Here is a 235,844-nt window from a genome sequence, read left to right on the forward strand (position 1 = left end):
TTTTCCCGGGTTAATTCAGATTATTTGCCAAATCAAATAAAAACTCAAACTTTCGTAGTTTTGTGTTCAAAAACGATGTTTCTAAAAATAACAAAATGAACATAATTTTTTGTGTAATCCTCAGATAAGATTTGATGTGATTCAATGAAAAGTTGATGAAAGTTATTTTCTTTCTTTTTATGTGTAAGATTAATGCCTAGATTTTGTTCAGCCTTGCCCTTTTTTTAATTTAATATCGTCACTATTCGGTACATCTCTATTCATAACCTTTCAAATTAGATAAAGCGTCCAAGCGATACTGTATAGGAGTAATTTGCTTAAGACAGGGTGGCCACAGAACCGGGAAAACCGGGAATTGGAAATCAAACCGGGAAAAAACCGGGAATTTAGACCCAAAACCGGGAAAATTGACAAAAGGAAACCGAAATTCAGTTTTGGTTCGAAGATCAGGGATTCAATCCAAAATTCAAAATTCAGAATAATAATTTGAATTTCCAAGACAGAATTGAACAGTTCAAAAAATGTGTAAAAGGAATAGGGTAACGGACTTATTTTGGACCGGGTACATATTTTGGACCACCTTGTAGCTTTTTGGCAATATTTCTCTCATAAATCATGTTATTCATAAAAATTTTGAACAAATATAGTTAAAGCTACTTCTTATGATTCTAATCACATCTAAAGTTTCATTTAAGTAAGCTGTTAACGGAGAGAAAATTGAAAATTAAGTTTTGATATATCACAGTTGGACCAAATCTGGGCCATTTCAGGAGGACGTGCCATTATTGGAGCCAACTTTCAAGAGGTTTGCTGCATAGCTGTGATGAATTTTACAAATACAAACATGTTCACAGCTATGATAAAACACGTGAAAACTATTTTGCAAGCTCGATAAAGCAAAATAACTGGATTTAATCGTAATTTGACCCATGTCGAAAATAGGTCCTACTTTATTCCTTAGGGACTTATTTTGGACCACTCACCATCACCATAACGTGGGCATTTAACTTGATGTTAAATGTTCATGAACGTAATAACGTTGTACGACGATATGAAAGAATTATGCACACTATTTCAATCACTCATTATGAATAAAATTTCAAATTTAAGCATGATTTTATTCAATCAGCTCGCCGAAGCCCAAACTCGCCATTAGACGAGGTTCACTTTAATCGGCACAAAACCAAGCCAATCATAGTTTTAACTTACTTTTTGTGCACTATGCTTTGAATCACGTGAATCTAAAAATCTACATCAATGGCAACAATTTGATAAGCAGTTGTGAAAAGCTACAGCTTAAAGAAGCCTCAAAACATGAAAACTTGCACTTGCACCAATTTTTTTTTAAGTCATTGTTTTTTATGCTTCATGAAAAATTATTGAAAGTTTGGTCTAAAAGTTTCAACCATTTAGGGTTGCCAGTAAAATGAGTGCATTCAGGAATAATTTTCGAGGAAAAAAACTTGGGTAGGTAGAAGAAACGAAAAATAAAACTCGTCTAAAGGAGGAGGGTTTGGAAAAAAACGACAACAAATCGGCAAATTTGCAACGAGTTTAATTTTGGTAAAATCGAAATATCTCAGTTAATATTAGAATAATTTTATCAAATAATATGTTCAATTATAGCTATATATGTTTCAAAACTTGAGAAAAAGTGGTTGGATTGTGCAATTTTTAGAAGCAATAAAGTACTAAAATGTAGTTTTTCAGCCCCTGTAGTTATGCAATTAAAAAAATCTGTTGGAATTACTCCAACGATAAATTTTATCCTAGAGCATAGTTAGTATCAAACATAAAACTGAATTTTTGTAAAAATCTGGCTTTTAGTGGCTAAAAAGATAGCATAAATCTCGCACATTTTTATCTTTTTGAATCTATCTACAGAACTGAAGCCAAAGCAAATCCACTAAGGTTTTGCAAGTCAAAATGCATCAATTGATGTCGCGAAGTTCATGATATCAGACTTTTTCAACTTATCATTGGGTCGCCTGAATGAGATTTGCGTTCTGAAAATTGAGCCTAAAGATAAGCCAACTGGCCAGTATTGAACACTGCAGAACAAATTTCGTCAAGATTTGAGTGTGCTGTCAGAATTTTCATAACATTTAGTGTTCTCTATATAACAGGAATTTCACTGTTCTCATTCTTATCGAACAAACAAAATTTGACTAGTCTATAACAATAAGAAAAGTCAAAATTATCTGAATAATTCGTATAATTGCGCATCAATCGCTGTCGAAATATAACAAAATTTAGGAAAAAAAAAACTTATTTAGTTTAAGGGTGGTCCAAAATAGGTCCAAAGGGTGGTCCAAAATAGAAACCTGGTGGTCCAAAATACTGACCACAGTAATGATTGAAGAAACGTGTTTTTAGGCTTAAATCTTGTTATATTGCAACACACGACGATATGTTTCGATAGAAAAAGCCTTGATCTTCGTTATGAACGGATAAAGCAGTCGAAAATTGTAACATATGCTTTTTTATTCCAGAAAATAGCATAGCCACTTCCCAAAGCGGTCCAAAATAGGTCCGTTACCCTATCATAAGTTTTTTAAATTATTAACTACTCTGATCTTTCTTCAATTACTCCTCTAAATTGAAAAAAAAATCACAAATTTTACCGAAACCCGGAGTTTAGAACTGCCCCGAAGAAAGAGATGTGAAATCAAAAAAGTCTCTTAAATTTTTTTCAAGTATCGCACATCATGTTTCATGAAAAAAACTATCAATCATGTAAAAATCAAACGAATCAAAGTTCAATTTTTGTTTCAAATTTGGAAATTTTAAAAATATGCTTATATTCTAATTTTCGAGTGATAATGTTTAAATCGAGAGTTAAGAAAAATACCGTCACGAGGTCCAAATCATTTTTTTAAGTTGTTCTTTCAAAATTAACATTTTTCGATAACTGGTCATAATTTATCCAGTAAATTTCGAACTAGGCTGTATGCCCTCAACGCACAATATGAGTCTTGAAGTATTGGCAGGAATACTCCCTTTGAAAGATCGATTCAATTTACTATCACTTCGGTTCCTCATCAGGTGTGAGGTCATGAACCCATTGGTGATTGTCAATTTTGAAAGGCTTTTAGAGAAAAATCTTCAAACTAGATTTATGTCTATATACCACATCCTCATGTCAATGCAGGTAAACCCTTCTTCGTACTCCCCAACTCGTGTTTGTAGCCCTGACTACGATAATTCTTCTGTCCAGTTTGATTTGTCAATGCAGCAGGAAATCCGTGGAATTCCGGACCTTCACCGTCTGCTTTTAGTTCCAAGAATTTTTGATGCTAAATATAGACACGTCAATGCTGAACAAGTGTACTTTACTGATGGCTCTGTTATGGATGAATTTACGGGATTTGGAATATTTAATGAAACTACTAGCGCTTCTTACAATCTTCAATCACCATGCTCTGTGTACATTGCAGAGCTTGCAGCTATCCACTGGGCATTGGACAGTGTCGCCTCACGACCCGTTGAACACTACTACATCATAACGGATAGTCTTAGCTCGATTGAAGCAATCCGTTTTATAAGACCTGGAAAGCATTCTCCGTACTTTCTCGAGAAGATACGGGATACTTTGAGTGCTTTATGTAAACGTTGTTTTTCCATCACCTTCGTTTGGGTACCTTCACATTGTTCGATTCTGGGCAATGAGAGGGCAGACTCTCTTGCGAAGGCGGGTGCGACGGAAGGAGACACTTATCACCGTGAAATTGTTTTTAACGAATTCTACTCTTTGGTTCGAAGAAACTCACTTGTCAACTGGCAGCGCAAATGGGACGAGGATGAGGATGGTCGATGGCTCCACTCGATTATCCCAAAGGTTCGCCTTAAACCCTGGTTCAATAGGTTGGATCTAAGTCGAGATTTTATTCGAGTATTTTCTCGTCTTATGTCCAATCATTGTTCCTTAAACGCGTTACTCTTTCGTGTAAACCTGGCTGGCAGCAATTTGTGTAGCTGTGGCCAAGGTTACCATGACATCGAGCATATTGTTTGGTCGTGTGAGGTCCATCTTGTCGCCAGAACGAATTTAATAGACTCCCTTCGGGCCCGAGGAAAACCACCTAACGTTCCAGTGAGAGATGTGTTGGCTGTGATAGACTTAGACTACATGTTCGAAATTTATCTATTCCTAAAAGCTATCGACCTTCGTCTATAACTATTTTCATTTTCACGTTTCCCTTTCTATATCTTTTCTTTGAAAAATTGTTAAACTAGGTTAAGTAACAAAAGCAAAAAGATGTTGGCTCTTTAAAACTCAAAGGTCCGAGCCGTTTCAAATAAACGAATTATAAAAAAAAAAAAAAAATTCGAACTACACTTTTTAAAGCTTGAATATGTTGAGATTCCTTTGAAAGTTTGCGAAAATCGTGACAAAATTGAAATAAAATACTCATATGAAATTTAAGTAACTCTGTTCAGAATTTTCACGAGCTTTTTTTATGAGGGTGTGTTTATGTCGGTAGAAGACACTTAGCAAATTCTGTAAAAATGTTGAAATGATTGAATATTGCATGGTACTTTACTTAAAATATACATATTTGTGTTTCGAGTAAAGTATTTAAACAAAATAACAAAATATTGCGATCAAATTGAGTATTTTTACTATTTTCTTTCCGTTTGAAGAGGGTTAAGAGCTGATTTTGACTGATTTGAGGGCGACATATCCAAATATGTTGGGTTTTTTTATGCTAGCTCTAGTTTTTTGAAATTCAAGGGTGATTTTTGAATTTTTTATCAACATCTTAGAACTTTTCTATCGAAGGTTTCGAATCAATCATAAACTTTTTCGAAGACCGCGAGTAGTTTAATCTTATGAGAAAACAGAGTATTCATCACAGTATGGTAAAATATGAGAATTAAAAGATATTTTGGTTTTTTTTAAATCAAAATAAATCAGATATTTTTTCCTAAGCAAAGGTAAAAAAGTTCGCAGTCTATAACAAAGTTGTTAATGAAATTTGAATCTTTGATACCAAATGCTCATTAATGTTCTTCAATGATGTCAAAAATAGTTATATTTTTTTTTGTTGTTTCTTAACACTTCAGGAATTTTTTCAAGTATTGTTTCTTAGAAACTAGAAATACAAGGTAATACTAATCCTCTATCAATTGAAGAATAAAAAATTGTTTCAAATCAGTTTTAGTTTAAAAAAAAGAAGGGTTGTCTGTTTATTAGTTCTAAAGGATTGATTTAGCTCAAAACTTAATAAAACCCAATATCACTAGATTTGATAGAATCTGTCACATGATTCGAATTCAAGACGGCAAAATCAATTTTAAAAAAATGGCTTTTTATAGTTATCTGCATTCCATAGCTAAGCTTATAGTTAAATATAATTATGTGCACTGTTAAGTCTCTTTGATTTCCAAAACCGTACACTTCAAATTGGTTTTTGCATAAATCCTTAGAGTTAGTTTTAGCTTAGCGTGTGGTTGCAAAAATTTATAAGATTTTTCTCCCTGATACAGAGGTTTTTTCCATTTAAACCGGAATAGTTACTTGTTCATAATTTAACCCCAAGAAACTGATTCAAAATAAAAATATATGTTGAACAATTAACTGTAACTGCACTGAAATCAAATTCACATTTTTCTGCATAACAAAGCTAACCATAAAAACGTTGAGAATTTTTTTTAATGCAAAAATATTTTATTTTGCAATAGAATAGATCTGTGTAAATTATGTATGAAATAACTTTTTTTTGAAATTGTAAATTTTTTTTAATTATTTACAGAACTGAGTCATCTAAAAAAGTTCTAGACTGCAGTAGAGGACTTAGAAATTTTCTTTATAAAATGTATGGCTGCTACAAAACTTACATTGTTTCTTTTAAAATTTCTTTCAAAATTAGCAATTTGAACTTTAAATCAAAATTTTATCTTGATTCTAAAATTCAATTGAAACTTCAAATTTATAAATTACAATTACAATTACAATTTTACTACGCTATGAAAATCAAAAATAAATGTTTCTAATTTTTATTGGTTTACGATAATAAATTTAGATATCATTAATTTGAATTCTTTATGCATTTTGTTTAAATATTAATTTCAAAATTGGAATTCCTTAATTTGAAATAAAAAAAATACAATGGGTGAATCTGAATTGAATAAATGTTTTAAATTGTTCTACATCTCAAATTGTTATATGCTGTTAAATAATCCCATAAAATTTTAAATCAAGACGATGCAACTCGTTGTCCATATTTTTTTTTAACTTTTAAAGACAGAATTCAAAATAGAAATCACGATTTCCATGTTCTGCATTCAAGTAGATCATGGACAGCAAGCAAAAAACAGTAGGTATGAGTTTTCAGTGTCAGAAAGTTAACTGTGCTAAAACTCAATTGTATAAAAAAAAACAATTATAACAACGATTTAAAAATTTAATTTGTTTTTTTTTTAATTATTGGCCTTTTCAATAAACTTGGCTGAAGAAAGAAGACAAGTTTTTTGGAAAACAGTAGGGTCAACTGATTGCGGTTATCATGAACAAAGATGTTTTTTTTTGTCTAATCTGTTAATAATTACCCAGATGAATTTGGGGTAAAAATGAACGCTGTTAAGATTCTTGTTACGTAACAATTTTTAGTGTTGGCAATATTTCTAGATAAATCTAAACACTGTGTCTAGATAGGGGTGATGGTTTTTTCAAAATTTACACTTAATTAGTCATGGGCTGATTCACAAAGGAACATTGAATCATGTCCTACAATCTCATATTTAAAGATTTTTAGAAACTGATAATGTTATGTATAACGGTTTATTCTCAAGATATTGATGATTATTGGTACACGTTTAAACATTAAAACATTATAAACAATCCTCTGTGAATCGGTGAGATAAATTTTTAGTAAAATATATATTACACTTAAAGATGAATTTATTACTGAATGTAAAACCTCTGGAAACAACATTTTAACTGAATTTACTGTGACGAGAGAGTAACATGATTGAACGCCCTCAGAACGGTTTCGAATATTCTCGGAGATGTGGATTTTGTGAGCTGTAGTAACGCACTTAGCATCTGTAACTTATGAAAACATGATAGAATGTCACAGGACGAATGATTGATTGAAAAGTCCTGGCACACCTTTTTTGAATTTTTTGTAAACATGACTGAACCCATAACGATTTTGTGTAGGATGTTTTTCTATCATTTAAAAAAAATGTGATGAAAACCTTAAAATAGAATCGAGTTCGTCGAAGTGTTCAATGATTTGAGTGTTATGGAACAATCAAATCAATTAAATATGTTGAAAATTTTGCTATATTCCGACGAAAATAGATAATAAAAGTCTGGAAAACCTTGAATTTTTGACCGGGAAAATCGGGAAAAAACCGGGAATTTCAAAATGAAAATGTTGTGGCCACCCTGTTAAGACAAAGTTGAATAGCTTCTCATGTTTTATCATCTGTCGTATGCCTTTCAAAATCTGAAATACAACCGCGTCAGTAGCATGAACATCGACTTTTGAAATGATGAATTGTTTACAACCTTCAATCATAAATTTCAGCATTATTTTTTATTGAAAGTGTTAGTCCATCACTGTTCAAATAATCCCTTGTATTGCATACGTATAGGTGACATCCCGGAACAAGTTCACGATTTTTTTCATGAAAAGTTTTGACCTTCCGTTTATCGTGGATTATCAACCAAACTAGCGCTGCAGTGTCTCATTTTATTTGCTGCTCTTGCTTGTATAAGCCGGTCATTTTCATCTGAAACATCGTTGTACTCTTGTCGGGTCCATTTAAAATTGCGACCACTATTCTTAAAATGAGAGATGTAAAAATGTTTTTTTTTTTTCAAATGATCTGTTTTGTATCCCCAAATGATTGAATACACGCGAAACCAATATATCAGGATTCTTTACAGAAACACTCAATGCTACAAGTGAAATATAAGGATCAAGATCTTGGGGGTTACCTAATTTGATTTCTTTTTACAAATATCCTTCACGCATGTCTTTGCCTTCATTGATTCATTAACTAATTGGATTTCGGGAGTGAAGCTAACTTCAGATTCGGCAATGGTCCCCTTTCTTTTTAAAGTGCTCATACAATTTTATGAAGAGATTAATCACCGTTACTTAATTTAAAGGTCTTATCGGAGAAAAAAGATGTCCTTTTAAGTAGGGACACTTTAAGATTACGATTTTTTATAGTTGGATAGAAAATTATAAATTATAAGAAATGAAAGATGGTGAAAATGAGCGGGAAAAACTTATTTAGAAGCATTATCATCACAACTGAAAAAAACTTGATGTGATGATAATGTTTTGTTGTGTCAGGCCATTTGTTCTGATTCTCGGATAAGAAAAGGAAATCTTGTTATCCAGTCGACTGTTAAAACGGAAGAGAACTTTACTTTTATTTTTCCTCATAATTACAGTTTTTGGCGCTAATATTATTCAAACTATTAAGTACAGAACAATTAAACAAACTGGCAACATTTAACACTTGAATTTATAGTAAACGGAACAAGGGGTTTTGTAAAGATCACTGGATATTTGAAATTAGGGAGATTAATATGAACGAGATCGATCTAGCTTCTATCTGTACATTTTCACCATCTTTCATTTCTTCTAGCTTTCTATCCACCTAAAAAAATAAAAATGTTAACATGTCCCTACTAAAAAGGACATCACTTTTCTCCCATAAGGCCGATAAACAAAGTAAGTTCTTATTAAACTCAAAATTTTGCGCATAGTTGTGCATTCTTTTAAATGTCCATTTTATGGTAGCATACGGGATCATCAACATTCTACTGTTCAAACCAATCATCTCCAAACTTATTTTGAACGTACTCAATGAATTGAGAGATATTTCTCTCTTTGAGGGATTTCCTTCCGTCTCGTTTTGGAGCCATTCTGTGTTTTGCTCTATATATATATAAAATGCTATTTCTGTGGGTATGTGTTTGTTGATATTCGCTTATCGGAGCTAATCTCTTTCAATTTGTTGATTATGCTTCCAGTGGCATCTGTTTGTATGGCGAATCGTGATGGTTTAAATGTCAAACATTCATACAGCTGTCGCTCGTTGTTTACATCCAGCTGATGGTGATGGTTTAAATGTCAAACATTCATACAGCTGTCGCTCGTTGTTTACATCCAGCTGGTTCATTGCAACGAGTATAACTCTAAATGGCCCCAGAGAGAGTTGGTGGGAGAAATCTGCGTAGGGAGTAGGGAGAATTTTAATGCATATTGTTCAGAAATTTTGAGCGGCTTTATCGGCGAGTTTTATAGATTTTAAAAGATAGACGGATATACCGTAGGAAAATAGTTACAAAGGTATTGAAAAGAGCGAGGAGCATTTTGAATAGAAGCTTGACCACATACTGAAATTTTTGTTTTGCTTCTATTCAAAATGCTCCACGCTTTTTTCAACACCTTAATAATTTTCTTCCCATGGTATATCCGGCTATCAATTCAATTCTTTAATACTCATCGATAAAGCCGCTCTAAATTTCCATAAACTAATTTTCTCTTTAATACATAATACTATTTTCGTTTGACCATTTCTCCACATAACGTACAGTTCAACCAGCACGGAATCTTCTGTGCTGGGAGCATCAATCGCCTTCTGCCTCAGGGATTGATACTGGGCAGGAAGTCACTTTGGTGGGTTCCGAATGATCAGAGGGCTTGCTCCACTCGTCAAGCACCAGCAGGTTTGCCAATGTGGTTGGCATGGTGGTTTGAAGCCTATCTTTCAACGCCTTCCTGTGGTCCCACTTCACATGTGGATACTTTACTACCCGTAAATTTATCTTTAGTATTTGCTTACCTCAAGTTAATAACAAGTCCTTCTTCGGGTAAAATTGGCTGCTTGTTAAAATTTGTCCAGCTCTTCATCATACGAGGTGATATCACGTTCAGAACATAATCGAATGTTGGTTTGGTTATCAAGAGATAATTTGAAAATCGATCCGGAATAAGCTTCAACTCGGGGAAAAGGGTGTGATATTCACCATTTTTATTTCGGTTTTTGTTGATTGGATGAATGCCAAATTCTTTCTGTTTTTCAAGCTTGACAACCGCATCTATGAGCACAAAATTGCAGAAATAATCTTCTGGTGAACTGTCCATTTTATGATTCTGGGAAGGCATCGGGTATACATTAATTTCAGGATACCGAATAGATACGTTATGTTGTTGTTGTTTCGATTTTAGTCGTTTTACCATATTTATGGTATTCGCGACTTTATCAACGTTGCAGTTGGCGGATCGTTATTGAAAAACTTATCCGGTACAACTGTGTTCGATGTTTACTCTTGGGCTCGAACTCTCGGACATTCTGGAGACATTCTTCTTTGTAAACATTTCCATTCATTGTGTCCCCAGTGATGAAAATCTTTGTCTTCTTCCACAACTACAGATCCCTTGCCGAATCATCAACTTACGAGCAAATTTATCTGCGAAAACAAACTTGAATCTGTCCACAACATTCCCTTTCCGCTTCGCAAGGTAAAATTTGTTACCGGGTATTTGTCCAAAATCCATTTTGACGTAAGTTTCATCGTCCATCAAAATGCATCCGTAGTACTTGGTCAACACTTTCTCGTAGAACTTCCTTGCCCTGGTTTTGGCAACCAGGTTTTGTTTCAGCGTTCTGTTGAGGTGTTTGCTTGCATGATACGACCGCAAGCCTTCTTGCAAACAAATTCGTCGAGCTGTACTGTGGTTCGTCTTGTACTTTGTTTTGCTCGATCCATCGTAAGAGTCTCCCGGTGACGTTGCAACACCGAATTTACAGTCGATTTTGGATATTTCAGGAATTTCGCGATCTTTACCCCTGACCACGTCGGTTTCTCTACATGAGTGTGCAGAATTTTCTCTCGCCTTTCGCGTTCTATCATCGATAACTTCTGACTGACTGCTTCAATCTTGATGAAATTTTCACCACTAAGTAAACAAACCATCCGGATCAAAACACTGTCAATAGATTCACGATGTGACAACTAGGGGCGCTGCAGTAAATGAAAAGATGCGACCAGATTCTCGTGAAACAGACTTTATTCGTCGAAAAGTTTGTTGAATCATCAGAGGAAAGATGAATGTTTCCAAATGGTATACATATTTCTCGCAAATAACACAAATAACGCGATATAGTTTCAAATAAAACGCCGAGATATAATCTCAGTGCATGTTCAAATGAACTTTGGGGGAACGAAAACAAAGTATTCACGAGACTGCTGCGACGGATTATTTTCGAAATAATTTTCGGAAACGGTCTCCCAGTTTTCAACGTATTCAAGTGAGAAGCGATTCGCTCGCTCGCGGGCACTGTGTTTCTGCCTTAAGCAGTGCTTCAGAAAGTGTTCGATTCGTTCAAAAATCTTCATACCTGAAAATTATTGAATTTTCGAGAGTGATGGAAAGATTTAGAGGAACATAACATATCACAGAAAGAAAATATATAAGCCATGAATATTATGAATTTTTCGAAAAGATACAAAGGTTCATTGCTCTGGTGGTTCGTGTTCGTAAGTAGAAAACTATCTGATTGTTAATAAAAAATAAAGTCATTCATGCCGTTTAGCACGATCAACCGGACATCAAATTCAATGTTGGTTTGTTGGATTTACTGAGCCACGAAGATAGTGCTGAGGATTTTTTATCCAAGCTTTTGGCGATGTGGCGTGCCAGGTGGTTTCGTCAAAACTCAGGTCAACGCGAAGCTTAAATCAGGATTTTTCAGGACACCTCTTGATTCATGGAAATAATAAGAAGCTCGCTTAGATTGCATAAATAAAGGCGCAATACAGGTGCCGTAATCGTCTCGATTTGAGCAGCAGCAGTACGCAGCTTCTTGTCTGGCCTGCAGTTCACATCTTAAATATCTTCTGAACCGACGATTACCATCTGTTTAATGGGTTTAACTATTGTATTACAGATTCATTCGATTTTCTCATAGTTTAACCACTGACCACACTGACTTGACTCTTAGAACAAAAATTCAACCATTTTCTGTCTAATTATTTGTTGTCGACTTTTGCAGGTTCGCAATACCGACGGCAGGTGGCGAACCTGAAAAATTTGACAAAAAATGCCCTGTAGGAAAAATGGTCCTGTTTAGCCCGATTTTATCGTAGAAATTGCGTGTTTTATTTTTAAAGTTGGGTGGCAATTCCTAACTGGGATAGCATTTCTTCAAATCGATCGATGCGCACTCTGGAATCGACATTGCGTACTGTTGGAAAAATGATTTTTTTTTGTTTTTTTTCTGGAAAAATTATCCAGAAAACGAAATCGAGTGTCCAGTCAGTATGGTCAGTGGTTTAACTACAAAACTTTAAAAAATCAGGCCTCGAGACTTTTTGAAAAATCTGGCACATCTGGTACATCTGATCTTTTCACATACTGATTGCATCAGTAATATAGTTGAAAGTGTTGAATACAAACAACATGCTTTTCACAAAAATAATATGTTCAAAGATACCTAGCTCTTTAAATTTTGCATATAAATGCCAACGGATAATCCTTTAACAAACCTTAACACCATCTACTGACAGAAAAGGTCAACATTTCTCGATAATTGAATTTTTCACTTGTACCCCTCGTTCCGGGGGGTTTAAAATGCACTCTAGTATGCTTTTGATCAATTTTGGAATACATTTGCAAAATACACTCTGACATACTTTCACCAATTTTTGAAGAAAAGCTATGCCACTGACTCAATTTAATTGAGAACCTCACTCGTTTTTGCGCATTCAGATTCCTCAATAAAAAAAATCTTCAATTAAAACAGATAACTAATTTGTATTGCATAGCTCGTTGAGCCTGATCATTGATTCCAAATTCCACGGAACAGCGCTGAGGATATTGCGATTAAGGGTTTTGATGACGTGGCCAAGTATTTATTTTTATTGAGATCCTGATTAATGTTACAATACAGATTGTTTTACCAAGGTCCTAATTGAATTTAGTTTAATTGATTCAGATGCAGATCAATTTTATCTAGTTTTATTAAGATGTTTTATTCAAAATCCTAAAATTGCAAAGCTTTCCAGTTTAAGTTTAAACAACTAGTAGCCACTTGAAAGCATGTGATAAATATGATAATTTAGAAATTTAAAACTTTTAAAATGATTTAATATCAGGAAGTGCTAATTCGTTTTTTTTCCAAATCAGCCATTTCAATAACCAAAAAGCAAAAAAGTAGTGTTTTCTAACTCTCAAATTAGATTTGAAAAAAAAAATTTCAAATCTGTCCACGCTTGTCCACGGCTGGGAGGAGGGGATCTAAAATCTCATTTATCTGTCCAAGTGGTCTCTGAACAGCCTCCAAGGAAAAAAAGCTTTGGATAGCGATTGAAGAATCTGATACCGAAAAACCGTGCTAATTCTGGAGAGCCAAGACCACGTAGAGAAAGACCTCAGTGTATTGTCGAGCAAATGAACCCTCAAACTGCTAGTTATTTCCGACCGTGTAATATAAATTGTTTTTTTTTTCTTAGCGTGTTTTAGTAAATACCCGCTTAACAAAATAAATGCTTGAAAGAATGCTTGGATTCCTAGCATTCTTCAAGCATTCCTCACATTGAATTCAAGCATTAAATGGCCCAACCGATTCTACTTGAAACTGTATTCCCGGTTCAGAATGCCACCCCTGATTGACATCTGTCATGGTTTGATTGTATTGGTAGGCTAGCTCAGTGCATATGTGTGCGTGCTTGCTAGTATAGGTATGGCCAGGGTGTTTCGAATTTAAATTTGAAATTTATGGAAAAAATTTATTATTTTTAGATTTTCATCTTCTTTATTTTTCACGTTTCAGTGATACAGGTTATCAGAGTTGTTGAAGGTGGCACGCTCTTAGAACCATCGGGAGGCGTCCTTAGTTGGATCACAGAGAACAGAGTTCGAGCTGGAGCTCAACACGTGTGTGTGAATACCAACCTAAGTTTCAAACCAAATGCGTAAGTGGACTAACATACATAAGATGTCGCTACCAGTACACCTATTTTTGTTTTCATTTTTTCGACACGCTTAGAAATCAATACTCATCGCTTATCTCAAAGGAGGCCAGTGCAATGAATGACAGTAACACAAATTTTGGTGTAATAAATTTTAAAACATCATGATTTAAAAAAAATGCAAATCATATTTCAATCACAATTGAACGCTGTCATATGCCCCATATTGTTCAAACAATTTTGGCGCTGAATTGAAAGTTGAATTTCAAGTGTTATAATATGTGTTGGGATTTTACTATCAGTTAACAGTTTTCTAGAACAGAAAATGTGAACATAATTGTTATAATTGTAAACTATGGCTCGATATTCTGGTTGATGTTACCTGAGATCGATAGATGAGGACTTGTAACTCAGGGCTAGTAATCAGTAGAAATGATTAAAGTTATTTATAAAAATGAGTTACAAGATAACATCAACCGGAATACCGACCCATAATTAACAACTATAACATTTATGTTCACATTCTCTGTTCTAGAAAACTATTAACTGACAGACATACTTTAAAACTTGGAATTCAACTTTCATTTTAGCGCCAATATTGATTGAACAATATGGGGCATATGCTGGGACATATGACAGCGATTAAAGTATGATTGAAATATGATTTGCATTTTTTTTAAATCAAGATGTTCTTAAAATTTATTAAACAAAAAGTTGCGTTACTCTCATACATTGCAATGGCTTCATTTGAGATAAGCTATGAGTATTAATTTCTAAGCGTGTCGGAAAAAAGGAATAATATGTGTACTGGTAGCGACATCTTATGGATGTTAGTCCACTTACGAATTTGGTTTGAAACTTAGGTGGTATTCTCACACACGATTTCAACAAATTTTTGTTCGGGGCCAGACGCCAGGGGCCTACGCGCGAAATTGCTCGCTCAAGGGTTTAAAAAGGCCTGTGGGTAGCAGAGGTGCCAGGTGTCCTGATTTATCAGGATTTGTCCTGATTTTCGAGAGACCGTCCTGATTTTTCAAAAACTCTTGATTTGTCCTGATTTTGGAAAATTGGTCCCTAAAATGTCCTGATTTGTCCTGATTTTCATAAAAACTTCTCAAAAACAATCGAATTTGTAGTTTAACTATGAGAAAATCGAATAAATAGGTAATAAACTAGCTTAACCCATTCAACAGATGGTAATCTTCGGTTCAGATGATATTTAAATGGTGTTTTTTGATATAAACTACGCAGGTCTGCAAACTGTTGTTGCATAAATCAAGGCGTTTACAGCACCTGAATTGCGCCTTTATTTATGCAATCTAAGCAGAAATCCTTATTATTTCATGAATCAAGAAGTGTCCTGAAAAATCCTGATTTTTAGCTTGACGTTGTCCTGATTTTTGACGAAACTACCTGGCACCCCTGGTGGGTAGTTGCATTTCTGCCTCAGCATTTGCTGGTGGCGCTTTTTGATTTCGTCCGTCGATTTTCCCTAGAGTTCCGAATCTGGTAATGGATAATTTTTGCTTTTCATATTTATCTCCCCTTCATTCAGGTAATCGTTTTTGCTCCTTCTCACCAAGCATCAAATTCGAAACATTTCATTTGAGAACGAGAAAGGCTGTTCGAGTTTCATCCGAGACGCTTTGTGCTAAAGGTTTGCGATCGGGATAGGTTTAGAACAAATATTTACATCGCTTGTAAACAACGTTGCGTACAAGCTTTCTTTAGTACATTTGAATGAAGCATGAAAGTGCAGACACCAGATACCTATCTGGTGTCTGCGATGAAAGTGTAATCGGTTTAGAACAATTGATCTTTTTTCAAATTGAACAAGAATTTTATGCTTGAAATGCAGCAATCTGGGAAACAAGATAACATGATTGTGTAAATATTGAGATATATAGGTAATTGCTTTTTGATCGTCAGAAGACAAGTACCGTAAACTGGGGGAACTTTGATCATCGGGATAACTTTGACTGAAGATCAAATATGAAGACTGTTTTCTGCGTTTGAAAGCCTATAAATTGGGTTTTAAATAGGCTAAATTTGTATATTACTAAAAATGTTATTTTAAAATATCTGTTTTTTCGAAGATTCACAAACAAACACCCCTCCTGAAAAAATGAAAGCTTTTAGAAGCGAATCAATTGTATTCTTATGAAAGTTTAATTTTTATCCTGTGTATGGATATAGTTTTTTTGGTTATTTTTATGGTCATTTTGTTATAATTTTTGGATATTAAAAAACAAGCATTTTCTATGAGAAAGCTTGTATAGAAAAAAAAATACTAAAAACCCTATCAAATGGTTAAGTTTGAAGAAAAAATACATGAGAACAGTGGGAAAAATTTGATAATTGCATAAAGGTAAAATTTAATTTATTTTTGAGGCCAAAAAATATCGAGAAATGTTTATAATTTTTGCCCCTAAATGTATGCAGCAACATTATCCATCTTTTGAGTATACTTGTTTTTGAAAGAAAACGTTGAAAAATTCGATTGAGTCCAAACAAAAAATCAGTGTTATTGATGTTTTAAGCCTTTTGTGCTAAATGGCAACCGACCAATAATTTTGAATATATTGAGATACGTAAAAACCATAATGATAAAAGATACCCCGAAACATAAAACCTGACTTTGTAACAAACATTTAGTTATACATAGCCACTAATTTGTCGTTTGAATATTCTGCTATTAATGATTATGCTACATATTCCTTGCTTTAGTAAGTATTTTAATACTTTTTAATTTTAGCTAACTTTTGGAACAAAAACGCTTTTGCAACTTCATGTGGAACACCCTTAATTACGTTATGAATTTAACCTACACTTTACCAGCAAACGAATAAACACCAAATAATATTCAGTAATTTAGATTCACAAGATAAATTTTTAATTGATTAGATGAGCGGATCATTCTTTTGTCGTTAAAATATAACCGATTCCGAAGGATTGTGGTCGAATTCTATATTGTTTTTTTTTCTTTCTCAATTTTTATAGATTCTCATTATTTTCATCGAAAATTAGTAACAAATTAGTTCACATACATTTTCTCAAAAACAGTTTTATTTGTTTCCTTCTAAAATAGTCACTTACAAAAGAGAAAAATAAATACAATGATAGAAAAAAGAAAACGTTCTACACAAATGACGCGGCTAGTGGTGTCTGATTTGATTATTTTTCTCTCAGAAACTAGCACCTCGAATGATAAATGGTAACCATTTGATGGTAATCTTGTGCTATGGGTTGTGATGAAAGTTGATTTTTGATGGATTTCAATGGGACGTATGGAATGATCTTAGAGAGTACGATTACAGATAAATATAATGATAGTTTTCCTATAACGCTTAACCATCCGATTTACAACACAAAGGTAAAACAAAATCTAGTTAACGAATAAGTATTAAATGTATAGTGCAGTTCAGTTAACTATGTACTAAGACAAAATGACTGCTTCTAGCAAATAGGGTATCTTAAAGAACTGGGTCATGAAATCGTACATGTTTTTCTGAGGTTCCAATTGATTGTGTTAATATTAAAAAATCTAGCTTCAATTGACACATATTTTAGACTTTTCCAACTCGTTTTACTGATCAACTATTTTCACTTCATATCATTTTTTTTTGTTTCTAACAGAAATTTAAACGACAAATAAAAATAACATACCTATCAAAAATTAGTCGTTCTGAAGTAATGCGTTTGGTGTCTTTTTTTCTATACTGAATGACAAATAAATAAATGGGCAAGAGCTTTCCTAACATTGTTTGGTGAAGAAAATAGATGGATAATTTCTTAGCGATTTTTTTTCTAAACTTTCGATGAGTATTTTGTTGTCAGATCAGCATTTTCGATGTTGCGCCTGTTGAAGTTTCACCAGCTTTTCACTCGACTGGAATACTGGACCGCCAGCCATCTTACACTACAACTATTTTGGCGAAGCTACTATCTGCAAGAAAGAAAATAAAAACAGGTAAATTATTTCCTAATCAATAACATAGTTTCGTGAGGTACGAGTTTGTTTAAAACGTGTTCAAACAAAAATCAACACAAATATATTTAGATAATTGAAAATATTTACATTTTTTTTTGTTTTTATCGCAAACCCAACTAAATAGTGAAAACATGAAAACTAGTCGTAGTTGCTAAATTCTTAGTTGTTTAGTTGCTATATTCGTAGTTGCTATATTCTTATTAGAGCTGAGAGCTTATGAGTTTGAGATAATCGCAGAGCATGTGTACATTGGATTACTTTTGTCAGGAGCTGATATGAATGAACACAGACGTTTCTCCGAATGGCATTTTTTTTTGAGCAGATGCAAAGTAAATGAATCTTTTTGTTTTTTTATACCAAGCTAAGTAAAAGCTTTCTAATTGCAAGTTTCTAATTCATATCACCTTGTGTATGATTTGCTCAATATAATTCAAAACTAATTCACTCTTTATTAATATAATTTTCTAGATACAATTATGTAATTATCTCAATATGGAACTAATGATGATAGACAGCAAATAATGAGATGTAACATGGATATGAACATGTATTTATACTACAGTGATAAGAAGGTCGATTATTATATGTTTATCTACTTTGGAGTGCAACACAAATTTCATTTAATTAATTTAATTTAAGTCAACATAATTTCATAGGCAATACCACATCCAGAAGAAGAGTTCTGTCATGGCACAGCCACCAAGAATATGAACATATCTGTTAAGGGCTTTGAGATTAATTCTAGATCTGGGAGCCTTAGATCAGCTTTGTTTTGTTGGCTACAAATAGTTTGACTTGAGGATTCAGTTTTTGAATGTGTTTTAGCAAATACTTATTCATCGACTGAATTTAGCTGTTTTATCAAAAAAAACTGTAAAGTAAATACATCGAATAGTAGGGGGAATGGGGATACTTGATCCTCATTACTTATTTTTATCACATGTTTTTGGGAAAATTTAGCAACTCGCTGGAGACTTGATTCTTAATTCAGGGTGCCCTGACTCTAGGCAACAATCTAGTAAAATCTGAAGATAAATGGTCAGTTGACTACTTTTTGCCATAATAGTTCTCATTTCACAGTTTGTAAGTATCACACAAAGAGAATTCTAAAAGTTTGTCTACAACACAAGAGGCATTGCATACTTTCAGGCGCAATTTTCTAGTTTTTAGATAAATACAGTATTTATAGTCCTTTTGAACAGATAATTGGATTAACATTAGATTAACATTGAAATAAAACAGAGAAACATTAACATTGAAATAAAACAGAGAAAAATTGGAATTACTGCCTTAACCTTCCAAAGCTGTTCAGGTCAATATGATTCGTAGCGCAGATTCAAGGCATCTTAAGCATCATTCTAGTATTTTGAAGAACTGAGATCTTTTAGAGACCAAGTATGTTCTATGACAGGGTGAGAAACCTTTTAAACCTTTTTTTCCAATATTTAGCAGAGCTTCACGTCATTACTTATAGCTTCAAATTTTTGGCGAAAACAAATCTGAAAAAGGAAAGATAAAACGAATTCACGTGATGAAAAACATTAATTCAACACTACACTTTTAAATGCCCGATATTGAAAAGGTACATCTCTAAATCTTTGTCATTTTTAAATTCTCTCATTTTTTAATAGTTCTTCTTGGCGAACACTCGTTCTTACAACATTTTTGTTAAAACCGATGGTACTCGTTATCTCTTTCATTTAAAAATCTTCTGGAGTTTACCATAGCGATCACTAAGAGTGTGAAAAACATATATTAAAATAAATCACCGTCTTCTTAGCGCTGGACGTTGAATCACTAATTGACATTCTAATTGTCATTTTTTCCACACTTAAAACTTGTCCTGAAAGCCTCTATTTTTTCCTGCAAACGGTAAAAACCTCGTATATTAAATTGAAGTTCTGTATTGTATCATTGCATTAAGATGTTGGGTAAGGTTGTCGAAATCACAAGAATAAGTTCAATGTTCACATATTTTTAAGCAACTATCTTCAAGACTACATTCTTGATTGGGCTTGTGATATACATAGCTCAGTTGGCAAGTCAGTTGCTTCCTGAGCCGATGTCCGTGAGTTCGAGCCCGAGAGTAAACATCGATCTCAGTTGTATCGGATAAGCTTTTCAACGACTGTCCGCCAACTGCATTGTTGATTTAAGTCGCGAATGACATGAAGATGTTAAAACGACTATAATCGAAACAAAAACACATTCTTGATTCTAGATTTTTTTTGCAGATTTTTATAATTTATAATCTTATTTAGATATCATTGGGATAGGGTTTCTAAAGCTAATTATGACTTTGGTAATGTGGAATGCGAATTATAACTGAAATAACTCAATTTTTCGATGTTTGTTATAAGTTTTATCTCAAATTTCTGATAAAAACCATCACAGATAATTGTCAAAAAATTTGAAGGCCGGATCACAGAATTTCAGTTGTCTTTTGTTTTAACCGAGAACTAATAGTTTATGTCGATAACCTTAGTGCCGACTGATTCATGTTAAAAAAAAAATCTAAAATCGTTCACCGAGGCTTCATTACTAAGCTTCCGTAATTTTCGTCAATATTCAGAAATAAAAAATATTTCACAAGGTTTTGGTTTAATTTTTTTATCAGTATTTGAATGCTAACAGAACAAGCCTTTTTGCGAATTGGATAGAAAAATTTCCAATCAAAATTATCTGCTGAGCATATTTTTTATCAAACAACTTAATTTTTGCTTGAAACGAAAATAAAACGAACGGACTTGGAAATTCCTTCGATAATTTTTGGCTACTCTACCGACTCACTTTAATGGATTTTGCTTTTCAAAATGGTAGGAATTAAATAATTAGGAAAAATGTATCCTGAAGGAGGAAAAACTACAATATTACTTTATGCCATTATACAATATTGCATTTATAAAGCATAACAGAACAGAACAGAACATAATAAATGCTTAAAATGCCAGAAGAAAGTTAACAATCTGAATGAATGTGGGGCAAATGCAGATAAGAGCATATTTGGACAAGTCATATATATTTTCCTACAAATCCATTTACAAGAAAGAGGTTCAGGCATAAAAATTTGAAAAAAGCTTCGCGGGCCGCTCAAAAAAGTCTCGCGGACCACATGATTTATGAATGTTGGAATGAAATCACAGCATTTCATTCAACGTTTATTTAGGTACCGTCAACTGGGGCAACCTGCAACACTTTCCAACTTCAATGGGTTCTAAAAAACTCACGTCCACAGATAATCATACCCTTTATACATCAAAAGTTTTAAGATTAGTGGGACATCAAACTGACATAGCCAGAAAATTTATTGACTTTTTCAGTTATTTTGAATTTTTTAAAAAAAATGCGATTTTCACTATATTTACAAAAAGGGGTAAATTGCAACAAACTTTGATGTTTATGGAAAATCTAACGGAAACGTATGTTAATGTAAAGTTTTTGATAAATTGTTGATGTAATAAAAGCCATTACGCATTAAAACACCAATTCCATTTCCTGAACATAAAGTCATTGCATACATTAAGGGGTAAAAAATACTACAAAAAATTTTACTAGCTGGAAACATAAATCAATAAATGTTTGGATGCATAAATTTCAATACTGACAAATGCGTGAGGCAAAACAATCACATTCGAGCATATGGAAACGAGATTTATAAGGTGTTTCTTTGATTTGCATTTTCTTGCATCTTACCCCAGGCAGGTAACTGAGCTATAAATTTGTTTATTTAAAAAATCTGGTGATGGTTCGAAACGTATTTTTACACCAATAGTGTTGGAATAGGATGATTAAACCAGAAAAAGGTTTGTAGGTAATATTATTAAGCCAATCCGTCATACTGGGCAAAGTTATTTACGGCATCGAAAAATGTAAAAATTTGTATACTTGGATGGATTTTAAATAATTTTGAATGAAAATGAAAAACTTTAAAATACTAGCTTTAGATGTGAGAAAGTATATCATCATCAATCTGTTTTAATTAAAAGATAACTCGACTACGTTGTATAAAAAAAACTTATCAGTGCTGTTGTAATCAAATGTTGCATCAAACTCCGCTGTTTCTTGATGCCCCGTTTGACGATATAATGAAATTGAGTTTTCATTCAATCATAACAATGTGATGATATATTTTCTTACATCTCTAGCTAGTTTTTTTTTTAAAATTTTGCATTCTCATAGAAAATCTAAAGAATCGAGCAATGGGTGAATACTGAATGGTGATTTCAGTTTAGAGAATTTTTTTTTACCCCTGAATGTATGCATCACAATAATGCATTTTCTTCAAACAGGTTTATTGACAGGAAAAAATGTTAAATTTGATTCGAACCATTGAAAAATTACTGCAATTAGTGTGCCTTCATGGCATTACAAATTTGCCGAAGATTGTAAATTTTCATACGTTTCCATTCGATTTTTTGTTAAAAACAAAGTTTGTTGCAAGATACCTATCCCTCAACATCTGAAAGCAACCAACTTTTTCGTCAATTCTTCTTCAAAATTGTTCTTTTAGAGAAGCTCACTGAGTGCCTGCTTCGTAATGACACAGTATTTATCAATGGGTATTAGTTCCGATGCGTTGTGAGAATTTATGTTCTTGGATACAAAATTGACTTTTTTTTTTAGCTTCAGATCACTTCAGGGCATCCTTTGAAAAGTTGAATGAATTAAAATAAACCGAAAGATGTTCTAGACTAGGGTTACCATATCCCGCAACACCAAAAAAGAGTACATTGAGATCATTTATTAAAAAAGTCAGGAGTAACGTTAAACAGTAAAACCCCGCTTATCCGATTTCCAGTTTTCTGAGCTCCCACGTTATCCCAGCTCTAGTATTGCATACCATCCAGGCGCATAGCTCGGCTCTTACATGGATTTTATTTTTCTATTCAATCGATGTTTCGCTCAAACTTATAATTTAAACTTGCAAAAATCGTCGATTTGATAGCTTAACAATATATCGCGATGATAAAACACATTTTTGCCTGAATTTTTTATGAAAATGTTGAATCGGATAACGCGGAAACTCGGATATCCGGAACTCGGATAGACGCGGTTCTACTGTACATTTGTGTGTTATCTGATGTGGTACCAAGATATTTTAATGCAATCGAATACTGCCAACGTCTTGGAGGTTATGAGACGAACATGACAATCATAAATTTTTTATTAAAATATTCTTGTACTATACCTAAATTTTGGGCATATTGTCTTCTGTTTGCATACTCAGAGGCGCTTATCGCGCTCATTGTTTATAACGACTACAAATTCATGTTTATTAACGTTGGTTTTTCTGATCAAATGTCTTTCAACGAAAAAAAAGAGCACATGTGGTTATATTTTACAAAAAGAAGAGAACGCCCACTTCTAGATCGAAAAAGAGTACATGTATTCTTAAAAGAGTACGTATGGTAACCCTATTCTAGACCCCCCGGTGGATTATTTTAAATTAGGGATAACATACATATCCTTTTAGGAATACACGTACACTTTTGCGATCGATAAATGGGCGTACTCTTCTTTTTGTAAAATTTTACCAAATGTACTCTTTATTATTATTGATTGATATTTGATCAGAAAAAACCAACGTATTTTTTCCATCTTATGAAGTTGTTTCACATCTTATGCAAAAGCTTCGAAAGGTATACAGCTTACAACAAATTACTTTATTATTTTGTTTTAATGATCCTACATTTTTAGTCGTTATAAACAGTGAGCGCAATAAGCGCCTTTGAGTATGCAAACAATTATCAATTTGCACAAAATTAAGGTAAAGTACCGTCAACTGGGGCAACATGCAACAATTTTCAACTTCAATAGCTTCTAAAAAACTTATGCTCACAGTTAATCGTATCCTTTATGCATCAAAAGTTTTAAGGATGCTGGGGTATCAAATTGGCGTAGTTAAAAAAATTATTGGTTTCTTCAGTTATTTTTAATTTTCTAAAAACATGCGATTTTCACACTCCTTAGAAAATGGGGTAACTTGCAACAAACTTTGTTTTTAATGAAAAATCTTATGAACACGTACGAAAATTCATAGTTTTTAATATATTTGCGATGCCTTAAAGACTTTTACGCATGACAACACCAATTGCGATAGGTTTTGGGTCTGTAAAAACAAATTTTCACATTTTTTCTGAAAATAAGGATGCTGCATACATTTAGGGGTTAAATAATACTACGAAAATTTCTACAAGCTGAAATCATAAAAATAAATGTTTGGATGAATGAAATTTAAATGTTTACAAACGCGTGATGCAAAACATTTATATTCCAACATATGGAAACGAGATTTACAAGGTATTTCTTGGATTTTCATTTTGTTGCATTTAACCCCAGACACCTAGCTGAATTTTAAAAATATTCATTTAAAAAAATTGGGTGATTGTTCGAAAAATATTTTTACACCAACAATGTTGGTATAACATGAGGAAACCTGTAAAAAGTTTGTAGGTAATTTTATCAAGCCGATCCGTCATACTGGGTAAAGTTTTTTTCGGCATCAAAAAATGTTAAAATTTGTACATATATTGTTCGATTTTTCAAATTTTACATAAAAATAAAAAACTTAAGACAACTAGCTTAAAATGCGAGAAATTATGTCATCATCATTTTGTTATCATTAAAAGATAACTTTATTACAATACATTAAATTAAAAATTGATTCAATGTAGTGTTATATAAATGTTGCATCGAACCCCGCTGTTGCATGATGCCCCGTTTGACGGTACATACATATTTTAAATGACAATTTATGATTTTCATGTAAGTCATATAACCTCCAAGACATTAACAGTATTTGATTTAATTTAAATATCTCGGTACCATCTCAGATAGCACAAATTATGTACAGTAGAACCCCGTTTATCCAAGCTTCCGTGTTATCCGAGCCATCATTTTCATCCAAAATCCATGAAAAAATGTGTTTTATCATCGCGATGTATTGCTAAGCAAATAAATTGACGTAAAAACCGAGTTATGCGCCTAAATGATATGCAATACCAGAGCAAAAGGATAGAGTTTGTCAATGTACTTCTTTTAATCTTTGATTTCACATATCTGAGGTGGTCCCTCCCTCTACTACCTCGGATAAGCGGATTCTACTGTGAATCCTTTTGCATACCATCCGGGCGCAAAACTCGATAAATGTTTTGATCTTGTGTCAACTTGATGGCTAAGATAAGCAGGGAGCTCAGAAAACTGGTGTTCGGATAAGCGGGGTTCTACAGATTAACGTTTCTCCTGATTTTTTTGATAAATGATCGCCATGTACTCTTTTTGGTGTTGCGGGATATGGTAGCCCTATTCTAAATATGGGCTCGAATGAAAGGGGAAAGCAACAGCGATGCTAATTTTTGATTACTAAAATTATTCTACCAGAGACACCGTGCATTGGAATTAAAAAATATTGCATGATGCCCCAGTTGACGGAATGTCTAAATCGATCAACACTTGCGGCTGGAGTCATCTATTGACTAACAGCGAATTTGTGGCCCACAAAACATAACGGAAGGTTTTTTTTGGATGAAATGTTGATAGAGTATCTCAAACTTGCTCTACAGCTTCGAATCGATATGTTTCAAAATCATCATTTAAGCCGTTTTATTAAAAATTGTTATGATTCTAATATGTAGGCAATGTTCGAATCATTGAACACTTAGACTTAGTAAATCATTGTATATATTTAGGGGTATTTCGTTTGATAGCATGCTTTGCTGGGGCGATTTGGGTTGAGTTAGCATAGGGTTACCATATCCCGCAACACCAAAAAGAGTACATTGTGATCATTTTCCCAAAAAAATGATACAAGATCCATATATTTACCAAACTGTGCGCCCGAACGGTATGCAAATCAGGAAGGAAAAAATACTTTGCTTATCATCCGAGGTGGTTTCTTCCTGACTATCTCGGATAAGCGGGGTTTTGCCGTAATTGAAAGTATATTTTAACTTAGAAAAATTCCGCCAATTTATAGGGGGTTATGTAACTTATATTGCAATTTTTAGAGATTCTTTTAAATTATTCTTAAACTATTTATGAAGAAGTGAAAAATGAAAAAGTTTGGTTATTCGAAGGGCGCGTTTATTTATGTATGAGGCATTTAAGCATATTACTTAAATTTTGTTCATAATAATAACTGGTTTCATACTCAAAGGCGCTTATCGCACTCACTGTTTATTACGACTCAAAGATACCTTAATGAAAATAAAATGTTGAAGTAATTTATTGTATGGAGTATTCCTTTCATTTTTCTTGTATAACTTCATACAATTGGAGAAAAACGTTGGTTTTCCTGATCAAACGTCTTTCAACAATAAAAAAAAATACATTTGGTAAAATTTTACAAAAAGAAGAGTACGCCTATTTTTTTATCGAAAAAGAGTACATGTACTCTTAAAAGAGTACGTATGGTAACCCTAAGTTAGCATCCAAGGAACAGTTTGTTTATATTGCCAAGTACCAACCGTGGTTTGTTCATGCATTTTTGAGCTATCAATAAAAAATTGAAACATTGGCGTTTTTGCTGATCTAATGATTGAACACTTTAAATTGAAAATTTTAAGAAAATACATATAATAAAGTCTGACACTCTTCCAGAAATCATTGAAGAAGACTGATAGGAAAACAGTTATGATATAACTATAAAGTTGTATTTGTTTTTTTTAATCTAATTTTTCTCCCAATAAAAAAAACTTTTTCTTCATCCAGTCAAAAAATCATGTAAAAATTTGAACAAATATTAATGTTTAGTTGATTGTGGCTATAACAGTCCGAAATTATTGAAAAAAAAATTAAAACAGGCAGCGGTAGATAATGTTTCAAAAGTAGTACAATGATTTTTGTTTAATTTTTCTTCTGTTTTTAATTGTTTTAATCGGTTAATGTTTTACTAGTGTTCAATTTCTAGATTCTAGAACCTAAGTATTCAACAACTAGTGCTTCTACCCTACTTATTGTTATAATTTTTTTTTTTTCTAAAAGCTATTGAACATTTTCGTGCTTTCCATCTTTTCGAAGTTGGATCACAATGCGCCAGTCTAATCTACATTCTGTAGTTTTTCCCATCGTATAGTTTAAGAAGTGTTTCAATGGGGAGCAGATATGAGTTGTTGTAACCATCATTCTTCGGTCACAGTTGGTTTAGAAACAAAATTTTTGTTCCCGCTAAGCTTTGAGCACAAAATGTGCGTATTTTACTTACAGCCTGAAAACAATACAGAAGAATACATAAACACACACACTCACACATGTCTAGAAGTGGTTCCAGTGCGTGCAAAAAGTGGTGCACAGAGAAGTATCGGGGATTTGGGTGTACTAAGAGCTAGTATATGCAACAGTTAGTCAATCACGTGAAGCATTTAAGTAAATCACACAAGACAAAAAAAACACACAAATCTAACGGCTAGGCCTTGATTACCTTGGATTGCTGACATTCACTACTGGGGAGACTGTTCAACTCTCAATAGTTCAAGTCTCGTCCTCGTCGAAACTGACCGATCTAGTGAATGATTACGTTATTGGCATCGATTCGGTACACGGGGTCTGGATTCACTCAAGGTCTCGACCTATTACGTCTTGTTGTTCGTGTCCGTTGACTTAGTACTTGTAGTTGAGGAGGTCTGTTTCTGGTCTGTCTGCTTTTCGCTTCGCGAGTAGGAGTCGGAGATCTTGACGTCACTGTCCGATCGTCGTCGGTTCAAGTCATGTTCCAACGAACCCAGCTGGATCACCTCCTCCGGGGTTGCAAACTCGTAGGTCAACGATTTCTGAACCTCGATGTTGGGTCCAAGGTTTTCGCTAAGGTCATGGAGTTGCTGTTCGTGCACCAAATGGTCATCGTCATCTTCGTGGTGTCGTAGGTGGTTTTGGCTGACCGTTAGGGCGGTCGTCTTCGGTGGGGACAGATACCGACTGACGGAAGAAGTTTCAGGGTGCGTGGAGATGGTGCTCAGAGGACCTTTGAAACGGGGCTCGGGGTTTTGGGAGTGAGAATCGGAAGTTTCTTTCTTACCGGCCAGCTTAGAGCTCATCGCTTGGTAGATGTCAAAGGAGGGTGGGTAGGAGGACTCCACCTCGTCCGCTTCGAAGTGGGACTTGTAGGAAGGTGATCCGAACGAGGTCGACAAGGAGTGGGTGTGGGTCACAGACTCAACCGGTCCATGGGGAAGTCCGTAGAGTGGAGGAAGGTAGTTGTTGTTGTTCTTGAGGGGTTTGAATGGTGGAGGGAAGGGATCGTTAGGGATCACATACTGGGACACGATCTTCTTCTTATCGTATTTTATCGACCCCATCGATGGATGATAGCTGTACCCGGTCGAGGTCATTTGTGGTGATATTTTCTGGTTCAGTATTTGCCTCAGTACGTCTGATGCTTCCACGACGTTCGCTTTGCTCGGAGTCGGTAGGAAATGGGACGCTGTTGGGAAGACTAGATAGAAATATTAAAATCATGGTATTGAATCCAGGTAAGTTGCTGTGTTTCATGTATAAAAATGTAGATTTAAGTGATTTAATAAAAGCTGATTGCATACTAAAAAGATTCGAAAGTATCATAGTTTCAATTTGTTAGGTGTGATTGTAACATATTCCGTCGTATCCAATCGTCTCTGGTCATAGTGGCTGAATCATATTTGTTTGCCGCAGGCTATATGTTTTTAAGTTGGAAATAATTTAATTAGGTATCTGTCGTAACCTTTTCTTTTTTCACACTATTTTACACAAAACACTTAACGTTGTACCGGGAAACAGTGGTTCAAATGGGTCAAAAAGGGAACTTTTTTCCAGGTGCGTTTGTCTAAGATGGAAATAACAAAACTGTTTCAAAGCCTACTACGATGAAAATAAAAAGACTAACTTTTTGTTTGAAGAGATAGAGGTGAAGTGTCTTGTACAAAGCTGCAGTAATCATCAAAATATGAAACTTTGTTGAATAAATGAGCATTATATCTCTTTACACTGCAAAGTTATACAGCTTTTATGAAAAAAATATACTTATAAATTGTTTTTTGTTCCTAATTGTCGTTAGTTTAGGATTTAAATGAATACAATGTTCTAAGCGTTTGTTGGGACACTCAAATTGAACGTTTTGCATAAGATTTTGTTTCTCTACGAAGATGGATGGCAAAACTCCTCAGTTCAGCTTGTCCAGTGAAAGAGAGTGCATTTTTTTTCGCCTGCTCCCCCCAAGCTGTGCGGGAGAAATAATTCGCACTGCAGTCAAGAGTGACATTGTCAACACCAGGGTTGCCAACATTTTTTTTTTTTCAAAAATCAGGGAACTGGTAAAATAAAAATCAGGCAAAATCAGGCACGTTAGGGACCATTCAAATATTACGTAACGCATTTAGGGGTGGGGGAGGGGGTGTAAAAGTTTGTTACGCTTCGTGGGTGTTGAATCGAAAATCAGATACGAATGTGTTACGTAGGGGGGCGGAGGGGTCAAAAATGATCGAAAATTGCGTTACGTAATATTTGAACGGCCCCTTAAAGTAACGGAAATTTCGCCCAAAGTGATGACCAAGCATGGAAAAAATCGCATCGGAGTTCTATCAATTTGCCATCGGTGGTAAATTTGTTGAGTTCTAACTGCCAATCAAAGCAATCGGGAATGGAAAAAGTTCAAACACCAAAATGAACGCTAACGATAGCAATCCCGAACGAATGAACTTTGACAAGCTTCGGGTACTCGAACCGAAGCACGACAAATTCGAACTGATTCGCAAATGATTGACAAACACAAAGGATTGCAATCGCGATTGTATTGGCGAATGTTTCGCAAAGGAATTTTCAGGTAAAGGATTAAACCATCGGGTGTTTATTTTTCGGCTAAATTTGTGTGTTACGGCTCCCGCGTTCTTCAACGTTGTGTTTTTATGATGTGTCCTCAAATTTGCAATTTCCGTTTCAGGAAAGAATTAAGATGGATGCCTGACAGGAGTTCGAAGCAGCTAGATACATATTTTGGGTACAAAACAAATATAATCAGTAGCCATGTGGCCATACATCGGATTTTACAAACAAGTTTAAAAGTTTTTTAGTTGAATAAAATCATTCGTGCTGCAAATCGAAATAAATTCCCGAACTTTCCTAAACCAAGTTCGAAAACGCCTGAAGTTATTCCTATGTATCAATATAAATCCTTGCCTAATATAAGGCGTTTACGAACTCGTGAAGTATAGGGGAGAGTGGGGATACTTGATCCCCTTTTCTTATTTTCACCATATCTTTTTGGAAAAATTTAGCAACTCGCCGTCTTTGACATTTTATGACAGCTTGTAACTTCAAGTTTCTATGCTCCAAAAATTAGAACGATACTTGAACCCGTTGATGAACTAGAAGCATTTTCGTGGGAGTAAAAAAATTGCGATTTTCCTGAAGTTAGGGGAGACTTTATCCCGTATTGAAGGAGACTTGATCTTTTATTCAGGAAGCCCTAATCCTTGTATAAAAATCAAACAAAACCCCAAGATAGAATGTTTATTGACTATTTTGGTCATGTTTGTTCTCATTTCACAATTTATAGCAGACATAAGAAGAAAATTCTATAACTTTGTCTCAACGCTAATAACATTGCATACTTAAAGGCGCTATTTTTTATAATTAAGAGAAAATTAGTTATTTTTGCTCAAATCTTCAGACAATTGTTTGATAAATATTAGTTTTTGGATAAATATTAGTAATTTCGTAATCAGCAATCATAACGATCAATTCAGAAGAAGAATATGCCGTTTGGAAGGGGGATCAATTGTACCCAACTCTAGGGGATCAATTGTACCCATAATCAACATTTTAGAAAACTTTTTCTGAAAAAAGTTGAGAGTTTTCCATTACTTTGAAAATATGGCATTATGAAGTTCATTTTACGCTCGAACGATTGATACATTGGAGCAAATATTTTTTTCATAATTTTCCCATGTAAGGAACATTTTAAAGTGATGAAAAAAGATCTTCAAGTTACATTTTGTGAAATTTTTCAAACAAAGTTCAATTACTCAAACAATTATTTTGTTAAAATTTTTTAAACTACAAGCATTGTTATTTTGCTCATTTTTCTAGAACATTTGGCCGGGATTCGACCAGACCGAACTGAACGCCAATTTGATAAAAAATGAGTTATCTATTGCAGCGGATGCGAAACATGATAAACTACCTGTCCAGTGAAAATCAGAACATTTTTCCAATTTTTTCTGATTTTATTAGAGAATTTCAATGTTGCAGACAGTGGAAATGGCATAAATGCGTTGCGCCAAAGTGAACTGAGAGCCTCCTTAGAAGTAAAGACAAAAAGTCTGTTTTGGTCATGAAAACTGGTTTTGTGCGAAATAATCTTTTGTGTGTTGATTTTTTCAATTCAAAACAGTTCTTCGGCTCGTCACGAACTAATGTCTGATAAATTAAATGATTGAAAACGTTCCCGTGGCTAAAAACTTTGTATTTCGGATAGTAAGCATTTGTTAAAATTTCGCTCCGCCAGACTGAACCGAATCCCTTGAATTTTGTTTTCCAATTTACTCAAAGGGATGTTAGAATTTTTAACATTTAACGATGAAAAATGCTGTATTGTATTGCTTACTGTTGTTCAGAACGCAACCGGTAAGTAACAATCAAAGGTATTCCGGATTTCAAAAGTGCGAAATTTGTATGGCTCGGTTCACTCTGGCTCAACGAAAAAAACCATTTTTCAAGCATCAGCCATACTCGTTAGGTGCTGCTCGTAAAGCGCCTATTAGTAGGCTCCTCCGTTTAGAACAAATTGCCCAGTCAAATGATAGCGCATGGCAATTTTTCAAACATTTTGGTTCGACCAGAGTGAACTGGGTGCAAACACATTGCTATTAAACTTCAGTTTTCGACTTATTGAGTAATCAGAAATCGACCAGTATAGCCTCGACGGCTTTATAAGAGTCTAAATGTGATGGTAAAATGGTAAAATGTTATATCTTATAAAATAGTATCAATTGGTAGGGCTCTGAACTTTGAACTCGATTTTCTCGAAATCAAGTTTATGGCGTTCAGTTCGGTCTGGTCGAATCCCGACCATTTGATCTTTGTAAGACATTCCAGTTTTGAGATACAGCTAAGGAATCAAGTATTCCCAGGGATCAAGTATCCTCATTCTCCCCTACTTATTAACTCTATGTGTGTAATATTCTAATTTTTATGTATCGGATAATATTAAATGCTGACATGTGTTTTTATATATGTGTCACATCGCAAAAATATATAAAGGCCCACACATAGCGCTGATGTGTGGATTTTTAGCTGTGTATGTGCTGAATGTACTTATTCGAACACAAGTTAGAATAACATCATAACAAAACACAACGTTGACAAGTGCGGGAGCCGTAACGCACAAATTTAGCTGAAAAATGAACACCCGGCTTAATCCTTTAACGGAAACATTCGTCAATGCAATCGCTTGGTGATTGTGTTAATCAATCATTTGCGAATCAATCCACCCAACGAACGTCGTGGTGAAAATAAAAAAACGATCCAGTTTACTGTGGTGAATGTGTCGTGTTCGGTTCGTTCACCCGAAGCTTTTCAAAGTTCATTCGTTCGGGATTTCTAATCCGACCAATATACCATCGTAAAAGAAGCGGCATTGAAAATCATTAGCGTTCATGCTGGTGATTGATTTTTTTCCATCCTTGGTGATTACCTTTATTTTTTTTGGTCATCGCTCCACATTTTCACTCTTATATGTGCAATATAGCAATCGTAAGATTCCCTTTCCCTTTTTTAAATAAGAATTAAAGGGAATCTTTCGATTGCATTGATTCAGCCAAATTTTCACTTTTTCACTTCAGCAATGGTATCTAATCCAGTTCCCTACACTCAGAAATTTAAAAAATATTAAAAATATTATGTTTTAATTACTCTGACATTTGACTGACATTAATATCCAGAAATATTAAAAAATAACAATTCCAGTTATTTAAATTTATGCACCCGAATAATTTCTTGGCGTGTAATGATCCAATGCATAAAATTTAATAACCGAAATATTATTTTGTTCAAACAAACGCTTTGTGATTTGTGCGTTTGAGTCCCAACTAAACGGGTATGAGCACGTGCTAGATTCTTCAGTTGCAAAATGCCGCTCAACTTGACTGCATGCAGATTCCATTCTTTTCGAATTTGTGAATCATCTTTGAAAAGGATGGAATCTATAGCAGAACAGAATTATTAAAGGGAAAGTGCATTTGTTTTGTATGCTATGGTCAATAATGCACATTGACCATAGAACTTATACCAAAATCAAACGATTTTCGTTTGCTTTTTCTGATTATTTCTGCTTTAAGCGTTTGCCTTTACGTCCCGGCCCAAACTTTTTTCTGACCACCAGATGTCGCTTCCATAACAATCATCCCATTTCTCAATGCATAAATTTTAATGCGGATGTTCCAACTGGATTGAGTTGTCGCAAACGGTCAACGGTCAGAAATCTTGGCCTAACTATTTTCGATTATCGGAACGATGTTTTGTAATTGATTTTTATAGCCGAATTATTTTTATTATTTTAAGAGGAGAAATCACCGTGAATTTGTTTTATGAAATGAATTTGCGGCTTTATCGGTGAGGGTTAAAGAGTTGAAATGAAAGACGGATAGAAGATCAGAAGAAAATTCTAAGGTGGTGAAAAGAGCGAAGAGCATTTGAAATAGAAGCTTGACCACATACTAAATTCTTTGTCCCACACCAATTAACTGTATTGAAGAAGTAGTACCCAATAGAGAAGGCACTACATTTTTCGATACAGTTAATTATGGATGGTTCGACCGCCATGTGAGTGTGCACATGTGCCGAACGGACAAAAAATTTAGCATGTGGTTGCTCTGTTAAGTCTTCTATTGTGCGATATCGTTCCATCGATGGCTAGGTAGATTTCTTATTTTCGTTTTGTGCGGATGTTCCAACTGGATTGAGTTGTCGCAAACGGTCAACGGTCAGAAATCTTGGCCTAACTATTTTCGATTATCGGAACGATGTTTTGTAATTGATTTTTATAGCCGAATTATTTTTATTATTTTAAGAGGAGAAATCACCGTGAATTTGTTTTATGAAATGAATTTGCGGCTTTATCGGTGAGGGTTAAAGAGTTGAAATGAAAGACGGATAGAAGATCAGAAGAAAATTCTAAGGTGGTGAAAAGAGCGAAGAGCATTTGAAATAGAAGCTTGACCACATACTAAATTCTTTGTCCCACACCAATTAACTGTATTGAAGAAGTAGTAAATTTTAATCGCAGAAATATTTCTCAGTGAGAAATATCCCAGTAATTACACCATGAGAAATATCCGTGTGCGTAAAGAGGGAGAAACGTGAAAATACCTAAAAATTAATTGTTTGATATTTTATTTATTTCTGAGTGTACTACCAATTTTTCATCACATTCGCAAAAATCAGGCTTATTTTCAAAAATCAGGGAAATTCAATGGCTTATCAGGTTGTCAGGCTGAGCCTCGAAAAATCAGGCACTTCTCTGGTCAACACATAAGGGTGAGCAAGAGCATTCACTTCCGCTGATGAAGAGAATTCTCTTGTCCGGAAAAAAAACTATTGGGATTGGGCCTGCTAAACCGAATAAACCATGCTCTTTGCTCTTACACGGATTTCCATAAGAATGACAACTAATCGAAGTGAAGTGAGAAATCGTATACCGGGATTGCGAGCGTGCCCATCGCCAATTGCGCATTGTGTTGAGCAGCAATCTGGGAGCTAGCACATTTTTTTTCTGGGTACGTTTTCGAGAAAAACACGCTACTCTTCGAACCAGAGGTGTCCTGATTTTTCAGGATTTGTTCTGGTTTTCGAGATGCTTGCTGATTTTTCAAAAACTCTCGAACTGTCCTGATTTTCAAAATTGGTTTTTAAAGTGTCTTAAGCAGTCCTGATTTTCCAAAAAAATAATTTAAATTATAATTGAATTGGTAGTTAAATGATAAAAACATCGAATGAATCTGCAATAAAACAGATTAACCTCTTAAACCTATGATAATCTTCGATTTAGATGATATTTAAACGGTGTTTTTTGATATAAACTACAAACGAGCCAAGAAGATTATCTCTTCTTTTTCATAAAATAAAGCGTCTACAGCACCGTTATTTCGCCTTCATTTATGTAATCTAAGAAGAGCTGCATTTTATTTCCACCTATCTACTGGTGTCGTGAAAAGCACTGTTTTTTCTTCGTTGTGTTCTGATTCTTTGACAAAACCACCAGGCAGCAGGGATGCCATGTGGATTTGTCAAAAATCAGGACACCATGAAGAAAAAAAATCAGGATTTTTAAGGACACCACTATCCTGCTTGAATTGCATAAATGAATGGAAAATAATGGTACTGTAGACGCCTTAATTTATACAAAAAAGGTAAAATGTATATTGCCTGGCCTGAAATTCATTCAAAACACCATTTTAATATCATCGCCTGATTATTATCGGTTATACTATATTTCTACTGAATCAAACGATATCCTGATGATTTTTTTTTCTATAAATTCAATTACAATTTAGATGTTTTTATGAATATCAGAACAACTCAGTACATTATAAAGACCATTTTAAAATCAGGATAATTCAGGACAATTTAAAAATAAAGACGGTCTCTTGAAAATTTGGACACCTGGCACCTCTGCTCCTAACGCCACCTTTGACAGTTATTTCTGCAAGAAAAAAAATCCAAAACAGCAGTAGGCATGGTATGGTAGCCACAAATACATATTTATCTTTAAAAAGTACACATTTTTTCAATATTTTTTGGTACAGATTCTGTCCGCACTGGAGACAAATTTTGAGAATGTCGTTGAGATTAGTAAAGATTTCACCATTTGATAAAAAAATAAACCAAAAAAGCGTTTTGAAATAGGAAATAGAAACCATATCGATTGAAATATCATTATGAAAAAGACAGAATTTAGATTTATGTGAAAGTCTTCAATTTTGAGGAAAAAAAAATACGGTTGAAAGAAGTAGGTTACCAATTGGTAAAATATTAAACATCGTTTTTCTGCAGTCACTTGTCAAATGTAAAAGTTTGCATTTACTCTGTGAAGGTACTTGAAATTCTGCCATAGGGCTCCCAGTAGCATAGGTATGAGTTACAATTATTTTTATTATGAAACATATTGTTTGATTTGAAAGTTATTTTGTTTTAAATTATCGATGAAATATAGCTGTGGTCATTATAGTATGAAGGGAATATTTATGATGAAAAATGGTTAAGAATTACCATTTAAGTATAGTATCAATAAAAGATGAATATATATTTAACAAATAATGACTTAAAATTGAGTATCGTGTATAAACATCAAGCTGTCAATGACGAAGCGAGAAAAACTCGACGAAGGCGAAACGATGAACGATAGCGTCAGTCTTTTAACGAATCATGAGTTTAACGGTCGCGTAATAAGAAGTGAAAAAGAATCGGAAGATTTGAAAAAAAAATCAAAAAGCTTGGTTTTAAGTACGACAGTAGCTTGGTACTATTTTTTTTGTTTTATGGTCAATTTAGATAAACAGATTTTATTTACAATCTGGTAAAATTGTAATGGTAGTTTTAAGGGGAAAAATCGATATGTTTTTAAAAGGTGCCGCATCAAGGAAAACCATATGCCAGATGTCGCAAAAATAGTAAACGAAACAGTCAATATCATCTGTAAGTAACTTCTGTATAATTTGGCAGACACAAAATTGAACAGAATTTAAAGTGTTAGAAATAATGAGACGTACTTCAACTCCATTCAAACGTCCTACAAAAGTTTTGAAGAAGATTTCTTCAACGTCTAAACTTGATAGAGGAAGAAAACTGATGAGCCTCGAAGATGTTTGCCCAAAAGTTCAAAATCGACAGGCTTTGAATCTACAAGCAATGTACACTAATGCGGAATTAGCTCAAACATTCAAAGAGAAGCTAAGTCTAGCAGAACAAGACATGCACGGTTCTGTGGATCAAAGCAATTCACCCGATACCCCGAGAAATGTGGTGCGAATCAGATAACATATTTCAATACGCGTTCTTCCGATATATTAAGTCGCTTGATTTTCGATTTGACAGAACCAGGGAACCAGAAAAAATTGGAACACGCAATTTGTATGGGAAACGTCAAGTTGCCAGGGAGTTGGATATTGCAGAGCTGTGAGGATTCAGTATGTCCGCTAGACATTGTCCAGGAAACGGCTGGTATCATCAATAAAAAAATGTACATTAATAATCAAATTGCCAAAGAGAAATAAAGGTAACATTTCAATTACTTTTCACCACGGTAGATGGTAAAGTTATTAACGCCGTAACCAACACTAAATCCTCTCAAACATGCTACATTTGTGAAATCACCACAAAAAATATCAACAAAAGTGAAATAGCGAAGGAAAGAACTGTGAGAGAAGAAATGTTCAAGTACAGCTTATCATCCTTACACGCCTGGATACGTTTTTAATGAATATTTCATTCATTTGGCATATAAACTTTCAATTCACTACAGGACTCAAAACAAATGGAAAGTACCCACTTTCATATTGAAAAAATTTTTGGTCAACTTTGGTTTTTCAAAATAACGGTGCATCACTCACTCGGTGGATTTTTCTTTTCAATTGCAGCGCCATCTTAACTAACAAATCAATGTAACTTCTGGGAAATACCAAACCAAAATCCAAAGAAAAAGTATACTTTTTCGGTGATGCTCCCATATTTAAAAAAAGTGGTTACGCAACTGGCTTGTAAGTGGAGTGCAACAGTAACAGTGGATTTCTTTGTGAGCTAATATATGCACGAACTAGCTCTGAGCTAACACCATTATTCAAACTCGATACAATTTATCAACTTTTCTTCGGCTGATAAGCAAAATGTTTCAAAAGCACTGCAATTGCCTGGTTTGAGGCATTTACTAACACGAAGGATTCGGATAAATGGATCCATTTAGCAGATTTCATGGAAAAAGTAAATAGCAAATAAGCAATGGAACATGCCTTAAAAGCAGCTGATGTGCTTGTTCGATTTACGTATCCGTAGTTTTATTGCGTCTTTCAGGCGCATATTGTTGTGTTAAGCACATTGCATACTTTTGATGAATTTACACTAGACTGCCCCAAATTTGTATGGGAAATTTAAAACCTGTGAAGTGTTATACGCTGCAGGCTAAAATTGATCCTGGGCCTAGTACAAGATCTCATGCCAAATTTGGGCCAGATCGGACCACGGGAAGGGGTCGCTCAACGAGCCTGAAGTTTGTATGGGATTTTGAGACATTTTGTTCGAGAGGAACATGAAAAACTATTCTTTCGTCAATAACTTTTGTTTCCTTCGACCGATTTCTTTCAAAAACAGATTTTCTTAAAGCCTAAATTATGACAAATATTTCATCCGAAGGTTGCATTTAAATTAGAGTTCAGATAAAAAAGTTATAAAGCTTCAAAAATTGGCTAGCTTTTTTAAGGGTGGTATTCATGACTGTTTTAATGAGGCGACTAAATGTCCGACTAGAACACTCAATGTGAAATAAATGCCGTTTCGTCAAATAATGACCAATTTTTACCATTTTGGTTGCGCTCGATTGCAGTTTTTAATGTTTTTCTAATATTTGAGTTTGGATGATATTCACTTGTTAGTTCGTAAAGAAGTAAGGGCGGAAAAGTGCGTGACAATTTAAAAGAAAAATTGCATAACCACAGGGGCTTAGGAACATGACCAGACGATTTGTGATGCCTAAAAAACCAGTTTTTCATCAATAACTTTGGTTTCCGTCGGCCGATTTCTTCCAAAAATAAACTATGAAAAATATTTTATCCGAAGACAGCATTTCGATAAGGGTTAAGATAAAAAAGTTATTAAAAATGGGCTAACTTTTTTACGGTAATATTCATTATTGTTAATGAGGCGTCAATATGTTCGACCGCCCCAACTCATAAACATTGATGAATACTATCCTTTAAGAAAAACAGTTTTTGAAAGAAATCGGCCATTGGGAACCAAAGTTAATTATGAAAAGCAGGTTTTTCACGTTTCTTCCGAGCAAAATGTCTCAAAATTCCTTACAAACTTCAGGCTCGTTGAGCGACCCCTTCCCGTGATTCGATCTCGCCAAATTTGGCATGAGATCTTGTACTAGGACTAGAATCTAGAATCAATTTTAGCCTGCAGCGCATAATATTTCACAGGTTTTGAATTTCTCATACAAATTTGGGGTAGTCTATTGTACATTTTTCCGCCTTCGGGCGGGGTTTATGTTTCATCTTTTCTACCCAACTCAGGATCATTTTTTTTCTCAAAAAGTCTATTCAGAATGGTTGTTACTCTCAGACCCAGCCGCCAATAATTTTTTTTTAGATCGTAAAACACATGGACCAACGCTTTATGATGCCAATAAAATGAAAGTTTTTCGAAAAAAGGTCCTTTTACATTTTTCTCACGTTTTTATTATATTAGTTGCTCTGGCTTTTTTTGACGAAAATGTTTCCTTAGAAGAAAAACAAGATAAAGTTGAAGCACTTTAACGAAATGTAACACATGAGGATCGAAGCTTCAAAGACAAAATCGAGAATTTTGATCTCAAAGATTTCAAACTTGCAAGTTTCGTTTCTAGGATCACGAACAGTTTTTTTTTTAAATCACTGGTTTATCAAAAGACTTCTTGGAAGAAAATCCCAACAAATGGAATCAAAACCGAGACTATGTAAAATCCAGAGATATTTTAAAGATGGTAAATAACCGGAGTGAACGACTGTGCCAAAAGAGTTGTTGCATTGATTTTGGAATTTAATGGTAAAATAACCAAAAATGAAAAACAACTGCAATATTTATTGAAAGTAGTTGAGGCACATCGAAAAAAATTCAAATCTCCAACACAAAATAATTTGATCTGAAATGTTGTGCATAAAATTTGAATTTTGTTAGTTACCAACTCTATGAATAAAAAATGGTTTTGAAATATAATAGTTTTTTTTTAGTTTAAAACCTACTAGAAAAACGTAAAAAGACTGTAAATGGACCTGTTTTTCGAAAATTCATTTTTTTATTGGCATCACAAATCGTCCAGTCATGTTCCTAAGCCCCTGTGGTTATGCATTTTTTTTAAAAAAAGTCAAGCATTTTTCCGCCCTTACTTCTTTACGAACTAACAAGTGAATATCATCCAAACTCAAATATTAGAAAAAACATTAAAAATTGCAATCGAGCGCAACAACAATGGTTAAAATCGGTCATTATTTAACGAAACGGCATTTATTTCACATTGAGTGTTCTGGTCGGACATTTAGTCGCCTAAAACAGTGATGAATATCACCCTTAAAAAAGTTAGCCTATTTTTGAAGCTTTATAACTTTTTTTATCTTAACTCTAATTTAAATGCAACCTTCGGGTGGAATATTTGTCAAAATTTAAGCTTTGAGAAAACCCGTTTTTGAAAGAAATCGGTCGAAGGAGACAAAAGTTGTTAACGAAAAACTGGTTTTCAATTATCCTATCCAACAAAATGTCTTAAAATCCCATACAAACTTCAGGCTCGTTGAGCGACCCCTTCCCGTGGTCCGATCTGGCCCAAATTTGGCATGAGATCTTGTACTAGGCCCAGGATCAATTTTAGCCTGCAGCGTACCGTCAACTGGGGCAACATGCAACACTTTTCAACTTTAATGGCTTCTCAAATCTTAATGCTTACTGATAATCATGCCTCTTGTACATCCAAAGTTTTAAGGTTGATGGGACACCAAACTGACGTAAAAAGAAAAATTATTGGTTTTTCCAGTTATTTTGAAATTTACAAAAACATGCGATTTTCACTTTACTACACCCATAGAAGAGGTTGCAAAAATCCAATGCCTATTTAGCACATCTCTGTGCCGATAATGCGCTGAAATGTGCACTGTGCCGAAAACGGTATGTTTGAAAAACCGTAACTGGCATAAGGACTCGGCTTCAAACAAAAACGATGACCACTACATTCAAGCGAAACAAGAAAAACATTTTATGGGATTTCCTTCCTATTGGATAATTCATCCCAGAAACAAGAAAATAAAAATTAAAACCACAGCGCCGTAGTGAGAATCGAACTCAAATCACCAATCAAAGCGTCTTGCCAGTCCGGCATTCTAACCAGTGTACTTTTCACGCTTCATGCAGGATGAGGGATATTTGTCATAGGCTTTCTGTCACCGATCAATCACAAAAAAAAACGCACAACGGCGGCTTCCCGGCGTTTGGCCTTCTTTCAATGCATTCCTTTGTCTTGCGATGGAAACGGGAAAGGGAACGGGAGTGAAGGAACGGGAAACCCATTGAATGAGAACTGTGCTTTGCTTACTGCCTGCTATTACATACACACGCTACATATACACAGCTGCTAAAGCCGGGCAGCTTGGCTGGTAGTTGTTTGCCGGTGAATCGAAGGAATGTTTTTGTTGTTGCTTTTGCTAGATACACACGCACAGCTTATCCATGGTTGTTTGCCGGTAGATTGAAGGGATTGAATTAGAAGGACGTTTTTGTTATTGCTTTTGCTACATTCTCACGCACAGTGCTCGGTTCGCTGGCTGCATGGTGTTGCCCGGTATTTATTTCTATCCTTCTTCGTCTTGTGATGCGATAGGGAGGGACGTGAATTCGTTTTTATTTTGTTTCTTTCAGACATACGCAATTCGGGTCACTTGGAAGGTTAATGCCGGTGGGAGCAAATCGAATCAGCACCGGTCGCGTTATCTTCTTGTACCAATGATGCCTTGTACCAATGATGCCGCCATTGGCACAGAGGCTGAATTGTGGGTGTAAGAAAAAGGGGTAAGTTGCAACAAACTGTGTAATTAATGAAAAATCAAATGATATAGTTTGAAAATTTATAGTTTTTGATACATTTGTGATGGCATACCGCTTAAAGCACCAATTGCAAAAATTTTTGGTTTTCTTCGAAATAAATTTTACATTTTTTCTGTCAAAAATTTTTTAAAGAAAAAGTGTTAATCTGCTGCATACATTTAGGGGTAAAAATATACTACAAAATAATCTTTTAGCTTAAATCATGCAAATAAATCTAAGGATGGATGAAATTTTAATGTTAAAAAACGCATAATGCAGAACAATCATATCCCAGCATATGGAAACGCGATTTATGAGATTTAGTTCTTATATGCATTTTGTTGTTTTTTGCCCCAGACAGCTAACTGAATTATTAAAATATTTATTTAAAAAATTTGGAGATTGTCCGAAAAATATTTATACACCAATAGTGTTGGTATAGGATAATGAAAGCAATATAAAGTTTGTAAGTGATATCATTAAGCCAATCCGTCATACTGGGTAAAGTTTTTTACGACATCAAAAAATGTAAAAATTTGTACATTTATTGCTCGATTTTTTAAATTTTTAATAAGAATCAAAAACTTTGAAAAACTCTTTCACGATGTTAAAAACTATGACATCATCAATTTGTTATCATTCAATAATAACTTTATTACAGTATATTGAAATAAAAATTGAATGAGTGTTGTGGTATACAAATGTTGCATCTAACCCTGCTTTTGCATGTTGCCCCGTTTGACGCTATAACTTTTTCGAAAGTCGGGTCATTTGGGGCAGTCTAGTGGACACCCTATTCACTGACCTCAGTGGCCATTTTGTCACAATCTCTTCATCTCTGTTGCATCCCGAGTCGTCCTACCAACCTTCTTCATCTTCTGCTTGACAATTGCCAAAATTTTTCGTTAGGGCGGAATTGAGGGCTGTTTGGTGGGTTGATGTCCTTTTCGACAAAATCCACCCGTTGGCCCGATACCACTGTAGTACTTGTTTGCTGTAGTGGCAGCTTCCCAAATCTGGCGAAAACTTTACTGGTTTTTTGTGAGATCTATTGTACGAAAAAAAAAACATTTTTTAAGGCACTCCTCCTTGTACATTTCGGAGTCCATGGTCTTGTTTTTCACAAAAACCGATGTTTTTCGTCCGCAGCTTGCCACTTTCTTGCCAACTTATCGGCAAAAACGAATTTGGACTTGATGGGGACATCACCCCGACTGGTGGCTTTGTAAAATTTTTGGCCAGGAAGCAGCCCAAAATCAGATTTCACGATTTTTGAACCAGACCACGTCGGGTTTTTGACGTGGGTGTCCAAAATTTATTTTCGCCTGGCGGCTTCCGTTTAACTTTATTGGAACAAAACGAATCGTTATGAAATTTTTAGCACTGATAGAGGAAACATTCCCGAACAAAGTACTGTCAAAACATTCCAGATCCGACAACTAGGAGCGCTATGGTATAATAAACAGGGCGTCCAGATTTTGGATGATACATGCTTTATATTCGTTTTTGTAAGAAAATGTGAAAAAAATCAATTGAGTCCAAACATAAAATTACTGTTATCGATGTTTTCAGCCTTCTGTACTAAATGGCATCAAAACAATAAATTTGAAGATGTTGAGATACTTAAAAACCATAGTGATCAAAGTTATCCCGAAACTCGAAATCTGGTTTTGTAACAAACATTCAATTATAACCACCAATGTCGTTTGAATTTACTGCAATCAATCATCGTGTTTAATACTCCTCACCTCAGTAAGGGTTTTAAAGCTTTTGGCTATTACGAAAAAGCAACCCCTTCCAAAATAGTCAAAAATGAATGAAAAAACTGATAAAAGTTCCTCCAGTTTACGGTACTCTTTCAAAAATATTTCAAAATGGCTCTGATAACTGCTTGAAGAAGGTAATGTTATCTTTTAAATATCTCATGCTTGGCTAGATTTCGGCAGCCGCTGCATAGAAATCGACAAATGTTTCCACGACCCTTCTGGTGGCGCAACAAATGTCAATCATCAACTATCCATCCGGAAATCGCATTAGCAATCTGCCAAATAGGTACGTTTTAATTTGAATACACTCACTAAAGTGCGCCGCAGTGAGAGTGAGTCGTCATAAACGAAGACAGAAAAAAACCAACCTGTCAAACCACAAAGTTTGTGATCATCATTACCATTAGCAGTCAGCCGGGAAATGCGCGGTTTTCCACCGGCCGATTATTTGCGGATTTTGTGGTTCCATGGTTTGCGACATTACTGTGCATGACCCTGTTTAGGGTGCGTCGAAACTTAGCGGAATCTTCTGGTGAAGAATTCATGATCCAAACTGATCAAAACGAAAGCTAAACATTTCAAATTTTTCAACAGATATTGAAATTTGAAAATTCTTGATGTTTATTACAGTTTCCAAGGGAGTTTGCGCATGAAACACACATAAAAAATCATATCAATGAACCACGCTAATGAAGCAACACCGATACAAGTAGCGTCCTATTAGAGGAAATGGAAACTATGTTGATTATTTTTAATTCAACCGTCAAAAAGCATCATCCATGCATCACGACCACACCCTCTGGAGGCGGGCTCGCGGCCGTCAGATCGAGGGATCGATTACACCACACAGTTTGGTTTACCTGTTGCCGGCACGAATTGAATCTGCTGACAACAATGTCGAAGCATATCACTAGTGAAGCGTGCAATCGTTTGGTTCATTCATAAATTTTTCATTCATAGTAACATTGAACGGGCGCACTAAAGCTTATGTTGAAAAAGAAAAATGTAAACGGAAGGAAACTGGGTGAACTTTACATTGTAAAAGTCGAACGGTTCAAGTGATACATAGACTTGGTTGTTATTAGAATTTTGATACTTGGGAAAAACATTTATTTTTTGCCTGTTATTGCATGTTTTTTTTTTATAAAAAAAATAAATAAAACGTTTCAATGAAATCGTTGACTAGTTCTTATCTACTCAAATAAGTTTGCTCTCTTCAATAAGTCAATTTTTATTTGGTATCCTTCTACTTTATTGATCAAATAATAAAAATTAATTTTCACAAGCTTTTCAATAAACCTTCTCAACGATCTTTCTAGACTAGGGATACAATACGCACTCTTTTAAGGGTACATGTACTCTTTTTCGATCGTAAAATGGGTGTACTCCTATTTTTGTGGATTTTCGACACCCTAAACAAAGTTTACATTTAAACGCCTTGAAGTAGACAAGCAATTCTATAAACCGAATTGAATGATAAAATCTAGATCATTGAAAGGTTTTTTTTTCGGCTGATCGACAGGTTTTGAAAAATTCATTGTTATGACTTATGACCCTGAAAATGTCGAGAATAAACAAAAAAAGGCAAATACTGTCGAAAACTAGATGATTTATGTACTTATAAACTTTTTTTTTTAAATTTGGGTTTCATAAAATTACTTTCATGACAACGTACTAATTTAGTACTAAACTATTACGCTAGAAAACTCCTTTAAGTATGCAATTTAATATTTTCTAGTACACATTATGTTCATCAAAAATCATCTAATGTATTCTCTCTAGCGTTTCAGGACAGGGTAACCCTATACTATCCTTTTAATTTTAGTTTATTTTTTACCAAAAGTATAGATTTTTGAAAGGTAAAGTTTAATTTCTTTGTTAGTAGAAAAAAAACTTAGTGGTACAATTTCAACAAAAATTATACAAAAATAAAGCTATGAGACAGTTTCAAGTGTGTAAATACCACAACCGATTGAGTAATGAAAGTCAAGTTCCTTATTCTCTGTGGTTATGCAATTTTTGATAAAATTGCAAAAAAAAAAAATAGCGGAAAAGTTTTTCGTTGGCCAATATTAGTTTTAAACTACGAATTCGTAATTTTAAAAAAAATGGGAATAGTATTCCAACTCTTCCCCATAGTTCCGCCCGGAATACTCTCCAAATCAACATGTGAATATAATCCACAACCAAATAGTAATTTGTAAAACCTAAAGATTTTGCAATCGAACACAACAAAATTGGTTGAAATCGGTAATTATTTGACAAAATGGCATGCATATCAAATTGAGTGGTCTGTTCGGGGCGGTTGAACAGTGATGAATACCATCCTTAAAAATGTTATTCCATTTTATAAAGCCTATTAACCCCTTTTTATTCAAACTCTCATCGAAATGCGGTCTTCGAATGAAATATTTGACAGAGTTCAAGCATTAAGAAAAACTGTACTCAGAAGAAATCGGCCCAAATCCCATACGAACTGCAGACTCGTTGAGCGACCCCTTCCCGTTGTCCGATCTGGCCCAAATTTGGAATGAGACCTTGTACTAGGCCTAGAAGCAATTTTAGCCTGCAGCGCATAACTTTCTCAAAAGTCGGTCATTTGAGACACTCTAGTGAAGGGATATCATACGTAATACGTACTACCGTCAACTGGGGCAACATGCAACAATTTTCAACTTCAATGGCTTCTTAAAATCTTATGTTCACAGTCAATCCTACCCCTTATGCATCAAAAGTTTTAAGGATGATGGGACATCAAACTGGCGTAGTTAGAAAAAAATATTGGTTTCTTTACTTATTTTTAATTTCCTAAAAACATGCGATTTTTACCCTCCTTAGAAAATGGGAGCAACAAATTTGTTTTTTTTTATGAAAAATCTTATGAACACATGTGAAAATTTAAAGTTTTTAATATATTTGCGATGCCTTAAAGACTGTAAAAACTAATTTTCACATTTTTTCTGAAAATAAGGATGCTGCATGCATTTAGGGGTTAAGTAATAATAAGAAAAATTCTAAAAGCTGAAATCATAAAAATTAATGTTTGGATGGATAAAATTCCAATGTTTACAAACGCGTGATGCAAAACATTCGTATTCCAGCACATGGAAACGAGATTTACAAGATGTTTCTTTGTTATGCATTTTGTTGCATTTTACCCCACACACCAAACTGAATAGTAAAAATATTTTCTTCAAAAATTTGTGTGGTTATTCGAAAAATATTTTTACACCAACAGTGTCGATATAGCATGAGGAAATCAGTCAAAAGTTTGTAGGTAATATTATCAAGCCAATCCGTCATCTGAGTACAGTTTAGATTCGGCATCAAAAAATGTAAAAATTTGTACATTTATTGCTCGATTTTTCAAATTTTATATGAAAATAAAAAACTTCAAAAAACTAGCTAAAGATGCTAGAAATTATGTCATCATCATTTTGTAGCCATGAAAAGATAACTTTATTACTATACATTATATTGAAAATTGATTCAGTGTGGTGTTATATAAATGTTGCATCCTACCCTGCTGTAGCATAATGCCTGTTTGACGGTATTTTAAGAGTTCATGAACTCTTTTTCAATCGAATAATGGGCGTACTCATCTTTTTGTGGAATTTTACCAAATGTTCTCTTTTTTTTTTTTTGAAAGACATTTGATCAGAAAAACCGACGTATTTCTTGCATTCCATTCCATTTCAAGTTTCACCTTATGCAAAAACTACGAAAGGAATACTTCTTAGAACAAATTACTTTAACATCTTGTTTTCATTACCTTGTTTTTTTGAGCGCGATAAGCGCCTTTAAGTATGCAAGCAGTAATCAATATGTACACAATATCGGCAATGTGCTTAAATGCGCACAAATCTCTAATAATTATTGTAGGGGAAATGGTTGCGTCAATAAATAAAAGTTCTTTTTCAAATGGATTATTTCATAGTGTTTTTTGCGGGCTGTCAGCGTAACATCTAAATACTGCTTCCTCTTCGAATAAATAATCCATTTTTTACATAACTCTAAATTGACGATATTTGAGTGAATTGGAATATCTCGATTTCGAATTACAGTAGAACCCCGCTTATTCGAGGAAGTAGGGCCCTCCTCAGCTCTGCGAAGTAGTTCCACTTCCCCGTGGTGCAGAGTGGAAACGTGTCTGCAAGTCCGGCGTATTGCAGATGTACGGCCAAGAGAACTTCACCAAATCCACTAGAGGCTGTCGACGGGTCTGCCAAACCCGCGCGGAAGAAGGGGTGCACCCGGGTACTTAGGTACCAGTACTTGGGTGTGTGCGTGATGGTCCAACACGCTTTCGGGGGGTCATGGCCCTGATATGCGGACGTGACCGGAGGGAGAGCGATCGCCAACTCGTTTTGCGCTTCGGTGGGTATAGACCCGATTCGCAAAATGAGTAGATGCGCAAAGTGGTGGCCAATGGTGGGCCGATCACTTAGGGACGTGTTTACACGTCAGTGTCCGAGAGGCACATTCTGCCGGAGGTGTCAGGGTTCGACACGCGTTTCGGGAATTGATGCGCCCGAACCGCGAGTGTGACCTGATGAGGGCGTTCTATAGCCCGATCTGCGCTTCGGGTGGTCAAGCGCCCGACTTGAAGATCGGGTAGCTGCGCTGAGTTGTGACTTAAGTCAACACTATTTGTGAGTTCGGAGGAGTCTGAGTCCTACACGTGGCCTAGGGGGCTTACCCCCCCTACCCGCGTGTTTGAACAGAGAAAGTGTCGTCGACAACTCGCTTTGTGTTTCTGGATCTTGGACTGGATTAACAAAGTTAGTAGTTGCGCTGTGTGGGGACCTCATTCACACGATGAGATGTCGGATCCTAACTCGTCAGAGGAGGGGTCGCGCATCGAGTTGTGTTAGAATGAGGTTATGCTGACAGAGGATTCGGAAACGAGTATTGCCTAGCACTAGCGCGAAATGACCTCCCACTATTGAAGCAAAGTGTGTCAAACAGTTCGAGGTGGGAACAAAGGTCAGTGGACCCAGGTGGACTTTATGGCGTAGGGGGTACTACAGTGTTCCTTAGCATTGTATCATGAGTCGTCCAATTGCACCCATGGACCCAGAGCAGCAAACTGGGGGGACGCGGTGGCTCGCCGTGCCTTGGAATGCAATCCGTAAATTGGATTTACCACCTGGGTTAACAACTAATAAAAAAAAAAGGGCCCTCCTCAGATAATGTACATCCTTTTCCTTCTGTTTTGCATACCATCCGGGCGCAGTGTTGGAAAGCAATGTACGCACTTGTGCTTACTCTATATTGAGTGTGTATCGTTTCCTGACTGACAGTGCTATCGGCAACACTGCTTGCCGATCGTATGCAATCCTTTTGTTTCCCCCGTCGCGAGTAGACGTTTATCGCTATCGTTAGCTACAAATAAAGTTTCTTTTGTACTCGTAAAACCGCGTGTTTAAGTCCGTCCTTTCACCTTCTGAATTCCCTGAAGAATCTTGTATGAGCCTGTCCGCTCATCACGCAGAACTCGATAATTAAATGGAGTTGTATAGTTGCTCCTGTTTTTTTGTATATGATCTCAATGAAGGTACTCTTTTCGGGATGTTGCGGGATCTGGTAAACCTACTTTAGTGCATACGCCAGTAAGAAAATAGCCTCAGTTCAGGACCAGGTGGTTTTGTCAAAAATCAGGACAACATGAATAAAAAATCAGGATTTTTCAGGACACTAAAAATTCTGAAACAATTGCATAAATAAAGGCGAAACACTGGAACGCCTTAATTTATGCACTGAAGTGAGCAGAATCTTTGTTGACCGCCAGTTTATAAGGAAAAACACTACATCAATATCATCAAAACCGAACATTATGATCGTTTTAGCTTTCTTATTACTGATTTTTACGATATCCTGATAATTTAACTATAAATTCAATAACACTTTAGATATGCTTGTTTTTAAATCAGGGCAATTCAGTACATTTTCCAAAAATCAGGACCAAGCATGGAAAAAATCGCATCGAAGAACGATCAATTTGCCATCGGTGGTGAATTTGTTCAGTTCTAACTGCCAATCAAAGCAATCGGGAATGGAAAAAGTTCACACACCAAACTGAACGCTTACGATTGCAATCCCGAACGAATGAACTTTGACAAGCTTCGTTTAAACGAACCGAAGCACAAAACATTCACCGCAGTAAACTGGATCGCTTTTTATTTTCACCACGGACATTCGAACTGATTCGCAAACACAATCACCAAACTATTGCAATCGCGATTGTATTGGCGAATGTTTCGCAAAGGAATTTCCCGGTAAAGGATTAAGCCATCGGGTGTTTATTTTGCAGCTAAATTTGTGATCCAGGTGCATAGCTCGGATCTCACATGGATTTTATTTTTCTATTTAATCGACGTTTCTGGCAAGTTTAGAATTTAAATTTGCCAGAGATGCCCGTTTAATAGCTTAAGGGGGGGGGGGGGGGGGGGGTAGGGTCTAACACTTTCAAAAAATCGATTTTTTTATTTTTTTATTTTCTTATTGTAAAACATTTCAAGAATGTTGTGTCAAATTTTCAAGTCAATTGAAGCAAAACTATAGACATTATAGGCCTTTATCTCCTCCTATCTAATACTGCAAGAAAGCAAGAGCAGAAACTTCAAACGCGTTTTTCTCGAAAGCACATTTTAAAAGTCCGTGGACATCGTCATTTGAAAACTACATATCCGATTCTTTTCAAATTTGGAACATATTTTCTACATATAAAATACCAGACCCCAACGTTTTTCTTTTTTGTTTTTTTTACTTTGGGGAGATTTTACAGGTGAAAAATGGCGGATTTTTTCGTGAAAAGTCGTATTTTTTGCTTCAAACAGCCACAAAAATTTCATAAAAAAGTTTTTAAGTTAAATAAAAACGTTGGGGTCTAGAAAAACATCTATTAAAAATATTTTGCTCTGATTTTTTGACTTCAGATGATTCTGTGCTGAGATACAGTGTCCACCGCAAATCCTGTTTTCTTAAAGCCATCCTCGAAAGTGCTCCGTCACCGGCTCATTTTTCAACATTTTTCTACGAAAAAAATACTAAATGTTCTTTTAACAATGCTTTGTATAATGCAAAAAATTTGAAAACATTTGTTTGAACGATAGCTCTAGAAAAAAATCGTGAAAATGGTGCTTTTTTATAGCCGTTATACCCTACCCCCCCCCTTAACGATATATCGCAATGAAAAAAAAACATTTTTACATGGATTTTGGACAAAAATGGTGGCTAGAATAAAGCGGAGGATCGGATAACCGGAACTTTGATGAGCGGGATTTAACTGTATATTAACATTCAACTGTTAATGTCTTGAAGGTTATGCGACTTTCATGACAATTATTAATAAAAATATTCTTGTACAATACCTGAATTTTGTTCATATTATTTTCTATTTGCATACTCAAAAGCGCTTATCGGGCTCACTGTTTACAAGGACTAAAAGGCATGTTTTTTTAGACCAAAATTTTAAAGTAATTTGTTGTAAGCTGTATTCCTTCCATAGTTTTTGCTTAAGATGTGAAACAACTTCAAATGGAAGAAATGCCTTGGTTTTTCACATCAAATGTCTTTCAACAAAAAAAAAGGAAATTTGGTAAAATTTCACAAAAAGAAAAGTACGCTCATTTCTCGATCGAAAAAGGAGTTGCCGGGTGTGGACTAGGCTCAACACAAGTTATAATAACATCATAACAAAACACAACGTTGACGAGCGTGGGAGCCGTAACGCACAAATTTAGCCCGAAAATAAACACCCGATGGCTTAATTCTTTACCGGAAAATTCCATTGCGAAACATTCGCCAATACAATCGCGATTGCAATCGTTTGGTGATTGTGTTTGTCAATCATTTGAGAATCAATTCGCCCAACGAACGTCGTGGTGAAAATAAAAAGCGATCCAATTTACTGTGGTGAATGTGTCTTGTTCGGTTCGTTCACACGAAGCTTGTCATAGTTCATTCGTTCGGGATTTCCAATCCGATCAATCAGCGTTCGACTGGTCACATTAGCTTCGCCGATGCATCGAAAAAGAAGCGGCGATTGAGAATCATTAGCGTTCATGCTGGTGAATGATTTTTTCCATCCTTGATCAGGACCAATCAGGACAGTTTTAAAAATCAGGACGGTCTTTGGAAAATCAGAAAATATCCTGATTTATCATGACACCTCTGGTTCAGGATGTGGCCAAAATCGTATATCCCCTTCCAGCACTGTCCATCGTGCCAAGGTAAGATTGGGTCTAAAGACATTGAAGAAGCAGGAGAACCCTAAGTCGAATCAAAAACAAGCTGTCTCCGTCAAACCAAGAGCTCGTAAATTAGGTATATCTGCGTGGAAAATCGATGTGTGATATCATCGAAGACGAAACCTATTACAAGTTTGATTAAAAACGCTTCCAGGTGGCCAATATTATGCTTTTTGAGATGGCCAAAGTAGTGACGAAACGGGAACATCATATTCTATCGTAAAATTCGGTAAAAAGGTAAAGGTTTGGCAAGCCATAAATATGTTGGTGTGACATGCTTTGGAAGCCGTTCGTGACCACTGACTAAATGAATACAGCTGTTTAAGTCCGAGAATGCCTGAACCGTCGCCTGATCCCCATGATCCGCAAGCATGGTACTGTTTAGGCCGGATTTTACCTCAGTCCACTACTCAAAAGACACGATGTCTTGGTACAAATCTAACATAGTCCAGATCGAAGGAGAGGAATCCGCAGAATCGTCCGTTTACCAAATCGTAGGTATTTGAGAAATCACGCGAAACATGCAGATGCTATCGAAAACTTCGCGAAAGACTGGTAAAAAGTGACCGTATCATCGCAAATCAGTCTGTGCTGCAGCTAATAAGCAATCTCCGATCGAAAACTCGATCACTGGCATACGATTTACCGGATTCTAATTTTTTGATTGATTCACTGTTAAAGATGACTATAGAGAACATAAAAGTGATAAACAAAAAATTTGCTCCTAAATTGTGTTTATACTGTTTATTTCAAGTCATGCTTAGACATAATGGCACATGCTATAGGAGGAAGAAATTAGCTGAAATCCTTAGAATACATTAAAGGATAAATCCAAACCCAGTGAGAGGGCTTTGTTCAAAGTCTGAAGAAAACTCTAAAAAAGTTTAAACCTACTACACAATCACCTTGCACACCTTCAATAACGTAGGTTTTTAAAGTGCGTTAGACCTATTTATAAATTAGGAGAGCATTTTTATCCGAATATCTATTCAACCTATTAATAAAACTGACCTCCAAATAATAGACCCTTGATGAGCACCGAGAGACAGAAAATTAAAATTGTCATTTATATGTAACCAATCCAACAGGTCGATAAAAATGCGCATAATGATGCGTTTATGCATAATACTCGGTTTTCAATCCGGTGTGGCGATGACGGTTCATTGAACAACCCGTGTCCCCTAACGCTGATTGATGGTAACATCCGGTGGTGGCAACATGCTCGTGACCATCGACCAACCGGCAACAGAAGCCCTGCTGATGCTGCTGCGAATCTAAACATCACGTGGGGCTGGTCAGGTTTTTTTTCAGCCACCTGTAGGTACGGTAAATTTCATCGGTCAATTTTTCATTGCCACCCGCACATTTTGGGTCCAATTTCATTACGGTTAGGGTAATTAATTTATGAGCTTTACTTCGGTAAATGATGCATATCGTCGACCGTTCAAGCGGATAACGTTCTTTGAGTAAATTTGTTATTAGACCTGCGGGACCCTATGAGCTATTTATTCAGACGTTCATTCAATTTTGTTCAACTGAATTGCAATCATTTTTACACGAGGCAAATATATAGCAAAGTCACTGTAGAGAATAATAGTACGAACAATTAATAAGTCAGTCATGTTCATAACTTGACAATGTTTTATTGATATTTTCTCAGTGTCTGACATGAGAGAATAAAAAGAGAAAATCCTCTCTCCCTTTTGATGACTGGGATATGGAAAAGAAAAGAAAGAGACGATGTTATTGAATTCCGAGTAGAAAGAGAAACACACATGTGGGTGCAGTCTATTAACGAATCTTTACACTAACGGACAGTTTTGTTGTAGCTGCGTGAAATATTTGTGAAATTGTGATAAAAAGAAAATATCAAGGAAGGATCACGACAATGGCGACAGTCGGTAAGAATGTTTATTTATTAGTTGAAAATATTTCCCTTACTCCTTAATACGGGAAAGAAAATTATAAGCGACCTGGTTCTGTGAACCTGAGGTGACGCTCTGATTGGTATGTTGAAAAAAAGCGACCCGGTTCATTAGAACCCGAAGTGACGCCATGATTTCTTAAGAAAAAGCGACCCGGTTCCAAAGAACCCGAGGTGACGCTCTGTTCGGTATAAAAAAAAAGCGACCCGGTTCTGAAGAACCCGAGGTGACGCTATGAATAGTTATGGAAAAGCGACCCGGTTCCTAAGAACCCGAGGTGACGCTCAGATTGGTAACAAAAAAATGCGACCCGGTTCATTGTAGCCCGAGGTGACGCCATAATTAGTTACGAAAAAGCGACCCGGTTCCGAAGAACCCGAGGTGACGCTCTGATCGGTTACAAAAAAAGCGACCCGGTTCCGTAGAACCCGAGGTGACGCTTTGTGTGGTATAAAAAAAGCGACCCGGTTCTGAAGAACCCGAGGTGACGCTATGAATAGTTATGGAAAAGCGACCCGGTTCCTAAGAACCCGAGGTGACGCTCAGATTGGTAACAAAGAAATGCGACCCGGTTCATTGTAGCCCGAGGTGACGCCATAATTAGTTACGAAAAAGCGACCCGGTTCCGAAGAACCCGAGGTGACGCTCTGATCGGTTACAAAAAAAGCGACCCGGTTCCGAAGAACCTGAGGTGACGCCATGATTTGTTACGCAAAAGCGACCTGGTTCCTTGGAACCCGAGGTGACGCGATGATTATTTGCGGAGGAGCGACTCGGTTCAGCGGAACCCAAGGTGACGCTTTGTTTGGCTACAATAAACTAACGATCTGGTTCCGGTTTCGGTTATTCCGACCATTGTGATCGGACTTACGTTCAATGAACTATAAAATGGTTCCAAGTAGCATGGCTGAGTTTCATATCCACTTAAAGGCAAGAATCTTTCAATTTCATTTCAAAATTTTGACATCGTCCGGTCACTACAGTAATTAGAAATCATATTTGCAAAATTAAAACTAGAAATTAAAATGAATATTTAACTGCTGTGTATGGTCTCGGTATGCAGATCCAATCAGATGACTTAACAAACTTGTATCTAATGCATGCTGTATCTGAAATATGAATTGGGATTGTAGCTCCATTTAAATTATACTGGTTGGATATCAATTAAGAGATCTCAAATACGAAATATAAATCAGAAATTGAATGCAAAATATAATTGATTTTGAAATTTAGGTCATAATCTTAAAAGGAGTTTGAAGCAAAGTTAGAAACTTATTTTGAATTGACTGTCTCAATCTATAGTTTAATTCAATCGAAGATGCAAACGTTAATTTCGTATTTTGAAAAAGACGAGGAAAGACAAACGAGCCTATTATAGAGAAGAAGGCGGTCGTAGGTGGTCAAAAGTCAATGAAAGAATCCTCCAGTTCAGACGATAACTAACAACACAATCAGCGACCTGTTTCCAATCAATTCGTAGAAACTGAGGTGACGCTTGAATAGAAAATTGTAACCAGGTTCCGGTAAATTTTCAATAAAATCTATAATTGGAGTTGTGACCTGGTTTCGGTTCGTCTAGAGAGTCTGAGACGATGTTTTTTCTGATAGAAAGTATATAGTAAAAAAAGAGTCCTGATGAGACGAAAATCTAAGCGTTGCTTAGTGGTAGCGTGTTCGATTCTCTCCACGAAGGTCGGGGTTTGATCCTCAAGCTGGACAAAGATAAATAAACTGGAAATCATGTTTTAACATTCTCTGTGGTATATGTTTGAATGAATGTTGAAAGGTGCGTTTCACGTAACGTTGCGTTTTCCAAAAAGAAAAACCTACTGAGCAGGCTAATCACAACATCCCTTTAAATGGATCTCTTTAAAGGAAATTTTCTTCCATTGAGATCCTTATCGTAATATTGTTTAATTATAGCATACATTTCCTCGCAGTAAATAATAAACTTTTGTGTTCTCAGCATGATTAAAATTTTGTTCGCGTTGAAGTTTCTTTGTTTTGCTGCCAGACGTGCTGAGAACAGTAGCGTCCATTACCAGGGGGCTCAATTGAGCCTCTTGGTGTGGGGGAGTGTGGTGGGCCGCTACATAAAAAAAAAACAATTTTACGAGATTAAATAAACATACAAATTTAAAGGTCTAAGGAAGAAACGACTAACACTTATATAAACCAGAGATGAGCGATGTTCTTATAAAATTTATATTTTTAGCAATATAAATTCATGTCTTGAGTTCGAACTTCAATTGAATCACTTTCATCAAGAGATTTTATTCCTTCATTTCAACCCCCCCCCCCCCCCCCCCAATGAGCATTGATCAACAGGGTTTCAAACAATCGTTTGATGGTTTAGCTTGGGCTGTTGCGAGGAGGAACAAAGCATTGAGGTACGAAGTGTGGGGAGTTTTGAGGTGCTCGGCCCGGAGCCACAATGCCTAATGAACTTGTTACTTGTCAAGCAAACCCCAGGAATTCTAAATTAAATCGCCGAAAATTTTTTACGTGCTTTTACTTTGGAAACAAATATAGTCAGATTACTTGCACTAATCTAATGGTATAGGTGCTAGTCAGGACGTTCTTTATGGAAACGATTTTAAGAGGTCCAATCTACCACGAAAGTGTAAAGTTTTTCGCGAATGCGTACGAGCAACCAAATTAATATGATTCTTTTGCTGCCTGGTATCCATGAGTGTTTGACGTAATTTGAATAAACGGAGGTTCCAGAGAGCAGTATCGATCTTTCGACGTTCAATGCTTAATTGATTTGGAACGGCTGAATGGAGTTGTTATCGATTGATAAAGCTTGCACTATGCATAGTAGTTGGATAGAACGGTTTGGTCGAATCCCGTCCAAAAGTGGGTATTCAATTGACTTGGAGTTCTGACAATAATTGAGGGCTAGCGGAGCAAGTTGAATTTCGATTCCTTCCATAGTAAAGGCTTCCACTCGGGGAACTTTGAGTTGTTTCACTGAATAAAGAAATTTAATGTCCATCATGATCGGCGGGTTTCGTGAGATTCCAAAAATGATTGAGAGCGGTCCTCTGCCGTTGTAAGTGTTGTATAACCTTGGGATCCATGGTTCGTCTTCGGTTTCACTGCAGGAGGCTCGAATTAGCGCGGATAGACTTATGAAAAGCTGGGACATCCTTTGTTTGTTTTCGGAACATTGCAATGTTTTGATTCAAGACTCGCGCGCAGCATAATCAATCCTCTACTGTAGTGAAGCTGCGTGCAAGGTTGAACGCAAGAAAGGTTAAACACTCAGAGAAAAATATCTCGATATTTTTGGAGAATAAATAATCAAAACTGTTTTTCTAATTAAAAAAAATACTGTTATAAAAGCACTCTATTTAAAGAGGTAGCGGTATAGAGTATTTGAATGAAAAAAAAAATAATACTGGGTATTCTACTTTAAAAAAATCTAAATGAATGGACGATAAATAATTGATTCACAATAACGTAAAAAAAAAAATTAAATAAATCTTGAAAAAAATTATTTGATTGACGACACGATATCAATACATTTAGAATGACATTTTAGTTTGTTACTGATTTTTAGAAATAAAATTGACTCATTTTAAGCTCTGAAAAATGCCACAAAGGAAATTTTCTTTCGATCATAATTAACTAATCAGATCGGAATGAATTCATAATATTAATTCGACACAAGTCCTTCAATAATTTTATGTTTCAAAGAGTAGAGGTGAAGGGTAATGTAGAGAATAATAGTACGAACAATTAATAAGTCAGTCATGTTCATAACTTGACAATGTTTTATTGATATTTTCTCAGTGTCTGACATGAGAGAATAAAAAGAGAAAATCCTCTCTCCCTTTTGATGACTGGGATATGGAAAAGAAAAGAAAGAGACGATGTTATTGAATTCCGAGTAGAAAGAGAAACACACATGTGGGTGCAGTCTATTAACGAATCTTTACACTAACGGACAGTTTTGTTGTAGCTGCGTGAAATATTTGTGAAATTGTGATAAAAAGAAAATATCAAGGAAGGATCACGACAGTCACCACCAAACAACTGGAGAAAACCAACCGGCTTTAAATTGATATCCATACCTACATGTTACAGTTGCGTTCAAAAAATAATGAATGTATTTACAATGACTGTAAACAAAGATACTGCTATTTCCGTAAAAAGGGAAATTCGGAATTATTTCCCTAAATTTGCTGTATTTTGACAATTTTGATTGAAAAATCTTGAAATTTGATCCAAAGATGCACAATTGTATGGGTTTAAAAACTTTAACAAAGCTGATTTAATTTATTACTATTTAACGTAATTAGTTTAAAATAAGATTTTGTTTTGAATTTTTTTTTTCTAAATACGCATATTTTCGGCATGAATCATGTCAAAATCGTATTCTTTAAAGAAAAATTAATCATCTCCGCTTTGAAATGAACTTCAATACACTTTAGGCTCTAAAATTAGAGTTTTTGGAGTTTTCAGAAATTATTATTAAATGGATATGGAATTGAAAACCCGACTTCTTTGTCCGCATAACTTAAAAAGAGTTTTGGTAGATTTTCGATAGATTTTCCCCGTTAATCGTGCGTTCGATAGAGGATAGTCTTCCTTACAATGTAGCAAAACTTCAGAGTTGCTGATTTTCGTGATGAAATGGTTCTAAAACAAACACCGTGTAATATATCTTGTGTTAGATAAAACTTGCCAGAGAAGCTGAAATAAGATTCAATGTCATTAAGCTGTTTACCCAACGATGTGTAGCTTATGTATTTATGTGTCTGTCGGTTTAAAATCAGATTGAAACACCGATAAGCGGAAACATATTCTTACCATCAGACTCGATTTCAGTACCGTAAGATGTCAACGCATTTTTGTAGTGTGACGATGGCTTTGGGGGAATGTAGGCATGGCTGGCCGGCACACTGATCGATGGGCCGTGCGAATCATGTGGGAATTCGTAGCTAGTGAAACCTGAATTTGACAATAAAAAAAGAAGGACATTATTTTTATAACACATATCAATTTTTTCAAAACATTTGTTTATCTTTAAAAAACATTTAAAAATAATATTTTTAGCTTAAATTATTGATAAATTAATCAAACAACAAACTTACTCTCGCTTGAGGGTGCGGTATGGTGGTGACCAGACGATGAGGACGAAAGTCCAGCCGACGACGACGAGGCCCCGCTGACAATTCCAGCCGAACCGGAACTCAGCTTGGCGAACGGCGATATGTGGGCGTGGGAGTGCGACGAGTGCGGAACGAGATGGGCGGATGTGGTGATCTTTTTGCCAACATTGGACACGGCATCTCCACCGGCGGCAATTACCTTTCCGATGCCGCTGACGGCATATCCGGAGCCCTTGATCAGCTGACCCTTGAGCACGGTCACTCCACCGGTGATGGCTTTAACCGCCTGGAACAGGGTGTTGAGGATGGACTTCTTGAGGCCCCATCCGTCGAAATGATGTGGTTCCTCCTGAAAAAAAGCAGATGGTACAATTTGCATGAAGACTTTCGAGCATTCTGTTTATTTTTCATCAAATAAGCGATTTATTTTATCATATCATTTAAAACGTTTAAGTAAAAAACAGCATTAACAAACTTTCTAATAACCGGCATTGTCCGCACAGCCAAGATAAGCTATGCGTGTGTATGTAAGCCTCCAATTCTCATCCCTTTCCCATCATAAACAAAGGAGGATGAAAAAATTTACCTGCCAAATGGCAGATGGCCAATGCAGTGCAGTGGCGTTTTTTGGTAATCGGCGGTGGCAGAAATACTATGACAATAAACATATATTCGTTTGCTATCCGACTCAGATGATGCACTGGGTGAGAATCGGACTGGCAAGCCGAGATCAGATGTTGCAGTTAGTTCGATTCTCGCTATAATTTTTTCAAAGATGAATTATTCAATAGGATGAAAATCCCATAAGTTTCGCTCGAATGTAGTGGTCATGCATCATTTTGCTTCAAAGCGCGAGTCTTTATGCCAATAGTGCTTTTCCAATCATATCATCTTTGGTACAGGACACTTTTCAACGCATTTTTGGCACAAAGATTTGCTACATAGGCATTGGATTTTCGCAACCTCTTCTATGGCTGTACCTTGATATATGGCTTAGACTCAAACATTTTTTCTTCTCAAAACTACATTGCATTTGATAAAAAATATTTTTGTGTTCGAAAATTTAGTTTAAAAGTAAAAAACGACAAAGAACCTATAAAACCAAACGATTCCAATACAGAAACGCTACGAAAAGAGACTAATTTTCATGCAATACTTCGCGAGGCACCAGCAATAATGTTAGCTTTTATTGTTTTCCAGTGCCAAAAGACATACTCCTGTTAAATAGCTAATAACTTTTTTTTCCCTTTAAAACACAAAGTTACGGTCTTGGACAAAGTTGTTCAACGGAAAATTTCTTTTAAAGAATTTATAAATCAGCACAAAAACCATTAGCAGGCTCGGTTCCACAGAAGAAACAGAAATGTTGTTGATTTTTCAGTACCGTAAAACGGGGTAACATTGATCACCGGGGTAAATTTGACCAACAATATACTTTTACACATTATCATCAATAACTCAGTCTATTGTTTGAATTTTTGAAAACTGTTTTCTACGTTTGAAAGCCTATTAATTGAGTATCAAATAGACAAAATTTGATTTGTATTGGAATTTTTTTTCTGTTATTAAAAAATATAATTTCAAAATCCTAAAATATCTAATTTTCCAAGGCTCGCAAACAAACAGCTCTTCTGATGATACCAAAAAGCATTTAGAAGCAAAAGGGTTGTTTAATGTGAAAGAACAACTTTTTTTCTTTGTATATGAACAGTTATAGTGCTATTTTTATAGTCATTCAATGACAAATTTTTGATTTTAAAAAAATAAGGACATTTTCCAAGAGTAAGCCCGTATTGGACGAATGGATAGGAACCCTATCAAATCGTTAACTTTGAAAAAAAAAATGAAAATGGAAATAGTGGGAGGGCCAAGGGGAATTTGTGAAGGTAAAATTTCATTTGTATTTTGAAGCTCAAACTTTTTAGCAATTATAATTATTTTTGCCCCTAAATGTAGGCAGCATCATAGTTCTTTTTTTGATTATAAATATTTTTAAAATAAAACGATAAAAATCAAGATTAAATTGATAAACTAGCATTTGTAAACATTATAAAGGTGTTTTGTATCCTTTATGATCAAGAAAACTCATTAAAACCGTCAGAATAGAGACAGATCAATGTCACCCCAAAGCATCAAATTCTGAACAGAGACGAAAACGATTTTTAAATCAAATTTAAAGAGGTCTAATAAATTTCTGCATCCATGTTTTACGTTCATAGGAGTCCAGTACTGGTTTTAAAAATCTTCTCGATTTTCGGTTGATTTTTCTCGGTGATTTTAAAATAACTTCCATTTAGTTTACGTTTCGGTTTACTTTATTAAAAATTTTCAACCATCTTCAGAACTGTTTAAATAACGGAAAAAAAAAAATAAAAAATTAACTTATCAATTAAAAATTTAAAAAAATATCATCTTACACTAAAGCTATTATACGCCTGCTGGGGCAATCAAATTTTAATTTTCGCAGTCACTGTTGTTGCTGCTGCTGCCGCTAACTGTCGACGCTATTACTGTTTTCCGCCTGACTTCCGCGTCGTCTTTTTCTCGTAGCTTTTTCCACAGACCGTTGTAGACACTTTAGATACCTTTGGTATCCTGTTGGATGTTTACCGCTCGATTCTCTCGCATTTTGATGTGTAATTTTTCGGCTATCCGTCGGTGGGTCGTGTTGGTAATTCTCTCCAATATTCTCGTTTTAGAGAAACCAAAAACATGACCAGGACCGTTGTCTAAAGCGTGTTGCGCCAACCCCGTGGATTTTTGTTTTAGGCGTACGTTATTCTCGTGCTGCTTGATGCGTTTGAACAATGTTTGAGAAGTTTGTCCAATGTACTCGTTACCGCAAGAGCATGAGATGGCGTACACGACATTCGTTTGCTGCATTAACGGTATTGGGTCCTTGAGCTTCGTGAAGATGTTCGACTTAATTTTATCACACGGCTTGGGAGCAGCAACCAGATTGTATCTCCGCAAGATTTTGGCAACTTTTTCAGTCAAACGTGGTATGTACGGGAGCGATACGAAGCGACTGCCGTCCGGTTTATGTTCTTTGTTTTCCAAAGTGTTGAACATCAGATGTACTCTTTTTTGTATTATGTTGTCGACCATATTTTGCGGATAGTTGTTTTTCTTGAGAATTGACTTTACTGTTACTATGCTGTTTTTTCTGTTTTTAGCATCGGACAGTTTTAACGCACGATCAATAAGCGCAAATGCTGTATTGGATTTGTGCGTATATGGGCTTTCAGAAAAGAAATCTAAATAGCGCCCATCCGGTTGCTTAGGGAACCAAGACTTTTCGATCTTCTCCCCTGTTCTGTGCAAAGTCATATCAAGAAAGCGGATTTTCGCATCATTCTCCCTCTCGATGGTGAATTTCAGGCTCGTGTGTGCGGAGTTAAATGTATTGAAAATTGTGTCCACATCTTCTTCCCGTGCAACGATGAAGCAATCATCCACATAGCGCCTGTACATCGAGATGTGAACATTCTTCTTCTTCAGTTTTTCAATACATTCTTGTTCAAGTTGTTCCATTGCGATATTTGCGGCGACACAACTTATCGGTGAGCCCATCGGAACTCCATGGATCTGTTCGTAAAATTTAGAGCTGTATTGGAAAAATGATGCACCCAATACAACCCTAAGAGCTTGTTCCAGTGAGCCAAGCGGGATGTCGGTGTATTTCCTTAGCTAAACAACGGTCTGTGGAAAAAGCTACGAGAAAAAGACGACGCGGAAGTCAGGCGGAAAACAGTAGTAGCGTCGACAGTTAGCGGCAGCAGCAGCAACAACAGTGACTGCGAAAATTAAAATTTGATTGCCCCAGCAGGCGTATAATAGCTTTAGTGTAAGAAGATATTTTTTAAATTTTTAATTGATAAGTTAATTTTTTATTTTTTTTTCCGTTATTTAAACAGTTCTGAAGATGGTTGAAAATTTTTAATAAAGTAAACCGAAACGTAAACTAAATGGAAGTTATTTTAAAATCACCGAGAAAAATCAACCGAAAATCGAGAAGATAAAAGGAACGGTGACCGAAACCCAGTTTATGGTTTTAAAAATATAAAACAAGCCACATTCTTCTTAACAGAAAAAATAATCGAAATATTATGAAAAAAGTGATCAATACTACCCCGGATTACGGTACAAAAAATTCATTTTCCCATACTAAACTAAAAGATCAAATTTACTCATCTAAACATTACTTAAAAATTTTGCAAAAATTCATGAATGAGTTTTGAATCAAAACAAAACTTTTTAGAGCTCAGCGTTCTAGCAATTCAAAGATTACTCCAAATCGATTCAGTCTATTGCATACTTAAAGGCGCAATTTTGTAGTTTTAATATAAATACAATATTTTGAGTTCTTTTTAACACATAATTACTGGATAAACATAAGTTATTGGACAAATGATAGAAATATAATGATAACCAATTCCATTCAGAAGAAAAATATATCTTTTCGGACTCTAGGGATCAATTAGATCCATAACATAAAAAAATAATCTGTTTTTGCGAAATTCAATTTTGATTTTCAGTAATTCTACTCATAAATTCTGCGGCGGTTTTCTGTGATGGAAATAAAATTTACTGTCAACTGGGGCATCATGCAACACTTATCGACTTCAATGGCTTTCAAAAACTTAATGTCCAAAACTTAATCATACCGCTTGTACATCAAAAGTTTCAAGGTTGATGGAACATCAAATTAACGTAGTCCGAAGAAATATAAGTTTCTTAGTTTTTTTTTTAATTTTCTAAATCATGTGATTTTCAGCCTACTCAGAAAAAGGGTTGCAACAAACTTTGTTTATGATAAAACATCAAATGAAAACGTTTGAAAATTTACAGTTTTTGATATATTTGTGATGTCATAAGAGCAAGTTCACGGGTGTTGGGAAAAAGTGGTAGAAATTTTGACACTTTAAGCACATTTTGAAAATTTTACCATGCAAAAATGTTTTCAAGAGCTTTGGGCGTTGTATTTTTTTACAGCACTGTTTCTATTTCCGCCATATATGATAGAAATATTGCTATTTTTGCATCACAGCATGCGAAAATACAACACGTGTTGCAGTGTTCGGCATCGCTAACTGAAAAATTAGCGCCGCTAGTTAAATCGCTAACTCATTCAAAAATAGCGATCGCTAATTGAAAACGCTAAATGTGCCGAAAAAGTTATCGCTTCGCACTTAAAGCGCTAATCGCTAACTGTTGATCAACAATAAGGCCGGAACAAATATTAAATTCGTCTATTGTCACTTGGACTTGATACATCACGAAGGGAGGATAAAAAAGAAGAATTTGATATTTGGTCCAGCTTAATAATATATAGGTAAATAAATAATAAATATAAATAGGAATAACTAAATATTAAATATTTTATTGGAGGTTAGATAAATTGATCGAATTGTCATATAATTAGAAGAACAAAACACAATTTGTCGAAGATGAGAATTTTATCAACTCTCGTTCTAAAAATTAAAAAAAAATCTAATTTTCAAACAATTCAAGAGAAAATTTTAAAATGTGGAAGATGTAGTTTTGTATTGGTTAACGCCATTTACATATTGTTTTTTTTTCTGTGAATGTTGTGAAAAGAAGTGGTATAAGAGGGAAAAAATGACCCAAAATACACATTTCCTCTGACTCTAATAGGCATTCCTCCACTGAGATTATTATAAAAGACAAATTTCGCTTGCAGCGCATATTGGGGTCAGAATGGTATTCAATGTCACCTCAACTTAATAAATGACAAGAAGTATATTATATCAGCAATAATACGAGAGATTGATGCAAATATATGGAGGTTAGCGTTCTTCAATTAGCGGAACCAAAAATTAGCGGAACTTTTTAATTCGCTAGCTAAAAGTTAGCGGACTAACTAGCGATTAGCGGAATAGCGCATTAAACGAACACAAACACATACAGGATCTCAATGAAACTTGATGTTTCCTCGAAGAGAATCCTTTTTTCTTAACTCTAAGTGTTTCGAGGATATGATGGCTAGCATCTTACAATTGCTAAAACCACCAAACCACAGAAAGTGTACTATGTATGCCGTGACCGGAATTCGATCTCATATCCACTGGCTTAGAAAACTTGAAGGCTATCCTCTACGCCACGGGCTACGGCTTTTGTGCCGAACACTGACGTGTTGTAAAAAAACTAGAAGGCCACATATCTTGCAAGTGTTTTTGCATAGTAAAATAACTTCTACCACTTTTTCCTAACACTAGTGAACTTGCTCTAAAGCATTGGTAATTTTTGGGTTTGTTCGAATTAAATTTAACATTTTTCTGTCAAAAATGTTTTTAAAAAAAAGCATGTGGTGGTTGCATACAATTAGGGATAAAAAAATACTTCGAAAAATTTTGCTAGGTGGCTGAAAACATAAAAATTAATGTTTTGAAGGATGACATTTTGAAATTAACAAACGCGTGATGCAAAACAATCACACTTCAGCGTGTTGAAACGAGATTTAAAAGGTTAATATTTGAAGGATGACAATTTGAAATTAACAAACGCGTGATGCAAAACAATCACACTCCAGCGTGTTGAAACGAGATTTAAAAGGTCAATATTTGATTTTCATTTTGAAACATTTTAGCCCAGACTTGTAATTAGATGATAAAAATATTTATTTAAAAAAATTGGTGAGTGTCCAAAAAAAATTTTTACACCAACACTGGGATAATAAAAGGTGTTCTGGAACGAACAAATCATCATGGCCGCACTGTAGAGTCAAAAGGGCCCAGTTATAACATGGTGATGCTGCGCGCATTAACGGCGATAATGCGCACCAAAATCATCGGCTTTTCCTCGGCAACGAAGAAGGTTTTCCGAAGGGTCCAGCCAAAGTCAGCCCAAGGCTCGGCCTCTTTTCCCTACAAACCACCAACGGAACAGGTAACCATCCATCAACGGCCCGGGAGCGGCCTTCATCAGAAGCTAACGATGGGCACAGTCAGAGGCCTATGTGCCATAGTCAGATGTCCAGAGCGGCAAGTGTTAGTCAAAGTTTGTAATTTAGTTATTAAGTCGTAATACAGTCCACTTAGAAGTTTGTAATGTTTTGAGAATGAGTGCGTTTTCATTCGGTAAAGAAAACCTGATGCTATCGATCCTGCCATCAGGGGCGATCCTGAACAAAAGGAATATAAAGTTTGCAGGTGATACCATTGAACCAATTCGTCATACTGGGTTAAGTTTTTTACGGTATCTAAAAATGTAAAAATTTGCTCGATTTTTCAAACTTCTTATGAGAACCAAAAAGTTTAAAAAAAAAATCGATTTACTAAAAAATTGAATATGTACGAATGTTGCATCTTACCCTGCTGTTTTATGAGGCCCCGTTTGACGGTATTTCATGAAAAAGCTCTAAAAATAGGGGTTTTCACAATTTACATGAGAAAAATCAATTAAAATCACCAATCTTATCATATTTTTTCCAAAACAAAGTAAGAAATAAAAAAAAATCACAGAAAAAAAATATACTTTTGGTTAAACCTACACAATTAAAGAAAATTAGATGAAAATTAGCTCAAAATTCTGTGATATTAAAGATTGTTCTGTGATTTCGACAACCTTGCATGAACCCCGCATAAAGGTGGGGTTAGAAAAGTACGACAAAATTTCGCAAAACATGCACAATATTTTCTTTCATATATACTCAGGGTTTTTTTACGCTGTATGAAATCTTTCGTTAACGAATAGGACTTGAAATAATTTCGCTCAAAAAACACGTCGCCGTGTAGAAGATCCGTTCTGATGGCAAGAACCCGTACAAAAAGAAGCCGTGTTAATAAAAACTGAGTGAAATCAAACAGCGTACAAATAACCGTAGTATAAGTTGAAAAACCTCAGTTGGGTGTGAGCCAATTAAATAAAAGACATACACCGTCTTAGCCGATTTAGGCTTTACAGACTGAATAAATGACGTGGACAACTTAAGATTAACATTTAACACCCAGTACCGAGATGGGAATCGAACCCACGCCGTCAGTGGACCAACGGTTACCGTCTTACCACGCTAACCACTCGACCACCGAGACGTACGTAATTAAATAAAAACTACATAAAAATTGAGCTATGCGCCAATGTTAATATGTTTCAAAATTTTGGAAAAACCTACAACCGTTACTTAGCGCCTATGGTTATGCAATATATGGAAGAATTGTATAAAAATCATTCTTATTTATAAATTTACTAGCTGACCTGGTGTGCTTTGCTACCGCTTCCATGGAAAAATTAAGTTCGTTTAAGTTATATAATTGAAATAAACTTCTTTTCAATGAAATTTAAACATAATTCAAAAGCAAACTTGTCTTGAGATTGTCTTGAGTCTCAACGTAACTTGTAGGTTTTAAGGTTGAAGGAGCCACCCTTTAGAAAAAAAATATGAGGGATATTCAATAAAATAGATAAACTGAAGCTGCCAAAATTTTTCCACCACGCTCCCGGGCCAGACAAAATGTCGACTAAAAATCCGTGCTAATTTGGTTAAAACCTAAGAAATACTCAATACAAATGAAGGAAAAAATTTTTTTTTTCTTTTCAATAGAAGTTTTGAAATCGTATTTTAGGCTTTCAAAAATTTGTTCATGTTTATTTTTATGAAGCTTGCACGATAAGTTTCGTTTTGTTCGCATAAATAAAATTTTTTACAACATAATTTGTTTTTTGAAGCGGGAGTAGTATTGAGATATAGTGAAATTTTAACAAAATTAAAAAGTGTGCCAGACTTTATGAAATCACTAAGAAATTGGTTTCATCAATAATATGTATGTTAAATTTATTGAATATAAGATTCTATATAATATCTAATTTTGTAAAAACTTATGTCTAAATTCAATAAATCATCTCATTATGTCAAAACGCTTACGTTCATGATTTTTTAACAAAAGTAGTATAGGAGCTCTCCCTTTTAGGATTCGGAGAGGTTTGGAATTATTATAGAAACCATTCCCGGTCTTGAAAACGGCTACAACCTATATTTCACGTTGAATGGCGCAGTAGTTTCCGAATTGTGTAAATTTTTTAATAATTTTGTATGGGAGCCCCTCCCCCTCCTTCAAGTCAGAGCGGTTTGAAAATATTTCAGAAACTATCTCCGACCCCGAAAGCTCTGACAAACCAAATTTCACATTGATCACCTGTTTGCCAAATCAATAAGTCATCCTCAAGTAACACTGATTGATTTATAATACTCTTCAGCCAACTTATGAAACTTAAACTGGGTCTTGAAGCCTGTTATAAAACTTAAAATGATACTTGGGTCTTATCATGTTAAAACGCTTATATTTATCAATTTTTGACCAAATTTGTTCCAAACTTGTTCGAATCTAATCATAATTTTGAAAATTTTGTTTAGGAGCCCCTTTTACTAAAACGGTATAAGTAGGGGAGAGTGGGGATACTTGATCCCCTTTTCTTATTTTCACCATATCTTTTTGAAAAAATTTAGCAACTCGCCGTCTTTGACATTTTCTGACAGCTTGTAACTTCAAGTTTCTATGCTCCAAAAATTAGAACGATACTTGAACCCGTTGATGAACTTGAAGCATTTTCGTGGGAGTCAAAAAATTGCGATTTTTCTGAAGTTAGGGGAGACTTGATCCCCTATTGAAGGAGACTTGATCTTTTATTCAGGAAGCCCTAATCCTTGAATAAAAATCAAACAAAACCCCAAGATAGAATGTTTTTTGACTATTTTGGTCATGATTGTTCTCATTTTACAATTTAAAGCAGACATAAGAAGAAAATTCTATAACTTTGTCTCAACGCTAATAACATTGCATACTTAAAGGCGCAATTTTTTATAATTAAGAGAAATTTAATTATTTTTGCTCTTTTCTTCAGACAATTGTTTGATAAATATTAGTTTTTGGATAAATATTAGTAATTTCGTAATCAGCAATCATAGCGATCAATTTTTTTTTTTTTAGGTTTGTCAATTTGTTTATTAGTGCTTATAAAATTATGTACAAGAGATCAAATTTCAATTCTTAAGTTAAATTCTAATTCATTCACATTAACTACGCTGTTTGAACAACTTTCAATGTAATTGATGTAACTAGCAAGCAAGCGTAGAATGATTGTGCGAGTACTCCTATTCGTTCCCTCCAGCGAAGGCCTTAACAAATCATCACTTGATAAGCGCCGACCTCCAGCAGAGATGATACCTTGTTGTAGGCATCGAAAACTATCTTGAGCTCGTGCGCATGCAAAAAATTTGTGTTCCAACGTCTCCACCGAACCACAGTGCAGGCAAAGATCGTCGTCGGCGCGTCGCATTGTGTGTAATAATTGCTGATGGGCTAATTTGCCATTTACCCACACGTAAAGAAGGCTCCGTTGGTGGGGCAACAGCAAACGAGAAAAAATATTCTTCCAAATTCGTCTCCAGTTTTCACTTGGGTGATCTCGCTCGACTCTCGGCTGCTCCGTTGGCGAAATGAAAAAACTCTGTACGTTTGCGGCAGTCATTAATTGTCTCAGCTGATCGGGAAGACTGGGGTAACTGGTGAGAATTTGTGTCAAGCAAGGAAGTGTTGTGGGGCTATTCGTTGATTGGCGATGAATGATGAAATGTTTATAAAAAGGCATCGATTCAATTTCACTCAGATGACGGTTGATGAGTAGCGCTTTACATTTCATAGCAGGGATTTGTAATTTTAATCCACCGTGCTCAACGTTGCGGGCGAGTTGTTGAATGTGAACTCGGGCGCAGTAGCCGCGCCATAGGAATGTTCCAATTGTTGATGTTATTTTGGCTTTATGTACGCTGTACGGCATAATTCTAGAGGATACGTACCATAGTTTGGAGGTAATGAAAGTGTTTAATAACGTAACCTTCTGATGTACAGTGAGCGTGCGAAGATTGTGAAGCCAGATCTGCCGACTAAAGTTTACAATTAGTTTTTCCCAATTTAACCGTATCATTTCACGAATGCAGTTAGTAAATATCAAGCCCAGAATTTTGATTTCTTTTGCCGTTTTAAGCCATGATGCTGATAAAGGGTTCCCAGTTTGCGAACCTACGTCGATCGATGTGGTTTTTTGCTCATTAAGTAGCGCCCCTGAGACTTGGTGAAAACTTCTGAACAAATTGCGCATGTTGGAGATCTGTTCATTATTGGTAATGATAACGCTTATGTCGTCAGCGTAAGCAACAATCAGGTCATTTCCGCATACGGTTTCTAGGCGCCGTAGAAGCGGATGTAGATACAATACAAATAGATGCATTGAAAGAGGATCGCCTTGACGTACAGAGCGTAAAATAGGAAAAGGTGTCGAGAGGTGGCCATTAATGAGAAGACGAGATGTGGCGTTGTTAGCAATGTTGTTTAGCAGGTGTATCAAACCCAAATTCAAACCAAGGTCCGATAGAGTTTTGAAAAGGAAACTGTGTTCTACACGATCGAAAGCGTGATCGAGATCAAACGATATGAGCTTACCCTTTCTTCGAGTCGTAATCAGCTGAGCAATTCTATCCTTTAAAGACAATGTGGCTTGAAAAATGTTACGTTGGCTGTTGGAGCATTTTTGACTATCGCTGAGCAGGTGGTGTTGTTGCATTACTTTTTCGATTCTCGCTTTTAATATTCGAGAAAGCAATTTGTAGTCGACGTTCAGAAGACTTATCGGGCGATAGGAGTGTGCCGTGTTTCCCGAATCTCGTTTTTTTACCAACACTATGACGCCGTTAACAAATTCCGATGGAAAATTAGAGTTTAGAGCATCATTCAGCACTAGATTGAGCTCTCGGTGGATGATGTCGAACGTACGTAAATAAAATTCTCTCGGCAAGCCGTCGGGACCTGGTGATTTTTTGGGTGCGCTAGTTTTGATTGCCGAAAAAATTTCATCCGTTGTGATGGGTCGCATACATGCATTATTTTCGTCGTCGTTTTCAGGAACTACTCGTTCGCAGCGGAAATCGTCGTTCTCTTCTACGGGGACATTTGTGTACAAATTTGTAAAATATTGCACCAAATGTCTTTGTATCGAAACGGAGTCGGCTAACGTTTGATTCTGCTCGTCTTGAAGATGATCGATCGTGGTTCTCCTCCTCGCCCTCTCACCCAACTGGAAAGTGGAAAGAGGCTCACCAGCAATGTGTGTCTCGTTGTTACGAATAAATAGCTGGGTAAAACGCCGCTGATGTGCAAGCATATCACCTTTTAGCCTATTTATCGTTGTTATCATCTCGGGGTTCCGAAAGTAGCTATCATACGCATGTTGTAGAAGACCGAAAAGTCGTTGCTGCTCGCGATGGAAATCATCGAAGGCTAACTTCGATTTCCACCGGTAGAATGTTTGGATTTTGTGTTTTGCGTATGATAGCCACCACTGCATCCACGATGAGTAGTGACGACGCTGGCGAGTCCAATATTGCCAGCTGATTTGGAATTCCTCAATGTTGTCATCAGTGAGAAGGTGTGTGCGAAGGCTCCAGAATCCTCTACCATTGGGCGGATCGGAAAGTGGAAGGCAAATCCGAGCGGTAACTGCTTTGTGGTCTGAGAAACAGCAGACGTGAACAGCTGTTGCCCTTAGCTGTGTTCGTAATCCTTCACTCACGTAGAAGCGGTCAAGGCGGGATGTCGAGTTGTGTGTAATGTATGTGTGACCAGCTTCGCGAGCCCGAAGTTGTAGCCACACGTCGCGTAGGTTCATCTGCTGGATCGTTGTTTGTAAAGCTGGGCTCGAGTTGTTTTGGCCTGTGGCATCACACTGTCGAAGCACACAATTAAAGTCGCCACCTAAAATTATGTGTTCCGTGCGATGTCTGAGGTAGTAGGCAATAGTTTGGTTGAAAAAACGTTCTCGCTGAACTCGGAGCATGGAGCCAGATGGTGCATACACATTGCACAGAGTTGTGTTGTTTATACGAACAGCTATTAGTCTGCCATCTAAACTTTTCTCGACATGCGAATATTTCATGTGTTCCTTTAGGGCTATCGCTGTACCTCTTCTTGCTTCGTCTACATTGCACAAGACGTTGTAACCTGGTAAATGTAGTTGTTCATTTTCGACCTCTTGTAGGAAAATAATGTCCAGCTCCAACGTTCGTATAAACGTTCGGAGAGCGTTGAGTTTTGTTGGGTTGGTGATGGTGTTGATGTTAATTGTGGCTATATTGCAGCTTGTGTTATCCATGTTTGTTGTTAGGCCTCTTCATCAACACTAATGTCGCTGTAGCCGCCAGTGTGCTTCATCTTCTTACTAGGTGGATTCTTCTGACGTTTGCTAGACCGAAGATTTTTTGACGCTTGCGAAGCATCAGATTCGCTGCCTTCGGAAGTACCTATCGGGGCATTGTGTGTTGGTTCTTGTGTCGGTTTTGGTATGGCAGGTGGAGGCATGTTAGGAATCTGAACATCTCCTACCTGTGTCGTGGTTTCCGGCTGTGATGCTGGTGTCGGTGTAGGTTGGCTGGCTGGTGTTGGTCTTTGGAAATGTTGTCTCTTGGGGAGAGTTGGTTGTGTTGGGAGTCAAGGTGTTGTTTTGTTTGTTTTGGTCTGCTGTGAGTTTCTGCACAAGCAGTTTTTTGTTCTGCAAACAAGGTATCCCGTTGTGTATGAACTCGCTACAGTGTGGGCACGTCTGTCGCTGGCCTTTGTAGCTCAACGAAGTTGTTTGTCCGCCTATCACGACGAAAGAGGGGATGTTGACATCCACAATCATGCGAGCAGATCGAACACCAGTCGATACTCCTCCCAAGAGAAATTTGTCGTCCCACAGCACATCGCGTACCGATAGGACTTGGCCATAAGCCTGTAGAAAAATTGCTATTTCTTCGTTCGACACAAACTCAGTCAGATCGAACAGTCTCACTTCAACTGCTCCATCCTCCATCATGATGCGTACTTTGTACGGTTTGCCTTCCACTACGATCTCGTGTTTGTTATCATGTTCCTCGATGATACGTTCCGCGATCTCGAGGTCAGTCACCTTGACATACACACAACCGAGTCGTCTATTCGGTTGCAGTTGTAACACGTTTTCACGAGTAAGACCGAGCTGTTGCCCGACGAAATTATGAACTTCTTCATACGGCGGGGCTTTGGGTGCGAGGGAGAAATCGATGCGAAATGTATTTTCGCGTCTCCCCATCGCGAAATCGAAATGCGCGCGTTACTACACACACGGCACTTGATTCGCGTTATTTGTCGAAACGTACTTTAACTTCGTAGGATTTAATGTTTTCGCTCTTCTGTAAATCACGACCGATCCGCTCAAAAGCTGAGCGCAAACTACAATTCAGAAAAAGAATATGCCGTTTGGAAGGGGGATCAATTGTACCCAACTCTAGGGGATCAATTGTACCCATAATCAACATTTTAGAAAACTTTTTCTGAAAAAAGTTGAGAGTTTTCCATTGCTTTGAAAATATGGCATTATAAAGTTCATTTTACGCTCGAATGATTGATACATTGGAACAAATATTTTTTTCATAATTTTCCCATGTAAGGAACATTTTAAAGTGATGGAAAAAGATCTTCAAGTTACATTTTGTGAAATTTTTCAAACAAAGTTCAATTACTCAAACAATTATTTTGTTAAAAAATTTTAAACTACAAGAATTGTTATTTTGCTCATTTTGGCACATTTTTCTAGAACATTTGATCTTCGTAAGACATTCCAGTTTCGAGATATAGCTAAGGAATCAAGTATCCCCAGGGATCAAGTATCCTCATTCTCCCCTATAGAAATTTTTAAATAATCTCATGACATCAAGAATTTTATTATGTTGTGGTCAGAATCGTTTGGAAATTGTTTGAGTTCTGATATATTTTATAATGAACATGTAAGAACTCCCCCTCTTTTCCTACAAAAATATTTGTAAATATCGTTTTGGTCCAAATACACCAAAACCTGTCCACCACCATTATAATTCATTGAATTATGCCAAAATACGTTTGTGTGGGATATTATATTAAAATTACTCATAAATTGTATGAATTGTGTCATATATTATGTAAATGTCGGAGGGGGTTGTTACTGTAATAGAAACCATCTCCGGCCCCAAAAACCTCAGAAGATCGGTTCAGTAGTCTCCAAGTCTATAGGGAACAGACAGACAGACAAACATTAATTTTTATATATTTACATAAAAAAAAGTTGCTTATTATCATAAAACTAAGCTTCTTAAAATTTTGGAAAAATCGGATTCAAGAGGAAAGAAGCAAACAAAACGTAGCACCTGCACGTTCTGAATGTGTGCTCGTTTATTCGTTCCAATTAAACGGCTAACATACACCATATTTAACGGTGTATTAGACGCACCAGTGTATAGCGCGCACCTGTATTTATTAGCAAAAAATATTCGAAATATGAAATGTGCTTTAAATCTAGCACCGTTGTATAGCACGCACCCTTCTTTTTCGTCTAAGAATTTTGGCAAAATGAAAACTCATTGTTATACACCTTTAAATACGGTTTTTTGCTATAACAACAGCAATAGTGTGAAACTTTTCACGGGTGTTAAAATTAACATTTATTTACTGACTCAATATAAAAGCTAGGTGAAGAAGTCATTTTTTTGTAAGTTTTTCTTATATAATCACGAACTTAATGAAAACGCCTCAAAGTATACTATCACATGAATGCTATAGATTTTTTTAAACGACTGCTCTGTTCGATTTTATTAGGTCGATTGATAAATCCATTTGAAAGAGAAAAATCGTACATTTCTAGACAATGCAGCTTTTTGAGATATTTTCCGAAAATAATTCATGTCTAAAAAATAACTTAATATAATTCTAACTTACATTTTCATAGTAGTGTGTTCAGTATGATAGAGATATGCAGATTGTGCCGAAATAAACGAGTGTAAAGCTATACTTTGTGAATAGGGTGCGAACTTACGTGAGGTTTCTCGTAGGAATGTCCGCCACTGGAATGTCCGCTACTGGTGCCAGAACTACCGCCAATACTACCGGACAACAACCCACTGGAAGAGTGCATTGCAAGAGAGGAAGAAGCGGAACCACTGCTGCTGGCCGCCAAAGAGGCCGAAGCCTGGCCGATACCTGATAGAAGTGTCTGGAATGATTGTGACGGGTGCAGATAGAAGTGAGAACCGGAATTATGAAATGTGCAAATATATGCCATCTAGTGCTGAATAGGAGGAAAAAAAATGAAAATTATGCTTTTGATGAGGTACGGTGTGACCCCTGATAATGATTCGAGTGTACTACTCGTGAACCTGATGAAGAAGATAGAGTGAAGTGCGTGTTATGTAAATGTTAAAAAAATATAACCGAAGGTTTCGATTAGCAATCGAAATAGTGTATAGCCAGGAGCCATTTTTCGAGATACAAACATTTTTTAAACCGGAAACGAGACTGAACCCGGAACGTTTGGCCCGGTCTGCCCGATCGATGTCATCTGGGTTCGCCGAGTTGGTGGCGGGCTCTGCTGCTGATTTGCTGACGATTATTTCACCGGTAGACGCAGGCTTGGCTGAGACCAGCAATGGCATTAGCGCCAATATCAGGAATACCCACACCTGAAAGAAAAGATAGGAAGCACGGTTGAACATTAGAACGAGTCGTGATTTATTACAGTTTGGTGATTGTTTGCAAAGGAAATTGCGTTTTCTCTCAAACAAGTGGCAACTCGGGCGTTCCTAATGGGTTAGATATCACGTTTCTCAGTACTTGGGTGTTTTTGCATAATCGAAGAAATAAGATGGTTTTCAATCGGTCCCAGGCATGAGTATGATACCTAGTAATTTAAGAAATTTTTTGCTGAATGTTCAGCAGTTTTTTAATAAAGCAAGGCTGATTTTTCTTATATTTTTTTTATTTGATGGCACAAACAAATTAGTTGTGACATTCGCCCTTGTATGCACACTTACATGGCAAACAGTCAATAATTCCATTCGATAGCTAAAGTCAATACGAACATGAGATCATTTTTTCTTTGATAAACCATCCTATTAAGTCAAGAAATTGTTGTATGGACACTACAACCACCATCCTAAGTTTTTCGATCACATACAAAATGATTTATTGTTAAACAAACTTCACATCTGTTAACCGTGCTCGTTCAAATTGAACAAGCCTCCGAGTCAATAAAAAAGTAGTTTTCTGATAAATTTAAAAGCCTTTCCATTTTTTTAGAAAGCTCCAAGAAGAAATAGTTTGGGTTGTACAGTTTTCTTGAAAAATATAATGCGTGGCAAATAACATAACACAATTGAAAAAATCGTTTTTGTTTTGACATATCCATGCTCCCATACAATGCAGCCCCTGTCGGCTTCCGAGAAATTTGCCGAATGACGGCGATTAAATAGCATGCGAGCATTGCGCCTATATGATATGCAACCCATATCGAAGGTTTCGAGTTTTCTAGATTTTTATATCTCATGGCATTTACCTACCAATAATCATTTTTACTTACAAATGAAATATTGGAGCAGATGATGAGACAAATTTTCCTATTCACTTTTACAGTCACATAATATGAGTTCGGAAATTACGAGAAAGGGACTGCTGCATATGCAAAACCTAGACTTGCCTGAAGAAAGAACTTGAGTCGTAGAAATTACACTTCCGGCTTTTCGCATAACCGGTGCAGTATAAATCTAAGACCAGCACAAATAGGTGCCTACCTTTGCGAAAGCTGGAAAACTTTGCGAAGACGTGCTGGTTGGAATTAAATTTATTGTACCTGTTCCAAGCAGAACCAACTTGCTCGGAAGAGTTTGCAGAAAGCAGTTTGACAAAGTGAAGATTATCCTCTGCTGCAGAACGCAGCAATACGTATTTGCCGTCTTACGGGCGAACCGTTTCCGCCTGAAGGGCGCATTCCTGAGAATGAGAAACCGATCTTCTTCAACAATGAATATGTGTGCTTGGTTGACGCATTTCACATGCAAATAATTTTACCGGTGTGTTATGTTGTTAAATAAAGCGTTGGTTTTGGAATAACACACAAAATGAAGTTAAAAAGATGGACACCTGCATTGAGATTTTTTGATCATCTTCGGTACCAAGGTATCTTATACCATAGAAAAGACGAGTTCATTTAATCAAACGCTTTTTTTCAGATTTCATCTACGATGGGTAAGTTTTGTTGCCACTGTCCCATTCGATTCCCTTGATTAAAAACTGCCTTATAAAAAGTCTGATGATGAAGTCTGCTGCATATGTAGATTGAGTGAACTTTTGCATCGAAAATGTCATCTGGAAGCCAATAAGCATGGTCCCACATTATTGCACAAGTTATGAATCTCGGCTCGCTTCCGACTAAATGGATTGCATTTGGCCAGATTGATTGAAAAGTTTTGCCCTGAAAGCCATCCCATGAGTGTGTGGTAATGCAACTTTGCCCTTTACACGTTTTCTGTTGAAGCTTCATTCAATTTCGTATTTGAGAGGGTTTCCCTGAGTATGGTGATACTTTCCCAATCGAGAGGTATGATTTGTCACCAAATAAAAAGATAGGTATCGGTATATTTATTGAAATTTTAAAGAATGAAAAAAAAGTAATATTACTTTCAATTGTTCAGAAATATCGCAGACGAACCATATTTCCACTTGCCAATAACTCGTAAAAGTCGCATAAATTTGAGCACAATACACACTAATGACGAAATGTTAAGTCTTAAAGCACACCCAGAATCAGCTTAATTGGCAAATAAAAAGACACTGGATTTTAAGTTAGCTGTTAAAAGCCATGATTTTTCCGTTAAAATGTGTTTTAGAGTATAAACTCAGTTCCTAAAAAATTAAAATGGCCTTGCAAAAATTCTTGTAAAAGGTTTGTACCGGCGGCGGCGGCAGCTTCTTCTTCAAGAAGGTTGAAGTCGAACACAATTTCCCTCTGTTTCTCATTCCATCATTGCGTCACATTATTTGGAAGATTTTTTCAGTGATTTTGGTAATGACTTGTAGGTATAACAATTATATTAGAGTCTGTTTCACATAGAATCTGGTCGCATTTTTTCATTTACTGCAGCGCCTCTAGTTGTCACATCGCGAGTCTATTGACAGTGTTTTGATCCGGATGGTTTGTTTATTTAGTGGTGAAAATTTTATCAAGAGTGAAGCAGTCAGTCAAAAGTTATCGAAGATGGAACGCGAAAGGCGAGAGAAAATTCTGCACACTCACGTAGAGAAACTGACGGGGTCAGGGGTAAAGATCGCGAGATTCCTGATATATCCAAAATCGACTGTGAATTTGGTGCTGCAACGTTGCCGGGAGACCCTTACGGTGGATCGAGCAAAACAAACCCGACGTAAAAGTGGAACATATGACCGGAAGCTGCGAGCAAAGGTAATTCGATCAGTTCACAATAATCCTGGAATCTCCTTGCGTGATTTGGCGAAAAAGTTCAAGGCAAACCACAATACAGCTCGACGAATTTGTTTGCAAGAAAGTTTGCGGTCGTATCATGCAAGCAAACACCCCAACAGGACGCTGAAACAAAACCTGGTTGCCAAAACCAGGGCAAGGAAGTTGTACGAGAAAGTTTTGACCAAGTACAACGGATGCATTTTGATGGACGACGAAACTTACGTCAAAATGGATTTTGGACAAATACCCGGTAAAAAATTTTTCCTTGCGAAGCGAAAAGGGAATGTTGCGGGTAGATTTACGTTTGTTTTCGCAGATAAATTTGCTCGTAAGTTAATGATTTGGCAAGGGATCTGTAGTTGTGGGAAGAAGACTAAGATTTTCATCACTGGGGACACAATGAATGGAAATGTTTACAAAGAAGAATGTCTCCAGAAGAGGGTTTTGCCATTCATTCGGTCCCACAAAGGTTCGGTGAAGTTTTGGTCGGACCTGGCAAGCTGCCACTACAGCCGGGATGTCGTTAAGTGGTATAAGGAGAACAAGATCGATTTTGTTGAAAAAAAGTATCAATCCACCAAACTAAAAACCATTTGTTTTCAGATATTGTACATACTGCGATATGCGAAAAACTTCATGTATTTGTGATCTAAAAATATGTTTTGAATCTTAAGTGTAATGGAATTCAAGCAATCGAATGATCTATTTTGGCAACTTTTATGCGAGAATTCAGCTTAATTCAGGTTAGCAACAGAATTTTTCTCTAACAATTTTTGAAGAGCATAAACTCGTCTGTGGAATGCCGTGCGGTTCGGTTCATTTTTGTTTTCGTTCGTTTGATGTTGCGTTCCGTTTTAACTTAGTGAGAAGTGTGGGTGGTTGTCTGTTTGGGTCTGCTCCGAATCCAGTGAAATTGAATGAGTGCCTTGTGTTTGATTAGCCAAATGATTTAGGATTTCATCAAAAATAGTGAATCTGGGTTGGAATTTTATTTGAAAGAAAAATGGCTACCTTCATCATAAATTAATGTATTCCAAGTGCTTGTATTGGTATGAGTGAAAGAGGAGGCATGGGTTAAAGAAAGATGGGTGAAAGTGTGAGCGCTAGCTAGATGCGAAAGCTTCCCGAGTTGGCCCTTGAAGGAGGTTTACAGGGCGAGTTCGTGCATGCACCGAGGTAAAGTTGTTCCAGGCTGGAAGAAGCACCCAGTTCGAGAAGGATACCGCAGAATGAGGACGTCCATATGCGGAGGCGATTTGGTGAGATCAATCCGATTTACATATACATATATATATTGCGCTCTTTCTCTCTGCTGCTAACTAGAAAACCCTACGTTACTGCCGTTAATACTATGGTGGCGAGTAGCAGAAACTAGCAACGAGAGAGTTTCATTCAGCGTTGCCAGTAGCCACGTTTGCAGATTGACGAACAATTTTGCTGCTTAAAAAAATAATTTGTCATATGTTTTAATTTGTATGTTATTCAATGATTTATTTAATTATACTTTTATATTATCGAAAGGGATTTTCTGATAGGTTGTCTGAGGAGATATTTATGTTACATTCGGCATTGCAAAGGCTGTAAAATTATGAAAGCTTAAATTACAAATAGTTTATTATATAAAGAAAAGTTTTTAGCGTTTTCTTGTGAACGTTCATATTTGGAGAATTGGTCGATAAACTCTTGCGATATGGTTTAGCTTATTATATCAATTTAAAATTTGGGACTCAAATTAAAAAATGTATTGAAATTTTCATAGTTCTGTCAATAAAAAAAATTATTCATCTTATTGTTTATATATATCTAGCTTTTCGATTATGAAAATCAAAAGATTCTCACAAATTAGAATTCGTTCTCTTACTTTAATTTTACATATGTTATCAAATTAAAAAAAAATATTTGTATGCTAATAGGTATGTATGCACTAATAAAATTGGAAGACGTTATCTAGACGGTTCTGCTGTTTTGTACGATAATATGAGTTGAATCAGTGAAAAAAATCGAACCGCCAAATCCCACGGAATAATGAATTGTTTGAAAGTTATTATCAACTAATAGCATCGTTCAATGAAAGGTATAATGCCAACTGCAATGTGAGATTTTTTTGTTTATTGTAATTTACCATCGCATTAATTATTTCAATACCATAATAACATTTTGTAATTATATTTTATTTCTATTGTATTTTTATTATTTATTTACATATTATTATTATATTGTATTTTTATTGTTTTTCATTATTATACTTTTAGAGGAAATGCATCTGGGGATAACTTGAAGAAACTTTTACAAGCGGAGTGGTAGCCAACCATTGTAGGTTTCTGAGAGTTGGATGCCTTCCCTCGACGAACCATCGGCCGTGGAAGCCTTCGGGCCAACCACACAGACATAGGCAGGACCTTGCTACCGATGGGGGAACCATACACCCAAAATTCAGCCTCTGTGCCAATGGCGTGTAGTCAATTACATAGCATCATTGGTACAAGAAGATAACGCGATCGGTGCTGAATCGATTTGCTCCCACCGGCATTAATCTCCCAAGTTAACCGAATTGCGTATGTCTGAAAGAAACAAAATAAAAACGCTTTCACGTCCCTCCCTATCGCATCACAAGACGAAGAAGGATGGAAATAAATACCGGCCAACACCAGGCAGCCAGCGAACCGAGCACTGTGCGTGTGAATGTAGCAAAAGCAACAACAAAAACATCCTTCTAATTCAATCCCTTCAAACCACCGGCAAACAACCACGGCCGAGCTGTGCGTGTGTATGCAGTAAAAGCAACAGAAAAAAAACATTCCTTCAATTCAATTCGCCGGCAAACAACCACGGCTAAGCTGTGCGTGTGTATGTAGCAAAAGCAACAAGAATATATTCCTTCAATTCACCGGCAAACAAGCACCGGCCAAGCTGCCCGGCTTTAGCAGCTGTGTATATGTAGCGTGTGTATGTAATAGCAGACAGTAAGCAAAGCACAGTTCTCATTCAATGGGTTTCCCGTTTCCTCCACTCCCGTTCCCTTTCCCAATTCCATCGCAAGACAAATGAATACCTTGAAAGGAGGCCAAACGCCGGGAAGCCACTGTCGTGCGTTTCTTTTGTGATTGATCGGTGGCAGAATGCCTATGACAAATATCCCTCTTCCTGCATGAAGCTCAAATAGTACACTGGTTAAGATGTCGGTCTGGCAAGACCATATGGTTGGTGATTTGAGTTCGATTCTCCCTACGGGCGCTGTGGTTTATATTTATATTTTCTTGTTTCTGGGATGAATTATCCAATAGGAACGAAATCCCATAAAATGTTTTTCTTGTTTTGCTTGAATGTAGTGGTCATGCATCATTTTAGTTGGGAGCCGAGTCCTTATGCCAGTTACGGTTTTTCAAACATATCATCTTCGGCACAGTGCACATTTCAGCGCATTATCGGCACAGAGATGTTCCAAATAGGCATTGGATTTTTGCAACATCTTCTATGGGTGTACATACATACATACATACATACAAAAAGTATCAATCCACCAAACTGTCCGGATTTTCGTCCCATCGAGAATTATTGGGCAATAGTTAAGGACAAACTGAAGAAATGTGGCAGAACCATGAAAATACCCGCTCAAATGGATAAGTGGTGGAACAAGATGGCGAATGAGGTTACCAGCAGTACTGTGCAGAAAATGATGGGAGGTATCACAAAAAAAGTTCGAAAATTCATCCGAAAAGCTGACGAATGATTTTCATGTATTGTTTTCCTTAAAGTGCAATAAAAACCCTACAAAATGACATTTTTACTTTTGTTGTACGTTATTTCTTTGCGGAGAAATGATCTATTTTATCCGACCAGATTCTATGTGAAACAGACTTTAGTCGATAGTTTTCATACACCAAGTTGCAAAATGTGGATTTTTTCAGCACGAGTCGCAAATTTATCCAACAAAGCTAGAATTAAGAGTAGAATAATTACGTCGATAACAACTTCGATCCTCAACAAGGTGAAATTTAAAAAAAATGCATATGAACGCCCATGCCAACGACCAAATTTTTTTTAATCAGTAAGCAAGGCATTGTGATTCGAATTTGGATCAATTATCGAAATATATGAAACATGATGATGAAACACATAAAAAATTGAAAAATAATCTGATTTATCATTTAAATACACTCAGGAAACATAAAAGTATCCTCCAAATTCCATTCTGTTACATCACAAAATATACAATTATACCAAGGTACGATATTCTTAAAGCAGCTACTATTACCTACTTATGTTTTACAGGGTGACAAAAAAGTCCGGTCACATTTTTTTGGGGTTGCCTGTAGCCTACACGTTGCATTTCTCTGGTGCCATCTATATGTCAAATGAAAGGGCTAACTTTGCTGCCCAAAGTGGCAGAGTTTGGTTTCTGTGCAGTTTGTTTACATTGAGTTGTGAGCCATGGCAGAGTTTCCCGGTTCCAAAATAAGACGTCAGTGATGGTTTTGGGGGCTATTTGTTAGAGAGGTAAACTGCCTCTTATTTTTATCGATAAAGGGGTCAAAATCAACGCAGCGTACTACCTGGACACGGTTTTGAAGAAAAATGTTCTGCTTCAAGCTGAACTATTGTTTGAAGACGATTACTACTGCTTCCAGCAAGATGGCGCCACATCCCACACCACAAAGGTTGTTCAGGCGTGGTGTGAGTAAAACTTGGCCGATTTCATTTCGAAGAATGAATGGCCTCCGTCGTCTCCGGATCTGAATCCAATGGATTATTTCGTGTGGGGATACATGATGTCGAAGTTCAACGACTATAAAATAACAAATTTGGAGCAATTCAAGTGAGTTATCACGAAATTCTGGGACAAGATGCCGATGGAGTACGTGCGCGCCGCTTGCGACGACTTTCCGAGACGTCTGAAGCTGGTTCGATCAGAGAAAGGTGGTGTAATGCCGAGATATCGACTGTGAAGTATCTTTATGAGTTACTGAATAAAGTTATGATAGCCAGATTCAGATTTCCTTCTTATTCTTTGAAATATTGAGATTTTCCTGTGAGACCGGACTTTTTTGTCACCCTGTAGGTACTGAACGTTGTAAAGAAATTGGTATAACTGAACCATTTTGGATTTAGTTTTTGAGCAAAAAATAGGATTCCCACAATGAATGGAAGTAGGCTATGGAAGAACAAAGTGGACGCGTTTTTTTTCTGACAGTAAAAACTGCACTTCCGAAAATTGAAAATTTATGAAGTTTTCAAAGAAATTATCGAAGATCGAAGCTCTTATGGTAGTTCAAATGGATGGTTTTATAGAGGCCCATCCGAAGACAAATTCACTTGAATTCTCTGAAGAAGCGATCCCGATAGTCTTCCCAACATCACAGCCATCCATCTCAGCCAAGAATTTTGACACCTGGAAGAAATAGTCAAGTGTCTAACATCGCCCCCTCCGTAGGTGCAACCAACGTTAGCTAAGGTTCTTACAGCAGTTGAAGCCATTTCTGTGCCCTGGATCGTTCGAGATGAACATTTCCTTTGCTTTGGTGAGCCCCAGGGTGTCGACTACCTGGAAAATCAGGGAAAATCAGGGAATTCAATTTGCATCAGGGAAAATCAGGGAACATCAGGGAATTTTTCCACCAATCAGGGAAAAAATAATGATCCTGATTTTTTTTGAAGAAATTGAAACGTCAAAGTTTATTATCTGCTTAAAAATTTACTTCAGTGTACGTTGCTCATTTAATTAAAGGGCTAAGAATCAGTGGTGGTTGAACGACAAATCTATAATGCTGTTTTTTATGCTGGAGGGATAAAATCAGTCCAAATTTCCAACAAACTTATTCAGAGAGTTCGAAATTCACATGCTCTGTATTTGGAAGACAAAGATCGCCGCAAAAAGGAAGCTCTTGAATCAGATCAAACAAAGCTGATGAAGCGTCATCGAGAAGCGGAAGCAAAATCGCTTGAGGTGAAATGGAGGAAAATTTTGGAAGACGCACAGACGAAGGCTGATAGCTTGCAAGAGAAAATTGTTATGCTGAAATCATAAGAATTTCTACAAGTGGATCCGAACTAGGATTTGTCCATCTTGAATCGATCCTTGGAGGATCGATCTTTTCAACTCCGATTTCCGATTTTTTGGATCGATTCTTCAGACAGAAAAGATCGATTAGATCAGTTTATTTTCGATTCGATCTTTCGATCTTTTTTTTCACATTTTGGGGAAATAAGAGCATAATGGCCACATTAAGGAGGACGCTTATTTAACCATAGAAAACAGCTATAATATGTGAGTTACATCATTGTTTCGTGTTCAGACACTAAAAAGTCAATTTCCTAACTGGATGAAATTCCTGGTCGAGGCGATTTTTTTTCATTTAGCATTCATGATCAGTTTAAAAATAATTTTAATAACTTTCAATTTATTTCAATAAAATTTTGCGAATTATTTCCAAACCTTGTGAATTGGGTGCAGAAAGGTGTTTGTCATTGATTTAGAATAAAAAATTTGCCAAAATTTGCTAAATCTTAAGAAATAACAGCGATTTTCTAAAAAATACTTTTTTCAAAAAATTAATAAATTTGTTTTTTTTTCTGCATATTTTTTTTGATAACTCTAATATACATTAGATAATCTTAACAAAAATACCTTGGAATAATTTCTTATACATAATCTCTTTAATATTTCTTGTCAGTACATTTCTTAAAAATATCGAAGCGGTTTCAAGATTTTTGAATTTTGATTGGTGTTGATTTTAAACACTTACTCCGGTCACCTTACATAAAAGCGCCTAAAATTTAATTCTTTCCATATGTAGATGGATTATGCCAATTTGAGATTTTGTGTCTTTTTTTGCATATTTTTTTATAAAAAGCAGTTTCCTCTTGTTACATATGGAAAAGATCGATTAATCGGAGATTGATCTTCAAGCTCCGATTTTTTAGATGGATCGATGAATCGTTCATCTGAATCGATCTTGTAGATCGATCTTTTCCCGAAGATCGAGCAATCCTAATCCGAACTGGCTGACTTATCTTAAAATGTTTAATATCACAAATAATGCTTGCATTAAAATTATCGTAATAAATTAGTATTCTCGACTCAAAGCTTTCTGTGCGTTTATTTTCGGGGGAAATATATTTTTTATAACTTTAAGTTGCTTCCTCAGGTTGTTTTTCAAACCTGAAATTTGTTGGAAAAACGACTGGAAAATCAGGGAAAATCTGGGAATTTTATTACCAGATATGAGTCGACACCCTTGTCCGTTCTAACTTTATATGTGATTTCTGTTTATATTTATATCGTTTATCTTAAAATGGTTCCCTTGTTATCATGATTTAGGGAACCGGAGAACAATGTTTCAGATCGAACGTGATTGTTTTTGTAGGATTTTTTTGTGAATTTGATCAAGTTTTAGAAGATAGAAATTTGAAAAGTTACTTGAAAACGATAAATTAAGTGTGTGTTATTTCATTCAGTGCCTGCGCCAGCGCCAATTGCCTGTACATTCGGAATAAACTGAAAATTTCATTTCCGGAATTTGGTCTTGGATGACACGGTAACGAAAAATGTCTTCAAATTTTTGGATAATGAAGCGTTAGGAAAGTTTTACTGTACGTATCTTTGTTACGATAGCTAATCTTCCAAAAATTGTACATCCTAGATTTATAAAACACAAGTGTTTTTTAGCTGTTAGTTCTAAAAGGCTAAAAATTTTGGAATGAAACTCAAAATTCATACAATATGTTCAGAAATGCAGTAGTTTGATGTAGTGTTTCGTAGTAGCACGTAGCGACGGACAATCAGCGCACAATAGTTGGTGGAGTTTAAGTGTAAAATGTGGATTTTCCCTATAAATGTTTTTAATGAATGATTCATTTTAATTTATAATTTTTACTAATTTAATCTTAAAAAAGTATTCATAAAAAGAAATAAGTCGTTATCGTAAATAATATGGTCTTCATAATTTTTCAACATGATAATATTAAAAAGTTTTTTCGTATATTTTGAACAATAGCTGGTTTCATGTTATTTGCAGTATTTAGTTAAATATTTCCATCATAAAATACATATGATAACCATAAAAATAATTTTTATAACAAATTCATAGAAACAACTCTGAAACACATTTCCACGTTTACCTCAACTACCATGCCATTTATCAAACGAAAGTTAAAATTTGATGTTGACCTTATTTACAAGTGACCTTCTCACCGCAAAGTTCATTCTGGTCTGAATGATCGGATGATAAGAACAAGTAAATTAAACAATGATAGGATAGTATTAACCTTATAAATAATTAAAGAAAACAAATTACTTGGAATAACTCACAATAGAACAAGTTATTTATTACCTTGTATAGTAATCATGAACTGTCACAGTTTACATAAAATGATCGAGAGAAATGAAACAAAAGGATCTAGTTAAAATAATACATGTACCAGTTGTGTAGCAAAGTTTCAGTTCTTTTGTTTGGTAAATATTTTCAATCAAACTTGTTACATAATCTGTAAATTTAAAAATTTCACAAGCAAATCACCAAAGCTTAGAAAAATAGTTTTTTTTATCGAAATCGCATAACACTGGTCAAAAGTGTTTCCTGATCATATCTTTTTTTTCCCCATCCACAGGAAAATTGTTTTGCTAGGATGCAGAGGTGACCTCGGTCCTAAAGCATGAATTTATTTTCTATCATCCCTTTCGCTTATTTTCCTTTCTTTTTATTGATTAATAGGACGTGGCCGGCGCCGTTATTGATGTTTAAAGCGAGAGCATCAGTTTTGTTCATTGTGAATGTGTTGTCAATCCCAGACCTTTTGACCTCTGGACAAAATTTATGGCCTCGGTCAATCACGAAGTAGCATCCATTGGCGATGCGGAATTCGTTCTACTGAACCACGCCTACGATCATGGAATTCGAAATGTGGTTTTTTAGTAACGATTCCGATCATAAATAAAAGGATGTCAAAAAAACATTACGAAGTTATAAGCTGTTGAGCTGATAAGAGTGATTAATTTTGAACATAGAATATTTTATGGTGCATTTCGAGTTGAGTGATTTGAGGTGGATGTGAGTAGTCAATCAAGCTAAGCTAGAAAATAGGATTCCCACAATTAATTGTGGGAATCCTTCTAATCATATTAGTAGAAGGACTCCCACAATTAATCTAATATCACCCAAATCGGTTAACATTTGCTGTTAACAAACTACAGGATACATTTTTCCGAAACGATTTTTTGCGAACAGCTTTGGAAGGTTAAGGAAAAATGGTTGAAGTGTGTTAAAACTACAACCGGAGAAGTTTTACAAAAACATGGTTCTGTAGGCTCTGTGAATATTCATTTATGAAAAAAAGTTAAATTTGTATATCCACGTTAAGGTTTTCCGTTGAACATTATTTGGTGGTCCGGTTTGCGAAGAATGAAACATGAGTGTCCCGTCTGTTTGTATGTGGTAACAATCTTGACTCAGAACTGATGTCAAAATCTTGAAAACTAATCCCAGGATCAGAATTCAGCTACAGTGTTTCAAAAATTTTCCACTTATGAATAGTAATTCATTTCTGAATACTAAATTTTTTAGTAAGATTTGGCTCATTCCAGAGATTCTGGTTCCATAAAATCAAAATCTAAATTTTATTTGTGTTTTCATTTTTTGAGTTATGTATCCAGTTTTGGAATTTTGATTTAAGGTTCATATCATCATAAAAAATAGAAATAGCGCTGATGTGGTCTAGTGGATAGGCTGGCGCGAGTCTGGTAACCCAGGCGTACTGGGTTCGATTCCCGGTATCGGCAAGAAAAATTTTTGGGTTCGAATCCCATAAGTTGCCGACAGGTAAGATGTGTTTCATTGTCTAAATAATTATATATTTCAGAGGGAATGCATCTGGGGTTAATCTGAAGAGACTATTGCAAGCGGAGTGGATTGCCAACCATTGTAGGTCTCTGAAGGTTGGATGCCTTCTCTTGACGAACCATCGACCGTGGAAGCCTGAGAAGTAATTCGAAGGCCAAGCCACACAGACATAGGCTGGACCTTGCTACCGATGGGGGAATCATACATACATACATACATACATACTGATGGATCTCGATCATTATTGGTTACCCTAATTGCAGTGTATTACTTATTATAACAAAGCCCCTTGAATTGTTTACCTCAACATTAAAGAAATTAAATGATGTTATCAGTGAATGGCAAAAACAAAATTTCATTGACAAACGAACTATGTACCGTTTGAAAGTTTTCCATTGCAATCCTCCTCGTGCATATGAGCTGCCTAAAACCCACAAGGAAGGCAGACCACTTCGCCTGATTGTGTCCACCATTGGTACTGCTACGTACAAAATTGCGAAAAATCTAGCCGGAATTTTAAACAAAATCTCTGGTAAAAAAAACACCATATTAACAACAGCTTCGAGTTTGTTGACGAAATGAGAAAAAATGTTCTCCCCCCTGAGACGGTTTTATTCTCATTGGACGTCGTCTCGCTTTTTACAAACGTTCCCGTGGACTTCGCAATGGAAACAATTGAAAAACGTTGGAATGAAATAGAACAACACACGTGTATTGAAAAATGTAGCTTTCTGCAACTATTGGACCTGGTACTAAAGTCTACATTTTTCCAATATAACGGAAAATTCTACGCGCAGAAGTTTGGAGTCCCGATGGGCTCGCCATTGAGTCCAGTGGTGGCTTCGATAGTTCTCGAACGGATCGAGCAATCAGCGCTTGCTGAGCTACGAGAAAAAGGAATCGAACCGGTGTTTTTTAAGCGTTACGTCGACGATTGTTTGGTTGCTGCTGGAAACAACCAACAAATCCTGAATACTTTCAATGGGTTTCATCAACGACTTCAATTCACCATGGAGCACGAGGTGAATGGGGAAATTAAGTTCCTTGATACTATTCTGCGCCGAAAGGAGATTTTTATCACAACGGAGTGGTTCCCGAAGGACGAGGAGGGACGTTACTTAGATTTTAATTCTGTAAGTCCCTTTTCACACAAAAAGAACACAGTGGTAGCACTGGTAGATAGGGCAATTAGACTCACACATACTTTATACAGGGAAAAAACACTCACTACAGTTTACAAAATCCTTAAACTTAATAACTACCCACAAAATTTTGTTGCAAATATTATTAAAGAAAGAACACATCAAATTTATAATACATTAAGTGTCACAAAAAGAACTTTGAATAATTTTGCAACAATACCATATTGTTTAGGCCTAGGGGAAAAACTTTCCAGATATCTGAGGCAATTCGACAATAATGTTGCGTTTCAACCATTAGATGAAATTAAAAATGTAATCTTTACAAAAACGAAAGACAAAATCCCAAAAAAACAAAAACATTAATGTAGTATATGAAATAGAATGTGGGCAATGCAAAAAATCATACGTTGATGAGACTAGCCAGTTTTTAGAGAAACGAATCAAACAACATAAAACAATCGTATCAACAAAACAGATAAGCACTGGTCTAGCCCAACATTGCTCGGAAACCGGGCATTTATTTGACTTTGAAAACACTAAAATTCTAGAACGTGTAACAGGCTACAATGCAGGAATAACTGCCGAAACATTCTATATTAAATTAAGAGGTGATCAGAACGTAGTTAATAGGTAAAGAGACTCATGTAATTTCAAAACAGCTTACGACCCTATCATAACAAAACTGACACAAATAATGACAAGTAAAAGTAAACGCAAAACAAAACAAACTGAGCCAGAACAAATAGTATAGACGAAGGCCAGAAAATTGTAAGATTTATTTTTAAAATTTGTTAATTAAGTTAGGATTTAATTTCAAAATATAATTTTAGTGTCCACTGAAGAGGAGCGAAAGCCAGAGTAGCTCGAAACGTCTGGACAACTGGTAAAAACGTTTTATTTTCCAAAACTCACCGAAAAACGTCGATTAGAAAAAAAAGAAAAAAAAATTTTGAATCTTAAACGTTGCCAGTTTGTCATTGTTTTGTTTTAAAATCATTTCTGAAGATTTGGAGGGAAAAATTGTAATGTTAAATAAAATGAGAATAAACTGCCCTTTTTTAAGTTGGTTGTCCACAAGATAACATCTTTATCTTAATCCTATCCGAAAGTCTGACCAAACACATACATATCATCATAAAAAATAGAAATAAAAAGCTGTATTTTAAATCGTTGTCTAAATTTGGTTTTACATTTCTTTCAAAATTTGATTCATGACTTTCAAAACTCATACGCATTTTTGAAATTTAGTTAATATTTTCCCGAGTATGAAAAAAACCTAGAATTCAGAGTTTTTGTTTTATATTCAGATCGAAAGTTATTAGATATGCAAAATTCAAATACAATAAAGCTACGAAATGACGATATATGTAGATTCATCATTCGTAATTTTTATTTTTGTTTAGATTTGCAAGTCGGATTCGAAATACATATGTACATACTTGAAATTAAGAATAATCATTGAAACCAAAAACATTCGAATTATAAATATGGACTCTGAAACTGATGTAAAATCTTGGCCAAATTTCTAATTTCAGAAACCGTTTTTATGTACATTTCAAACGAATTGAAATTCCGAAACTGGTTGGAAATTCGTATTTTGGAATTCAGATTCAGATTCAGCTTGTAAATGAATTCCACAATCAAAATAAAATCATGGGCTTGTGATATAGCTCAGTTGGCAAGTCTGTTGTCCGCGATGTCCGCGAGTTCGAGCCCAAGAGTAAACATCGAACACAGTTGTATCGGATAAGTTCCTCAATAACTATCCGCCAACTGCAACGTTGATAAAGTCGCGAATGCCATAAATATGGTAAAACGACTATAATCAAAACAAAAAAAAAGAAAAAAAAATCATCTTGATGACTGTAATGAATTCAAATTGCAAGAGATTGCAGGCTTATAATTCGATTTTGAAATCTTACCAAAGTCTGTCCGTTTGTACATTCTAGCTGATAATGACAAAAGTTAAGTAGAATCTGAGTTAATTTTGCAAGTTTTGTCTTTTGAGAAATATATTCATAAAACCATCCACAGGAATTTATTTTCAATGAAAAGTAATAACTTGTAGACTTGTATCTCCTTATAAAAAATTGCAGGGAATTTCATATTTTGGCGTATTGTTCGAAATTATTAAAAATGCAATTTATTCAAGAACCAAATTTTCAACTAAAATCTTTAACTGGTATCGAGTTTGCATCAATCTGATTTGAACCACATAATTTTAATGTTTTACTTTTGAATATTGGGTTTATTTTCATTTTTTTTAACACTAAACGTACCGGAGGCGGTCAAATGACGGTTTTTGAACTTTAAACGATGATTACGCCTTATATAATTGTTTTTTCGCAAATTTAACGACAGGACTATTTTTGTTTTTGAAATGCAAGTATGTTTGCGTTTTTAAATTTTTTTTAAGTGTTACGGTTTTCGAGTAACGTATGTGGTATACCTATTCATACCGCGAGCGGTCAAATGACGGCAAACACCGTTTTCGCTAAAACTCCCTTGTTTCTCAACCGATTTCTACCAAATTTATAGTTTTGAAAAGCTTATAACTCGACTCAAATATGTTTTTCAGACAATTTTCAGCTACAATCAATAACTTTAAAGTTATTTACAGTACAAGAAAAATTTTATGAAAAAACATGTTTCAGGAAAAAGGTTTTAAATCAGTTATTAAGTGCTCGAAAAAAATTTCACTTAGTGCCTGAGAAAGCTGAAGTTAAAAGCTATATGTAACACATATGGACAAATTTTTTGAAAATTTTCTAAGATCATGGCTACAAAAAAAGTAAAAAAGTTGTGTAAAACCCGTACTTTTCAATCAATCAACCGCCAAAGCTGTTCCTGTTATAGTAGAAAATTTTGAAAAAGTGAATTGAAAAGTAGACGTAATTTGTCACATTTTGGCATCTTTAGATTTTTTGAAATACGAAGTACATAATTTATGACGACTTTTCAAAGGTAGCTGTTTTTTGAACTTTTTATCAATTTGGATTTTCTAAGACAATTCCTACACCTAAGCTCAGCTTTGCACTGGATTTTGAGTACGTTAACGTAAGGTTTAGACAATAAAACTATATGCAAAAGAAAGCTTATTTCATACCGGTTCTAGTGGTGTAACTGCATTGGCGGTGCAATGCTTGAAAAAAATATGATAAATGAAACAGTGAACTAGTTTCTGAATTTTGAGAAGACAGCACAAATTCTTGCTTGGCAGACGGGCGCAGTGGGTGGTAATATCTCAAAGCTATTTTGCACACGAAGACGGATGAAAAGAAACGAAAAAACAAACAAGCATTAGCTCAAATTTTCCAGTTTTACTTTCAGAAATATATTTATTATATTTTTGTAAAGCATTGCACCGCCAATGCAGTTACATCACTAGAACCGGCATGAAATTTGCTTTCTTTTGCATATAGTTTTATTGCCTAAACTATACGTTAACGTACTCAAAATCCAGTGCAAAGCTGAATTTGGGTGTAGGGATTGTCTCAGAAAATCCCGATTCATAAAAAGTTCGCAAAATAACTACTTTTGAAAAGCCGTCAAAAATTATGTATTTAGTATTTTTAAAATCTAAAGATGCCAAAATGTGACGTCTACTTTGTGAGTGTGTGAGTGTACTACTGAATTACGTCTACTTTTCAATTCACTTTTTCAAAATTTCCTACTGTAACAGGAACAGCTTTGGCAGTTGATTGATTGAAAAGTACGGGTTTTACACAACTTTTTTACATTTTTAGTGGCCATGATCTTAGAAAATTTTTAAAAAAATTTTCCATATGTGCAACATAAAGCTTCTAACTTCAGCTTTCTCAGGCACTAAGTAAAATTTTTTTCGAGCACTTAATAACTGATTTACAACCTTTGTCCTGAAGCATGTTTTTTCATAAAATTTTTCTTGTACTGTAAATAACTTTAAAGTTATTGATTGTAGCTGAAAATTGTCTGAGAAACATATTTGAGTCGAGTTATAAGCTTTTCAAAACTATAAATTTGTTAGAAATCGGTTTAGAAACAAAGAAGTTTTAGCGAAAACGGTGTTTGCCGTCATTTGACCGCTCGCGGTATGAATAGGTATATACAAAGTGTCGGTATGTTTAGTGTTAATTCGAAATTGAAGACTCTCTTAAAAAAAACTTATTGTCAGTTTGAATCATATAAACAAATTAACCTGGCCAGATAACCAATAATTGCAAGAATATTTAATAAAAAATATTGGGTAAGGTTCGACCGGCCCGGTTGTCCAAGTTTGTTGAAAAAATCCTGATTTTGTCCGGATTCATTCCTATTTTTTTTTTAAATCAAATAAAAAAATTCAAATTGCGTCATTATAATTTTGAATGTTTTCGACCTAAAATGAAATTTCTCAAGTTAGATTTTTTGAAATAAACATAAAAAAATTTTCGGGAGCTTGAAATACGATTAAAACCCTGGTTACGTTTTTGAAGAAAAAATAATGATTAAAATGTTTTTCTTCTTGATTTTTGTTGAGTAGTTCCTGGATTTTTGTCAAATTTTCCCGAATACTGCCTGGGTTTTGGTTTGAAGATTTGAAAATAGGATGCCCGAATTCGGCAAGGTTTTAAATAAAATAGACCGAATTTGCCCGGCCCGGATACGAGCGGGAGAACGTCTGGCAATATTAAGCTAAGTTCATCAGATTTTGAAAAAATTTCAAATTTCAACCATCGGTGAAAGTAGGTTTCCTATTTAGCTACTAAAGGATTCATTAGAAAAATTTCAGATGTATTTTCAAAAGTTTCTATTTAACACTTAAAACTATTTATGTAAAAGATCTTAAAAATGAATTATCTTAATACTATTGATAATATTTTATGCATTGTTTGAGCAAAAATGTCATAGAAAAAAATTGGTAATCTATTCAGCTTATTCATAAAATTTGTGAATAAAATTTACAGTGTTGTGCCTCGCGTACTGAAAACAAAATTAAAACGCTAGTTTGTTAACACGTAGGGATGAATCATCCCAGAGGATGAAAATCCCGTATAAAAAAAAAATAGTTTGTTAACTAGCTCAGAGCTTTTAAACAAAATTTAAAAAAGCAACAAATAAATTTTGAAGGGATTTTTAATTGAAATTTCCAATAGATATCTGTAACTGTAAAATGTGATGATTCAGGTGTTGTCGATTTTCGATGGTATTCAGAAGGAACGAAATTTGGACCCGTTCCTTTAAGTATTCATATTTTCCATGAAACAAGGTTTTTCATTTTGCAGATATTTCAAAGAAGTTGAAGCCTTGGTGCATAAATGTACGGGTAAAGGCATTTCTCTAGAAAGAATCCACACTTATTATACAATTCTAGTTAAAATTGATATCTACCAATTATCTTCTGAAATCACTCTTCAAAACGTTTTCAAATGCATACATACATGATGGGATTTATTTGACTGCTTTCTGCATCTCATAATTAACTCATGGTCCTTTTTCTTTCCAATAAATTGTAAATCAAGCAATTCTTCTCCAATTCAGCCCTATTGAAAACCTATAAACAAGCTATTGGGAGGTATCAATGTCAGTGTCAAACCCACAAGAACAATCAGAAATTTGGTTCATAAGTGGCCTCTAAACTTTTTATCAACCGGCTAGTTAGGAACCAACGTTCAAAAGTTGACCATCAACACTTTGAAATTGCCTCTGCCGGGTTTGTGGCTTTTCCATACCTACTTTACTTAAAACCCATCCGCCGTCATCCCCACCGGAAAGTTCGAAGGAAACACATAAAAACACATATCGCACCATCACCCAAAACGTGGCGTCGTCGTCGTGTGGCAAAAGGGATAAAATCCTTAACTCAACTCGAGATTTTTTGTTTTTTTTTTTCGTTTTACTTGGGTCGGTATTGGGTGAGACTTTAAAGTTTTGTAAAAGGGTGAAATTGGCATCTTTTATTCATGTTTCGGCTGTTTTGGTTTTTCAAGCGTGTTATACTGTGGGTTATATTTACTTTGGATAGAAATACAAGTTGCTCCTAACTAAGTTTTTAGTTTTATTTAAGTTTGATTTTCGAATACATCAAAACAGAATTACATAATGAAATCAATATTCTTGGATGAAAATTGCCAGCCATAACAGAAAGTATCTCAATTAAAGTCCTAAATATTTAAATTTACGATGTAAATGGTTTAAAAGATTCGAATATTATAACAAATCGTTCATGACATCCGAGTGAAACAAATTATGATAACTTTCGCAATTGTTCCACAGAACGTGATTCCACGAGCAATTTTTCTCACTTACATTTCATGGAGTTTTGTCTCCTGTATCAGCCTTTTCACTCGATTTACCTTTCCGAGAAGACGACGTAGAGTATTTTCCGCTTTTGTGTTTCATTTATTTTGCTTCAGGTGTGTGATATGATATCCAGTTACAGGAGCTAAATTTGTTTTCTTCTGACTATCTGAGAAATTCAACGCACGTTTAAATAGATTTAAGAAAATTTCTGTTTGTCAGATTCTGAAATAAGTACTTCGAAATTTTTCTTCAATATTTTAAACTATCGAGAAACAAAGCTTCTAAATATATTTTGTTAAAACAAGACACAAGACCCGTATGAATCACTTAAAACCGGTTATCATTTCGTTTGACCAGAATAATTAATTTATTTTCACGCAGAAACATCATAATTAAATTAAATCAAATATCAAGAACCCGATTTTCGTTTTACTTTGCAACTTTATTGCTCACAAATCATTAGAAACAACCTTGTCTAGGAATGGAGAAGAATGCACCATCCACATTCTTGAAAGGGACGAAAGAGAAACGAAACTGCAAACGTTACGATTAGGTTGGTATCAAACATGGGATCATAAATTTCACTCAATGTATTCCACCTCTTCAGCTTCCAGGAATAGACCATCGTTCTCCTCCTCTCGATAGATAAAATTTTGGGCGAATTGTGTTGGCTATTTGGGAGATACATTACTATAGGTATGGGTAGAAATGCCAAAAGTTTAATGGTTTCCTAGAACCGGCAATCATGCAGTTTGTAGTATCTATCCTGGTACAAAAAGGGCCAATTTGGCGGCTACCCCGGAATAAAACTTTATTGAATCAATGTTGATGAAATTGACTGACAATAAATAATCTTAAAGAAGTTTGTCGAGCTATACTCTTAACTTTATTCTATACTTATTCAGCTGTTGTTTAGAAGTTTTTGTTGTGTGCTTTTGTATTATCGGAATCTTACTCGCTGAAACGTTAAAAAGTCAAGCGATTGCTCAGCTTTCGTTTAAAAAACATACATCCGGGTTTTTTTTCTGATGGAGAGTGTCTGACATAAATTGCATCAAATTATCTTTAATTTTACGATGCCACTAAAAGTTTATAAACTCAATAACAACAAAATAGCTTTTGTGCGATTGCAACATGATATTTGTGATGAAAATCGATCCAGTAATTCTGGAGATTAAGCCAAAACTGAAAACCGTTTTTTCAAATTGTGTTTTGATCCAGAAGTTTGCTGAAAGCATTCTTGAATGTTAGTCATTGGTCTGGAATAGAACGTAAAATATATTTTTGAGACATTTTAACATTGACATAATCAAGTATCACAAAAAAATTAAAAAACTTTGAAAAATAGATTTGATTGTAACATCGTATGAGTCGCTCCGTAATGTGCTGAGCGAAGCATATATAGAGATTCCGCTTAAAACTATACCTATCCATAAGGGGTTAGCAACCTTTTGAAGCAACGAGCCAATTTTAAATTGAAATTAACCAAACCAATCTGCAATAACTTTTAAGACAACTTAATTATTGTCGAAACAAACTTGCATTTTTTTAACGGTCGGACTATTTGGTTAAAATCATCAGAAAATGATGAAACTTAGGCTAAAGTTCCAAAGAAGTTTGTCTTAAAAATATTTCAACTAAATATCCATAAAGCCAGTTCAACTCATTAGCTTCCAAATCAGCTTACAAGATAAACAATATGTTGTTTGATAAGTTTTAGAAGACTGATCCCAGACTTTTGGCCGTTATACCATATTATGGGGTGATCCTTTTGATCTTTTGAACGATGGCTTAAGTAGCTATTTTGTATTTTTCAATACATACATTGCAAATTTTTCGCACAAAACTGAACAAATGTATTTTAAGAAGTATGAAGTGTGTTCCTGGCCAACGTTTCTAAGTGGATTATATTTGAATCCTGGGTTCGGCTGTAAGTTATGGGTTCTAGTCCTGTTAGCAGCTGAAAGGTAAGATGTATTTTTCTAGTATAGCTGTAAAATTCAAATGAACAATCAGTTGCCAGCTGGCTAGGTATATACACGGATGTCGGAATACCTGTAGTCAATGTAAAACATTGAATATGTTATTCATTTTGAACTGGTTGTGAACCTGATTGATACATTCTTTCAAATATACGTAGGGGAGAACTGTACAAGACGCACCAGCGAGGTAAAATGGCCCATGTCATTCTTTCTCAAAAATACACTAACCTATGGCTTCGAATAATGTTTTTCTTCATTTATATTGCAGCAAACAAGCTTTTTCATCATTTATTAGATGAAAAGTTTACTAAAACGACTTTAGTTCTTAGAAACAGAAGGATTAATGGAGTCAACGTGAAAGCTGTTATTTTTCATAATTAACATTTAAGGTTTTATGGTAAACTGGCCTGGGCAATCTGATGAAACTACAGCTTATCGTTTTTCCACTCGCATGCACTTTAGGAAGACTATGAATATTTTGTTGTATTTTACTAAATTCATACAAAATTCAACTTAAATCAATCATATCAAAATTGGGGCAGAATGCCCAGAAGATCACGTGTTTTAGGTTCAAATTTTGAATGCTGTTAACTTTTGAGAAAACCCAAATATCAAAACAAAATGCCATTCTTTATATTTGCTGACTCCCAAATTACGATATCAATGCATAATTATAACAAATTTCGTCCTTGTTCGAGTTGAAAAGGTGCACCAATATTCGACTCGAAAAAAATATCTGCCGCCATGTTTGCCGTGATACCAGTCAAGAAATTGAATTTCGTTGCCTACCTGAAGGCGTTTTACCTATAAGGCTATAAAAAAGTGTATTTTGAAAAGCGAAATTTTCGATAAGTTTAGCATTAGTAAATGATTTTTTGCCAAAGTATGGTTAGTTTACAAAAATACGATGAACAGGTAACTAAACATTTTATGTTTCAGTCGTTAAATTCCTTATAAATATTGTTCCATTTATTACCACCCCTTCGGTATGGTGCGTTCTGTCCACTAGTTTTGGCGTTCTACCCCGCGGTTTGTTTTCTGGCTGTTTAAGTTTTTCACAAAAATATAATAAAAATCGTGCTTTTGTCATATTTTTTTCTTTTTGATAATACGTAAATCTGATCCCTGAATCGTCGTAAACTTTCAATTTGGTTCTTAGATGATTGATATCGCAGTAAATAGCGATTATGCTTTACTGGTGCGTCTTGTACAGTTCTCCCCTACATACTTCATTTATTTCATAACAGCTCACACGAAGCCATGGTACCGGGTATGAAGATTTGTTGTCTAATTAATGTATTTTCGTCCATCCTTCGGTCAAATTGCGGTGAATCCGTACACCCATGGTGGATTATTAACATACATACATATATACATAGATGCCTTTTGAAGCAACGGGCCACTTACAATTGGAAATTCATTCGGCGGACTGCATTAAAACGAAATATTGGTAACAATACTTTGCAGAACTTAACGCTTTTTATAACGACAATTTTTTTCACAAAAACAAAACTGAAAAAGGATAAATAAAACGAACTCATGTACTTGAATTTTTTTTTATTAAAGGTGAATAAACCAGCCAAAATTGAATAGGTTAATCACAAAATCTTGATCATTTTTCAATAATTGTAAAGTCTTAATTTGATTTGATATTTTTAACGAATATTGTTTTTTACAAAATGAAGCATTATTTGCATCCCATTTATTTATTCAAAACGAAAAATTTGGAAAGTCTTTCTATGGTTTGTAAAAGATTTGAGCCGTTTTTGTGCGAAAAAAAAATTTTTTTTTTGTTCGATCCGATGCGATGATATTTGTCATCATCACTTCCATTTAAAAGTTTAATGAAGCTTAATCAAAGCCATTTTTTCTGTGTCCCTTAGCGAAATGCTTTTTTTACAATTTATTTAAATTTTGTCGCGAAGCCTCTTTTTTCCTATAAACGGTGATTTTTTTTAAATTTTAAGTTCCGTTATTGCATTGAGATGCTGAGCAAAATTTCAAAATCATGAAACATTCATTTTTTCACGGATTTTGAGCAGATTTGTCATGTTACAGTTCACATATCTAATTCTAGTTTTTTTACAGATTCCATAAATTTTATCAATTTGATTTAGATACCTCCGGGATAGGCTTTCTACGGCTCAATCATGAAAATTTTATGTTTTTGGTATGCCAATTTGAAAGTAAAATCACTCAATCCTAATCAATGTTCAGCATGATTTGCCTATGAAATTTGAAAAAATTGCATCACACATAGCCCAAGACACCAAAAGTCACATTTTTCGAGGTGCAAGGAATCCCAGAACTGTTTTGATTTATTCAGAGGAGCTGAATCCAAATATTTAATTTTTTTTGTCAGCTCTAGTTTTCGAGATAACTTTTAAAAAAGCTAAAAAATTAGCTAATCAATGTGTGCACGTTTGTGACAAAACTGTTAAATACAAATACTTTTTGGGGGCATGAGATATAGCTCAGTTGGCAAGTCAGTTGCTTCCTGAGCAGATGTCCGTGAATTCGAGCCCAACAGTAAACATCGAACACAGTTGTACCTGATAAGTTTTTCAATAACGTTCCGCCAACTGCAACGTTGATAAAGTCGCGAATGCCATAAAGATGGTAAAACGACTATAATCGAAACAAAAAAAAAAATCTGTAGAAACTAAAAATCACTCAGTGATTCATAACGATTCCTAGATGAATGGATAAATATACAAAGAAAGCTGCCTCCGAGTGCGACCGTTTTCTCTGCAAAGCACTTCAATAGGAACCACAAAGTTCATACTCTGTTTTAGTTGGATCTGGAATGTGGAATAAAAGTTGGAAGTTTGTGCATTGCTCTGCACGATTTCATCCTTTTTGAAGGCAACTGCAAATGGTAATCGTGGTATTTGTTTTCTGGTACATTTGTTGAGGTTAGCAATTTAACGACATTTCTATGCAACAAATGTGTGCAAACTTTAAAATGCAATTAAAACTAAATTTTAGCTTATTTATCACTAGAATTCAAAATATTCTGGCAGCACTGGCTTGATGACTGGTTGATAGTTGATATACTCTTTAAATTTTAACAATTTTACTATAGTTTTACTCAATTTTAAATAATTCAATCGTGTTTCAATGATAAATTATGTGATGTGTTTCAAAAATCAATTGCCGTTTTGTGTCTATTGTGTGTTTCTGTTGTGATAATCAACTTATTAATTTTCTCGATACCCAGATCTGTTGAGTGCTTGGGTGGCGGGAAAAAAACAAGCTGAGGTAATAGCGGCTTTGGTCATACGGTGTGATAATCTATTCGTGAGTAATATCGTGCCATTTGAGTTTACTACTGCTCACTTAATCTTATGGTTCATTTGTGAACTTTGTACCACCAGCAGTTTGCAAGTTCGAATCCGATTCATTGAAACAATCGATACGTAAGTACCCAACCCAAACCTAAAAAAGTCCCGAGAAAGTGAAAAGTTTGTTGGCCAATCTGTAAGTAAATGGAACGCATTTTGGTACAAGACTGAATAACTTTAATTGCCTCATAGCCTTGTGAGTAAATGGAAAGCAAGTGCCTCACTGATGAGTAGTCCTCAGTCCCAGCATCCGCAAATGAAACTGCTCTGTTAGTAAATGGAACGCAAAGCGGTGATAAGCTAACATTCTTAACACCTAACACCTATTCCTCCAGAGATTGTTTTCAACTTTAATTGCCTCTTCGCCGAAAGTAGCCTTGTGAGTAAATGGAAAGCAAGTGCCTCACTGACGAGTAGTCCTCAGTCCCAGCATCCGCAAATGAAACTGCTCTGTTAGTAAATGGAACGCAAAGCGGTTATAAGCTAACATTCTTAACACCTTAACGCCTATTCCTCCAGAGATTGTTTATACTACTGTTACTGCTGCTTCTGCTGGTTATACGTTGAAACAATAGTCATAATTTGCTTCGAACGGACTGTTTGTGGGCTCAATACTGAACGGGTGATGAGAAAAAACAATTACCCCGCATTGAACTGTTTATGCCTGTAGACTCGCTCGCTAGTGGGAACGATAGTTCTTGGCGAAGGGTAGATTGACTGGTTTCTGACGCTGAATGGGCAATTTGTACCTCGCACAAATAACTTTGATGCTAATTGGGTACAGTTGTCCCGCGTGGAAAAGTATGTTAGTTGATCTGGCGCTGAAAGGATATTGCATATCCCGCGTAGATTGTTTGAAAGCGTAAAGTTGTCCAGTTCGAATGACTACTAGGATAAAAAATAATTAGATAACTGTAAGCTCAAATTGGTGTTCCCTTATATATATATTTATTTTTTTTTAACCAGCATTACCAAAGACCGCTCTCAATTGTTTTGTTTTTTTTAATCCTTTCTTAATTAAAATTTGTCTTGTGTCTTATTTATTGAAATTTTTGTATTTGTATTTGTTAACATTATCACACAACTTTAAGTAGATTTTTTTTTAAATTCTAAAAATAATAGGTGTTTTTTTTATATTCTCTATTGATAACATCGTACGATTTATTTTAATTACACATTTTAAACCGATAATCATAAGTAGTTACTTTTTATCTTAAATTTATCCAAGAGTGTTTGTGCTTTTTTCTTATTGAGAGCTCCAAAACTTGATTCTCGACTTTTGCTTTCTGTTGAGTTGTCTAACGTTTTCCTTTTAAATAAAATGGACAAAGAAAATGATGTGATGATATGTATCGATTGCGAGCGTCCTGAAAAAAATGTCAACTCACTTCTAACATGTGCGTACTGCTTCACAAATGCCCATTTCCGTTGCCGTAATTTAATCGGAAGCGCTGCTCGAAAAATGAAAGATCAGTTATTCTTTTGCAAACCGAGTTGTTCAGAAATTTATTTTAAAATTATTAATTCAAAAATTAACCAAACTTCCATCATTGATAGTTTCAAAACTGAACTTACCTCAACAATTCAAAATGCAGTCTCAAATGAAATGCGAGCAATAAAATCGGAATTTCAAACAGTGACCGCGGCTATAGAAACATCCCAAGAATTCTTGTCATCAAAATTTGACACTATCCAAACAGATTTTAAAAATTTGAAAACTGAAAATGAAACTCTTAAAGTAGAGGTGTCTGAACTAAAACAAACACAATCCTTTCTTTCTGGCAAAGTTGCAAAGCTGGAAAATCAGTTGGACAAAGTAAGTAAAAGTTCGATCTCTAAAAATGCCATGATTTTAGGTGTCCCATTTGTACAAAATGAAAATACGATTAATGTCATTTGCAAAATCGCTCAAAAACTTGATTGTAACCTTCATGAAAACCAGATCGAGTTCGCTTGTAGATTATTTTCTAATAAAAATAAAGTGGATCCCCTTGTACCAATTAAAGTGATCTTCAAAGAAACCTCGGTCAAGGAGGAATTATTTTTCAAAAAGCGTGCCTTTGGAAAACTCTGCTCCACAGCTGTTGACCCTTCTTTTGTCATAAATGGTAGATCTTCAAATATTATGATTCGCGATGAACTAACTCCTTTATCATTAGAACTTCTCACTGAACTCCGAGAGTCTCAGGATTTGCTGGGCATGAAATATATCTGGCCTGGCAGAAATGGCGTTATACTTTTAAAAAAAGATGATAATTCTAAACCAGAATATGTTAAAAACAGAGAAGATCTTGACCACATAATGACAAAGTTAATGTTCCCACCAAACAATGTAAACCATTCCGTTTTAAACTCAACACCTTCGCCTAAGCGTAAGAGGGTCTGAGAACATATACAAAATAGCAAATAAATTTAGTCTAGTTTTCTCTTTATTTTTATAATGGATACTCTAAAAAATAGATATAACGATAGCATAGAAGATTTTAATTTAGCAATAAGTAATGTTAGTAATAAAACTCTGCGGATTTTCCAATGGAACATTCGTAGTATGAATGACTTGCAAAAGTTTGATAATATTTTACAAATAATTCAACTCTCAATCCAACAACACAGTTATCAGGTATAAATTAATTCTTGAATCGCTTGGTTACATCTGCACTAACACTTTCCCAACGAGACCATCAAGCCAAAACATCCTAGATCATGTAGTTACCAAACTAATTGATTCGCCTCGGATCACGAACGACACTATATATAGTGACATTAGCGATCATTGTCAGATAATATCAACATTTGAACTCCAAACTACAAAGAAAAAAGTCGATCTTGAAAAAACCACCATTAATTATACAAAATTACATCAACTATTCAGTGATTATCTCAGACAAATTCAAACTGTGGATGACGCGAATGTCTGTTTGACTAATATTTCGACCGTTTATAGCTCATTGCTCCTGCAATGTACGAAAAAAATAAGTAAACAAGTAACGGTTAAGGGTAATTTTTGTCCCTGGATGACTCTCGACCTCATAACTCTAATTAAATTAAAAAACAACTACATTAAGAGAGTTAAACACAACCCTGGAGATACCTATTTAAAAGAACTTCTGAAACATGTCTCAAAGAAAGTTGAAAAATGTAAACGAAAATGCAAAAAAGATTATTTCGAAAACCTTCTTAACAATTCTCCCCATTCGAAACTTTGGAAGAATATAAATTCTGTCTTAGGGAACTCCAGAGAAAATTCTAGAGCTGAGATCAACCTGACTGTTAATAATCGAAGTACTAGTAATAAGAAAGAAATTTGTGAACTTTTCAACTCCTATTTTACCAGTATTGGTAGAAATTTGGCAAATAATATTGTAGTCGACCCATCTTTCGACAACTTATCTTTCATAAACAGAGTTCCTAACACCATTTTCTTACGACCTGCTACAGTCAATGAAGTTATTCAAACTATAGGATCTTTGAAAAATAAAAAAAGCTGTGGTCCTGATAACATTCCCTGCAGCTTATTAAAATCTAACTGCTTAGAAATGGCACGTATTTTAACTGCATGCTTTAATTCTATTTTGGTATCGGGGGTCTATCCCGAAAGTCTAAAAGTCGCTAGAGTGGTTCCCGTTTTTAAGGCAGGCGATGAAACGGATATAAATAATTACCGTCCAATTTCAACACTTAGTGTGTTTAGCAAAATATTCGAAAAACTTCTGGTAAGTCGACTCAATAACTTTATCAAAGAAAATAACATCTTATATAACCTGCAATTCGGTTTCAAAGCTGGGTCTAGTACGCTTATTGCAATGTGTGAATTGATAGATTCGGTAATTGAAAACATAGACACAAAAAAAATTGTAGGAGGATTGTTTCTGGACTTAAGAAAAGCCTTTGACACGCTTGATCATGACGTTCTCCTTAGAAAACTGGATTGCTATGGAATAAGAGGAGTTGCTAATAACATCTTTCGTAGCTATCTTACAGGACGGAAACAGTATGTTTCTATTGATAAAATAAATAGCTCGTTGGGACAAATAGAAGTGGGTGTGCCTCAAGGTAGTAACATTGGGCCACTACTTTTTCTACTATACATCAATGACTTATGCAACCTGCCATTACATGGTACCCCCAGATTATTTGCAGATGACACAGCTTTATTTTATCCAGAGAATTGTCCCAATGTCATAATCGGAAAAATGCAAAAAGACTTAGAGATTCTTGGCAAATACTTTAATAGCAATCTGCTGACCCTAAACCTTTCTAAGACCAAATACATGATATTTCGTTCAGCAAGAAGAAGAATTTATTGCAGCAATGACCTTTCTTATGATAATACTATAATCGAAAAGGTGGATAACTTTAAATATTTGGGGCTCACGCTTGATGAAACACTTTCGTGGAGTTTTCATGTCAACAACCTTATTAAGAAAACATCGTCCTTTAGTGGTATTCTTTGGCGAATTAGAATTTTTTTGCCGCGTCATGTTTTAATTAAATTTTATTTTGCTTTCATTCACTCTCAGTTGAACTATCTCATCGCGGTATGGGGCAGGGCTTCCCTGTCTATCCTCGGGCGATTGCAGACATTACAAAATCGTTGCATAAAAACCATATTCAAACTTCCTTATCTCTATCCTACGTCTTTACTGTACTCGAATACAACTTACAATATTTTACCTCTTACCCACTTGTGTAGTCTGCAAACATTATTGTATGTCTTCGACAATTTGAACTCATTAGACAACACAAGAAATTTATTGTTTAACTCAGGCACTCGTTCTCGCCATACTCGTCAATCACATCATTTGCTTCGAAGCCGTTGCTTAACATCTTTTGGTCAACGCAGAATTTCTTACATTGGACCTGCTTCTTACAATTGCCTTCCAGAAGTTGTCAAAAATGCTAACAACCGCAACATTTTCAAATCGAAAGTGATGCGTCACCTCAAGGAACTTCAGTCGTAAACCTTATCATTATGCCAGTATTTTTTAATTTTTTATTTTTTGTTACACATATATTTTAACTAATTTTTTTTTCTAAAGTAACGTTAACATTTTTTTTGTAAATATTTTTTCCTAGTTAGTATATTAGCTTTATCAATTAATTTTTAATTTGTTTCTTTTGTATTAATTATTTGTAAAAATGGATCTCTTCAAAGGAATACTCTTTCCACTGAGATTCATTCTTAGTTTAGTTTAGTTTACTTGTCTAGCTTCATTCCCTCGCATTAAGTAAAAAAAACATTTTTGTTAAAGTTCTCAGCATGAATAAATTTTGCTCGCGTTTTTGTTTTTTTGTTTGCTGCCAGACATGCTGAGAACAGAAAGCGTCCATTACCAGGGGGCTCATATGAGCTTTTTGGTGTGGGGGAGTGTGGTGGGCCGCTTTATATGTGAAAAAAAAAAAAAAAAATACGTGCCCCTTTTGTGTCCCCTATTCACCGATTTATGGTGAGTGTTCTTGTTTTGGTTTAAAAATTATTAAAAAAAAACTTTAGATACTGTAGAGTTCATTAAAGAATGAAATCGACCAACTGTCATCAAAATAGATTCACGCAATAACTTTTTACAAAATAACGAGATGAAAGAAATGAAATTCGACAAAATTACAGCTATTTTTGCAAAGCAATTACTATTTTCCCCTTTTTACGAGAAATACTGTATCTCTCTATGCAATACAATCAAAACAATCTATTTGATAGATAAGTAAAGTCTTTTGATACCGTTTTGTAAAAACAATATGAACATGTTAATGTCGTACATAGATCATATGTTCTAGAAATCTCTTTTTCTAATACTAATGAACTGTGGAATAAAAAGTAGTTTAAAAATAAAGAATCGATTGATTACCAGATTACCCGAGAAATAAGGGATCGAATCTCCTTTAAATATAAAAAATATCACTATGTTTTTCGCTCCACGAAAATCCTTCTCATTCATCTACGGTTTTAGTATCGTTCTAGTTTTGGGAGCACAAAAACTTGGAATTACATGCTGCCAGAAAACGGAAAAGATTGCGAATTTCCAATTTATTGCCAAAAAGATATGGCAGAAAAAAGAAAAATGGATCGAGTTTCCCCATTCTCCCCTACACTTAAAAAATCATCAATCATTGCAATTTAAAAACAAACGTAGGTATATATCTTTTCGAAACATTCTCCAGACGAGAAATGAGAAAATCGCAAGTGTTTTCACAACAATCAGTGTGAAGACATCGAAAAAGTAGGTGAGTGACATCAAAACAAATCTCCGAAAAAAATAAAATAAAATGAATTGAACGACAACGGCGAGAAATTGAAAAAGAATATAGTTGGTTCAATCGTTCGCATTCGCATCACTGTCGAATTCCGTTGGCAGGTGGAATTGATTGAATGAGATGGGAAGAAACGTTGTAAAGTGCAAATCCGACTGATCATCCCGTTTAGATGCAACCGATTACTTGTAGAAAGAAAATTGGATAGCTGTCGCGTTTTACGAAAGAAGATGCGATGGAAGTCTTTTGAATCTTAGACAGTTTAAACTACTTTTCTTGAGGTGATAACGGACAGAACTGAAACATCAGAGCCTGAATACTTGTACAGAAGTGTTCAAGTGTATTTCAGTCATTCTTCTTAAGCTCAAACCGAAAAGAGATTGAACTGTTAAATCTGGTTGTGGTTGTCATGATTAAATTGTCGCACCTGGCAGCTATCGTTTAGGGAGCATCCATTAATTACGTAACGCTCCTAGGGGGGGGGAGGGAGTAAGCTTGAGCGTTACGAATTGTGACATAGGGGAGGGGGGAGGTATGCTCATCGTTACGTAACGAATTTTTCCTTAAAAATTTTAGTTTCATCGCAGCTATTATGATGTCATGCAATTTTTGCAGAATGATAAGCCCACCAGAATCAGCTTAAAATTTGTAAGCTTCAACATGATTAAACTGGTTTGTAACCTTCCCTTTTTAATGATTCCTAGATAGACTCCTTAAACTGTGTATTGAATATCCAAGAAATAATCGCTAGAAAACCAAAAATTAGACATGTACATTTACCCCCAAGAACTCTATTCAACTTAAAGACGGAAATTTTACTTTTTCTCAATTAATTAAAAAGATGCAATTTTGGTTGTTCCGACGAATATTACTTAGTGGGGTATATTTTACATAATTGTTCAATTTATTTTGCTCTTTGAACAAAATAAATTAAACAAGGTAGATCATCAGTTAACAAGAACAGAACAACTAGTAATAAGACAATCATTTTATTTTATCAGATAGTTATCATCAATGAGTACTAAGAAGCGATTTGGATAGATATTAATTCCGTTTCGAAGAACGTTAATAAATTTTATATTAAAATCTTTTCTTACCATCGAAAACTATTATTAAAAAACATGAAAATATGGGGGGGGGGGGGTAATTATCAGCGTTACGTAATTTTCATAGGGGGGTATGTCCAAGCGTGACGATTTGTGACATACGGGGGGAGGGGGTCAAAAAAGTGCATTTTTTGCGTTACGTAATTTATGGATGCCGCCTTATCTGTGATGGCAAAAAAAAAATACAAAAGATTTTCCCCCTTGCAGCACCGTGCAGGTGAAAGATAACAAACTGCTTGAAATGCAGGTGAAAGGCAACGACAAAATATCGGTAACCGTGTCATGTTTTCTGAATGAATCTGTGCCCAATGAGCCGTCGTCGTCGTCGTTGACTTCATCAATTTTCAATGGCCCAGATTTTGTACCCGACCGAACCTAGTTAATCGAGAGCAGCAAATCATATCGTGGAACGAATTAGGAGAGCTTTGATTTGAGATCTCGCGGTTGATTGAGGAAATTGTTGCGGTTCTGTAAGAAAGTTGGATTCGTTTTGATTATGCAACAAAGTCACACTAACGATGCCCGAGGAGCTATTAACTATGGAGCTAATGATCGGTACTTGCTGAAGCGGGAAATGATGTTGGTATCGTAATGATATCGATCATTAGTTAAATTCATTCTAGAAAATGTATGCTTGATAGTTGGAAGTAATACATGTAATAACTAAATAATTTGTTTTTTTTCTAATTGACAGTTTTTATAAATTTGTTTGTGTTGTTTTAAGGCTTGAAATATGGCCATTTTTATGTCAGAGCTACGAATACTGAGCTGTTCTGTTGTAATGTGGACTACCTACTAATGTTATCAAAAGTCTTGAGTCTGTTTAAACAATCATTTCAGTACCATACTCGCGAAAAGGCAAACCTTACATGAAAAACAAAAACTGATTTTTAATCTATTTACTATCCTCTATTGAATGATTCAGATTTTTATAGATAAATTTCTGAGATACAAAGCTTCATGAAAACAAACTTGGTTGAAGACTGCAAAACGATTTGACGTATGCTTTCAAAATATTTAATTTTAAATTTGTTTTAAACTGCTTAAAAATTTCGTCATAATTCTCATATTCAACAGAATGGGGAAAAATGAACGAAAAGAAAAATTTGATAACATTTTTATCAGAAGTCCAAGTGTCTCGTGAACTATCGTGCGCACCTCCTCTTTTCGAGACCAATGACCTCTCCTGTAACAACTTGAGTTCTTGGCTCCGCTTGGTTTGGCTCAAGGCCGTCTCCTCTCTGCCCGTCCATGTGCCGATCGAGGGCAGCATATCCTGAACACGCGCCTATCGCAGCATATGTCCGGGGTCATGTCTTATCCCCACAGCTTCCGTCATAGAGAGCGCGTTAACCGCTCCGTACCGCGAAGTGGACGAGGTCACGCTCGCCAGGACCCTCCTTCTACTGCAGCGGATCTCTGAGTTGTTCGAGACGGCCACGAGAGGACTGATCGTCGATCAACACCCCCTAGTAATTGATCGTACGCTTGGATTTGATTGCGCGCTGTCAGTTGCAATCGTCCCTGTTTGTGCTGAAATCAGGTTTGTGAGCCATACTCAAGCTCTAGAAGCTCATCCAACTTTCCACCTTCTCGCACGCTACTGTGGCGAATAGCTGGACCTCCTCGATTGATGGGCTCGATGCCAGGAGAACCACGTCATCGGTGAATCCCACAAGTCGTAAACGATGTTCCACGATACCGAGCCCCTCACTGCCGGGACACTCACTGTTCCCAATCCCTCGCTGATCATTTACCGTAGTTGACGGTTACGGAAGCATTGACATGAGGACATGGTATATAGACATATCTCTGGTTTGAAAATTTTGCTCAAGAAACCTTTCAAAATTTACAATCACCAATGGGTCGGTCACACCTGATGAGGAACCGGAGTGATAATAAATTAAATCGATCTTTTAGTGGAGTATTCCTGCCAAAACTACAGCCCAAAGCGTACAGCCCAAAGCGATGCGGAGACAACGGTATTGGATACGCTCGAGTTTGATGAGGTGAGTTTTGACAGCTGACTGGAAACAGAAGCTACCATATTCCATCACTGAGAAAATAGTTGTTCGATACAACTTTAAAAGATCTTCTGGATGGGCTCCCCACCAGGTGCCAGTAATTGATCGGAGAAAATTGATTCTTTGTTGGCATTTTCCTTTCAGATACTCAATATGGGCCTTCCAGGTACACTTGGAATCAAACCAAACCCCAAGATACTTAAAACACCTCGATTGAGTGATCGTTCTGGCCAGGAGTTGAAGCTTAGGTTGAGCAGGTCTATGTTTCTTAGAGAAAACAACCATCTCCGTTTCCTGAGGGGAAAACTCAATCCCAAGCCCCAAAGCCCAGGAAGACAATCTATCTAAAGTATTTTGTAAAGGTCTGTGCAGATGAGACTCAGAAGATCCCGTGACAGACACCACGCCGTCATCTGCAAGTTGTCTTAGAGTGCAGCCTTCAGAGAGACAACTGTCGATGTCATTTACGTAAAAGTTGTACAAAAGTGGACTCAAACATGAACCCTGCGGAAGGCCCATGTAAGAGATTCTTCTGACTGCAATATCTCCGTGAGCAAAGTTCAAATGTTTCTCACAAAGCAAGCTATATAAGATGTTGTTCAATAGAGGAGGCAGACCTCTTGAATGCAAGTTGTCTGACAACACCTCTATTGAGACTGCATCAAAAGCTCCCTTTATGTCTAGCAACACTCAAGCCATTTGCTCACGTTTTGCGTACGCCATTTTTATCTCTGAAGACAGCAAAGCAAGACAATCGTTTTTAAAAAAATGTGTTTATAACTTATTTTAGATACACTCCTTATGTGCCGGAATCCTCATACGAATGAGCGACGTCGCAATTGCTGCTCAACTTACGCTGTTGAAGGCGTTCCTCACGTCAGGGTGACCACTGCGCAAAACCGGTCTCTTCTCCTCTTTTACAGCCTGGCTTCGTCTGCTCCTTCGATGACTAGTCTAATTACATCCACCTTGCTGCGGCCAAATTGTTTATCGGAAAGGCCATTCTCACCCTCGGTGTAGAGCTGCATCCTTCTCTGAACCAACTTGTCCAGCACTTTACCAGCCGTGTCTAGGAAACATATCGGTCGATTACTGATGGGTCACGTGTTGGCTTTCCCGGTTTTGGCAAAAGCACTAATCGCTGCCGCTTCCACACATCTGGGAAGACCCTGTCATCCACATACAGACATCCATGAGCGCGGCCTTCACTGCTACGTTGGGAATACCATCCGGACCCGGATCTATGTTCAACTGGAGGGACTTAAAAATGTATCGCAGTTTCCAGTCATATAGGACCCTCGGCCACGTGACTTCCTCGAGCTGTGCGAACAGTTCGTTGGCAATTTCACGCAGTTTGTTCAGGAACGTTTGCTGCGGCACACTCCCGCTCCGCGCCTTGGCCATGATGTCGTAGCCAAACGTCGCCCCAGGGGTTGTCGTTGGCGTCCTGGCAGAGTTGCCTAAAACAAGCCTTTTTGATTGCCTTAATTGCCCTGCAGAGGGCAGACCATGCGTTTGCGTAGAGCCCTCTATGCTTCGCTGTCGCTGACTGGGTCCTAGCTCTCTGCATATATCGCCTAGCCCGTACGAAGCTAGTTCGCAGGTCCGCGATTCCCGTCGTCCTCCTCGTTATCGCAGCATCCGCTGATAGGTTTTCCAAGTTCCGCTCCCACTTTAACACTTCGACGAAGACGTTCCAGTCGAATTGTGTTGTCTTCCAGAGGCGTGCTCCTGTTGTATATCTTCTACATGCCCGCGTACTTGTGGCCCCACGATCGCAAAGTGGTCGCTATCGGTGAAAGATTCGCTCACACTCCAGTCACTCGTCCAGCCTGGACTGCAGAAAGTGATGTCTATGATGGAGCTTTGTAAGGATTTCCAGTACAAGTTGACCTCTGGGGTTTGTAAGACGACTACCCCATCCTACGGCTACTACCCGTGAGACCCTCAACGATTTTATCAAGTATTTTAATCCTTGCGGTAACCGTGGTGTTCAGGGCACGGATTTCTGCCGTCTCCCCATGTATCTCCTTCGTGAGCACGCTGTACTCTGCGCTCTTGGTGGATTAGCCGCATCTTAGCTCAAGGACCATCCAGCCAGAGCGTGTCCGGCGAATTCTCTCCACGTCCTCTTCTAGGCCCACCAGTCTATCGCTCGTCTTCATCTGGCGAAGAATATCGGCGTAGGTTCCTTCCGGTGCCTTTACCACTAGCGCTTCCCCCTTTTTCCTTTTGTGCTCATCTGTCTGCCACCCAGTTGGTGTTTCAGGAACTTGGCCTTCCTCCTTATTCTCGTTTTCGCCCGGATCTAGCTGGTCCTTAGGATCTCGTGCTCTTTTCTTCGGGGGTCAAGGTCTCGCCTTACCAGGAGATCATCTTTTCCTGTTGCCGTTTCAGACTAAACGCTCACCTTCTTAAAGCCCTACCTAAATCAATACAAATGGACAGTAGTCTTTCGACTCTTTTGTAGGAAACTGACAAATGATTAATCCACCATCGCAAACCAGCACGGAAACAACCATAGAGAGCTACAAAAATGAATAGGAATATGCCTTATTAGCTCTCCCACCATGAGAGCCATGTATGAGAAACAAACGTTGGCAAGCAATCGCTAGCACAACTGATCGGTCCAACATCTAAGCAGACAACATATGTGATCGGGATTCCACAGGAACTTCCTGAATAAACTCCTATTAAATGTTTAAATGATAGTATGGTCGAGCAAAATCAAATTCCAAAAAACAATTTCACCAAAAGTTATGTAATAATCCGCATTTGTGATTGAAAAAGATGATATTCATCCTGGCCTTTGCAGCTGACATCTTACTCATTTGTAAGGATCTGGAAATAGTGAATCGCCATAAGGCTAGTGTCGAGTCCGAAGCCGGAGGAGTCCAACTCGAAAACGTGGGGTTAGCTTTCCATTTAACAAAGCTCGATACTTTGTACACTTTGTGTGTGTAAACTTTTACTCATCTACAAATGCAGCAAAATCTTTTATTTAATCAAACGCTCTTTTTCAGAGCCACTAATTGAGTATTATGTCCATCAAGTTATGTCGCGAGGCGGAAAAATATGTAAATAGATAAAATTTAAAGAAAATTCAACAATATTCATTTATTTTCTAAACCAAAGTATGTACAGGGGAAATAATGGAACTACAATAAACGGATACATAAGAACATGTTTTCGTAAAAGTTATAAAATATGTTAAGAAGAGATTAATCACCTTTGATTTATAGGCATGATCGGTGAAAAGTGATGTCCTTTCTTATAAGAACATCATAATAGGTTGAAATTTTTCATATACGGATAGAAAGTTAGAAGAAATGGAAGAAGGTGAAAATGAGCGGGTAGAATTTTATTCAGAAGCATTATCATCACATGCCAAATTTTTGTTCAGCACGGGTCAACTACAATGAAGTGGTAGATACAGAGAGTTGCATCTACCACCACACATAAGTAGGCCAAGCGTGTAATAGTTATAAAATATTTTAATCATAAACAACCCTCCTCACGTAGGCTTACCAGAATAAAATTTCGCAAAGTAGGACATTTTTCTCAAAATGCTATGAAAAAGTAAGACGTTTTTCAATCTGAAGTAGGACAAAATATAGGACACTTTGTTTTGTGACTTTTATTTTAAAATAAGTTTTCACACAAATTTTTAAGAAGATAAGACACAACAAATTAAGATCAAAAACGTTTTTTTCACATTTTTGAGTAATTCTGTTTTTTTAAATTCAATATTTCATCATTAATATTTATTTTTTTTATAAAAAAAGGAAGTTATTCTTGTTTTGAAGCATACTTCTCTGAAGAGCCGTTTTTTTCTAGATACTCTTCATTTTTCAACAAATAGGTATTGAACTCTGAACAGGAAATTTGCCTGTTATTGTATTGCAGTAAGATAATCGCTCTCACTGCGTCAATAAGGAGTTTTCCGCGTTTCTCTCTACATTGGCCTTGTGAAATATTCAGCAATCGTCAGCAGCTCGGAGTGATGATCGGGAAATTGATTAGATTGGAAAAATAATATCCATTTTTCATAAGTTAGTTTGTTCCTGAAATAATCTTATTGCTGGGCAATGAACGAATTTAGGCGACAAAATTGGTCGTTGATTTCAATACCTTTGTTCACTAAAATTTTCACACAGTTCTCAAGCTGCTTGAATTTGAAACTATGTGGTTTCAGCAAAGACAGCCAATCGAAGGGCTTAAAATCACTCAGTCGGCCAAACAACTTGCGAATATAATCCAAAGAAGACTTGTAGACTTGGCAGAACTCCTCTATCACATTTTCCGTCTCCTAAGGGCTGTAAATTTCTTCCAGAAGCGCCCTAACTTCCAATTATAGAAACCGATCGTGAAGATGATTTTCCAAAAGACGCGAATAAGGATTTCGTAAAAAATGGATCGAAATAATAAAAAACGGCAAGTAAAAAATTCGATAAACAAGATAATTGTCCTAACCGTAAAAAGTAGGACATTTTGGGTCGTAGGACGGTAGGACAAGGGTCGAAAAAGTAAGACAAGTCCTACCAAAGTAGGACGTCTGGTAAGCCTATCCTCACGTAACATATGAGACTGTTCAAATTTCAATAAGCATTTCGCATGTGTTAAATTTGGAATAAGAAATTCAATGCATTCTAGTTACCAGAAAAGTTATTTTTATGTAATTTACTAATCTGTTCACAATGCAATGAAAATCCTGTCAGCCAGGTTACCATTCCAAGTCAGCTTATTGAATATCTTTAAAAACTTCCTGCTTTACAGCTTCACACTTGTCCGACACTTGTGATTCAAGTTGACAGCTTCATTGGTAAAAATTCCCCTGCTCGTAAGTGACTTTCCCCCTGCACAAACGCGAAACTTATAAAACGAATTAATCTAACGCGACCTAACAGAGCATCATCATCAAACACATGGGCACCATTTGTACATTGATGGGAGCGCACCTCATTACAAATTACATGTCTTACTCGGGCACTTGATCCACCAATGCAATGTGCGTGTAATGAAACTGATCGAGACACCCAAACAAAACCACACTACTAAGTTGGTCCACAACGTTAATTCGTGTTGTGGTTTTTGTAGCACGACTTGGCAGAAATAAAGTATTTTCACTAGAACTTTCAATGCGGAAATATTTCTTCCAAAATAAACTACCCAATTGACACAAAAAAAAACGAAATATATTTTGCTTTCAAAATACATAAAAGTAAAATCCGAATTTAAGAGGTTGCTTGTGTTTCACGAATGGGCTGATATAATAAAAAAAAATTAAGCTTGAGAAGACGCCACCGAGAGAGATTTCAATCTGCAAAACAAAAAAGCCGGTTATAAACATTGAAGCAATTGCATCACACATGCTTGCCGACATATTTCAGCCAGTGGTGGTCGGTAATTCCGCACTTCCGATATGTTTGGCCCTGACAGAGAAATTACGACATTCGTTCGGTTAAACCAGTGCCGCACTTGAACGACACAAGGAAGCGACGAAAGCGAAATTCAGCCCGACGGTGACCGGGCTTCAGCTTTTTGAACGGAATATTTGAAGCGATGTTGATGAGTCTAGCTAGCTAGATATCTTTCGCGATTTGGTTGCACTTTTATAGCTGGAGCTATTAAATGCTTGAATTAATCAATTTTCCGGGATTTTAGCCATAGTGAGCTGATCATTTTACCGATTGAATTAAATGCTTGCATGAAAGCCTAAGGTGGAAACCTTCATGTTTGAATAGCAACCAACATTCAAATAAGATGTATTTTATCGCAAAACAAATGGGTTCCCAAGAATTTGCCAGTTCTGGAACAAAAAAAAATTTATAGATTTCCAGCGAAAATTCTTCTGAAATCTACTGAAAAGAACATTTTTTCCATTTTAAATTTTCGCTGAACTTGTAAGTAACCTGTTTGCAGTTTTTTTTTTCAGGACAATGCAAAGCCAAAAATCAGGATTATTTAGGACACCTCTTGATTAATGAAAACCACATGTAAAGCTGCTGTGCACGCCTTGATTTATGCAATAACAGTAAGCAGTTTCTTGGCTAGCCTGCAGTTCATATCCAAAAACGCCATTTATATATGAGGCCCTTGGAGCCAAAGGGGTATAAGTGCATAAAAGCTGATTTTGAGAAAAAAAGCACTTTAAGTTCGTTATGTTCCAATAAATTCCATAAATATTTTTTATGAAATTTTTCGATGAGTTTGATCTTCTAAAATAAAATCAAATCATTTGACATCATTTTTGAGAAAAACAACGTCTATTTGACGTTAATTGAGATGACACATGATTTTTGATTTTTGCACTTATACCCCTGTGGTAGATATGTCCTGACAAATGAATAATGTTAAAAAAATAAATTATATAACGGATTAGTTTCTTCTAATAACCGTGTGTATGTCTGAGTTGTATTACTGTTAAAATAATGATAATGTGGTTTGTGTTTTGTTAGGTGTAAAAATATTTGAAAATTAAAATGCATTAAAAAAAATACTATACATGATTACAAAGATTAAAGCGTGTATTTCTAATGAATGAAACAGATAATCTTGAGTGACACAAAAAAAAGAGACGGATGAGTGAATGAGTGGTCAAGAGAAAACTGACGGAGGAGATTGGTGAATGAATTTGTGGTTGTGATTCTGTAATCCAAATTTGAGGAAGATGGTGCGTTTTTCCTGTCGCGATTTGAAATTGTGTGTATAGTGTAATAAAAGCCAAATTTAAAAAGAAAAGGGATTTAATTGGTAAGGTTACCACAATCCCTTTGGCTCCAAACACATGCACTTATAGGGTAAGAACACTATACATTGAACACCATCTTTGGGATTCAACACATTTGTGGCCAAAAAATAATAACGAAAGGTTTTTCTGATAAAATTTTGATAGCGTAGCTTAAGCTTATTTCTCTGCTTCTAATCGATATATTTTTTTCGCGGAAATATGTTTTGAAATTATTATTTAAGCCTTTTTATTCAAAATTACTTTTGTTCCAATGATTAAACACAATGATTCAAATATTGAACAGGCAATGTTCTAATTATTGAACACGTAAACATTGAATATCATTGCATATATTTAGGGGTATTTCGCTTGATAGTATGCCTTGCAGGGGCGATTTTGGTTGAGCTAGCAACCGAGAAACAATTTGTTTACATTTCCAAACACCAGCCGATGTTTGTTCTATAACTGGTACATGCATTTCTTTACGAAACGAGTACTGCAAGATTGAACGTTCAATAATTGAAACATTGGCGTTTTCTGTGATCCAATGATTGAACACTTTAATTTGTGAAATTTTAAGAAATTTAGGATTATAAAGGCTGCCACTCTTCCAGAAATCATTTAAAAAGACTTAGTTGAAACCACTCATATCATTATCTTAGACGTTTATTTGTCTTTTATCCAATTTTTCCCCCAATCAAAAATAGGCTGTTTTTTTCATCCAGTCGAAGAACCATGCCAAAATTTGGCCACATATTCAAGTTTCGGGGATTGTGGCTTTAAGGGTCCAAGATTCTTGATAAAAATTTGAACAGAGGTAGAAAATGCTTCGACAGTGGCACAACGAATTTTGATTCATTTTTCTACTGTATATTATTGTTTAAATCGGTTAATGTTTTACTAGTGTTCAATATTTGGTACCCGTTCAATAACTAATGCTTCTACCCTACCCCTTTGCCACCAAATAAATTCACTTATACCCCTTTGCCACCATCAAATTTCCAGTTTCAGGTGATTTTGTCTTGTTGATATGATTCAGAAAAGATATGGATTTGATTAGGTGAAAGTCGATTAATTTATTAATATATTATTTTTTACTGATATAATGGGAAATGTACCCTGGTACAGTTAATCGAGAGATTTCATGTCTAAAAATCAACCTTGTCTTGTCAGTTGGAGTAATTCTCTCCAAACGACAATTTTTTATCAGGATAATTATAAGAATAACTCGTGAATGGTATTTCTCTATGAATTTTCAATCATTGCATGTTTCCTGCGCCTTTTTATGATAAATTGGACATTGAAAAGGATATCCGCTCCTTATGAGTTGATATTTAACAGTACATTTACGACTAGCGCTGCAACGTTAACCCAATCATCTCAGACAAATAAATATTTAGCCTAGCCCGAAATTTGTGGCATACTCCATATAATTATGAAGAGAAATCAGGAATTTGGAATTCATTCATTGGGGCTTAAATAGAAAAAATACAAAATTTGATATTATTTTGCTTAGTAGAATTATCACAAAATGCAATTAAATGATTAAATGTTGATGGTAAATTTTCAAACATGATTTACTTTTCAAATGCAAATTAAAATCTCCTTTTTTCTCGTCCCGTAAAAAGTACACTTCTTACTGGAAATGACATTTGGGTTGGAGGCAAAAGTGCTGCACTTATACCCCTTTGGCTCCAAACAAAATGTAAGGTTCAGTTAGCAGGATTTTTTCAACGATATCAAAACATAAGAAAATAGTGAAATAAAATTATTATTAAAATAGCATATGATGTTTGACAGTCAAGCATTTGTTCTAGATTGTTATCTTGATTTTTTCCATTTTGTCACTTATACCCCTTTGGCTCCAAGGGCCTCATATCATCTGAACCGAAGATTACCATCTGTTAAATTTGTTTAACCATTTCATTACATATTTATTAGATTTTCTGCAAGTTTTCCTATAAATTCGATTACATTTGAGATGTTTTTATGAAAATCAGGAAAATTTAGAACATTTAAGCGTCCAATTTTCAAAGATCAGGACAACGCGAGAGTTTTAAAAAAATCAGAATGGTCTTCCGAAAATTAGGACAAATCCTGATAAATCAGGACACCATTGAATCTTTCATTTTGCTGTGCGTAACTTGGTCAAACTAAATTTTCCAACCAATTTTCTGGTAACCACTAAGAAAAAAATGCACCAGGAATTAGCATCATTCCTCAATAATTTTTAATATAATTTAATCGGTATTTGTTTTTAACAACCGCTAAGTGAAACTACTAAAACAAAGTCAAGCGATGCATCAGGTTACTTCTATCTACCCATCCTTAGACATGAAATAGTTAGGCAGCTAAATTTTCAGGCAACTGATCAAGAAGTTTTATCCGGAGTTTTTATCCCGGAGGATGATTCATCCGTTAAAGTAAAGTAACGGCTGATGATGGGATGATTGGAGACACGTAACGCTCAAACAGATGGCTTATCCAGCAAGAAATATATATAAATAAGTGAACGAAGTATTGTTTTCTTTGTTTGAAATGACACAAAACTGAACTCAACTAGGGAAAACAAACGTTATTAAAAATCATTTGTAGGCAAAAAAATCAATATTTTTAAATTCAAATGGATATGATAAAATGTTAAGATACTTGGCTCTTGTTAAAAGAATTTTAAATCCTTGGATATCTTCTATATAAGAAATTCCACCGAGTATAGGGAAGTATAGGGTTACTATATCCTGCAATGCTAAAAAGAGTACAATGAAAAAAGTTCTTAAAGAGTAAAGAAAACTTTATAGAGTAAAAAAACAGAGTTATTTTTGAGTCATTCAAATACTGCCAATTTGTTGGGAGTAATAACTAGAACTAACATTTAAAATTGCCTACTTTTTCGAAGAAAAAAAAAAAGAAAAAGCCAGGTTTGGTCTTGTTGCAAAGATATTGAGAAAAATGCCCGGATTTATACAAAATCTAAGCCAAATTCAAACCAAAACTACCATTTTTAACACAATGTATGATTTTTTTTAACATGTTTCACCGAAATACACCTGCAAACATTTTTTTTGGGAATGTAAAATTTAAACTGAACACCCACCTAACATGAAATCGTAATAGAAATAATAATCCAAATCGACTATTAAGACATTTTCAATAACCATCTTAAACACGTTGGTATTGAGTAATTTTCTATCATTAATTTACGACAAGCTTTATCCAAAAAAAGTGTAATCAGATTGCAGTTTAGTCAATTCGTAAACATGTCTCCAAAAAACTGAGAATATGCTAATTCGACATTAACGATTATAGCTATCTAAAAGTGAACTGATTTACGATTGATGGGCGGTCCTCAATTGACACTCCATCCCAATGGTATTTAAAGTGGTCTCTGGGGCGTTAAGAGCTTCAAGGGGGGCGGTGAGCTCAATTTTCGAATTTGGTGGGCGTTGGAAGGGCTCAGAGGGGCGGTGAGGTCGTAATTCACATTTTTACAAATCACTAAACAATGTAGAATTGAAATAACAACGAGTAAGATCGATGCAAAACAATGAAATGGTACGTTACAGAATTAAAGATCAGGTTCAAGACTAAAATATCTATAATTGCGCATAGCTGCAAGAACCATGTTAGTTTAAGTATCTCAATATTTTTTTACTTAAATTATATCGGAAATTTTTTTTAATTGTCATAGATTTTGTATACGCTCTTCACGTTGATCTTGTTTTGTAAGATTTTTTTGTGTTATGTATATTAAAAAGAAAAATATTAGATAGAAATGCATCCTAATCTTTAAAATGTACTATCTCAAAAAATCTGCTAATCGAAAAAAACCTTTGAAAAAATCTGTGTAAAAATGAGTCATCTGTGATTTAGTGATAGATGTTTTAGAAAAAAAAAATTTTTTTTTTGGGTAAGAGAATTTTTATTTGAAGTCCTTATTTGTTCATCTTTATTTCAATCAATTCAAAAATTCAACTGTGCCATTTGCCATGAATAAACTTTTATTCTTATTGGTTGTCCCTAACTATTTTTTTACGTTGACAGTGATTAGTTTATATTCAATAATGCAAATCAATTGCGAATTTATAATTTTGTCTACCAAAATTTCAAGTATTTGAATTTATATAAAAAAAACATATCAATCAGTTTAAGTAATTGTCCAGGAACCCATACACAGAATAAAGTGTTTACGGGAGGTTTGAACAATATGAGTTCCTTGGATCCAAAAGAGTATAAATGCATAAAAGCCTGTTTCGAGAAAACACGCTTATTATCTTCAATCATTTTCCATATATTTTTCGGAAATTTGCATTTTTCTATCAAACGAAACAGAATGTAAATGAAATTCTAAAAATCTGAAAAATCACGAAATATTGCTTGAAATATGAAGAATCGTTTGACATTATTAAATCAAAATCGACAAGTTTTACACTTATACATAATACCCCAAACCCTTTGGCTTTGAGTGCCTCATATAATTTTGAATGAATTTTGAGTTAAGTCTTACAACTACATAAAGCCAAAAGCTAATGATTTTTCAACGTTTTTTTTTTTTATTCTGCGACTCAAGTGACGTGACTCACGAAATTTCAATTCTTCGTCCTGATTCCAAAAATGCTCCAGAAAAGAAATTTGTGTATCGATGAGCTCTGAAGACCAATAACAGCTCATCCGAACGAAAATTTCGAGGCTAGAGGGGTTATCTAAGTCAGCAAATCGATACGAAATTTCGTGAGTCACGTCACTCGAGTCGCAGAATAAGCCCCATTATTTTTTTAAATTATCTAAAAATTTGCTCAGGCGGGTGTTGTGCTCGAAAATTTTGCAAAAGGGGGCGGTGAGTGAAAAAAGTTTGAAAACCACTGCTCTACCCGGTCTCTCACTTTTTTCCTTTGACCGGTTCGTAAAAAAAAATCTCACCTATAGAGCTATATCACTGGCTATAGTATGGATCATATCCGTGTAAGATATTGGGCAGCGAATTTGGAGGAGTGGAGTTTAAATCTCGGTCGAGGATTTTTTTTTTAGTGTTACTCAAATTACTTGAAATCGTTCATTTTGTCAAGTCATTGTAGATATATCGCCTCCAATTTTGTAGCTATATGCTATTTTGGTAGGTTTAATACAATCATTTAATCTGGTTTATTTGTTTGAATAATTCTGTTGTGCCTGCGATATACCTTCTTAATTGTTTGCTGAGTACCGCTGATGTCACTCCATAAAGAATAATTTTTTTGTTTTTCATTTTTTTCATGAATTTTCATGGAAAAAGCCTGGATTTTTCCATGAAAGCCTGGATTTTTGGTTGGTTTTCCGGTTTTTTCAACTTAAAATTTTTGCCCGGATTTTTACAGGTTTTTGCATAAAAATTCCCGGATTTTCACGGGCCGAATACTCTCAGAAAAATTTCTGGAAAGCTAAGGAATGACGCGCGAAGGACTCGTCCAAGGGGGGGGGGGGGTTTTCGAAGTTCAAATTTAGTTAAAAATATCAACAATACCAAAAATACAAAATGATAATGCAAATGGATTTCTAACATCATTTTTTTCCAATAGTTATCATGCAAACTTAAAAATAATAAATTTTACTGATAAATAAATCTTCAAAAGTCATTGACAAAATTTTCAAAATGATGTTTTTTTTTTATTCTGAACTAAAAATTAGCTTCAAAATAAATTGTTTGCAGTTTATTTTTAAAATTTGAAATTAATATTCTTCAGACTGAGATTAAAAAATAATGATTCTAAAATAACTGTCTGGTCAGGTAAAAAACTAACGATGATTAATTGTTAGGAAAATAATAATTGTAATTTATTATTTATCTAAATGTCGCCAGCAGTGGAGATCTTTTATCTCAGCCCCATACGTCAGTCATGTATATATGTTGATTTGCATGTCTTTTCTTCATTTTCAACTGAGTTGATTAAAAATATCCGCTGTTTTAAATAAAAAAAATCAATCGCGATATGAAATGTGAATTTTTAATTAGGAAAAAAATAAAAGGTTTATGTTTTAAGAACACCAAAAATTCTGAATTGAATAACATAGACAATATTATTAAAAATGTTCCTTAAAATTAAAATAGTTTAACTTTAAAATTTGGTAAATTTATTTGAAAATTAAAAAAAACTGTACAATAAATTTATATAAATACATTTGAAGATAAAAATAAAATGTAAAGATTAAAAAAACAAGTCTTAGATTTTATTTGGTAGATATCAGATCAGCATTCAAAACTTCAATATTTTGTCGAATTTGGACTATCAAATTTAGTTTTTGTGATATGGAGTTTTAAAATGTGTAAGTTTTAAGTGAAATCAATCATATAATAACTGATAACTGATCAACTATCAAACCTTCATTTACGAAAAATTTGATTCGATTTTGTTCATTCACAAAAGGAATAATATTTGTATGATGATGATTATAACAGTTGATCCAACAGTGTAAACAATTTAGAAAAATATGATTAGGTACAAGTATTTTTGACATTACTGCAGAAACTCTAAAAAATCTTGATTTCATTTGATATATTTGTTGAAACCTGCCAAGCGATGAGATTTATGCTTTTAAACTATCTAAAATCTAATTTGGTTTCAAACCTTTTTACTTTAGAAACTTCTAGAACTTTTTTTCGCAGAAAGATATTTGATGTCTTGAGGAAAATTGATAATTGATTTAAATTTTTTTTGGTACTATGATGTTATTTTTTTTTTGTTTTAAAGTTTTTAAATTATTTAAACATATTTTCAAAAGTTATTTCAGTAACAAAAGCTGATAAAAAATAGCGTTTATAGTAGCGGTATCCAAATTAGTCAAAATAACGTTTAAATTCATTGCACCTCACGAAAATGTTAATATTGTGGATTTGAGTAATTTATCAAAAGCATTGGAAGGAACAAAGAAAAAATTTCGATTGAGACTGAAATTGGTTTCTTGAAAAGGTTTACATTTCAGCATGACATTTGTAATGACATAAATGATTTTTTTCGAATCAATATTTTTTGTTATAAAGTAGACTATATTAGATTTAAGGGTTTTTTTTTCTATTTCTGTGAACCATCGTGAGAGGTTAACATCTTTTACATGGTGTCCAACTTGTTGTTGTATAAAATTAGAATTCGATGAATTAATGTTGAGGTTAAAATGGTTCGTTTCAAACTCTGATCTAGTTTAGTTACACTTCTTATAAAAATCCATTCTAAAGACGAGGTAAGCTTTTGGTGGGTCAAGTTCAGAGGGTTAATACAAAAGGGTAATTGAATTGCAAATCGAAATTTACAATCAAAAATTAGTTTCCATTCGTGAACGTCATGTAGTGTCGTAAAATAAAATGTCTAAACCCTAGAGTGATTTAAGACTAAATTCGGCCGGAGGCGAGCCAAATTTCTGAGTTGTTTGTTAACACTTATTTTTAAATACCTTTCAAGATCAAGTAATTTCCCGATATTACGGTAAAAATTTAACTTGGAAGAAATCTTCATGGGAGGGCGGGGGTTAAACCCCTTTTTTATGATAATTTCTATTAGATGATTCAAATTTTCCAAGTTTCCAAATAACCAATGTGCCTCTGTTGCTTTCCATCCTACTCGGAAGTCGAACAAAACCATTTGTTTGAAAATTATTGATTTATGTTGATAAATACAGCAACTTAAGCTAGTCGTGGGCTGGTGGTGCTGAATATGACAGAAGTAGGTATTAAAGGGTGATACGGTCAAAATTTGGTCAAGGAAAAACGCGTGTAAATCGGTGAAATCGTTTATTTAAAAAATCAAATTAAATTTTAAAAGTTTAATTAATATAAAGTTTAATTAGTATAAAATTCAGGAAAAATATTCAGTTAGGCTTCCGCTTTTCCAAATCCGAATTGCCGGGCCTTACGCTTAACCCCTGCCATCAGTGTTCGGCATTAAAGCGCTAATCGCTAATTTGTCTATTCCGTTTTTGTTGAATAATTCTCGTTTTAATTCAGTTTTTGACCAAACGTTTAAACTTACAGATAAACAAACTCCACCACAAGAAATCAGTCAAGGAAGAATTCGCTTATCGCTAATTAGTCCGCTACTTTTTTGCAGGCAAATTTATTTTATTACGGGATTTCGGTTGAAATAACGGATAAACAAACTCCACTAGGTGCCATTTTTCAAGCCGGAATGCTGATAAATGTTATTTTCTGCAAGGTGATGGAGTTTTTTCAGCCGTTATATTTTTTAAAAATAAAGTTATAAAATAAATATATAAATAAAAATGTAGCGGACTAACTAGCGAATAGCGTTTTAATGCCGATCTCTGCCTGCCATCAGATTTTGTACAGCCACCTTGTCCACCTTCTTCGCCGCAGAAAGCCAGTTTGCCTGCTGCTCGTCCTTGGCAGTTTTTTTGTCTTCTTTGGGTTTCGCTTGACAATAGCCCAGTATTTCTCAATTGGCCAGAGCTCTGGCGTGTTGGGAGGGTTCTTGTCCTTGGGAACCACCTGCACGTTGATGACCACTCCATGGCCTTTTAACCGTAATGACAAGATGCCTAATCCGGCCAAAACAGTACGGAACAACCGTGTTTATTCAGGAAAGGCAACACACGTTTATTCAAACACTCTTTCACGTAAATTTCTTGGTTGACAGTCCCGGAAGCTATGAAAATTCTGCTTTTCAAGCCACAGGTATAGATGGCTTGCCAAACCAGAAATTTCTTCGCGAACTTTGACAGTTTCATGTGCTTGAAAATATCTGCTACCTTTCCCCTTCCTTTTGCCGTATAAAACTCCTGTCCCGGAAGCTGCTTGCAGTCGGGTTTGACGTAGGTTTCGTCGTCCATTACCACGCAGTCAAACTTCGTCAGCATCGTCGTGTACAGCCTCCGGGATCGCGCTTTGGCCGTCGTATTTTGTGTATCATTGCGATTTGGAGTCACTACCTTCTTGTAAGTCGATTGTAAGTCGGTTCGTTTTTTGGCTCGATGCACGGTTGTAGACAGAGAAGTTAGGGTTTCGCTTGAAACTACCGGAGTAACGTTCCCCAAACACTTTAATTACATTTGTAACGGTTGATTTGGCAACTTTTAGCGATTTTGCCAGCTTTGCGTGCGAGTAGCTTAGATTTTCGCGATGCGCGAGCAAAATTTTGATACGCTGCTCTTCTTCCTTGGACGGAATTTTGACAACTGAAGAGTGAATTCCAAAATCAAAAAAGGAGCAACATTCTACACACACACACACCTTCAAAATGAGGGGTGTTCAGGTTTTTTAAATGCAAAATTGAAAGAAATACGTCAAGTTGATATTGACCAAATTTTGACCGTATCACCCCTTACAAACAAAAGTTAAAAACTGTTCCGATACACCAACGTTGGAAGCACTTTTAATGAGAGGATGTTTTTGGCAACATTTTTTTTCTGAACTTTTAAACATAGATAACTTTAGTCATAGTCAAACTAAATTTTGATTTTCATTCAATCCATTCAAACTGTTGGAACAATCTTATATATATAAAACAGGGAGAGAGACAGCCCATACAGAAATGTGCGAACACGCAAAACTCTTCACTGGATCATCCGATTAGCATGCGATTTTTTTTGTTGTGTTCGTCTTCACGCGAAAAATAACATAACGGAACGGTAATTTCGAAAATGTTTTTGTGAAATTTGAAAATTAATTTTTAGTTTTTTTCGTATCAAATAAAAGTCATGGCATCCAATTTCCATTTTTTTTCATTCGAATCACCCAGAGTAGGAAGGCGCCAAAAGCAATCAAGGCTTACTGATGTTCATCCATCTCTCTATAGGAAGTTTTGGCGCCCATTTTCGTTGCAAATGTACTCTCCACGTGGCACCAGTAAAATGGATACTTGGATGTATGCGGTGAAAAAAAAAGAACGCAATAAGCCGGCATGGAGTATACCTATTTTCGAAAATTGTTATTTTTGCTTCAGCATCAAGGCAACTTTAACATTTTTTAAGCTAATTTACCCAAAGCTGGCCGGATTGATAAAACAAAGTTTAAAGGGCCCGGTCAAGTCGTCCAGCCCGGTTGTCCGGATTTTGATTAAAAAAACCCGAATTTTCCGGATTTAGTCATTTCATTTGCCAAATAAAAAAAATCTCTTATAAGGTTAATTTTTTTTTGAATTTTGCGTACTGAAACGAAATTTTTGAGCAACTTTTAACATAATAATCATGCACGGTTTCTGGATGCTTAAAATACGATTCAAAATTTCTGATGTGTTTCGAAGAAAAAAAATTATTAAAGTGCTTTTCGTTTCAATTTTTTTTTGAGTAGTTTCTGAATTTAGCCCAAATTTGCTTGGTATTGCCCGGATTTTGGATTGACAATTTTGAAATCAAATGCCCGGATATTGTTAGGTTTTTAGATAGAATAAATTTGACTGACCAGGATACGCGCGGGAAAAATTCTGATCTCTTTTATTTACTCCGTACTCCGTTATTTTGTTTTGTTTATTTTCCGGTTAAATGAAAGACTGTCATATAATTCAAGAAAAATAATATTCTACGTATGATTGCGGAAGTTTTGACATATCCAAAACAACTGAACAGATAACAATGAAATATTCCTTTACAGAATCTTCTGTTAATATTTATGGTATAACACCAAGAGAACGTCTGATTTTCAATTGATAGAATAAGACGACCATAAATTGATTTACTTGGTTTTTGTAAACGTCAAGAATGTAATGAGTTAGTTCGAGAATAGAATGATATTAACTTTGTAATACTATGTGAATTTCATCAGAAAACCGAGGAAATGTTAGATACTATCCACTTCTTCCTTTCATACTAAGGTGCTAAAAAACTAAACAAAATTAAGGATATAAATAGGGTTGACTTTGTAGAAATAAAATTCATAATTCGATCCAACACTCAGTATCAGAAATCAAAAACAGATAATTGGTTCGACAACATCTTCAAATACAAGAAGCTTGGAAAATAAAAATTTTAGTCTCGACGAAAATAAGATTCAAGATCCAAAACAGAGATAATGAAAACTAAATTAGATTTGCAAAGACTTTTTTGAACTTCATTTCTGATTTTGAATTCAAGATCTCAAAGTAAAAAAAGATTTCATAACCGTTTGATTTGAATTGCTGTGAATAAAAATTCCATGTACATACACATATATTGAATGTTCTAATTTTCTTTGTTCAGTGCTTAAGCATCCATTTCTCGATAAATATGATAAAATTAAAGTCGATATAAAAAAGATGATTTTAAAAATTAAGAGGAGATTATCTAATACAGAGAACATATCAAGTGCATGATAGATAACGAAAAACAGAATGGTATATGAAAATTTGTTGATTTTTATATATTTGCAGCATAAAAAACAATCGCGAAATTTCATACCATGAAAAGTGTTGTGCCATTTCTACAAATTTGGTACCTATACGATAAAGAAAATTTCAAACATGGTTTTGGCGAAAAAGGAAAGACAGTTGATCAAAACTGCTTAAAATGACGACACATTTCAACAAAACACAATAGAAATTGAACATATCGGTGTCAAGGATCCTCTGTAAATGAAAAAAAAAATGTAAAACAGAAGAAAATAGATTTTTAACTTTATCCCAGAAGATATTCGCTTTCCAGTTTTGTTGGAAGTCAATCTTCTTCGAAAATTTTTGCCCCTGGAGGTAGGCACTACCATAATATGACAGAAGTATTACGAAAATAGTCAAAAAACTGTGTCGATTCACTCTGTTTGAAGGTAAAAATCCAGTTTCATGAGCGTAAAAGATTATTTTCCTATTTTCTGCTTATTTACGTGTTCATTATTTTTGCAAAATTCAAAGGCTTAACGAAGTTTGCCGGGTAAGCTAGTCTATCTATATATATATATAAAACAGGGAGAGAGACAGACCATACAGAAATGTGCGAACAGGCAAAACTCTTCACTGGATCATCCGATTAGCATGCGATTTTTTTTGTTGTGTTCGTCTTCACGCGAAGAATAACACAACGGAGAGATAATTTCGAAAATGTTTTTATGGAATTTGAAAATTAATATTTAATTTTTATTCGTATCAAATAAAAGTCATGGCACCAAACTTCCTTTTTTTTTCATTCGAATCGCCCAGAGTAGGAAGGCGCCAAAAGCAATCAAGGCTTACTGATGTGCATCTCTCTATATGAAGTTTTGGCGCCCATTTTCGTTGCAAGTGTACTTTTCACGTGGCACCAGTAAAATGGATACTTGGATGTATGTGGTGAAAAAAAAAGAACGCAATAAGCCGGCATGGAGTATACCTATTTTCGAAAATTGTCATTTTTGCTTCAGCATCAAGGCAATTTTAACATTTTTTAAGCTAATTTACCCAAAACTAGCCGGATTGCCCGGTTTTACCCGGACTTGACCGGGTAATTGATAAAACTAAATTTAAAGGGCCCGGTCAAGTCGCCCAGCCCGGTTGTCCGGATTTTGATAAAAAAAAACCCGAATTTTCCGGATTTAGTCATTTCATTTTCCAAATAATAAAAAAATCTCTTATTAAGTTTTTTTTTTTTGCGTACTATAACGAAATTTTTTGAGCAACTTTTGACATAATAATCATGCACGGTTTCTGGATGCTTAAAATTCGATTCAAAATTTCTGATGTGTTTCGAAGAAAAAAAAAATATTAAAGTGCTTTTCGTTTTAATTTTTTTAGTAGTTTCTAATTTAGCCCAAATTTGCTTGGTATCGCCCGGATTGTGGATTGACAATTTTTAAATCAAATGCCCGGATATTGTTAGGTTTTTAGATAGAATAAATTTGCCTGACCAGTATACGCGCTGGAAAATTCTGATCTCTTTTATTTACTCCGTTATTTAATTTTGTTTATTTTCCGGTTGAATAAAAGGCTGTCATATTATTCAAGAAAAAAAAAATTTCTACGTATGACTGTGGAAGTTTTGACATATCCAAAACAACTGAATAGATAATAATAAAATATTCCATTACAGAATCTTCTGTTCATATTTATGGTATAACACCAAGAGAACGTCTAATTTTTAATTAATAGAATAAGACGACCATAAATTGATTTACTTGGTTTTTGTAAACGTCAAGAATGTAATGAGTTAGTTCGAGAATAGAATGATATTAAGGGGGGGGGGGGTAGGGTCTAACGGGTATAAAAAAACACCATTTTCACGATTTTTTTCTAGAGCCATCGTTCAAACAAATGTATTCAAATTTTTTGCATTATACAAAGCATTGTTAAAAGAACATTTAGTAATTTTTTCGTAGAAAAATATTGAAAAATGAGCCGGTGACGGAGCATTTTCGAGGATGCCTTTTAGAAAACAGGATTTGCGGTGGACACTGTATCTCAGCACAGAATCATCTGAAGTCTAAAAATCAGAGCAAAATATTTTTAATAGATGTTTTTCTGGACCCCAACGTTTTTATTTAACTTTAAAAAAAATTTATGAAATTTTTGTGGCTGTTTGAAGTAAAAACTACGATTTTTCACGAAAAAATCCGCCATTTTTCACCTGTAAAATCTCCCCAAAGTAAAAAAAACAAAAAAAAACGTTGGGGTCTGGTACTTTATACGTAGAAAATATGTTTCAAATTTGAAAAGAATCGGATAAGTAGTTTTCAAATGGCGATGTCCACGGACTTTAAAAATGTGCTTTCAAGAAAAACGCGTTTGAAATTTCTGCTCTTGCTTTCTTGCAGTATTAGATAGGAGGAGATAAAGGCCTATAACTTCTACAGTTTTGCTTCAATTGACTTGAAAATTTGACACAACATTCTTGAAATGTTTTACAATAAGAAAATAAAAAAATAAAAAAATCGATTTTTTGAAAGTGTTAGACCCTACCCCCCCCCCCTTAACTTTGTAATTCTATGTGAATTTCATCAGAATACCAAGGAAATGTTAGATACTATCCACTTCTTCCTTTCATACTATGGTGCTAAAAAACTAAACAAAATTAAGGATATAAATAGGGTTGACATTGTAAAAATAAAATTCATAATTTGATCCAACAATCAGTATCAGAGATCAAGAACAGAAAATTGGTTCAATAACATCTTCAAATTCAAGAAGCTTGGAAAATAAAAATTTTAGTCTCGACGAAAATATCATTCAAGATCCAAAACAGAGATAGTGAAAACTGAATTAGATTTGCAAAGACTTTTTTGAATTTCATTTCTGATTTTGAATTCAAGATCTCAAAGTAAAAAAAGATTTCATAACCGTTTGATTTGAAATTGCTGTGAATAAAAATTCCATGTACAATTGTACATACACATATGTATATTGAATGCTCTAATTTCTTTGTTCAGTGCTTAAGCATCCATTTCTCAATAAATATGATAAAGTTAAAGTCGATATAAAAAAAGATGATTTTAAAAATTAAGAGGAGATTATCTAATACAGAGAACATATCAAATGCATGATAGATAACGAAAAACAGAATGGTATTTGAAAATTTATTGATATTTATATATTTGCAGCATAAAAAAAATCGCAAAATTTCATACCATGAAAAGTGTTGTGCCATTTCTTCAAATTGGGTACCATACGATAAAGAAAATTTCAAACATGGTTTTGGCGAAAAAGGAAAGACTGATCAAAACTGCTTAAAATGACGACACATTTCAACAAAACACATTTTGGCACTTATCTTGGGGTTAATAGAAATTGAACATATCGTTGTCAAGGATCCTCTGTAAATGAAAAAAAAAAAAATGTAAAATGGAAGAAAATAGATTTTTAACTTTATCCCAGAAGATATTCGCTTTCCAGTTTTGCTGGAAGTCAATCTTCTTCGAAAATTTTTGCCCCTGGAGGTAAGCACTACCATAATATGACAGAAGTATTACGAAAATAGTCAAAAAACTGTGTCGATTCACTCCGTTTGAATGTAACAATCCAGTTTCATGAGCGTAAATAATTATTTACATATTTTCTGCTTATTTACATGTTCATTATTTTTGCGAAATTTGAAGGCTTAACGAAGTTTGCCGGGTCAGCTAGTTTGTTATGAATTTATTCTCTCCTTTACTTTGCCCCTCGCACATTTCAAGTGTTTATTTTTTCGATCCTTCAATGCGTAAGCAGGAATCCCGTACAGGAAATGATACAAGTTTTACTACCATGATCCAAAACCGGTCACATCTTTCTTCAGTAGTTGAACCCGTTGCAGAGGCTCCAGTTGAGACCTCAAATCCGCACCCATCGTAAACAAGTTAAGCGTGCATGTCTTCACACGCGGCCAAAAGATGGACCTACCCGAACACGCGTAAATCGCAACAGGAGGTAAGTAGCTAGACAACATCATCAGCAACAGCTGGTCCAGTGCATGACGATGACGCTGATAACGTAATAAAACCCCAAAGAGTCCGGTCTGTTGTGAGTTATCTACCACCACAAAACTGACCAACTTGCAGCAGCACACGCACACCTGAGCACACAGCAGCTATGAGGTAATATTACCTACCTACTTAGCAAACTTGTCTGCGCTGCAGCTCGCCAGGCGAAATTGTTGGGTCTGGCCAAAAGGGGCCGATCGATGGCAGCTTTCCTACCCCTGGTCAGGCCTTTTGCGTCCAGCCAGTCAGTTAGTCAGTCAGCCGGCAGAAGAAAGTTATCGCAGAAAGTGTTGTCAAGTTTGGTATGTTGGATCGCTTTATTCAACTTTAAGTTATAATCGACCGCTTTGATATTACATATTTGTGTGCATCATGTGCAGACCAAGTTTGTGTAGTTACATTATGCGGCTTAATTGGATCAGAGCAACACTGTAGTTGTAGACGGAAAATTTAATTGATTGATAAGAACATAATGCCAATTATGCGCTTAGATGTTTTTCGAACGGCGTTTATGAGGAACTTGCTCATGAATTCCTTGTTGGTTTGAATCTAAATCAATTACAAAACACATTGGAAATGAAAAAAAAAACATTTTATTCAATAAAATGTTCTCTAGGTATCAGTTATTAGGAAAGTGGTGTCTCAATAGCGGCACTTTATTTCAACAGACGGGAAAATTGTTCCTTGCCTTTTTATCATATGGACTTTACCATATACCTGAGAAAGCTAGAACCCAAACTAGGGAGACCATACGAAGTTAATATAAAAACTAACATTTTTGCCGATACATTATCTATTGAAAGGACTATCCGAAATTTGACATATCTTCCTCCACCCTCCAAAATTTGGTATTTATGTTGGACTTATTAAGCTTAGCAATACTTTTCAAAAGAATTTCTGCACCGTTGTGGCTGCCTAAATTCAAGTCATTCGACGCTGTCATTATACCTTTACGTGGTGGAGGCACAGGTGTGAATGGAAGGACCAACAGGTCACTGCATTCGCCGCTGCCGACTTTCAAGATGTCCAACGAACGGTTGAGTCAATTTAGGTTTTCCACATCCGCAGCGTGGAACCAAGCGATCCCCGACAATCAGCCACAACCACAGAAACGTGGTCGAAACCTCTTGTTGATAATTTATGAGAACTGATTTAAGTTCATCTTTGGTGTCACCATCCTTGCGCTTCAAGGTTACCTTCAGGTCAACGGAAAGGACCATACGCAGCCTTTTGTCAAAATTATCCGCCGGAGAAATTGCAGACTGCATTATCCGGATCATTATCTGTTTCAGAAATCTAATTTATAGATATGTCTAGTTGTGGCAAACAAAATTAATATATGCTCTTATATATTCGATAGCATTTAGCCATAGTTTAACATATAAAAAGTATTAGTGTCAACGGCTTACATATACAATCAGATTAGGCCACTAGGACAAGTACAAACCTGGGCATGTATAGATCACAGGTCCCTGCAACGATACAGGATTTGTCGTGTGACCAACAACTGTTTGTTAAGTGTTAGTGAATCTAGATTATTATTTTCCTCCCCAAATTAATTTAAAAGATATATAACCACATAAGAACTTCGCGCTAGGGTTCTTTCCGGACACTTTTTACAAATTACCAGCGCTGTGACCCGACCTTTTTTGTTTATTAGATGAACTTGTAAAAGGAAGAACGTGTCTACTCGACGTCTCACATAAAATTCCAAATTCTCAATCGCACACCAATTTTTAAGCCTATTTTAACGTTTAAAAAAAAAATATTTTCGATAGGAGTTTAACCCGTTAGGATCAATCTTCCTCGCATATTTTAACGATAAAAATCTATGCATCAAGTCATTTATTTTTCATATTCGTTTTAATTCACATATTGTAACAGTCGGCTAGCTCAGACGACTTTAACTCTCAGGATCGGTTTCCACTTACTCAAGGCAAACAAACGACCAATGCAATGGTTATTGCAATCAAACGGCGGAGTTGGGTAGAACAAATGCAAAACAGGAGGGATTTCGGTTTGGTGTGTCACAACACAGTACGGTACATTTTTAACATTTATTGAGGGGCTTACATTTTTGTAGGAAAAGGATTGTTGCTGTTTAGGAATGTTTATTCAGACCTGGCTTTCGGAGGTAGTAGCACGTGGTGCGTTAAGCAGGATTCGACCACGAGGTAGGATCCTGCTTGATCCACGCTTCTACTTCGCTCGGTCTTGTCATCCTCAGGCCTTGGGTTGTAGGCTAACCCAACGATCTGTCGCCCCGGACGGCTTTGGCGGCTAGTTCAAAGTTGATAGAAGGGCTAATAGATGCTGATGGTGCTAGTCGAAACCCGTTGGACGTGGGCGTACTTGACTCGATCCTCCGTGTCCTAGCCACCCGGCGACACACAAATTCGGATATGCCGGATCCCAAAGCGGCCAAAAAACGGATATAGGGAGCAAGATGGAGACCGGACTCTTCGGCGAACTACTATAAGGAGTTGGAGTTCGTAATCAACAAAAGCACTCGGACCAGAACAATTGGCGTCCGTTCTGGCTCGCAAGTCGCAGCCCAACACTTTCTACCGCTGACAGTTTGAAACCGCTAGTTCCTTTTCTTTTCGCCAGTGTTGCTAGTTTGACTTTTGCCACCTTAACCGACCCATGCAGCAACAATTAGGGAAAGGGATATTAAAAGGGGGAAAGGTTGCGAAGTTTGGTAACAATATGTAGTGGAGATAAAGACTAAATGACCACGTTAAGAAGGACACTAATTTATTTCATCTTTGGTTTAAATTACCGTACAGACTGATAACTTAAAAACTACAAAATTCTGCTTAAACCTAATTTAAAACGACGTTTGCGCATATTAAAATTAAACAAATGATACACTAAATTGAAAAGAATAGGATGGTTTTGACCATAAGCAGTATGGTGGTGAGGTATTGAAAGAAAGTTACGTTATCGAAGTGTTCTCGTTGGTACGTAAATATTAACACGTTGTAGAATGTAAGCACAGTCAATACGGTTGGTCAATGTGTCGAATATAAAACCTTGCTGCAGCTCGATGCGACGCTATTCGAGTGAGGTTAGGCATACCAGTCCACACCTTTCCTCATATGGCGGTAATTGGATCGGGTCGTTCCAGGGAAGACGCCGTAGAGCGTATCTTAAGAAACAGCGTTGAACTCGGTCAAGACGGTGGCCTTGTGTCCTCTGAGCTGGAGCCCACACCTGGACGGCGTACTCCATGATGCTACGTACTGATGCACAGTATATGGCTTTCAATGCGTAAACGTCATCAAAATCCTTGGTGTTGCGACGCAGGAATCCGAGAGCAGCGAATCCTTTTGCAGAAGAAAGCGCGACATGTTCAGCAAATGTGAGCCTGTTGTCGATCTTCACTCCGAGGTCGAGAATAGACTTCACGTTCTCCAGCCTTACTCCGGTTAGTTGGTAGTCAGAAAGGATCGTTCTTCTTGCACGACAAAAGTTTATAACCTTGCACTTCTTCGCGTTTGCTAGCATTCCGTTTAAGCGGCACCACTCATCTAGTCTAGCGATGTCAGCTTGAAGGGCCAAACAGTCAACAGTGTTATGAATCTTCCGGAAAATCTTCAGATCATCGGCGTAGAGGAGTGTATCGGACTGAAGTGTTGAGCACAGGTCATTCACGAAGATTATAAATAGCAGAGGTCCGAGGTGGCTCCCCTGGGGAACTCCTCATAGAAAACAGCTATAATTTGTGCGATACTTCATTGTTTCGTGTTCAGACACCAAAAAAGTTAATTTTCTAACGGGCTCAAACTTTAAAAAGTAGATAAAAACGTTTAAAACCGCATTTTATTTTTTTTTGTCAAAAGCTAAAAATCAGTCACTGTAGGAGCATAATGAGAACTCTCACTGAGGCAGTATAAGCACCATCAATCCGGGCACGATGAGCATTTTCTGCCGTAGAATCTAGCAGCAAATTCAACTCGATGATGTCAACTGAATTATAGAGCTACAGTTTGACAGCAAATGGAACCAAATTTGGCGTGGGAGTGTATTTCGGTACGAGGAATGTTCCTATGATGGTTTGGTATCCCTCCTTTTCTCCATTTGAGAGATAGGAAAGGGGCAGGTGGGCTTTCTTAAATTTTTGTTCATTACTCAAGAACTAATCAAGCAATGGGACCCGAAATTGGCATGTATGTCAAAACGAGAATTGTTCTAATGGTTATTTCAGATCCCTTACTTCTTCAAGCGGAGAGGGAGGAATGGGGCAGGGTAGCTTCATACAATTTTTACTGCATAACTCGAGAACTATAACAGCAAATGGAACAAAATTTGGCATGGAAGGTTATTTTGGTACGAGAAATGCTTCTATGAATAATTGGTATCCATAGCTCTTTTAAAGAGGTGAATGAAAAGGGGGAAGGGGGATAGAGTTTCCGTACAACTTGTTGTATTACTGGAAAGCTGATCGAGCAAATGGAAAGGGGGCTTCCATACAAATTTTTCATGCATAACTTGAAAATTAATCGAGCAAATGGAAGCAAATCTGACATCGATAGGGGAATTTGAGTACGAAAAATATTCCCATGAATATTAAGTTCTCACCCCTCCATTTGTTTTCTTGAGTTGAGTAATATCAATATCAATTGATGCAAATATAAGGTCGTGCTGGACATACCAGAGAAACGGACTTGTCCAAATCGAATTAACTTAACTTCAGAACTTATCAAAAACAGATCTAATTGGGAACAAGTGCTTTCACAAAAATACGTTGGTTCACTTCCGATCGAATTCAAGGGAAAATTGCGCAGGACTGCTTCAAATTGAGTGCGCTTCTGACTATCACTCAATAAAATGATGTTAAAATCACCCACGAGGACTATATTCTCATAGCAGGAAGCATATTCAGATAGTCGAGTCAAAAAATGAGTACAGTCATTTCCAGGTGGATTGTGGTAGACTAAGACAATCTGTATCCCGTTTATGCGAAACTCAAGTGCCTATTTAGCACTCTGTTTTGTCTACACAACCTGGAACTAGCTCCGAGCAAAACAACCTTTTACACCTTAAAGTATTCCGGTAGTAAACAACAATTCCGCCACCATGTCTGAATTTACGATCGTTTCCTTCAAGGGAGTATCCATCAATTGAGACACTTCTATCGCTATTTTTTTTTCCAAGATCTAGAACCCAGTATAACAGGCAATTTCAACTTTAGAGCTAACCGAGGCTAGCCTTATCTCATCTAACTTGAGCATACTTCTTGCGCATAAACTTTGAACATTACCATGGCAAATTTTTTAACTTACCAGTAAACTGAACAGCGTGTAAAACTGCTCCAGGTATATTTGTATGGGAGGGATTAAAAGCAAAGGACATCATAAATAGGGGAGGATGTGGGTACTTGATCCCTTTTTCTCATATTGATCATATCCTTTGGGAAAATTTAGCAACTTGCTGTCTTTTGCATTTTCTGACAGCGTGTAATTTCAAGTTTATATCCTCCAAAACTCAGAACGATATATGAACTCATAGATGAGCTAGAAGCATTTTCGTGAGACTAAAAAAATTATGATATTTTTTAAGTTACAGGAGACTTGATCCTCAATTCAGGGTGCCCTGACCCCAGGCGAAAATCTAATGAAATCCGAAGATAAAAGGTCCGTTGACTATTTCTCATAATATTAGTTCTCATTTCACATTCTGTAAGTATCAGACAAACAGAACTATAAAAGTTTGTCTTCTACCATAGATTCATTGCATACTTTAAGGCGCAATTTTCAATATTTTTTTTTATAAAAACAGTATTTTTAGCCCTTTTTAACAGATAATAACAGATGCTCGATAGTCTTAAGTTATTGAACAAATATAAGTATTTTCATGATAACCAATGAACACGCTCCATTCAGATGAAAAATTCATCTTTTTTCACTCTAGGGATCAATTATACCCATGACATCATTTTGGAAAACTTCTTCTAAAAAAAAATTAGATTTTACTATTGCTTTGAAAATATGGCATTATGAAGTTCATATTATACTCTAACGATTGACATACTGCAATTCATATTTTTATAATAATTTTTCACGTGAGAAACATTTTAAAGTGATAAAAAAAGATCTTCAAATCACATTTTGTAAAAATTTTCAAACAAAGTTCAATAACTCGAAAATTAAAATTTTAAAAATTTATTGTTGTTGTGTTCTGTTTGGCACATTTTTCTAGAACATTTGAAATTTGTAAGACATTCTGGTTTCGAGATATAGCGAAGGAATCAAGTATCCCCCAGGGATCAAGTACTCTCCACCCCTACTGTCAGAAGCAATTTTAAATTTAGAATAAAAAAAAACTGGGTTTGAACTTTTGTAACAATTCTTCAAAAATTAAAATTTACAATAGTATTACGAATCAATCAGGTCAATCAACTTTGAAAGCAAAGCATTCATACATACAATCATTCAAAACTAAAACTATGAGAACTCTCTCAGATCATCTTCAGCATGCACAGCAACGGATGAACCTCCGTTCAGTTTCTTAACATGTACAACTCCTAGATTTTAAAAACCGTCGCAATTTTCCCACCCTTCTTCAATCGCAGGGCCATAACTTTTAGTTTCCGCGCCGGAAAGGATATATTTTCGTATACATAGACTCCGCGTTGATTGAAGTCCGAGATGGTTCATACTGCTTCATACGCACACAAAGAAGATTTTTTTACAAAAGAATTATCAGCAAACTTTATATTCATAAACGGAACTAAATCTTTTATATGTACTTTGGTTTTAACTTTTCCTGAATTCCTCCTTTTCAACCATGCAGACCCTCTCATTATGCATGCATAAAAAGGTATCACCAAAAATTAGCTTTTTTTATTTGTTTTGATTATTGTATTACATACTATAATTTAAATTTTTTGTTTGAATATGTCACTGTATTTAAAAAAAAAGTTTTGAGAGTATAATATTATTTTATATGGCATCCCTGGCCAACGTCGCTGACTCGCGCGCATATACACGGTTCCGATGTTGTAATAGGCAAACCGTGATATCAGCGACTGCATATTTAGTATTCCTTTTAACTGCCTTCTTTCCATCCGGGGAAAAATATCAGGGAGGTGGAGTCCAAGAGGGTTGGCCAGACCTACATACAAACTACCATCCACTGCCCCACCAGAGCGGGGTGGAGTAAAGATGGTTGAGGCCTAGTACCAAAACATAGGGAAGGCAAATAAACAACCAAATCATTGCAGCCGGATTCGCGACAACCAAAACGTAAGCTTTTTCATGTTCCAGCAAGAGCTTCCGATGCTCCAGTGCCTTTGGGGTAGTAGTTGGTAGTGTTGGTTTGGTGGCAGACATGCTCCAAAATAGCATATGAATCATTTCGGTTCGTTTGTTTTGCTTTTGGTATTCCGTGTGTGGATCACTGAGTGAAATTAATAAACTCGCAACAGCCGGAATCAGGTTAAGCTGTGATTCGGCAGCCGGACATTATTGTCGTTGGGCAATTTATTCATCGAAAACAGTCAGGATTCGAGATGAATAAATTTTTTGAATATTTTTTGGAATTATGAATAGACAATTGTAGTTCTAAACAAAAACAATAGTTTCATTTTATATGTGGATCAAGAAAGTATTCAACACCATGTTTCGGTTTAATTTCACAACAATTTTCACACCAAGAAAAACTGGCAGTCAGTTGTTCTTTAATTTGCATAGTTCATTACGTTTTGTGAAAAAAAGTTCAAAGTAATCCTCGAAAGGAGCCCACTTCAAGACGCTGAAAGAGAGTAAATTTCCCACTCCTTTCACAAACTGCTGAAAACTTCTGAAACTGCTAGACTGGAATGTAATCTTTTTCTCGGAGAATATTTGCAGGAAAAAATAGGAAACTGCGCTTTCGTTTTTGGTTTTTGGTATATTTCGGTGGAAGATATGTATTTTTGTGTTATGAAGTGTTGATGAATCGAGACAGTTTAAGGAACATTCTAGTTATATTTTTTTGTTAAATTCAGCTTTATCAGGCAACGATATTCTTGCGGGTTTGACAAGCAAAGTTACAATGAGAGATGCACGCTTCTTTTTTAAACTAAAAATTAGGTTGTTCAAAACAACACTTCAGTGGCAGCCCTCAACTTTGAGTTCGACTGGTCATTGGCAAAACTAAGTTCGGCAGCCAAACTCAAATTTATCATTTTTGTTCGAGTTGCTTATTTTTAGGGAATTAGAATATGGTTAATATTTTTTGTAGCCGGATGTTGCTGTTCCGGTACATTGTAATTACAGAACGGTGGAAAGTTTTGACACTCCCGGTCAAAGAAAACTTCTGGATGTTATTTCCCACGGGAAGTAAATAACATCCGGAAGTTTTCGGACATTTCAAGCCGCTCACCATATGATAACAATGATGGTCAGAATTTTACGCTGACACGGTGGACATTCCATTATGAAATTCCTTCATAATCTTCCGGTCATTGTTCCTGAATGACGAAATTTTGCGATGTGTTCGTTGGTTGCTGGTCCGGTTCGAAGAGAACTCGCTAAGTGTTTTCAGTCCAACAAAGAGAGATCAATTTTTAGTTCATAAGGTCGAACTCAGCTTTGCTCCCTCGCCGAAGGAAAAAAGGGGTCAATTTTGAGTTCGCAGTTCGAACTCCGTTTTTAACTATCGCAAGGAGGAAAAACGGTACATAACTTTAAGTTCATAGAATCGAACTATCCCAAGTAACATTTAAAGTTTTATAGCAGGCTACCAGATAAAGTTTTGGTTTTATAAGGGGCTCTAGGAGTCCAATAAAACTACCGGTGTTACTTGGGTATGTCTTGAACCTCGGTCATATTTAATTTTGAGTTAAAAAAGGAGCGTGTGAGTTAACCCTCCAAAGCTGTTCAATATGATCCGAAGCGCTAATTTCAAACAACTTTATAATCATTCCAATATACTGAAGAACTGGGATTTTTGACAGACCAAGTATGTTCGATGAAAATAATGATCAAAACAACGACAAAAAAAATTGAAATTTGAGTTTTGAAAATCGGTTCATTGGGAAATGAAATACAGCTAAGCAAAGCCCAAATTGGATGTCGTTTTTTTAAAGTAAGTTTTTTTTTCTACCGGAAGTTCTGAGATAGCGGTCAAAACTTTCATTGGACCCCAACATGTCTATAGGGGAGAGGAAGGCTATATGCGCATATTAAGGAAAGCACTCATTTTCTCCTATACTTCAAAAGATAGGAGTCTGAAAACTATATGCACATGAGCGGACATCTGTTTTATATACGATAGTGAAATTTTTCTGTTAAAATCTCTTACAGTTTTTGTGAAAATAATTTTATAATAAAAGAAGTCAAAATAGCCGATTTCCGAAACTGGCGGGCTAAATGCGCATATTTATGTTTTTAGCTATATTTCATTACCACTTGCAATATTTTGATATTATTCAATTGAAAATGGTAGAAACGGATGTTAAGTTTACGTCAAGGCCGAAATTTCGGTGAAATTTTTTACATCACTAGTTCTTTTGCATGAAACATAGTTAAGTATGCCATATGGCCATATTTCAGGGTAATACTTTGTTCATATTGTATTTTTATCGGATCAGTAGGAAGTTCTTCTTTTTTCGCTGTAAGATCGTGATTTGAGCGTAGATTTCATGTTTAAATGATAGAAAGTAAAAAATTTATAAGACTAATCTATTTTTCTTGATATAGGCATTTAACCTGCCTTGATATGGGCATTCAGAACCTGTCTCTCATTCCAATATCTTATCATTTATAACTTTGCCAAAAGCTTCGATTTGTTGAATTTCCGATTTCCAGATGAATAAGTAAGAAAAACCACTAAAATTTTTGTTCACAGAATTTGTATGCACAATAATTAAAGTTCAATATATTATAACAAAACTGACAAAAATCTTGTTTGAATTTTTAAATTTTTTCGACTTTATATAATAATTTAATTTTTTTATGCCATGTGTTAAAAGCGTATTACCCTCAAACTGCACTAATTAGATATCATGAATCTCCAGCCATATCGTCAATCGGCTGTATGCGCATATTACCCTATATGCGCATATAGGAACACTTCCCCCTACATTGTACACTTAAACACAGAAACGCTGTCCGAAGTTATGAGTTTTAAAAAATAAGATTTTTCGGACTTTTCACTTTCTGAACCAGTTTATGATAACCTGGTAATACATATCGACTTTATTTTGAAATTTTGAGTACCTAATTGGAATAAATTACCTACACAATGAATATAATATCACCAAAATCGCTAAACATTTACAGCCAGGAGACCGAAATCAAACTATTTACAACTCAAATTTCTCCGAAACGGATATTTTGTGAACGGCTTTGGAATGTTAAGCAACTTTGGGAAAGAACTGCATAATGAGTTCGGCATTAAAGTCGTATGGCCAGGACAAGACGGTAAAATCTTGTTTAAACGACACGAAGAAGCAAAAATCGAGCAAATTGTTAATCGAAATGACTTTCGCATGCTGGTCAAGTCCACCCAAAACCGTTCCTTGAATCACTCTGTCGACATAGAAACATCCAACATTACAATACCAAAATGCCTTTGCCAAAACGTGTTTATGCTGGAGAAGGAAGCATGTAGAAACTAATTGATATTTAGTTTTATGTGGATACTAATATCTTTAGGAAATATGAATAATAAAAAAATATATATATTTCACGACTCTTAAGATTCTCTGCGTGAAAATAACCGATAGAAAAACAATCATAGTTTTCTATGATTACCTCAGCCTATACTCTACTCTTACATTAGCCTTAATTGTCCGAGCAAACAGAACTTCAACAAGTTTTTTTTTGAGCCATTCCTAAATAATAAAAATGAGTGATTCCTTGTATCGACTGATGGTTTAGTTCTAAGGGAGACATGGTTGAGGGAGGAAAACAAAAATACTTAGATAACGTAGATGGATACCGCAGTTTCATTTCCTTTCGAACCGATCAATGGACTAGCATTTCTCGTAAAAGATTCGCTAATAGAGATCGAAAATTTACACGATGATGGATTCCATTATATTTATTTACGTCTTGAACCAGGCTGCTTACCAATCAAAGTTCATTCAGTTTACCGACCGCATTCACAAAATCTTCAGTTTTTTTAGGAAAACTTGATGCTGTGTTGCATCTCTGAAATCTAACTCTCAGTTTTTGATGCTAGGTTATGTTAACATCCCAATAAATAAATAGTTTCCCCGTAGTCAGCCGGTACCTAGATCTTTTGAGATGTTATAGTTGTCGAGTATCCAACTCATATATAACCCGTCCAGCAAGGTGCAACATAGTTAATCACGTTGTTTGTTCAGATTCGATAGCTAAACAAACTCTGAATGAAACAGCTCTGATCGACATAAGCGACCATAGCTTGGTGCTGACTACAAACAACTTGAAGAAACCAATAGCTTACCAACCGAAAGCTTAAAAAAGTTATCATGCAACAAGACCAGATCAATGAGGCTTTCAGAGTTGAGTTTGAAAACTTACACGCTAGCAGTCCTACAGAAAAATTAGAGAAATTATGCTTATTTACAGTCAACTGAAAGCTAGATTTTCAAAAACAGTATCTGCTAAAGTTAAAATTAAGGGACATGACCCGTTGATGTCGCTGGATGTGTGGAAGTCGATGCGAATCGAAGAAAAGGCACTTGCGCGTTGCAAGTATCCTACCAACAGCGACTATAAGGATCTTTTGATACAAGTGTTGAAAAAACTGAACAGTGCTAAAACTGAGGCAAAAAAAACTATTACCAAAAACTGTTTCAGAAATCCACCCAAAAATAAATGTGGAAAAAGTTGCAAAGCGAAAGGATCAAAATAGAACTGAATGGTGCTATTACGAATGATGAAAAGGCAGTTGCCAACGCATTCAACCATTATTTTTGTAACATCGGAACTCAGCTAGCAGCCACAATTCCCAGAAATGTTCGAGGAAGTGCACAAAGAGATATCGGAAACGGTGACAGTATATATCTTACACCAGCAACATGCCAATAAGTTATCATCAAAATAATCAAGCTAGATGCTTCAAACAGTTCGGGTCCAAATGGGATTCCAGTACAATTTATCAAAGCTAACCATGTCATTTTAGCCCCTCCTGATAAAAGATGTTTTCAACGACTGCGTGCAAAATGGTGAATTTCCCGAGTTCCTCAAAATAGCTAGAGTTCTACCCATCTATAAAGCGGGAAACCCGACGGATTGCTGCAATTATCGCCCCATTTCCATACTATCGGTATTCAGTAAGATCCTCGAGCAGCTAATAGCTCACAATTCCTGGAGCACCATAGTCTACTATACAGCTATCAATACGGTTTTCGCGAAGGATCAAGTACCTACTCAAACAGCAGCAACTGAACTGGTAGATGCCATACACAATGTTCTAGATAATCGAAAGTTTATGGGAGTGTTATTCTTTGACATAAAGGAAGCTATCGACAAGATTGACCACGCGACACTTCTCTAAAAATTGGATGCCCATGGAATCAGGGGTAATGCGAACTTTCTTCTTGCCAGCTTCCTTAGCCAACATGAAGCAGTACGTCCAGATAAATAGTGACCTTGGAGACCTGTTGGAGTCCCTGAGGGTGTGAATGATTTGCACAAACTACGTAAATCACCGAAAAATATCAATCAAAGAAAACCACAAGAAAGTGCGGTGATCAAAACCAAACAAAAAAAAAAAAAAAAAAAAAAAAACTACAATTACAAGGTAAACCCAGGCTGTTTGCTTGCGATACATCGTTGTCATACGAACATAATTACGTCGGGACTATCATTTCCCAGATGTCAAATGATTTGATAGAACTTAAATGATGTTTTAATAAAAACCTTCTTTCACTTAACCTGGATAAGACAAAGTGTGTGATCTTTAGTTCAACTCATCGGCTTTCTATCAACTATGGTCAGCTACTAGTTGATACGACTATCATAGAGCAGGTCAAAACTTTTAGATAGCTGGGTTTGAATTTCGATGAATGATAAGATGGGACGCACACCTAGATTATCTAAGTGCTATTCACAGTTTAATGTGGAAGCTTTCGAGGTTTGTACCGACCAAACAACTAGCGTGCCTGTATCATGCATTTGTGCAATCCAAGCTGCAGTACAAGGTCTCGATCTGGGGTGCAGCAAGGAAGAAGGATATCAAACCGCTCCAAACAATGCAGAACCGATGCCTAAAAGTTGTTTATAAATTGCCCAGACTTTTCTCCACCTACAATCTTTTCCACGAAGCTCCACTATCTGTATTACCAATAGCCGCACTAAGGACACTCCAAAACGTTATTCAAGTACACCACAAGCTACACAACCTAGTTTTCCACAACAATCAACAAATTCAGCAGCAGAATCACAGATTTCCTACGAGGTCGAGAGGTGATGCTCAGAAGAGTAAATACAGAGAAAATGAAGAAGTCAATTTTGCACAGGTTTCTTTCAAAAGTGAGTTGGATCAGTTTTTTTAGAAAACACATTTTAAGATTTTTAAGCATTGTCATCCAAAATTAATCTTTTAAAGTATTAATAACCCAAAATAAACTAACGAAATTAGGACATAGATCGGGCTTGTGATATAGCTCAGTTGGCAAGTCAGTTGCTTTCTGAGCCGATGTCCGTGAGTTCGAATCCAAGAGTAAACATCGATCACAGTTGTACCGGATAAGTTTTTCAATGACTTGTCCGCCAACTTCATCGTTGATATAAGTCGCGAATGACATAAAGATGTTAAAACGACTATAATCGAGAGAAAAAAAAAAAGGACACAGATCATAACAAAATCCGTGACAGTAAAAAAACTGTTAGCGGTTGAAAAACAGACAAAAACTTGCTCTGCAGCTCCGTGAAATTAATGAAATGTTAGTCTTAAACCTATTTGTAAATTGATGTTGATGTAACGTAACTGTTGGGCATTAGACTTACTCGTTGTCATTTCATATTTGTGAAAATTAGAATTTCAACACATTGCGGACCATACACGAGATATCTCCTTTTTTTTACTTTCCGCTAGTGTGCTACACTAAGAAGCATAACTCAAATATTCTGAATTTATTGATTGAACATTATTGAACAGAACTAAACACGAAAATTTCAGTAACTCAAAGGTACTTAATTTGTAGGGAACCACCTTGAAAACCACTGACTTAAACTATATGTTTGAAATTTATCTTTTTCTCAAAACTATTGATCTTTTTTATACTATTTCGGAAAATTTTTCCAAATGCACTAGAATTAAGCAATGAATTGTGAATTAAAAGCGTACAGTGATTTTGGCTCCTTTAAGCCGTTTTAAATTAAAGAGAGATTTAATCAAAAATGTGAAATTTTTTTGATTTTTGTTGAAATATATAATTATGCACCGTAAAAGGGGGTTAGATTGATCACTTTTTCAATATTTCTCGTTTATTTTTTCTGTTAAGGGGAATGTGGCATGTTTTATATTTTTAAAACCAGTACTGGACTCAGCTATGAACGTAAAACATGGTTCCAGAAATTTGCAGACTGCTTCCAATTTGATTTAAACATCGATTTCGTCTTTGTTTAGAATTTGATGCTTTGGGATAATCATTGATCAGTCTCTATGTTGGCGGTTTTAACGAGTTTTCGCTTCAGCTATTACTCATTTCTCCGACTTATCACTGACCCCATTTCCGCATCTAATCCAAACACGGCAGCAAAATTTGAAAGCACCAAGGCAATACACCTAAATTGCGCTTCACATTGCATGACTTTTACCAAAGACCCCCTAAGTTTGATTACCCAATGTGTATCTAAAGCTCCTCCCTTGATATCCCCCAATAAATTGAAGACTCATTGAAGCGTTCATCGTTTACATAAAACTTTTTTTTGTGTCGTTCGCCAAGATAAAACGAAAAGCTGGGTCAAAAATTTGAACCAAAAAAAAAAATCCTCCGCAATTCAAGCCACGACTTACCTTCATCTTTTTGTGCGCCAACGTCAGCTGCTGCTGAATCAGACAGTGAAGCAAAAATGGGATCTGCTTGTTCCGGTTTTCGTAAAAGGGTTGTTCCTCTGGGCTAATTCAGTTACTGCCCGCTCGCAATGCAAAGTCCACTTCTACACTTTGGGAATTCCGGGTGAAGCAAGTGATTAATTACTCTCACCGGGAAGCTAACAATTGAGTTAGCAGCTTTACTGAGCAGTCGTTATAGCAATTTCGAGCTTATTTAGCATCACTTGGGGGCACTTTTTGATTTCCGCTTCGGAATTCTGATGAGAACTTAACACTTTTTTTCACAGTAAGTCGACGACAGTATCACTTCGATTCAGGAAACGCTTTTCTATTTGCTTCTACTGCTCCCTGATATTGTAGGCTTTGGGAGCCTCACTTCCTGCAGCACTTTTCTTCCCAAAAAATGATCGAAATTTCACTTGTTGCAGCACGAGGCAACGAAATGTGCACCAAAACTGCGGAGAGAGAAAAATGAAACAATCATTAACACGGCTACAGAGCAGACCTCGTGGTGTGTCTTTGGCAAAAATGGAACTGAATCGTCGGTGTCTTTAAGACCCTGGCCAAAGTGACTAAGCCAGCATAACTTAAAAAAAAAGCTGCACGGTTCAAGTGACACGAAGAAAAACAGCACATTGTCTGGTTTGGGGTGGATTCGAACTTTACGGTGCCGCCAAGCGAGGGCGACGAATAATATACCGGTATCTGATTTTTGTTTTGCTTCATTTTCACGACGACGAAGACACGTTTTTGTTCATCTCACCAGGTTTCGATTGAGGTTATGTTTGTATTGTCATACCTAATGTCTTTCCGGATCGAAATCCGTTTCGTCACAAAACGATGAATGAGCGTGACACAGCACCATCAAGCAATTGATGACACTTAATCTGATTATCAGTGGAATTACTTTTCATCTTTATTCGTGCATACATCTAGATCTTTTACAGAGAACAGACGTACACGCTAGCCCACTTAACTTGTGTAAAATTTCCAACGATCGTTTTGTACCAATTTATGTTTTTTGGCTGGGACTCCAGATGTCTCCAAGCACACCACAGAGAATTGTCAAAACCAAACTGAACAGGTCCTATGAACTATTTGGCATCTTAAAAATGGATCGATATTTCCTTAAAACTAGAAGTGCTTAATTTTGTTCAATGGGATGCAAAAGTGATACTTGGATTTGAAAGTAACCCGCTTTGAGATGTCTAGAACCAGTTCTGATAGATAAGACTGACCGTCAAGAATGTCCCTTATTGACTGGATATAGCTAATTCGTCCTCTGACGATAATCGTTCAAGAAGTGCAAAAGCTTATTGAGAAACTGTTAGTTATTTCGACTGCCTCAGTAGGACAAAAATAAAGGAATTAATAAAAGTTTATCACTGGCTTTAACTTATTAACATTTTTCAATGAGTGAAAAACTGTTTTTTTTAATTACATATCGTTTCAGGCTTACTCTGGGAGACATCTGATGATGGGTAAAGAAAAATAACCTGAAACGTTAAGTTAATTACAAAAAATGTCAATAAGTAAAAACCGCATAAAATAGAGAAAATGAAATGTGAAACTCAGTCCAGTCAAAAGTAACTCTTGTTGCATTTATCTAAAATAAAATTGAACCCGTCTATTTTAGAGTGGCATGAGTTCAATATAAGATTACGCCATTTCGAAAACTGGGCACTTGAAAACTTGATTTGTAACTTTTGAACGGTGCAATAGATGGCACTGTTTCATGTCAATTTTCAACGTTTTTTTGGATGTCAGCATTCGAAATTTTACACACTTTTTTGAAGATTTTTTGTTTGAGCTTGCGCGTCTATTCTCTGTCTTTTAGGTCCTTAAAATTTCAATACCGTTCGAATTGATACCAAAAAATCAGAGATAAGCAGTGATATTGAGTTATTCAAGTGATATCTGTCCTCTTAAATAAAAATACTGTCATGGATCATTGTGTTCTGTAGAATCTTTCAATTTTGAAAATTGGTAAATCTATTCAAAAGTTATTCCTTATTGACTAAACGAAAGAATAATAATTCGTTTAACAGCTGCCAAGAGAAGCTACAATTTCATTTATTTTTCACCTTTTATAACTCACATACTTAGTCCAATTTAATGTTGTTCAACAATACGCTGATTTAAAAAAAATCCAGGCAGAGTGTTTACAGACTGTTAGAATTAATTCAAATCATTCTTTGGCTAAAACAGTAAAATTACTACAACTTATGCCATTTATGTACCAGCGTTCAATCTAGTTGAAAGTATTGTTTCAATCTCATCTACCGTCAACTGGGGCAACATGCAACACTTTTCAACTTCAATAGCTTCTAAAAACTTGATGTCCACAGATAATCATACCGCTTGTTTATCAAAAGTTTTAAGGTTGATATCAAATTGACGTAGCCAGAAAAACCTTTGGTTTCACAAGTTATGTTTAATTTTACAAAAGCATCCGATTTTATCCCTACTAAGAAAAAGGGGTAAGTTGCTAAATACTTTGTTTTTAATGAAAAATCAAATAAAAACGTTTGAAAATTGATGGTTTTTGATATATTTGTTAGGTCGTAACGCATCAAGCACCATTTGCTTTTTTTTTTATTTTGTTCGAATTAAATTATACATTTTTTAAATATAAATTTTTTTTAAAGAAAAGGCAAAAGGGCCTGCATACATTTAGGGGTAAAAAATGCTTCATAATGTTCTACCAGCTGAAATCATAAAAATTATTGTTTAAGTGGATGAATTTCTGAAACTAACAAACATGTGATGCAAAACAATCATATTTCAGTATATAGAAACGAGATTTAAAAGGTGAATCTTTGATTTGCATATTGATGCATTTTAGCCCAGACTGGTAACTGAATTATAAAAATATTTATTTAATTAAATAGGTAATTATCCGAAAATATTTCAACACCAACAGTGTTGCTATAGGATTATACAGGTAATGTAAAGTTTATGGACGATTTTACTAAGATAATCCCTCAAACCACCCCACGATGTGAGAAACTATGCCTTCGTTATTTTATTATCATTGAATGATAACTTTATTACATTATATTAAAACAATCATTGAATAAGTGTTGTAGTACACAAATGTTGTATCAAACCTTGCTGTTGCATGATGTTCCGTTTGACGGTAGATAATAAAAAAATTGGAAGTGTACAAATTCGTAATATTTTAGAACGAAAATTATAAAAAAAAACATCTGGAAAACAAAAGGTGATGAAATTCTCATTTTCTACAGTTAGATCTTGCATTTATTTGAATAAAATATTCAAAAAAAATTGAAATTGAATTCATGAAAATTTTAATCTTCTTTCCGCTTTGAGGTTTTAGTGAAGAATGGCGTAAAATAGGAGAATTTCATGTTTTGTCCGGCCCAAAGGAACCATCTCTAAAAATTATACGAACTTGACCAATTTCGTAAGGTTATAACTGATTGCTTATTAAAAACTTACTACTAAAGGGCGTTATTCTGTTATTTTTAAATATGGTAAGATTACTTTTACATCTTTGGGATTCAACATATTTGTGGCCAATACAAATTCCAACGAAATGGTTTCTCAGATAAAATTTCATAGTGCTGTTTAAGCTTGTTTCTCAGCTCTGAATCGTTATATATTTTTTTTAAGGGAACAGATTAAAAAATCATCATCTAAGCCTTTTTATTTAAAATTGTTTTTGTCCCAATTAGGCTGGAACAAATATCAATTTCTTTTTTGTCAAATATCCAAAAGATTACAAGACTTAATAATAAATTTTGTGAGATGGGAGGTATTTCTCCTTTTGTGTTCTAGATTTTATTGAATTTTTCGATGAAATATTACTTGATTTATAGGTTTTGTGCAATGATATAGTATGCAATTTGGTTGCATACAAGCTTTCGAGCAATTCATTCCATTTTATTTGTTTTTTGCATTATTTTTTATTATCCCCCCCTCGCAATGTTCCAACTCCGAGGGACAAAAAAGAAGGATTTGAAATTGTACCAGCTTTATTTAGCGAAAAAAAATTGTAAAACCAACTATTCGATACGATTTTATAACTATTTTAGGATACAGATGAATAAAAGAAATGAATAGATTAAAATAACGTATAATATACTCTGAGTAAAATCTACTTTCTATTGAATGTTATTATCTGAGCGTGTCGAGAAAGCCTTTTCAGAGTTGACAGAAGAGGAAACAAAAAAAAAGGGAGAGAAAAAAACGGTCATTGATCTAAAGTCAGTTTTGTTGGCGAATTTTAGAGGCAACGGACGCGAGTGTTAAGTTCTGAATAGAATTAGTCCGGAAGTTTCTTGGGAAGAACACGACAACCCCGTCTGAAGGCGGTGTAAAGCACTGAGGGTTTACTTTACAGTTTAATACAGTTTAACAGAAATTGCATGAAAATCATCCTTATAGTTTGATTGTGATGCGAAGAAAAATGGAGAAGTCTAACCAATCTTAAGACCATTGTACGGACAATTTTTAAACGTTATTTTAAGGAATCAAAGTGTTAAATTTAATAGATGTACCTATTAAATTTAACACTTACGAACGTTTAAATATATAATAAAACCAATAATTGATCTTAAAAAGATGCCTAATTGATGCACCAATTGAAGATATGTTGCCACCATTTTTGCTTGAAGTGAAGTGTCCATTACGAAAGTTTAGGTGTTTGAACTCTGAACACTTTTTTTTCTTCACAATAGGAGAGAATGGGGATACTTGATCCCCTTTTCTTATTTTCATTATTTTTTTTTTTGTGAAAATCTAGCAAGTCGTCGTCTTTTGCATTTTCTAACAGCGTGTAATTTCAAGTTTATAGGGGAGATGAGGGCATAACGAGCACCCGAGGCATAATGAGAACTACGCTTTTCTACGAAAGTGCGTATTTTCTTAAATAAATTTTCATGAGGATTTGTTTCGTACTTCCTATAGTATTAATTTTTCACAAAAAAAAGGAATCTCCTTATCATCTTTACAGAGATATTTAAAAAACACTAGCTTGGTTCTAAAGTTACGAAAATATTATAATTTTTGAGCACCACGAAATAAGCTCTTATGATCTTAAAATAACCTTGATCAATAATGTACGCACTGTAAGATGATGTACACATTGTTTCTCAATTTTTACCATCATAAAATTTTTGATTTTTCACTTTTATCAATTTTAAAACACGTTTTTACTTAAATTTGTTGACTAGGGGCATATAGAGCACCATATTATCGAGGCATAATGAGCATTTTCTGCCGTAGAATCTAGCAGCGAATTAAAATTGATTTAAAGCGCCACACCTTGACGAGTTTTCATCCGACAATTTAGCCTATTGGTCACCTTACCGGAGAGGTAATCAAAAGACTGGAGTTAGATTTCTGTTCGAGGTGATTTTTTTTCCATTCACAATTCATGATCGATTTTTTTATTGTTACATTATACGGCTAGTAGCATCATCCTCCGAACAAAGCACTTAATGTATGAGCGTGCGTGAATTGTTTGTATTCTACAAACAGACCTAGATTATTTTGTTATTGCTTTGTTTGATGAATCTACGACTCACCTGACTTCATCGAATTGAATTCGCTGCTAGATTCCCCGGCAAAAACGCACATCTTGCTCTGATTAATGGTGCTCATAGTTTTCATCTAGTTTTTCACGTTTCAGCCCGTTAGGGAATAGGCTTTTCAAGTGTCTGAACACGAAACAATAATGTAACCTCCATCTTATAGCTATTTTCTATGGTTAAATAACCGTTTTCCTTAAGGTGGCCATTATGCCCCCATCTCCCCTATGTTAAAAAAGACAAAACGATACATGAACTTTCGTGAGACTAAAAAAAAAATTGTGATATTATTTAAGTTAGAAGAGTCTTGATCCTTTACCAAAGGAGACTTGATCCTTAATTCAGGGTGCCTTAACCCTTGGCAAAAATCTAGTAAATCCGAAGATAAAAGGCCCGTTGACTATTGTTTGCCATATTAGTTCTCATTTAACAGTTTGTAAGTATCAGACAAATGCAATTCTAAAAGTTACTAATACCCCAAATTAATTGCATACTTTATGGCGCTATTTCCAAGTGTATAGATAAATTCAGTTTTTTTAGTCCTTTTAACAGATACTTACTGGATAAAAATTAGTTATTGGGCAGATATCAGTAATTTCGTGACAACTTTTTCATGTAAGAAACATTTGAAAGTGATAAATAAAAGAATATTAAATCACATTTTGTAAAATTTTTCAAACACAGTTCAATAACTCTAAAATATTTTCTTAAAATTTTTGAGATAACAGCATTGATGTTTTTCTTCAATTTGGCTCATTATTCTAAAATATTTGATATTTGTAAGACATACCTATTTCGAGATATAGCGAAAGAGTCAAGTATCCCCAGGGATCAAGCATCCTCATTCTTCCCTAGCTTTGAACTCAAAAGCAGTTCAGGATTCTCGGCATTCTGATGTGTTAGTCTGATTTGTGATGGTTTGACATTTTAACAGTAAAAAAAATCATAATTAAAGTTTCGGAAAACTGAATTAAAAAATCAGATTTGAAATTCCACACGACAAATTCATTTCTTGAAAAGGAAAATCAGTTTTCTCAATTTCTATAGTGAAAAAAAAAATTATTTTCTCAAATTAATTTCTGAAGCACAAAATTTTCGATTATGTTGATAGATTCATTTAACCTCGATACTCAGAACTAATTTTGCGATGAGGTAATTAAACTTGTAAAATTTATGTAAAATTTAAACTCTCATAAACCTAACCGGCTTTCAAACGAGATTCACTAAAATCGTCATGAAACCAAACGCAATCGTTATTTCAACTTTATTTTGGGGCAGATTCTTTTTAAATCATGTTATGATAACAATTATTACTTATACCAAAGTGTTGTTAAAAGAAATTAGTAAAAATTGTCATTCTCGTAGCCTCAGATATCCTTGGTCCATGTGTATTTCGCTTTAAACAATGATTGGCTTTTAGGTTCAAGAGATACAACCGTCCTCCTCTTGAGGCGGGGCTGAAAAAAAAACAACAACACATCGAAACATATTTGCATTCTTTATTTTCGTATAAGGACATCAAGTTATAACTAAGAAGCAGTCTTAAAGTGTTTCAAAATAAATGAAAAAAATTTGAACTGTGTTAAACTACAACCGGAAAAGTACTACAAGGCTAGTTTTTTAGCCCCTGTGGTTATGCAATTTTGGAAAAAAAGTGTGAGATTTTTTTCCTCAACGCTCAGTGAAAGTTCACGAATCTTTGAAGAGATCTAACTAATTTATTTAACTTTAATGTGTACATCTTTCAAGGATACTATGGCTAGCATCATACAAATGCTAAATCCACCAGCACACAGAAAATAACAATGTATGCCGTGAAGTAGTCAGTTTTTAGTGAAATCAATCATTGGTATGAATATAAAAGTATATAAAGATGAAATGAGCGTCGGATCGAACAATTTGCTAAGTTCCCGTCATTACTCGAAGTTTTGTCGATTTGTTGAGGAACGCAATTGCTCTCAAGTGCAACTGTCGCAAATATATTCAAATCTTCCCTAGACAAAATTCATTCATGTTTTTTAAGGTTATTTGCTCAGAACCAAACTAGATTTTGAAATCAAAACGCATAGTTTCTTAACTGTTCAAAATGAATAACATTAATCGTCTTCGCCAATGACTTACCAGAAAAAATTAAAGAGTTTACAATAACAGAAAACGACAATACATTGTAAATCAGTTAAAACAAAAATGTCAGGCCCAACAAGTGCACAGAAACTTGCCAAATCGTTGATTTTCCTCATTGCTGTTCAACGTTATTACGAATTTTTATTTTGCTCTTTTCCGTCATGCTTTAACACTTTTGTGTGTTACTCCACTCGTAAGGTCTTTCTTTACACAGAGTTTTAATTTTACGAACAAACGCAATGGTACTTTTTTTTGGCCCCTGCCACTGACGGTGAAGATAATCTGTGTGGACGAGTTGCTTTTAGCTAGCTTCAAAGAGAAATGTTTCCATCTTTCTCATAGCGCTCACGTTTTGTTTGACTGCTCATCATTGGCCGCTGACTTTTGGTGCCTTTGGCCCGAGTGAAATTGGACAAACAATACCACACATCACATCGCACAACAGACAAACACGTCGTTGAGTTGAGGTGAATGATTAGATTTGACATAGTTTCAAAAATAATGAATAAAAAAAACTGTTCAATAAATGCAATTCACAAGGTGTTCCAAATCAACAGGTGCCAATCTACTGGTTTTGTGATGCATTTGATGCATGATTGTTAAATAATATATCGGCCGAAAAGTGCAGCAATAATTGGAAAACAATCTTCGCCATCAGCCAACTCATCATCACTGGCAACAGCAGCAGCAGAGCTTTGGCGATTGAGTAATAGGTCATTGGGACTTTTCTATCGTTTTCTGCTTTCTGCCGGTTGAATTTCTGATCATGTCGAGCGAGAGATGAAAACAGATGTTGTTTTTACTCTCACTTTTGGCTCCAAACTTCAATTTGGGTCCAGTCAGTCATTTCAGTGCCGGTAATGATTTATTACGCAATTTGGGGTTGATTTGAAGCGATCCGTAATTTTAAGCTCCCTTTGGGAACTTTCGTGTTTAGTGTAGTACTATTCAAAGGTAATATTGATCACTTTTTCCTGTTAAGGGGAATGTGACATGTTTTATATTTTTAAAACCAGTACTGGACTCCTATGAACGTAAAACATGGTTGCAGAAATTTATTAGACTACTTTAAATTTGATTTAAAAATCGATTGCGTCTCTGTTTTGAATCTGATGCTTTGGGGTAACATTGGTCAATCTCTATTTTCGACGGTTAACGAGTTTTCTTGATCATAAAGGATACAAAACACCTTCATAATATTTACAGATGCTAGTTTATAAATTTAACCTTGCTTTTCAACGTTTTCTTTTAAAACCATTTATAATCGAAAAAAGAACAATTATGGTGCATACATTCAGGGGCAAAAATTGAATAATTGTTAAATAGTTTGAGCCAGTGTTCCGAAAATCACTCATTTTCAATGAATGTTGCTGATTGCACTTCTCTACTGAACGTACAGCGATCGGGTTTTGTTATTGATTGCTACTGGACTTATCCGATCATCGATCGTTCTATTCATCGCTAAAATACAGATCACCTCGCACGATGTTTGCTGTCAAAACAGTGCAGCACAAAGAAAACAAATTGTTTTTTCACTGTAAATAACCTGTTTGCTTCTAAACGCTTTTTGTTATCATCAGGAGAGCTATTTGTTTGCGAGCCTTAGAAAACAAAGATATTTTAGGATTTTGAAATTTCATTTTTACTCACAGAAAAAAATTCAAATACAAACCAAATTTTGCCAATTTGATACTCAAATAATAGGCTTTCAAATGTAGAAAACAGTTTTCAAAAATTCAAACTGTAGACTGAGCTATTGATGATAATGTGCAAAAGTTTATTGTTGGTCAAAGTTTCCCCGGTGATTGAAGTTACCCCGTTTTACGGTATATTTTTGATCGTTTAACATATTCGTTATTGTAGTGCGTCTTTCAGGTGCACATAACTCAAATCCAGGTGCCTTTTTCAGGTAAAATGTTTTTCATAATATTAGCTTTAACGAAACGCACATTCCAAACAAATCGATCTCTCAGTTATTGATGATAAAACCAGAAACCTGTGTACCGAATCATTTTTGTACAGTTACTTAAGGATGCATATTAATTACCGATACCATTTCCAGAATGCATTTATTTTTCGAGTTGTTTCAGGCTTCTGTACTGTTTGATCAATGATCGAGCCGGCATTCTATGCCTCTGTTCCTCAACTAAAAAATAAACATTTTACTTTCGTGTTCGCATGGAATTAAATCATTTGCAAACTCGTGTAAAGGCTGTTGAGACATGCTTTTGATATTTTTTTTTTCCTGTTTGCTGCTGGACGCCTCTTTTGCCGGTTGTAGTTTGAAAGTAATTGAAATCGTGCATTTTTTTTTTGCTTTCTGATCGCTTCTTGGAACAAATGTAGGTTGATAATAGATGTATGCATACGCGGGGCTGATTGCTGGCTTTTGATATTGCGTTGATTCCTTGTAGCAGAAAACTTACGGTTTTGGATTCACTTTCAATCGAGCCATAGCACTTCAAAGACCGATGATAAGTCTTGTTCGTGGTCTAAAATCAAATGCAGTTAGTTTAAAATAGAAAACCAAACCAAAAATAAATTGAATGTTTCATTTTGAATTAAGAAAAAATACCGTCATTTGACAGCCTTTTTTTGATTTGGAGAAAAATTGGATTAATAACAAAAGAAATTCAAAGATAATAATATGAATGTTTTCAACTAACAATCATCTGAAAAGATTTCTAGAAGTATGGCAGCCTTTATTAATTATATTTTCTAAAAATTCTACTAATTAAAGTGACCAGTCATTGGATCACAGAAAACGCCAATGCTTCAATAATTTAACGTCAAATCTTGCAGTATCGTAAACTGAGGGAAAATTGATCACTTTTTAAATCAATCTTCGAATATTTTGGAAGGGGTTATTTTTTGTAATACTCAAAAGATTTTAAATACTTACTGACGTAAAGAGTATAAAGCATAAATATTGATAGCAGAATATTCAAACGGAATTAAAGTCCAACATTAATAACAGTATTTTTTGTTCAGACTCAATTGAATTGTTCAACGTTTTTTTCAAAACAAATATACTCAAAAGATGGAAGTCGTTGCTGCCTACGTTTAGGGGCAAAAGCAAATATTTTTTGGCCTCAAAAACAAATGAAATTTTACCATCAAGCAATTTCCTTAGGTCCTTTTTTTTTAAATTGAAACTGAACTTTTTTCGTTTGTTTCGATTATAGTCGTTTACCATCTTTATGGCATTCGCGACTTTATCAACGTTGCAGTTGACGGATCGTTATTGAAAAACTTATCCGGTGCAACTGTGTTCGATGTTTACTCTTGGACTCGAACTCGCGGTCATCGGCTCAGAAAGCAACAGACTTGCCAACTGAGCTATAACACAAGTGCCGAAATTGAACTATTTTATCCATTTGTTCTATATTGGCGCTTTCTCATAGAAAATGTCCGTTTTTAAAATATCCAAAAATTATCATGTAATGACCATAATAATTATCAAGATGTTAATCTTCAAAACTTTGTTACTGAAAACTGTTTTAAAAGCAGTTGTCAGAAGCTACAGCTTGAAGAAGCTTAAAAACACGAGAAAACTGCAAATGGACCTTTTTTTCAAAAATCATCAATTTGGCAGCCTTGGTCAATGAGTTTTGGATCTAAAAAAAAAGGATTAACAGTTAAACCAAAGAGTTACCACCATTTCTTAGTGATTTTTAAGTTTATTTTCCGCTTCGCAGCGAAATAAATCCGAGGCGGGACGGCTCTTTCCGCTTCGGATTTATTTCACGGTGAAGCGGAGAATGAACGGAAATGATTTTTTTTCTTGCTGGGTTAAGATGGATTTTTTGAAAAAAAATTGCTTAGCTAGGCAGGAGAGATGCATCATAAATCCCGTCTAAAGGCGGGATAGGGAAATTACGATTACAATTCGAAAAATAAACACAATAATTACTTTTCAAAGAAGTTGAAATTTTTGGGTTACCTATGTGGAACAGTTCTAACAAAAACTTTGTAAAAATAAACATAACTATGGGTCAGTGTTAAGATGCTTCAAAAATTTGGTAAAAATGGCTGAAGTGTTTTAATAAACAATCGAATAATTACTGAAAGTCAAGTTCCTCAGCCCCTGTAGCTATGCAATTTATTAAATTGTCAAAAATATTTTCTCATCTACAAAGTTTTTAGAAGAACAAACTTAATGAAACAAAGTTTTTGTGAATTTTTCAACGAAAATAAAATGGGTTCTAGAGGGTTTAAAATACCTAAATGATATTGTATTATACCACCACAAAAATTTTACTATTCAAAAACTATCAACAGGTATCGATCCTTTGGTAAAAATGTTTCACATTTTTTGAATTGCTTTGAAGGTACTAATTTAGTTTGTGAGTTTCATACATCATTAAAAATGTTTAAAATTGCAGCATCTTTCTATTGAAAATTTGATCGACTAGAAGTATTTCCTGAATCATTGCTGATTTTTTAGTGTCAAATGTTCGATCTATGTTGATAGTTTATAAACTGTAAGATTTTTGTGGTTTTCAACTGTACAAAAAAGACTGAATCGCTATAAAAGATTTACAGATAAAATTGAGAAAATTAATAAAAGAATAAGCTCAAACTTGGCATGGTTATTGGAAATTGCATAAAAATTATCCCTGAAGGATTGGTTGTGATCCGATGAAAAATGGAGAAGTTAAACCAGTCTAAGCACCAATGAATGTACGGACAATTTTTTGATATTATTTCGAGGGCTCATAGTCTTAAGTTTAAAATTATACAAGATTAACAATCTCGACACAGAACTAAAGACAAAACCTCGAAATCTGATCCCAGTTCAATAATTCTACTACAGTTAAACAAAAAAAAGTTATAACTTGTTGATAGAAATTAAGTCCCGAATATCGAATTTCAATGAGATCAAACTAAACTTCTCAAATCACCTACTATGTCCGAATTTTCGTACTTTATTTGCAAAATAAATTAAAAAATAAATTAAGTCATTACAATAATTTAATTTGTGTCTAAATATTTTTTGGAAATTTAATCCAAATTAATTTTAACGATCTTTTGAAAGCTTAAAATATAATTTTTATTTATTGACAGAGGATAATTGAGGAAAAATATCTGGAAAGCTCAAATTAGAATAATTCCGGATTTCGCGGTTCCTTTTTTCATATTAACATTAACACTCGATGTCTGTGATAAGAATTAGGATTCTGTATCAATCAAAACTTCAGTTTGGATTATCATATGGAAAAAATTCTGATTCGAATCTCGGTTTTGCATTTCATACTTCTATATTCAAAACTCATCATTTCGGAATTTTAAAAGAAAGGATTTTGAGTTACAAACCATTTTAAAGATTTGAAATTCTCACTTCTAGTTCTTATGCACAATTGAACTAAAGAAAGTTTAACAATTCGCAATTTTCATTCGGATTCACAAGTTGAATATTATAAATAACTGAAGAAACAATTCACAATGAAAGTCAAAAATTCAGAATTCAAATTAGAGATTTCTGGTTGAAAATTCTGATCTATATTTCGTTTCCTGGCTCATATTTAGTGAGAATTATTATCTGAAACTTTAATTCAAAATTCGTTCTCAAATTCGGAATTCAAATTTTAAACTCAGGTTACAAAGGCAGTACTCAGATTCGGAATCAAAATAAAAAAAACTCAGTTTCAGCTCGATATTAAGTTTTGTAATTAAGATTAAAATATCAATAAGTGAATTTCATTAAGGATTTAAATTACAGACGATCACAATTTCATAAGATTCAAAATTAGAATTTTATATTCAATCAGAGCCAGTTGAAACACAAACCACAGAAATAACAAATTTCAAATAAAATTTTAAATGTTTGAGAAACCTTTTTTTTTATTTTAGAAGATTTTAATCAAGAAATAAATTATGAATGATAATTTTATGCGTTTAAAGAACTTGTACTTTATTTTCAATTTAAAATTCAACCGCAAACATATTTTGCTGGTTTTTGTTGAATAATATTTGTTTAACGGTTTCTTCTTAAACAAATTTTCAAACTAAAATTTTCATTTTCAGTCGAATTTTCAAGAGAAGAAAATCAATCTGATTTGAACTGCACACTTAATCTCTTACTTTTATTTCTAAACATTTGACAATATTTTACCACGGCCTCAAATTGTCATACTTGTGATTAAAAAGAATTAGATTACTTACTACTTTCAAATCAAGTAAATATAAAAAGTTTTTCTTTGAAATGAAATCTTCAAAATCCTTATTTATTTTTTAAAACTTCTTAGCAGCATTAGTTACTTCTATAATAAGGTTGCCAGAATTTTTTCAGCGCGTTTCCGGGCCGGACAAACCGGGAATTTTTTTTTATAAAAACCTGGCAAATCCGGGCATTATATTTCAAAAGTGAAGACCGTAAATCCGGGCAATATCCGGGCAAATTTTCTCAAAACCCAGAAATGACTAAGCAAAAATCAAGAAAAAAAAATTTTTTTTTCATCCAAATTCATCGACAGATTTTTAATCGTATTTTAGGCTTATAAAACATGCTCCACAAAATTCGTTTTGGAGACATTCTGGCCGAGCCGAACTGTTGAAAATTTTATATTAAATATCCAGGCAAACCCGGATAAAACCGAGCAATCTGGCAACCTTATTATATAACTTATTTTCGAATGTCAGACTCTGCATTCTGAATTACCAAACAGTGTTGAATTTATTTTCCACTTCACCTCTGTAACCTCACATGTAAGTTTTATTCAGCAATTTTGGGTATTGATCAATAGGTCAGTTTTCATCTTTTCATAACTCTCTAAACAATAAGTAATCATTCTAGGGAAATCTCATTTCTGTATTATTGTTTTCAGAACTCAGTTTTCCAATGCAATCGAAATTAATGGTTACATTTTCTAACAGCTTGTAACTGCAAGTTTCTATGCACCAAAAATTAGAACGATACTTGAACCCGTAATCTTTTTAAGACATTCCAGTTGCGAGATATAGCTAAGGAATCAAGTATCCCCAGGGATCAAGTATCCTCATTCTCTTCTATAGGGGAGAATGGGGACACTTGATCCCATTTTCTTATTTTCATCATATCTTTTTCGGAAAAAATTAGCAACTCGCCGTCTTTTGCATTTTCTGACAGCGTGTGATTTCAAGTTTATATGCCCCAAAAGTTGGAACGATACATGAACCCGTAGATGAACTAGAAGCATGTCCGTGGAAGTAAAAAAGTGCGATATTTTTTAAGTTAAGGGAGACTTTATCCTTTATTGAAGGAGACTTGATCTTTCGTTTCGGGGGCCCTAATCCTTGGAAAAAAATATTAAACAGAATTTGATGATTGTGATGTTTTTTCGCATTTCACAATTTATAAATGACAGAAGAAGAAAATTTAAAAAAATATATCTCAACCCTAGTGCCATTACATACTTTAAGGTGCTATTTTCTTAATTTAAGAGAAAATCAACTTTCTTAGCCCTTTTTGCCAGACAATTATTATATAAATAACAGTTATTGGATAAATAATCGTAATCTTGTAATCATCAATGATTACGATCTATTTAGAAGAAAAAAAATACCATTCTGAACTCTAGGGATCAATTGAACCCATAGTGAACAATTTAGAAAAGATTATCTGAAAAATGTTGAGAGTTTACCATTTTTTTTTTAAATATGGTATTATGAAATTCATGTTACACTCTAACGGTTTATGTGTTGGAATATATATTTTTGTTTTTTTTTTTCATGTAAGAAACATTTTAAAGCGATAAAAAAGATCTTCAAGTCCTATTTTGTTAAATTTTTTAAACAAAGCTCAATAACTCAAAAAAGTATTTTGTTAAGAATTTTTGAGCTTATAGCATAGTTGTTTTGCTCCATTTAGCACATTTTTCTAGAACATTTGATCCTTGAAAGTCATTCCAGTTTCGAGATATACATAGCTAAGGAGTCAAGTATCCCCGGGAATCAAGTATCCTCATTCTCTCCCATACGTTATTTTGCCTGAATATTTAAGTTTAAGAAACATAACGCTTTTACAATTCTACTTAAATTTTAGAATTTTGAACAAGTAAAATTACAACTTTTTCTGCAATCATTCAAGAAATTCTTTGAATATTTAATATTGAAAACATTAACTCATTTAACAACTTTGTTCAAAACTACAAAACGATTGAGCTTATGCTTTTAGAAATATCAATGATTCCATTTGGATAAAATCTGCTTTGAAATGTCGTCAAAATTCCCGTATTAAGCAGAATTGGGAAAAATTGACACAAACTTTTTTCTTACAAATCAAAACCACTCGCGGTCTTCGGGAAAGTTGATCGTTAAGTTGAATCCTTTATTTTTAAAATCCTAAAAATGTTCTAGAGTTTTACAAGCAAATATTTCTTGGTTCTTTTTTCTTTTGTTTTTTTTTTATCTTTCAAAATAAGATCTTGAATTCTTTACATCTCGAAAAAATGTGAATTTCGTTGCCTTGTGAATCCTTGTAAATCAAGATCTTGGAAGCTGAGCTTTTTCTCTGAGCCTTTTTTCAGATCGAAAAATGCACTGTTGGAGAAATTGGATGGATTTTTGAATTCAAATTTTGTTTTTTTTTGCTAAGTTCTGTCACTTGAATAATGATATCACTGATATAAAGTTATGCACGATTAGTTGTAATCCGTTTTCATCAGTTTATGCTTTTTGATTTTTGGATCCATTCTCAAATCCCATTCACGTGATCACTTTTTAAATCTAAGCGCAAAAAAGTTGTTGTATAATCGGTTTGAATTTTCAAATTTTGAAACACTCTTAATGTTTTTTCCACGAATTCTAGCGCCATTTATCGTTATCAATTTGCACATGAAAACAACAGTTCCGGCTGTGGACTTCACTGTCCAGGAACTGCAACTATAGGTAGACATGGCTCGATATATGTACATAGTTTCACACGCAAAGCACTTCACTTGGCAAACCGCAAAGCGCCCATCACTTTTGATGCGATGGACAATAATTCGTCAACCGTACGGTTCGCTGGCTTCTCGTGGAGCTTCCAATTCCAATTGTTTGTCTCACTCACTCGCTCTCTTCCTTTTCTCAGACGTCTGATGGCACTCCGCACGCGGCGACTGGTCGAACGAAAATGAAAGTGTTCCTTCCAAGTGCCCACGACGCCAAGCTGCCCCAACTCAGACCTGGTGGGGTCCGTTTTGGCTAAGTGCCCCCTTTGTACAATTTGCAGAGCCCCTCCGACTGACTGGTCTATATTTTGGACACACACAACTTCCCTTCCCGAATGTTCAAAATTGGATCGAAACCCTTTGGAGACACTTGATGAAGCGAGCAGAAATCACTAAACTAAGAAAAAAAGGTAATATTTCTTGATCAACCCTACCCCAATGCTGGAGATGGAGCGTTTATGCGACTGTCGTTGGTGACGAAGAAATTTGATCCGCGCTGCGCGACAAACGATTTGTACTGATCAAGGGTCTCTAAGAGTCACCCTTCTTTATAGAGTTAGTTCGCGGGGACGGATCAGAGAGTCAGAGTCTAAAAGTTTATGTTGCGTCCACTGACGCGGTGGGTCGTAATTTTTCGGGACTTCACACTACGTTCGTCGTCGAATGATGCTGGCGATTTCAGCGAGATGGTATGGTAGGATTTTTATCAGCAAAGCTAATGGAGTAATTTAAGATTGGACAAATCGTATCGGAGCGCGCAAAATGAGTGGAACAATTGCTTATTTAGCATGCGACTGTCATCTAAGTACCGTTTATGGGGCAGCGTTTAACTAATCCAAAACTCTTAGGCAACTTCATTCCAAGTTGATTCCTGCTATACAGATGGAAATCCCCTTTTTTTTATTAACCATAGTCCGCGCTTGAGTGTCCAAAATTCTTCGGGGACCCTCAATGAATTCTTGAAATCTTCAATTTTGCATCATTAACTTTTTTTTTTTATGGAAGCACCCTGAAAGCCCAGGAAAAAACTCCCTAATCAGACTTCGGGTGTCAATTTGACAATCCTCGCTTTAAACCGCTTTATCTCTCTTGTTTCTCAACCGATATTTACAAAATTTATAGTTTTGGAACCTGTACTGTAGTCAGCTACGGAATGCTCAAAATCCATTTTTATTATTTTCCTAGAAAGTTGAAGTTAGAAGCTATACATTGCACATGAGGATAAATTTTTTGGAATTTTTTATGATCATGACCACAAAACAAGTCAAAAACTTTTTAATCAATGAACTGTTCTAATTGATTAAGTCACACCAGATCAATTTCGAAAACAGGATTGAAAACTAAACTTAATTTGGCATATTTTTGCATATTTTTAAATTTTTGGACTGTCAAAAATTAGTGTTAAAAATCCGATTCAATACACTTATCAGTGGATTGGAGGCTTTCTTACAGAGTATCAATTATCTTTGGAAATAAATGACACAATAATGGATTCCTTATTCCTGAATTATATACTATTAATCTATAAAAATGATTATGATTAAGGAAAATCGATAGCAAAAATGACTAAACCCAATATAAAAAAAGGTGGCCAGTACGTTTTTTGGAGGATAAGAGAACTGATATTCAACGAGTTCATTTACAATCAAAATATTTCAAATTGTTCAAGTTTGAGAGCCACAATTCTCGACGCTCACTAGTGGTCAAGGGGTCAAGAGGTCAAGGGGCCTCTTAAACTCTCATGATAGATGTCGTGGGATCGATTCTCTGCTGTTTGATGAACTTTTTGTCAAATTTTCGATCGCCTCTGTAATTTATTTAGCGATTGCTGGCTACTGCTGCTGAGCAAATGGCTACCTTTTTTGGAGCCAACGTAAGCATGATATGTTCTATGGAATAGAAAAATTTTAAACAATTTTGTTTTTTTTTTGTTTTGAAATATGACCTACAGGAAAAAAAATCTAATTTTTTGATACTAAATTCATCAAAATCGTGAAACCTAGAATAGGAGTTAATGTGGTAAGAACGTTTTAAATGGAACATACAAATACACGGACATCATCGTAACTCGTCGAGCTGAGTCGATTGGTATATATGAAGTGGAGTCTTGGACCCTTAATTAATGATATCCCCAACTGACCGTTCGCTATGCCTTTCTGTAAGAAAGCCAAAAAATGTCAGAAAATTGGCTCTCCTCCAGCGAGATTTTGCCCTTAATCACTATACGCCTAGGACATTTCATTTTTCACTAATTGAAATTAATTTTAATTGTAAATTTCCATTTGCAATTCAATAAACCATTTGTATTGAAACTCAAATCTTGATATTCAAAAACTCTACCTGGTCTTTAGATTGGGTTTTATTAAGAAGTCTTGCTAAGCAAGTTCAGAATTTGAAACCAACCATTTTCACTTCAAATTTCATTCATCGAAATTAATTTAACACTTCCACAAGTTGGTAGCCATGTGAAAGGTGTTTTCTATTAAATTTTATTTTTGAAATAAGTTTTCATTAATATGTATATCCTATTCTGAAAAATACGAGATCTTTGATAAATAAAAAAAAAGGTATTTTTTAAAGGATGATTTAAATATTTACACATGTTTCAACAAACTTGTAGCATGAAATTTAATCTCTTTTTAACTTTATTAAGTATCTAATTTAAAAAAAAACCCCTCATGATACATACAGTTGCGTTCAAAAAAGAATGAAATCGCATGAAGCTGCGTACCCTTTTCCAAATTTGACAAGCTGCCATTTCTCTCTCGGTTTATATTTTTTCATGAAAATTTTACACAATCTAGTTCAATTATCCAACTAACACTCCACAAAGTTTTAAGTTTTTACAATAACGGGAAAAAGATACAGCTTTTCCCGTAAAAAAGGGAAATTTGGAATTGATTCACTAAATTTGCTGTATCTTTGACAATTTTCATTGAAAAATCTTGAAATTTGGTCCAAAGATGTAAAAATGTTTGATCTAATACCAGGCCAAGTTTTGTCAAAATCAATGAACGTGATCAAAAATGATGCGGATTGAAAATGAGGTTCATTATCGCCCAGCAGACGATTTCATTCTTTTTTGGACGGATGTTTGTATGGAAAACATCGTAATCCATGTATTCTAGGCTTTTTCTTTCACAAAACCAAAATTTATCACAAATAATGTTGTTAATGGTTTAAATCTTCATCCGTACTTTGTTTCGAAAGGGAAAATGTTTCAACAGGGTTCAATATAAGAAGAACAGAGTTTCAGAAATGACCTGCTAATTATACCGATAAACAAATTTGATCCACAATTAAAGCGAATATTCTATTCGCTCTTTTGTTTCAATACCAGCTCTGATGGAACAATTTCTATTTCTAAACAAAGCAAGAATGAAGTTCCTATCAATTTACAACATTCTATGTAATAAATTTTGGTTTTGTGAAAGAAAAACCAAGAATACATAGATTATGATGTTTTTCATACAAACACCCGTCCAAAAAAGAATGAAATCGTCCGCTGGGCGATAATTAACCTCATTTTCAATCCGGCACCATTTTTGATCACGTTCATCGATTTTGACAAAGCTTGGCCTGGTATTAGATCAAACATTTAACATCTTCGGACCAAATTTCAAGATTTTTCAATGAAAATTGTCAAAGATACAGCAAATTTAATGAATCAATTCCAAATTTCCCTTTTTTACGGGAAAAGCTGTATCTTTGTTTCTCGTTATTGTAAAGACTCCAAACTTTGTGGAGTGTTTGTTGGATAATTGAACTAGATTGTGTAAAATTTTCATGAAAAAATATAAACCGAGAGAGAAATGGCAGCTTGTCAAATTCGGAAGTGGGTACGCAGCTTCATGCGATTTCATTCTTTTTTGAACGCAACTGTATATTTCCTTATTTGACTCTTTAATGCATAGTGTTGTTTTAAAACAACACTTATTTAAATCCAAATATCTCAAAAACGCTTGGATATTTTTTAGTGATGTATGTATGTATGTATGTATGTATGTATGGGTCCCCCATCGGTAGCAAGGTCCTGCCTATGTCTGTGTGGCTTGGCCTTCGAATTGCTTCTAGGGCTTCCACGGCCGATGGTTCGTCGAAGGAAGGCATCCAACCCTCAGAAACCTACAATGGTTGGCAACCCACTCCGCTTGCAATGGTTTCTTCGGATTAACCCCAGATGCATTTCTTGTTGTTGTTCTTGTTGTTGTTGATTTATTTGTCTCGTGGCGTAAAGGTTAACCTTTTTTAAAATTGCCACTATCGGGGTAACTTAGTACACATGGTTATTACATTTTATCATCCTAGCACTTTAACTTTTAAACTACTCTTATTTAATCCGAATACAAATTAAATTAATTACGGTTCCAAAACTCTAGACAGCCCCTCTTAAAAATTGCTTCCTGTATCGTTCGTTTTAATGTGGAAGGTAGCGAATTCCAGTGAACCACACCTCGCACGAAGAATGATTTTGAATAGGTTGATGAGTAATTCGTTGGGATGATCAGATTTTGCAACCGTTGCCCTCGGGATGACAGTAGCTTGCTGGAAAGTGTTGGCGGGTTTCCTGTTGTAATAAGCTTGCGTATAAATAAACAGGAGCGATGAGCGTACAGGTTTTCCAATGGACAGCCAATTAAGTTTTTCTGAAGGTGACTAACATGTGCGAATCTATCCAAGCCATAGACGAAGCGTACGCAGCAGTTGAGAGCCACACGAAGCCTGTTGAAACTTGTGGCACTTGGGTTCACATGCAATAGATCGCCAAACAGGAAATGAGGTAGGATTAACGCTTTAAACAGATTCAGTCGGGTGTCACGAGGAGCCAATATCGCGCTGCTTCGCAATAAACGAAGACTCGCGTACACCTTACCGCATTGTTGGTTGATTAACTTGTCCCACTGAAGATCGGTTTGGAACACGAAACCAAGATTCTGTGCACTTTCCGTCCAGTTTATAACCTGATCACCCAAAGTGATGGCTTCCAGTGGGGTCACGTTCCGTCGTCTTCCGTTGAGAAAAAGTGCTTTACTTTTTGTTGGATTGACAAGAAGTTGGTTCTGCTGGGACCATTCCTCGATACTTTTGAGATCTTCGTTGACCATGGTGATAATCTCACGTCCACAAGGACCTAAACGGCCAATATGCAGTTGAACATCGTCGGCGTAGAGTTGGATTGAACAATACTTAAGAACACCAGGCAGGTCGTTCACATGACAGCAAAAAAGAAGTGGGCCAATAACGGAGCCTTGAGGCACTCCAGAGGGTACCGCGCCACGTCCTGACTGCTGTTCCCCACAGAAAACCGTTTGAGATCTTCCTACCAAGTAGGATTCAATGAGAGTTACAGCGGAATCAGAAAAATTGAACTGCGTGCTTAGCTTGTGACAGAGTTTGTCATGTGGAATAGTGTCAAATGCCTTAGAAAAATCAAGTAGCACCAAAATGGCTGTGCCTTTCTTGTCCATCACGCGAGCTAGCTCATCATATACGTGAAGTGCGGCAGTTTTGATGCTGTGGCCCTTACGGAAACCAGCTTGGTGTGCGCTGAGGAGTTCATTTTCCGCGATAAAACTTGACATCTGTTGCTTTAATAGTTTTTCGAATGCTTTAGAAATGGCGCATAGGATACTTATTGGCCGAAGATTGCTTATTGAGCTCAAATGTGGATTTTTCCGCAGTGGTATAATTTTGGCGTGCTTCCAAATTGTAGGAAAAACTGACGTTTCGATGATCTGGTTAAATAAATGAGTGATTTGTCCTACTACAAATGGAAGTATGATTTTTATAAACTTAATCGGTAGACCATCAAGACCCGTTGCGTTGGATTTGACATCTCTTATGGCATTGACGACCTCCCACCATTGAACAGATCGAAAGGAGAAATTGTTCGATGAAACTCGGGATGCCCTTCTTTCGTGGATATCTGTTTCGTTTTGTACGTAATTGGACAGAAAAGTTCGATTTACTTCATCGGGATCCAAGTCGCAGATTTGGGTGGATCTCTCCTTGCCTACGCCAACGGTTTTGAGTCGCTTCCATAAAATCGAAGAAGGCAAACGACTGTCCAAGAAATTTGCGAAAAACTGTCGTTTTGCTATAAATACCAAAGAATTAACTTTGTTTCTGAGTTGTTGGAAACGACTTCGAGCCAACGCTTTGTTTGCTGTAGGAGCAAAACGCCAGTCTCTATAACTCAAATCGCGTTCCAACATTGCTTTGGCGATTTCGTCATTAAACCATGGATTGCATACCTTTCGGCGTTTGCGTTTGCGCAATGGAATGCATCTGTCGTGAATCAACTGCAAGTGATTGTTGAAAAATGTTATTAATTGGTTTGGATCATCCATTTCGTAAAACTCATTCCAAGGGACACAGAAGATGTTATTTTCTAAAGCTCTGAAGTCTAAGCGCATGTAGTCACGGAACATTTCCACTTTAGGTGCGATCGTCGTATCAATATCCAATGAACCATAGATAAGGTCGTGGTGAGATAATGTTGGGAAGCTCACCTGGTTGAAACGGAGCACATTTCTATTACTGCTAGTTACAAAAAGATCCAACTGAGAGCACCCATCTGCATGGAAAAACGTAGGCTCAACACCGACGGAAGAAAGTGAAAAATTTGTGAAAACATCCTCCAGGTTCGAGCGTTTCCTACTTGGCCTTGAGAGATCTGTATTAAAATCTCCGACTAATATAATACAGCTGTAACGGATGGCATATTCCTCCAACTTATCAGAGAGAAATTGAGAACAATCATTATCCGGTGGGTTGTAAATGCACAAAACAAGTATTTTTTCTCCGCTCAAGTTTAACTCCAACCCAATACATTCAGTTTTGTCCACCGTGTTCATTGTTAGCTGTGAATTGAATACAGTTATGCATGATATATTTTGTTTTACGTAGACCAGTAGGCCGCCACCTCGCCGATAACCTCTGTCGTTCCGAAAAGTTGTGAACCCGGGAATTCCAACACTACGGTTGCTGTTTTTAGTGGACAACCAGGATTCCGTGAAACAGGCAACCGAAATTTTGGAATTTAACAAAAGCTCCTTTACTTCGTCGAATTTTGTAGTATTCCGAGCTAAGATACTCTGGGCGTTTCCATGGCAAACATTTAATTTCCCAAACGGTAATGAGGCATTCAAAACTGCACTGATGATGTGCGTTGAGGTGTGGTTGTTACAATTAAGAGTCATGTGTAATAGGGAAAGCAATTTTTAGGGGGCTGAAGGTAAGCGATTACGATTTGCAACTCTATTTTAAAACACATTCTACTACAAACAGGTTTAGAAAAACAATAACTAAAAAACGACTTGTGATCGAAAAATAACTGGGTACTTAGCTACAAATATTGTCCAAGTTGCCCCTCGTTCCGGATCGCTGCTGGTGGTCCGTCGATTGTCCGTTTCACGTAAACGACACCCATTTTCGAATACACCGAAACCAACTTCCCGGCCTTCTTCAGTTGTAGAGCAGCTGCCTTGATTTTGCGAGCCTCGATGGGAAGGTTCTCGTTGATGTAGAAACATCGATTTGAGTCAATACCAAGATGAGAGAGCTGCAGGTCACGTTTCCGGAGATAGGCGCTGTAGAAGTCGTCTCGATTGTTCCGAAGCGCAAACTGAATCAAAATCAAGCTCTGATTTTGAGGGCCCGATTTCAGCCGTCTGACGTCAACTGTCGGTGTGTTGTTTTTAGGTAGGCCAACGTGATCCCACATTGCGGCAAAATATTCAGCGAGGTTTTCATTTGGAAGAAACGGAATCCCACTAGCAATTAGCTCGTTTCTGTTCACAATACCACCAAATTCATTGGAGATTTCTTCGACCTTCGTACCCAATGCACGCAAAGCTTCTTCGTTGCGGCTGAAACGATTCGTGCAGTCTTCTTTGATCGTGTTGACATCACGGGAAACCAGATCGAGTTTGCTATCCAATTCAGCTTTCACTGCGTCGATTTTGCCATTGATAGAATCAATACGTTCGAAAGTTTTGGTAAATTGTTCGTTTATGGCTTGAAGTACGGCTTCCAGAGTCAGAGTTTTGGCGGTTCCTTCGGTATCGTCGTCGGATCGGATTCGCTTGGCATTTGTTTTGGTTTCATTGCTGCTGATGGCTGATGATGGTGGAGTACGTGAAACCGACATAGTGCAACTTTTCGAAGTGCGTATCACTGTGCGAGAAGGACAGCAAAGAAACTGTAAAGCGGGACAGTGCACTTATCGCGATGTGAACAAATAGTATAGCACACAATAGCTGATCACGGCTTGCTCAGAAGATAAAATTATCTTTTAGTTTATAAGTAGCTATGGATAGCTTTTTCACTAGAAAACGCGTGTGAGATTGCAACTCAAGCTCCGAAACACATTGAAGCGGTTTCCGGGAATATTTACAGCGAATGTTCTTCCACAATCGTTATTTAGTTCACACGAATTCTAGTAACGACACATGTCTTCTTCTTCTTTGACTAAGAGATGCATTTCTTCTAAAGATTTATGAAATGATTTGGTGATAGTAAGGAAAATTACAAATATAGATGCAATATATAAAATAATAATGCATGAAATATGGAACGAATATAATATATACATAATATAAATCAAATATGTAAACCATATTTTGTTAAATATTTTCAAAAGGATACAGATCTGAAATGGTAAAAATTTCGTTAGAGTTTTTAGAGGCATGGTACTATTTGACTGTATGATGTAGCAAGAGCAGTCATACATATAAGTAAACACATCTACCCAAGAATATTTAGTTAAGTTTAAACCACAGGATTGATAATGATTTATCTTTTACATGACTCTTGGCCACTTTTCCTGTTTGGCACATTCACCAAGCAGCTTTAGTGTATAATATAGTAATTACATAATTGATTTAAAAGCAACTAGTGGAAACAACTCAATTTAAAATAAAATCGACAACATTTAAAACATCGATTAATTTTGTTTTTTGATATTTTTTTTTAAAATTAGCTGACTAAAAGCTTGGCTTTGAATGAAAGATAATCGGTTTTTTGATCAGTACTTAATAGGATGATTTAACTGGCCAAGGGATCAGAGTTAAAATAAAAAAAGTTTAAAATATAGTATTTTCAACTTTGAATTCTTTTAAGGCATAATCATTAAATGTCAAACTATAAAACAAGATAATAATACATATATTATAAAAAATAATTTTGGATTGTTGAACTGATGATGGGACCTTTGGGTGATTCAAACGAGATCTTCTGTCAAGCGCTTTCAAATTCTAGTCAACTTGTGATAATGAGCGGAGAACAAAAATAATACATAATGTTCATTATGTAAATAAAATTTCGTTACTTAGCTTTGATTTTCGTGATGATTATTCGGCTCGTCCAGTTTACCACATAAAAACGCTTGCGAATTAGCAAACGCTTGGATCCGTGCGCAAGTTTATCTCAGTAGGCCATGAACATATCGATAAACATATCGATCACACAACGTAAACGAAACCAAACAACTTTTCACTTTTATTTACTTTGAAAACATTTCTCATGTACATTTTTCTCACTATATGCATTGCATTAACAACATCACAACAAGACTTGATGCATTTGAAAATTAGAAAACTTCACTGCCCCATATTGAACAAGCTAAAATTTGACCGAACTCACACGACGCACCTCTTGAAACTTTTTCTATCTTTTCCATTTTTATATATCCCCAAAATTCTTTCAAAATTACAATTTCTTCCTTCACTTCTCTGAATACTCTGCAAATTTCGATTATTCTAAAACACCAAGACACTGGTTCAATTTTTTCTTGTTTACCGACCGCTCGCGATGGCAGCACAACTCGGTAACCGCTTGGATATTTTTTAGTGATGTATTCTAAAAAAAAGGTTCTTCTTCTTCTTCTTCTTCTTCTTACATCAACATGGCCAAAACATGTAGGCATCCTGGAAAATGGGAGACTTGCGTCTATCATTTTTCTTTTCAGCGTATTACCTGTTACATATTCCTATGCATTGCAGATATTACTACGGCCAGGCCAACCATGTGATGAAAACCGCGAAAGGTACAGGATACAGGGGCGGAATGAAGCGTGGAGATCCCTACCAAACGCTTCATATAATATTTTGAATATGGAAAGACCTAAATATGAATTTATGTCATTTGGGAAAGTGTGTATTTAATATTGATACATTAAATGTTGTTAAGGAATTTGGAACTTACGATACTTACCAACATTATACTCGCCGCAATAATAATTAGAATATAGAATATTACATTTGAGTTTGGACTGTTCACACATATCTTATCAAAATTATTTAAATTTCAATGCATAGTTTTTGAAGCAATTTAAATGCTTATTTTTTAACTGCTAGATGACTGTCGCTCCGTAACGCATTGATTTACTAACAATAACAGCAATCAATACAGTGACCACACTAACGAGCACGCAGCCCTCACAAAAGAAATTAAAATGAAAATTGTTATTATTAAAAAAAAAGTGGTGTGAAATTATGATAAGCTCTAAAATGCTTAACTATGTATTTCGGATTTCTACATCGAGTATTTTCAGGTCAATCGATGGATCAAAGCAATCGATGGCTGTTACGACCACCTGCTGGAAAAAAACATTCAAAACTCCTCGGTCGTGGAAACCGAACTTCTGACACATCTTGAATAAATTCATTCACCACAAAAAAAATACAGTTACTTATCTTATTAATCCGAATCACTCAAGAGTTTCTGAGTGTCTTCTAAGAATGGTCCTCAACCGGTCCGGAAAGCGTAGTACCAGCCACTTTGATTCGGCCACTTTCAACAACTTCACATACCATTACGATAAGAATTTATTTCACTCCACTTAGGGATTCAAATTAATAACCCACTTAATAACTATGAATCGAACGATATACATAAAAGACTTTACCGCTGTTAAACTTATTGAAAAATGATGAGGAAAATATAAATTTAAAGAAATCACGAAGTAAAACACGACCGCGGAAAAAAATGCGACCGCACTCGAGCCGTATTCTAAAAAAAAAGGTTCTTGATGTTAGAAGAAATTAGATCATGGTATTTTTATTACGATATTTTAATGTATGGGTGAGATATCGAACAAGCTAAGCGGAAAAATTGCAAAAATCTAATTTATTTATTTTTTTTGAAAAAAGAAGATTTTGGAAAATCGCTGTTATTTCTTCAGATTTGCAAATTCTAACATATTTTTTAATCTCAATCAATCTCAAACACCTTCCTGCATCCAATTGAGTAGATTTTCAAGAAATAAGCAAACCCGTATTGAAATGAACTAAGTATTTCAAAAATTTCTTTTCAACTTTGATGGGCCATAACTTTTATAATACTCAAAATAACGACTTCAAACCTGTTAAGCTTTGTTATTCGAATTCAAATGTTATTATTCCACTGAATCTATAACTGCAATTCTCTTTTAAAAAAAAGGGTTAAAAAAATCCACTTTTTAGAATTTTAGTATCTTTGAATTAAATTATCTTGGAAAAAAGTTATTGTATGATCCAAAAAACAAATTTAGAATCCGTGTCGCTCTTTCCTGTTGGTTTTTCATTTATCAATAATTTATTGCATTCAAACCTGATTCATTTTTAAACTTATGAACCAAATGCCGCCAAAACTAGAAGAAATAGACAAAAGCTAACAAAAGATTCGAATTAAGAACTCTAAAATCCTCCAAATCAATCATTAGAAAACTGGCCAAAAATGCTGTTCCCTTGCGTTATCAATTAAATTCAATGATAATTTTTTTCCTAAAGGTAAGTCGTTTTTATTAAACCAATTTCCTTCTAAAACGTTAAATAACTAATCATTTGTTTCTCGATATTTTGTTTGAATTTTAAATTAGTTTACCGAATTTTACCTAAATTTTTAAATATATTTACGAAATCGATGGTCAAACTATTTTTTTGTGAATTTCTTTTTAGTCTTTTTTTGTCTTCAAATTTCAAATCTGTTTTTTGTTCTGCAAACATAATCTTCTTAGAAGCCTAAAAATCTTAATTTTTGTATGTTTGGACCTTTTGTAATTCAGTTCATAGCTTGAAATTTCAAACTTTAAACACAGGGCAACTCATTAGCGTTTCACCTATTTTTTAAATCTTATTTTTATAATCGGAAATAATTTTTCAAACATTCTATCAAAATTTCGAAAAATCATATAATTTTTCAGTTTGAAAGGTAAATTATAATGCACAATTTTAATGAAATTAATCTTTGCTTTGCGCTTTAAGTATTTAAAAAAAATCATTTTTAATTTCCCAACCTGGACACTGTACAGCTTTCAATGCAATGGTGAATTGAACATGTTGTGAAGCTATCATTGTAAACTTCAAAAATGAACTATTTTTGCCTTTTATATGGATAACATGTAAAAATTTGAATCTTTAAAATTATGTTATCTCTGACTTTGATCAGTGCCCCTCTTGAAATAAAACTATAAAAAATTTTTTTATTAAATTTAATTTAATAATCAAGTTTGATTTTTTGAATAAACTCTCGTAAATTCAAAATGGAATTTTTTTTCCTAATCCAGAATTTCAAATTGTGATTAAATGAAAACTTATTTAAAAAAAAGAGAGTTTGCTATTGCATTGAAAATATGGCACTTTGAAGTTCATATTATATTCTAACGATTCACATGTTGTTAAATTTATCAAACAACTAGCTGATCCCATACGAACTCCGTTTCGCTTTCAACTTGGAATATGTCATGGAAAGTTTGCATGAAAGTCAATTGCCAAGCATTTTCCAGATGCACTTTTGAATTCATTGTTAAATAATAATTGCAAAAATATTGGACGACCATTTTTTCCGTCGTATGCTACTAAATTTGAAATCAGGAATCAATTGACCTTTCAGAAAAAAACCCGTGTATAAATTTCGACTCAATCGTTGCATAACAACGCAATTATTGCCAAAAAGTTAAACCCCTTTCGGTGGCTTCTTATGATTGTATCCCATTTACCCGAAAACCATTGCCCAGAATGAATTTTTCCCAGAATGACAAATACCCGAAATCAAACCCCAGAATAAACCATTTTCCAGAAAAAAATTCCCCAGAATGCACTATTTACCAGAATTTTTTTTCCCAGAATGGACCATTTCCCAGATTTGTTTTCCCCAGAATGGAACATTTACCAGAATGGCACAAATCCCAGATTTTTTGCCCTAGTATTTATATTTGTTTTTTTTTTCTTATGAATTCTTGTATATTTCATATGATTCGAAATTAATTTTTTCAAAAAGATTTTTTAAATGAAACTACGAATTTGAAATTTTCCAACTAAATTTATTTTAGAACAAATATTGTGCTTTGTTTGGGTACTTTAATTGATTCAATGCTTACCATGGTCCTTTAAAAAACCGTTTTGGTATCCGACTCCTCACGCTGCGCGTTCGAACTTGAAAGACGTTTTGTCCTTCACGCTGTCGCGTGGCGGACGGGGCTAAGGGATCACCCCTAGCTTTCACGCAGACCTAGGAAGCCCCGGCAGACCTAGACCAATGTCTTAGGGCCGCCGCTTCCGACGGCGGGTCGGCGGCCTCCTCGGATTTGGGAGCTTCGGCGACTTTGTGCCGCCTCAGCCCCTTCATCCTCGTTGGTTGCGGCTTTGCCGCAAAAGAATAAAGTTATGAAACCCCATTTTTTTTTGTAACAATTCCTTTTTTTTAAAATAATTTCTAGTAAGGATAAATGTTTTCAATTTTCTGGGAAATGGTTCTTCTGGCGAAAAAAATTCTGGTACAGGGTTCATTCTGGTGAAAAAAATTCTGGGAAATGGTACATTCTGGCGAAAAATTTTCTGGGGAATGGTTCGTCTGGGGAAAAAAATTCTGGGGAATGGTTCTTTCTGGCGATTGGAATTCTGGGGATTTTTCATTCTGGGCAATGGTTTTCGGGTAAATGGAGTACAACCGCTTCTTATACAATATTTGTTATCTGAAATCTATTGCCCTTCCCTCAAAACTCCCGTGTGCCAATTTTCAAAGCAATCCATTGCATAATAACGTCAATATTGCTTAAAACAGTGAACAATTAATCTATATGGACGACCCCTTTCGTCGACCCCTGGCAAAATATTTGACATCTGAAATCGATTGCCTGTTCCTGAAAACTACCGTGTGCAAATTTTCATCCCAATCCGATGTATAATAACGACGATATAGCAAAAATATTGAAAGGTTAATATGGACGACCCCCTTTGCCGGCCCTGTACACTGAATTTAATATCTGAAATTCATTGCTCGTCTCTCAAAACTCTCGTGTACCAATTTTCATCTGAATCCGATGTATAATAACGACATTATCGCATCAACAGTGAATAGTTAATATGGACGACTCCTTTGGCCGACCCCTGATTTTAGTTTGGATAAGTGAAATTAGTTGTTTGTCCCTAATAACTCCTACGTGTAAATTTTCATCCCAATCCGATGTATAAAAACGTCAATATCACTAAGATACTGAAAATTTAATATGGACGACCCCTTTCGCCGGCCCCTTACACTGAATTTGATACCACAAATCGATTGCACGTCACTCAAAACTATCGTGTACCAATTTTCATCTTAATACGATGTATAACAACGTCAATATCGCAAAAACAGCTGACAGTTAATATGGACGAAATTTCACACTTGAAATCGATTACTCGTATTTTAAAACACTCATGTGCAAATTTTCAACACGATCCGACAAAAAATAACGTCAATATCGCGAAAACAATATTTGTCTTGTATGGACGACCCCCTTCAGAAGGGGTCATCCGAAAATCTAAAAACATTTTTCATCCTTCCTGGTCCTAATGAGCATCCATGCCAAATTTCAGACCTCTAGCGCTTAAGACGGCTGAGTCTATAGAGGACAAACAAACAAACAAACAAACAAACAAACAAACAAACAAATAAACATACAGAAATTGCTTTTTATATATATAGATAGAAGATATGAATACCTCGAAAAACAAGTTTTTTATAATTTGTTTAGATAACAGCATTGGTGTTTTCTTCTATTTTGGCACAGGGATCCTCATTCTCCCCTAATGTTATTATTTTAAGCATAATTTGAATTTCGAAACTTCCCCTCACGGCAGAGTCCTTCGTACGGGCCTGACGAGGTATTTTGTGCCGAATGTTTCAAAATATGTTCATCTAACAATCCCTGCTAATGAAAACTGTGTAACAATCAATTGTCAAAAGTTACAGCTAGAAGAAGCTTAAAACATGAGAAAACTGCAAATGGACCTAGTTTCAAAAAACTATCAATTTGGTGGCATCAGAAATCCTTGATCTATGTGTTTTTCGATTTAAAAACTTTTTGAGTTTCCAACTTTCTAGATTGATTATTTGAGAAAAAATCATATGTTAAGTAGAAGAGATGAAACATAAAACCCGTCGAAGGACGGAATTGGGAACAACAACAACAATTCGAAAAATATGTACGTACAACAATCACTTTCCATATAAGTAGAAATATCTTAGTTATATCCGGACAATTTTGACAAACATTATATGAAAAATAGCTACAAGTTCGTCTTAATATGTTTCAAAATTAAGGAAAAAATGGTTAAAGTGTGTAAAAATTACAAAAGAACTGAAATCATGGTCGTTCGCCACTGTGGTTATGCATTTTTTTTAACATTTGTCAATTTTTTTCCAATTGAGCAACAGATGAACATATTTTTACATTTTCGACGCTGTAAAAAACTTTATCCAGTATGACGGACTAGCTTAACGATATCACCTACAAACTTTATATTGATTTTCTTAAACCAACACATATTTTTCGGACAATCAACAATTTTTAAGAATTTTGTTTATTTATGTCAGTCATCAGTCTGGGCTTAAATGCATCAAAATGTAAATCAAAGATTTACCTTCTTAGTCTCGTTCCAATGTGTTGAAATAGGATTGATTACCATCACACTTTTGCTAATTTCAAATCATCCAGGCATTAATTTTTTTTTATTTCAGCTAGTACATTTTTTGTAGTATTGTTTACCCCTAAATGTATGCAGCACTCGTATGCTTTTTCTTCATATAAATGTTTGACAAAAATTTGGTCCATTATGCGTTATAACATAACAAATATATTTCAACAAACGTTTTCAAATAAAAAAAAAGGCAGAATTTTTCCTCATATTGATTTTTTTTTCTAAATCGTTATTATAATATTATTAACCCGGGAAGTTTTAAACAGTATCTGGACATCACGGCCAGATTTGACTTATTTCGAATCTCAATTGGATTTATGGTCAAGCCTGGATATATCAAGAAAATTCGGAATAAACGATACTATAAAGCGATACTCGTCAAGATTCTCTTGTACGATCTACAGTGAAAGATACACGGATCCAACGAACAATAAAATTTTGATTTTACAACATTAGTTCTGGATATTTCATAAATCATCCAAAATCATTTGAAAAAGTGTATAAGTCTGTTATTCTTTTAATTTTAATTATAAATAATACTTAGCTTAACTATTCGGTGAGCTGAATATTCGGCTTAACGGTTAACGGCTTTAATGTACGCAGTGAAACATGATTTACACATTTTTCCTATATTTTCAACATGATTAAATTTTTGATTTTTTACTATAATCAATTTAGAAGAACTTTTCATTTCAACTTGTTGACTCGGGGCGAACAGAGAAACATTGATCAAGGCACGATGAGCATTTCCTACCGTAGAATCTTGCACCGAATTCAATTCTAGAAAGTATAATTATAGAATTTCAGCTAGACTAGTTTTCATATGACGGTTTAACCTATTGGTAAAGTGTCGGAGAAGTAATCAGAAGACTCGAATTCGATTCCTGGTCCAGATGTTTGTTTTTTTTTAAACTTACAAATGTTTTTTGTATCCGTTTGTATCGCGTTTATTACAAAGTTCTTTTTTTTTTTAATAAATTGCATAAATTTACGGGAAACCTTCTCGTCAACTTAACGTTATGGTGTACATCATTCGATTCAGCAATGAGTATTAAAACTGTTTCATACATTTTTGTACATTTTCTGATGCATTGCCATTTTCTCTATTTTTTTAAAATTCCGGCTTGCTGTCTATTGTATCCAACGTTTCAACCCGTTTTGGATCTTCTTCAGGGACTAAAAAATTGTATTTTTCAATCAATTTTCGGCCGATTACAAAATATTTGTTGTTAGATGTTTTCCTAAAAAGTTTCGTTTTCTTGAAAAATACAATGTTTTAGTCCCTGAAGAAGATCCAAAACGGATTGAAACGTTGGATACATAAAAAAAATCTTTTTTGCTCTAAAATAGACTGCAAGCCGGAATTTCCATAGAAAAACACAAACATCAGTCGATCCCCAAAATTGCCATTTTCTCTGATGATTTTTTTTACCATATCGCCTGATCTTAAGGGGAAATCGGGGTGATTGCTCCTATTCTTGTAAGTTGAGCACTAAGTGGCGTACACCACTCTATTCAGCGACAAATTTTACACTAAATCACCTGGTTTTTGCATCTTTTAATGTGAACTGTTTGATTGTTACAGTTAAATTTAAGCAAAATTTAAAAATAGTTAGGGGATGTTGGGGCTATTTAGCCGTTTTGTTTCAATTCTAGAGCATAAAAGTGACATAATCAGCTTGAGGATGAACAAATCTACCAAGAATGCTCAAAAGTTGCTGGATTATACTTTGATTGATTGCATTTCTTAGGAGAAAAGGAGCAAAATAAGTCACTTGTCGTAGTAAAAACAAAATTGGTGTACACTAATCGAATCAGCCGTCATTTTTACATAAATAAGAGTGGTTTTAGTTCGACTTTTTTGAAGCAAGGTAACTTAGCACCTAAAACAAATATGGGAAATCGGGTAAAATGAGGTGTTTACAATCATGGACACCATTTGATTCCTCGTGTTTGTTTTGCTTATGTTTTTCAAAAAATTAGTCTAGTTTAGGCGATCGTCACAGGAATTGATACCGTAAACTGCGTTATCACCGGGGTAACTTTGAGCAACATGAAATTATTGCAGATAATCATCATTCACTAAGTCTGGAGCTAAAATATCTAAAAACTGTTTTCATCGTTTGAAAGCCTATAAATTGAGTTTCATATAGGCTAAATGGGTTTGGTACTTGAAGATTTTTTTATAATACTACTAGCTGATCCCATACGAACTCCGTTTCGCTTTCAACTTGTTGTATGAATACGCCAATTGTCAAGCATTTTCCATATGCACTTCCGAAATCATTGTTGTTATTATTGCAAAAATATTGGACGTTCACTTTTCTGTCGTCTGCTACTAAATTTTAAATCAGAAATCAATTGAACGTGTCAAAAAACCCCCATGTATGAATTTCGACTCGACAGTTTCATAGCAACGCAATTATTGCCAAAAAGTTAAACCCCTTTCGGTGGCCTCTTATACAATCTTTGATATCTGAAATTAATTTCCTTCCCTCAAAACTCCCGTGCGCAAACTTTCAAAGAAATCTATTGCATAGTAACGTCAATATTGCTAAAAGCAGTAAAAAACTAATGGACGACTCCTGTCGTAGACCCCTGGCAAAACATATGACATCTATAATCGATTGTCCGTCCCTGAAAAATACCGTGTGCCAATTTTCATCCCAATCCGATGTATGGTAACGACTATATTGCAAAAATATTGAAACGTTAATATGGACGCCCACCTTTTGCCGGCCCCTTACACTGAATTCAATACCTGAAATTGATTGCCTTAAAACTCTCGTGAACAAATTTTCATCCCAATCCTTCATCCTTTCATGAAAAACATTTTTTACAACCATCATTTTTTAGGAAGCTTGAATAGATTTGGCTGAATAGTTTTATCTTCAAAAGATTAAACTGCTTTTTTATTATTTCCATCCCCTATCTAATGAAAATATCTGTTGAAGATTATCCCACTTTTCAATATGGATGATCTCCCTGTAAAATAGTATATTTAAGTTTCATTTAATTAGAAATTTCTTAAAAAACCTCCGAACTTTGTTGAAGCATGTTGAAAACTCACTTTGCATGTTTTCAATTGCATGTGAGTATTTTTTCGCTTTTCAATTTCGCCCTGTTTTATTATTAGTTTACCTTAAACGTTGAAAGTTCAACTAATAGCTTTTAGAAGTTATCGAAAGCAAATCATCCCGAAAACACCATTTTTATATTATGAAAAAGGTTTTTTTTAGTTCTGTTTTTTTCATGGACACAAACATCCCATTAATAGATCAATGATAACTCAAAAGTTAGAAATTGGCCAGTGAAATCAAATTGTATAAAACTCAAAACCTCAAATTTAATTATCTTATCAATTTTATAATCCCCCATTAACATTCCAATTGGAGCGTTAAAATCACAGCCTTGAACTTAAAACTCTGAATCTAAAAAAAATTTCTTTCTCTATGAGGAATTCCAAAAATATAAAAATCGTTGATCCTCAAAGCCCCCCAGCACTTTGAAAGCCACAACTATTCAAGTCAATATATTCCTACAGGCTAGTTTTATTTTCCAATCAAAATGTAGGCTTATAATTGCATCCAAATATCTCGTACCGGTAGCATGTGCTTTGAACAGTAGAAGGTACAAAAAACACCCGCCAAAATTTTCACTTTCAAATTTTTAATGCTGAGCAAGCTTTGATTTGCTATCCAGTACATGTGAGCTCTGGATGGTCGTTTCTAATAGCCTGCCTATGGTGATGGTGAAAATAATCCCGCCAACGAAACGAACGGAAATGAAAGTCGGTTCAAAAAATGGGTGCCATGACTTTTGGTTCGGGGGAATAAAACCGTTGTTGTATGGACGACCGCCTTCAAAAGGGGTCATCCGAAAATCTAAAAACATTTTTCATCATTCCTGGTCCTAATGAGCACCCATGCCAAATTTCAGCTCTCTAGCTCTTAAGGCAGCTGAGCCTATTGAAGACAAACATACAAACGAACAAACAAACGGAAATTACTTTTTATATATATAGATAATAATAATGTAGTTTTGAAGTTTTAAAATTCATGTTTTTTCGAAGACTCACAAACAAACACCTCTCCAGATAAAATGATAACATTTAGAAGCAAATTGGTTTTTTTTTTTTTAAATATGTCTTTATTAGTCTTTTAATCATTACATTTAAGTTACATTATTAAAGTTAAATTAAAGTGTTCAGATCAATTATGATCAGTTCAACTCTTTGATACAGTTAATTTTAAACATTGTTTATTTGATTTAAATTTGCTTAAGCAATAAATAATTTGATTTATAGGAGAATATCCTGTTGAGCAAAAAAAAAAATGTATAAACTTAATCCTAAATCCTAAAAACTAACTTAATTGTAAAGAGAACGAATCTCTGCGATGGAAGACTGCATCGATTTGCCTCTGAAGTTGGAGATGATTTTGTTGGCCATCTCTTCGATAGATTCAATGCCTGCAATCCGATGAAGATCTTCGGTGCTGTGCCAAGGTGGAAGCCGCAAAATCATTTTCAGAACCTTGTTCTGAATCCTCTGGATGGCTTTCTTCCTCGTCGCGCAGCAGCTAGACCAAATCGGAACTGCATACATTATCGCTGGTCGAAAGACCTGTTTATAGATTAACATCTTATTTCGCAGACACAACCTGGATTTCCTGTTGATGAGAGAATAAAGAGATTTAGTGTATTTATTACATTTAGATTGAATATCTTCAATGTGATTTTTAAAAGTAAGATTCCGATCAAGTGTAATCCCAAGTACTTCACGTGATCAGACCATTCTAATGAAACCCCATTAAAAGTTATGGAATGATTTTCATTAGGTTTTAAAAAATTTGCTCTTGGCTTATGGGGAAATAAAATAAGTTGAGTTTTGGAAGCGTTAGGAGAAATTTTCCACATTTTCAAGTAATTCAAAAAGGAATTTAAATTTTGTTGCAATCTACTGCGTACCACCCGTAAATTTCGACCTTTGGCTGAAAGCAAAGTATCGTCAGCAATTAATCTTCTACCTTTTCCTTCTGGGACATCAGGAAGATCAGAAGTAAAAATATTGTATAAAATAGGCCCAAGTATACTACCCTGAGGGACACCAGCTCTAATGGGTATCCTTTCAGAGCATGAATTTTGATAGCTTACTTGCAAAGTTCGCCTAGTCAAATAATTTTGAATAATTTTGGTGAGATATACAGGAAAATCAAATCGAGCTAATTTAGCTACTAAACCTTTGTGCCAAACACTGTCAAAAGCTTTTTCAATATCAAGAAGAGCAACACCAGTTGAATAACCCTCAGATTTGCTAGCGTTAATCATATTAGTTACACTCAAAAGTTGATGTGTAGTAGAATGTCCATGACGAAAACCAAATTGTTCATCAGGGAAAATAGAATTCTGATTAATGTGAATCATCATTCTATTCAAAATAACTCTCTCAAATAGTTTACTTAAAGAAGGAAGCAAACTAATTGGTCGATAACTTGAAGGCTCTGAAGCACTTTTTCCAGGTTTCAAAATTGGAGTTACTTTGGCATTTTTCCATTTATTGGGAAAATAAGCCAAGTGAAAACATTTGTTGAAGATTTTAACTAAAAAATTTAAAGTGCTTTCAGGCAACTTTTTAATAAGAATATAAAAAATCCCATCTTCCCCCGGAGCTTTCATATTTTTAAATTTTTTGAAAATCAATTTAAGTTCATCAATATTTGTTTCACAAGAACTTTCAAACACATTTTGCTTTGAAAGAATATCATCAAATTCTAGGGAAATTTGAGCGTCAATAGGACTAACAACGTTTAAATTAAAATCATGAGCAGACTCAAATTGTTGGGCTAATTTTTGAGCTTTTTCTGAATTAGTTAAAAGAAGTTTATCCCCATCTTTCAAAGTAGGAATTGGCTTCTGGGGCTTTTTCAGAATTTTTGTTAATTTCCAAAATGGCTTTGAGTAGGGTTTTATGTCCTCTACTGCTTTAGCAAAATTTTCATTACGAATGAAATTTAAACGACGTTTGATCTCTTTTTGAAGGTCGCAATAAATAAATTTTAAATAAGGATCCCTAGTACGTTGATATTGGCGTCGACGAATGTTTTTCAGTCGTATCAAAAACTGAAGATCATCATCAATTAAAGGTTGATCAAATTTATGTTTAACTTTAGGTATTGAAGCGGCTCTAGCATTGACTATTGAAGTTGTCAAATTTTCTACAGCCAAATCAATATCTTCTATTGAATTCAGTGGAACGTTTACATCTAAATTACGTTCAATAAAATTCATATATCGCTCCCAGTTAGCCTTTTGAAAGTTAAAAGTTGATTTTAAAGGGTTTTCAATGGGACTTTGGGATAAAGAAAATGTTACTGGAAGGTGGTCTGAATCAAGGTCCGCATGAGTAACTAATTGACTACAATGCTCGCCTAAATCCGTTAGAACCAAATCAATTGTGGAAGGATTTCTAATTGAAGAAAAACAAGTATGCCCATTAGGATATTCAACAGTATAATAACCTGCAGAGCAATCATTAAACATAATATTCCCATTAGAATTTGATGAAATATTATTCCAAGATCGGTGTTTTGCATTAAAGTCACCAATAATAAAAAATTTAGATTTATTTCTGGTGAGTTTTTGTAAATCTCCCTTCAAAAAATTTTTCTGTTCACCGCTGCATTGAAAAGGCAAGTATGCGGCAACAATTATAATTTTCCCCATAGAAGTTTCTAATTCAATTCCAATTGTTTCTAAGACTTTTGTATTGAAAGAAGGAAGAAGTCTAAATTTGAGACGACTATTGATGACAATAGCTACACCCCCACCTTGTCGATCAAGTCGATCATTTCGTAAAATTTTAAAGAAAGCATTGCTTTTCAAGTTATTGTCTGGCTTTAAAAAAGTTTCAGTGATGGCAGCAATATGTATGTTTTGGGTTTTCAAAAATAAAAAGAACTCATCTTGGTTAGCCAGCAAAGATCTAGCGTTCCAATTCATAATATTTAAACATCTATTTGGATCCATGAGGGAATCGTAAAGTCATAATAATTTTGTTAGCATAATTAAAAGAAGTTTGGAAAGCTTCAAACATTGAATTTGCTTTCAACATAAGTTGCATCATTTCCATTAAATTTTGATGCAAAAATTTTAATTTTTCCTCAGTAATCTCACCCAAATCAACAAAATTGTTAGAATCAGAAGAGGAAGGAGAAGAAAAAGTATTTGAATTTCGGGGATTTTCCCAAGCCTTCGCATGAACGTTGAGACTTGGTTTTTTCCCATTTTTATTAGTCAAACCTGAAGAGGGCAACCCATTTTCAACCACCTCTGAGAACGATAAACAACGAGTCTGTGGCGCAGAATCAGCCCAGGTAACATTAAAATCACTTCGGGTATTACCCAGCCGTGATTCCAATGTCGACCGAGGCTGACCGCGAACAGGCAGGTTGTTTGCCGGTCTGACGTGTGTAGACGAAAAAGAGGAAGGAGGAGAAGAAACTTTTCTGGAAACTTTGGGGTTTTTCCTAGAAGCAACAATTTTTGCCCTAACGGGACAATCTAGAGAATTCGAGGAATGATTACCTGCGCAATTCGCACACTTAAAAAATTCTGTTTTTGGCTTATCACCACCAAAAAGGCATTTAGATTTTTCATGATCGAATGAGCCGCAAAACATGCATCTGGCATTCATTCTACAATTTTTAGTGCCATGACAAAAAGCTTGACAACGACGACATTGCGTAATGTTTTGTAAAAAATTGGTAGAAGATTTACGAAAAGGTTCGAATTTGACTCGACAATGAAACATAAGACGAGCCTTTCCAAGAATTTGCAAATTATTAACCTGATCCTTTTTAAAATGGATCAAATAAAGCTCAGGAGCAAAACCAACACTACTGGTATTATTCGTGTTGGTTCTTTTCCTCATTTGAATTACTTGAATTGGAGAAAAACCTAACAAAGAATTTAATTCAGTTGTGATCTCATCCGGTGTTTGATCGCCAGTGAGACCACGAAGTACAACTTTAAATGGACGATCACTTCTAGTGTCGTACGTAAAAAATTGGTGTTTTTTATTATTCAAATAATTTAAAACCTTTTGAAAATCATTAAAAGATTCCGCCAATATACGAGCAGTTCCCCTTCGACCGATCTGAAAAGAAATCTTCACATCCTTGACGGAAGTGACGATTTCTTTTCGAAAGGCATTGAAGTCAGGAATTGTGACCGTTATTGGTGGAATCTTTTCGTTTTTAAGAGTATAAGAAGAAGAAGAAGGTTTCTTAGTACTCTTATCAGAATTAAATATGAATATTTCCTCATCACCGATGTTATGAAGGACATCGAATGAATTGGAAATTTCAACTTTTTTGGGCGATGGACCTGAATTAGGCTCGGCAATTCGTTTCCTACCGGCCCTTGAGCCAGCCGATGACTTCCCCATGCTGGAAAGAAAAGAGAAAATATGAATAAAAGAAAATGAAAATAATTATAGCACTGAAAAGTGCTGATTGAAATACAGGTAAGGAAAAAATAAATAATGTAAAATGTTCCTGCAGGTACACAGCAACGATACGATGCTCCGGCGTACGTGTTGACGGCTCAACGGTACAGATGGAAGTGAAGCAAATTGGTTGTTTTATATGAAAGTTTGACTTTTTTCCTTTGTAAAGGTATAGCTTTAGAGTTATATGATAATTTTTGGATCCTTCCAAAGTCGTTCGCTAAATATCCGTTTCGGAGAAAGTTGTGTTGTAGTTTGATTTAGTTCTCCTGGCTGTAAATGTTTACCGATTTTGATGATATTATACTCATTGTTTAAATAATTTATTCTATTCACTCAACATTTCAAAATAAAGTCGATATGTTCTACCAGAACATCAGAAACTGATTGAGGAAGTGAAAAGTCCGAAAAATCAATTTTATTTTTAAAATACTCATAACTTCTGACTGCTTTTCTGTATTTAAGTGTTCCATTGATGTTTGAAATCGTCAAGAATCCATCTATCCGACAATATATAGATATGTTGGGGTCCAATGAAAGTTTTGACCGCTATCTCAGATCTTTCGGTAGAAAAAAATCTTACTTTAAAAATACGACATCCAATCTTGGCTTTGCTTAGCTGTATTTTATTATCCAATGAACCGATTTTCAGAATTCAAATTTTGATTTTTTTTTTTTTTTTTTTTAAATATGTCTTTATTTGTATCAAATCATGATTACACTTATATTACATTATTGCATTAAACTAGGTGTTCAGCTCAATAATGAACTGTTCATAGCCCTATAAGTAACTAGATTATAAAAATTTATTTATAAGATTTAAATTTGCTGAGCGCAATCAAGTTTTTAATGTAGGAGAACATCCTGTAATAGCAAAAATATTTTATACTTAAAACTAAACACTATCTTAAAATTAAACTAAACATAAAGAGAACGAATCTCTGTGATGGAAGACTGCATCGATTTGCCTCTGAAGTTGGAGATAATTTTGTTGGCCATCTCTCCGATCGATTCAATGCCCGCAATCCGATGAAGATCTTCGGTGCTGTGCCAAGGTGGAAGCCGCAAAATCATTTTCAGAACTTTGTTCTGAATCCTCTGGATGGCTTTCTTCCTCGTCGCGCAGCAGCTAGACCAAATCGGAACTGCATACATGATCGCTGGTCGGAAAACTTGTTTGTAGATGAGCATCTTATTTCGCAGACACAACCGGGATTTCCTGTTGATGAGAGAATAAAGAGATTTAGTGTATTTATTACATTTAGATTGAATATCTTCAATGTGATTTTTAAAAGTAAGATTCCGATCAAGTGTAAGTCCCAAGTACTTCACGTGATCGGACCATTCTAATGAAACCCCATTAAAAGTTATGGAATGATTTTCATTAGGTTTTAAAAAATTTGCTCTTGGCTTATGGGGAAATAAAATAAGTTGAGTTTTGGAAGCGTTAGGAGAAATTTTCCACATTTTCAAGTAATTCAAAAAGGAATTTAAATTTTGTTGCAATCTACTGCGTACCACCCGTAAATTTCGACCTTTTGCTGAAAGCAAAGTATCATCAGCAAATAATCTTCTACCTTTTCCTTCTGGTACATCAGGAAGATCAGAAGTAAAAATATTGTATAAAATTGGCCCAAGTATACTGCCTTGAGGGACACCAGCTCTAATGGGTGTCCTTTCAGAGCATGAATTTTGATAGCTTACTTGTAAGGTTCGGCTAGTCAAATAATTTTGAATAATTTTGGTGAGATATACAGGAAAATCAAATCGAGCTAATTTAGCTACTAAACCTTTGTGCCAAACACTGTCAAAAGCTTTTTCAATATCAAGAAGAGCAACACCAGTTGAATAACCCTCAGATTTGCTAGCGTTAATCATATTAGTTACACTCAAAAGTTGATGTGTAGTAGAATGTCCATGACGAAAACCAAATTGTTCATCAGGGAAAATAGAATTCTGAGTAATGTGAATCATCATTCTATTCAAAATAACTCTCTCAAATAGTTTACTTAAAGATGGAAGCAAACTAATTGGTCGATAACTTGAAGGCTCTGAAGCACTTTTTCCAGGTTTCAAAATTGGAGTTACTTTGGCATTTTTCCATTTATTGGGAAAATAGGCCAAGTGAAAACATTTGTTGAAAATTTTAACTAAAAAATTTAAAGTGCTTTCAGGCAACTTTTTAAGAAGAATATAGAAAATCCCATCTTCCCCTGGAGCTTTCATATTTTTAAATTTTTTGAAAATCAATTTAAGTTCATCAATATTTGTCTCACAGGAACTTTCAAACACATTTTGCTTAGAAAGAATATCATCAAATTCTAGGGAAATTTGAGCATCAATTGGACTTACAACGTTTAAATTAAAATCATGAGCAGACTCAAATTGTTGGGCTAATTTTTGAGCTTTTTCTGAATTAGTTAAAAGAAGTTTATCCCCATCTTTCAAAGTAGGAATTGGCTTCTGGGGCTTTTTCAAAATTTTAGTTAATTTCCAAAATGGCTTTGAGTAGGGTTTTATGTCCTCTACTGCTTTAGCAAAATTTTCATTACGAATGAAATTTAAACGACGTTTGATCTCTTTTTGAAGGTCGCAATAAATTAATTTCAAATAAGGATCTCTAGTACGTTGATATTGGCGTCGACGAATGTTTTTCAGTCGTATCAAAAACTGAAGATCATCATCAATTAAAGGTTGATTGAATTTATGTTTAACTTTAGGTATTGAAGCGGCTTTAGCATTGACTATTGCAGTTGTCAAATTTTCTACAGCCAAATCAATATCTTCTATTGAATTCAGTGGAACGTTTACATCTAAATTACGTTCAATAAAATTCATATATCGCTCCCAGTTAGCCTTTTGAAAGTTAAAAGTTGATTTTAAAGGGTTTTCAATGGGACTTTGGGATAAAGAAAATGTTACTGGAAGGTGGTCTGAATCGAGGTCCGCATGAGTAACTAATTGACTACAATGCTCGCCTAAATCCGTTAGAACCAAATCAATTGTGGAGGGATTTCTAATTGAAGAAAAACAAGTATGCCCATTAGGATATTCAACAGTATAATAACCTGCAGAGCAGTCATTAAACAAAATATTCCCATTTGAATTTGATGAAATATTATTCCAAGATCGGTGTTTTGCATTAAAGTCACCAATAATAAAAAATTTAGATTTATTTCTGGTGAGTTTTTGTAAATCTCCCTTCAAAAAATTTGTCTGTTCACCGCTACATTGAAAAGGCAAATATGCGGCAACAATTATAATTTTCCCCATAGAAGTTTCTAATTCAATTCCAATTGTTTCTAAGACTTTTGTATTGAAAGAAGGAAGAAGTCTAAATTTGAGACGACTATTGATGACAATAGCTACACCCCCACCTTGTCGATCAAGTCGATCATTTCGTAAAATTTTAAAGAAAGCATTGCTTTTCAAGTTATTGTCTGGCTTTAAAAAAGTTTCAGTGATGGCAGCAATATGTATGTTTTGAGTTTTCAAAAATAAAAAGAACTCGTCTTGGTTAGCCAGCAAAGATCTAGCGTTCCAATTCATAATATTTAAACATCTATTTGGATCCATGAGGGAATCGTAAAGTCATAATAATTTTGTTAGCATAATTAAAAGAAGTTTGGAAAGCTTCAAACATTGAATTTGCTTTCAACATAAGTTGCATCATTTCCATTAAATTTTGATGCAAAAATTTTAATTTTTCCTCAGTAATCTCACCCAAATCAACAAAATTGTTAGAAGCAGAAGAGGAAGGAGAAGAAAAAGTATTTGAATTTCGGGGATTTTCCCAAGCCTTCGCATGAACGTTGAGACTTGGTTTTTTCCCATTTTTATTAGTTAAACCTGAAGAGGGCAACCCATTTTCAACCACCTCTGAGAACGATAAACAACGAGTCTGGGGCGCAGAATCAGCCCAGGTAACATTAAAATCACTTCGGGTATTACCCAGCCGTGATTCCAATGTAGACCGAGGCTGAATGCGAACAGGCAGGTTGTTTGCCGGCCCGACGTGTGAAGACGAAAAAGAGGAAGGAGGAGAAGAAACTTTTCTGGAAACTTTGGGATTTTTCCTAGAAGCAATAATTTTTGCCCTGATGGGACAGTCTAGCGAATTCGAGGAATGATTACCTGCGCAATTTGCACACTTAAAAAATTCTGTTTTTGGCTTATCACCACCAAAAAGGCATTTAGACTTTTCATGATCGAATGAGCCGCAAAACATGCATCTGGCATTCATTCTACAATTTTTAGTGCCATGACAAAAAGCTTGACAACGACGACATTGCGTAATATTTTGAAGAAAATTGGTAGAAGATTTACGAAAAGGTTCGAATTTGACTCGACAATGAAACATAAGACGAGCCTTTTCAAGAATTTGCAAATTATTAACCTGATCCTTTTTAAAATGGATCAAATAAAGTTCAGGAGCAAAACCAACACTACTGATATTATTCGTGTTGGTTCTTTTCCTCATTTGAATTACTTGAATCGGAGAAAAACCTAACAAAGAATTTAATTCAGCTGTGATCTCATCCGGTGTCTGATCGCCAGTGAGACCACGAAGTACAACTTTAAATGGACGATCACTTCTAGTGTCGTACGTAAAAAATTGGTGTTTTTTATTATTCAAATAATTTAAAACCTTTTGAAAATCATTAAAAGATTCCGCCAATATACGAGCAGTTCCCCTTCGACCGATCTGAAAAGAAATCTTCACATCCTTGACGGAAGTGACGATTTCTTTTCGAAAGGCATTGAAGTCAGGAATCGTGACCGTTATTGGTGGAATCTTTTCGTTTTTAAGAGTATAAGAAGAAGAAGAAGGTTTCTTAGTACTCTTATCAGAATTAAATATGAATATTTCCTCATCACCGATGTTATGAAGGACATCGAATGAATTGGAAATTTCAACTTTTTTGGCAGATGGCCCTGGATTAGGTTCAGCAATCCGTTTTCTTCCGGCCCTTGAGCCGGCCGAAGACTTCCCCATGCTGGAAAGAAAAGAGAAAATATGAATAAAAGAAAATGAAAATAATTTTAGCACTGAAAAGTGCTGATTGAAATACAGGTAAGGAAAAAATAAATAATGTAAAATGTTCCTGCAGGTACACAGCAACGATACGATGCTCCGGCGTACGTGTTGACGGCTCAACGGTACAGATGGAAGTGATTCAAATTTTGATTATTTATCGTTAATTTGATCATTATTTTCATAGAACATACTTGGTCTGTCAAAATTTCCAGTTCTTCAGTATATTGGAACGATGATAAAGATGTTTGAAATGTGCGCTTCGGGTCATATTGACCCGAACATCTTTGGAAGGTTAAAAAAACGAATATTTTCTATGAGAACGCCTGTATAATACAAATGGCTAAAATCCCTAACAAATGGTTAAGTTTAAATAAAAAAAAAGAACATAGAAACAGTGGGAGGACCTAAGGAATTGCATGATGGTACAATTTCATTCGTTTTTTGAGGCCAAAAAATATTGAGAAATGTTTATAATTCTTCTTTGTATGCAGCAACATTGTCCATCTTTTGAGTATATTTGTTTTTGAAAGAAAATGTTGAAAAAATCAATTGAGTCCAAACAAAAAATACCGTTAATGATGTTTTCAGCCTTCTGTGCTAATTGGCATCAAAACAATCATTTCGAAAATGTTGAGATACGTTAAAACCATACCATCAACTGGGGCACAATGCAATACTTTTCAACTTCAATGGCTTCTAAAAACTAAATGCTTACATAACTATAACCATAACCATACCTCTTGTACATCAAAAGTTTTGTTCGAATTAAATTTTACATTTTTTATTTTCAAAAATGTTTTTTATGAAAAAAGTGTTAATTTGCTGCATACAGGGGTAAAAAAAACAAATTTTTTATTATCTTAAATAATGTAAATAATCTTAGGATGGATGAAATTTTAATGATAACAAACGAATAATGCAAAACAATCATATCCCAGCATATGGAAACGCGATTTATGAGATTTAGTTCTGATTTGCTTTTTGTTGCATTTTGCCCCTGTCAGATAACTGAATGAAAAAAATATTTATTTTAACAAAATTTGGTGATTGTCCGAAAAATATTAATATACCAACAGTGTTGGTATTGGTTAATGAAAGTAGTATAAAGTTTGTAGGTGATATCATTATGCCAATCCGTCATTCAAGGTAAAGTTTTTTACGGCATCGAAAAATGAAAAAAATTGAACATCTATTGCTCGATTTTTTAAATTTTTTATGAGAATCAAAAACTTTAAAAAACTCTTTCACGATGTTAAAAACTATGTCATCATCAATTTGTTATCATTCAATGATAACTTTATTACAGTATATTGAAATAAAAATTGAATAAGTGTTGTGGTTTACAAATGTTGCATCTAACCCTGCTTTTGCATGGTACCCCGTTTGACGGTAGTGATCAAAATTACCCCGAAACTTGAAATCTGGTTATTACACAACACAACATTTAGTTATAGCTACTAATGTCGTTTGAATATTCTGCTACCAATGATCATGCTTTATACCCCTTACCTCAGGAAGTATTTTAAGACTATTTAGTGTAACAAAAAAGCAACCCCTTCAAAAATATTCGAAAAAGAATTAGAAAAGTGAACAATGTTCCCCCAATTTACGGTACCTTTTGATCAAAAATACCCACTGTGCAATGATGTAACTCACACATTATAGCTGTTTTCTATGGTTAAATGAGCGTCCTTCTTAATGTTGCCATTATGCCCTTATCTTCCCTTTCATTTGTTTTCCCTTTGATGTCGTTTTCAACTTTCAATCCTAGATTTTCGGGCGAACAAAACCAATTTTTAAATCAATGTTTTTGAAAAAAAAATCTTATCTTTGACTTTCAGGTATCAAGGTAGTACAATCATTTTTCTTGCTGAATATGACCCATTTTTCCAATCAAGGTCGTGTGAATTTTTGTAAAGGTGACTGGACAAATAATCATCAGACTTGGTTTTATGGTGTACATGGATGGTTAATCGACGCGACGGTTCGAAAGATCAAAGTCAAGAAAAAGTCGCTATGGCCCAAAAAATCTACCTTGGCAGAGAAAAAAAAGTTAAGAATTAAACAATCTTGTGCGGCCGACACTGGACTAAGGAAGGTTCCCCCGCGACGTGGTGGCATCTGTCTTGCTGCTTGGTCCGGAGCCGTGACGTGACGCTTGACCTGAGATCCGATCGACGCGAGCGCATGGGCTTGAGGGTGTGTGTGTGTCGATGGGTGTTGTGACGTACGAGGGGCTAGTCGATCGCAATGCTGAGTTATTGAGTAAATGCATAAATAATAGGTATATCGGAAGGTGTCTGAAATATAGGGCTGCACATCCCCCTTCCACTCTCAAAACAAACAACCAAAACAAAAAAATTAAACCATGAATACTTTACTCACATGCTCTTCACTGTACCTAAAACTTTAAATCAAATGCAGAATTTGTTTAAGTCAATTTCAAATGTGACTCTTCATTTGAAGAGGCCCATATTGAGCCCGGTTAACACCAATTAAAATTCATGCGTTAAAACACTTTTTATTTGCATCACTGCAATTTAAGCGTGTCAAGACAAAAACAAAACAAAGGTAAACAAGGGTAAACAGACTGCTCTTGAATCAAGAGTCTTGACATCAAACAATTCGGTACCACCTGAGATTATCAATCCTAACACATCCACTACTGTGAGAAACAATTTCGCAGAGATCACCCGGTGCTCATTAAACGATAGTGGCCAGCCCATTCTGTCTGTAAGGATCAGTGAACAACTCGCCCTGGAAGCTTCGAATGCAGCCAACATCCATGGTTCTACCGAATCTACTGTCTGCGACCATCTAGGATTCAGCAAAACAACTGGAATCAACCGGCAAAGTGCGCATCTCCCAGGAACTCCACAGGATGCGAATAGAATATCGAATGTTTCCGAAAAGCTAGCTGAGAAAAAAAAAATCCTTTTGCTGGTGACATCGACTGCTTATCCATTCGAAGCCCAGTCCAAGAGACGAAAACTGTTACATTCCAAAGGCGTTTCAACTCCTGACTTCAGCACAGGCAATACGACCTCAATAGAGTCATTATCCATCTCATCGAATTCGAAAATCAATTTATTCTGGAGCAACGACGAAATCCTAAAATTCAGCGTGATTGGTCATTCAAACTCGTCCTTAGATTTCCGCTGGATTCCATGCAAATTATAACAAACAAGCATTTGTTCGATAAGCTAAACAACTGTGTACAAAATATTATTAGGAACAAGATCCGTAGAACACAAAACAGTTCAGGTGTTGGTAACAGTAGTACTGCTGCAGTACATACTATATTCTTGCTCGATGCGATCTTAATGGTTTAGGCACGCTGTGTGTTGTAGTCGCTCAACCAATAAGAAGGTGACTTCAAAGGTCTTCAATAGTGTCACATATTTCTGAAATTAAGAGATATTAACAAGTAGAGAATCTGAGCATGTTGTCTTTATGGAGTGATTATCAAAGCTGGCTAAATGGGCTGAGCAATGGTAGAAACTAAATAAACAATTAATCGTACATTGCCTTGAGTACATTTAACATCGTCGTGTTAAAGAAAAACTACCAAGTATCGAGTTAAACGTATTGATGCATAGTTCGCTCCAAAAAGCCAATTTAGTTGATTTGATTCATATACACACCGATGTTTCTCCTTTATGCTAGGGACAAGTTACAAAGAAATGTCACTATTCTGGAAAATATTGAACGTGAAATTGCAGAGTTACATGTACCTGTCCTGTTTCGTTATGTAGTTCTTTGCACTTAAACAAACCCTGCATTTAAGTCATAAATAATCTGATGACTCTTCTAGTTATACGGCCATTTTTTTCAATCCTTTTTTTCATTTTGCGGTGAAAGCCAGTGACGAACTGTTTTGCAAAGTTAGAGCATTTGGACATCTTAAAGGTACTGAAGTAAACTACCATCTTCTTCTTCGATGGTTGCGTTTTGCGTTTCTTAAAGGTCATCACGTTGAAGTCCTCGAGATCGGCTCAACTCGACAAATGTTAACGATGCAAGCCGATTGTTACATACAAGGCTGTTTTAGAGGTCAGAGCAGTAATATTATCAAGATTTATCATGTTAGCCTGGTTACAGTTCCGTCTCAATTCATATAGAGGGCCACATCTATTCTCCATGTTCATCTTATCAAACATTTCGTTAGTCGAACACCTCAACACCTGTGTCAAAGCCTTGTCGGCCCAATCAATCGTCCAAGGAAGCAACCCATGCAGAACTGTAGAAACAAAAGGGATCATGCCAACTGAAAAAAAACATCAAAACTTGAAGTCGTCTTTGGATAATGCTTTGATAAACACTGTTTTCCCAATCACTCCACAAAATTAAATTCAAATTTTGCTTAGAATTTTAGTATAGAAATAAACGTTCATTAATTACAACAATTTCAATCATTCAAAATTCAATGTTTTCAAAAAGAAACTTATATTGCGCCCACCAGATCTGATTCATAAACCAGTGAGCGGAAGGACCTCATCGTGACAGATTCGTTCAGTTATGAATTTCCAAAGGAAACTACTCGTCTTGCAATCTTCCTATCATCTACAAATGAAACCATCTTCTCGCCAAGCCACGCCGACGGAAGTCATTAAGCCAGTTATACATCGGACAACTATCACACACAGGCGGAAGTCCACATCTCGCCTAACCTCTATTACTAGTCTGCCTGACGGAAGTCCTCATCGCGTCACGTATAAAACCAGGCGGGATTGTACATGTATGTTTGTATGTATGGATTTGATGTTTTGGCCTAGAGTGTTATACTCTATATAACCACTGAGGATTGTACATATTTTCAAGTAGCTATCAGATTCGACAGACGGAAGTCCTCATCGCGCCTGATGTCTAGCTTGTTCAATAGCTCTTCAGGCGGAAGTCCGCATCTCGCCAAGCTTCGCTCATTTCTTTCAAGTGACGGAAGTCCTCATCGCGTCTGGTGTCTAGCATGTTCAATAGCTCTTCAGGCGGAAGTCCGCATCTCGCCAAGCTTCGCTTATTTCTTTCAAGTGACGGAAGTCCTCATCGCGTCGCGTGAAAAAAAAACACATTTCTTGTAGGCGGAAGTCCACATCTCGCCAAGCTTCGTTCGATTGACGGAAGTCCTCATCGCGTCAAGTAAAACATCAACACATTTTCCCATGGCGGAAGTCCACAACTCGCCAAGTCTTAAACACTTCGTTTGGCTGACGGAAGTCCTCATCGCGTCAGATAAAGGACTTACTCATCCTGGCTAGCCGGAAGTCCACTTCTTTCCAATTCTCTTTTTTTTATCTATTTGACTGACGGAAGTCCTCATCGCGCCAGATATCTAATGTGTTCGTCAGGCGGAATCCACATCTCGCCAAGTTCCGTCAATTTCATTCGACTGACGGAAGTCCTCATCGCGCCAGGTATTTATCGATAAGTTTATGTAACTGTTTTGAGGCGGACGTCCACATCTCGCCAAGCTTCTTCCTGTGCTTCTTCTATTTCCGAAATCTGATGGAAGATAATACCCTTCGTTTGAGCTTTTTTTTTATTAAATAATTTTTTTCTCTCATCAATAGTCAACACTGCGGCTCGTTACTTTCCTCTAGTGTGTGCCTCTACTAGGCAAAAAAAATTAACATTTCGGCAGATTTTTCGAATTAAAAAATTCAAGATGGCTACTCACATTTTCTCCTACCTTTCCAGTGAAAAAAACGAGGTTCAAGGGACAGCGGATGCTACAAAATATCCGGCAGGATCGCCAAATGTGCGGCCGACACTGGACTAAGGAAGGTTCCCCCGCGACGTGGTGGCATCTGTCTTGCTGCTTGGTCCGGAGCCGTGACGTGACGCTTGACCTGAGATCCGATCGACGCGAGCGCATGGGCTTGAGGGTGTGTGTGTGTCGATGGGTGTTGTGACGTACGAGGGGCTAGTCGATCGCAATGCTGAGTTATTGAGTAAATGCATAAATAATAGGTATATCGGAAGGTGTCTGAAATATAGGGCTGCACAAATCTGTAGGTTAGTTTAAGAAGCTTATGTTCAGCGTATGTGACTATTTATCCATCTACATTATACAGTAACTTTTGAACGGAGCAATAGATAGCAATGTTTCTAGTAAATTTTGAGCATATTTTGCTGATGAATTTGAAATTTTACACATTTTATCTTGGGTTTTTGGTTCTAGCTTGTCTGTTCTCTAAGGTCAAAGGAAACGAGATATCAATTAAATAATACGCATGTTAAAAGCTTAATGACAAACTACCGATTTTAGATTTGCCCGTTTACTGTAAACGTGATTCACAACAATTTTTCAAATTTTGTCTGTTATCGGTCGGTCGAGTAACATAAAAATTGAAAGAAGATCTTTATCATGTTTGGAATCAATATTCCCACATTTTTGACTCGCCAAATTCTTTTTCAATACGTGATTGTTGAAGTCGAATAAACATGCCACTTTTAGGAAATTGATAAGCTTTAGCACCTCGAATTTAGCATGGGCAGCAGACAAACCGACAAAGTAGTTAACAATGATCTATAATTTCATATAGATCGACCTGCTTCAAGGCTTAAATCTAGTTATCCTAACCCGTCGTCGATGCTAAACTTGATTAATTGTCACCATGCGTAAACAAACAAGTTAAGTGGTTGAACTCTCCTCCACGCATTTTTTCAGTACACATTTTTTGGCTCAAACTACACGACCGACCAGAAGTCGATCCTGAACTTGAACTAGTCAATTGTTGAAGGTGAAATGAGGTTCGGAACTGATGGTGAATAACTTGAGTCGATTAAGATATTTTTATGGGAATTGTCATTGATATTTAATGGCTTAAAACATTAAGAAAACAATTCCTTAAATTTCGTTTGCTTCAAAAGTTATCCAAACTATGATCTGCTTACAGACTTTTCTTTTAATTTGGATACACAAATCCAACAGTTATGGAAACAAATCGATTGTCCTAAGCGTTGCGAACAGACTGAATCCTTTTCCTTCTGCCGTGGAACAAACGGGGACATATTTCATATCCATGTGATGTTTTGGTTAATTTTGTCTTTCTCAATGTTCTGTTATTGTACATACTTAAATACAATGCCCAGTTACGACTGTTTGCTGGCACAAATTTCAAATTCGCTTACAGCCAAAACTAAGCCTCTTGTGAACAACACATTTAGCTATGGATGGTTCCAAAAAGCAAAACCCAACCAGCCAAAGTCAAACTTGCATCTTAACGACTTTCTTCTGGTTGGCTGAATGCAGCAGCTTCTGGTAGGTTTGAATCGATTCGCGTTGTCCGAGAAATAAATCCAAAATTAATTCGATTTGGATTGCACTAATTGTCGGTCGATGTCGAATGACGCATGCACGTATTTGCGATCTTTTTCGAACGATTGGAAGCTGAGCGGTTTGCTAATGGAAAAAGTTACGTTTGAGATGGTAATAAGGATTTTGCCATACCGGGTGGTTTTTGCAACGTGCATTGTGAGGCTCTAATAACGTCGCCTCTTATTAGAGCAAAGTTTAATTAAAGACGAAACCATTTATATCTTGATCAGTTTCCCAAATTGAGCATGGCTGTTGGATTGATGATAATCAGCTCGCCCAATGCAAGGTCGTTTGATCAAATGTTTGGTTTTAAAAAAAGGCTCTTGATTTTATTTGATTGAATTCATGTGAAAATGTCAATTTAGCTGAACATTTCAACGGTAGAAATGAAGTTTTTAAACTATTTTGATCAAACAGAATAAAATCGTTAAAATGGGTGAATCGGGAAAAAGTGGGGCAATGTTTGTTATTCGAATTTCAAACCAAGCATTACAATTCTCTTTCGATGCCGACTAGTAGATACATTAATTTAATGCTTAAGTTTCGATTATATAATTTGAAAAAGTTAAATATTTGCTATCGTGACAAATATGGCTACGAAACCTTTAAAAAAAGCTATACCATGTTCAAATAGAGATACTTTTTAACAAAACGTTCCTTGATACATTCATCAAGGCGTGAACTGGTAGTTTACGTTTACAATATTAAAAAGAAGAAATCCTGTGATTGCTCTTGTCCTTAGATTTAGGCACAGCCGTTCAAATTTCTTCAAATATTTGCCAACTGCAAACAGAATCTCAAACGTGGAACTACATCGCCGGTGTCATCAAAAGGCGCTAGAAATCAATACTCGGAAACGTGTGTGGGAAAGGATTGGGCACACGCTGCGATCGGCGCCGGAGCCTTAGAAAGAGACAGATTGAGTTAAACCATGCACTATTTAACGTTTAATGTTATCAAAAAATAAAATCATTTTTGTTATTTTACGGTATCTAAGTCAACGAGTTTCTTCACTTTTATAAAGTCTGCTTCATTTAATATTGGAACACAAACAATTGCGTGTAGTTCAGACATTTATTAACGAATTCATAATTTGTTTTTCATACAAATGTAGCATTTTCTTTACTCTTTCATAAAAAAATTAAAAAAATTCTTCATTGCTGTTTCGAAGAAATTCTCGTACTTTTCCCGTAATACGGCACATTAAGCGGCGCACACCCTTTTCGTCCACAGTTTTGGCGATTTGATTCCACCAGTTCTTCATTTGAGTCATGTTCCTAACAAGTTTTCCCTTTGCCTTAAGCCTCCGCTTCGTGATTGCCCAGTATTTCTCTATCGGCCGGAACTGGGGGCAGTTTGGGGGGTTGAGGTCCTTCGGTATTACGCAGACCCCGTTCGTTGCGTACCATTCCATAACCGTTTTGCTGTAATGGCAGCTTGCGAGGTCTGGCCAAAACATTACTGGACGGTCGTGGGCACGAATAAACGGCAGAATCCGTTTCTGTAGGCACTCTTTTTTGTAGACTTCTGATGTCATTGTCTTGTCAGTGAGAAAGTCTTTGGTTTTCTGTCCACAACTGCATATCCCCTGCCAAATCATGTACTTGCGGGCGAATTTATCCGCAAACACGAACTTAAATTTTGCAGGTACATCCCCCCGAGCCGTCGCCAAATAAAATTTTTGACCTGGGATTTGCCCAAAGTCCGCCTTCACGTAGGTCTCATCGTCCATCAGAATACATCCGTCGAACTTGGTCAGCACTTGGTCGTACAGCTTTCGAGCACGGATTCTGGCCACATTGTTCTGCTTCAGCGTCCGATTTGGCTGTTTGCTGGCTCGGAATGACCTTATTCCTTCCCGGAGACGAATTCGTCGCACCGTACTGTGAGCGGCCTGGAACTTATTGGCCAAATCGCGGTCTGAAAGATAGGAATTCCTCTTGACGGCCTTGATAACTTTCCCACGCAGTTTCCGGTCGACAGTTCCACTCCGACGCTTCGAATGCGGCTTCCGAGCCGTCGTCAATGTTTCCTTGTACTGCTTGATAACACGCCATACGGTATTTCTGGGCATTTTAAGCTGTTTAGCTAGCTTCGATGCCGACAACAATGGATTTTCAAGAAAACTGTGCACAATTTGATCTCTCCGTTCGGCTTCCATGGCGGTTGTTTACAAAATGCTATCGTTTGGTGTTATGACATAAATACATGGTGAAAGGTAATGAATTTCCCGACACGTGGGTGAAAAAAGTTTCCAAATCCGTCCACTAGGAGCGCCACAATGAGCAAAAGAATTGGTTCCAATATTAAATGAAGCAGACTTTATCACTGTTCCGATCAACTCCATTCAGAGGAGTGAAAAAGAACGGCTGATAAAACTGTATTTAACCCATTCATACCAGCCTATCTTTGCAATAGCTAGGTTTGGCTTAGCTGCTGTCTACGTCACGGGGCGTTTTCCCCCTTTAAGGATATAGTGACAGATTCTTGGGACAGATTCGTGATTGCAAAAATTAACGGCATATTCTTCTGCAGCTGCTACGCTACACCGAGATGGGCGATCGGAGATTTTTTTAAACGGTTGGTTACAATTGCTAAATATAAGTTTTAGTTTTGTATTTTTCATGGTTTTTTGTACGTCTCACTACAAGATAGCACCACAGTAGGCTAGCAGTAATAAAGCTGGCTGCTAACAATTATCAGAAGAGGAAAGAAAGAGAGAACATAAAAGCTTTCAGAAAATTGACTCTTCCATAACAGGCGTCTGTGAGTTAGGTCGGTTCCCTTACAGTGTTCATGAACATCCAAGGATTTCACTCGAGAGATTAGTGTGTTCTACTTCTACACGGATCGAACCTCTGACCCTTAGCGGACTCGCGCCTAAACGTAAAAGACCAGCATCATCGTCCTCGGGTTTTGCGTAACTCTAATTCCTAAGGAGGACTTCCCTTCTCGGCCTGTCCGGATACGGGGCACTCTCGTGGGCAGGCGATTAAACGTCAATGAGCAAGACGCCCACAACAAATGAGTCCAGCAACGCGCCGACAGTTTCGTCACCCCGTCAATACGCCCAAAATCGATGGCCCCCTTGCTTCCGGAACTGGATTTTGCGGAACCACGACGTCAGGACTCAACACTACCAGCAGCACATCACGGTTAGTGAGCTCTTTTACATGCCACGTTACAGACGGAACATTGTTTTATACTAAGGTTGCCAGAATTTTTAAAGCACGATAAAGAATAAAATTTGGGTGGATCCGTATAAAACCGGGAAAACTAGCAACCTTATTTTATATACACAGACCACACGCCACAAAAAAATTTTACTAAAAAAAACATTGAAACATGAAATTTCCGATTTCTTGTATTTTATTCGTAAAGTCCTTGGTTACCGAGAAGCTAGCCGGCCCTGAGGTTCCATACTCTGAGAGCACCTTGCCTTGGCTGGTCTAGCCGATGCTTTTCTATTAGTAACAAGTTCAACGCGAGTAGAACGGGGTGCCGGATTGACGTGCATAAGGGGGGAAATTTACATTTTATACATACATATATTGGGGTTTTCAGTGTTACAGGATAAGGGTCAACATACAGCTGATACAGCGTTAGGGTACGGATGTGTACTGAGTAGTGGCTTCGGAACACGTGGGTCTTCCTGTCGCTTTCGGTTGTAATGGCTGACACCAATCCTACTCTGGGACTTCTGGTGGCGGGTGACTGGAGGACCCTCGATTCGTCTGACCGGAAATTGAGCCGCAGCGATCGACTTAGTTCTGGATTTGATGACCAGCGGGTAAATTGGCGTGGTGATTCCTATGGTGACGGAGGAATGCATAACACGTGGTCAGCTGGCGGATGTTCTAGAGGAGACTCCTGAGCTACCCCGTCTAAAGGACCTCCTAGCATGATGGTTCACGCTATGTGTGCGTACGGATCTCCGACCGATTTGGCTGACGGTCTAAAACCTTCTGCCTCGAATCCGATCTCATATTCCTTTTTCATCTTTTCGGCCAGAGTTGCTAGATGCGTTTTCACAACACCAGCATTCAATACTGATCCATGCCGCAAATGGGGAACAAAACGGGATAAACGAAGGGATTCGAAGATACACTGAAGAAAAAACTATAAACTAAAACTAACAATCCCATCAATCAATCAACAACAACAAAAACCATTTGTTACTGGAAAAACGACCCCAAAGAGACCCCAACTTTAAAAAGATCATGTACATCATCTGTTTGAAAATAATCGACTTTAAACATGAGGGGCATTAAGCTGGAAGCCAGCAGATCGTGGCCTAGAGGATAGCATCCTTGTCTTCTAAGCCAACGATCATGAGATCGAATCCCGGTCGTGTCATACCCTGAAGGTTGGCGGTTTTAGCATTAGTGAAATGCTCGCCATGTATACACTGAGGTTTTTTTACGCGGTTTATTTTACACGGTTTTTTACGCGGCTTTTTTTACGCGGATTTTCGAATTAACGCGGTTTTTTTTACGCGGATTTTCGAATTAACGCGGTTTTTTTACGCGGTTTTTTTTACGCGGGACGAAATACCGCGTTAAAAAAAACCTCAGTGTATTTACCTTGGAATTGTACGCCTCAATGAAGCAGCACATGCATGTGGATGGATCTTTTCAAGGGAACATAGATTGCACTTGGAGATCCCACCTAGTTATGTGTGTGCTCGTAGTGCTACCGGTAAACAACTGCAACTTCAACCAATAGTGCAGGGGTGTCAAGTAGCATATCAATGTAAAAATAGATACAATAGATCTACTTAATGGTCGCAGTGGACTCTCTCCCCAACAGGAAAAAAGCTGAAGAAATAGAAGAAAATTGAAATATTCGCTCTTGTATTTTATTAAAAACCCAAGATCAACGAATATTCGTTTGGCCGAATAGTTGAAAAGACTAATATTCGGTACATCTCTAGTCACCACCAGCTCATGTGGTGGTGGTGGTTCATATCTTACTGAATTGCTTTGTTTTCAACTTTGTTCGATAGCACGCCAGTTTCGCTTACTCAAGCAATCAAACCACCTAATGAAAAAAATAGTCCTGATACCAGATTTGAACCACGACCCTTTGAGATGATAACCAAACACGCTGCCACGCCTAGAAATCCGAAGTGGTAATAAGCGTTCCTAGAATACCCGCAAGAGTAGCTAGCGACCAGCAGTGAAGACGCATGTCAATTATTACTCAGAAACATTACGGAACGGCTTATAAATCAAACATCCGTTAAAATAACATTGGTTTTAAAAAAATGGCATTCCATGTTTATAACTGTTAAGCATAAAATTATACAAATTCTTGAGTTTATCTTGATATTTAATTCATGAATTACTTCAACTGACTTTCAATGTGTGATAAATTCGTGGTAAGTAAATACAGTTGGACGAAATTTTTTTAAGTCAAAAATTTACTCATTTCAAAAACAATCCTTTGCGAGTAAGCTTTAAGTTCTTCTGAGTTTAAATTTTAATATAAATTATACATTTCAACAGTTTCCAAGCTACAAAAATGATTTTTAATGATATGCCCTTTCGTGATGTTCGTTCACATTTCATATTCATGAAATGGCGGATATGCTTCAAAAACGGCCATTTGATTCAAGTCCAAAGAAGGCTATTTGAGACCCAATTTGTAAATTTCATGAATTTCATGAATTCATTGGGGGTCTCAGAATTTTTTTCCAAATTTCCAATAGAGTCATATTGACGTTCTTGGACGGATCAAGGTTGAGATGCACATTATTCTGTTTATTGAAACATATTATTTTCCGTAAAAATTAGAAAATCAGGAAAAATTGAGGTTTGTCAGGTTATCAGGATGGACCTCAAAAAATCCGGCACATCCTGAAAAATCAGGTGCATTGACAACCCTGATCGCAACTGTTCCAACAGATGTTCCATGCAACGTGATGAAAGCGTACGCGAGTCTTGAAGAACATTATGCTAAATGGGCAAAATTCAAAAATTCTATCAGTGACTCATAGGTTTGCAAGGCCAGGCAATTCTGCATCATGCAGAGAGAGTTTTACGTTTAAGGAAACCTTTTATTAAAAAAAAAGCCGAAACTAAAAACTGCAATCTCGTCAATGGAAGTTGTCTATCGTGTGCACATTTAGCTAAAAGTCAAGGTGCCTACTGAAGATTTTGCCTCATAAAATGCTGCCCAGAAGATGATTTCGTCAACGATATTAGATAATTAGACTCCTATAACCCAGATTAACAAGGTGTCGTTCAGTTGAACTAGACCCACATTTGAGTACGGGGAAAATAAATCTGACGCAACCGCTACCTAAAAGGGGTCGGCCAGTTCAAGACCGCATTCTCCAGTGCAATCTACATATCTGCCAGTTGCAGTAATTTCTTTTCCTGAGGGCAATTCGTTCCAACCACACCGGACTCTTACTTCAAAACTAAGGAGTATGTGGGTATTTTTTTGGCAAGGTTTTCTTAGGACTGCTTGAAATATGTACCTGAAAAGAGAAAAAAATGATGATTTAAAGACATTATAAAAATCAGCACTGCAACCGGTGAGCTATCATGTTAATTGGGATCAAACATCACATCTGCTAGTATACACACCCTGCCTATTACACTAGAAAAGTTATGAAGCAGAAAAAATGCGTTTAAGTTAAATCGTACATCAGCGTAATTACCCAGCCCTGGTCAGACGGATGATACTTATGAGGATAAAAAAAGCAGATCGTAATTTTTTACTTTTATTACTGTACACATACTTAGGTAGTCATACCTACGAGATGTCTAAGATGGGGGCGAAAAACTATTTCGAAACGGCAAACCTTAAACGATGCAAAAGCTGCGAAATAGTTCCCAGAAAACCGTTTTGCGTCGTCGTTCTAATGTCCTATAAAACACGAGAAATAAGTTACAACACCCAGACCTCTGACATTGATGAGATGACACATATTTAGGATCATAAATGTTTGAGTTATATATCGACCAAGTGTTTTGCAATCCAGGCTGTTGCTTGGTGGAAGACACGTGGAAAAAAATTGCTTCGCAGTTCGTTCACCTTGAGAATGGAAATGCTTTCCCATGTTGATGCTTTAATCTGCTGCTGAATGTGGTAAGGGTCGTTCAACCTTCAAAAATTTTTATATGTACTTAGTTTTGTCATTACGTGGCATGACTAGCTCAATTTTTAACCTTGTTAATTACCCCCTAATGAGGTGTTTGATGTCGTCAATTTGGCTAACAGTTTTGTTGTGACGATTTTTCCGAGCTATTTCACACTTTGTCGCCTATACCTGGAAATGTGTTTCGGGAATAAAGATTTAAAAAAAATAATGGAACCGGTGTGCGGCAAATAGAGAGATGATTGATACAGTCCCCCCACAATCATGGGTCACACACAAATATTAGTCACCGGCCATTTGAACTGCTGATATCTACTGAATTAATTGAAAAATTTTCATAGTAATATTTTTAGTTTATCAATAATATCATAAAAATGCATTAAAAATATTATAATTGCTGTTAGAATAGTTTTTATCATACGTTAATAATTATCTGTTGAACTATCGCAAAAATTTCCAATGTTATAAGGTTGACATCTTAAACCGTTGAGCCCCTTATGCGGGTATTTGAAGAATTCCAACAAAATAAATAGGTCTCATATGATCAAAAAGGATGAGTTTACGTTTTCCAAATGAAACTGAGTGAAGAAAATGCAAAATTTCAAAATCATTTGCAAAATAAAATTGACCCATAATTGTTACAACATGTACCAAATTTCACACAATCATGGGTCACTTTTTTGTTAGCAAAGCAAAACATTTCTTGGTTGCTATAGCTCGTCTCAAATGCCCCTTGAATTTATACAATCAAAGAATGCCCCTGAATGTTTGCCAGAAACGCGATGATTTCCATGTTGATATTCGGGTGTTGCCATGGACTTCTATGTGACTAATAATTGTGAGCAATTTGACTAATAATTGTTACGGGATACAATTTTGACCCATAATTGTGGTTTTGAAAAACGCTGATTGTTTCGGTAAATACAGTTTTTTTTAAACAGAACTGACAATAAAAGCTCATTTGAACTTAAAGAGGAAGCATTTAATGACTGAAATTCATGCAAACTTGAAATTTGGTCAACTAAAACCCAAATAAACAAACATTTTGTGGTGAATGGATACGTTAAGTGACTAATGATTGTGGGGGGACTGTATACGTTGGACGGTAGGATCAAAGAAAAGGGTCATCTTAAACACTTTTATCAAAATTCTATTCTGAACTCGACTGCGCGTAAAATGTTATTAAACCGACCTAAGATTAGGATAATTAAATTAGGTTTTAACGGGATTAAATTTTCATTTTAAAATTATAGCAGTATTTGAAGATTGGAAGGCTGTGGAAGAACAAAGCGGACGCGTTTTTCCTGACAGTTAAAATTACAATTCCAAACATTAAAAACACGGGAAATTTAAAAAAAAAAATACATTATCGAAACTTTTATGCTAGTTTAAGGGGAAGATTTAATACTGGCCCACCCGAAGAAAAATTCAACGTTTAAGATTCAAATCCTCTGAAGAAGCGAACCCGATAGTGTAGCGACCCGGTAGGCTTAGATGAATTTAGGATAGTTAAGAAGGCTAGGATTTATAACATGTCAGAATAGCTTGAGACTTTCAACAATAAACACGTCAAACTGAATTGGAGAGTTTCATTTAACCCCGGCAATCCTGCAATAGTTTTGAAATCTGAATAGGGTAGAAGCACTAGTTATTGAACAGGTACCAGATATTGAACACTCGAAAAACATAAACCAATTAAAACAATAATATGTAGTAGAAAAAATAATTAAAAATTGTTGTACCACTGTTGAAGCATTTTCTACTTCTGTTCAAATTTTTATCAAGAATTCCGGACTCTTCAAGCAACGATCCCCGGAACTAGAATGTGTTATCAAATTTTGGCTTGATTTTTCGACTGGATGAAGAAAACAGCCTGTTTTTGATTGGTAGAAAAATTGGATTAAAGACGAATAAACGTCTTAGATAATAATATGAGTGTTTTCAACTATGTTTTTTTTAATGATTTCTGGAAGAGTGGCACTCTTTATTATCTCTATTTTCTTAAAATTTAACGAATTAAAGTGTTCAATCAATGAATCATAGAAAACGCCAATGTTTCAATTATTGAACCTTCAATCTTGCAGTACTCGTTTCATAAAGAAATGTATGTACCAGTTATTGAACAAAAATCGTTTGGTGTTTGGAAATATAAACAAACTGTTTCTTGGTTGCTAGCTCAATCAAAATCGCCCCTTCAAAGCATACTTTCAAGCGAAATACCCCTAAATATATACTATGACATTCAATGTTTACGTGTTCAATAATTAGAACATTGCCTGTTCAATATTTGAAACATTGTGTTCAATCGTTGAGAAAAAAGTAAAGGCTTAAATGATAGTTTCAAAACATATTTCTGCGAAAAAAATATATCGATTCGAAGCTGAGAATCATGCTTAAGCTACACTATAAAAAAATTTCCCAAAAAACCTTTCGTTATTATTTATTGGTCACAAATGCGTTGAATCCCAAAGATGGTGTTCAATGTATAGTGTTCTTACCCTAGTTTTTTCGTATTCAAAATGCAATTATCGATTTTCCCATAAGTTTGGCAGAAAATAATCCAACGGATTTGTATTTTGCTGTATTTTGCTTTGAAGGCTGATTAGTATCATAGTTGATAACACAGTTTTAAAACTGCTTATTTAAATAAATGTTTTAAAGCTAAAATTCAATTTAAAAACATTTAAATGGATTGCAAAGGATTATTCACGTTTCAGACATTTCAAATTATTTGCAGTTTTGAAATTTTATAAGAATCAGGAATAAAAGTTAGGAATCTCATCTTTTTTATTTGAATGCATTGAATAGATTTTAATATTTGGTATGGAACTATTCATAATATCAAAAGATTTGACGTCTCCTGGCAGTGTTAAATGTTTCAGAAGGGAAATTTAGGAGCGCAAATAGAAAGTGTAGGATAATTTTGATACTTGCAATGCTGGCCCAACATCTCCCATGATTCACCTTCCCCAGAACTACCCCTCAAAAACCTCTTCTCGTTTATGGGTGGATCGTAGAGATCTCTGCATCTACCTGCTAAGTAAAAATGAGTCACTTTCCGCGACTAACATACCCTTCTCTCTTCCTCGCACAGTCCGCAGGGGTCGGTCAGGGCACCTTCAACATTTTGTGAGGGCGGGTTTTTCATTTTGAAGGATTTCATAATCTAAAGCAGTGGTTTTCAAACTTTTTTCACTCATCGACCTCTTTTGCAAATTTTTTCAACTCAACGCCCCCCTGAGTAAATTTTTAGAAATTCTTAAAAAATGATAATAAGGATCGTTGAAAAATCTTCAGCTTTTGGCTTTATGTTGATGTAAGAATCAATTCAAAATTCATTCAAATTTATATGAGGTCCTCAGAGCCACGGGGTGGGGAGAAAAGTTGCCGAAATCACAGAAAAAACTATTATTTCACGGAATTTTAAGCAAATTTTCGTCACAGAATCTGTGTCACAGAACACAGAATTCTAGGAAAATTCACAGATTTCACAGAATTTTAAAATTTTGGACGTATTTTTTTAATTTCAATTTTTTATGTCAATAGAATTTTTGGCAATTATCTTTGAATGGGAAAAATATGATAAAATTGGTAATGTTAATTGGTTTTTCTTAAGTAATATGTAAAAAAAGCGCGATTTGACATGATTTTTAAATGAAATCGATGGAAAAAAAACATCACAGAAAACCGTCACAGAATTTTGGGGTAATATCACAGAGAATCAGAATTTTTTTTCGTCAAAACACAGAATTTTTCGGCAACCTTGGTTGGGGGTATAATAAGTGTAGACATGGTCAAACGATTCTTTATATTTCAAACTTTATCTCGTGATTTTTCTGATTTTTAGAATTTTATCTTCATACTGTTTTCTCCCAAATAAAAATGCAATTTTTCCGAAAAAAAAAATGCAAAGTTTCCTGAACAATTAATTAAACTGATTTATTGATTGTTTTGATATAAAATCAAATATCTAAAATTTTTTGTAAACAAAATTCTATATTCACCATTTATTTGTATTATTCAATACAAACTTATTACTGTCCAGTCGGTGAAATAACGAAAAAAAAAACAGTATAAATTCTTGATATCTGAAATTGAGTCATGCAGCATTCACGGGTCTGAAGCTTAAATTTGATTCGAATAACTGAATTCCGGCAATGTCAGACAGAATGGATTAAAAGTTTATTCATTGCAAATGACATAAATGATTTTTCAAAAAATTGAAATAAAGATAAACAAGTAAAAACGTAAAATAAACATCACTTACTTAAAATAATTCTTTCATATTCGTTCCAAAAAGCTATCACCACATCACAGATGAATACTTTTAACACAGTTTTTTTTAATGTTTTGTCTGTTTAGCAGATATTTTAAGACAACACTTTTTTTTAATTATCAAGTATCGCCTTCTAAAATTAATCTTTTTAAGTAAAACCTAAATAATTATACAAAACAAGACCAACATGAAGAGCATATACAAAACCTGTGACAATTTCAAAGATTCTTTTAGATACATTTTTAGGAAAAAAAACTGAGATACTGGAACAAAAATTTGCTTGCAGCTATTTTAGTCTTGAGCCTGATGTTAAGTTTTGTAACGTAACTTCATTGTTTTGCATCGAATTTACTCGTTTTTATTAAAAATCTACGTTGCTTCGTCATTAGTGAATTATGTCCTCACCGGCCCCTAAGCCCTTCCAACGCCCCCCAAATCACAAAAATGATCACACCACCCCCCTGAAAGCTCTCAACGCCCCCAAGGGTGCGGTAGGGACCACTTTGAAAACCACTTATCTAAAGCAACAAATTGGAAGACCTACCCGAGCAGACTTTGATGCCTGAATCGATAGCAAACTGTAACCAAAATGAGCTGTCAATACCAAAATGATAGCATAATTAGGTTTCGTATTTTTCCCGAGTGCAAAATTAGGTTTCATTGAAGCATCAATTTGATGAAAAATGACGTCAAACCAATACCAAAATAAGGCATTGAGAGCAAAATGAAAGCATTTTTTGGTTTTGGTTTTTCTAAGATAGCAAAACGAGGCATTACCAAGATTTCATAATTTTCATCTAGTAGAAAAGTGAGATGGAAATGATACCATGATTTGGTATTCGATTTTCTTAGATAAAAAAAAGTTTATGAAAGAGACAAAAGTTTAACCGAAGTAAATTCAAACATACAGTTTAGTAGTTACCAGCATAGTGCAGGCAGGCATTAATTGGTGTTTGATTTTTTAGTGATAGCACAACTAGGCGTCATCAAGATATCATTAATTTTAATCTATCATGGTTATTTCGACGAACAAACCAACAATAAGAATCAATTTAACTTTTAATTATTTGATTTCCTTAGTTTTCATACAATAGCAAACTGAGACCCAAACGAGGTTGAGAGTTGACAAAATTTGTCATCTCAAAAAATTCAATTAAAAAACTAACTGTCTCAAATTCACTTTATTATTTTTTTTATTCAAAAACATCACTAGTGTTAAGTTTTTGAAGTATTTTTTAATATTTACTAATATTTTCTTTTCAGTTCACTCTTAAATATATTTTTTTTCATTTTGGAAATTCAATTTTAACGTAATAGAAAATAGTAAAAGAGTCAATTGACAGTTCCTAACTTTGGTTTTAGGGTTCAAGTGGTCAAATAATAGAAACAGCTCATTATTTACGTAATTTAAAAAAAAATAGAAGATTTGAAATCAACGTTTTTGTCAATGTTTTTGAAATATTTCAAATGATATAAATCAGTCTGAATAATATAAATGTACAAGTTCTATTTTTCAGATATTTTTTGATAATCGATATTTTATCATGAGATCCGACGACAGGCAGACATTGGAGGTATTTTAACAGGAAACCATCACACAAACTCTTACACAGAAAAAATGACCTTACATTCCATATACCTAATATTTGATATTAATCAGTATAGGCGATGGGCGCGCTTGCTATCCCGGTATACGATTTCTCATGCATCAAACAGAGAAAGAAATAGCCTTCACTCCGAGCTGTCATTCTTACGGAAATCTGTGTAAGAGTAAAGAGCATGCTTTATTCTTTTTACCAGGCCCAAGCCCAATTTGATTTGCTGTAAAATTATCTCACATTCGAATTAATCACTTAATTAATATCAAACTTTTTAATTTCTACGTTCGAGCCTCTAATTTTACATCATCGTGCATGGAATACACACATAACAAGTACAATTATTTTATCGTGTAGTTGGCGAAAACAAAGCAAAGGATTGTTTTTATTTATTCGTGCGTTCGGAATCCAGAGGCAGCGTTAATTATCAATGCGACATTTTCGTCTTTGATAATAGTAAGTGTTAATGCAATTGTGGATTAGTGAGTCTGGATGTTATTGGGGTGCTCCGTTTCAAAATCCTCTGGTCCAGAATCATCGGAAAAGTAAGGTTAGAATTTTGTTTTTAATGGTTGAGTGAAAATTATTTTTATTTACATAATTCCAGCAACGATATTTTCGACCGAAAAGCCCTGAGGATGCATGTCAAGTGGAAGACAAATCAGACCACCTGTGCACCAGTCATCAAAAGGAAAAGATGGAATTTTACGAAATTCCGTAGGTTCCGGATTCTATGCTTCGAGATATTGCGCCCGTGAAAGTTGACTTTGTCACCGGGAGGTGCAATCCATCAAGCTGCTGCGACGTCACCAAAATCTGCTCTGCGCTGCAGAATGCGGAATAGAAGACGAACGAGTTTGTGAAAATCCGAGAACACAAAGGTTATCAAAATTTCCGCTGGAGTAACAGGGCTAATCTTCTGGATTCAAGGTGCGCTTGGTTCTCCAGTTCAGAAGCCGCTAAATCAATAGTCCTGCGTGCATCTGGAACATTTAAGCTTCCAAAACAAGCTGCAGATTGGCTGTTGTGGCTAGTGTCAAAATGGTAAGTCATATTAGCTAAAGATTATTCAACTTCATTCACAGGATAAGCATCTCCTAAATTGAAGAGTTCGAAGTATTTTAAGAAGCGTTAAAAAATCTATAAGAAAGAGATGATAGGCTTTTCTTGTGAAAATCGATTCATCAGCCAACGAATGAAAATAATTTCAACTAAACCGTTTTTCAGAATTATAAATCTTTAAATCAAAAATCTACATGCTTTTTCGTAGGTATAAGCACTCTATGGGACCGCCCTTCACGTGAAAATGAACGTGAAAAATCTCATTTTTTTCAATAACTCAACAACGTGACGAAATTAATTTTTGGAACATAGTGGAGTCAATAATGAATGATTGAGAGATAAAATTACAATACCCTGTTTTTACCGGGGAAAATTCAGCATAAAGGCGGAATCGGAATAAAAACATTTCCATCGGTTTATTATTAGGGACGAGTCCGGCTGGAATTTCATTTTACAAACATTCCCTCCCATCTATTTCACTATGTTACAAAACCTAGTTTTGTCGCGGTGATGAGTTATTGATGAAATTCGATTTTTCACATGAAGTGTAAAATTTGTACAATTATTTGTACAAATTTGTACCGTTTGTACAATCTCTTACTTTTTACCTTATGACCATAAACTATCTAAATTGAAACACTTATTTTTTGCATTTCAGAAAATTTTAAAATTTGCAAACTACTACAAGTTTATTTTTTTATTTTCAGATTCGCAAATGCTATTGAACTTGGCATGGTTTTCTGCTGTGAGATCGATGTGACACTCTTGCTCAGCTTAGAACTCTTTGGAAACAATTGTAAGCAATAATGTATCTAGAACCGAAAAGAAAATGTATCCATACTGTATACGATAAATCATGGAACTTATTTACTAATTTCAAAAGTAACTTCCTTTGAGGAAGTTTTATTTAACATCCATTTAAAAAAAGAAGTAGGAGAAAAATCATATTTATTTAGTTACTACCCTTACACAATGTTTGCATCATTCGCCCAAAATTGAAATGAGTTTACGTATAACTATGTATCTGTTATAAATTTTCAAATTTATTTAAAAAAAATTGCAATAAAACTAATGTCTCTTTTATATTTGTTTGAAAAATCAAATTTTTTTTTCGGAGATTTTTCTTCTGTTTGGATGATGACAAACTTCTAGTTTCGGGTCAAATATGTTTCAGGTTACTCGGGAGACAGAATGAGGGACCTGCAGCAACCAAAATAGAGCGCAGTGCATTCGGCAAAGTTTAAAAAAAAAATATTTGAAAAATGAAGAATTTCTTGGAATGCTCTATTCATAATTTTTTATTTTGGCACTTGCTCAACTCTGATCTGGAAACCTGAACTTATAGCGTTATTCCTTCATTTAGAAATGTTCAGTTGCATAAGCAAAGGCGCTATAATCTTCGCAACGTACTTACAACGCAACTTACATATACATGTATGTATAAATATCTTCTTCACATTCAGTTGCATAAGTCAAGGGGATATTTATTGTAACGAGCGGCAATTTCTGTTAAAAATTCAAATGTAATGAAAAAAAATTGGTATATCTGTTCGAACATTTTTTATTGCGTGAAAATTAAGATTTTCCGATTAAATAGAACCTAATTCAAAATTCAAGAAACGGCATGGTTGAAAATCGAAAGGGCTCATGTGTTGAGCTGGAATCAAAAATTGAAAATTAAAATATGTAAGTATTCAGATACATTCGATTTGCGTAATATCAGACAAGATTTTTGTTCGATTAAAAGCGACTGTACCTACTAGAAAACTTGCAAACCCATTTTTTGTAATTTTTCAATAATTTGTTAACAAAAACTTCGATTCAGTTGCCCGAATTTTCAATGCATCGGACCAAATTTTAGTGACATTTTGATAGTATTTTTGTAAATTAGTTATTGAGTATTCAAAATTTCAAAACAAAAGCTTAATTGAGGTTGATAATTAAAAAAAATTTAAGTTCTGTTACTATTTAAAAACTTCTACAAAGATATATCAAAATTAGTAGGTATGATAATTCATGTTGAATACAAATTAAAACGGGATTTGGATCTTATAATCTGGTCGCTCTGTTATAATACTTCCTTGCCTACACAAAGGCGTTAAAGTTATGAGATTCTTATTAGATTTGTTTTTGTGTCGGTTGTTATACTTGAGCAGAACTTAAGGACTAAATGATTGAAAATGTTGCTATCATGCCTTGTTAGCCTTGTTCATTTCGACGGAATGATAGTGGTTCAATGTCAAAAATTGGCTCTCATTTTCTATACATGGATAGCACAGTTCTGCCAAATTTTGGTATCACTAATAATTTTTTGATACCTCGTTTAGCCTTCCTTTTCAAGAGTGTTTTGAAGGCACAACGATGCCAAATTTTGGTTCCAATGAACACCAAAAAGTGGCATCATTATGCCCTCCAAACTCATTTTAGAACGTTGGCTAAACGAGGCATCATTAAGGTTTCAGTGAAACCTACACTTGGCATAATCGAGGTATCCTTATATGAAAAATGAGACCCAAATTTTGGCATTGAACCACCTTTATTCGGGCAAAATGATACCTCATTTTACTTTCAAGGCATGATAGCAAAATTAGGTATAATTTTGCCATAAAAGTCTGCTCGGGTAGCTTCTTCTTAAACTACAAAACAGGAAGTGCAACAACAACTCGAAGAGAGGTTGGTGCACTTCCAAAAGATTTTAGGTTTATAAAATAGAGAGTTGACGAATCAAGCGCCGATGTGGTCTAGTGGATAGGCTGGCGCGAGTCTGGTATTGGTACGCCAGGCGTACTGGGTTCGATTCCCGGTATCGGCAAGAAAAACTTTTGGGTTCGAATCCCATAAGCGGGCCGACAGGTAAGATGTGTTTAATTATATATATAACTGACTATATAATTGGAATGTTCAATCAGTTGCCAGCTGGCCAGGTATATACACGGATGCCGTAATACCTGTAAGTAAACTAGCCCACCTGATTGAATCGTTCTTCCAAAATATACCTACATCAACACACGCAATACATTCACCACATAACAGTTCATACGAAGCCATGGGGTCCGGGTATGGTGGCGCGCTGCATTGGAGATTTGTCGAACTTAATAATCTAAGGAATGTATGCGAACCCATACTTTGGCAGAAACTGCGGTGAATCCGTGCACCCATGGTGGATTACCAACATACATACATACATAAAATAGAGAGTTGACGAGTCGCACAAACCGAAGTTTTTGGCGACTTTTTAAGCAAATGCGATTTTTTTTAAATTTGTGGTATTTCTTTTTGAAAGAATGAAAATTAAATTAGATGCAAACCTATGTGTCCACATTATTATTGGTGAACAACATACGAAACCGACGCGCGCCTCGCTTAAATATCGCACGAATGAAGCAACCTGAGGTCGCTGTAGACTTTGCGCAATCGCTCAAACAGCGCTGCCGGCAGAGGGTGAGCTGGACGATGCCACCAACAGCGTTGCAGAGAACGTCATCGGGCATGTGGAAGCAACTCGACGAAACGACTGGTTCGACCAGGAGTGTAGGAGGGTGATGGACAAAGAGAACACTGCGCGGGCTGCAGTTGTGCAAAAAAGCACCCATCGAAAAGTGGAAAATCACCAACAGCAGAAGAGGCAACGAGTCCGAATTTTCCAGAAAAAAGCGCCACCTGGATGAGGAGGAGCTGGAGCAGCTGCATCGTTCCCAGGAAACACGGAAGTTCTCTCAGAAACTCAACCACAGATGAACTCAACTGATCCCGTAAAGGCTGCCGCAAGCCGAAATGAGCCGGGATGAGGACGGAGGCATCCTGACGAACAATCTTGAGGTGATCAAAAGGTGGAAGCAGCACTTCGATGAACACCTGAACGGCGCACATGCAAGAGACCAAGACGGTGGGGAAAGTTACATCGCTGACGTAGCCAACGACGTAGAGGAGCCACTCCCAACGATTAGTGAAGTTAATAGTGAATAGCAACAAATAGGCTGGGTAGGACGGCATCGCAGCTGAACTTACCAAAATGGGCCCGGACAAGTTGGCCGATTGCCTACACCGTTGTTCCGAATCCTACTCCGCCGCTTAACGCCACAAGCAAGCAGATTCGTGGGAAGTGACCAGGCCGGCTTCATGGAGGGACGGTCAACGACGGGCCAGATCTTCACACTACGGCAAATCCTCCCAAAATGCCGTGAACACCAAGTCCCTACGCACCATCTATTTCAAAGCCGCATACGACACGATCGACCGTGTCGAGCAATGGAAAATCATAGACGATTTTAAACAGATCCGGTCAACTTATCTGCTTTCTCGATGACATTGATATAGTCGGTAGAGCGTCTGCGGCGGTGGAGGAGATCTATCGCAAACTGAAACGCGAAGTAGGAAGGATTGGGTTGATGATTAATACGTTCAAGACAAAGTACATGCTGGCCTGCGGATCCGAGACCGACCGAACCCGCTTATCCAGTAATAACTAGGTCACGATCGACGGCGACGAGCTGGAGATAGTCGAAGACATTGTCTATCTCGGCTCACTGATGACCGCAGACAATGGCACCAGCCGTGAGATCCGGCGGGAATGATCAGCGGAAGTCGTGCCTACTATGGACTGCACAAGAAACTGCGGTCGAGAAGACAGCCCCTGCACAAAGTTTAACCTGTACAGTGTACACATCGCTCATTAGACCGGTTGTCCTCTACGGGCACGAAACATGGATATTGCTCGAGGATGACCTGCGTACACTCGGAGTATTCGAGCGACGAGTGTTAAGAACCATCTTTGGCGGCGTGCAGGAGAACGGAGTGTGGAGACGAAGGATGAACCACGAGCTCGCGCGACTCTACGGCGAACCCAGTATCCAGAAGGTGGTGAAGGCTGGCCGGATACGCTGGGCAGTATATGTTGCAAGAATGCCGGACGACTGTCCTGCAAAACAAGCGGTCGCTGAAAATCCGGTGAGAACGAGACGAGCAGGGGCGCAACGATCGAGGTGGTTAGACTGAGTAGAGCGCGATCTGGCTTACATGGGATGTCCGAGAAATTGGGGAGCAGTTGCCATGGATCGAGTGAATTTCAGGTATCATGTTCATTAAGTTATGTCGTGAGACGGAATTCAAAAATTTAATTAAATTTTAATTTATTTTATTAGAGAGTTTTTTTTAAGTTTTAAATTTTAACGATTTCGTATACTTTTAACGGTTTTTCCCGCTTGAATAACATGGAAGCTCGGATAAGCGGAGTTCGGATCAGCAGAGTTCTACAGTATGTAGTTATTAAGTAGAGTCGTATGAATGATTTTATGTTGTTAATTTAAATGCAAACACACGAATGAATGGTGTTGACAATCGATGATGATAATACTCATTTGGTCAAGTATAAACAGGAAGCTTAAATTTTAGAATAAAAACCACAGATTTGAGCTTGGTAGTTGGGTGGATGGATAACATTTTTTTGCATAAAACTTACACACAAGTCAAAGACCACTGCTCGGATCTAGCACCAAATGACCAAGGTAGGTTTAAGCATTTCCGACGGGTCAAACCCAACAAAAAAAAGGCGGCCGACCAAATAAGTTCCAGCGTTAATTTCAGTAAATGCTACCCAATTAACGAGCACCAAGCAAACGCATCGGGCTTGTAAAGATGTCACAAATTAGCAAACTAACTAAGGTTAGAGTTTGTTGAGCAAGGTCAAAAGAGAATTCATGAATATACGGATGCTTTGTGCACAAATAATGACACGTACATTTTGCGAGAAAAAATTACAACTCTACAAGCCTCCTGGCTTTTTCATCTTAATATCAAATGAATAATGCAGAGTTGCCTTTCTGTGTAGGCACCTATCTCGTGGACAGGTTTGCAGAACATAGCCTCTTGATTTACCGTCTACTTTTGGGTAATTTGTGGCAACGAAAGGTGTTCAGTTGTGTCATATGTGCCTCCTCGCGTGGTTTAGTCATTTGAATTAATGTGTTTAATCAGCTACTGAATATGAAAGGCAGATGTTTACAGTATAGAATAACCTCAACTTTCAATCCTCATGAAATGCTTCAATCTTCATGAAATGACGCACAATCGACATAAACATTAAACCTTTTTGGAATTTTTCTTGCTCAGCAGACATGATGGATGAGATGATATTTATGTTAGCCATTTAGAGTCTGGATTCTTTTCTCGTTGTATTAAAAATGTGACAACATTGTATTCTCAGCACTTGCCAGCAGATCGTGGCCTAGAGGATAGCATACTTGTCTTCTAAACCAACGTTCATGAGATCGAATCCGGTCGTGACATAACCTGGCACACATAGTATGATGAAGGTTGGCGGTTTTAGCATTAGTGAAATGCTAGCCGTGTATACCTTGGAATTATACGCCTCAATAATGCAGCACATGCATGTGGAAGGATCTTTTCAAGGGAACTTAGATTGCACTTGGACATCCTACCTTGATATGTGTGTGCTCGTAGTTGTAGAGAATATTGGTAGGATAATGAAAATAAAACATCTGAACCTTTAAATGTATGTTATGATTTGTGGTCCACTCTATTGTAGAGAATATTGGTTTTATATATTTATATGTAATATATACGTATATATTACTTTAACTCTGGAATCAATGCGAATAGAATATGTAATAAATTAGGAGTATCTACAATTCGTATGAACCACCCTGTATTATTGGGTTGATCGGTTTCGAGTACATCGATTCGATTGTCGGAACAGCATTAAGAGAGAAAAATTATAATATACTCAATTTGCAACGCTCTGAGAGAGCGAGAGATCAACGGCAGGTTCGATTCGAGCAGATTCCGTAATAAGAAGGATTGATGATCCAGTTAACTGAGCGAGCTTGAAAAAGAAGGATTGTTCAACAGAGTTTTAAATTAGTGTTTGATAAAGAGGATTTCAAAAGAAATCGGTTAGTTTCTGGTGCAAATACCTGGTCGTTCACGACAGTAGTGTTACCGGTAAACAACTGCAACTTCAACCAATAGTGCAGGGGTGTCAAGTAGCATAGCAAAGTAAAAATAGTAACGCGGGGTAATACCACAATTGATCAACTTAATGGTCGCAGTGGACTCTCTCCCCAACAATTTCCTAATTTTCCTCATTACGCCTTCTAGATACAAGATCTCAAAATTTTATAAACCAATTTTGTTCTACGAAAAACTTATCAGAAAAGTTTTAAAAGAAAAATTGCATAAGCACAGAAGCTAAAAAATTTAATTTTTAGTACTTATACTTAATCCATTTTTAACTAAATTTTGAATCACTTTAAGACTGTCTCAGCATCTGATTTCAAAACCAAAGCCAGAACAAGGCAAATAAAGGCAAGTGAGAAATTCGGAATTGTAATTCAAATGTAGTAGGTACATAGGTATTCAGTTTGTTTCTCAGATTTTTTAATAGGAATTACTAATCTGAGTTCAAATCCAGCATTTATCATCTTAAACCAAATTATGGCATTTATATAAATTTAGAATTCCGATATTTGATATTGATACATTTTTAAAACTTTGGATCTGATAATCAACAATAGAAATTTGAACGATTCTTACTGAGAAAAAACAATAGACTATCGTTTGTTCGATTTACGAAATTAATTGACCACTTTAATTCATATCGAACATTTGCTAGGAAAAATAATTTGAATCGAATAGGTCAGAGAAGTAAAAAATGACAACAAGCCTATGAAGCGACGACCAATTTCACGCCTCAATTTCAACGCATGATAATTTCTATGGCTGCGGACCGATTTGTTTCATTCTCGTTGAAAATGGTTCAAATTCATTTTATTTTACTTTTTTTCCCACCGGGGCGGCCCAACAAATTGAATTCCGTCCAAGCCATTGCACCTGATCAGAATGAGCACACGCGTCGTAATTCGGCGTATGGAACCGAAATCATCAATGAAATTCGCCATGCCAATTGGCCATAATTTACTTATGCAATGCACCACACCGTTTCGTTCGTTTGTTCTGCAATGAAATAATTTGCTATTCAATTTAGCTCTTGAGCTCACCTGGGTCTAAATTGCCGAAAAGTATGCAATCGTAGAGCATGAAGCTTTAAAAATTCGAGCATGGCTTCGAGCAGTTAGAAGGCGACGCATCCAAATTAAGCTGCTGATTAAAAGCTTACAACTTTATGCTTATGTACAGTGATGATTTTTTTGTATCCTATGAAAATGTACAACAAAATATTTGAATATTTTTTCATTAAATTTTCACAAATTTTAGTTGAACCATCCAACTAACGTTTCACCGAATTTGAAGCTTTTACAAAGACTGAAAAATAGGTACAGCTTTTCCTGTTAAAAAGGGGAATTTGAGATTCGCTGTTCTTTAGCCATTTTCATTCAGTCTTCGAATTTAGTCAAGAGAAACAAGAGTGACTGTTTTTGTAACTGGCCAAGTTTTCTAATAGCAAATGTTACATTGAAATTCAACACAAGTTCATTTATTTGTTAAGAACATCAACGGAAGTTAACAGTCATTCCCTATAAACTTGATTTCATATTAAAATAGCATCAACCTTTCACACATCAATCTAGCTCACTGTTTCACCATCTATTCGTTTCTTCTACCCAAAGCGCTCTAACTTTGACTTTTCCACCTATCAATATTAATTTCTGTCTTTATTACTCTCTAATAAGAATTTTTAATTACCGATATGCAATAAACTCAAATAAGAATTTGATTTTCCGTCGTGTTCGATGAAATGTTAATGGTTATGCATGATTATTTGAAAATGGATTGTACTCCACTTCTTCGAAAACATTTGCCCGGAATGAAAAAACCCCAGAAATTCAGTCACCTGAAAAACAGTTTCAAAAAGTTTTTCTCCAGATGAACCATTCCCTAGAAATTTTTTTGCTAAAATGAACCGTTTCCCAGAAATAATGCGAAAAAACTAATAAATTGGAATAAATAGCTCGAAGCTTGTTTACAACAAAATTGCATTCTATATCATTGCACAAAACTTATAAATGAAGCAACTTTAATCGAAAAAGTTCAATAAAATCAAGAATTTAAAAAGTTAAATAACTCCCATCTGTGTGGAGCACGAATGTATGGGTGATCTCAAGTACTCTCTCGCTCTCCCAAGACTCGCCTTCAGCGGTCGGTAGTCAGCAGTCAGCCAGCACGCGGCAGTTAGACAAGCAGAGTCAGGACTGGTCCAGCAAGCGTACCCATGTGTAGCCGCGGGTGGTTCCTTGTTCAAGGCCATTACTGCACATTGGCGACCTACAGGACCAGGTTTTTTTTCCAGAATCTTGGTTCCAGGATTACTTACTCAGTTTTGGTGTTTCTTCAAAGTGATATAACTGCGAAAGAATCTGCAAGGGAAATCACCCGCCCGAAAGAAAAGTGAAAAAAGCAGAGTTTAGCGAAGAAAGCGAAGTGACCAGTGTTGCTAAGTTTCCAGTTTTTTTATTCAATTGTGCGTTATAATAAGAGTTCGGAAAAATGTGAAGATAAGGAGTGGCAGAGGCAAGTCAAACATTTTGCGAGTCAAGAGGACCGCATATTTGGTAGAACAGCGCGTCGAGAGGACAGCTGGAATTGCGTTAAGTGTGTTGGGAGGATCACTTAGTTTACATAAGAATAGCGAGTCGGGAGTAGAGTGTCCATTTCCCCATTCCCGGGAATCGGGAAATCTGATTGCCTGTTTCCCGGGATCCCGGGAAACATTCAAAAATATGTAAAATATATGCACTTTGATTCAAATACACATAGCTTATCGAACATTTCTTGCGCACAAGCCCATAATTTGTTCAAAAATAATGTTTTTAGACTTATTTTTAATTAAATTAATAAAAATGTTTTCATCAATGATAAATTAAAACAATCAAACAAACTATAAAATAACCTGAATGAGTCAAATGAAGGAAATTAAGTCATGCAATTAGGGGTTAAAAAAAACTTTTTAATTGTTTGATTATTCCAACCTTTTTTTGTTTTCAGAACATTTTACATATTTGCTCTCATATGGAAAAAACGATGTATTCTTCACTTTTAAGTTTTGAAAATTTCTGGCTTCCAAAGTCAGAGGGAAACAAGTGCATAAATTGTTACATTCGAGAAAACACACTCTGTCTAATCTTGAAATCTGGAGGCATTAAAAAGAGTCGGATTTTCCATATATTTTTCGAAGTGTTGTGGGTTTACGTTTAATGAAAACGGTGTGGAAATACATATAATCTTTTTAAACTTATCTATTTGAATAGAAAATTGCACCAAATAGCTGCAAAATGTCTACTGTCACAGGAATCGACATATTCTCAATGAATTTTGTACGACTACATTTTCAGAAATAATAATAAGAATGGTTCCGGAGGCTATCAGACTTTTCCAGAGAAATAATTTTATACATGTCGGGAATTCCCGGGAATGAAACAATGATTCCCGGGAATTGGGAATTCCCGAATTTTTCAAATTCCCGGGAATTCCCGCCCGGGAAATCCCGGGACAGACACTCTAGTCGGGAGGACAGCTAATGATTTGCGAGTTGGGAGGACCGCATTTGAGAAAGTACAGCGAGTCGGGAGGACAGCTGAAATAAGTCAATAAAAGCTTATTTGTTAAAGTGAGTTGGGAGGACCACTTTGATTTAGCACATAACAATAGCGAGTCGGTTAGATATTTCAGGGATCAACGATTTCAAAGATAATTTTGAAAATATCGATAAAGTTTTTGAATTTTTGAAGAAGTCAGATCTTTATGATTCCATTTGAGTTTCTTTGTAACAAAAACATATATGATTGGATATAAAATTAAGTACTACACAGGACACATTTTCTTATATATGTTTTCATTGATTTATTGTAAACACTCGTTGGTTAGTTAGTATGTTTATTGTAAGCTAGTTGTTAAATTTATAATAATTATTTTATATTATATGCAAGATTATAAAGTCAACGGCCTAAATAGCCTCATGTTGAGCCGATGGCCGACCAAATAAAATAAATAAAAAATGAAAATAGCGAGTCGGGAGGACAGCTAATGATTTGCGAGTTGGGAGGACCGCATTTTATAAAAGAACAGCACATCGAGATAAAAACTGGAAAGCATGAAATAAATAGCCAGTCGGGAGGACAGCAATAAGTAAGCTTACAGCAAGTCATACTAAAATACTATTTAGAAGTGTGTTGACAGGATTACCTACTCAGGATGTTAAGATCATCCTGCAAATGAAGCCTTTTGAGTGGTTACGTTTTTTAAATAAATCAGCAAGTTGGGAGGACTGCTGTAGGAGAATAAGTGCATGCATCAAAAGATCACTAAATTATTTCAAAGAAAACCAAACTACAATTCTAAAAGGCAGTGTAATAAAGGCATCTCATATAAATCCTCAAATAGATAAACCATTGAAAAAAAAAATGGAAAGAAGACTGGATGTTGAGTGGATCGTATATAAAACAGAAAGCCGAATTGAGTCAAGAAGATCTAAGTTGGTTTAACACTACTGAAAAATGTAGGTTTCATTGGAAAATCACTGAGCACATCGAAAGAACGTGTCTAGCAAACAGTGAATCAGAATATTATGAGAAGACTTATAGCTGGTTTGAATGAAAAGGAAAGTGCCAATATAATGATACATTTAAAACAAATTTAAGTCGATGTTTCGAAATGTGCGGGTTAAGAGATCAGAAAAAAATATGAGTCACATAATAGTTTTAATTGGCAATCATATTAGGGAGATTCTTATCATCCTAAGGAGGAACTAGAAAAGGACAATGACGTTTATTGATAGTTTTGAACATTTCTAAACAGAAAGTTCTTTTACATTCGCTAAGAAATTATTTACGTTTTAATCGTTTTTGAAAAGGTATGGATGAGAAACTGTAGATCACAAAAACCGGCATTTATTATTGTAAAGGGAACATTACTGGTATCGACACTGGAATATGGATTCAGTGCAGTGATAATGTAATAATTTTCATTTTTCTCATAACTGAGGAAACTACCAATAATTTATAAATACAATCTTTTGGCAACACGGCATTTTATGAAACAGAGGAGCTTGAAACTGAACGCATACTTAGATAAGGTTCGGCAGGTTTAGTAAGGGACAGAGCTGAACGAGTAGAATTGATGCTATTCGAATTTTGCGGGATGTGTGTGTAGGGAGAAAAACGGTTAGTTTTTGGCGCAACGCAGACATCTAAACACGAGTTTAAAACGAGCAGCAGAATACATTTCTCAGAGAGCGCATCAGAATGTGGCAGAGATTGAGAATCAGTTGGTGCAAGAGAGGTAAATTCATAAGATAGGATTGTAGGAGAAAGTGTTAACAGGCTGATTATAAGCTGGAGTTGTTTCGCATGGCAGCGAGTTGGCCCCATTGTACCGTGCGAAATGCGAGATTGTATGTGTCAAGGATTGTTCCCAACCCAACGACTTGACGTTGACAATGGAAAGTCTAGCTTCGGAATATGTTGCTGTATGTTTGATTTTTTAAACATTAGGCAAGGTTGACAAAGATTGTGAAGTTCTTCTTTCGTTGATTTTTTCACCACAATTTTAAACATGAGCTTGTAGAAAGATTCAGCGGAACAGTCTTGGCCGTCCGGCCATATTGTATGCCTAACATGTATGTGGGGAGAATCATGTGAAGTCTCCAATATTTTAAAATAGATTTTGATAAACAAAGGAATGTTTTTCGCAACGAATGCTCCCAGCAGCAGTGAACGATTCCTAACAGTCGACGCCGCTGCCCAGCAACGACGCCATGGGCATCTATAGAGAAAGGAGCCCCGAATCGTGCGATCGTTTGACGCGAAAGGAGCAAAAGGTTGTTGTTAGTAGCGCCAACTTGAGCCCCTCGGCTTGATCGATTTGGTTGGGGATACATCGACGATCAACTCCTGATGACAGCGACGAATAGACGTCAGATCGAGAATCGGCAGAGTGGCAATTGAAAAGTAGAAAAAGGCGGTAGATGATAAAACTTGTGCGGAAAAGTTAAAGTTAGTTTTCGGATAGATTTACTGGCAATATTGTGTTTAATTTGAAATTCTATTGTTCGGTAAGGTCACAACTAAAAACTATAATAGAGAAGATTATTTACAAACTGTTACTTTATAGTCGGGCTAGCGAATTCGCTGAGCGTACAAATTGAGGTTACACGTGTTGTACATAGGCCAAATCGGATAGTTACCTACTGGTAAGGTCTTTTCAAGCTGTATCGAGATTTATATTCTAACCAACTTACCGTAACTAACTAGGTACCCAGATACCGACTGCGATTGGATGTTGTTAGGAGAGAATTTGCCACATTGTTGCTAATGCAAACACTAAATGTAAGCTACCTTTTCATTATACACCAGAACATGCAATTTACTGAATTTAACCATTGCAGGAGATTTTTAATCATCTAAATACAAAGATTAAATATCCAGAAACTTTGTTTGTTGGAAGCTGGCATCCCTAACAGTTGTTCTCTCAACAACGACGGCATCCATCGAGATGTTTCTAGGCGTAAAAGGAACATCTAGGCGCTTCCATTCTGGTACAAGCACATTGGTTCTTTTCAGAGCCATTAATAAAGAGTTGCTTGGATCCTTTTCTGCGCCCACCATACACCAGGCCGCCGTGCCAACCAAAGAGAAGTTTCACTTCTGGTATGCATTCCGCTGCTTGCTGTGCACTTTTCCGGCGCTTCGCTTGCCAGTGCGGTCACCCCATAGTCCTTTTGCAGAATCAACCCGTGTGAATCCACCTGTTAAAAAAGACAAACTTCAATACTTAATAAGTACGAAAACGAAGCCATTCGGTCTGGGCCAAATTTGGAGTGCATAATTTATGGAGAAAACATCTAAAATGCATATTATGGATATTTCGAGATTTTTTTTTATCAATTAAACTGAGTACGGCTTCAAATTTATTTATTTTTTTGTTTTCATTTTGAGTAGAAGGGACATGTGTGGAGCACAATGTATGGGTGATTTCAAGTACTCTCTCGCTCTCCCAAGACTCGCCTTCAGCGGTCGGTAGTCAGCAGTCAGCCAGCACGCGGCAGTCAGACAAGCAGAGTCAGGACTGGTCCAGCAAGCGTACCCATGTGTAGCCGCGGGTGGTTCCTTGTTCAAGGCCATTACTGCACACCATCGAGGCGCGGTTCAAAGGGGGGGGGGGGGGGGGGGGGCTTAATCACCACCACCCCTCCCCCCAAGCGAAAAACGCTCGGGCATCGTAAAAAAATAAGAGCTTTTCCTCTTCTTTTCAAAATGTTCCCCTCCGTGGTAATGTTTCTCAGATAATTTCAACCAAATATCCTGTGTGGGTGATCAATTTTCGAATAGACGCCTCAGAAGCGCAGGACTTCTACTGGCATGGAAGTCTAACTTTTAAACTATTAAAAGTTAAACCTCTCATACCCAAAGTTACAGAGGTTTAGTCTTATGATCACCTGCATACTACATAATTTCTACGAATGTCTCTATCGTTTAATAAACAATTTTTGATTTTTTTATCCAAAAACGGTTAAATAACTTAATTCCAGAACATTTTCGGTTGGAATCATTCATTCTATTGGTCGATTTATTGTTCTATTTCTAAAACTCGTCAAGTCTAGATATATTCTTTTCTACCAATGGATCATATTTTTTTTCTGAAAAGAAAATCCAGAATAGTGGGAAGTTTAAGACTTAACTGTCAACTGTTTTTAAGAGGGTTGATTGAATTTAATTTTTGATTTTCTTTTCATAAAGTAACAAACTGAACACGGACAAATTTAAAACGGACAAATTTATAACGGACATTGGGGATATAAGGGCATAATGGCCACCTTAAGGAAAACGCTTATTTAACCATAGAGAACAGCTATAATATGTGAATTACATTATGTTTCGTGTTCAGACACTCATAAAGTCTATTGCCTAATTGCATGAAAGAAGTAGATAAAAACGTTCAAAAAGGCATTTTAAAATGTTTTGCCGAAAGCTGAAAACCAGTCACTGTAAGGGCATAATGAGAACCCCCCTGGGGCAGTACAAGCACAATTTTTCGGGGCAAGATGAGCGTTTTCTGCCGGGGAATCTAGCAGCGAATTCGACTCAATGAAGTCAACTGAATAATAGAGCTACAGCTTGACTTGTTTCATCTGACGATTTGCCCTAATGGTAAGGTGTCGGAGAGGAAATCAGTAGACTCGAATTCGATTCCTGGTCAAGGTGATTTTTATTTTCATTTATCATTCATGATCGATGCATTTTGCACAAAACGGTGAGGCGTAGATTCATCAAACAAAGAAATAACAAAATAATCTAGGTCTGTTTGTTAAATTCAAAGAATTAACACATGCTCTTACATTATGTTTCTGGTGTTTTGTTTGACGGATGATGATACTAGCCGTATGTATGTAACAATCAAAAAAATCAATCATGAATGGTATGTGAAAAAAAATCCCCTCGAACAGGAATCTAACTCGAGTCTACTGATAACCTCTCCGACACTTTACCAATAGGCCAAATCGACAGATGAAACAAGTCAAGCTGTAGCTCTATTATTCAGTTGAATTTGAGTTGAATTCGCTGCTAGATTATACGGTAGAAAACGCTCATCTTGCCCTGATTAAAAGTGCTCTGTTCGCCCCAGTTCCAACAAATTTAAGTAAAAACGCGTTTTAAAATTGATTAAAGTGAAAAATCAAAAATTTTATGATAGATCACCTCTCGATTTGTTGCTATGGCTCGCATAATTGAAAAAATAAGCGATTTTTATTGAATTTCAGCTGAATGTAAACTAAAAACTGATTTTAAATCCATTTAATATCCTTTATTTCATGAAGGATTAAAATTTTGAAAAGATTTTCTAATTTCAGAGAGACAATGCTTCAGTTGGAAAAAAGGCTTTCGATTTTTTTTTTTTTTTGAAAAAAGCAATTGAAAATGAATTTTTAATACATCTGACATCACAAAAAGTCGCCTAAAACTTTTTGATCTTAAACATTTTATTTTATTTGAAATCTATGTTAAGAGGTTGTCAAAAATTTTTATGCACATAACCAGGCCAGACAAATCCGGGTAATACCTTAAAACCTGGAAAAATCCACATTTGATTTAAAAATTTTCGACCAAAAATCCGGACCGGACCGGATAAATTTGGGCAAAATCAAAAAATTACTTTTCAAAAATCAAGAAAAAAGTCTCGATTGGCCGTGCCTCGGGGCAATTTGGCAGATTCATGTTTTTTGGCTCAAAACAGACGTTTTGGCTTTTGTACCACCCTAGTGTGATTTTGGCATAATTACATGATGCCAAATCAGGCTAAAATATGGCGGGTCCATCATGCGGCTTTATCATCGGCAACAAACGCTTCTGGAGGCATTCCTTGTTATAGTTGTGGACCTGACCTTTCAGTTGAAAATTTCGCTCAGTAATTCTGAGAATTTTGATGTAACTTACTCACCAAACAAATCCTTCTGGTCCACAAAATCCTTCCTTCTTGTTTTGAAGCGCGGAGGAAAACAAATAAAATGTTCATCAACCGCGGACTACTATGACGTAATTTTGTTATTATTTTTCCTTAAAAGTGCAGTAAAAACCCTACAATTTAAGCACAAAACATTTTTATTTCGTTTACATAGCTCCGAGATAGACCCTTCCTAATGCGTCCAGATTTGTAGTGATCCATGCTTTAGATCCTTCGTGTGTAACGAATGACCTTGATGGTCAGGCAGGTTTGCCTTCAGATGGTTTTGCGTGTTCCAAGAAGTGATTTAATCAATTACTGAATAATTCTACCGTCATATAGCCCGATGGATTCCGAGCAAATTTGGTACCGTAATCCGGGGTAATATTGATCACTTTTTTCAATATATTTCGATTATTTTTTCTGTTGAAGGGAATGTGGCATGTTTTATATTTTAAAAACCAGTACTGGACTCCTGTGGACGTAAAACATGGATGCAGAAATTTATTAGACCTCTTTAAATTTGGTTTAAAAATCGTTTTCGTCTCTGTTCAGAATTTGATGCTTTGGGGTGACATTGATCAGTCTCTATTCTGATGGTTTTTAAGGAGTTTTCTTGATAATAAAGGATACAAAACACCTTTATAATATTTACAAATGCTAGTTCATCAATTTAACCTTGATTTTTATAGTTTTATTTTAAAAATAATTATAATCGTAAAAAGAACTATTATGCTGCCTACATTTAGGGGCAAAAATAATTATAATGGCTAAATAGTTTAAACTTCAAAATACAAATGAAATTTTACCTTCACACATTTCCCTAAGCCCTCCCACTATATCCATTTTCATTTTTTCTTCAAAGTTAACGATTTGATAGGGTTCCTATCCATTTGTCCAATACGGGCTTACTTTTGGAAAATGTCCTTATTTTTCTAATATCAAAAATTTATCATTAAATTACTAAAAAAAAACACTGTGACTGTTCATATACAAAGAAAAAAAGTTGTACTTTCACATTAAACAACCCGTTTGCTTCTAAATGCTTTTTGGTATCATCAGGAGAGCTGTTTGTTTGCAAGCCTTCAAAAAATGGATATTTTAAGATTTTAAAATTAGATTTTTTACTAACAGAAAAAAATTCAAATACAAACCAAATTGAGCCTATTTGATACTCAATTAATATGCTTTCAAACGTAGAAAACAGTTTTCAAAAATTCAAACTTAAGACTGAGTTATTTATGATAATGTGGAAAAGTTTATTGTTGGTCAAATTTACCCCGGTGATCAAAGTTACCCCGTTTTACGGTACCAAAAGGTGCCCCTTTTTCAAAGCATCGTGCATCCGCATGCGAGGAAAAATAATCTGCGATGGAAGGTGCTGTCCACTGGCTGACATGCACCTGACAGCAGTAGCTATTTCCCCCCGTTCAGCGGACGTAATACCGCCTACCTGTTTTTCCCTTTAATGCCCCCTTTAATAACCAATTTTTAAAATTTTGTCATAATAAAATCAGCAAAATCTAACCGCACAAACACCAGTCCCATCAGCATTATAAATACGATCTGGTGTAAATCTCGCATCCGTTATCACTTCTTCCAGTAAATTAAAAAATAGCGAAACTGCTGGCTTATTGAACCCGTTTCGGATTCCGTTTTAAAAAATTCGTCAGCCAATCTTTTCTGGCCATCTTGTTTGATGAATTGAACCGATGCTTTAATCCGTTTTTCTCAGCTAAATCATAGGCCAGTTTCCGAACATTGGTCATGGTTATGCCGTAGAAACGTTTTTCCAAATCTAATAGGTGCTGAACCAGTTCCTGTTCCTGTTGGGGGTTTAAAACAGGATTGACTGATCCGAGAGTGGTTGAAATGTTGGGATTTGAAAGGTGCCGAATCAACGTTGTTCTCGGAATCCCGAAGTTAGCAACCGCCGTCTTAACTGGCGATTTTTAGCTGCTTCTACGGCCTTTTCCAGCTGCTGGGAACTCCACGACTGTCGTTAAGTCTTACGATTATATTTGGAAGGCATCTGTAGGACAACAAGACATAAAAATAACCATTGAAAGCTTGTGTCCGTTTTACCCGACCTGGCTAAGTTTTTTCCTGAATCCTCGTAGCTCTAATCCTTGCCAAAAAACTTCCTCGTTTTCTTCTAAAACGTTGACAAGCAACTCAATTGGTACTTCACTGTAGAAAAAATAAAGATTTATGAAATTTTTCGCCTATTTTATGCTATTTTCTGAATGGAGAAAATTACATCACTTGGCACATCCGCAATTTTTTGTTTTGTTTTATTAACTACTTCAAAAGCCTACTTCCTGTAAATCAGTACCGTACGTCTCAAAAGTATTGCTATACATTAGAGTAAGTATTCCCATGGTTAGATTTGGGGATTTTTTTTTATTATCTGACAATTTGCGCCGGGGGTCTTCAGATTTTCCCCAAAATTGAAAATTTGGTTCATTTTTGCAACTTAAAAACACATGTATTTTTTCAGATTTCTAACATTTTTATTTTTTGAGTTAGCTTCGGTTAAATTTTTTTGTAAATAAATAACTACCATTTTTCAAAGCTACATAACTGTGTTATTTTTCAACGGAAATTATAAAATAGCACATCAAAATGCATTGAAATTTTATCAGCTTTCCAAATAAAATATTTGAAAAAAATTAAATAATTACCTTCAACATGAAAAGTTGTAAATAAACTTTAAATGGCGTCTAAAAGTACCGTCTGCACCACCGAATATTTTGCAAAAAATACCATTGTATAGCTCGATTTATGATGCAACTTTCATCTGAAGACACCAAAGTGGGCCATTAACACCTTGAAGAGTTATGAAAGAAATAATGACAATAAATCTCTTTTTTTGCATCGAAAACAATCAATGGTCGAACAACTGCACTCACATATGGAGATAGCAAGCATTTCTAACAACATGGAAACAAAAGAGCTTACTATACCAGCTAAAAATCACTACTTTTTCGTGTTTTGTAGAGTGTTTGCAGCAAAACTGACTTTAAATTTTAACCAAAATTCTTAGTATCGTATTGTTAATGATATAACTAATAATGGGAATGTTGCTTTAACAACCTGGTCATATACTATATAACTTATTAACTTTTCGATCAAAGATCATTGTGAAGCATAATCAATGCCAATAGTAGAAGGTTCAGTCCCTGTGTTTGGGATCACAAAAATGTGATTAAAAAATGATATATAGACGTGCTTTACATTGCTTTTATATCGGGAGCTATGCACTGGACACCCAAATCCTTTCCCATTGATCAAAAAAGTATGAGATAGTGGCACAAAGGTTGTAGAAATAATCGAAGAGCTCAGTATGGCCAGCCCAGGCTGTAAAATGATGAAAATATGATACTTTTACCGTATGAGTTTTCTACATTCGCCCAGTTTTGAGGTTTACCATACTAGAAAGAACATAATTCATCGTCAGTGTTTTGCTACCTCGATCGCTCACACACGAATCTTCAGTGTTCCACCGTCCATTTTAAATCAAATCTGGGGAATTACGGATGCAAAACTGAGCGCATAAACTTCTAAAAATGACAGTAAAATGTGCATAACTTAAACGAATACGTTAGTAGATTTTTGGATATAACATGAAATCAGTTAAGCTGCAACAATCTACCGCCCCTACTTTCATAACAGTCCCATATGCAAAAACAAGCAAGCGAGGAAATCAGCTTTTTCTGTTTTGGAATATATTTTTAAATTGTGACCACCTCTTTCAGCATAAACGAAAATCGTTTCTAGGTTGTCATAATAAATCGTTAGACCTGAAATTTTCGAAATTGGGCTATTGAATAGAATATCTTTGGTTATTGGTAAGGTCGAGAGCACCATTTTTTATTCATTATGGGACTGTTAATCGACCATATTTAAAACCTTTTTCAAATCTACTCGCATAACAGTCTCATACAGAATATATTTTGTTCACCACCCGCATAATCAATTACAATATATAGAGAATATTCTATATTGTCTCTAAACGTTATCGTTTATTGTAAAGTGAACAGTATATGTACAATAACACAGACCATATTAACAATCTGTATTATGATTATCTGTTAAAGTACCATATGGGGAAAGGGCTGTTAAGCATGTTTACCATTCAAAAAGAGCGATTTTTTCGAACAAATATTTCATGCTACATTATTGGATACGGTTAAAATATCATCCACTTTTGGCGAGCAAAACAATCTACCTGAATGTTCTAGCTACGTTGGAATACAAAATCATAGATTTCATCAACTTCAATGGATATAGTTTGCTTATAGTAGTTTGTAGTAAAAATAACGCTCAATCATACGTTCCGCATATTGTAAAATATTTTTAAAAAGAGCTTCCCTGTACCATAACCAATATAGTTCCAATTCTTTCCCACAAAAAATAAAATAAAATTAAAAAATTTAAATGTTGAGATTTTTATTTTTTATTTCTGATATTATACATGGATTATACAATCTTACCTATTTGTGCAGATCTGCATTGTTCAGCCTTTCAGTAGATTTTTTTTCCGCTCTCCGCTCAGCAGAGATCTTTGTTTCTGTAATTTCATTAGTTTTATTTAATCTCACTAGTTTTTATCGATAATATAATATAGTTTTACTTACTTTTCGCGTTCTGTGTGTTTTTCTCAGCGTGATTCTTTTTTTTCGGAGCCATTTTGAACACAGTTTTCAGTTCCGAACCTGGCGTGGGGTTGCCGACACAAATTTTAACGAAGTGAAGTGAAAATTAGCAGATGCTGAACCCAAGAGCGAAAAAATGCATAAGCTCACAACTACATCTTAAAATAACAATATTAGTTATTATCCGCAAGAGGTGAAATGATAACGACTTGTCTAACTCATACAATGTTGTCAATGTTGTTTTTTTTTTAATTTAATGTCTAATG

At 35.5% G+C, this 235,844-nt stretch overlaps 2 protein-coding genes across 5 annotated transcripts; both read right to left on the bottom strand.

Moving 5' to 3' along the window:
* Positions 1–17,003: 17,003 nt before the first annotated feature.
* On the bottom strand, positions 17,004–164,173 carry LOC129755821 (mucin-6). Of its 4 annotated transcripts, none has more exons than XM_055752525.1 (8): positions 163,780–164,060; positions 147,031–147,524; positions 75,123–75,308; positions 74,666–74,842; positions 58,772–59,138; positions 58,488–58,628; positions 27,952–28,368; positions 17,004–17,894 (listed from the first exon to the last, which is right to left on the bottom strand). In XM_055752525.1, the coding sequence occupies exons 2-8, from the start codon at positions 147,034–147,036 to the stop codon at positions 17,863–17,865; spliced, it is 1,326 nt and encodes a 441-aa protein (XP_055608500.1). In that variant the 5' UTR covers positions 147,037–147,524; positions 163,780–164,060; the 3' UTR covers positions 17,004–17,862. The 4 variants fall into 4 exon arrangements, with proteins under 4 accessions (XP_055608500.1, XP_055608484.1, XP_055608475.1 ...); XM_055752509.1 differs by lacking the exon at positions 163,780–164,060 and adding an exon at positions 164,095–164,173 and having other exon boundaries at positions 17,005–17,894; positions 27,358–28,368; XM_055752500.1 differs by having other exon boundaries at positions 17,005–17,894; positions 27,358–28,368; positions 163,780–164,058.
* Positions 154,047–170,517, bottom strand: LOC129737586 (uncharacterized). Its single transcript, XM_055728747.1, has 2 exons — positions 168,534–170,517; positions 154,047–154,081 (listed from the first exon to the last, which is right to left on the bottom strand). Exons 1-2 carry the CDS (start codon positions 170,515–170,517, stop codon positions 154,047–154,049), a joined length of 2,019 nt encoding a protein of 672 aa, XP_055584722.1.
* Positions 170,518–235,844: the final 65,327 nt, after the last annotated feature.

This window comes from Uranotaenia lowii, chromosome 1 (assembly GCF_029784155.1).
Source record: "Uranotaenia lowii strain MFRU-FL chromosome 1, ASM2978415v1, whole genome shotgun sequence".
NCBI lineage: Eukaryota > Metazoa > Arthropoda > Insecta > Diptera > Culicidae > Uranotaenia > Uranotaenia lowii.

Coding starts and splice junctions, on each gene's coding strand:
- LOC129737586 (XM_055728747.1), bottom strand. CDS start 170,517: ATGAACACGGTGGACAAAACTGAATGTATTGGGTTGGAGTTAAACTTG. Junction 154,082..168,533: donor GTTAATCAACCAACAATGCG/GTAAGGTGTACG, acceptor TTTTTTTTTCAG/CCCCGCCTCAAGAGGAGGAC.
- LOC129755821 (XM_055752509.1), bottom strand. Junction 74,843..75,122: donor TCGTTTCCGGTTTAAAAAAT/GTTTGTATCTCG, acceptor CAATCATTCCAG/ACACTTCTATCAGGTATCGG. Junction 58,629..58,771: donor TACCGCACCCTCAAGCGAGA/GTAAGTTTGTTG, acceptor TGTCAAATTCAG/GTTTCACTAGCTACGAATTC.